The sequence below is a fragment of the Schistocerca cancellata genome, chromosome 7 (genome assembly GCF_023864275.1).
Source record: "Schistocerca cancellata isolate TAMUIC-IGC-003103 chromosome 7, iqSchCanc2.1, whole genome shotgun sequence".
Taxonomy (NCBI): domain Eukaryota; kingdom Metazoa; phylum Arthropoda; class Insecta; order Orthoptera; family Acrididae; genus Schistocerca; species Schistocerca cancellata.
In genome coordinates this window covers 252,673,584-252,961,941 of record NC_064632.1, presented here as the reverse complement: position 1 = coordinate 252,961,941, position 288,358 = coordinate 252,673,584, and the positions used below count along the sequence as shown (strand labels likewise).

The 288,358-nt window shown below is 41.5% G+C and overlaps 1 protein-coding gene across 1 annotated transcript; it reads right to left on the bottom strand.

Annotated features, from left to right (window-relative positions):
- Positions 1 to 83,380: 83,380 nt before the first annotated feature.
- LOC126092310 (uncharacterized) lies at positions 83,381 to 241,230 on the bottom strand. Its single transcript, XM_049907835.1, has 5 exons — positions 241,118 to 241,230; positions 176,953 to 177,093; positions 132,618 to 132,898; positions 125,758 to 125,943; positions 83,381 to 83,746 (listed from the first exon to the last, which is right to left on the bottom strand). The coding sequence occupies exons 1-5, from the start codon at positions 241,151 to 241,153 to the stop codon at positions 83,488 to 83,490; spliced, it is 903 nt and encodes a 300-aa protein (XP_049763792.1). The 5' UTR covers positions 241,154 to 241,230; the 3' UTR covers positions 83,381 to 83,487.
- Positions 241,231 to 288,358: the final 47,128 nt, after the last annotated feature.

Below are 288,358 nucleotides of genomic sequence, written 5' to 3'. Positions count from 1 at the left end.
CAATATTATTTGATGCTTATCGTTATATGTGTCCAAAACTGACTGCAGTTTGTCATAGATACCTATAGGCTCCTCTTGTTTCCATCCATCAGATGCATAAACTGCAATGGTAGTCAAGTTTTGTCTGTCTTCTTTGACAGTTAAACTATAATTCTTTCATTTATGTAACTGTACCCTATAATTCACTTTTTGTGTCTATTTGTATGTAAATTACAATCCCTCTGCTTACTCTCTCCTGTTTTTGTGTTCCACTATATTACCTCAATTATTAACAGTGTAGGAAAAGATAATAATTAAGACACTCACTGACAGCTTACACGAGAAAGCACATGTTTGAGTGACCCTTCTGGCAGCTAAGCTACTGGTGGCATAACCCTCTGGATCCAGAGCATGCAAATCTCCTCGCCCGCATGGACAGTGCTACATTAAGTGTGTAGGCAGAATGAAAAGGGGGAAAATCCAGTCCAGCCTCAGCGGCCAGAGAGATTGCTCATGTGCGTGTGAGTTGTGCGAGCATTCAAATGTGTAGCAGTCTTTCTGTTGTGCCTGTCTGAGACTGACCATCTACTTTATTTGGTGAGCAGCAATATACCATTTTATAATATTGTTTGATGATGTAACAGATAACAGTAAGAATTTGTAATAGACAAGGTGATACTTAAGAGATTTAAGTTACAGTCAGTAAGCATTCACGTGCATCATCCATTCTGAAATGAAGACCAGCTTATGATTCATGTTTCTCACTATTTCTAACGAAATCAGGTCAGTAGCTTACATAGACTAACCAATTTGTATGACTGACTGACAGGCTCACAGTGACTAATACTAATTCTTAACTATTATAATATGCAGCTGACTCCAGCATTGTCCACAATGACTATATAAAAAAAATGCTATAGAAAATTTTGTGCCAATTATTTTTAAAATATTGGAATACGGAGTAATTACATATTTAATAGTGACAAAAGACAGGAACTGTAGACAATACACATTTAGATTTCAGTTTGTGTTGTTTAACTATTGGCTAGGTATTCTTTAAATGATTCTGATTTTGGCTTGTGTGTTTATGGATGTACTTTTAGGAGTGCAAATTTTTACATATTCTAATAAAGCTCACTAAAGATTATTCCAGAAAGCAAATCTTATCTTTTGCCAAAGTAAATCTATTGTTTCTGTTATTATTTGTTGGTAGTTGCAGTTGTGCTTCCACAGTGAGGAATTAATCATAAATTTGTTTCCCAGTGATGTCAGTATGTTATTGTTTCTGCCACAGTTATTTACTGGCAACTAAATATCATTTATGTTACTGTTTTAGTTTGTTCCTTGTATACATTACTGCACATAATTTTTTTAGTTCGTATTATTTGTGAATTGTGCACATGTATGACCTTTCTTGTTACTTGAGCAATATTTATATCTTCCCACTCAGCTTTTAATTTATGTAAAAATATAGATGTTAATTGTGCAGTGAGGAAACTATATATATATCTCATCATCTTTCTAAAAAGAAAGATGATGAGACTTACCAAACAAAAGCGCTGGCAGGTCGATAGACACACAAACATACACACAAAATTCTAGCTTTCGCAACCAACGGTTGCCTCGTCAGGAAAGAGGGAAGGAGAGGGAAAGACAAAAGGATTTGGGTTTTAAGGGAGAGGGTAAGGAGTCAATCCCGGGAGCGGAAAGACTTACCTTAGGGGGAAAAAAGGACAGGTATACACTCGCACACACACACACACACACACATATCCATCCGCATATACACAGACACAAGCAGAAATGTCTGCTTGTGCGAGTGCGAGTGTATACCTGTCCTTTTTTCCCCCTAAGGTAAGTCTTTCCACTCCCGGGAATGGAATGACTCCTTACCCTCTCCCTTAAAACCCAAATCCTTTTGTCTTTACCTCTCCTTCCCTCTTTCCTGACAAGGCAACCGTTGGTTGCGAAAGCTAGAATTTTGTGTGTATGTTTGTGTTTGTTTGTGTGTCTATCGACCTGCCAGCGCTTTTGTTTGGTAAGTCTCATCATCTTTCTTTTTAGAAATATTTTTCCCACGTGGAATGTTTCCCTCTATTATATATATATATATATATATATATATATATATATATATATATATATATATATATATATACACACACACACACACACCTAAAAACAAAGGTGATGTGACTTACCAAATGAAAGTGCTGGCAGGTCGACAGACACACAAACTAACACAAACATACACACAAAATTCAAGCTTTCGCAACAAACTGTTGCCTCATCAGGAAAGAGGGAAGGAGAGGGAAAGACGAAAGGATGTGGGTTTTAAGGGAGAGGGTAAGGAGTCATTCCAGTCCCGGGAGCGGAAAGACTTACCTTAGGGGGAAAAATGGACGGGTATACACTCGCGCACACACACACATATCCATCCACACATATACAGACACAAGCAGACATATTTAAATATGTCTGCTTGTGTCTGTATATGTGTGGATGGATATGTGTGTGTGTGCGAGTGTATACCCGTCCTTTTTTCCCCATAAGGTAAGTCTTTCATATTTAAATATGTCTGCTTGTGTCTGTATGTGTGTGGATGGATATGTGTGTGTGTGCGAGTGTACACCCGTCCTTTTTTCCCCATAAGGTAAGTCTTTCCGCTCCCGGGACTGGAATGACTCCTTACCCTCTCCCTTAAAACCCACATCCTTTCGTCTTTCCCTCTCCTTCCCTCTTTCCTGATGAGGCAACAGTTTGTTGCGAAAGCTTGAATTTTGTGTGTATGTTTGTGTTAGTTTGTGTTTCTGTCGACCTGCCAGCACTTTCATTTGGTAAGTCACATCATCTTTGTTTTTAGGTATATTTTTCCTTCGTGGAATGTTTCCTTCTATTATAACCATATATATATATATATATATATATATATATATATATATATATATATATATATATATACTCCTGGAAATGGAAAAAAGAACACATTGACACCGGTGTGTCAGACCCACCATACTTGCTCCGGACACTGCGAGAGGGCTGTACAAGCAATGATCACACGCACGGCACAGCGGACACACCAGGAACCGCCGTATTGGCCATTGAATGGCGCTAGCTGCGCAGCATTTGTGCACCGCCGCCGTCAGTGTCAGCCAGTTTGCTGTGGCATACGGAGCTCCATCGCAGTCTTTAACACTAGTAGCATGCCGCGACAGCGTGGACGTGAACCGTATGTGCAGTTGACGGACTTTGAGCGAGGGCGTATAGTGGGCATGCGGGAGGCCGGGTGGACGTACCGCCGAATTGCTCAACACGTGGGGCGTGAGGTCTCCACAGTACATCGATGTTGTCACCAGTGGTCGGCGGAAGGTGCACGTGCCTGTCGACCTGGGACCGGACCGCAGCGACGCACGGATGCACGCCAAGACTGTAGGATCCTACGCAGTGCCGTAGGGGACCGCACCGCCACTTCCCAGCAAATTAGGGACACTGTTGCTCCTGGGGTATCGGTGAGGACCATTCGCAACCATCTCCATGAAGCTGGGCTACGGTCCCGCACACCGTTAGGCCGTCTTCCGCTCATGCCCCAACATCGTGCAGCCCGCCTCCAGTGGTGTCGCAACAGGCGTGAATGGAGGGACGAATGGAGACGTGTCGTCTTCAGCGATGAGAGTCGCTTCTGCCTTGGTGCCAATGATGGTCGTATGCGTGTTTGGCACCGTGCAGGTGAGCGCCACAATCAGGACTGCATACGACCGAGGCACACAGGGCCAACACCGGGCATCATGGTGTGGGGAGCGATCTCCTACACTGGCCGTACACCACTGGTGATCATCGAGGGGACACTGAATAGTGCACGGTACATCCAAACCGTCATCGAACCCATCGTTCTACCATTCCTAGACCGGCAAGGGAACTTGCTGTTCCAACAGGACAATGCACGTCCGCATGTATCCCGTGCCACCCAACGTGCTCTAGAAGGTGTAAGTCAACTACCCTGGCCAGCAAGATCTCCGGATCTGTCCCCCATTGAGCATGTTTGGGACTGGATGAAGCGTCGTCTCACGCGGTCTGCACGTCCAGCACGAACGCTGGTCCAACTGAGGTGCCAGGTGGAAATGGCATGGCAAGCCATTCCACAGGACTACATCCAGCATCTGTACGATCGTCTCCATGGGAGAATAGCAGCCTGCATTGCTGCGAAAGGTGGATATACACTGTACTAGTGCCGACATTGTGCATGCTCTGTTGCCTGTGTCTATGTGCCTGTGGTTCTGTCAGTGTGATCATGTGATGTATCTGACCCCAGGAATGTGTCAATAAAGTTTCCCCTTCCTGGGACAATGAATTCACGGTGTTCTTATTTCAATTATATATAAACAAAGATGATGTGACTTACCAAATGAAAGTGCTGGCAGGTCGACAGACACACAAACGAACACAAACATACACACAAAATTCAAGCTTTCGCAACAAACTGTTGCCTCATCAGGAAAGAGGGAAGGAGAGGGAAAGACGAAAGGATGTGGGTTTTAAGGGAGAGGGTAAGGAGTCATTCCAGTCCCGGGAGCGGAAAGACTTACCTTATGGGGAAAAAAGGACGGGTATACACTCGCACACACACACATATCCATCCACACATACAGACACAAGCAGACATATTTAAAGACAAAGAGTTTGGGCAGAGATGTCAGTCGAGGCAGAAGTGCAGAGGCAAAGATGTTGTTGAATGACAGGTGAGGTATGAGTGGCGGCAACTTGAAATTAGCGGAGATTGAGGCCTGGTGGATAACGGGAAGAGAGGATATATTGAAGAGCAAGTTCCCATCTACGGAGTTCGGATAGGTTGGTGTTAGTAGGAAGTATCCAGATAACCCGGACGGTGTAACACTGCGCCAAGATGTGCTGGTCGTGCACCAAGGCATGTTTAGCCACAGGGTGATCCTCATTACCAACAAACACTGTCTGCCTGTGTCCATTCATGCGAATGGACAGTTTGTTGCTGGTCATTCCCACATAGAATGCATCACAGTGTAGGCAGGTCAGTTGGTAGATCACGTGGGTGCTTTCACACGTGGCTCTGCCTTTGATTGTGTACACCTTCCGGGTTAGAGGACTGGAGTAGGTGGTGGTGGGAGGGTGCATGGGACAGGTTTTACACCGGGGGCGGTTACAAGGGTAGGAGCCAGAGGGTAGGGAAGGTGGTTTGGGGATTTCATAGGGATGTACTAAGAGGTTACGAAGGTTAGGTGGACGGCAGAAAGACACTCTTGGTGGAGTGGGGAGGATTTCATGAAGGATGGATCTCATTTCAGGGCAGGATTTGAGGAAGTCGTATCCCTGCTGGAGAGCCACATTCAGAATCTGATCCAGTCCCGGAAAGTATCCTGTTACAAGTGGGGCACTTTTGGGGTTCTTCTGTGGGAGGTTCTGGGTTTGAGAGGATGAGGAAGTGGCTCTGGTTATTTGCTTCTGTACCAGGTCGGGAGGGTAGTTGCGGGATGCAAAAGCTGTTGTCAGGTTGTTGGTGTAATGCTTCAGGGATTCCGGACTGGAGCAGATTCGTTTGCCACGAAGACCTAGGCTGTAGGGAAGGGACCGTTTGATGTGGAATGGGTGGCAGCTGTCGTAATGGAGGTACTGTTGCTTGTTGGTGGGTTTGATGTGGACGGACGTGTGAAGCTGGCCATTGGACAGGTGAAGGTCAACATCAAGGAAAGTGGCATGGGATTTGGAGTAGGACCAGGTGAATCTGATGGAACCAAAGGAGTTGAGGTTGGAGAGGAAATTCTGGAGTTCTTCTTCACTGTGAGTCCAGATCATGAAGATGTCATCAATAAATCTGTACCAAACTTTGGGTTGGCAGGCCTGGGTAACCAAGAAGGCTTCCTCTAAGCGACCCATGAATAGGTTGGCGTACGAGGGGACCATCCTGGTACCCATGGCTGTTCCCTTTAATTGTTGGTATGTCTGGTTTTCAAAAGTGAAGGAGTTGTGGGTCAGGATGAAGCTGGCTAAAATAATGAGGAAAGAGGTTTTAGGTAGGGTGGCAGGTGATCGGCGTGAAAGGAAGTGCTCCATCGCAGCGAGGCCCTGGACGTGCGGGATATTTGTGTATAAGGAAGTGGCATCAATGGTTACAAGGATGGTTTCTGGGGGTAACGGATTGGGTAAGGATTCCAGGAGTTCGAGAAAGTGGTTGGTGTCTTTGATGAAGGATGGGAGACTGCATATATATATATATGCATATATATATATAAAGTGCCTATTTTTGGCTTCAAATATCAGATAATGATATTTACCTGTTTAAGAAATGACAACATTTAACTTAGTTATACTTGCAATTTCTTTTGAATAAATAATTTGAAGAGTTAAAATATTTCAATACAGGGAGGTTTTTACGTGTCATGAATTTGCATCAATAGCTGAGAATAGGTTCATTTATGTTCCTTATGTAACCAACAAATAAAAAATATGTGTAGTGGCGACAGCCACCCTCTGACACTAACATCACCAGATCTGTAGTAACTAGGCTGGCCCCACATTGAAGTGGGACAAAGGCCCACAGAAAATGATGAAATAAAAAATATGTGTACATAGCTATGCGTTAGTTGTAATTTTGTTGTCACAAAACTGATACAGAATCTACAGTAACAGGAGAGGAATTAACTTACCAGTCTTGATATTCTTGTGTGAAGTTAGCCACAAAGTTATCATTTCTGTAAGATTATGGAGAAATGTCCAGTATCTGATATTCAAACAGGTGTTGTGATGTACTGTGTTCTGACTGTGACAACAAAGAGAAAGGTGTGTGAGATTGTGCACAATACCTTGACTGACTTCTTTTCTGGGTGGTAGTATCCTCACTGCAATGTGTGAAATGGCTTCCATACATTATTTTGTACCTCCTGTTTAAAAAAAATGAAGAAGTGAGTGGTGTAAGTGTGTTCTGTCTGAACGCCCTAGAGCTCAGAGATCACCTTGAGTATAACCAGATGTTATGGCATAGGAATCAATTATGTGACATTTATTATTAGATTAATGGGCTAGATGCAATTCCATGTAATCATTGAAATGTCACTGGTGAAACCTCAGTTATCACCTCACTCAAAACATGAAGCTTGTATTGTAAGTTGTATGGATTTCATGGGACTAGAAATGTTTAAAATATTAAATGACCTCAGCTTTGATTTTGTAAATTTCAGTGTACAGGTAATGATAGCTTAGAAGTGCCACAAATAAATAAAATGAATGTGCATTGCTGCAAGTGTCAACCCATGGTAAGGTATTGTGTACTGTTCAAGCAGTGGAAGATAGCGCATAACACTGAGTGTGATTCGCAAGTTCTGGAGATTATAATTTGAAAAAACAATTTATTAGTTGTGAACAATCTGCCATAATTATATAGTGCAAATATTCATGTACCATCAAGCATTATTTCAAAAATGACAGAAATATATCTGCGAAAAGAAAAGCAATATACTGAAGATTTATCATGTAGACTCGTGTATGAAGAGAAAACCTTTGCTCTTGTGAAAAGTGTACAAGAAAGGTTTTTATGTGATTTAAGTGATAAACTTTGTTTCACTTTACTGTGCGAATGTGAACCAAATAAGTTATGGCTAAGCCATAAATATGAAGAAGAAATAGGCATAATAATCAGCAATACAAACACTGAACATGAAATTATCAAAATGTTAACAGAAGGACACAGGAACATAAAATGTAAATATGAAATTCTGCTAAAATCATAAATGAAAAGACAAATCAGATAGAAACAGATTTGTGGGGAAAAATGGACAAAATAAGAAAGTGCATCAGACAAAATTACACTGACAGTAGTCAAATCTGGAAAAAAATGAATTAATTGAAAAAGCTCTAAAATCATAAAACAAGGAATTAAGTGTATAAGGAGTTATCCTATATTCATTATCGGTGTAGAAAGATGACTCCATGAATGAATTGTGACAAAATATATTCAATGGAATGAAAATATGATGAGTGTAGGCTCAGAATCATAATACAGTGACTGCCACAGGACCATCACAAACCCCACTGTGTTTAATGCAATATAGCTTACAGCCTTGGATAGCATGTTTGTAATACAACCACTGTTACATTTGTTTTTTTGATGAAACATATACTGTATGTGAATGTGGCCTGTAATGAAGTACTGAGTTGGAGACATTTTATCAGTTTAGCCTTAGTTGCAGTCATGGCTTCTTATAATTCTAGTTGCTGTAGAGTTCTTGCAGTACTGTGTATTACTTTGTATTTCTTGATTGAGCTGAGGCAGGTATTTCCTGTTCAATATTTACTAGTTGCCAACAAAGATTACCACAGTCACAGGGTCCAATAGAAGGAAACACAAAAGGTCACAAGAAAATGATAACAGAAATAGAAAAGTACAAAAGGGATGCAAAGAGTGTTACTTGTAGATTTATGAAACTCATGGAAGGTCTGCACCTTTGAAATGAATGAAGAAGGTAGCCAGACTCAGTGGCTCTGCCTTTCTCGGTGTGCACAGATACAATGACTGCCATAAAGGTGCGTCCTTAATTCTACACATCTACTCAATAAATTCTATACTAGATACATGATAATTTCCTTTCTTTCCATTTGTAGTATGCCCATTGTCTACAACTATTTTTTGTTTCCAGTTCTCATTGTGAGATAACTAAATTGCACATTTGGCATTCTCATGGTATGCTTAATTCACATGTTGCACTTAGACTTAAGTCCGGAGAGTGTGATGGATAGTACAGTACTTCCCAGTCCCATCAACCGAACAGAGCATCCACAGCTTGCGCTGTATGTGCCCGCGCATTGTCATGCAAAATGATGGGTGGGTTGCGCAGAAAGTGTCGCCACTTCTTTCACAAAGCTGGACGCAGGTGATGCTCCAAAAATGAACAGTAATATGACTTAAGTCCTTGTGACTTTGATTCCGAAGATGAAGGAATCACTTCGTGGCATTCGCTTCAGAACTGTTCCAGAGATTCGACAGGCAGTAGACTGCTCCATTCACACCATCAACAGAACAGGCTCTGCTAATGGTATACTACACCTTTCACATCACTGACAACAGGTTCTACATAACACTGGTGACTACTTTGAAGGACAGTAGCAGGTGCAAACATGTAACTCTTTTGTATCGGTTGTGAATAAATAATTGCCATTATTTAAGTTCCAACCCTTGTACGTTTTATATTAAACATTTGGGTCTTATAGAAAACCAAGGGCACAGGAAGACAGTATTACGATCAAATTGAATGAAAACTTTACGAACAAAAAGTCAGAAGTTGAAAATATTTTTAATAATCATTTTCTAAATGTTGTGGATATAGTAGGGTCCAGGTGTTCATTAGAAGATGCTAGGCTGTTAATGGAAGAGGCCATACCTATGCAATTTGATACAATTGAAATCTCACCCACTTCTCCCTCTGAAATTAGGAAAATAATAAACTTGCTTAAAAGCAAGAACTCACATGGAATTGATGGCATTTCCAGCAAAATACTAAAAGCTTGTTCTCAACAGATAAGTAAGATTCCCAGCCACCTGTGTAATAGCTCTCTGGAACAGGGCATTTTCCCTGATAGACTGAAATATGCTATTGTTATACCTTTGCATAAAAAGGGGGATAGATCTGATGTCAACAATTACTGTCCAATCTCCCTTCTAACAGCTTTATCCAAAATTTTTGAGAAAGTAATGTATTCAAGAGTAGCTTCACATATCTGTAACAATGACGTACTAACAAAATGTCAGTTTGGTTTCCAGAAAGGTTTTTCAACAGAAAATGCCATATATGCTTTCACCAATCAAATTTTGAATGATCTGAATAACCGAACACCACCCATTGGGATTTTTTGTGATCTCTCAAAGGCTTTTGATTGTGTAAATCATGAAATTCTGCTAGACAAGCTCAAGTATTGTGGCATGAGTGGGACAGTGCACAAATGGTTTAATTCGTACCTAACTGGAAGAGAGCAGAAAGTTGAAATATATGCAAAGATCAGCACATTCCTCAAACTGGGGAACTATCAAGAATGGGGTTCCACAAGGGTCAGTCTTGGGTCCTTTGTTGTTCTTAATATATATTAATGACTTGCCATTCTATATTCATGAAGAGGCAAAGTTAGTTCTCTTTGCTGATGATACAAGTATAGTAATCACATCTGACAAACAAGAATTAACTGATGAAATTGTCAATACTGTCTTTCAGAAAATTACTAAGTGGTTCCTTGTAAATGGACTCTCACTGAGTTTTGATAAGACACAGTACATACAGTTCCGTACAGTGAATGGTATGACGCCATTAATAAATATAGACCTTAATCAGAAGCATATAGCTAAGGTAGAATATTCCAAATTTTTAGGTGTGTCCATTGATGAGAGATTAAATTGGTAGAAACACATTGATGATCTGCTGAAACGTTTGAGTTCAGCTACTTATGCAATAAGGGTCATTGTAAATTTTGGTGATAAACATCTTAGTAAATTAGCTTACTACGCCTATTTTCACTCGTTGCTTTCATATGGCATCATATTTTGGGGTAATTCATCACTGAGGAATAAAGTATTTATTGCACAAAAGCGTGTAATCAGAATAATAGCTGGAGTCCACCCAAGATCATCCTGCAGACATTTATTTAAGGATCTAGGGATATTCACAGTAGCTTCTCAGTATATATACTCTGTTATGAAATTTGTTAGTAACAACCAAACCCAATTCAAAAGTAATAGCAGTGTGCATAACTACAATACTAGGAGAAAGGATGATCTTCACTATTCAAGATTAAATCTAACTTTGGCACAGAAAGGGGTGAATTATACTGGCACTAAAGTCTTTGGTCACTTACCAAATAGTATCAAAAGTCTGACAGATAACCAACAAGTATTTAAGAAGAAATTAAAAGAATTTCTGAATGAGAACTCCTTCTACTCCATAGAGGAATTTTTAGATATAAATTTAAAAAAATATTTAAAAAAAATAAAAATAAAAAACACAAAAAAATGAAAAAGTTGTTATATTAACTTAAGTATGTTGCTAAATTAACTTAATTATGTCATGTATTGGAAAATTTGACTCATTCCACATCATTACGAAATATTGTATTCATGATCCATGGAACTAGTATTAATCTAATCTAATCTAATCTAATCAAAATAGACAGACAATCAGGTCACTGAGGCATGCAAGTCTTATCAGTGAATACCCTAACAATGTCACAACAAATTTAGAAGAAGAAATAAAAAAATTTGAAAACAAATCGTACTTCAAACTTTGAATACATTACTACAGAACCATTAGACCACTTGAATAATACACACAAGCTTAAAAGTTCAAGCTTATTTCTGAATGCGTGTATAGCTATGCATATAATTTACAGTCTTTGAGTGACTGTAGCTGAAGCAGGAAGGTCATTTAGCTCTCTAGCTCATATTAGAAACTATGTCAGCTCAACTATGTACCAACAACAACTCACAGATTTGGAGATCTTCGAAACTTAGTGTAATATGGCAAGGCAACTAGACTAGGAAGCTCTGATTCAAACATTTGCTGAGTGAAAGCTTCAAAAAGTGGTATTGACAGTGTTTTGCTACCCATTGCAACACTCATTGCAGTTTACATGTGAGTCTGCTGATTTCTGTTTACTGTTATGTGGGATCATCAGGGTACGAGCTTGGACAGAACATTCCATACCACAGCAGTACTGGCACAAGGCATTAAGTCAGTATACAAATCAGTGTAATATTAGCCATTTGTATTAAAGTGAAGTAAATTAAATTAAACCAATTCAGAAAATTAAATGAAATGGCGTGTACATACATTTTCCAATAATTGATCTGATATCAAACTTGTAAATTCATCAGTGGTGTCAGTTTGCTCTCTTGTCTCGATCGAGCTATCGTCCAATTCCCTAGTGCTGTGGTGCTCTTGGGTTCCTGATAACTGCCTTCATAATTGCTTTTGAAATCATTATTTATTAATATCTTTCAGTCTCCTACTCCATGAAAGTGACATGGAACTGGTATTCTTTCTCAGTATATGACTGTCATCCAATAAGTAAGTTTCCCTCTTATTTCTCTGCAAAATAAACTGTGCCCATGACATGTGAGGGCTGGCAAGTTCGGCTGGTATGTGTTGACAATGCTCACACCGACTTACAATGCACACTGTAGTATCTTGCCAGAATGCTGCCAGTTAGTATGTAGTAACCCCAACAAACAGTGTCCGCTTGTGAGTTATGCTCCGTCATTATTTTTTCTATTTTTATTTTTATACAAAATCACACTGAATGCAGGCGGTATTGCAATATCCTGAGGAATATGCGAGCCACCATCAAAAGGAAAAAATCTTGAACTTTTGTCTCACAAAGTTCCCTTCCTTCTCGTCAATGCTCTGGGCCTCATAAGACTCGAATGACACTGGTGGAGCTCAGAAGACTTAACTGCATACTCCATATTCACCAGGTCTTCCCCCAAGCGATTTTCACATGTTTCCACCCAACTCAAAGGCCATCTTGAAGGTAAGCACTTCAGTAACAATGACGAAGTCGCATCAGCAGTGAATAGCTGGTTATGAGCTCAGGACCCAACCTGGTACAACGCTGTTTTGAGAAACTTTTTTTCACATTAGCAAAACTGACTGGAAAAACATCGCGACTCTACAGGAAGGTAGCATGAGCATTACACAGTGTCAGTAAAATTATTTCAACATGATAAACTGTGTGTAATTTTGTTTATATAATTGTGAAACTTGTTCATTGGACGTCCCTCGTATTTCACCTTCGTACATTCATTCATGATTCATTCAACTGATGTGTTAGTTCTGTCAAAACCATAGTGGGAAATTGGATAAATGGTTTATGACTTTTTTGTTTTACCACATTTTAAATGATATTGACTGTAATAGTACATTATACAATGTGTATCATAAGTATTTCTACTTTCTGAAATAATAAAGGGCATGAAGTTAAGCATCGTCCTTAATAAAGCAACGTCCAGTAGTGTGTAGTCTTAAACTTGTACTAGGATGAAGAAGAAGGAAACTGTGTATTTTAATTAGAGAGCTGAAAAGACTACAGTTTAAAGTGAATGTGAAATTTAGAACACGATCTTAACAACTGCACATTACGCAAGAGCATTACAAGCCATTTTCTTTCTATGGAGTAAAATGTAATGAAAATTGCAAATACATTTATAAACATTATTTGAGTGTGTAACTGCTGAAATCTATTCCAATGCTCATTGAAAATATATGTGGAAATGAGAAATGTGAATGCAGAAATTGTGCTCGGAAAAAAATTACGTACTGGAGACAGGAAATTTAATTGTCAGTTCTGTAATTAGAAAGCCTGTCTTTTCGTACATTCTTAGAAAAATAATGTTCCATATTTTAACATCGGAAACTAAATAACCAGATTTCAGGGTGATTGTTGTTCATAATAGCAAACTTACTTCAGTACTTCATTGTATCCATGATAAGAATAACAGCTGAAACAAAAACATCTAAACCTGGAAAGATCTCTTGCAACGTAAAGTTCAATATTATAAATTGTATTTGAGAGAATATATGTTCAACGCTAAGTGAGAAATTACAATTATTTTATATTTCATCCAAATGAAATTTTTTTTGTGTCTCCAGTGTTCCCCAAATTTTATTACGTTTAAATCACATTAAAGCTTTTTTAAAATAAAAACAAAACTGGACTGTTATATTAGGAGATGGTCCCCAGCCTGGGGTCTCAGCTATCCAGCAACATGCCCATTCCAGAATAGTGTAGAAGTACAGTAGTGAGCATGTGATTTTTCGACTGTGTGTACATCTATGATTCGCATGAACAATAGATGTATTCGTAGTATGTATTGACGTTATGGTATGAAATTATCCAAATGTACAAAAAGATTAGCAAGTGTAGCATAGAGCAGAACAGATGTGAGAATTCAAGGATTTGACTGTAAATTAAACGTGTTCGTACATAACGGACTCAAGTGAAGCATGGACACACTCGAAATACGAGCCTGTACTACTCAATTAAACTATCAGGGCATCATACAGAGTGAACTCATTACAGGACGTTAATGCTGAGTATGAGTTATTCACTGATTTACACGGACTGCTACTGGAAAGCAGCGTGCTGCATAATACTTCTGCTCTCTGCTCAAGAAGTTGGATTTTTATTCAGTGCATTGAACATAAAGGTTGTACTCAAGATAATATGGAAAATATATAAACTATAAGTAACATGTGAGTGGAATCTATCAAATCATTAAATATTAATTTGGTTATCAAATCTTACTTGTGCTGAAGATTAATTCACCTTCATCCTAACACAACTTCCAGTAATTTTCAGCTCTTAAAGGGGAGGTTCGTTTACGCAGCTGTCAGGCAGCTTGACGCACATGCACAGAGCTGAAATTCTGTATAAGCAACACTTCTTCTAGCTACTTGCAATGAGAGAAAGCATCCAGAATCTACCCGGAAATTTTTTTCTGGCGCTGTCAAGCGGACAGATTCACGCATGCGCATAGCCGAGTGAGTTGGGGAGAGGGGGGGGGGGTGTATGCTTCAAGTGCCTCATGTTCTGTTTGTGGGTAGTTTTTTAGTCGTTTCAAAGCTATTGCAGGTCCCGCATTCGACTATTTCACATTTGCATTTCATTGTTAATACACATATCAAAAAAAGTTTTGCATCACTGTGGTTTGCTGAACTCCTGAAGATAGACGTTGAGTGGGGATATTGTATCACAGACACATATTGTATCACAGACACAGTCCCTTTGACTGTTCAGAGATGTCACTAAATCTGCCCAAATATGTAAACAACCATCCATGGGCAGCGCCTATTACACAGAGCGGGTCCGACAGCCGATCAGTTCCAGTCATTCCACAAGGAAGGAGCAACAAAGTTCGTGTTGTCTGTAGTTCAACCATACCTAGTGGTAGATACCACGGTTCGATCGTGCCCGCATTGTTACTTTGTGCCAGGAAGGGCTCTCAACAAGGGAAGTGTCCAGGAGTCTCAGAGTGAACCAAAGAGATGTTGTTAGGAAATGGAGGAGATACAGAGAGACAGGAACTGTTGGTGACATGCCTCGCTCAGGCCTCCCAAGGGCTACTGCTGCAGTGGATGACCGCTACCTACAGGTAATGGCTTGGAGGTACCTTGACAGCAACGCCACCATGTTGAATAATGCTGTTTGTGCAGTCACAGGGTATTGTGTTACGACTCAGACTGTGTGCAATAGGCTGCATGATGCGCAAATTCATTCCCTATGTCCATACAAGGTCCATCTTTGCAACCACAACATCATGCAGTGCAGTACAGACGGGCCCAACAACATGCCGAATGGACCGCTGAGGATTGGCATCACATTCTCTTCACCGGTGAGTGTCACATATGCCTTCTACCAGGCAATCGTCAGAGACATGTTTGGAGGCAACCCAGTCAGGCTGAACGCCTTAGACACACTGTCCAGCGAGTGCAGCAAGGTGGAGGTTCCCTGATGTTATGGGGTGGCATTATGTAGGGTCGACGTATGCCGCTTGTGGTCATGGATGGCGCCAGAACAGCTGTACGATACGTGAGTGCCATAATCTGACCGATACTGCAACCATATCGACAGCATATTGGCGAGGCATTAGTCTTCATGGATGACAATTCGCGCCCCAATTGTGCACATGTTGTGAATGACTTCCTTTAGGATAACGACATCGCTCGACTAGAGTGGCCAGCATGTTGTCCAGACATGAAACCTATCGAACATGCCTGGAAAAGGGCTGTTTATGGACGACATAACCCACCAACCACTCTGTGGGATCTACGCTGAATCGCTGTTTAGGTGTGGGACAATCTGGACCAACAGTGCCTTGATGAACCTGTGGATAGTGTGCCACAATGAATACAGGCATGCATCAATGCAAGAGGACATGCTACTGGGTATTAGAGGTACTAGTGTGTACAGCAGTCTGGACCACCACGTTTGAAGGTCTTTCTGTATGGGGGTACAGCATGCAATGTGTGGTTTTCATGAACAATAAAAGATTTGGAAATGGTGTTTATGTTGATCTCTGTTCCAATTTTCTGTGCAGGTTCCAGAACTGAGGTGATGCAAAATTTCTTTTGATGTGTGTAGTAAGGTAAGGAAATCAGATGTTTATCCACTACTAAGCATGGCAATCTAACTAGAAATGGGATGAGAAGCATTTAAGGGTGCAAAGACCAAACACGGATTTCTACGTCGTCTTAGGACGCATGTACACTAAAGCCTGTTTTTTTTAGCACTTGAAAGTAGCAGTCTGGCAGCTGCTTAAACGAACCTGTTGCTTAAAAGAAAATAACATAAAATGTACATACTGTAATAATGTTGTGATGAGCGTCTCTGGAAGAAAGAAAGTACTGTCTTGTTACTGCTGTGATTCCCCTTAAGGAATATTCCTTTTTCTTAACTGTGAAATTACTAAACTGACGATTTTGTTTAGTTGTTTGTCAAAAGGTTATTACTGATATCATTGACGTAATCGTCTTTAAATTATAATATTGAAAAGTACTTCGAGAAAATCAGTAACAGTAAACTCAATATTTTCACAAGGCACTTTTTCCTCCTGTTCATATCTTTAATTATTCTGGTCCAATAATATTTAAAATAAACTGGAAAATTCGTTGTAAGATTCATAACTTTGTGAATAGGTACTCTCGATAATTCTTGAGCTGTTGTTAAAAGTGGTGAAAGTATTTGCATTATGGATGGTCGACATTCAATGAGTGCAGTCATACCTTTTCCCCTTTCTCCTCTCTAAGGATACAGGGTACTTATAAATTGCAGAAAAATCGAATTTTTTATGACTTTATTAAATTCTATAGCTATTTTGTCTAAAACTGACATGGCGAGACCGTGGCTGTGTACAGTTAATGTAGGTTGATTCTTACAAAGAAGGAGACAGTAACCAGCAACTATTAATAGTGGCTGGTTGCTGTCTTCCTCTTTTTAAAAATCAACCTACATAAATTCTATACTCTTTCCTGATTACATTGATGTATACATCATAAGGTTTCAAATTAAAAATGACCTATATATACCAAATTTTAAAGTATGGTCATGTATGCTGCCACGTCCTCTTAATTTCTGTTACAGAAACCAGTATTATTTCGAAAAGAACTGTGATTTTCCTGCTTAGAGTGATTATACGTATGATACATTGTATATATTTGTAATAGTGAGGGTTTATAGAGTCTGTAAATGATTATCTTTGCTAGTATTTACTTTTGTTTCTCTGAAGCAGTTTGTTCACATGTTACTGAATGTTTATTGCACGTGTGCTGCATATATTTGTGGAAATACATATCCTTTAGTGTGCAATAAATACTATGGCATGCAACAAGAAATTCAATAAAAACAAATTTCGTGGCAACCAGTTCACAAAGAAAGCAAGCCACACTGTTGAAAGTAACCTATGTATCAGTTCTTCAGGAAAGAAACTCCCACATGGCATACCTCCTGGTGATTCAAATTTTTGTGTTAACAATGACGCTCATTGTAGTGAATTTGTTGTTGATGATGTAAAATGTGATTTATTAGTCTCATTACATACATTTTACAGATCATATGATCTGTTATACAGGAGACATGTCAAGTTTAGCAAAAATATAATGTATAATGATTTACAGAAATTCTTTTTACACTATTTTAAGAATAATGCCAATAAATACAACACTAAAATATTTACTATAAATTAGCAGTTAACCAGTTTTCTTTGTTGCATGGACAACACTTCAATATTACCTATAGAATTTTATTGTTCAAAGCGTCCGACTCTTCAATGGTGTTGTAACATTTCTCTACCAAAATACTTTGGACTACACTTTTCAGGTCCAATGTTAATATGTTTCTTCCTTTTAATTTCTTATATATTTTTAGCTCTTTGTACAGTTGTGTCTGAGCATAAAGCTTTAAGTTATGTGAAGGAAATTTGAAGTTTTTCCTAGTGATGAGTACCATAGCTATGCTTAAAACGGAACTTTTCAAGATTATGTTGATTATTATATACAAAAATCCAAAATTCAAAAATGTACAATGAAGTAATTGTTAGTATTTTTAATTTTTTCAACAATGGGCGACATGACTCATTTTTGTGGGCAGCACACATTTCTAATGATTTTCTTCTGAAGAATTAGGAAAAGGAAAAAAGACTGCTCAAAAGTTTTGTGGTGTGATGGACTTTTCTCCTCCTCCCAGTAGGTTCACCAAGTACATAAAAATACTTTTAGGTGCCTTGACGGTTGTGTCTAAAGCATCTATGAAACATGCAGTAGAAGAAACTGTAAATATTAGTGGAACCAGGGACATTGCTGTTGCACTAGATGGGTCACGGCAATGATGCTTGAATGGTGCTGTAAGTGTTACTTCTCTGGAGAGTGGAAAAGTTGTTGATGTTGAGTGCTTATCTAAGTACTGCCACACCTGCCATGGGAATACTGAAGGGCATATTGAACATCAGCATTCTAAGAATTATGTGGTTACAGTGAAGGTATGGAGTGTACTGGAGCTCTAAAAATATTTCAGAGGTCGATGCCCATTTGTAACGTTAGATATATGAAGCACCTAGGTGATGCAGTCTCTAAATATTTCAATACAATTAATTAGTTCAATGTTTATGGCGATACATTGGTAACAAAACTGGAGTGCTGTGGACATGTGCAAAAGAGGATGGGTGCTAGATTGAAGAAGCTACAAAGAGAAATGAAAGGAAAGTTGCTATCTGATGGAAAGTTGCTACCTGTTTGCACGAGGCAGATCGATAGAAACTGAAATAGACCTCCTTCAGAGTTGTTATGGACTGGCCATTAGACGAACTGCACCTCTGAATGATGTGATAGCAATGAGAAAAGCTGTGTGGGCCACCTACTTCCTTAAATTGTGCACAGATGACCACCCTGTTCACAGACTTTGGCGTAAAGGAGCAGATTCTTGGTGTGGTTACCAAAAAGCAAAAGAAAGTGGTCAAATATACCTTCATAAGCATTCTCCCCCTGAGCTGTTGTGAATGAAATAAAACCTGGTGTGTTGGCAGAAGAGCCAACACCGTGTTGCTAAAGGGGGCCGAAATGCACGCGCTTAAGCTCACGCAGACTGGCGTGAGGTCTGGAACAGTTAAAGGAGTTGAGTCTAGTAAGAAAAGAACGTAGTTGCTGGAATACTTAACTTTAATCCATAATTGGTGTACATCGCTCTTGATGATACATAAGTGCAATCTCAATATACACTGGTAATGGCGCCTTGCTAGGTCGTAGCAAATGACGTAGCTGAAGGCTATGCTAACTATCGTCTCGGCAAATGAGAGCGTATTTGTCATTGTAGCTTCGCTAGCAAAGTCGGCTGTACAACTGGGGCGAGTGCTAGGATGTGTCTCTAGACCTGCCGTGTGGCGGCGCTCGGTCTGCAATCACTGACAGTGGTGACACTCGGGTCCGACGTATACTAGCGGACCGCGACCGATTTAAAGGCTACCACCTAGCAAGTGTGGTGTCTGGCGGTGACACCACAAAACCAATTTTTAGAAACCTGAGTGACCCTGTTTTGCTTAATAAATGTCTTGATGGGGGCACTCAGAATACAAATGAAAGTCTCAACCATTGCATATGGGAAAGATTACGCAAGAATGTTTTTGTGCGACTAAATACATTACAGGTTGGTGTACTAGACGCAGTGCTATGTTTCAGTGATTGAGTGATAGGAAGCTTGGAAGTCCTGAGAAATTTAGGCATAATATGTGGCTCTAATATGGAAGATCAATTGCTTGTATGTGACAGACAACGGGTGCATGAAGCTGAAAGATTCACTCCTCAAGTTACCAAAGAAGCAAGAAGTGCTAAACGGAATGCCAAGAGGATGCTTGAAAACGAAGAAATGCTGCAGGATGAAGATTACACTTCAGCTGAGGCACAGTTTAATGGGACTCATATCTTCATTCGCTATTTCCTGCAAGTTGTATTTTTCAGAATTCAGGTACATATATTTCCTAAGGTTTATAAAGCATTGCTCTAATTTTTTCTGTAACTTGCAATAGTCCAAACTTATGTAGTAGACCTAAGCTTTATTGAAGGTGGAATTAAACAGGTCTAGTACCTCAGCCATCATGTCATGTGTATCTGGCAAAAATTTGGTCTCCTTCAAATGTTTGACATTGGCTTAAATGGTACCTCAATTTGAGGAAGCATTTTGGGAAAAAACTGCATCAAATTTTTTGTAATTTTTTCAGTAACCCTAATCAGGTTCGACGATATTCAAAATACTCCTAATCTGTTAAGAAAGTTTGCTGGATTACCTGATATCAACAAAAAATTGGTAAAACATATACATTGTGAACAGTGCCTGAAAGAAATAGGTGTTGATTTTTACATAACACTGAGGCGGAAAAGTACCTTGTACCCTTAATAACGACAATTTTGGCGTGAAGAAACCACTGTTACTGTTGTTAGACGATGCTGATAATATCGTGTTTGCTTCATCCACTTCAAGTAATCCACTCAGGTAGTAATGTGAACAGCCACAGGGTAAAGGCAGCCAGCAAGAAGCGAGATCTCTATGCGACCATCGATTTGCCAGCAACAATGCTGCCAGCGTTAATACAACAACGCTGTCAGGGAGCAAAGAGACACGATGTGCCAGCAGTGTAAGCGCAACAAGGCTACCAGCAAGTGGTGACATGTGATGTGCCAGCAACGAGCAGCAAGATGCCAGCAGCACAGCTGCAGCATAAGCGTACCCCAGAATTTTGTGTGTGTATACATTAGTGGGAGTATGTTATTAGTTACTGCTAGGCAGTCCTATGTAAATGGGTTTTCACCACAGAGGAAATTATGTTTTGAGTTTTAAAAATTTGTTATATAGAATCAAATGGGGTGTATTCAGTTGAAACTCACGTCTCATTTAGCAAAATTAACTAGTTATCTGAGAATTTTGCATACAAGGACCATCCAGAGAGTAAAGAATGTTTCACCATACTAAGGCATTCTTTAGTAAAAACACAGAAACTCAATACATACGTTTTGTCACACATTTTGTCTGCTTTTTCATATAGACGCCATTGACATTAAGGGACCTGTCATAGCTTGGCACCAGTTTGTGTACACCCTCTGCATACCATGTGGCCACCTGTCTATTCTACCAGACCACAGCAGCAAACCTCAGGTCTTCATCATTTATGAAGCATTTAATAACAAGGTGTTCCTTTAGTGCTGGAAACGGAAGACAACGACAATGCCAGGTCCAGACTGTAGGAAGGATGCTCGAAGCTGTCCTACTGGAATTTCTCGTACAGCAAGACTTGTGTCTGCTGGGTAGTATGCAGAGATGTATTGTCATGCAACAGAACGATTCCATTTTTTTTCTTTTTGAAGGTTCTGTATAGTCCAAAGAAGACGTTCAAGAGTAGCACAGTATGCACCGCTATCCTTTGCTGTGTTCCAGTATGAAATCGACGAGTAGGATCCCTTCACTGTCCCAGAATACAAAAGTCATCAGCTTTTGATCATACAGTTTGCCTGAACTTGCGACTCTGCTGTGCCGACTGAGGACGATGCCGATCCATGGACTGTTGCTTCATTTTGAGGATGTTATGAGGAACCCATGTTTCATAGCCTGTAATAATCCGCTCAATGGACGTGCTCCCGTCCCTTTCGTAATGCTGGAAGACCAGCCACGCAGCCCCTATTCTCGCAGCTTTCTGGTCATCCGCGAGCATGCATGGCACTCACTGTGTGTAGATTTTGTGGTATTATAAGTGCTGAGTGACAGTTTCCAGCGCAACTGAACGAAACACTTCCTGACGTATGTTCAAGCACGTCGTTAATCGTCGATCCTCTGGGACAATACCATCCGGCATCCATCTTTTGTTACAGAGCACCTGCGACCACAGAGGCCACCCTGATGTCTCGTCGTCATGAACATCTCTACTCCCATTCTTAGACATTAAGCATCACTTTCAGACACTCGCTGTATTAATTACACTTTCGCCATAAATGGTAAAAAGTCAGTAGTGAATGTCACAGGGTATAACATTTTCTGCCTTCAGAAAAGGAATAACATCTCATTCCTCACAGTCGTTGGTATTCGCAACTGGCACGGTTACGGTGGCCGCTTAGTCTGCGCTTACCACGTGACGAGGTCCGACAACCTCATGTGCCAACTGTCAACATCACACTGGGCACCAGTAACCAATGAGTGGCTGCCACCACAGACTGTATGCACAAACGTTCTTTACTGTCCGGACGGCCCTCATACAAACTGCGACACAATTTTACGACAGCGCCACACCATCACATAAGTATTGTAATAGGATTCAGTAATATTTTTCCAAAATTAGTGCAACAGTGCGGGTTTTACAAAATACAGACTTTCGCATCTTGGAAGCCGTTTGGTTTCTACAAAAAAGGTGATTGAACTACAAAGAATACAGAAAACATAAAACATATTCGATAATTCTGTAAAATATTGGCAGTCGTGATGTCTTGTAGCATTTCTTAAAACTGGAACGATTTGAGCGCTTTTTACGTCACTTTGTACTCTGCATTGCTCTGCCTTCGACAAACAGTTACTAACAAGAGTGTTGAGTTAAACTGTTTTGCAGCAAATCATAATGTGACACCTTTGGATATGGTACATTTGCCATTACCGAGTGGTTTTAACTACGCTTCGGCCGTCCACTCACTTAGCTCCCTTTGTGTTCCAGTGTTACTATAAGCAGGAATAGTAATGATAAGGAATCCAGAATTTCAAGGTCTGTTGTGTCAGTTGGTTTTGGCGCCTTTACGTATGGTATTTGAAAATTCAGTGGCAAAATTCTGCTTTTGAATTCATTTTTCTATCATAGGAGTCATTTCATTCAATGTCATTTCGTTTGCAATTTTTATATTGTTAAGATTATTAATTCGGAAGTACTATGGATGTATTTCTCTTCTTTAAGTAATTTTCTAATATTATGATTAAATTATTCTGTTTTCAAGTTGTGTGTGGCACATTCTTTTCCAGCGAGCACTCTACTATAATGCACCCCTTATTCATAATGTTGTTATATGGTACGCCTTTATGATACACATGTTCTACATCGCATTTGAATTTGAAGCATAAGTGCTCCAGATTTCCTTTTCCTTTTATTATGTTTTGTTGTTAATTACCTCGCAAATTGTCATTGAGTTACTTGTTGCTTTTGCTGAAGATAAATATTCTTTTGTCTCAGTTAACATTTCTATCAAACAAACAACGTTGCAAAACATGAGAGTGCCATTGTTGTTCATTGCTCATATGAGTTTAATTCTGTATAAAATAGCCTAAGCACAAAAGAAAAACTGTTTAAAAAATAGGCACTGTGGAAAGTACAGTGTGTCACAACAACTGAACAAAACAGAGCGCTGGCTGGCTGTTCTTACGGTCAAAATAGTATTAGTGAACAGACAGGTTTTCTGCTGCACACATAGCCCACGCTTGCTTACCACAAAAGATTACGTTCGTATAAAATCAAGGTTTCTTTGCCACAACTTTGTGCAGTACGGAACGAAGGAAGTCGTGCTTTCCAAAGATAGACCCATACTTGTTATTTGCTCTTATGAAAATGTTGCGGAGCGTTAGCTTAGAGTTCATGTATCATCTCTGTACTACTTGGAGATCTGGTCACCCAGTGAGGTGGCGCAGTGGTTAGCACATTGGACTCGCATTCGGGAGGATGATGGTTCAAACCCGCGTCTGACCATTCTGTTTTAGATTTTCCGTGATTTCCCTAAATCGCTTCAGGAAATGCCAGGATAGTCCCTTCCTTTCCCATCCTTCTCCAACCTGATGGGACTGATGACGTCTCTGTTTGCTACCCTGCCCCAAATCAACCAACCAACAACAAGATCTGGTCATATGAGTGAGAGTTAATAATTTTTTCAGATACTAAATTTAATTCAGTATTGGTGGCAGTGTGGGACATAATACACAGGGTGAGTCACTAACTATTGCCACCAAGAATAACTCCAGAGGTATGATAAGGGCTGAAAACTTTGTGGAACAAAAGTTGCATGGCACAATGGGGGCCATAATATGACGTTGGTTTTTTGTTGCTAGATGGGGTCGCTTAAGAGACATTAAAGTGAACTTTGTTTTCTTAAATGGTATGCTATTGTTTGGTACTTATTTTCTGATAGCGGCTATAGAGATGAATCCAATGATGTGTAACAGTAAGGTCTTTGAAGGCCAGCGAAGGTCACAAAGGTGGCATCAACGTCCATTTACAGAAGATGTTCGAAGGGATGACCATTGGTATTAATGCAGTGCTGCAATCTTCTTATCATGGATTGAGTGGTATTCCTTATGTCATTGCCACTTATCGAAGCACATGCTCTGACAATTCTCTCTCGTATATCTTTAGGTGTCGTTCGAACATCTTTATAAACAATGTCTTCTATGAATCCCCACAAGAAAAAATCCAGAGGCGTCAAGTGTGGCAAACGTGCCTGCCACGACACATCTCCTCTGCGTCCAATCCAACGATCTGGGAATTACCTCTGCAACTCATTTCTAGTCGGCAGCGAAAAATGTGCTGGACACCCATTGTGTTGATACCACATTCTGTTCCTTGTTCCTAAAGATATTTCTTCCAATAACAGACCTAATGTTTCTTGCAGGAATGTGGTGTGCTTCCTACTGTTAAGATTTCTTTCAACGAAATAGAAGCCTATAATTCTGTCCTCCATAATCCCACACCATGCGTTCACCGATCATGGTATTTGGAATGCAACTTGCCGCAGCCAACATGGATTTTCAGTTGCCCAATAATGCATATTACGCAAATTAATATTTCATTGGTTTGCGAATATAGTCTCGTCAGTAAATAAAATGAAATTAATAAATGTGTCATCCCTCTGAATCTGAAGTTGAGCCCATTGGCAGAATTCAGTGCGATGCATACAATCCGTACCAGTTAATTCTTGGTGGAGACTGATGTGGTAAGGATGATATTTATGGCGATGCAGAACATGAACACTACTCTGACTCATGCCTGAATCCCTTGCGATTTGACACGAACTATCAAAAGGATTTCGAACCACAGTGGCAACAGTACCAATTTCCGTTTCCTCGTTAGTAACTTTCCTTTGCCCGATATGTTTCCGATGCGTTAATGTTCCAGTTGTTCTGAATTTATCATTTACATATTTAAATGTACGACGTGTAGGGTGAGTGTGTTGAGGATATCTTTCAGCGCATAAGACTCTAGATCTCACTGAATTTCGTTGGCATTTTCCGTAAATGAGAAGCATTTCGACTTGTCCTTCGAAGGAATACATCATTCACATTCGCTTGATTAGACGATACTAGTCTTAGCGTTCCTATTAGTGTTGTATTGCGAAACTGTCGAATGGTGTTTACATGTCAACAGCACGTATTCGGCGAATATTTACTATTTGCACGATATATGAGAGTGAATTGTAAGAGCATGTGCTTCGATAAGTGCCGATGTCATAAGGAATACCAATCAATCCATGATAAGAAGATTGCAGCACTGCATTAATACCAATGGTCATCCCTTCGAACACCTTCTGTAAATGGACGTTCATGCCACCTTTGTGACCTTCGTTGACTTTCAAAGACCTTACTGTTACACGTTATTGGAATCGTCTCGATAACCACTATCAGAAAATAAGTACCAAACTATAGCATCCCATTTAAAGACCTTCATGTCTCTGAAGCGACCTCACGTAGCAACAGAAAACCAATGTCATATTGCGGCCCCCATTGTCCCACAAACTTTTCAGCTCCTATCATACTTTCGAAATTATCCTTAGTGACAGTAGTTAGTGACTTGCCTTGTATATAGCGCTGCCAAAGTAACAAACTGAAGACTCTAAAATAACTTAAGAATCGTCATTTATTCTAATGCATGTTTGTGAAAGGGGGAGGGGAAAAAAAGTGAATTAGATTCTATTCCGGTAGGTGGAGAGACAGAAGTGATGAGAATCACCGCTAGATGCCTCCAGTTAATTCTGCGGGCCGCGCGATATAGGACACAATGCTTCTTTCATAAGCACTTTGCGACTTTGCCGTTATGCACATGACAGAAAAACTTCCTAAATAGTAAATCCTGTTTCCCAGTACGGAAGTCAGTACAGATACTGCCTGGATATGACTTGAAAATCAAACAGCGGTCTAGGCATTGATGACCACTGAAGTAAGTAAAACAGGCAAGAAGAAATATGAAAACAATGTATTTTTAAATGAGGTGAACAGTTTGATGTCAATTTTGTGGCCAAAGTACCTTTTTGTCAAATTTTCAGTCTCTATCAGGCTGTTCAGGTAATGGTCTATACTAGAGTGAGTAATTTGCTAGCTAGATACCATGTGGGGTGGTAATGGTGCAGAGGGAGCTCCTGTTGGGAATATATGGAAATGCATTCCCTGTTCAAGCATTTTCCTTACAACCAAGGGAAACCTCCCGAAAACCTTGGTCAGAACTGGAGGAAGTGAACGGTTTTAATTTAGTGTGGTTCCAGTATGTCCAAGATAAAAAAAATATTAAAGCCAAAAGCCAAGTGTATGTTAGAATATACATTAAATACACTCCTGGAAATGGAAAAAAGAACACATTGACACCGGTGTGTCAGACCCACCATACTTGCTCCGCACACTGCGAGAGGGCTGTACAAGCAATGATCACACGCACGGCACAGCGGACACCCCAGGAACCGCGGTGTTGGCCGTCGAATGGCGCTAGCTGCGCAGCATTTGTGCACCGCCGCCGTCAGTGTCAGCCAGTTTGCCGTGGCATACGGAGCTCCATCGCAGTCTTTAACACTGGTAGCATGCCGCGACAGCGTGGACGTGAACCGTATGTGCAGTTGACGGACTTTGAGCGAGGGCGTATAGTGGGCATGCGGGAGGCCGGGTGGACGTACCGCCGAATTGCTCAACACGTGGGGCGTGAGGTCTCCACAGTGCATCGATGTTGTCGCCAGTGGTCGGCGGAAGGTGCACGTGCCCGTCGACCTGGGACCGGACCGCAGCGACGCACGGATGCACGCCAAGACCGTAGGATCCTACGCAGTGCCGTAGGGGACCGCACCGCCACTTCCCAGCAAATTAGGGACACTGTTGCTCCTGGGGTATCGGCGAGGACCATTCGCAACCGTCTCCATGAAGCTGGGCTACGGTCCCGCACACCGTTAGGCCGTCTTTCGCTCACGCCCCAACATCGTGCAGCCCGCCTCCAGTGGTGTCGCGACAGGCGTGAATGGAGGGACGAATGGAGACGTGTCGTCTTCAGCGATGAGAGTCGCTTCTGCCTTGGTGCCAATGATGGTCGTATGCGTGTTTGGCGCCGTGCAGGTGAGCGCCACAATCAGGACTGCATACGACCGAGGCACACAGGGCCAACACCCGGCATCATGGTGTGGGGAGCGATCTCCTACACTGGCCGTACGCCACTGGTGATCGTCGAGGGGACACTGAATAGTGCACGGTACATCCAAACCGTCATCGAACCCATCGTTCTACCATTCCTAGACCGGCAAGGGAACTTGCTGTTCCAACAGGACAATGCACGTCCGCATGTATCCCGTGCCACCCAACGTTCTCTAGAAGGTGTAAGTCAGCTACCCTGGCCAGCAAGATCTCCGGATCTGTCCCCCATTGAGCATGTTTGGGACTGGATGAAGCGTCGTCTCACGCGGTCTGCACGTCCAGCACGAACGCTGATCCAACTGAGGCGCCAGGTGGAAATGGCATGGCAAGCCGTTCCACAGGACTACATCCAGCATCTCTACGATCGTCTCCATGGGAGAATAGCAGCCTGCATTGCTGCGAAAGGTGGATATACACTGTACTAGTGCCGACATTGTGCATGCTCTGTTACCTGTGTCTATGTGCCTGTGGTTCTGTCAGTGTGATTATGTGATGTATCTGACCCCAGGAATGTGTCACTAAAGTTTCCCCTTCCTGGGACAATGAATTCACGGTGTTCTTATTTCAATTTCCAGGAGTGTATATACAGAGTAAAGCCAATAACATGCTCAACATGACCACTATGTCCGAGGTACCACAGTTAACTGATATATCTAATCTCAGTTGACAAAAAAAGACAATGTGAAACCCTGAGGAAATACCGTCACAGTAGGGACTCATCACAATGCAGGTTAATTATTTTAGACAGACAGCGTTGATGCCAGCCAGTGTTTGGCTAAAAAACTAAAAGCATTATTTTTGAACCTCCTACACCAGATCTCGAACACTGCGACAATTTGCTGTTCTCTCGAATGAAAAAGAGAGAGAAAAAGATGATTAGGATAAAACAGCACAATGACTATGAGATTTCCAGCACACTTATACCTTGAACAATCTGCTGAAGGTCATGCAGCAGCAGGGCAAACGTATGACATTACGCATGGGTTGCTTAGATGTAGGGTCAAGATTCTGTGTCAGCAGTAACCTGATACATTGTTATGTCAGCAAAAATTCAGCCTCGTCGTAAGGAATGTCATCTCTCCCTCACACACACACACACACACACACACACACACACACACACACACACACACACATTTTGCTCTCACAGTCACAGCCCGCTATTTTAACAGCGATTAAAATGGAACAGTTAATTACAGCGAGCTATTTTACCAGTCATTATAACTAAACTGCCAATCAGTGTGTACCATCCTTGTTCAAATGGTTCAAATGGCTCTTAGCACTATGGGACTTAACTTCTGAGGTCGTCAGTCCCCTAGAACTTAGAACTACTTAAACCTAACGAGCCTAAGGACATCACACACATCCATGCCCGAAGTAGGTTTCGAACCTGCGACCGTAGCGGTCGCGCGGTTCCAGACTGTAGCGCCTAGAACCGCTCGGTCACCCCGGCTGGCCATCCTTGTTCAAAAGCATTTGATCGATCTGGGCTTTATTCAAATGTATCGAACAATCTGAACTTTGCATTAATTCCGTCTATATTCGAAAGTATACAAACGAAATGTTGTTCAGTAGTATTTAAACGACGCGAATGTCGCACAAATCGGCACCGTGATCAGAAGTATCAAAACGATGCGAATTTCGCGTTAATTGGCGCCATGTTCAAAAGTATTCGAACCCCCTTAGCCATTCTACTTACACATACTATTGCTTGTGGATGACAACATTGGATACAGAAGAGGGAGGGAATCGGAAAGGTTCTTTTCAAAACGACCATCATGTATATACGTTAATTGCTTTAGGGGTATCACTGGAAACCAAAATCTGCATGGGATATGAACTTCGTTGTTTCCAAACGTGTGTCCAATGCCTTCAGCACTGACCACCACTTCGCTTCATTAGATCAGAAGGGAATGCAAAACGGAAGCATTTTCAGTACATCAAAAGACTTTAGACGCTGTTCATCAGAAGATGAAACCGAATAACTTCGCCAGGTCCAATGGATACAAATTCGAGGGCGATGCAGTTGAATGCATAAATAAACTGAATACAAAATATTTAATTTCGGAATTTTAATTATTGCTGAGTCTTGCAAAAGGGAAGGTGATGTGTGCTTCCAACAGGATAATGCTCGCCCACACACTGCCTGTGAAATTCAACGTGCTCTGAAGGACGTGCAACAACTTCCCTGGCCAGCGCGATCTCCAGACTTACATCCAGTCGAGCACTTATAGGATATGACGGGACGAGAAGTGACCCGTTTGACTAACGAAGCAACAGCTTTTACAGTACTACATGAAGCATTTTCAGTACATCAAAAGACTTTAGACGCTGTTCATCAGAAGATGAAACCGAATAACTTCGCCAGGTCCAATGGATACAAATTCGAGGGCGATGCAGTTGAATGCATAAATAAACTGAATACAAAATATTTAATTTCGGAATTTTAATTATTGCTGAGTCTTGCAAAAGGGAAGGTGATGTGTGCTTCCAACAGGATAATGCTCGCCCACACACTGCCTGTGAAATTCAACGTGCTCTGAAGGACGTGCAACAACTTCCCTGGCCAGCGCGATCTCCAGACTTACATCCAGTCGAGCACTTATAGGATATGACGGGACGAGAAGTGACCCGTTTGACTAACGAAGCAACAGCTTTTACAGTACTACATGAAGCATTTTCAGTACATCAAAAGACTTTAGACGCTGTTCATCAGAAGATGAAACCGAATAACTTCGCCAGGTCCAATGGATACAAATTCGAGGGCGATGCAGTTGAATGCATAAATAAACTGAATACAAAATATTTAATTTCGGAATTTTAATTATTGCTGAGTCTTGCAAAAGGGAAGGTGATGTGTGCTTCCAACAGGATAATGCTCGCCCACACACTGCCTGTGAAATTCAACGTGCTCTGAAGGACGTGCAACAACTTCCCTGGCCAGCGCGATCTCCAGACTTACATCCAGTCGAGCACTTATAGGATATGACGGGACGAGAAGTGACCCGTTTGACTAACGAAGCAACAGCTTTTACAGTACTACATGAAGCATTTTCAGTACATCAAAAGACTTTAGACGCTGTTCATCAGAAGATGAAACTGAATAACTTCGCCAGGTCCAATGGATACAAATTCGAGGGCGATGCAGTTGAATGCATAAATAAACGGAATACAAAATATTTAATTTCGGAATTTTAATTATTGCTGAGTCTTGCAAAAGGGAAGGTGGTGTGTGCTTCCAACAGGATAATGCTCGCCCACACACTGCCTGTGAAATTCAATGTGCTCTGAAGGACGTGCAACAACTTCCCTGGCCAGCGCGATCTCCAGACTTATATCCAGTCGAGCACGTATAGGATATGACGGGACGAGAAGTGACCCGTTTGACTAACGAAGCAACAGTTCTTACAGTACTACATGAACATTTCGAACAGGAATGACATAACGTATCCCAAGACAGTATTTGCCATCTGTATGATCGACTTGATGCCAGGGTTAGGACGTGCATTGCCACCTGTGGAGGCTACAGCACATTCTAATATTGGTGTTTCAGCATGAGTCGATAACTGTTACCTCAGAACTGTTTGTACTATTGATCTGTAAATGAAATCATTTTATGTGCTCCATAAGCACAATAAACTTGATTGAGTTTAAAACCTCTAAATGAGTGTACTGAGTTTTTACCGGCAGTGTAATATGAGACAGAAGACAACGCTTACTTCACATGCTGGATGGCACCTGAAGTTAAACACAGAGAAAGGCAAAATGATTTTTGTTGTTTGCGTTCCAGAGCTTTTATAAAGTGTAGAAATGACGCTATGTAACACCTAACGTGTTGTTCACTTTTTTTTGTGCTACTGGTTTCGGTCAGAGATCATTTTTCAGCAGGTGTTCTACACGTTATGGATACAGTAAAATTTCAGGTTAAACGGTATCTTTGAAATTCTCTGTCTTTTGTTTTATGTATATACACTTTGGTGATTAGCCAGAAGATTATGACCAGCTACCCAATAGGCAGTATATCCACCTTTGGCACAGCCATTCTCTGTGACATGGAAGCAATAAGGCCTTGGTGGGTCGCTGGAGACACCACATCTGCACACACAAGTCATCTAATTCCTGTAAATTCCGGGAGGGGCGATGAACTCTGATGCGACGTTCAATCTAATCCCAGATGTGTTAGATCAGGTTCTGACAGGCTGAGTTGGGGGTCTAGCACATCAATTGGAACTCGCCACTGTGTTCTTCTAACCACTCCATCACACTCCTGACCTTGTGACATGGTGCATTATCTTGGTTAAAAATGCCACTGTCGTCGGTAAACATAATCGTCTTGAAGGGTTGTACATGGTCTGAAACCAGTGTGTGATACTCCCTGGCCATCATGGTGCCTCGCACAAGCTTCACTGGGCCATGGATGTCCATATGATGATGTTTAGTTTGTGGGGCACTCAACTGCACAGTCATCAGCGCCCTTACAAATTCCCAATTTCTACACAGCCCATTTTCTTTTCTCAGTCCAATCTAGTCACTCTTACAAATGATGATGATGATGATGAAATTACAACACAAACACCCTGTCCCCGGCAGAGAAAAACCCAGATGCCCATGTGAACGGTCTCCAGAGCACAATGGAGCTGCCACCAGCTTGTCTCGGTAGCACGGTACAGGTGCCAAAGTGAAGTACCCCTGGAAGACGACGGATTCGCGCCCTCCCATCAGCATGATGAAGAAGGTATCGGGATTCACTAGACCGTGGAATGTTCTACCACTGAGCCAATATCCAGTACTGATGATCACGTACCCATTTCAGTCATAGTTGCCAGTTTTGTGGTATTAACATTGGCACAAACTTCGGTCTTCGGCTGCAGAGGCCCATCTTAGGGGTATTCAGTGCTCTGCGTGTTCAGACATACTTGTACTCTGCCCAGCATTAAAGCCTGATGTTTGTTCCAAAGTTCGCCGCCTGTCCTATTTTACTAGTCTGTCCAGCCTACAACGTTCGACATCTGTGATAGGGGGTGGCCGCCCAACCCCACGACGTCTGGATGTGGTTTCACCTTGGTTCCGCCACGTGTTGAAGACACTCACCACAACGCTCCTCGAACACTCAAGTCGTGCAGTTTCCGAAATGCTCGTGCCAAGCCTCTGGGCCATCACAATCTGGCCTCTGTCAGACTCAGACAGATCGCACTTTTTTCTCATTCTACACACGGACAGCACGCACATTAATAGTACATGTAATGTGAGTGTGTCTCACCTAGCAGTCATTCCTCGCCACGTAACGCTGCTATCACCTGGTTCGGTTTCTATCGATAGCAGGTCGGTGGTCATAATGTTCTTGCTCATCTGTATACACGAGGGTCTTCGTGTTAACAAATTCTGAAATATTCTCGTTTGTAGTTTACTAGAATTTCCAAACATATTCTCGCTTGGAATTTTTGTGTTTAAATGGTTCAAATGGCTCTGAGCACGATGGGACTTAACATCTATGGTCATCAGTCCCCTAGAACTTAGAACTACTTAAACCTAACTAACCTAAGGACATCACACACATCCATGCCCGAGGCAGGATTCGAACCTGCGACCATAGCAGTCGTGCGGTTCTGGACTGAGCGCCTAGAACCGCTAGACCACCGCGGCCGGCCGGAATTTTTGTATATCCATGGCGTGTGTATAACAGAAGATGGAAAATGGCGTCCGACAGAAATCGATCGCACATTGAAGAATGATCCGAACAGCAACTTAAGATGTTACAGGCCGTCTTTCCTACAGATAAAGCCAATACTGCGAGTGGTAACAACAGCCAGATGGTATGAGATCGTTGCTAAAGTGTTAGAGCGTTAGTTGTATTTCTGTCAATAGTTGCTCTGTTGTTGTCATTGGTGTATTACATGCTTCGCTCTTTCAGTTTCGTGATATTTTGGAAGAGTGTTAGCGAAGACATAACGCAGTACCCTGGCACCAAGAGAATACTTTTCGGCGCAGAACAGTTTTCGTCATTCGCCACAAGCGGAAACGATATCCACTTTGTCGAATATCGTACCGACTGATGAAATTAAAGCGCGCAGGTAAACACACGAACAGTGTCTGAGTCACGGGTTTGCTCATATTCATACGGCAGAGCTGACGTTTGTCGATCTGTTCTCGTAATGGCAAGACAGTACTTTGAGGCACTGATATCTTATTACTGTCGAGGTCCCCACATATTATGACGTAGATATGCTCTTCGAGGGATCTTTCCAATGCCACAGAAAAAATGTACAGTTCCATAAAAAATAAAGTCGATATGATAAATAAGCAGCTATAAAAGTTAAAAATCAGTTATGTACATAACAAAATTCACCACATAGTCTGTTACAGCTTTTTATATATTGGCTCACTCTGGATGTATATGGGATGCCCTGTCTTAACTGCTTCGCTCTGTATAACAGGTATGTACTAAAGTTAAAATCCAACAGTGTTGATATATACTGTTGGAATGCGGATTATATGAAAATGTCTTTACAAGAATCTTTACAAGAGGGTAGCGTAATACCCTCTTATCGAAGAAACTGCATAGAAGCTAAGATCGCTTTAGCAATCAAATCCCTGTCCAGCGACCCAGATTTTGTTTTTCTGTGATTTCTTAAGTAACCTCAGCTGAATGCTACGATGCTTGCTTCCAATTTCGTATACTATCCTGTTTTAGGCTCGACCTCCTGTCCAGTCTCTGATGGTCTCGAATTTGACAGTACCTCAATTTGAGCATCCCTTTCTCGCATTTCAGTTTTAACGGTCGTTCAATAACATGGAATTTGCAGCAAATAAGGAGCTGCCGATTCCAAAGCGCGTTGTTCGATTGCTAATCTATCTGCCTTGTCAGTCACAGAGTCATCTCAAGTAGGTAAGATTAGATAAGACAGATAGGCAGTTTCCAGAACAATTAATGCACTATAGCCCACCAAGTACTCGACTGTTTATCCCAGCTTACACTTAAGTCTCTTAATCATGAAATGTGAGAAGTTATATTGCCTATGTTGGCACCTTTATCTAAATAGATCTCAGATCTGGAGCTCCTCCTTGGCACTAGAGAAAGCACTGTTCATAACTGTCTTCAAGAAAGGTAGCAGAAGTGAGTCAAGTGATCCAAAAATCCACCATCCGGTCTCATTGAAATCTATCTGTTGTGGAATCGCAGAAAGTATTCTGTTTATTTTTTATGTTAATTACCTGAAAGATAGTACTGAAAGTATTTTAAGACCTTTTGCATATGATACAGTTATCAGCAATGAAGTACTACCAGAAAGAAAGCTGCATAGATGTTCGCTATTTGATCAGAAGTATTGGGTCACCTAGCCTTTATGATGGCTTCAATTCTGCTGGGGACATTTTCAGTGAGGTGTGTGAATGTCTGTAGACGAATGGCAGTCCATTCTTCCTCAAGAGCCGAAACTGGAGAAGATATTGATGTTGGACACTGGTATCTGGAACGAAGTTGACATTCTAACTCACCCCAAAGGTGCCCCACTGGGTGCAGATGGGGACTCAGGGCAGGCTAGTCCATCTCAGGAATGCTGCTGTTCACCATTACCCCACAGATGCACCCCTATGATAACATAAATTGTCATGCTCAAACAAACAGTCATCGTCTCCTAATTGTTCTTCTATTGAACACAGTACACAAAGATATAAAATGTGTTCATACCCTTCTGCATTTAGCGTTTTCTTAAGCACAGCAAGTGAACCACACCTTAACCACGAAAAACAGACCCATACCCTAACACCAACTCCTCTGTACTTCACTGTTGTCAGTATACATGATGGCTGGTAACACTCTCCAGGCTTTCGGCAAACCCAAACCCTTCCGTCTGATTGTCACAGCGTACAGCCTGACTCGTCACTCCAAATCTCTCGTTTCCAGTCATCCATTGTTCAGTAGCGTCGCCCTTTACACCACATCAATCTTCGGTTAACACTGACTATAGGCATGTGTGGCTTACGAGGAACTGCTCGATCAATCTACCCCATTCTTTTTAACTCCCTAAGCACATTCACTGTGTTAGCTGGACTGCTAGTAGCACTTTGGAACTCACGAGTTATTCCATCCACCGATTTTATGCGATTTTTAACAATCATCCTCCTCAATACTTGACAGTCCCTGTCTGTCAGTACGTGAGGCCTGCCTGGTCTTGGTTTAGCAATGGGTATTATTTCCACTTTACAGTATGAACAGTCGACTTGGGCAGCGGTAGTATAGCCAAGCCGAAACTGGCGTAGAGACCATTGTTCGAGTAAAATTTCCAGGATCCAAACCAAGAATCTAATTTTCAGTTTTGCCAAACAAACTGATCAGGTAGGTAAGAAAATCACTTCACTTTACTTTCAGATACCCAGTTTTGGCTAATGTTGAAAATAATTAAATTTTATGATGAAAAATGAGGACAACAAAGAAGCATCAAATGTGCACAAGAAAGTAAATGAGTGAAAAATGGAAGTAAATGGAGATTGATGAAAAATAAGGACAACAAAAAATGGACAACAAAAAATGCACCTCAAAAAATTGATAACAAAAAACTGACAACAAAAAATGGACACAAAACAATGGATAACCAACAAAACAGTAAACAAACATTAAACGAATATAAGATGTTAAACAAACGAACGTCATATGTTAAACAATCAAACATTAAATGAATGTTAAACATAGAAACGTTAACATTGAACGTCAAGTTCGATGTTAACGTTTTCATATTTAAATTTAACACCTAACTTTTGATTATGGAACTCTGATATTCGTTTGCTTAACGTCTTACATTCGTTTAACTTTCGTTTAATGTTTGGTCGGTTGCCAATTTGTTGGTGTTCATTTCTTGTTGTCCATTTTTTGTTGTCAATTTTGTTGTTCTCCATCTTCTTGTTGTCCATTTTTTGTTGACCACTTTTACTGTCCATTTTTTCTGTTCATTTCTTGTTGTCCTCACTTTTCATCAATCTCCATTTATTTCTATTTTTCATTCATTTACTTTCTTTCACGTATGTTGTCCATTTTTTTGTTGTCCTCTTTTGTCATCATAAAATTTAATTGTTTTCAAAAGTAGCCAAAACTGGGTATCCAAAAGTAAAGTGAAGAGATTTACTTACCTATATGATCATTTTGTTTTCGTTGTATTTATGTAGAATTTGGTTGGACAAAACTGGGAAATTAGATTCTTGGTTTGCATCCTGGAAATTTTACTTGAACAATGCTCTTTGAGCCAGAATTGGCATGACTATACTACTGGCAGCTTTCGCTAGGTGGGAATTTCCTTCGTGGATTTACTACACAGGTAACATTGAATTACTAATGCACATTGGGAGCCACTAAGCTCTCTTGACCAACCCATTGTATTGTTACTGCTTCTCTTCTGACAACAAAATACTCCTCACTCCTGGCGTCATCTAATGGCTAATTCCGCATTACGTAGGAGCATCAGGACACTTTTTATGAGATAATGTACAGTCTCATCTTGATGAGATACCAGCGTTGTGCAAAGATTGACAACTTGCTTTAAATGTTCACAAATTTAGAATTCTGACTTCATAACTTGCAGAGTAGTAGTGTCTAATGATTACTACATCACGGTTGGAATCAGTAAACTCGTACAAATACCTGGGAGTAACAATTTGTGAGGATATGAAACAGATGATCACACAGAGTTGGTCGTGGATAAAGCAAGTGACAGACCATGGTTCGTTGGCAGATGCTGGGACAATGCAGTCTGTCTACAAAGCAGACGGTTCGCATATAATTTGTACATTACGTCCTAGAATATCCCTCAAGTGTGTGAGACCCATGTCAAATAGAACAAACAGCGTATATTGAACGTATACAAATAAGAAAGGCAGGAATGGTCACATATTGGTTTGACCTGCAATGCAAGATATATTTTATCTACGTTACAAACGAAATTCTCAGCAGATTTGTATCTTTGCCGGCAAGTGCAAAACTAAATTAGAATGTGAACGAAGTAAGCAACTCGTCAGTTTTTCTACGAGTAACTATTATAGACCTGTTTTCCTAAAGGGATGTCGTTGTTATTGACACGTTTTTCGTGTTCTTAACTAGTTGGTCTAGTACAGTAATTATATTTAACAGCGCAACCATTTTCAACCGGAGAGCGATTGGTCCGATCGGTGAGAATCTGGGAGTCAGTATTGTCAAAAAATACGAGGTTTCTAACGTGACGAGGCAGACAGTGGAAATCAAGCAAATGAACACATTCTGACAAATTCTAGTATGTAGCGATTGAGCTGAGCATCTCTACATGACATGATTACTAACCCTGTCACGAGCAGGTGCGATGCCCATCAATTCACTGAAATACTATGACTGACTTCAACTAGTAGTTTCGTTTGAGATGCTCTCTATAATCATTCGGATTATTTTTGTTGAAAAATAATTATCTGTTACTGCTTTACAATCTAATGGAAACAAAGACGACTATTTAGTTATGAAGTGCCTTCTGAAGTAATGTCTGCATGTGAATTGTTCATGTCATTGAAAGGAATTGTTATTATTAGGAAAGGGGTAGATTAAAATTGAAATCAGTTGACACCCATTAAAGTGATGTACTTCTATTTCTTTATAGCGTCGCACATTAAATTTAAAAGATCACCGTGAAATGCATGGCAGGGTTTATGTCCTACTGCATCGTTATTAGGGTTTCTTCCTGGTCCATTCACATATCGAGCGCGGGAAGAATGATTGTCTGAATTCCTCCGTGCCTGCAGTAATTATTCTTATCCTCATAACCCCTATGTGAGCGATACGTAGGGGATTGTAATGCATTCTTAAGACTGTGGAAAAGTACGAGGGCGTGCTGAGACGCAACACCTCTTAATTTTTTGTGTGAAAACTCTTAAAGGTTTTTAAATAAAACAATCGGTATAAACATTCTACATCTTTATTTTTGATGTCTACATATTTGCAACCCTCTGCCGCTAGAGGGCTCCGAATTGCAGTGTGTACATTGGCGGTGTGTAACGTTAACTATGTCGTTGCGTGAGAAACAAAGTGCTGTAATAGAGTTTTCGAATTTTGAAAGTTTGTCCACACACATCCTTCAGCATGACAATGCCAGACCACACAGGAGCGCTGCAATATCTGCAACAATCCGACGCCTTGGCTTCACTGCCATCGATCATCCTCCATACAATCCTGACTTGGCCCCATCCGATTTACATCTGTTTCCAACCCTTAAAGAACACCTTCGAGGACTTCAGTTTGACAGTGATCAAGTGGTGCAAGTAAACGTGACATTGTGGCTCCATCAACAACGTTCCACAGCGACGGTATCAACGGGAGCGTTGGGAGAAACGAGTTCGTCTTCTTGGTGACTACGTTGGAAAAAAATTGTAGACACGAAGAATGAAAGTGTAGACTGTTAATAAACTTTGTCTTATTTAGAAGGTTGCTAGAGTTTTCATGTGAAAAATTCGGAGCCATTACTGTTCAGTACACCTTCGTACATCGTCACAGTGGACGGATGTAAAAGTAGGAAAGCAATCCGACTGATGAGATGGGGTTTGGCTATAAAATGGCCTACAGTGACAGTCACTTACCTTTCAGATGAATAGTGAGGACTACGTATGTAATCATACTCACGAGAATACCATGCTTCCGAGTGTTAGGAAGCTTCTTACAGGAACAAAATACAATTATTATGGATTCCGCTCATTACAGGTAAACTAACAGTTTATTTACGAAAAAGCTTCAATAGACAAGATTACATAAATTAGTCCTTATTGTTGACAACTGGTTTCGACAGTTGTAATCGTCATCTTCTGGTCCCTTACGTCATGCATATAAATGAAAAATATCTCATATCATGATTTCTGAAAAAAATGTTTGAGAAAAAAATTTTTGTTTGACATTACAAAGATGGAAAAGAAAACTATACATTTAGATACCTTCAAAACTTTTTTGTTGTACAACGTGTACCATTGTAAGTTAGTACCTCACACCATGTTGTCATAATGCTGAATGAAAGACAGCACATTATACACAGGTTTATCGACAATAAAACCAGTTCAAAAAACTCCTTGTGCACACTGGCATGTTTGCGTATGTAGCACTCAAAGAGGCTTCTTTCTTAAAACGTACAGTACACGGCCCCTCCCGTCTGAGATTCGAGTCCTCCCTCGGGCATGGGTGTTTGTATTGTTCTTAGCATAAGTTAGTTTAAGTTCGTTTGAGTAGTGTGTAAGTCTAGAGACCGACGACCACAGCAGTTTGGTCCCTTAGGAATTCACACACATTTGAACATTTTCGTACAGTACACAGTAAGATCCACATTTGTACATTCTTAACATGTTACATACATAGTAAATCCACCTTAGACGGAGCATACGATGCAGTTGGATGGCAGGGAGCCAAAGATAAAGGTATGTACATAGTTACGGCTGCTAGACAGCTTTGCATTGGTATCGTGAAGTAATAGAAACGTTATATGAACACACAAAATCTGGAAATTGCAGCTTCTAGATCTAACATGAAAGATAGGAGGCGGAGGAGGGATGAAGTGTGGAAAGGATGAGGTTGGAGGGGGGTGTGCAGGTACAGCAGATACAATCATTCCATATAATGTATACAAATAATACATTTTAGAAATAGGAAAACAATCAAGGATTGGGGGGGGGGGAGGAGTGAGCAGAGTTCCATCTAATTACCACAGACACTGAAAAATTTGACATTTCAGTGTATGGATTTAGCAGATAACATCGTACGCCATTATCAAAAATCACATTTATGAATATAAACTAAGAATAATGTACATAAAGAAACACCGAGGTTACAAATATAGTTAACTGAACTATCAGTCGTACTCAGGAAGTCTTCCAACTGTACCGCATAGGCACTTAGTGGACATGTCATCTACATACGCTGGAGTGTCTGCCTTTCTGCTCTACAGGCCCACTACAGAGATGTATTTAGTTTCCTTTAACGCAATGAGTCCAGACATTTCTCACGGTTGGTTCTAATTCTTTTTAGAATTACCTAGAATTTTCGTGGGAGGTCAAAGCCAGTCAGATTTTCAGAGATACATTGTAATTTCTTGAGATCTGCAGTTACAGTATCTTCCCAGGCTTTCTTCCAGTATTGCACAATATCCAAGCTGTTATTTTCTAACCATATAGCTACCACAAGTAGTGGTTTTCTAGAGTGGAGTCATTTAATGTTATTCAGAGAACGAATGAAAACGAAGTCGTTTGTTGTTTTGAATTTTTCTAAATTCTTTGATGAGTTCAATTATGTTTTATCGTAAAGATAAGCAAACTTATGTCTTTTACAACTGAAATTTATTCTTGAGTACTAGATGTATTTTCCCTATTCATGTTAGGAATGCCCAGTGGTCTGTAATACATATAACTTTATTTAATTATACTTATTTTGATGTGGGATTTGTAGTGATTCTTTGCAGTTTGTCTGGATGTAGCTATTTCTATTTACAATTATTTGTTTGTGTTTCTTACTTATATTCATTTCTACGTCCTGTTCATGTAGTCATTTGTTGCCCTATATGTGCTGAATGCACGTGGTATAAGTTTCTTCCAGTAAACCTTTCTTTGTACATACTTATACTGCTCTTGGCTTCATGCCTTAGCGCCTGCTTAGGGATCATTTAAGGATGGATGGATGGATTGATGAGGTGAAATGGACCAGACTATGAGGTCATCCGTCCCTCAGTTCTCTGTGTGTCAAGCCAGAAATAGTTCTGGAGAGGAAGGACACAAAAGACAAATTCCAATGAACCCAACTGAATCTGAGGCTCAAGAAAACCGAGAGACAGAAGCAAGAAGAGATGAGAGATGTGTAAAAGGGGTGGAGATGGGAGAGTTGCTGTGGAGTCTTTCCCACTCGTCTCGTATAGGGTGTCTAAGGGGTGCAAGTGAAGCAAAAAACATTATTTCAATAAAGCAGATTGACAATACTTAACTTTGGATTTAGAACAAGTGTTGTAATATAAATATGAGTCCTTGCTATACACAATGTTCCTGCAATCAATGAGTATGGATCACTACAATCTGATATCATAGCACTCTCTGCTAGGCCATGCTGATACTCTGCTAATCCTGTCCACCAAAGTCCAGCCGAGGCTGCCGGGAGTGTCGCTTACATTCACTTCTTGCAAAGGTTGCTCCTCTCATGGAGTGTTCCTAATCAGTGTACCATTGCCCAACGTCGTTTCACCGCCTTCTCTGGTATTGTGTTCTTCGTCTTCATTCCAAGGCCAACAGTTGCCACTTCCAGAAGGCAGCTGTAGGCTCCTGAAAAAACTTTATGCGATGAGAGATGCATCTTCAACATCCCACCATGGCTTCACATCCTCCATTACTACAAGAAAACTAACTACATGGACAATTTTATAAAATCTCAGGAAAGAGAACAAAGTTGACGAGACAGTGAACCGACGACAGATGTAACAGAATAGGAAGAAGGGGGCAGTAGAGAGGCTAAACCACCGAGAAAGGGCAGTGATGGGGCCCACGAGTCGGAGGAGGCGACAGGACGGCCCTCCATTTCCTCAATCGGCCGATGATGCTAATGTGCCCTATGTCCCAAAGAGGAGTAGAAACCATTTTCGTGTGTAAAACATAAAACCAAGTCAGCCGCTTTGGCGTGGTCTGCTAGCCCCAGAGGTAGTGTATCAGCAAGTTTAAAGTTTCGCAGTAAGGTAACCAAATTAGGGCAGTCCAGCAGATGTGGGCGAGTGTCAGATGGGCACAGCACTGACAGCGGGGTGGAGCCTCATGTCAGAGAATGCGGCTATGGATCAGCCAAAGCCAACAGATAACAGTAGATTCCCTGCAAGAAGTACAAAGCGAAGACTGTGACATGGTCCTCGCCTCCTTAATGGTTCGCAATTTATTCAGAGATACCGAGGTACAACAATCAGTATTCCAAGCTTTCAACAATTGATGGCATAACGTCGACTGAAGGTCTGTTTCTGGCACCCTCAACACCAAGGTCGGGATCCTGGCGACCATCTTGGCCAATTGCTCAGCATGTTCATACCATAGGATCCCAACATAATCACGAGTCGCTACAAAGACAACCAATCGTCAAACTTGGTAGAGGTCACACAGGAGATCCTGGATAGTGTAACCAATGGGTGTTAAGGGTAGCACTGGTCGATAGCATGAAACCTTCATCTTAGCTCACCTGGGCCAGAGACTCCATTAATGGAAATAGTTGCTCATTGCAACCAAATCATTTGTTACAACATCCTTTCTCTTAATTTCCTTGCGTTGTGTAGCTGGTTCCCAGTAATCAGCGTATTCAAATTTTAGAGATTTTGTTGCCAGCGTACAAAATATTTGTAGTAAAGAGCAGAGGAGCTGAGATGAAGCCTTGAGGAAGGCCATTTTTCGATTTCCATTTCTTGCTCCATGTATTCCCAATAATAATTTCGGTTTTTCTATTGCTAAGCATATTTTTAGCTATATTGCAATTACAAGACAGGAAGTAATGTAGTGGAACTTACTTATTAATACTTGTCTCCATACAGTGTCATATACTGCTATTAAATCTAAAAATATCTCAGTTGATAGCAAGCCGACTGGCAATAGGCTGTGTTGTCATATGGGTTCAGCTTGAAACTGGACCACAATGATGGTCGCTTACCTATTACATGGCTAAAGAGCTCAAATTACATAATGACCCAATGGAGAATATTGTGCTTTCATGTGTTTTGAAGCTTCTTACACAAAAAATGCAGATATTAAGAATTCCAGTTGATCTGAATAAACAACCACGTATAGATGTAATATACATAGTTACTTCAGCAGACACTGCATGCAATGCGAACAGACTTCAGCTTCTAAAATACAGTGACAAGTAAATTACACATCTGGCTACTAAAAAATGGTCATTCTGAAAGCTATGATGGTGTTTCTAGCTGTGCACTAGAGTGTTGGTACACTTAAGCTGTCTTTGTATTCAGTCAGTGACTTACTACAGCATATTTAAGTCCATCAGGAAAGACGCTCTGACAAACCTCACTAAAACAAGAGGTCAGAAATCTACTTCCAATTGTAGACTTAATTTACTCCTCCAAGTGTTTTCAAAACTTGTTGAGAAATTGACCTACGACAGAACACTGACTCTTTTTCTGACCAGAACATGTTAATTTTCTGTCAGTTTTTAGTTCATAAAGGATCTTCCAGAGAGAAAGACGTACAAGACTTTACAATGAAATCCTGAAAGAACTATACAAGAATATTTATCCTGTGACCTTGCCACAGTATTTGATTGTGCATAGCACATGATTAAAGTTGCCAAACTAATATGTTATAGTATTATTGCCATCCTTCTAACAAAAATTGGGTCTTACTTTCATAACAGACAGTACAGGGCCACAGTGACAGATGATAGCACAAGAAGAATCTAACGTTAGAATTGATGATCGTAACATGCGGGGTCCCACAAGGATTGGCACTTGGTTAAATCCTTGATCTTCCAGTGATTTTAGAGGATCGTTCAAATACTGTGATTTTTACGAATTACACAATTCAGATGATAACTGAAGAATTATACAACTGGTTCATAGGAAGCAGTTTGAGTCTTAATCTCAAAAATACTTATATGAGACAAATGCAAATAAGCGTAAATGACAATCTACTACCAAAAGCCAACAGTGTCAGTCATAGACTATGTAAAACACTGGGTGCAAAATTCCTTGGAGCCTAGGCGCCTACAAGTAGAAATGCAGGCAACACACAGATAAACTAATTAACAACCTCAGTTCAGTTTGATTTGACTTTAAACGTATCTGTAATTGTGTTGACATAAAGGCAAGTGCATTGTCTTATTTTGCATATTCTCACTCGCTGTTGAGTAATAGAATTATAATCTGTGGAATTGCACCTAAAGTAAATGAAGTATTATTTCAGGAGATGTGGACAGTATTTCGCACAATCCTCTTTAAGGATCTTTGACATTTTACACTCACTTCTCAGCACATTCTCATCTTAATAGTTTTTGTGGATGAAAAGAAAAATCGTTTTCAGCTGTATTGTGAACCACAATACAAAACACAAAATTAACTTTGATGTAGACTTTTCTTCCAAGTTCAGGGTTCAGAGTAGATTTATGCACTGTGGCGCAACAGCCTCTCACCTAACGCAAAGCAAGAAATTGGGAATCTCTACAAATACAAAATAAAATTTTGATCGTAACTCATCAGCTATTGCTTCGACAAATGCCCTAGTTATCTAAAGTCAAGGACTGAAAGTTCCTTTTAGCAATATGGCAAACAGAAGTGTTAAATGTAACGCTGTATGATAAGAATAGTGCATTTTAAACAGGCCTTTGTTGTAACAAATTACGTAACTATTTTCTTTTAAAAGTATGATTGTAATCAAGTAAGAATATATTATCAATAGAAGATAAACAGCATCTGTTTTTTAACTGAGTAAGCAATAGCGTTTTTCAAAGTAATGGGTCCAATTCAGTAACCTATATGTAGCTGACGTAATAACAAATGGTTGTATATAGTATAGTGACTGTTCGTTATTCATGCTGTGTAGAAATTAAGGTTTTGAAAGTTGCTGCTCTTTTTTTTAATACATACCTTTAGTCGTATCTCATCTGTGAAGATTCTCGTTTTTGAAGAGGTATATACTCGTAGTATATAATGAATATGTGCGCTCAACCGGTACCTCGAGTACAGAGTTGAAGATATCCCAGATTATTATAAACGAAGATTGGCAAGAATCGTGATTTTATAGCATCATGTCAAAAGCACTGCAGACTCCGTTGAAAGATTATACGACTTGGAGGATTTTTTTTTATACATCTGTAATTCCTTTGTGTCTTGGTGCTGTGATGTTTTGTTTGCGTTTTTCGCACCATGACTCGGACCTGCTCGTACTGGTTAGCATGAGCAGGAACCAGGATGTTTATTTCAACATTCCTCTACATCTGTATACACACTGAGCAAGCCACCATATGGTGCGAGACGGAGGGTACCTTGTATCATTGCTAGTCATTTCCTTTTCTGTTCCACTCGCAAAGAGAGTAAGGGAAAAACGATTATTGTATATGCCTCCGTACGAGACCTGATTTATTTTATCTTTGTGGTCCTTACGTGAAATGTAGGTTGGCACCAATAGAATCCTTCTGCAGTCATCTTCAAATGCCGGCTCACTAAATTATCTCATAGCATCTTGCGGAAAGACCGTCGCCTTCCCTCCAGGAATTCCAGTTTTAGTTCACGAAGCATCTCCATAATATTTGCAATATTTCCATGTTGGTGGAACCTGCTGATAACTACCTCGACTTTAATACACGCAAACAAAATCAAATAATATCTCTGACCAAAGTCGACATTTGTCAAATTTTTGTGTGAAGATGTTTGTTACAAGTAACAGTTGAAATGCACATTCTGGATGCTAACAAAGTTTCGTTATCGCAGTGTATATGCATACATATTCTGTAAAAGTGAGTGATGTGGTACCGACTGGCTATCACAATGGAAGTAAACAGATGGATATTAACAACAAAAGCCGCCCATACTGTCGCTATAAGTAAATTTTGGATCCAAATCGGCAGATAAACAACAGTCATGGAGAAGCATTAAAGCATGTTCCATCTTCTCGTCACGGAGCCAGCACCCAGCTTTATGCTTGATATAGCTATTTAACTTCCTGAACACCCTCTGGAGATGAGCATGTAAAGGTTTGAAGACAGGTTCTTGGAAAGAATGAACAACTATTTCAAACAAGTGAGTGGTTGCAATTTTTAGATATTTATGTTCCATAAGAAGTGTTTCCCGTCATATTACTGCTTACTGACCTTTCCTCTTGGGGCACCCTCCACAATGGGCAGGCGTAATCAGGACCATACCAACAGGTTTTTCATAGAGATACTGTTATCACTTATTTGCTTTACACCTTAAAGATAATGTCACACATCTCCTGTTATCTTTCCACAAGTGTCCGGCGATTAACTGCATAGTTAGGAAGAATTCAATAATGTATCGTTGTCCCCGAGCATACAAGAGACAGAGCTCAGATGTTACACGTCCTGTCAGTCAGAAAGTTTCTTGCCTGTGTTTGGCACGTTTGGACCCTGGTCGTTTGGAGACTCCTGGAATCAGGCAGCGCAGCAGTGCGAAAATTCGAGAAAGAATACATAATCAATAGTTTTTATCAGATTACTGAGGTGCAGCAGTCTTGGCTGCCAGAAAGACCTTCCTGCAACAGAGCCAGAAATATAACCACTTTGCCAGCAATCATTATATTTCTATTGTGCCATTCTTTTGCCGCTGTAGCCTTACTGTATATTAACTGGTTTCATAAATCAGGGAGAAATCACAAATGGACCAATAGTTTGTGAAAACATAATGATACCTCTAGGTCAAGTCCACAGCATGAAAACAGTTTCGATCCACGCATGATCTGGATATATAATAAGCATGACTTTTCGAGAATAGTGAAGATCATGAAACGCATTTTTCATGTTCTTATCGACCATAAGCCTGATCCACAAGCCTCTGATATTTCTTTATGTCTAAGGTCCGAGTTGTGGCCACACTATAACTTTTTTAGATGTTATAAAAGTACCCCAGTACATAATAATAGGGGCCTAATGCTCATTCGCACGTACTATACACGTATGGCCAGCCCAGTTCAACCTTCTCTTCTTAAGCTTTGTGGAGACCTTATGATGTCTGTAGAACTTCCACAGTTCTTTAGTTTTTTGCGATTCTCCATTCCCTTGATTACAGGTCCAAATTTTTTTCTTTATATTTTCTTTTCCACTGTAAGTAGTGTTTCCTTATATTTGTGTTGAACGTTTGTGTCGAGATAATTGCGGTGGAGTAGGGGCAGGAAGAGTTAGAACGAAAAAAAAATTCTTTCATTTTCGGATATTTACGCCATTATGGAATGTGCAGTTTTCTTAATAACATGGTATATAAATCATTTACAAACTCGCGGTGGAGTTTTTGATTCACTTTTTATTTGATATTGTCTGCAAATGTTTAATATACTTTAAATCTTCCATGCACTACGTTAAGATCAAATAAAGCTGGTAACTTTTTCTATAGAAGACTGTGGACTGCAGTATTGCAGAGATGAAATTACATCGTTTCTGTTGGTAGCATTGTCGGAAACAATCTCGTAGTTTTTCATTATGTAAACGTACTGCACGGCAATTAGTCCAAAACAGCATATCGCAGAATAGTACGGTAACAGTAGGGAACAGAGTGGATTGCGAGCACTTGTTCACAAAAGAATAACAGGTCAGCCGGGAATATGCGTGTGTGGTTGGCAGCAAGATTCCGCACGCCAAGCACAAAGCGTCAGATACGCAGATCAAGCTATACCGACGCATTATGCAACATCACATCATATAGGACGAATACCGACGGGTTACAATACGGTATCTAACGAGCCAGAGTAGCTTACACGACAAGATTCAGAGCCGGTAGCGCGTGTTATGCACGCTTATTGTGCAATGAAACTGCAAGTGATTCTGCAGCACAAATGTCACAGAATGAGCCAAATTATATACGTTTGCGTAGATTTGATGCAAACCTAGGACAGAATTCCAGTTTCCAAAACACAGAAGGAATATCACAGAGCGAAGCGAGAAATATTGATGGTAACCACTTTCAGACAGTGCGCAAATACCAACACTATAAGGAAGATGCAAATAGTCTTCATCCTCGCACATTTATTGATCAATTCAAAATAGGTATACCAGCATATTGGCGTTTGAAACATAAATTACATTTCATTTGTGCACACATGGAAGGAAGTATTGCTGAAACGATGCAGAAGTTAGCAGAAACTTGCGATTCGTATGATTCGTTTCGAGCATCCTTTATAGCCAGATATTGGTGGCCTGAGGCGCAAATAAGAATAAAATATGGCTTATTACAAAATAACTCATTTGAAAATTCGCGAGAGAAAACAGCAGTCAAATTCTTTGAGGACATGGCTAAAAGGAACCAATATTTAGACAGCCCATACAGTGACGGAGACTTGATACAGATATGCAAAACGAAACTACCGATGAAGTATCAACAAGCATTGATAGAACGTGGGGGCGATAATGTAGAAACCTTCAAAGGAGTTTTGCGAGAAGTCGAATTCATTTATGAAACGATGCTCACTGACGTTTTGATTCAGGAGACAATAACTTTGAAAGAAAAGTAATAATAATAAGAACAGTAATGGTAGCAATGGTAGGCCGGGATTGGGAATGAATTCGGGACGAAATGGAAATAGTTACGTAAATGGGAATAGTGGAAACACGAGACCACAACGTAATGGATATGGCTTTAATAATAATAATTTGAACGGACAAATAGGGACAAAAATAGAAATGAAAACTGGAGAACTCGGGAAAACCGACAAACTGATTTTAATCAGCGATCGCCAGGTCAATGGAGAGAAAACAGATGGGGAGGTGGTGCAAGAATGCAGCCACAGCCAAATACTTCAGGTAATTACCGGAGAAATGAACCACAGAGGGAGGCTGAATTACGACCACCAAGTCCTGGGAAGCGTGTGGAATGACAGACGTTAGGTATTGCAGGGGTTCAAGCAGATAATAAACTTTCTACAGGGACGGATAACAGAGTAACCGCAGCGGTAAATGGGTTAGGACAGGAATCGGAAGTGGAAATAGGAACGAGAGAAGGATCGTCAAAAGTATCCGGACAGATACCGCAGATAGGCAGGAAGTCACAACTGAAGCGTTGGGACGAGACAGATTGGACAGATACTGGCAATGAGGACGAACTCCTAGCTTTACCTAATCATGAACTAGGTAATAATGAGGAAGCAGTGATGCACATTGTACAGATGTTTGAGACTACACAGACGACAGATGATTTTCAGGAGGATAATACATATCCTAACGTAATCAGTCACAGTACGATTGATCCAGACGACAAGAATAACCCACAAAATACGACTAATATAGGTCAGAAAAAAGAGGAAAGTACGAATAAGTACACCTAATCAAAAGTTCGATACGCTACAGGATTTGCTAAAATCCTTCCATAAAACTTTGGAAGAAAAGCAAAAAGAGTCGGAAGCGTTATGGATACAGGGAATCGATCAGAATAGGGAAGAACAAGCAGATCATGCAGAGGCCAATGATAGGGCAAATATTTCGTCTGGATCGGGAAACGAACCAGATCATAAAGTATCTGAACAGGCGGATAAATAAGTGTCTGACGTATACAATTGTGGCACATGTGAGCATTACCGAGACTATGTAATCATCAAACCAGATACAGAAAACAGCGTCGTAATAAATGACGACATAGCTGAAAGTTTGCATCTACGACCCTCAATGGCAGACAACAAAGGTGAAAACGAATTGAATCTTGGTGCGAGTACAGATACATCTATTGTAGAATCTGACGAATCCCCAGAATCTAAACGTGAGGTACTATCACATTTAAAGAATACGTGCCATATTTTAAAATCCATATTAAATAGGATCACGCGGATGTGTGACGAAGTGACAAATCTAAAAGAGAGAGCAAGGTGTCAAAATGAGGCTTTAAAATATAGATTGGTTAAGGTAGAAGGTGATCTAAAAGTGGCAAGAACACAATTAGACAATTTGAGAGGAAATACTTCTTCCCAAACTATCGAACAAACACAAATAAACCGATTAAATTACGAAGTAATTGAGGATATATTAATGGGGGAAGTCAAAGACGAAAGTACTTCGGAGATAAGTCCGATACTGCGTGTAATAGTAAAGGGTGTTGTTGTTAACGCAATAATATATAGTGGGAGTGAGTTAACGGCGAAATCAGAGCCATTATTTAATCGTTGCAATAGTGACAATGATTTGTTAGTGTTGAAAACACGAAAGGTTAAAGTACACGGACCAATTATGGGACGTTCGTCGAACGTCACAAGGCAGACAAGACTTGCATTTGACTGCCAGGGTCATATAAAAGAAACGAATTTTGTCATAGTACCAAAGATGTCAGTCGATATGATTATCGGAGCTGATTTTCTTAGTCAACATATAAAGCTGTGTTAGACATGGGCAGAGGAAGTGTCACTTTAGGAGAAATCACTTTAAAATTCGAAGACAACCTGAGACATCAAGAAATATGCGGAAATTATAAACAGTTACAAATGCAAGTAGATGGAGATATTGCGTGTCAGGACAATCCGCGATATCTAACGATGAACGAATACGAGCCTATTAATGTAGAAATACTTGAAGACATTCACACATAGATCGAGAAAAACATACAAAGTCTAGAGGGGTTGACAGATCAGCAAAAGTTGGATTTAGATGGCATATTACGTAAGCATGCGATGGTATTTGAGCCGAAACCGGGTGCAATCAAAATTTTGCAATACAGATTCGAGGTTAAGGACCACAAACCTTTTAGAGTAGCTCCAGATAACGTTCCATTGAGTTACCGACGAGCTGTATACATGGAGCTAAATAAGATGGAGCAAGAGGGTGTTACTGATCAGGTACCGTCAACTTCTAACAGCGCATTCCGTGTTGTCGAAAAGAAGGATGTAACGATACGTCTAGTGTTAGATTCCAGACAAATTGACACAATCATAATTCCAGAAACAGATCATCCCGTGAGACTAGAAGATTTACTACAAATATTTCATAATGTAAAGATAGTCTCATCACTCGATTTACGAAGTAGTTTTTGGCAAATTGAACTAGCACCAGAGTGCAGGAAGGTGTTATAGATTTAAAAGACTCACTTTCGGATTGAACATTTCATCTGCAGCTTTTATTCGAGGTCTAGGAAGTATTTTACCTATGGAATTACAGGAACGATTGACATGTTATGTAGATGACATCCTCATAGCAGAGTCGTCATGGATACATTACTGAAAACACTTAAAGAACATGGGATAACGGTAAATTCAGAAAAATCCACATCTGAAACACAACAGATAAACTTTCTATGACATGTCATATCTGCACAGAGAATAAAGCCGAATCCAGAGAAACTAGAGGCCATAAGAAACTTTTTAGCACCATGTAATAGGAAGACACTCAGAGGGTCCCTGGGACTACTAACGTTCTTTAAAAGGTTCACACTCTAGCTACACCCCGATTATGCAGTTTAATTGGTAAAAATACTCCATGGATATGGGATGATACGGCAGAACAAGAATTTCAGAAGTTGAAAAAGGCATTAGCGGAAGCACCGATTCTGTCACACACAGTTCTTACACAAGACTTTTGTATGGGAACAGACAGCGCCAAGACTGGATTAGGCGCAGTATTATTTCTACACTACGAACAAGATGGACAGATAATACACAAAACCATTGCGTTTGCGAGTCGTGTCTTATCAAAGAGTGAGAGGAACTATTCCATTACAGAGCTGGAAGCTTTAGCAGTAGTCTGGGGTTTCAGATAGTTTAAACTACGGTCGCAGGTTCGAATCCTGCCTCGGGCATGGGTGTGTGTGGTGTTAGTTAGGTTTAAGTAGTTCTAAGTTCTAGGGGACTGATGACCTCAGATGTTAAGACCCATAATGCTCAGAGCCATTTGAACCACTTGAAGCGAAATTTTAGATATTTTCTATTCGAGAGGAAAACTATTGTATAGTTTTACTCACAGCAAAGTTGGCACATGGTAGGCTAGCGAGGTGAATTTTAATCTTGCAAGAGTATGATTTCTGTGTAGAACTTATTCCAGAACCAGCTAACACCTTAGCAGATTTTCTTTCCCGATGTCCACACGGTGCAACCCCAGGTAAGTTTGGTACAGATCAAGACCAAGTTGGCATATGTTATATAATAGGAGTTACTTTTGAGAATTACATCACAACTGCCTTTTCAAATATTGCGAACGAATAGAACGAAGATCCATGAGTGTTAAGGGTCAAACATAAATGGAAAGACAAGAACTCAGTTGACATTCGTCAGCATTATTTGCTGAAGAATGATGTGCTGTTCCACAGACGAGACCCAAGTACTAGTTTGTGGACAGTATGTGTTCATGATAAATTAACAAACAAGTATATATGGTACACTCATTTAAGTAATGGACACTTTGGGACCAAGAAATGTTTTATGAAACTTAAAGAGACTGCACATTTCCCCAACATGGAAAGACGAATTTGTCAAATACTTAAAAAATGGAAAGATTGCCAGCGAGCGAAACGTATTACATTTCAGACTAGACGATCATTATCACCTGCAATATCGAAAAAACTAAAACATCTAGCAGCAACAGATTTGATGGGACCATTACCAAGGACACGGAATGGGAACATATTTATTTTCGTGGATGTAGAACTAACATCAAAGTATGTCACATTGACCCCTTTGAAACGTGCAACAGGTGCTACAATTAGTAAAGCACTTCATCATTATTTCCTCAAACAAGTAGGTCATGTAGAAAGGTTGATTTCAGTAAATGGGCCCCAATGTAGATCTAAACCTTAGTTGGGAACTTTAAAAAGACACAAAATTAAACCCACCTTCATATCCACATACAAACCAAGCGCCAGTAGTGCAGAACGAACAATGAAGGATATTGGGACATGGTGTCAGTTGTACTGCAGTTCGTGACACACTACAGGGGATGCAAATTTACACCAGTTACAAACGATCATTAATTAAATGCCACACAGTACTACACACTTACCGCCAGTCACTGCACTCAAGAATAAAAGACCAGTGGATAGGGTAAGATAAGTGGTGCAGTTACCCCCATCCAGAAGATCATCACACCAGCAGATAATAAAAGTGTCACTTGAAAACATCGAACGAGCAACGGAAAAACGGAAGCTCAAAGCTGACAGAGGTGCGTCCACACGAGTATTCACGGTGGGACAGTTGGTTCTTTTTAGAACTCACTTGTTATCGAATAAAGGGAAACAAGTTTGTCATACATTTTATCCCATGTAAAAAGGGCCTATGGTAATTAGTAAGGTAGTTCATGCCAATGCAGTGGAATTGGTGAATCCAAGAACAGGAAAGAATATAGGTCAACACCACGTCAGCCACCTTAAAGCTTATAATGAAAAAAATTTATTTCAGTACTCATACGGCAATTAGCAAGGAAAATAAAAATAAATGGATCACAGATAATACAGAAAAACTGTAGTTTTTTTTTTCAGGAAGCAGCAGAAATCAACAGGCAGATAAGAAGATCTACAAAAAAGTAATTATTCAAAATTAAGTACAATAATACTAATCAATTAAATCGTTAAAGTAGATCAGAAAAAAATTGAAAGAGGAAACTAATAGTATGAAGAACTAACTAACAAATTCACATATCACCAATCCATACTGATACACGAAGTCAAGAAACCGTTCCAAAGTAATGTAAAGTACGTAAATGATAAATTCGTGTAAGGTACTGAGAAAAAATTTAATATCCATCATTTAATTCGTTGAATTATTCAGGTACAAGGTTGTCTATTTAATTATTCGAGCCCGCATCTCGTGGCCGTGCGGTAGCGTTCTCGTTTCCCACGCCCGGGTTCCCGGGTTCGATTCCCGGCAGGGTCAGGGATTTTCTCTGCTTCGTGATGGCTGGGTGTTGTGTGCTGTCCTTAGGTTAGTTAGGTTTAAGTAGTTCTAAGTTCTAGGGGACTGATGACCTTAGATGTTAAGTCCCATAGTGCTCAGAGCCTTTTGAACCATAATTATTCGATGTAAAAGTTCATATTTGTTCTGTTATCCAAGTAATTATATGATGGAAACTTTATTATAAATTTGCAAAAAAATCTTGTAAGTAGCGGTCACGAGGTGATACAGAAGACGCAGAGCCACATTATTACCATCGTCTGGGGAAGGAAGAAGCAGCCAAGTTGATGTAAAAAAAAAAAAAAAGAAGCGCAAAGTCGATGGGAAGCTACGGGTCTGAGCGAGAGAGTAAACAATTGCACAACATGGCATTAGTAATGAACCAGAGACCGAAGGAAAGATTTCACTGACTCACGCCTTACATTAGGGTGTATAGCGAGCCAGGTGGATGTTAAAGAATGTGTTTCACACCTCACCCCATTACCGAAAGGACAGGGGAAATCCAGCAAGAGCACGGGACAATTGACACACCTACGCGGAAGGCAAGTGAGCCCCATTAGCGACGGATAATAGCAGCCGCAGCAATCGCAGCGACCGGAAACAAGCTCCACATTACCATTACGATCACCTGGGAAAAATAAACGTGAGAATATTTCACTTAAATACCTAATGGAAAAATGTATAAGGCAGATTATCACTTCAGTGATCTATAGAAAAATTCATATCTCATAACAAACATAACTGGTAATCCTTTTAATAATTTTCACTGAGCAACAAATCCTATCCCTATGCCCAAGAAGTCACAAGCTCCAAGAAGGAAGACATGGAGATACAGCAACAAACAAAGAGAAGAGAGGGTCCCAAGATAAGGGTAGAATACAGAAGATTCTTTCCCCATCCCTTACCTTAAATCAGGATGAGATTTAGCAAAATCAACTAGAAGTAGTATTCAACAAACCATAACAATGAATTTATTCATTGAATAAAGGTGGTCAAACTTACAAACTGAGCATGCATATTGCGGACTTCACACATCAACCTGCAACAATTGTCGAGGAGTTACACTCAACCACCTCGAAGGCAACTACACTAAAAAAGGGACAAGGTCACCTCAGTCATTACATCATATCAGTGCCTTGGACGAATGGACCATGTAATAGCAGTCGTAATCAGCCATCCAGGACTGTAGATTTTCACTCTGCAGTGGAGTGTGCGCTGATATGAAATCTCCTGACAGGTTAAAACTGCTTGCCAGACCGAGACTCCCTGACAGGTTAAAACTGCTTGCCAGACCGAGACTCGAACTCGGGACCTTTGCCTTTCGTGGGAAAGTGCTCTACCAACTGAGCTACCCAAGCATGACTCACGACCTGTCCTCCCAGCCTCAATTCTGCCAGTACCTCGTCTCCTACCTTCCAAACTTCACAGAAGCTCTCCTGCGAACCTAGCAGAACTAGCACTCCTGGAAGAAAGGATATTGGGGAGACATGGCTTAGCCACAGCCTAGGGGATGTTTCCAGAATGAGATTTTCACTCTGCAGCGGAGTGTGCGCCGATATGAAACTTCCTGACAGATTAAAACTGTGTGCCAGACCGAAACTCGAACTCGGGACCTTTGCCATTTGCGGGAAAGTGCTCTACCAACTGAACAGCAGAGTCTGCAACTGACTATCCACATTATCCACCACTAATCAACAACAGAAGCAAAGAGAAGAAACCCTGCCCAAAGTTAAAGTGAAAGTGTAACGAAAAAAATTATGTGTGGGGCAAAGTCATTGTAATATTGTAAAAAGAGTGAGAAAAACACTCATTCCAACAAAGAATTGAAATACAAGTAAATAATAAATCACACCTGTACCACTGCATATTTGTATTTTTGTAATTCATTGTATTTTGTAATTCCACTTGTAAATTGTAGTGTAATTCAAAAACCTAACATGTTTTTATATTTTGTATTTCATGTGAAATGTTTGTTCAGTTAATCTAATATTTATGTATTGTAGATATTAAGAAAACATGTTTGTAAGGATAAATAATGTGAATCAATGTAAAATTTGTATTATGAAAAAATTATTAATTATTTATATATGATAACAGTTTAATTAATGTAACATATGTGTTCAGACTGTAGATAATAGAAATAAACGTTCCTTATCTTCAATTCATGTTCCATAATCATCGTGAGTGTTTGATAACTGTGGAATGCCTGGAATTATTTAAAAAAATAGGACAAGATAAAGAGTGGATGAACCATTTGACATAAGTTAACTATAAGACAAGGGAAACATTGTAGGATTAAATTACTCAGAACTGCTATAAAAGACTGTAAAAACAAAACAGTAATCATCTAGATAGACAATACCGTGTAAAGCCAGATTTCAAATTAAAAATTTAGAATATTAAGACAAAATGATCTAGAATAAGCTAGACCAGTAGCTGAACAATGATCAAAAATTAATTGAGCTTATAATTTTGCACTGCAATGACCAATGTCTCAACCATTGCTTGCAGCAGCACAAAACCAAGTCGGAAGGGATGGCATGTGTAAGGTATACGCATTTTTCAGACCTTACATGAGCTTCACAATTACGATACAGAATAAAACCCCCAGAAAATAACTCTACATTGTTACCAGGAAGCAACTGTAGTAATCTCATATACCGAATAACAAAACATCATCTACCCTTATAACGACAGGGGCATGCGTAAATGAGATAAAGTGAACGCAGTTTGGAGGTGGACTGTGCACATGGCTAATGGCACTGGGAACCTCCAATTAACATTAACAAAAGAAGGCTCAGCTGCAGCACAGAAAGAAATAAGGCAAGAACAATATAATAACTTTTAAATAAACACAACTGGGACCGTGAGTAAGTGGCTAGACAGCATTAACAAGGATAGCAGCGACCCGGCAAGAAAAATAAAAATTCACCTATAACAAGGAAGTGGTTGGCTGAAGCCATACTGTGTGACATAGAAGAGACATGGTGGGGAGAGTCATGTCATATAAAAGCGTTTTTGAGAACTAAATTAACAAAGCTCTCGTCTCGCATGGGTCAAACCTATGTGTGGAAAAATAGCGAAGACGTTGAGACCTTTACGTCTGCAAAGTGAGGGCGGTACACTTCACGTATCGTGGCGACAGATTAAAGCGGTAGTTCATATTCCTGTGGGAATTTTTGAGGGCAGGGCATTGTGCACGTCGTTCCATCTCTTAGTGGATGCAATAGCCATTATTTCGACTAGGGAAAATTTAACATTCTATAGAACGCAGGAGTGATTCAGTCAAGGCCAGAGTAGGGAATTAGCGTTTCATATCCAGCACGGAGACAACGCCACTGCAGTTCCCGATTGGTAATGTATGCGGATTAGGCGACATTAAATGTTGAGTCAAGAATTTGCTCACTCCAACCTGAGTACGCTTTGAATATAGAATTGCAAGAGTTGAATACTAACGATCCCTCCTCTGAGTACATGAGAGTTTGATTAGTTTAAAAGATAAAATTTCATTCTCCACCAACTTAGTCCGTTGAACATTTACGACAATGTAAATGTAAATTTCAATGATGAAGGTTTGTTTTGCTAGTAATAACATTCTCATATATAGGGATAAAAATTTAATAATCACACATTCAATGTCTAAATGTTAATTATTTTGTTGATAGTTGAACGCAATTGAACTTGCTCGTTATGTATCACTTGAACCCTGAAAGCAGTGATAAATTAAATGTAGAATGAAAAAGGGAGAGGTTGTGTTGCCATTTTAGAAAAAAAACCAAAACTCTCATTTATATCAGTTTCTGAATTCTTGTTATGTCACAGCAGAACTTCTAATTAATTTGAGACGATCCGCTCCTAACATTAGCGGTATTACAGGGCCATAAACTAATATTTTTCTGAATTTAAGCTAAATATTTTCATGATCCCTGTGTTACACACCCTGCTGCAGACAACAGGGGACTTGGCCATCAGATGTGGTAGTCGTAATAAATGTTTAGAAACTACCTTTATGAAAAACTATAAACATTAACCCGAAACACGAAGACAATTCATGCACAAATGATGTAAATGGTCAAGCGGATCTACAGCACTTTTCTGATAGAGATATTGGATATTTGTTTAGACGAGTTTATTCTGCACACAGTCACTAAATAATTTATTCTAACAGTCACAACACATATCTAAAGAACATTCCAATATGCGTTACCTTTGAGCTGTAAATGTATTTCAGTGCAAAGAATGAATAAATCTTAGGTGACTTTCAATGAAGTAAACAAATACCATTCAGTTTACCTATCGCTATAGGGTTACTAGGATCTCCTGCAGCCTGTATAAGTTTTCCATGCACCTTCGTTCTCTATAATTCGATAAAATCATAATTTAACGATAACTCAAATAGTTCTCTATAGAATGACGTGGAACATAAACTTCTGCCAGCAATCTAATATTTTTGAAAACGTAATTTATAAGCGACTTCTTAACCATATTACAACAAATGATATATTGTCAAAGTTACACCTTGGATTCGGATATTGATAAGATTGTTTACACATAAGCGAAAACGTACTTCATTCATTAGGAAATAAAATACAGGCTACTTGTACCAGTACATATTATAAAAGAAGATGGATGCAGGTGTGTATGTACACATCTTCTCCTGAACCACTGGACTGATTTGAACCAAACTTCGTACACATATCCCTTACTGTCAGTAAACAATCGCTCTGGTTGCACGAGCCACCTATGTATCATTGCTCAGGAGACATGACGTCATAAACAATGAGATGCGTGAAAAACTGCCACATCATAAATGAAGTTAAAATTTATTACTTCTGTGCTACTAACAATATTCGCAATAAATTTCGCAGACAATATCCACATATGCCAGTGAATGTACCTACACAAATACTTCATTGTACGTCACATAGTTCAAGAGATATGATGTCATAGCACAGAGATGCCGATGATGCAGATACCTATAATGAAGCACTGTCTGAAAGAAGCTAGATAAATATTGAGTCAGATCTTCATAAGATTTCAGAATGATGCAAAGATAAACAACTTGCTCAAATGTTCAAAAACGTAAAATTGTGCACTGCACTTATAACGCCTCTTCTTCTTGATGATTTTGTGTGATTTATACTTGGCCTCGGCTAAAACTCGGCGACAGTCGGTTCCAGATAGCACAGTAAGCCGGTTTCAAACTTGTTTCCAGCTGCAAAGTTCAAGTATATAAGCTTGATCAAAGCTGGAATATTCAAGCCTGTTAGCTGGATTCTAGCTTGAAATAAACATCAATGTTGGCAGAGGTCAAGCTATATTTCAAGCTTGACTTATCAAGCTTGGCTCCAGCTGTATCTACACACGTGGAATACAGCCTGGTATTTACAGCTTGTTTTAAGCTATATAAATATTAATCTGAATTTATTGAACCTAATTAATTACGTTACGTAATATTTAACATTTGTAACATTAACGTACCGAACTGTTTTCTAGTATAAAACAAACTTGTCAACGAACCACAACCATTAACGCGCATCACAAAGGTAAAATGGCCGTAAACGTAACTTTACGTTACGTAATATTTAACATTTGTAACATTAACGTACCGAACTGTTTTCTAGTATAAAACAAACTTGTCAACAAACCACAACCATTAACGCGCGTCACAAAGGTAAAATGGCCGTAAACATAGCAAGGCTCAGAAAAGTAAATAAAATAAGATAAAACAGAACTGGAGACAGCCACACTCAAACCAAACTCCGCGCCGTCATGACGTCACACACAACACCCTTACGTCACGGCTTATAAACGCTTGTGGCGCTTCCCGTGGACATCTATGGAAGCTATGCTGCGCGCGCATCTGCTGTACAGCCTTCCAGGGAAATTACAGTTTATTTCAAGCTTGGGAAAATTATTTTAATTCAAGCTAAATTTTTACAGCTTGATGTAAATTGTGTAACAGGTTGATTTTTCAATCTTGAATTTTCAACTGAACCTAAACTCAATACCCACCTTGAAACAAGCTGTGTAACAGGTTGATTTTTCAATCTTGAATTTTCAACTGAATGTAAACTCAATATCCACCTTGAAATAAGCTTGAGTGCTAGCTGGGGTAGAGTGTTGAGATCGTTATCAAATTACGAAGACGACGTTACACAAAATAAAAGTGCTGAACCGAAATGTCGACGTGCGTGAGATATTTACTTCACCAAGAAGCGTAATTAACCGTTCGTAATCGATGTTTAACTGATTAATGATGAAATATTAATCATAAAATCAATACAGTCACATCCACAGCAAATTCCCTACAAGCTGGTCGTAATTTCAAGTATCTAAGAAATCGTAACAGTGGGCTTGTTATTTGAGTCAAAGATTCTACACAAGTGCCGAGCGCTATAGTCAAATATTATCGCTGCGCGTAATTATTACTCGGGTGTTTCATATCAATAATTTTATAGAATTTTAAATCACAAATGCACGACTTGGCACGAGAGGGTGTTTTATTACACAATATCAATCACTTCCTAACCGAGCCTTGAGAAGAAAACTTTCCCAGGTGTTGGGGGGATTTAAATTATATTCTTCGGACGTATCACTGAAGTTCCATAAATCACTGGCTATTATGAATGAAAATTGTCTGTCAGTGTTCGTTGCCTAAATCACTGTCTAAGTAATGTTTAGTTCAATTATCTAGTTAAAAGTCCACTTTATTCTAGTAGGTAAAAGTCCCCCTTTCGAATTCTAATGCCGTGATATTTGAAGTCAGAAGATCGTATTACTGCGTCATAATAGATCGCAATTATTCAATCTCAGAAACAATCTAAGCCCGCCTACGTGTACAAGCATTCAAATATATGACCTGCTTCGGCTAACTCTCGTAACATAGTGACAATGACGTAACGTTAACGACAGCCCCGGACGGTGCACAAGTCCCGCCCAATCACTCACCCTCCACACGCAATCCATATCCTAAGCTCTGCGCATGGTCTACCGCATGTTCCAACATCAAAGTTTTTCGTATCACAGATATGCCAGTCATAACAAGGGAGAAAATCAGTAGTTAGTACGAAATATAGTTCTTCCGGTATCATTGTGAAAAGAATTAGAAATATGTTCATTGAATATGCGAGTTGAAAAATCATAAATAAGAATGAAAAATAAAAATGGTATCCACACTGTATTTTTTATTTCATGAGCTTTCATCTGCACTATATCAAAAAATCTGATATTTGTTAACTGCAGTGAGCGCAAATTTCCGTCACCTCGCGTAGTGTAAGAAATTCTGTTGGGAAATATTAATTGGTAGTATCGCCAAGGATGCTGTCCATTATCTAGATTGTCTAAAGTCAATGTTGTGCATAAACAAGGCAAAGTCGATGTCTTGGTTTGTTTCTGATTACCTCATTAAGACTAAAGAATATAAGAGTGGGGTAATGTAGAAATGCGTAATTCAAGCAGTCAGATATTTATACAGTGCCATTCTTCATTAATATTTGCCTGTGTAATGGGTGAATTTGTACTTGTGAACGCTTATGACTGCTTGCTTATAGCAGATACAAGATTACTTGAGTTCTTCTCCAGTGTTTGAGAGCTTTAGAGCTGCCTATTGTTAAACATATGTACATAATTTTGTCAGTGTCATTCCAACACATCTTAGCGTACTTTAATGTCTGTTAGATATCTGTCTGTTAGATATCAGTTTTGACAGCAGTTGGCCACAACAGTCAAGATTAGGTACCTTGTGTATGATAACTTTATTGGGAGTGCATATCTATGTTTCATTTTGACAGTGTTACAGAAACCGCTAAGAAGTACTAGCAGCACAACACTGCTAGTATGAATAACCGCGGCAAAACAAAATACGACGAACAAAAACACGACAGCGACGAGGACTGCCAAAGATCATATTGATGCGCTCTTGGTTGGTGTGGAGGGGGGAAAATGGGCGGGGCTTGTGCAAATGTCCGGGGCTGTCGCTAACGTTTCCTGTGACAATGCATTGAATTATACTTAGTCATTACTCACGATTCCCAAAGAGTACTCACATGGAGTATTCTTTGGGATCGTTGGTTCTACTTTGCGAATGTTAATTTATGCTAATTGTGCGATTTATTATGATTTGGTTTTTAATTTTATTGAAATTTAATCTTTCTTTCGTAGATTGCTAAATTGTCAAGTCTCAGATTCCAGATTTAATTACTTGTTATTGTCCTAATAATAGCGATAATAAATGGAACTTCGTTCGATTATTCACTTTTCTGGGAATTTGGGACTTGGGGGGAAATCTTTGTGGTATTGGGAGCTAATTTTTGATTTTTATTTCTCGTCTGAGGAAGTGGCATTACACGCTTCAACGAACTAAAAACTGTAGTGTCCCATGACTGTAATATCAAGGAGTCACAGTTGGGAGTCGGCCAACTCATACACGTATCTGGGTGCAACAGTTTGTATGTATATGAAATACAATGATCACATAGGCTCAGTAGTGGGTAAAGAAGATAGCAGTCTTGGTTTATTGGTAGAACACTAGGGAGACGCAGTCAGTATACAAAGGAGATTGCTTACAAGTAAGTTGTGTGACCGATCCTAGAATACTGCTCAAGTTTATGAGACTGCAGGAAATAGGACTAACAAGGCATACTGAACACATGCAGCGAACAGCAGCACGAATGGTCACAGCTTTGTTTGATCTGTGGGAGAGTGTCAGAGAGATACTGAAGAATCTGATCTGGCAGACTCTTGAAAACAGACGTAAACCAGCACGAGAGAGTCTACTAACAAAGTTTGAAGAACCAGCTTTAAATCATGACTGTAGGAGTACATTGCAACCCCCTACGTGTCCCTCACATAGGGATCGTGAGGATATGATTAGAATAATTACGTCATGTGCAGAGACATTCAGACAATCATTCTTCCCATGCTCCATATGTGAATGGAACAGGAAGAAAGCATACTTACTGGTACAATGGGATGTACGCTCCGTCATGAACTTCGCGGTGGTTAGCAGAGTGCAGAAGTTGACATAATGCATGAAAAAATGGCACATCATGCACAAACGTCTAATAGATATATTCTTTACTACTAAGACGCTACTGCAGTCGAGTCAGCCTATGGAAATCCCTTACAGTTGGCAGCGCTTTTAGCCCTCCGTCTGGAGTAATCAGCCTGACAGGTGCAGCTGGCATGTTTTTGTTCCCCTCTGTCCAATAATGCGACATGGGATTTCCCCATCATTAGACTCTTCCTATAAAATTACAACTCCCTCCATTACTCTTCGTGGGAGAGTGAGTGTGGCGTTAGTGGCCTCTCAAGCACATTGCGCCCCATTACTTCTCACTGACAAGAGGTGTGTATTTTTTGTTCGTTTTCACCACAGTTGTTATATTGCTCACTTCATGGATGAGTAATGTGAATTTTGTGTATATTTTGTGAAAACAAATATGTAGTATACTGAGTACAGCCTTTCAGTCACATAGCACCTGAACACGTAATTATCGTCATGTTCTCTCTTTTACACTCCAGATTCTCCACAGATGTGGCTCATAGTTTGTCTAATCCACAGCATCTTAAAGAAATACAACATTTGCTGATGTGCACTGTCGAGGAAGACCCCATGCTGTCTGAGGATCTTGTTGGTGAGAGTGACATTGATTCACGTAATGAGACGGAAAAAGGTGAGAGCGATTCTGAAATAGAGCAAGATGGTGAGGATACAGCTGAAGATGAAGAAGGAAGAGACAACAAAACTAGAAACTTTTGTTTGAGAAGAGATAAGAAGACAATGTGGGCTGAAAAGTCGCCTGGGAAAGGATATTGCATGGGATATCATAACATCATCACACATCTTCCTGGAGTCATAGGAAATGCTAAACTCTAAAAGTGCAATTTAATGTTGGGATAGTTGATTCACTGACGACATCCTTAACACAATCATCAAATACACAAATCACAAACCAGTACATTGACACTATCAAAGATCGGTTCTCCAGAGAGAGAGAGAGAGAGAGAGAGAGAGAGAGAGAGGGAGAGAGAGAGAGACAGAGAGAGACTCAGACAGAGACAGAGAGAGAGAGACATCAGTTCCGCATATGTAATTGAACTAAGACCTTTTACCACCTTGTTGTACCTAGCAAATGCATACAGAGGGAATCGTCAAAGTCTGGAGAAACTTTAGGGGACTGAAGGGGATGGTGTTGAAAAATTAAGTCTCGTGATGAATCTCAAATAGTTTATGAGTATAATACGTTGCCTTATTTTTTATGACTGTACTGCGAGAACTCAACGGAAAGAATTAGACTGACCAGCTTCTATTTGCGAAGTTTTCGAAAAGTTCGTAGAAAATTGTCAAAAGCGCTAATGTGCTTCGGATAGCGTCACAGTGGACGGTGCTAGATGTGTTTTCCGGTAGTACATAGCCTCAAAACCAAACAAATATGGAACAAAATATTTTGCTCTTGTTGATGATAAAATGATATACACAGTCAACATGGAGGTATATGTTGTACTGCAGCCTGCGGATCCTTTCTGTGTCAGTAACAAACCAAGTGAAGTAGTGAGCAGGATGTCTAAGCCTGTATTTGGACCAGGTTGCAATATTGCAGTATCACTGCTGATGACTGGTTGGTCATTCTGACTTCATCGACTATTTGAAGACAAGAAAGCTGTCATTTGCTGGAACTGTCAGAAAAATTGAAAGACAACTGCCATCAGATTTTGTTGATGTAAAAAGGAAGAAACATTCAGGAGGACGATGGTTCAAACTCACATCCAGCAATCCAGATTTAGGTTCCCTGTGATTTCTCTATATCACTCCAGGTAAATGATGGGATGCTTCCTTTGAAAGGGCACAACAGATTTCCTTTCCCATTCGTGACACAATCTGGTCTTGTGCTCCATCTTTAGCTATCTCGATGCTGATAGGATGTTAAACAGAATCTTTCTTTTAACGGAGAAACAATACAGCAGTGTGTTCAGCTTTAATGATGGGAAGGTTTTGGTTTACTTCATACTGCACCAGAGTGAAAACGTGATTCTTGTATCTTCCTTTCATAATGACAGTGCCATTGAAGCCGAATCTGGAGATAAAAATAAACCACAGATTGTCACTTTCTACAGTTCAACAAAAGCTGGCATTGGTAGAGCAGATCAAATGTGACCCAAAACACAAAGTGCTTTTCATCTTGGAAACCAACTGGAGAAACTGTGTAGAAGTGTGTACTTAAAATCGCTGGCACCTCAGCTTGTTCTTGGAGAGCTGTAGAGGAGACGGATGAAGAATATTGGAATCCGCTTCAGCTTGCAAAGCCGAAGCAAAAGATTTGCCCCACAGAAAACAGAGAGAAATTGCCGCAACTCCCAAATCTCAAAAGATTTAGATCCATCACCTCCACTACAGAAATTGGCAGCAGAAGGATGTCAGACTACAAATGTAAAAACTGCCATAACACGATCTGCTTATCCAAAGCTAGTATGGTCTGCCAGCTTTGCTTCTGTGTGCGCCAATGTGTTTCTTCTGATACTTCTGCGTGAGCGTGAAAGACACCAGTACCAAAATAGTGACTTAAAATTGGAGTTTTGTGCATAAACTTACTGCTTAATAAAATTTATGTACTGAAAACGGTATCTGTTCAGTGTTGGTTTCAAAGTTTCGGTCCTTCATATTTTGTTTCTTTTGTATTTAATAAATGTTTCTTTTTGGCATCCATTTTCATATGTTCTTTTTCTACACATTCTCATGAAAGCCGCTGATTACGTTCAGGGTATTAAAGTTGAAAATATGAGGTAACAGGTGATTTCAAAACTGTGCCTTTCGGGCTCATTGCGCCCGAATACAGGAGTCCCAGGATTGCACCTCATGGAGGGTTGACAACTATCAACTGTGAAGATCGAATGGCTGTAGGCGAAAACAATAGCCATCTGTAGAGCTATGAAGACGTGTTTCCATAGAAGCGTGTACAAAATGGCGCTGTAGCACATGAAACATCTGTGAACAATGTACTAGAACTGTCTGGGATCATCTCACACTAAGTCGACTGCAAGAGTACTTATAACGTTTAGTAACTAACAGAAAATTGGCAAAATGTCAGTTAGTCAGCTAGAATTTTATAATCTGTCATGCTTGTGTGCGTAGATCCCTACGTCCTTTTAAATAAATTACAATACTCTGGCGTCGCAGGAAATTCTGCCAAATGACTCGTACAATACATCTCTTACGGCAAACAAAGCGTGGCGATAGTAAAGTAGTCAGTCCATCACCCAACTGGGATGAGAAGAGTGTTCAGAGGAACTTGTCTGAAGCATGGAGAGCCAGACAGAAGTTCTGGCGGCAGTGAAGCTGTGAGTCACGTTAGAACAGCTCGGTCGGCAGAGGGCTGCCAACGAAAGTCAGTTTTCTAAGTACGAGCGTCGGTCCCACCCACTGTTTTAGTTTGCGTAACGATTTTCTTCCTGGATCACAGTAGCGATTATTCTCCCTTTTGTATTTGGAGAGCTCTGTTGATTCCTAAACATTTTCTTACTACCAGCGTAGCACAGACTGAGCTAACAAGTCATGGGGTAACTATATGCACATATACAGATGGCGGTAGTATCGAGCGCACAAGGCACAAAAGGGAAGTGCATTGACAGAGCTGTCATTTGAACTCAGGCGATTCATGTGAAAATATGTCCAACGTGACTACGGCCGCACAACGGGAATTACCAGACTTTGAATGTGGAATGGTAGTTGGGGCTAGACCCACGGGAGATTCCATTTCACAAATCGTTAGGGGATTCAGTATTCTGAAATCCACAGTGCTAAGCGTGTGCGGAGAATACCATATTTCAGGCATTACCCCTCACCACGGACAAAGCAGTGGTCGATGGCCTTCACTTAACGACCAAAAATACAGGCGTTTGCATAGAGATGTCAGTGCTAACAGACAATCAACACTGCATGAAACAAGCGCAGAAACCAGTGTGGGACGTACGACGAACGTATCCGTTATGACAACGAAGCGAAATCTGGCGGTAATGGGCTATGGAAGCAGACAACTGACGCGAGTGCCTTTGCTAGCAGCACAACATCATCTGCAGCATTTCTCCAGGGCTCGTGACTACATCGGTTGGACGCTTGACGACTAGAAAACTTTGGCCTGGTCAGATGAGTTCCGATTTCAATTGCTAAAAGCTGATGGTAGGGTTCGAGTGTGTCTCAGACTCTACGAAGTCATGGATTCAGGTTGTCAACAAGGCACTGTGCAAGCTGGTGGTGGCTCCATAATGGTATGGGCTGTGTTTACGTGGAATGGATTAGGTCTTCTGGTCCAGTTGAACTGACCATTGGCTGAAAATGGTTGTGTTCGGCCACTTGGAGATCACTTGCATCCATTCATGGATTTCCTGTACCTAAACACGTCACCGGCCACAACTGTTCGTGATTGGTTTAAGAACATTTTGATCAATACAGTCAAACGATTGAACCACCCAGATCGTCTTACATGAATCTCATCGAACATTTATGGGACATAATCGAGGGGTCAGTTCATGCTCAAAATACTAACCAGTCAACACTTTCGCAATTATGGACGGCTATAGGCAGGCAGCATGGCTCAATATTTCTACAGAGGCTTCCGACGACTTTGAGTCCGTGCCTCGTCGAGGTGCTGCACGACACCGTGCGAAAGGAGATACGACACGATATTCGGAGGTATCCCATTGCTTTTGTCACCTCAGTGCATATTTGTGACAGCTGTCGTTTCTTCCACTTGTTTGTTGCGAAAATTCTGCTGTAATACGGGGTGTTCAAAAAGTCTCTCCGTAGTGCCGTATGATTGTTAGCCGCGCGTACCATATGCCGCAGTGAATATACCGAAATGAAACTCAGTGAAATATAAATTATTAATTCATTGAATATTCATTTTTACTTACAAATTTTCACATTAAATGTTGAAAGTGTCTCCCCTGTTGTTGAATACACAATTCAATTTGTCTAATCATGTTTCCAAACACAAGCTGTAACATTTCTTCTGTAACAGAAGCAGTGAAAGTGGACATTGCAGTTTTCAGTTCATCGATAGTTTTTGGACGGTTTTTGTAGACAGTTGCTTTCGCTGCACCCCAGAAGAAAAAGTCAGATGGAGTTAGGTCAGGCGAACGTGGAGGCCGAAGTCCCTGTGAAATTATGCGATCACCAAAAACATCATCAATCGGTGACATTGAAACGCGAGCTGTATGTGCGGTTGCACCATCTTGTTGAAAATAACTGTTCACTATTTCACTTAACACAAGTTCTCCTATGAATGGGTACAGAATATCAATGCAGTATCGTTGTGCGTTTATTGTTTCGTTGAAAAATACAGGACCCACAATCCGACGTCTAGAAATTGCAATCCAAACTCCTATTTTCACAGAATGAAGTGGTTCCTCATGAATACACAGTGGATTTGCAGTACTCCACATACGAGAATTTTGCGAGTTCATGTACTCGGATAAATGACACCATGCCTCATCAGTGAAAAACGTTTCATTAAGAATATCCCTTCCATTTTGTTGAACGAAACTTTTGAACCATTGATAATAATGCAGTCTCTTGCCATGATCAATATTTTTCAGTTCTTGCACGACCGTCACTTTGTATGGGAAAAATTCTATTTTTTTTCCTTACAGCTGTGTGGGCCGTTCCGACTTAACATCGATTTCCTGGGCGAGTTTTCTTACTGACTTGTTCGGACTCATGGACATTTTATCGGAAATATCGAGTAGTTTATCCTCAGACAAAACGCTAGGACGACCACTGCTCGGTGCGTCTGTCACTGAACCCGTATATCGAAATTTGTTACTCAAATCTCGCACAGTATCGCGATGTGGGAGTGTCGTCTCCGGGAAAACTGAATTAAGTGTTTGACGAACTAAAACTGTGTATTTACCGGCAGCTTTGAACACTTGTTCGACTAAAAACATACGTTCTTCAATGGTTAATATTTTAACAGTGACAAAAAGAAACAAACGAACAAAGAAACTAAAACGTTCACTTCAACACGTAACGACACACACCAACGATACTATTGACGCTGGCTGAGATAAACGAAACAGTGGAATGTTGGGAGAGTCCACTTGAAGGGAAGTAACCCAGGCAGGCGAACAATCATACGGCACTGCGGAGAGACTTTTTGAACACCCCGTATATTATAGTTATTATTGAAAGTGTCTCGTAATTAATTTGCACAATATTAGGTCTCTAAACGTTCATCTCGTCAATGAAAACAGTCAGAACAGACTGGTTATTCTCAACGAGTTTTGACACTGAATGAACCAAAAATAGAAACGCCTTTGGAAGGAATGATCAATGAACTTTTTAACGACAGTGATATTGATGCAGATTACGAGACACAAAGCGATGATACGAATTCAAACAGGAAGTGGATGGTGGTATTGACGATTGAATGGAGGACATGAAAAGATAAAGATGATCTGAGTAAAAAATTGTAGTATCGTTGTGATTCCTAATTTTATGATAGGGGAAACTGGTTCAGATGGAGAAAAGCATAGCTACCAACAAATATCAGAACAAGACAACGTAACATAGTGTTGGAGATTCCTGATCCGCAACGTAGAGCTAATGCCTTGGTTAAGAATCCAGATACTGAACAACAGTGGCGTCTGCATTTTACTCATGGCATTTTAGATGAGATTCTACAGTAATCGAAGAATAACATAGGTAAAATAAAAGTAGTCTCATAATAACTTATCTTTGGCCCAATAATTTTGATGTTCTGGAACTGAAAGCTCTTATGTGATTACTTGTCGTATGCACCGCAAACCCTAAATCTGGCGATGAATCCATTTCTTTACGGTTGCAACCAGACGTATTATTTTTCGCAGTAGTACAAGAAGGAGTTTTTGTTCACATCGACAGTGAACTTGCTCTTCGTCTTCCGAGCCTACAGCCCAGCACTGCTGGCGACAGCCATGTTGTGACATTCAGAACATGCAAGGGCACTCTACCCTTATCCTACCAGAAAGATTCGAATTAGCGCACACTCCTCTGCAGAGTGAAAGTTTATTCTGGACAGAATTGCTTTCCCGTCGGTAGGAGTGTGGTATTGACGGGTCGAGCCACTGCAAATTCGCCGAACTTGTCAAAGGACATGCAATGTAGGCCTTCACGACTGGTATTTAATTCAGTTAAAACTTCCAGTCCGGGAGGCCATGGTTGGTGTATAGAACTGTTCCTCAAGGTTTCGTCTCTGATTGCGAGAGGCATCTTCGGAAGTAAAACGACAGCTGCATCAACGTCTCCAGAGGCCAGTGAGTTTATAGCGCTGCATTGGGGGCACCACAGTTCGTCGCGGTTTACAGCTTGCATGATTAAAGTCAATTAAAATTCATATAATTCCATTTTACGATGGAGAAACAACTGAATTTTCTGAATGCACCAGTAATCAAATGGGTGGACGGGACTTTGGGTGTACATGCGTCATTAAAACCTTCGTGGACACCGCTGTTTAAATTTTTACAAGACGAACTGGACCATTTATTCGTTTGTTTTTTAACTGCCAGCCAACAAAAAATTTAATATACTGTTCCGTTACGTGCATGATACTGCTGTGTGGTACAGACAGTAAGAAGTGAGCTCAATCTGAAGAGTCAGCTTAATATGGAGGAGGAGAAAGACAATAGATTACGCGTCCTTGATGTGGTTGTCTTAAAGAAAGGAGATGGTAGCTTCGCCCAACGGGGTACACCAGAAAAATCATGCAAACAGGCCGTTATCTACACTGGGATTCAAAACATAGCACACGCGATAAAAGCGAGATATTATAAAAACGTTGGATGGCAGAGGGAGGAACACCCGTAAACCGGTACTGCTCGACGAGAAATTGAAATATCCCACCTGTGTGTAGCTGAATGGACCTCATTTGTCCGCTGAGATAAAAAGATAGTTAAGACCTTAATGGTACATAGGCGTTCCCGAAACCCAAGATTTACCTGCCATTCATCAGAGACATTACTGACCGCAAAGGAAAAATCTTGGTGAAACTGAATGGTGCTGTAATCTGCAAACCCACAGAAACATACAGGAAACCTAAAGTCATTCAAGGATGCTCACAGAACTCTGAAAAAGCAAGACTTTATAGGATAGTGTATAGTTTGTAACTCCTATTTTCGACCCATTTTGTATCTGTATTACCTGTATCGACATTTCTGTGTCATTTTGTAGTGTTGTTTATATAAAATATTGTATATGCCATGGAAATTCTTTGACTGTGTATACATGTTTCAGTTATGTGAAACTTTTGAACGATGTTGTTTAAAATGTAGTTGTGAATTTAAATAACTACTGAAATGATTGTTAGATAATGTACTGTAAATGACTTGGTCCATAGTTAGGGAACGTAGGGTTGAATGTAAAAGATGTGGGGGAGCCTCATAGCTACGGAAGTAGCCTGGCGGGGAGGAAAATGTGTGGTCGCCGCGCAAGTGGCAATTCGTCCTTTGTGATGAGTAAGGAGTCTGGGCTCAGCAGTGTTGTGACTGTGGCTCACATTCCTGGAGTTTTGAGGTAAGAAGAGAGTAAGGGCAGTATTGATGAGCCTCGGATGCTGCATTTGGTGACACCATTATCATGGCATGGTTTTTGGCCCTACAGAAATATAATGTCGACTCCAAGAAGATATGTAACAGGGCGGGGCCAACAGTATTGCTATGACTGCATCGCCGCCAGGTTAACAGCCACTGAAAATTGCGCCACCAGTGCCATCAGCCTTCCACTAAATTGTTTATATTTGGTACTCTGTAAATGGACCAGGTATTTGTGAAATTTGCTTGATTTTATAACAATAATTGTGGTGTTGCTAAAAACTTTATCTTACACCTGCGATTATCCCAAATCAAAAACCTGGACAGGAATCCTACCCTAGTGATTAATTTCGAATGTCCCAATTTATTATGAGAAAGTGGTTGAACTTGAATTTAATGTTGTGTTGTCATTTGCACAGCCAATTGTACTTTTGAGTAGGTCAAAATAGTGCTTATGAATGCACATTTGTTATTTAAAGAGTTATAGTTTGTTGTGATTTACTTAATTAATGATGAATGATAAGAATACTTACCATTTTTCATACATACTGGTGTAGTTTTGTTGATGAGCATTGTTCTTCAAACCATGAAACTTTAAGCGTCCTCATGTATTAGGCTAATTAGTTAATGAAGCAATACGAAGGTTCCTTCCGAGCCAGTGTAGTTAAATTTGCATTCTGTTTAGTTGCTTCAAACCAAATTTAAGAAAGAACTATTTGCTGTATTATCTATTACAACGCAAGTTGGTTAATGCACAGGCATAGAGACCCTGTACTAATCAATGAAATTATAGATTATGGTCATTAGCAGATTCCCTGATTTAAATTCAGAATCATTTCAAGCTTTTCCCTGTTCAGTATTGCTACTAGTTTCATGTGTATCGGTAAATGGTTTTATGAACTGTTACACCTAGTTCATATAAGGTACGTGTTATTGATAAGCAAATGTTACTGTTTACCATCTCATTGGCCATTTGTTCGTTAGTAGCACATTTATCTGCTAGGTTAGGTTACTGTGTTGTAGTAGAAAAAGATGTAAGGAAAGAGTTTAGTGTGTGTGTCACGGAAGGTTTTTTTTGTTAGCCTGAGCACTGCCTTCTGGTTTATCAATTTGATTCACACAAGAATGCCTAATTAGGCTGGCGACCGGTTTTAGTATGTAATGTTGCAGCTTACTTTTGTGCTGGGAGAACGTCTGTTCCGCCCCAACGTTTACTGTTGCTTATACTCCGCTGGAGTGTTTCGGAAACATATCCCAGTTTGATTGTTCTGTTTCCATTAGGTTATCTGATGGTCACAGCTTTCAAAAATTCCTTGCAGAGGTATAACGTTAGAATCGATTGCCGTTTATAGACGATCTGTGTTACCGTTACAACTTGTAGGCCGTGTAGGTGGGTAGTACTAAACGAACGGTCGAAACACGACCATAAGAAAACAAGGACAACTGTAAAAAGGGAGAAAAAGAGAAATCACTTGTTACGAAACAAGCTTAGCAGCCAAACGAGTAGAGGCTTAGATTTGATAAGACTCAGATACCGGTTACCATATGCGGTTACTATGAAAGGGTATACAGAGAAGCCATGGAAACGACTAAATACCCCAATAATTTTAATCGGATGGAGGAGGGTGCGGAGCCGGCCGGGATGGCCGAGCGGTTCTAGGAGCTACAGTCCGGAACCGCGCGACCGCTACAATCGCAGGTTCGAATCCTGCCTCGGGCATGAGTGTGTGTGATGTCCTTAGGTTAGTTAGGTTTAAGTAGTTCTAAGTTCTAGTGGACTGATGACCTCAGAAGTTAAGTCCCATAGTGCTCAGAGCCATTTGAACCATTTTGAGGGTGCGGATGTAAGCAGTATCTGGATAGATGTTTACCAGTCTTCCACCATGGCATGATGGCAGTAGCGGAGGACAACAATCTACAGCAGCCAGTTGCGCTCGAGTTTTCAAAACGGGTGACTCCACGACCCTGCTTGGGAGCACGCGGGGACTGAATTTTTCTTCAGTCAGTAGCGAGCCAGGGTGTGCATCACAGCTTAAAATAAGTTACAACCTCTCTTGAAGATGTCCTCCGCAGATGGGTATAAGAAGGTGGGTTTCAACAAAAAAAACTCATCTGATCAGCGCTGGGTAGCACGGAATCCATGCAAATTATGATATATATATATATATATATACATATACATATATATATATATATATATATATATATATATATATACCCTAGCCGAGCCTCAGGTACAGGGCGGGTCGCAGGTGGCGGATAGCGAATGATCCATCAGATATGGTGGACAGCTGCGAATAAGGGGAAACCCAAATAAGCAGTCCCGGACCGAGGCGGCAGCATCACGAGGGTGTGGGAGGGTGACTTTTGGCAAGGGTCACACTCATTCAAAAACCACAGAACCCGAAGACGTTGCTGTGTCATGGCGAGTAAGTGTCGCCATTACAATAAGCACTGTCAACACCCAAATCCAGGACGCGTCTGAAGTGGGAACCATCGGCATCCTGGTCAGCGTCTGTTCACACAATGTGCGGCTGGTCATAATGCGCCAGGAACTAACAATCCCTGGTTCTAAACACCCAGTGGAAACACTGGACCAACTTGATTACAAGCAAGTATGACTCGTGCAAGTAATAACAACATTACCCCAGGTGGTAACCAATCCACCCATCAACAGATGGCAACCAGGAATTCGGATTCTGGGGAACCTGGACTTACACGATTACATCAGAGAAAGTCGGAGCTCTCTGGCAAACTTCCACTTAAAACACCTACATACATTGGAACCTTTAACATAAATACATTAATCCAACCAGGAAAACTTCTAAACCTTACAACAGAACTTGAAAAGCAAAAGATAGTAATACTAGCTTTACAGGAGACACGTTTTACAGATGAAGAAACATCAGATTATGGCAACTATCGCATCTTTAAGAGCAAGACGGATAAACGAATCGGAAGAGGAGCCCCCCATCTCGGGATGGCGTTTATCATACACAAGAGCGTGCTCAGCTCCATCAAGGAAGTTACTCCCGTAAATAATAGGATAATGACGATGTGCTTACAATGTGCCAACAAAACATACACAATGGTTAATGTTCATGCTCCCACAAACGGAGACAACAAGAAAAACCCCATAGAAACAGAAAAGTTCTGGGAAAATTTGGAGAATATAATGGCCAAGATTCCAAAAGATGATACAAAAGTTTTACTCGGCGATTTTAATGCCCAAGTTGGTAGAGAGAAAATCCACCAAAAAACCGTAGGCAAATATCCTGCACATAAATTTACCAATAAAAATGGTACAAGGCTCGTCGAATTATGTACGCAGAATAACCTGAAGATAATGTCAACATCTCTAAGAAAATGTCCAAGAAAACAAAAGACATGGAGATCTCCTATACAACAAATTGGCGAGTTTCAAATAGATCATGTGGCGATTTCATACCCAGTACAAAAATAAATTTACGACGTCCAAGTACGCAGAGGAGCAAACATTGATTCAGACCATTACCTAACTAGAATTAAAATCAAGTTTACAGCACAAAGAAGTCATCAGAAGAAAACAGAAATACAGAAATATGACACCAAGAAGATTAAAGAATCTAAAGTAAAAGAAGAATGGGAGAAGGAAAAGGCAAACACATGGGAAGAATTTCATTCTAAAATCACGCGAATAGCTAAGGAAACTATTCCCTTGAAAAAGATATTCAAACACCCTTGGTGGGATTCAGACTGTGAAAATGCATTGGAAAGGAGAAAAAAGGCATTTCAAGAATATAACAGTAAAAAATCACAAGAAAGTCTACATTTATTTAATGAGGTTAGAAAACAGGTTTCAAAATCTATTAGGCAAGCAAAAAGGAAGTACACAAAGGCACAACTGGATGCCATAGAAGAAAAATTCCAAAACTATAATACAAGAGACTTCTACAGAACTTTCGCAGATAAAATACGAGGATATATCCCTCAAAATTTATGTTTCAGAAAACCAGATGGTAAATTAGCCCTAACAAACCAGGAAAACTGTCAAGTATTGGCTCAATATTTTTCTAACCTACTAAATTGCCCAGAACCTAGTTTAAGGTTTCCCAAAGAAATCAGTGCCAACGCTCAACCGGATTCATTACCACCAACACAGGAAGAAATCAAATGTCGCATTAAAAACTTAAAAAATAATAGAACATCTGGCGAAGATGGCATTGTTGCAGAGCTATTAAAAAACCTAGGACCAAAGACGTTGCAAGAGCTCACAAAAATAATAACAAAAATATGGGAAACAGAAAAATTACCAGAGGATTGGAAATGTGCCCTTATTCACCCGTTACATAAAAAAGGAGACAGAACAAATGTCAGTAACTACAGGGGAATCTCACTTTTACAAGTCACCTACAAAATTCTCTCAACATGCCTGCTGAAAAGAACACAAGAGCAGCTGGAACGCCAAATTGGTGATTATCAAGCAGGCTTCCGCCCCGGTCGCTCATGCATAGAACAAATATTTAATTTAAAGACAATATTAAAACACAAAACAATTAGAAATGCCCCCATAATTTGTACATTTGTAGATTTTAAGAAAGCCTATGACTCAATTGACCGGCAATCTTTGTTTAACATTTTAGAGGAACTTGGACTTGACTCCAAAACACTAAGGCTTATCAAAGAATCACTGACAGACACTGTATCTAAAGTTAAATTCAGGGGAGAAATCTCTGAACCTTTTCTCATAAAAACTGGAGTACGTCAAGGTGACGGGCTATCTCCACTTCTGTTTAATATAGTCCTGGATAAAGTCATTAAGGAATGGGAAAAAGAATTAAAAAATCAATCCTACTGGAAACCAATCCATCTTGCTGGGAACCAAAGACAACGTGGAGGTATCTTGTTTAGCATTCGCGGACGACTTGGCCATACTTGCAGATGATGAAGAAATCGCCACCAAACAAATAGAGATCCTTAAGGAATGCGCGGATAAAGTAGGTTTACAAATTTCGTTTCAAAAGACAGAATTTTTCTGTACGAAATTCCATATACACAGTTTGAACACAAAATATGGAAAAATAAATAGAGTAAAACATTTAAAATACCTAGGTGAAATTTTGGAGCCAACCGGAGGAGAGAAAGTTGCACAGAAGATCTGACAACAGAAAATGAAAGAGTAAAACATTTTAAATACCTAGGTGAAATTTTGGAGCCAACCGGAGGAGAGAAAGTTGCACAGAAGATCTGACAACAGAAAATGAAGAGAGCATATGGTATGACACATGAAATATACAATAAAAAATGCATTCCTCGAACACAAAAATCAGACACTACTGCGCAGTAATTAAGCCAGCAGCACTATATGCTAGTGAAACGCTCACACTCCACACAAAATGTGACTTAGAAAAAATACTAAAAGAAGAACGCAAAATTATGAGAAAGATTTTAGGTCCAAAATTAACAGAAGAAGGATACCGGATACAATCAAGAAGAACCACAGAAACTATATCAAACCTGGCAGCAGACATAAGAAGGCGAAGATTAAAATTTTATGGACATGTCACTAGACTTCCCCCCACACGACTCACCAACAGAATTCTCACTTACATAGAAAAAGTCAAATCAACAACACCATGGATTAGCCAAGTAAAATTAGATTTACAAAAAGCAAATATTGAACTTAAAGATGTCAAAGATAGAAAAACTTTTAGAAATAAGGTGGAAAAGTGGATTGTATTGTCGGAGAAGGAAGCACTAAAGAGACCAGGAACAAAATGGACAGACGAAAGAAAAAGAAAACATGGAGAACGAATGAAAGAAGTATGGAAGAAACGACGTCAGAAAGCTTTGCGTGATCCTTCTGGGTCCATTCGCGATAAGTAAGTATATATATATATATATATATATATATATATATATATATATATATAGTGACGGAAAATAATCGCAACTCCAAAAGATAATTAATGTAGAGTAATGAAATTTAGGGAATACATTTCTCAAGATAACAAAGTTACGTGATTAATACTGCAAGATCCCAGTTTAAGGCAATTGCGAGATAAGCCATTGAAAATGTGAAAAGCTGGTACATTAACAAACAGTGTAACCGCCAGAATGTTGCAAGTAAGCATGCAAACGTGCATGCATTTTGTTGTATAGGTGCCGGATGTCAGTTTATGGGCTAGAGTTCCACGTCTGCTGCCCTTGGTCAGTCAGTACAGGGACGGTTAATGCTTATAAAACATTCTCGGGTTTCAAGCCGCGTCAAGTGGTTTACTGCCCACGAGCTGTCGGCAGAGATCTCCTCTGCCATTGTCAAGTGGATGACTGTCGTGTGATTGTCACTGCCGTGCTTATATAGCCGCGCCGTCGCTCGTGACGTCACTGGTGCTCGGTCCCGCACTATATATGGTAATGTTTTGGCCGCGCGACCGCCGGGCCCGCTTCAACTCCCTCAACACCGGATCCCACGCTGTACTCAGCTGCAATCCACCGTCTCTACTGAAAGTGTTGTCAGAAATTCTAATCCCTAAGGCCTCGTTTATCACGCTATCCCAGAAGCCATTAGCCGTCTCATCGAATGCAATTCGGTCTCCGTTTTCCAAGGCATGTTCTGCTACAGTTGACTATTCGGTATAGCGCAGACGGTAACACCTTTCGTGTTCTATGCGGCGCTGTTCAATAGTGCGAACAGTCTGGCTGACATAGAACTGCCCACATCCACACTGTATCTTGTACATTCCTGGTGTGGATGTAGGAAGTTGAAGCGGGCCCGGCGGTCGCGCGGCCAAAACATTACCATATATGGTGCGGGACCGAGCACCAGTGACGTCACGAACGACGTCACGAGCGACGGCGCGGCTACATAAGCACGGCAATGACAACCACACAACAGTTATCCACTTGACAATGGCAGAGGGGATCTCTGCCTAAAGCTCGTGGGTAGTAAACCACTTGACGCGACTTGAAACCCGAGAATGATTTATTAACGGATATCGCCGTGAAAGTACGCATTTTTACCGTTAATGCTGTTTGGGGATTACGCTGGAGTTGTTGTCCGATGATGTCCCATATGTGCTCGTCAGGAGGTAGATCTGGTGATCGAGTAGGCCAAGGTAAATGTCGACAGTCTGTAGAGCATTTCGGGTTACAACGGCGGTAAATGGGTGAGTGTTATCCTGTTGGAAAACACCCCTTTGAATGTTGTTCACGAATGGCAACGGGACACCTCGAATCACCAGACTGATGTATAAATTTGCAGGCAGGGTATGTGGGGTAACCACGAGTGTGTTCCTGCTGTCATATCAACTCGCACCCCAGACCATACTCTAGGTGTAGGTCCAGACAGGTTGGTAGCAGGTTCTTAACTTGCCTTCTTCTAACCAAGACACAGCCATCACTGGCACCGAGGCAGAACCAGGTAGAGTCACGTGGCCGCCTGGAGCCCGGTCTTCTTGCGACCTTATGTTATTGTGATCACCGCTGCCGGCAATCATGTACAGTGCTTACATTCCCGCCAAGTATTTCTGCAGTATCGCAGGAGGAACATCCATCTTATCCTAACTCTATTACATGACCTTGTTCAAACTCGATGAGGTGTTGATAATGGCGTCTTTGTCGCCTTAAAGGCATTCTTCACTAACATCAACTCACCACGTCTGATCTCAGAAGCAACTAACGCTCACAACAGTTACAGCGTCAGTTTAAAGCAAACCTGATTTGCATCCTCATAGTTGTGCTAGTAGCAGCGCTTTTATGCGACTGGTGCGAAAACTGAACAGACATCAATCATCTTTTAGGTGTAGAAAGAAACACATCTACCAACTTCCGTTTTCGTCATACAGCTCCTCCGTGGTGTTGTGATTTTCTTCCATCAGTGTATGTACACTATGTGATCAAAAGTATCCGGACAGCCCAAAGAATCTGATTTTCATATTAGGTGCATTGTGCTATCACCTGCTGCCAGGTACTCCATATCAGCGACCTCAGTAGTTATTAGGAATCGTGAGAGCTCAGAATGGGGCGCTCCGCGGAACTCACGGACTTCGAAAGTGGTCAGGTGATTGGGTATCATTTGAGTCATACGTCTGTACGCGAGATTTCAATACTCCCAAACATCCTGGGTCCACTGTTTCCGAAGTGATAGTGAAGTGGAAACGCGAAGGGACACGTACAGCACCAAAGTGTACAGGGTGACCTCATCTGTTGACTGACAGAGACCACCGACAGTTGAAGAGGGTCTTAATGTTTAATACGCAGACATCTATCCAGACCATCACACCGGAACCCCAAACTGTACCAGGATCCACTGCAAGTACTATGACAGTTAGGCGAGATGTGAGAAAACTTGAATTTCATTCTCGAGCGGTTCTCATAAGCCACACATCATGCCGGTAAATGCCAAACGACACCTCGCATGGTTTAAGGAGCGTAAACATTGGACGATTGAGCAATGGGAAAACGTTGTGTGGAGTGACGAATCACGGTACACAATGTGGCGATCCGATGGCAGGGTATGGGTATGGCGAATGCCCGGTGAACGTCATCTACCAGCGTGTGTAGTGTCAACAGTTCGAAGGCGGTGGTTTTATGGTGTGGTCGTGTTTTTCATGGAGGGGGCTAGCACCCCTTGTTGTTTTGCGTGAAACTACCACAGCACAGGCCTGCATTGATATTTTAAGCACCTTCTCGCTTCCCATTGTCGAAGAGCAATTCAGGGATGGCGATTGCATCTTTCAACACGATCGAGCACCTGTTCATAATTCACGGCCCTTGGCGGAGTGGTTACACGACAATAACATCCCTTTAATGGTCTGGCCTGAACAAAGTCCTGACCTGAATCCTATAGAACACCTCTGGGATGCTTAGGAACGCCGAATTCGTACCAGGCCTCATCGGCCGATATCGATACCTCTCCTCAGTGCAGCACTCCGTGATGAATGGGCTGCCATTCCCCAATAAACTTTCCAGCACCTCATTGAAGGTATGCCTGTGAGTGTGGAAGCTGTCATCTAGGGTAAGGGTGGGCCAACACCATATTGAATTCCAGCATTACCGATGGAGGGCGCCACGAACTTGTAAGTCATTTGCCGGCTGATGTGGCCGAGCGGTTCTAGGTGCTTCAGTCTGGAACCGCGCTATCACTACGGTCGCAGATTCGAATCCTGCCTCGGGCATGGATGTGTGTGATGTCCTTACGTTAGTTAGGTTTAAGTAGTTCTAAGTTCTAGCGGACTAATGACCTCAGATGTTAAGTCCCATAGTGCTCAGAGCCCACTTGTAAGTCATTTACAGCCTGGTGCCCGGATGCTTTTGATCACATAGTGTATGTACGTATGTTCGACATCTCTAAACCACTGGACCGATTCCAACCAGACTTTGTACACTTATCATTTACTGTCAGGGAATAATCCCTGTGGGGTAAGAACCACCTACCTATCAGAGGGGCGGGGGTTGGGAGGGGGGGTGAGAAAGCAGGGTAGTCTTATACTTTAGTTATCCAGTATTTAAGAATGAGAGTACTTAGAGACTTGTAACAAACTTTACACGTAATTTCAAACCTTTACGCAACTTCTTGTCGCTGACGACCCCCATAAAATGATGAAAGAGGAGACGTTTGTCGCTTACTACATTTTCTCCGTTCTTGCAGTAAAACTACCACAAGAAGCACGTCGTTTCAATTTATTACTTCTTCATTTATAACTGTATCCGTGATACCTTTTGCAGACAGAATTCGCGTAGACAACTGAATGTACCACAAAATTACGTCATTGTACGACTCTTAGTTGAGGAGTAACGGCGTCATAAAAACTGAATGCGTGGAAATCTACCCCATTACGTAAGACGTTTAAATTGATCACTTCGTTGCTACTAACTCTGTTTGCAACACAATCCGCAGACTGTATCCATATATGTGACTGAATGTACCTACAAAATGGTTCAAATGGCTCTGGGCACTATGGGACTTAACATCTGAGGTCATAAGTCCCCTAGAACTTGGAACTACTTAAACCTAACTACCCTAAGGACATCACACAGATCCATGTCCAAGGCAGGATTCGAACCTGCGACCGTAGCAGTCGCGCGGTTCCGGACTGAAGCGCCTAGAACCGCTCGGCCACCGCGGCCGGCGAATGTACCTACAAAAATGTATCGTTTTACGAACGTCGTTCAGGAAATAAGACATCATACACACTGAGCTGCGTGAGAAAGTGCTGCATTATGCACGAAGTTTTGATTTATTACTTCCTCACTACTAACTTTCCTCACAACACATTTCTCAGACAGTAAGGTCATAAACCACTGGATGTACCTGCAAAATTGTTTCATTGTTCCGTACATAGTTCAGGAGACACGACGTCGTAAACATTAAACTGCAAGAAAATGAAACTGCAGGGCGACATATAGAGAAAATATGTGAACCAATACTCGTGAAATATGTTAAATACGTGTGAAATATATTTGCATGTGCTTATGCGAGCGAAGGCACGGGAAAAATGCTCATCCTAAACCCCGGAATCGCTTCAATCAAAATTGGTACACATGTTGGTTACATTCTGGAAAGCAATACTGTGGGGGGAAACGCCATCAGCCTCCTGTTGGAGTGAGTGTGATAACATGGAGAGAGAAGGGGGGAAGAGGAGATGGACAGAGACAGGGGGAGGAAGAGACAGGCAGTGATATACGGGGGCAGGACGAACAGAGAGGAAGGACGAAATGGACAGAGAAAGGGAAGAACAGGCGATAGACAGAGAGAGAACAGCTGTAGATAGAAACAAAAAGGAAAGGGGAGGAGATGTACAGGGAGAGGGGAAGAAGGAGAGGAACAGAGAGAGGAGGAATAGGAGATTGACAAAGAGAGAGGGAGGAGATGACGAAATCAGAGGAGATGGACAGCAGGAGGAGGAGCAGACAGAGAGAGAGAGGAGGAGGAGAAGGAGGAGGAGGAGGAGCATGAGAAGGAGGTCAGAGGGAGGGGCAGGAGGAGATGGATAAAAAGTGGGGTGGAGGAGATGGACAGGAAGTGTGACGGGGGGTAGGAGATGGACAGAGAGAAGGAGGAGTGAAGGTGATGGACAGGAATTGGGGGGGAGAGGATAGAGAGAGGAGGAAGGACAGGTGGATAGAGGGGAAGGAGAAGGTGAATACAGAGAGGAGGCAGGAGGAGATGGACAGAGACAGGGGGAGGAAGAGGCAGGCAGTGATATAGGGGACAGGACGAACAGAGGGGAAGGACGAAATGGACAGAGAAAGGGAAGAGCAGACGATAGACAGAGAGAGAACAGCGGGAGATAGAAACAAAAAGGAAAGGGGGAGGAGATGTACAGGGAGAGGGGAAGAAGGAGAGGAACAGAGAGAGGAGGAAGAGGAGATTGACAAAGAGAGAGAGAGAGAGAGGAGATGACGAAATTAGAGAAGGTGGACAGCAGGAGGAGGAGAAGACTGACAGAGAGAGGAGGAGGAGGAGGAGAAGGAGGTCAGAGGGAGGGGGAGGAGGAGATGGAGTGGGGTAGAGGAGATGGACAGGAAGCATGGGGGTGGAGGGAGATGGACAGAGAGAAGGAGGAGTGTAGGTGATGGACAGGAACTGGGGGGGGGGGGGAGAGGATAGAGAGAGGAGGAAGGACAGGTGGATAGAGGGGATGAGTAGTGGGCGAGGGAGGAAGAAGGGGGCCGAAGGAGATGGACAGAGAAAAGCAGCAAGAAGAAATGGACAGAGAGAGCGGAGGAGGAGGAAGGAGATGGACTAACAGAAGACTGGAATAAGTAGATTCCCAGGCAATGTCAGGTTTCACAGTTAGTATTTAAATAAGAGTAAGAACATCATTATTACGAGAGTGGGTGACTTTTGGGAAAGGTGTGTCGTATATAATACAAAAAATGTAAACAAGTTTTGCAACATATTTATTCGTGACAAGATGCTGTTAATTGTGAAGAACTAGAGAGGGCCTGTAGCGATACAGCTGACTTCAGTGCAGCAGGCTGGCGACGCGTTCAGCAGAAGCCGATCTCGCACTTTTGGTGCACGGGGTTGTAGTAGGTGCCCCACGTGCAGGCGCCGTGTACCCACGTCCAGTGCTCGCTGCACTCGTAGTAGCGCGTGCAGTCGTCCGGGTCGGGGAGCCTGGCCAGCGGCGGCGAGCAGAAAGTTCCTGGGATGGGTGTGCTGGGGGTGGTGGTGGTGATGGTGCTCGTGCCGGTGGTTGTGGTCGCAGTAGTCTCCTGTCCAGGGCTAGATGTGGGGTCGACACAGCTGAAACGATACATTTATTTATTTAGCAGCTTTGATATCAGATCCAAGTACATATCTGCATTATCAGTTTTACAAAATAACACATACACTAACTACAGGGTGACAATCATTGAACTACACGGTGTAAAATACTCATAACTTCAGAACGGTTTGCCTTAGGACGTTCAAGCGGCACAGTTTGGCCGTGTGGCATGATGAGAATTAGTATGTGCAGTATGGTTTAGTTTAGTGACGAAGCCCACTTCCATTTGGATGGGTTCGTCAATAAGAAAAACTGGCATTTCGCGATCGAGAAGTGTTGTGCTGGAAGAAGAGCCAACACCGTGTTACTAGTGGAGGCCGAAATGCACGCGATTTAGCTCACGCAGGCTGGCGTAAGGAGGGAAGAACTGTACTGACGTGTGGTTTGGAACACGACAAGGAGTTAGAATTCAGAAAGAGGACGTAATTAGTTTGATACTTAACTTTAATCCATTAATGATGAACGTCGATCTTGACCGTACATGATCCACAATATTATCTGTACCGAATTATAGTAACCGAATATGGCGCCTTGCTAGGTCGTAGCAAATGACGTAGCTGAAGGCTATGCTAAACTGTCGCCTCTGCAAATGAGAGCGTATGTAGACAGTGAACCATCGCTAGCAAAGTCGGCTGTACAACTGGGGCGAGTGCTAGGGAGTCTACACTAGATCTGCCGTGTGGCGGCGCTCGATCTGCAATCACTGATAGTGGCGACACGCGGGTCCGACGTATACTAACGGACCGCGACCGATTTAAAGGCTACCACCTAGCAAGTGTGCTGTCTGGCGGTGACACCACGAGAAGTCTCTTCAGCCTCAACAGGTGACCGTGCGGTGTGCAATGTCCTGTCACGGAATGATCTGTGCGACGTTCCTTGATGGCAAAGTGACTACCGAAAGGAGCGTGAAGGTTTTGGAATATGATTTCATCCCCATTATCCAAAGTGACCATGATTTCGACAATATGTGGTTCATGCAAGACGGAGCTCAAGCCCATCGAAGCAGGAGAGTGTTTGATGTCCTGGAGGAGCACTTTGGGCACAGAAAATATCAATAAACCACGGAATGAATGCAGCGTCTGATGTCCTCTGGTAACGCATTCCCAACGAACACTCAAACTCTTTTAGCAACAGAAGACATAAAAGGGTAGAAACACCTACACGGTTGTGTAGCGGAAGAAAAAATAAGAATATAGGAAAGCAATTTTTTACGTTTTATTTCTTTTAATATTTTAATTTTTTACATTATAATATAGTAAATGAATAAGTACTATTTGTGTCACAAACCTCCTTTCATAATGAATGTATTTTAATTTTTTTACATCAGTGATTTAGTTACATGTTAAATGGATTTAACTGACAATTGTTGTTTTTAATGATTTCGGGTTGTTACACACTTGAATTAAAAAAAATCCTATTGTTGGCTCTATAGATGGTGTCCAAAGACCATTGATGAACTTAAAAAAAAAAAGGGACGCTGACTCCAAGGATGTCAATAACTACCACCCAGTGTCACAACATAATTTTCCAAAAATTTGTTGTCACCCACTTATGTAGTAATGGGATACTTAGCTAATCACGGTTTCAAAAGAGCTACTATAAATGAATCAGCTGTTTATACATTTTCCGCGTTGGTAATAAAATATTTAAATGATACATTTCATCGTTCGTGATCTTCTGTGACTTACCGAACGAATTTCACTACGTCAGTCATAATATTGTATTAGAGAAATTTAGTTTTTGTGAAAAATGTAGCTGGGTTTTATTCTTATTTAAGAAACACAATGCAGGAAGTTACTCCACACTGAGTAACACATAGGCGGACGCCACGTTATCTGCGTGCGAAAGAAATTACAGTGGGAGCCATACAAGGCTGGATCATTGGCCCATTCGTGTTCTTGTCTTATGTTAATGATCTGCTATTTTCTTGGAATCAGAAGGCAGAATTAGTCCTCTTTGCAAATGGTTCAAGTGTTGTGAAGCCGAGCAAACAAGTTATTGACTGGTTCTGCACAAACAGACGAACTTCAAACTATGAGTACAGCTTTTCCGGTTTTGTACAGTCTAAAACATCCCAGCTCCTAGTAAACTAGTAAACAAAAAAGATAAAATGAACAAGGTAAAAAATTCCACGTTCTCAGGTGTGCATATTGTTGAAAACATGAAGATTTAGTTTAATTTTGTCACAAAAATAATTAACAACAATGGGGATATATAAGTCGGTAATTTAACGCATTTTGCAGGTTTTCATTCACTTATGTGTTACGGGGTTAGCTCCTCACTTAGGAAGTATTCATATAGCGGCCGGCCGGTGTGGCCGAGCGGTTCTAGGCGCTTCAGTCTGGAACCGCGCGACCGCTACGGTCGCAGGTTCGAATCCTGCCCCGGGCATGGATGTGTGTGTTGTCCTTAGGTTAGTTAGGTTTAAGTAGTTCTAAGTTCTAGGGGACTGATGACCTCAGATGTTAAGTCCCATAGTGCTCAGAGCCACCTGAACCATTTTTTTATTCATATAGCAAAAGAAAGTGATTAGAAGCATGTGTGGGGTTTACAAACATATACCTCTCAAGCGTCTCGCTAAACAGCTGGCAATATTAACCACAACGTCATAGAACATTTATACACTTACGAAGTTTGTTATCAACAATCAGACTGAGTTCAAGAGTAGCAGAGATATGAAGGGCGTTGATGATGATGATGTTTGGTTTGTGGGGCGCTCAACTGCGTGGTTATCAGCGCCCGTACAATTACCCAATCTTTGCTCAGTCCAATTTCGCCACTTTCCTGGATGAGGATGAAATGATGAGGACAACACAAACACCCAGTCATCTCGAGGCAGGTGAAAATCCCTGACCCCGCCGGGAATCGAACCCGGGACCCCGTGCTCGGGAAGCGAGAACGCTACCGCGAGACCACGAGCGGCGGATATGAAGGGCGTTCAATATGTAATGTAACATATCTATTTCTGAAAGAAGGTTGATTTTATTCAGGATTCCAACACAACTCATCATTCCCCACATTTTGGCCACAGGACCACAGATCTCAACATATCTCCGTTCAATTGGACGGGCTTATGTCTCCTGACGCCACCTTATTGAAAGCGCTTGTATGCCTGCGTGGTGCCACTCTACTGGTCGACGTCAGAGCCAACGTTCTGCTGCACCAATAAGCTCCACGTCATCAACGTACTGCTTTCCAGAGAATACATCCTTCATTGGACCAAACACGTGGAACTCGGAAAGTGTGAGATCCGGGCTGTACAGTGGATGAGGAAGAACAGTCCCATGAAGTTTTGTGAGCTCCTCTCGGGTGTGCAGACTTGTGTGAGATGCTGCATTGTCATGGGAACAAGAATTTCCCTTGTATTTTTATTATGGCGAACGCGCTGAAGTCTTTTGTTTAGTTTCTTGAGGGTAGCACAGTACACTTCAAAGTTGATCGTTGGACCATGAGAGAGGACATCGAACAGAATAACCCCTTCAGAGTCTCAGAAAAGGGTTGTCATGAGTTTACCAGCTGGGGTGCGGCTCTGAACTTTTTCTCCAGACAAGAGGTGGTGCAGCGCCACTTGATGGATTACTGTTTTCTTCCCAGTTCAAGTGGTGAACCCATGTTTCATCGCCTGTGACGATGTTCGACAAAAATTGTTACAATAAACCTCGTAACGCGCAAACAAATGCAGACAGATGGTCCTTCGTTGCTCTTTACGGTCTTCTGTTTGGCAGCAAGGAACCTAGCGGGCACACACCTTGCAAGTAGGCTGTTTATGTGTTTGTATGTTGGCAGCACTGTGCAGCGCTCTGCATTAATATCACTGACAGCGCTGTGCGCCCTCTGTAAGAGACTCTGTGGCTAGTCGGACTCACAGTTGGAAGTGAATAGCCAGCAGTGATGGCAGTTTGAAGTGAATAGCCAGCAGTGATGGAGTTTGGAAGTTAATAGTTAGCAGTGAGGGAGGTTAGAGGTCTGAACTGTTTGCAGAAGCGGACGATCTGGATATGTGTCCGTCATGGATTTGTAATATTGTTGACGATTATCTAATTTTTGGAACTGGATGTCACGGACGATTATATATATACTGGGTAATCAATAAGTCAGTATAAATTTGAAAACTGAATAAATCACGGAATAATGTACATAGAGAGGTACAAATTGACACACATGCTTGGAATGACATGGAGTTTTATTAGAAACAAAAAAATACAAAAGTTCACAAAATGTCCGACAGATGGCGTTTCATCTGATCAGAATAACAACAATTAGCATAACAAAGTAAGACAAAGCAAAGATGATGTTCTTTACAGGAAATTCTCAATATGTTCACCACCATTCCTCAATAATAGCTGTAGTCGAGGAATAATGTTGTGAGCAGCACTGTACAGCATGTCCGGAGTTATGGTGAGGCATTGGGTAGGATGTTGTCTTTCAGCATCCCTAGAGATGTCGGTCGATCACGATACACTTGCGACTTCAGGTAACCCCAAAGCCAATAATCGCACGGACTGAGGTCTGGGGACCTGGGAGGCCAAGCATGACGAAAGTGGCGGTTGAGCACACGATCATCACCAAACGACGCGCGCAAGAGATCTTTCACGCGTCTAGCAATATGGGGTGGTTCTAATAAAACCCCCTGACATTCCAAGCATGTGTGTCAATTTTTACCTCTCTATCTACATTATTCCGTGGTTTATTAAGCTTTCAAATTTATACGACTTTTTGATCACCCAGTATATGGATTTCACATTATTAAGGTAAAATTTGCTAACTACATTGTTTGCTCTGCTACAAAATCTTTCTTTGCTAACAGCATGCCTATTAGTAGTTAGAGCCTACAGTTGTTACAGTCTTTTATTTAGCTGGCTGTATTGGTGTTTGCTGTACCGCTGTAGTTCGTGGAATGAATATTTTCTGTGAGGTAAGTGACTTATGAAACGTATGGATTATTGTTAGGACTTCTTCTAATTCAGGGCCATTCTTTTGTGTTAAGTAATAGTCAGATTGTGTTTTCCTTGTATATTGTGGGTCATAAATGAAATGAATAACTTTGAGTTGTATTTGTCAGGGAAAATTCTGTAGATCAGTGAAACGAAATGATAAAGACAAGCAAAGAGACAGTACGTTTGATTTCACTCAGCAGTTTTAGATGGTTCAGTTGCGTAATCAGTTTCACTCAGTAGCTTCAGAATTAAATTAAGAACTTTCACTTTCTCAGTTATTCCAGTCCAAGTGAAAATGTATTAAGAAGTTTCAACCTTTGAGTAACCCAACTGTTGGACTAGTGTGTCAGCACTACCAACGGAGATGTCCGGTTGTGCAGCAAGGTGCTTGATTGCGATCCGACGATCACCTCGAATGTGAGTGTCCGCACTTTCCAACATTGCAGGAGTCACAGTTGCTTGCGGCCGGCCTGCATGGGGAGATCAGACAGGTTTGTGCGATCTTGTTACGATGATGACAGACTCCTCGCCAATCAACTCACTGCTTTTGTTTACTGCCACTTCTCTGTAGACATTCTGTAAGCGCCTGTGAATAGCCTGCGATGCACTGGTTTTACGCCAAAAGAAACTCAGTGACTCAGTGACAGCTCTCTGCTAGGAACGCATCTCTGTCAAAAAGGCCATTTTGAAAGCTACACTACTGGCCATTAAAATTGCTACACCACGAAGATAACGTGCTACAGACGCGAAATTTAACCGACAGGAAGAAAATGCTGTGATATGCAAATGATGAGCTTTTCAGAGCATTCACACAAGGTTGGCGCCGCTGGCGACACCTACAACGTGCTGACATGAGTAAAGTTTCCAACCTGTTTCTCATACACAAACGGCAGTTGACCGGCGTTGCCTGGTGAAAAGTTGTAGTGATGCCTCGTGTAAGGAGGAGAAATGCGTACCATCACGTTTCCGACTTTGATAAAGATCGGATTGTAGCCTATCGCGATTGCGGTTTATCGTATCGCGACATTGCTGCTCGCGTTGGTCGATATCCAATGACTGTTAGCAGAATATGAAATCGGCGGGTGCACGAGAGTAAAACGTAACGCCGTGCTGGATTCCAACTGCCTCGTATCACTAGCAGTCGAGGTGACAGGCATCTTATCCAGATGGCTGTAACGGATCGTGCAGCCATGTCTCGATCCCTGAGTCAACAGATGGGGACGTTTGCAAGACAACAACCATCTGCACGAACGGTTCGACGACGTTTGCAGCAGCATCAACTATCAGCTCGGAGACCATGGCTGCGGTTACCCTTGACGCTGTATCACAAACAGGAGCGCCTGCGATGGTGTACTCAACGACGAACCTGGGTGCACGAATGGCAAAACATCATTTTTTCGGATGAATCCAGGTTCTGTTTACAGCATCATGATGGTCGCATCCGTGTTTGGCGACATCACGGTGAACGCACATTGGAAGTGTGTATTCGCCATCGCCATACTGGCGTTATCACCCAGCGTGATGGTATGGGGTGCCATTGGTTACACGTCTCGGTCACCTCTTGTTCGCATTGACGACACTTTGAACAGTGGACGTTACATTTCAGATGTGTTACGACCCGTGGCACTACCCTTCATTCGATCCCTGCGAAACCCTACATTTCAGCAGGATAATGCACGACCGCATGTTGCAGGTCCTATACGGACCTTTCTGGATACAGAAAATGTTCGACTGCTCCCCTGGCCAGCAGATTCTCCAGATCTCTCACCAATTGAAAACGTCTGGTCATTGGTGGGCGAGCAACTGACTCGTCACAATACGCCAGTCACTACTGTTGATTAACTGTGGTATCGTGTTGAAGCTGCATGGGCAGCTGTACCTGTACACGCCATCCAAGCTGTGTTTGACTCAATGCCCAGACGTATCAAGGCCGTTATTACGGTTAGAGGTTGTTGTTTTGGGTACTGATTTCTCAGGATCTATGCACCCAAATTGCGTGAAAATGTAATCACATGTCATTTCTAGTATATTTGTCCAATGAATATCCCTTTACCATCTGCATTTCTTTTTGGTGTAGCAATTTTAATGGCCAGTAGTGTACTTACAGAGCCGCCACCCTTCGGAACGTCATGAAACTATAGCGGCTGCAGTGGGATTATTCCACGTTGTCCCACAACAGATTCCGCATTTTTGTAGCAGAAATTGGCCGGAAATCATGTTGCTTTACTTATTGAACGCCCATCGTATTCACAAGTAGTAAACTAGAAGGAAAAATTGTTTAATGAGTGTAACTTTGGTGCAGAAAGGTGTGAAAGATGCAGCTATAAAACTATTCACAATGTACCCATGGAATTAAAATATCTGACTGCTAGCAGACGTTTTTTCAAATGCAAATTGAAGATGTTTCCTCTTAACAGCAACTCCTCTATACCACAGAGAAATAATTATCCATGTTGATGAAAACTAGACTGTATACATCCAAGATGTTTCTAAGTCTTTGCATCAAACGTGTAGAGGTTACAGACTACATCATGGGGAACAACTTTTGTTAAAGATGAAATCGACGCTGATGCTTCTTGGAAACACCATGCATTCTCTTGTAGTGGTTATCTTCCTGAGATACAAGTCATAAGCACTCCATGGTTGTGCGTACGTCTTGTGTGTTGCCTACAATCCAGGCATCTGCTCCATACGAAAGGTGATAGGCCCAGCAAAATTAAAGTTCCTGTTTTGCTCCTAGAATACAATTTCTTTTTCCACTTAGAGACCCCAATTCTTAATTGTTTTCTTGTTGAAAATCACTCTATCAGTTTACTGGAGACGGTATCAGGCAGCATACCTTGCCATCCGGCTCTGCCAGTTCAGTGAGAAAATGTTCACTGATGCTTCCTGGCGACACTTGCTGTTCTTTAATATTTGGCAACCTTCGGACGACGAGATTTCATTAAATTATCGGGGTTTAATAACAAAGTACGGCACATGTTCCTTTCCCAGTAAATCGATACAGTGATTTTCAACAAGAAACCATTAAGAATTAGGTGTCCAAGTGGAGAAAGAAACTGTATTTTAGAAGCAAATCTGGAATCCCCTCATATATATATATATATATATATATATATATATATATATATATATATATATATATAGGGCGTTACAAAAAGGTACGGCCAAACTTTCAGGAAACATTCCTCATACACAAAGAAAGAAAATATGTTATGTGGACATGTGTCCGGAAACGCTTCCTTTCCATGTTAGAGCTCATTTTATTACTTCAAATCACACTAATCATGGAATGGAAACACACAGCAACAGAACGTACCAGCGTGACTTCAAACACTTTGTTACAGGAAATGTTCAAAATGTCCTCCGTTAGCGAGGATACATGTACCCACCCTCCGTCGCAAGGAATCCCTGATGCGCTGATGCAGCCCTGGAGAATGGCGTATTGTATCACAGCCATCCACAATACGAGCACGAATAATCTCTACATTTGGTACCGGGGTTGCGTGGAGGCCATGGAATTGGTCCGCCTCTACCAATCCATCGGTCACCGAATCTGTTGTTGAGAAGCGTACGAACACTTCGACTGAAATGTGCAGGAGCTCCATCGTGCACGAACCACATGTTGTGTCGTACTTGTAAAGGCACATGTTCTAGCAGCACAGGTAGAGTATCCCGTATGAAATCATGATAATGTGCTCCATTGAGCGTAGGTGGAAGAACATGGGGCCCAATCAAGACATCACCAACAATGCCTGCCCAAACGTTCACAGAAAATCTGTGTTGATGGCGTGATTGCACAATTGCGTGCGGATTCTCGTCAGCCCACACATGTTGATTGTGAAAATTTACAATTTGATCACGTTGGAATGAAGCCTCATCCGTAAAGAGAACATTTGCACTGAAATGAGGATTGACACATTGTTCGATGAACCATTCGCAGAAGTGTACCCGTGGAGGCCAATCAGCTGCTGAAAGTGCCTGCACACGCTGTACATGGTACGGAAACGACTGGTTCTCCCGTAGCACTCTCCATACAGTGACGTGGTCAACGTTACCTTGTACAGCAGCAACTTCTCTGACGCTGACATTAGGGTCATCGTCAACTGCACGAAGAATTACCTCGTCCATTGCAGGTGTCCTCGTCGTTCTAGGTCTTCCCCAGTCGCGAGTCACAGGCTGGAATGTTCCGTGCTCTCTAAGACGCCGATCAATTGCTTCGAACGTCTTACTGTCGGGACACCTTCGTTCTGGAAATCTGTCTCGATATAAACGTACCGCGCCACGGCTATTGCTTCGTGCTAATCCATACATCAAATGGGCATCTGCCAACACCGCATTTGTAAACATTGCACTGACTGCAAAACCACGTTCGTGATGAACACTAACCTGTTGATGCTACGTACTGATGTGCTTGATGCTAGTACTGTAGAGCAATGAGTCGCATGTCAACACAAGCACCGAAGTCAACATTACCTTCCTTCAATTGGGCCAACTGGCGGTGAATCGAGGAAGTACAGTATCTACTGACGAAACTAAAATGAGCTCTAACACGGAAATTAAGCGTTTCCGGACACATGTCCACATAACATCTTTCCTTTAATTGTTGGTGAGGAATGTTTCCTGAAAGTTTGGCCGTACCTTTTTGTAACACCCTATACATGTATATATATAAACTGATCAGCAAGATATCGTGGCCACCAACCTACTATTGATATAAATCCATCAAGGCGATAGTAGTGTCACTTGGTGAGGAATGACTGCTAGTCAGACACACGCACAGTGTATGTAGTATCAGTGAGCATGCTGTCTGTATGTAGAATGGCGAAGGTGCACGATCTATCTGGGTTTGATTGAGGGTAGACTGTGATGGCCTGGAGGCTCGGCATGAGCATTTCGGAAATTACATGACTATTAGGGTGTTTGAGGAGCGCTGTGGTGAGTGTCTTCAACATGTGGTGAAACCGAGCTGAAACCACATCCAGACGTTGTGGGGTTGGGTGGTCACCTCATTACAGATGTCAGACGTTGTAGGCTGGGCAGACTGGTAAAACAGTTACGATGAACTGTGCTGGAACTAGCATCAGACTTTAATGCTGAGCAGATACAAGTGTGTCTGAACATGCAGCGCACCGAATAATCCTAACAATGGACCTCTGCAGCCCACGACCCATGTATGTGCCAATGTTAACACTATGACATTGACAACTGTGACTGAAATGGGCAGGTGACCATCGGCACTCGATAGTCACTCTGTGGCAGAGCGTTGCTTGGTGTGATGAATCCCAATACCTTCTTCTTCTGGCCAATGGGAGGGAGTGAACCTTCTTCTTCCAGGGAACAGCTCCTTGACACCTGTACTGCGGGATGGGCATCCACGGGTCCAGTGGAGCTCGTGCAAAGCACCATGATGGCCAAGGAGCACTTTACACAGGTTGCAGACCACGTATACTCCTTCATGACGATCAAGTTTCCTGATGGCACTGGAATTTTTCAGCAAGACAGTTTGCCATATCAAAAGGCCAGGAGTGTGATGAAGTGGTTTGAGGAACAGGGTGCTTCCCCCCCCCCTCTGCCCTCCCCCCCCCCCCCAACTTCCTAGATCTGAACCAGATCAACCGAGTCTGGGATGTGATTGAATGTGTTGCCAGAGTTCAATATCTAGGTGGATGTATGTGTATGCTCTATATCTCCTCCTAAACATAAAGCACTAGACCGATTTCAACTAGATGTGGTACACACATTCCTTACTGTCTGGCAACAATCGCTGTGTCGGTAAGAACTACCTACCTGCCACAACTGGTGAGATATGACGTCATGAACAATGAGATCGTGAAAAACTACCGCATCTTACATGACGCTTAAATTTGTTACGTTTGTGTAACTAACTCTGTTCGCAATAAATTTCACAGACAGTATCCACTTATATCACTATATGCACCCACGGAAATATATCAAGGTACCCCACATAGTTCAGAAGATATGAAGCCATAAACATTGAGATGCTTGAAAACCTGCCGCATAGTGCGTGACGTTTATTACTTCTGTGCTTCCAACTCTCTTCGCAACATATTTCACAGATATTATCCACATATGCCGCTGAATGTACTTACACAAATATATCACTGTATGACGTCATAAATACTGAGATACGTGAAAAAATGACGTATCATGCATGTAGGATTAATACCTCTTTTCTTCACTTACTAAGACACTCTTGCAGTCGAGTCAACTTTAAGGAGATCCCTGACACCTAGCAGCGCTTATAACAGCTATCGACTGTGAAACTCAGCCGGCAAGTGTGGCCGATTGGTTCTAGGCGCTACAGTCTGGAACCGCGCGACCGCTACGGTCGCAGGTTCGAATCCTGCCTCGGTCATGGATGTGTGTGATGTCCTTAGGTTAGTTAGGTTTAAGTAGTTATAAGTTCTAGGGGACTGATGACCTCAGATGTTAAGTCCCATAGTGCTCAGAGCCATTTTTTGAACTGTGAAACTCAGACGTCTGTAGACGAAAACAATAGCCCTCTATCAGACTATGACACATTTACGAACTACTTACTGCTGCTGCTACTGTCTCGTTTAAGTAAACATCACAGAGAATTTATATTTTGCCTCCTACGTTTCTTAATTTCGTTATTGTATTTATACTTTAGTACATGACGTATATTTCTCTACAACCGTTTCGTAATTTCAAAGGTGTTAGCTTAACACAGAGCACTATCGCTTGTGAGATAGGGAAGTGAGCGGTGGATTTACGACCTTTGGTCTGGTACCAACCAGCCAGTGTGTGGTCTTTGGGCAGTAAGCTACTGCTGGGCTTGTCTCAAATCTCTACCTCAGACAAAGAAAACGTGATACACGTACTGTTAAAATACGACAATACACACAACAAATTTCGTACGATTCGTACTTGGCTGGTGCTCGCGACTTCCCTGGGGCAACACGAAGGACATCTAGCGACAGAGTTCAATAAAACATACTTGCCAAATAACGGAAAACAGTGGACCCCGCACGACGTGATAAACACTAGGAAAGATCACTGATAACCAGAGGGCGGATTGACATGCACTAAAAAATGTATGTTTCTATGGATAAAGTGCCAGAAATAAACTAAAAATCCGGTAACGTGCAATATAACCTGAGAAATACACGTAAAAAATGCATCAACTACGTAATTAAAAGAAAGAAACCAATATATCGAAGCGACTTTTTTTTTTCTTGAGTGACAGTCTTCAGACTGCTTTGGCACGGCCACCACGAACTCGTCTCCTGTGCCAACCTTTTAAATCGGAGTAGTACTTACTCCCAGCGTCCTCGGCTATTTTTTGGGTATATTTCTGTCTCTTTCTTTTCCTGCAGTTTTTGACCTCTACCTCTATCACCATGGCAATCATTCCCTGATGTCTCAAGACATGTCCCATCATCCTGTCCCTTTTTCTACAGGGTGTTTCAAAAAGGACTTTAAAACTTTGAAAATTCATATAAATAGTACCTACAGAGGTGATTTTAGTGTCAATTTGTAGGGAAACACATCAAGTTTTGTCTTGCGTAGTTTGCTAGTGCCGCATGGCACCGTACGAAGCTCTAGCAGCAGTTGCGTTGAAGATGGCTGCCTATACTGGACCCGAGCGTGCTAGCTGCGTTTTTTGGTTTGAAGAATCGAAGTCGGTGACAACAATTCAGCGTAATTTCCGCACGTAGTAAGCTAAAGCTCCTCCTAGTAGGCCTGCAATTTATGAGTGGCATAAATGTTTTCTAGAAACAGGCTGGTCGGTAAGACATCGGAAATCATTAGGTCGCCCAAAGACATCTGACGACGTCGTTGCGCGAGTGAGACAACGTTTTGTTAACAGAAACCGTTTGCATTTGAAACCGTACAAATTGACGATCGTGCAAGCAATAAAAGACACTGATAAAATTGCTCGCAAGAACTTCTGTGCAGATATGTTAAATCGATTACATGAGGATGAACATTTCTTGGACAAAATCATCTTTTCTGAGGAGTCGACTTTTCACTTAAGTGGCAAGATTTACACGCATAACTGTAGGATTTGGGGCAATGAAAATACACATCAAACATTGCAACATGTTCGTGATAGCCTAAAACTGAAATTTTTTTTTTAACTGAGCAAGAACAAACTGTACGGCCCATATTTTTTCGTGAGAGTACCATCAACAGGATAATGTGTCTGGATACGTTACAACACTTTTTGATACCACAGATCGATGAGGATGACCAAGAAAGAAATGTTTACTTCATGCAAGATGGTGCACCATCCCACTGACTGGCTGAAGTCTGCGATTTTTTCAGTGACCACTTTCCAGGTCAATGGATTGGCCAATTGGATGGCTCCCACGTTCCACAGATCTGACATCACACGATTTTTTTTAATGGGGATTCATCAAAGATATCGTGTTTGTACCTCGTGTGCCGGCTTCTCTATCTACATCTCTACATCTACATCCATACTCCGCAAGCCACCTGACGTTGTGTGGCGGAGGGTACCTCCCTTCTATTCCAGTCTCGTATTGTTCGTGGAAACAAAGATTGTCGGTATGCCTCTGTGTGGGCTCTAATCTCTCTGATTTTATCCTCATGGTCTCTTCGCGAGACATAAGTAGGAGGGAGCAATATACTGCTTGACTCTTCGGTGAAGGTATGTTCTCGAAACTTCAACAAAAGCCTGTACCGAGCTACTGAGCGTCTCTCCTGCAGAGTCTTCCACTGGAGTTTATCTATCATCTCCGTAACGCTTTCGCGATTACTAAATGATCCTGTAAAGAAGCACGCTGCTCTCCGTTGGATCTTCTCTATATCTTCTATCAACCCTATCTGGTACGGATCCCACACTGCTGAGCAGTATTCAAGCAGTGGGCGAACATGCGTACTGTAACCTACTTCCTTTGCTTTCGGATTGCATTTCCTTAGGATACTTCCAATGAATCTCAGTCTGGCATCTGCTTTACCAACGATCAACTTTATATGATCATTCCATTTTAAATCACTCCTAATTCGTACTCCCAGATAATTTATGGAACGACCTGCTTCCAGTTGCTGACCTGCTATTTTGTAGCTACATGATAAGGGATCTATCTTTCTATGTATTCGCAGCACATTACGCTTGTCTACATTGAGATTCAGTTGCCATTCCCTGCACCATGCGTCAATTCGCTGCAGATCCTCCTGCATTTCAGTACAATTTTACATTGTTACAACCTCTCAATATACCACAGCATCATCCGCAAAAAGCCTCAGTGAACTTCCGATGTCATCCACAAGGTCATTTATGTATATTGTGAATAGCAACGGTCCTATGACACTCCCCTGCGGCACACCTGAAATCACTCTTACTTCGGAAGACTTCTCTCCATTGAGAATGACATGCTGCGTTCTGTTATCAACGATCTCTTAATCCAATCACACAATTGGTCTGATAGTCCATATGCCCTTACTTTGTTCATTAAACGACTGTGGGGAACTGTATCGAACGCCTTGCAGAAGTCAAGAAACACGGCATCTACCTGTGAACCCGTGAACTTAGAGCAAAAATTTACGCCGCCACTGAACAAGCTACATCTGCAATGCTACAGCGAGTTTGGGAAGAAATTGAGATCTGATGAGATGCGTGCAGGATAACCAATGGAAGTCACATACATCTTTAGTTTAACGTAAAAAAATCTTGATGCGTTTCCCTACAAAACAGCACTAAACCCAGCTCTAGATCTTCTTTCAGTAAGTTTATATGAATTTTTAAAGTTGTAAAGACCTTTTGGTAACATCCCATAGTCAATGTTTTCCACATACTCTCGCATTCGCCGAAACTGCTGAAGACCTCCTCGTTTTTAGGGTTCCGTACCTCATAACGTACAAATCGGAACAGTTACACGTAGGAACACTTTTGTGTCTGTCTGTACGACTGCTAAGAACACTTTTCTGAGGAGCAGGTATATGTATCAAGTTCAAAGTTATGTCACATACAGGGTAAAAATTGTTGAACTATATGAGAAAAAAACGCAAATTAGTTACAAACTACGGCGTTTACACACTTTATTCAACATGGAAACGTCACTACAGATATTGGGATTTAGGTTATGACGTGTTCGATATGCCTGCCATCATTAGCGATGATGTGGCTCACACCAATAGCGAAATTCTGCATGACGCGCTGAAGTGTCGGAACATCGATATTGCCGATGACCTGAATGGCGCTTTTCAGCTCAGCAGTGGTTTTGGGGTTATTGCGGTAGACCTTGTGTTTAATGTAGCCCCACAAAAAGGAGTCACATGTGTTCGGATCCGGAGAATACAGCGGCCAATCGAAGCCAACGCCAGTGGCGTCTGGGTACCCCAGAGGCAGAATGCGGTCCCCAAAGTGCTCCTCCAGGACATCAAACTGTTTCCTGCTTCGACGGGGTCGGGCTCCGTCTTGCATGAACCACATCTTGTCGAAATCAGGATCGCTTTGGATAAAGGAGATGAAATCATCTTCCAGAACGTTTATGTACCGTTCGGTAGTCACGATGCAATCGAAGAATATCGCATCAATTATTGGGTGACTGCACATTGCACACCGCACAGTAACCCGTTTATGGTGAAGAGACTACTCGATTGCTGATTCTCAGTCCCTCAAATGCGTCAATTTTGCTTATTGACAAACCCCTCGAAATGAAAGTTGGCTTCGTCGCTAAGCCAAGCCAAGACGCGTGCGCATACGCATACTAATTCCCATCATGCACCGCGGCCAACTGTGCAGTTTGAACGTCCTAAACCAAACCGTTCAGAAGTTTTTGATACTAGGAAACTCATTCATCAAATCCTGCAGTACGCTTCCCGTTGACCTAACATCATGAAGTTCTACAAGATGCAAGGTTTCACTGTATAAGTAAAGAAGAAAAACCGAAATTGTTAGTCTGTAATTATATCACATGGTAAAAAAAAATATTTCTCTTGTCGTTAGCTATCGACTTCGAACTTGAAATTCAAACATTCTCGAAAGACTTGTAATCCCTCGGAACGAAATCTTTCCAGTAGCAATATCGGTAACACGCAAAAATTGTCAATATCGTCGATTCTAAGTATGGATAAATTATCGCTAGATATAATTACCTCCATCCTCTCGATACAATTTGAAACGAGACTCGTCCGACCAGGCAACACGTTTCCATCCATCAAAAGTCCAATGTTAGTGTTGACGAACTCAAGCGAGGCGTAAAACTTTGTGTAGTGCAAACATCAAGGGTACACGAGTGGGCCTTCGGCTCCGAAAGCCCATATCGATGGTGTTTTGTTGAATGGTTCACATGCTGACACTTGTTGATAGCCCAGCATTGAAATCTGCAGCAATTTGCGGAATGGTTGCACTTCTGTCACACTGAATGATTCTCTTCAGTCCTCGTTGGTTCTTTTCTTGCAGGATATTTTTCCGGCCGCAGCGATGTCGGAGATTTGAAGTTTTACCTGATTTCTGATATTCACTGTACGGTCGTGTAATGGTCGTGAGGGAAAATCCCCTCTTCATCGCTACCTCAGAGAAGCTGTGTTTCATCGCCAGTGCGGCGACTGTAGCACCACGTTATAACTCACTTAAGTCTTGATAATATGCCATTGTGGCAGCAATAACCGATCTAATAACTGCGTCAGACACTCGTTGTATTATATAAGCGTTGCCGATCACAGCGCCGTATTCTGCCTGTTTACATCTCTGTATTTGAATACGCATGCCTATACCAGGTTTTTTCTTTTCAGTGTAGAACGGTTACTACGCGTTGGTTAGACGTGGCAGGTAAGAATGTTATTCAGTCAAAGGAAGTAAAGTACACGAGGTCACAAGCGTTATTATGTAACAGTCAAACAACACTGTTACGGAAACATTAGGTTCGATTACTCGCGATTTGTTGCACAAAGGAGTGGCAAACTCAGGGTACGTGAGATCGGAGGGCTCGATTATACAGTCAGTAGGGCAACACACAGTGCTAAGGTGAGTGAGTTTAATTGGTGATCCATTAGCGTGCTATCTGGGTATCACTAAAAAGTGTGGTTAGGAGTTCCACTCTCTCAGCTCACTTCACAGAACGAAACACGTTATGGTGCATGCATTTTGCAATGCATATGCAGTTCGTATTCAAACGTTTACTAACGTAACCCGAAAACTGTACAAATTCCACTACTAAACTGGGAAATTACTGTTAACCTTTAACGGTGCTGTTGCTGTATGAAGGACCTAATGCCCTTTGAATGTTGTAGTGTCTCGTCCGTTAAGTGGAAGATAGTATTGAAACTCTTCGTAATCTTAGTTTACATTTCTCCGTGAATGGCTAAGAAAACACTGTGCATTATTACTGTTGCGTGGTGAATACCACAAGATTTTTCCGTTTGGGGCTCACTGACACATAAGTGTCTCTTTTTTCCCTGCGTATCTTTCCTTTTAGATCAGCTATTGCTTCTAGTGTTACTACATAAACTGGTAAAAAGATATAATGTTTTACAGCAACATGGCTCCCCGAAAACGGACTAAATTAGGTCTCAATGATTCACACATTTGCCTTTCAGAAGATAGCACTGATGCTGGATTGATTTCATCACAGGTGATCATGAATCGAGTGTCATGCTCTTCATACGGACTCCCAGAACAAAAAAAAATGTTGATCTAAACCAACGTTTACTTTCAAAAACGCAGCTTGGAAGTTGTGTGAACTTTGTAAGTCACATATCTGAACTCGGCCTCAAAGTATTGTTGTTTAACTTCCAGGGTCGTTTTCTAGGAATATTGAGTCTCGACATATCTTGTAAGCCTGTTATTTATTTCTGATCCCCTGTTGCAATATATTTTAATACATTAATGACACAATGAGAACAATCAGAAGAAGTTCTGGAATCACAACGATCTTAAACAAAAGATTTCACTATAATTGAATTTAGCGTTTCTTGGACTCTTGTTGTTGTCAGAATGGATGAAATCAAGTCATGGAAATGATTTTTTCACCGTGAGGGACACATACGAAAACACAGCACCTCGTGCGATCATCAGGAAGTCACGGTTTTTCTTCGTTATTGTCTTCTCCTCTGAGGTTGATAACACGACGGTCTGTTCATATATTCTTCAAAGAAATCGGGCAGTTGTGTTGTTGTTGTCTACAATGCACTACATTCAAGTAACGAACCATTCATGATAAACGGTTAGGCGAAAGGTGGGGCAGCCCATTGACAGCCTAGATCAAATTTACAGTTATTATTCAGTATACTGACGAACCTCAAGATGGCCATTAGAAATATTTCTTGCCATATTCAAGACTAGTGGTGTAAACGGTGCCAGTATTCAGCCCAAACATATCATAAGAGAACAAATACAACTCGCAGACGATTTGGTTCACCGACATGTTGGACACGGAGAATTGATCCATCTTCCTCGACACGTAAAGAATAATGTGTAAGTAACATCCAGGCTCCCAAAAAACCTTCAGTCAAGAAGCAGAGAGAAAATTAAGAAAAACCGAAAAGCAGTACTAGATGCGCCAATTTTTATTTGTGCCCAGCATGATTATTTTGTCTGTAAAAACTGCAAGTTGTTTGGTCTGTTCAGAAAGTATATTGCATATTTTTACCATATTTTATGCAATGGATACCTCTCCTGGATTTATCGAAATTATTTTGATTTCTCTGTCTGATTGTCTGTGAGACTCCACCAGCATGTTGGTGAGGCCTCAGAGTTCTTCTTTAATCGTAGTCAAGGCCATAGGCCTGCTCCGTCTTTTAAGTATCCAGTCGTCTTTTTCTTGGTCTTCCTACGTACCTTGTACCTAAAGGTTTAAAATTTAAGACTTGTTTTGGTAGTCTTGAATCTGCCATTCTTTGTAGAGGCTCTAGCCAGCTTTCTTGATTAGAATTGATCACCTCATTTATAGCATAAACCTCGAGCTCTGCTCTTATGTCTTTGTTTCTTATTCTATTTAACCTTGTACAGTCCTTAACTCCTCTTAGACATTTCATTTCCGCCGCTTGGATTATATTTTCTTGCTTTTTAGTAGTTGTCCATGTTTCGCTTCCAAAAAGCAATGTGGAAGTGGCCAATATCCTTTAAAGCTTGCTTTTTGTGAATTTTATCACTTTTTTCTCAACTTCTATTGATTGTTCCACATATCATTTGATATTTCTGCAGTTTGCTGTTAATGTCGAGTTCACTCAGGTACCTTATAATATTTCCAAGCTAACTGATGTGGCTAAGTTGTTCATTGGTTTTGCTTCCTATGATCTTGGTTCTCAGCGGTTTTGTCCCTTTGAAAGCCATCACTTTTGTTTTTGGAATGGATATTTTCATATAATATTCTTTAGAAATCTTGTTTATTCTGTAGATGGATCTTTGTAGCGAAGTCGCTCTATCCAGTTCAATTGCAAGATCGTCTGCAAAAAGCATCACATTAAAAAATAAGGTCAATGTATATATTAAAAAGTGTGAGTGATAAGCTAAAGCTTTGTCGAACTCCTTGGTTTATTGGCATGTCTTTTGATATAGCATGATTAGTCTATATTTTTGTTTTTATATCTTTATATAGGCTTTTTATTACCTTCATTATTTGCTGAGAGTATCCATTTCTATGTAATATGTCCCGTAAGATTTTCCTATCAACATGAGCGAAAGTTCTCCCCAAGTCTACAAAAGCGATGTGTATTTCCCTATATACTTCTTTGTTATGTGTGAAAACATCATCAGTGCAGGATCTTGCTTTTCTGAAACCATTTTGTTCTTCAGTTAACAGATTCTCGGCGATAATTTGTAGATGTTGATTTATTAACTTGGCGTAAATCTTATATGCTGGTCCGCTAGTGTTATACCGCGATAATTATTGCATTCATTTCGTTTACCTTTTTTAAGGATTGAAATGACATCTGCAATTGTACATGGTTTTAGGATTTGGTGTCTTTGACAACACATGTTGTGTAAATGAAGAAGTCTAAGTTTTAATGATAATCCCCCGTATTTAAGTAACTCGGCGTTTATGCCGTCGAGGCTTATTGCTTCCCGTTTTTTTTTTTTTTTTTATTCAGGGCCTCGTTTAGTTCTTGGATGGTAATGAGATCGCCATCATGTGGTTTACCCATTTTAGGACGATCTTCCGCTAAAGCTTGGTTTTCATTACACCAGAAGTGTTTATAATGTGCGACACATTTATATTTTGGTATTATATTTAGACATTTTGTCACTTTTTCAGTTTTCTTTAAACGCTTTACCAACTTGTAAGCTTTGGACTGTCTTCCATGGATGTCACGTTCAATTCTGCTCACAAAGTTATTCCAAGATTCTTCATTTGTTTTCCTGGCTATAGTTTTTACTTTCTTTCTTTTATCTTTACGTTCCTGCTTCGCAGATTTTGATTTCACTTTTATGTATACAGGGCGATTCACGAAGATATGCAAATATTTTAATATGTTATTCTACAAGAAAAACTAAAGAAAAAAGTTCATATAAACGTAGGTCCACAAATGTTTAGTTACGGAGTTACGGCTAATAAAAGATTTCGCCTGAAATTTAGCAACTTCGCTAATATGAAGCTATCGCAAAACTGTATGAGGTTAAAGTAAAGCACGATTTTCATTTATTTTGTTGTTATTGATCAGCTGAATCTAATAAAACATATCCCAGATGTCTATCTGCAGTAGTTTTCCAAAACATCCAAAGAAGTAATTTCGTAAAATTTTTAATATATTAACTACTTGGCCCAAATTGTTTTATAAAGTCCAGATAAGTGCACAAAGTTTTCATCAGAAGTTGTAGAGAATTTAATTTTGGAAAAAATGATGGTAATAACGTTAACTGAAACTGTATGAATTGTCAGATAATCTGCTTTTATTAATACTAAAGCACACGTGAATTCATGTTAAACCGGAAAAAACAGAGCTCAGTGTTAAGGATTGTACAGTGTACTTACAGTTTCACAATACATTCACAATAACTGTTCAAAAATGTCTCCACCGTGTTCAGTGCATGTAGCTGCACGTGTATGAGCAGATTTTGTTGCTCTTTTCAGTTTCACAGGGTCGTTCTTAATTTCGTCTATTTCATTTTTAATGCGAGCAAGTAATGCCTCACGTGTTTTGACTTTGTCGTCATAAACTATGTCCTTCAACCATCCCCATACACAAAAATCCATTGGTGATAAATCGGGCAATCTGGGTGGCCACAGACGTGTAGCATCATGATCAACCCATTTCTGGGACAAATGTTCATTTAAATATGGAGTAACGGCGTTGGTGAAATCTGGAGGCGCGCCATCATGTTGAAAAGGGTACATTTGCAATCGCGTAGCAAGTTGAATATCTTCGAGCAAGTGGAGCATTTCTTCTTGCAGGAATTGTAAGTACGTCTCGCCAGTTAGACGTTCTGGGAAAATGAATGGTCCAATAAAGTGTGTGTTTATTATACCACACATTTATGTAAATCGCTGCTGGAAATTGCGTTGCACTGTTGCATGTGGGTTTGCTTCAGACCATACGTGCTCATTACGTAAATTGTTTATACCATCTCGAGTAAACTGTGCCTCATCAGTAAATAAAATGTATTTGTGTAACTCCCAATTAGTATTTAACCAGTTGCACAACTCCAAGCGAAGGGCAGGATCTCCCGGATGTAAATGCTGCACTTTTTGTTTATGGTAAGGATACAGATTATTGTATTTTAGTGTACTCCATACCTCAGACTGTGAAATGCCTAATTGAGAGATACGTTGTGTACTGGTATCCGGGCTACGATGAACAGCATCCAAAATATCCTCATCATCGTCTTCACGTATCGAGCGCTCGTACTGATTATGAACGCTAGGTAGAGAACGTGCCTCCCGTAACATTCGCAATACTCCACTAATGGTTCGTGCATTTGGAATCGTCCGAGTTGGATAGCGTACGTGATATTCGTCGACTGCAGCCGTAGCATTACCGACACATTTGCCACAAATAAACACCATATCGGCGTATTCCTCTGTCGTAAATTTGAAAGGCATCCACGAATTACAAAGATGCTATGTGGTCTCACTTAAATACACTGTTGTTATTATGTTCTTTCACTGAACAATACAGAAAACTAACTCGTTTCAAAGTTAGGCAACGACTGAAACAACTCACTAACGGTTACCGAGAATGTCATAAACATTTCTACATTCTTAATGGAAAGTAAACAGAATATACTTCTATAATTATCTTTGGTTCTTTAGATATTCTGGAAAACTACTGCAGATACATGTCTGGGAAATGCGTTATTAGATTCACCAGACCAATAACATCAAAATAAATGGAAAACGTGCTTTAAACTCGTACAGTTTTGCGATGGCTTTATGTTAGCGAATTTGCTAAATTTCAGGCAAAATCTTTGATTAGCCGTTACGAGGGTGAGTCAAACGAAAAGCTTAAATTTGTAATAACAAATCGCAATTTCACGCCTTTATCGTGTAAGTTGGTAAGCGTGCTACAAACAGGGTGCAGAATGGCCTGTAGGTGGCAGCATAGTGCTGATGCACATTTACCGTCGCAGTATCAGTATAAAGATGGCCGCCCCACTTGCGACTTGCACCAGGGAAGAACAGCGTTCTGTTATTCGGTTTTTGCGTAGTGAAGGTGAAATTCATCGACGAATGAAGGTTCAGTACAGTGATGCATGTTTGTCACAGCAGTAAGTCTACGAATGTAGTAGGAAGTTCGCACATGGTGTGACTTCAGTGGAAGATGCTCCACGTCCAGGTCGGGCGCAACGAGTTGTGACTCCACAGAACTTTGCAGCAGTTGAAGCCATAGTGAAGGAAAACCGCCGAGTGACACTGAATGACATTGCAGCATGTTTACAGATTAGTCACGGGCCAGCACACCACATTGTGCACGATGTGCTCCAGTTTCACAAAGTGGGTGCCACGGCAGCTGACTCCTGAAATGAGAGAACGACGTGTTGATGCTTGTGAAGAACTTCTTCGGCGCTTTGAACGAGAAGGTGATGGCTTCCTTGCAAGAATCATTACTGGGGACGAAACCTGGGTTCACTTCCATCAACCGGAAACAAAGAGAGCGAGCAAGGAATGGCGCCATTCCTCATCACCAAAACCAAAGAAATTTCGAACAGAACCATCAACAGGGAAGGTTATGCTGACTCCCTTTTGGGGAAAAAAAGGCGTCATTTTGAAGCATTACATACCTAGAGGAACCACTCCTGCAATCAACTCAAAGCGATGTGGATTGCTGTTAGCAGGTGTCCCTTTGCAACATGACAATGCAAGGCCCCACACTGCCCGTATAACAGTTGCAACAATAACAGATCTGTATTTTGAGGTCTTCCTCATCCACCATACTCACCAGACCTTGCCCCAAGTGATTTCCATATGTTTGGACTACTCAAAGACGCAATGGGAGGAAAGAAGTTCCGTTCTGATGAAGAGATACGCCACGCGGTGCATGAGTGGTTGCACGGACTACCAAAAGAATTTTTTTCTAAAGGAATTTATGCACTTTGTAAGCGCTGGAGGACTTGCATTGAGCGTGGGGGAGATTATGTTGAAAAGTGATACAGCTTTGTACCACTTCTGCTCAATAAATAATATTAAAAAAAATATTTAAGGTGTGCATTTGACTCACCCTCGTATGTTTATATGAACTTTTTTCTTTAGTTTAACTTGTAGAATAACAAATCAAAATATTTGCACATTTTCGTGAATAACCCTGTATATCCGATACGCTTGTTTCTTTTCCTTAACTGCTTTTGCGATATCTTCCTTCCATACTGTATGCAGTGTCGTCCGAACAAGACACAGCCAGGACAAAAGCACCACAGGTGCAAAGATGCGAGCTGGTGCCAGTGCCATAGAGACTCGCCACTTGTGCGAGTTCCACCAGCGCCACGGGCGGCGCTGAGGATGAAAATATCGACTTCGCCTCGGCTAATTACCGGCCGAGTACAATCCGGCAATGACTGGATGATAACGGAAAGAAGCCTACTCGGAAGATAGAATAGTAGCTCTTACCTATTGGTTACAGATCATCGTCCAGGGCTGACTTATAGAGGGGACGTCGTTTATCGAACTCAGAAGTGAACAGATAGTTGTTTATTGCATTTGCTATGTGATGTGAAGTTGACCTACGCTTATTTGCACTTAGCCATTGAGTGCATTTTTTGTGTTATATTACATGCAGTGTTGTAGACGTCGTTATTCGACAAGTCACAAAGATAAGTCAATCTTTCAACTCATTTGTGTGACTTTGTTACTAATTTGGTGGAGTGTTGTAGAACCTTCGTTCTCCTGTCCTGTTGCCTGACCCTGGGAGCATAACTGTGTAATTGTGGCAGGGACAAATTGTCTTAGCAGTGTACTGCACCAGAAGCCGTTTCACGAAATCACAAACTTGGCCTACCATAACAACAGTGGCAACTCGGCCTCTGCAGCAGTAGCGATGAGGCCTTTACTAAATTGGCGACGAACATTTACAAAACTCTAAGTCTCTTCTTAGGTCTTTTCTTATTCCTTTTTTGCCACTGACTCATTTGCGACCTGTTCTATACATTGCTTTATATTTCGTCGTTAGGTTTCTAAACTACCGTTTGTGTCTGTCTTTTTACCAAAGATTCGATCTGTTTTGGTATAGATTTTTTTATGCTCTCCTCCCGTAATAGGAAAAACTTTAATCCTTCTTCCCTTCTTGTCTCAACTCTTTTTGTCTTCTTCCATCTAGCGAGCATAGTGTTTTTTTTTTTTTTTTTTTTGTTATGGTGATCCGAGTTCACGTTACTGCCTTAGAAAACACGAAATCCTGAATGTGCTTGCATATTTTCCTGTCTGCGATCACATAATCTATTACTGATCTCTATCCCCTCGCGCTACAAGTGTATTTACGTATGTATCTCTTCCTAAAAAAGTAATTAGTTATTTTCGATCCATTACTTGTGGCAAAATGTATCCATTACCATTCCAAATCGTTTGTCCTTTTCTTGCTTGGGTCGCCTTTTATTTAATCCATCTGGATGATTACTTTGAAAAGTATGAGTAAATTTAAAGTCTGTAAGAGGTCCGAGCAGATGTAATTTCGATGTATTGCTCATGTGCTGCCTGCGATATGCAAGGTCTCTGACCAGAGAGCAGTGTTGATTGCAGTAGGAACTGTGTAGCTGTAGCAGTAAGTTGTTGCTAGTCTGGTGTCTGCTCTGGTCTGGTGTATCGTGTTGGTTGGCCCGGTCGCGGTGCAGCGATGCCGGAGCCTGAGTATTATTGTACAAGGTAAAAAGCAGCCTATAAACTTTTCCCACGATGATGATCAATGTAGTCAGAATACGTCAGATTTATTTGATTCCGGTGTTGTGACCAACAGTGCACATCCAATTGGCGAACCTTTTCAAGAATCAGACAATGACCAAATGGTTACCGGTACACAAAACGTGACATATGCAGATACACCAGCACACAGCACAGAGAATACAACAGCTAATTTTGGCATGGATCGATTTATGGCATTATTGCTACAACTTAATGAAAATCTCAAGCAACAACTTAATGAAAATCTCAAACAACAACTTAATGAAAAACTAGACAGCAATTCCAAGCAGTCGAATGATAGACAAGACAAAAATTTCAAACAACTTAGTGAACAGATTACAGCCGTTGCCGTACAATGTCATGATACTAAAGAACAATTACGTGAGGAAATTAAGGCTTGTGCTAGGAACAGTAGTGAAGAAATTAGATCTGTGGCACAAGAATTAAGTAATACACATGCAGCCACAACTAAGTTACTTAGAGACGAAATTAGTGCAGTCGCTAAACAATGCTCTGAAAACGCAACACAGTTACGCGACGAGTTTAAATTAATGTCAGCAGAACTTTCACGCACGCTGGATGCAAAAGTGCACGCACGCTGGATGCAAAAGTAGACGCGAAATTTGACCAACAGAATAGCCAAATTGCCGAACGCTTTAATCACCACCTACAAAACAGTGAAACGCTTTACAGTAAATTTATACAGGAACAGAATAAAGTAAAGCAACATGTCATGGAAACAATTTCTGCACAAAGACAGGAAGATAAGCGTAAATTATTTACGAAATCAAAAACATGCGTAGACAACAATATTGCTACAGTATCGGACGAAATTAAACAGTTGAACACCGAATTGCATGATGAAATCTACGATCTTAAAACAAAAACAGACACACACACATTAGAGTTTCAGACATGACCAACAGACTTGAAAAGTTGGAACTAATACAGGATCCGGATGCCATCAAAGCAGACGTTAAAAAATTGAACAAAAACCCACGTAAATTACAAAAACAAATTAATGCTTGTGATACTAAAAACGGTGATCAGGTAAAAGTACTGACTGAAAAATATGATGAATTGGCCAGTCGTATTGACGTTATCGAAAGTAATAATGACACCAAATCAGACGATACTTCACCAGTTTCGTTTAATCAAACACCCGAATTCCAAAATTTACAGCAGACAATCAGTGAGATAGGTTCGTCCAATAATATATTAGGTAGAAAATTGTCAACTTTACAGCAAGAAGTGATAGAGATGAAAAATGTTTCAGCCTTTAATACGTCACACCATACGCCACTCTCCGAACATTTGTCAGACTCACACAGCCAGTATAATTTAGGTAATTTACAGAGAGTACGTGAGTTAGATTCCGAACAGTCACAGACAAACAGATTAGCATACAATCCTGAACCTGTTCAGACATTCCGAGACGATAATTTTGATTATAAGCACTTTCTATCCGTGAAAAAATTTAAGGTACTTTATAATGACAGAACACAGAGTCACGCTTTGGACTGGATACTACAATTTGTTTTTGAATTTTCACCAGCATTGCCTGCAATGCAGAAACCAAAATTTATATGCAGCGCGTAATATACCACAGGGGATTCATTATACTTCGATGAATATGTGCCGTAGCGTGCAAAGGGCTCCGAGCCGTAGTAGTGCTGTTTCATCTTTAGTTTTCTGCACTGCTGCCTTCTCTTCTACTATCCTTTATATCTATCAAAACAGCTCTTCAACTATCGATCTATCTAGGATTAAGAATGAGTAAAGAAAACCTAATATGACAAGTTTTACCGAAAGTGACAGTTTTCAATAGACGCTCCAGGAATGACAGCCACCAGAACTTCAATAACAGACAAAATTTTAATCATCAGTATATACAAAATTTTCAGCTATCGCAGACGCATTTTTGGCAACAATAGAGGTTTTTCCCCACAACAGCAACAAAACCAGCCGGTTAGCATACCTAACCAACAATGTAATGTGCAAGGTCAACCAAGCTTTAATGTTTCGCCGCCTACACGTATAGCGTCGGCTCCACCAAATAATAACGCACAGCAACAAGGAAATCAGTACGTACAGAAAACACACCATTTCAACTCATATCGTAATGCACCGTATAGAAATGTCTATCATGACAGACGTAAAAGCAATGAGCACAATTTTCAGCGTACGTTTAATAACAATCGGTCTTACCAGCAGCAAAATCATCCGCAACAACAGATTATCATGAATGAACCAGACAGTCGGTATCATCCCGAACCTAATGCGTCAGGACGAAATAACAGAACAGTACAAATAGTCGAAATGTCACAGCATCCTCCCGCAAATAATAGCATGTCAGATAGAATTTGACTAGATACAGTACAGGTTACATCTTCCAGCAACGCAAGCAATACTTTTGACACACAGAATCTTGTTCACGAAAATGTTATTACTTTTGACGACATCCGAGACACTCTTTTGCAGGACCATTTCACACCCTGTCATTGAAGGAAAGATTGGATCATCCAAAGTTTCAGCAGTACTCGATTCTGGATCACCTATGTCAGTTATAAATGAGGAAACTTTCAACGAATGTAATAAAGAGAATGCCTATCCTACGTTACCATTAGGCAAAACTAAAGTAAAAGAGCAGTATCTGGTAAAAGAATCATTTTGTACTGCAGGTCATACGTTCCACTCAAATTTTTGGATTGTTCCCTTATTGACAACAGACGTTATTTTAGGTACGAATTTTCTGGTACAATACGACGCAATTATTGACTTTCAAAATTCCTATTTAATGTTAAAGGATGAAAATGTACAACTGGCATTAGAATTTCAGCACTCTTTATCTGTAGAGATAACAAACAATTAATCGTACGGAGGTCATTTGTGCTTCACGTAACATAGACTGTCATTGCACATTGTTCACAGATACGTACGAACACAACTATAATACTCCAGACGAAGCCGACTATGAAGACATTTTTGGTCCGATTCCCAGATGTAATAGAGGTTTTTGCTACATCTTTGTCGCTGTTGAACTCACTTCAAAATTTGTTACCTTCACTCCGTTACACAAAGCTACTGCTAAATCTGTTTCGAATGCATTTGTAAAACATTTTTTATTCCATGTAGGGCATGTATTGAAAGTAATTTCCGACAATGGATCACAGTTTCGATCTGCTATATGGACACGTATGTTACGAACAAGAAACATTTCTCCGATTTATATATCCAAGTATCACGCTTCTTCGAACCCTTGTGAAGATCTAATAAAAGAAATTGGTAAACTATGTAGAACATACTGCTATAAAAAACATATTGATTGGGACACACACATACTGTCATTCCAGGATGTAATTAACTCCATACCAAATGAATCTACTATGCTATCTCCGACTGTTATACTGAAAAATGTTGACCCACCTAACAAAATTAAAGAATTAGTATCCTTTCCTACATCTCGTCGACTACGACACCATGAAATAATTGACATTGCGCTGAACAACATCAAACGTGCCGCAGAGCGCCAGAGAAGACAGCAAAAACAGGTTTGTACACGTCGTGACTTTCACATTGGACAGAAGATATTAGTACGCACATATTATTTATCCAACAGAGGAAAGAGTAGATGTAGTAAATTTGAGCTTCTATACGCAGGTCCATATCGAATTCGCAGCATTCCTCACCCCAATGTAGTACACGTCGAAACTTTGAGAACCAGAAAAATTAAAGGCAATCACCATGTCTCTAACATTAAACCCTTTATTGAATGAACATACTTTATGATTTATCACACTGTAATGCCATTTTCTGATTTTTATATGACCAATGATGCAATTATATTTATGTGACTACTTACTGATGATTATCATATTTTTTCTTGGCAAGTGCCCGGCAAGGTGAGGTTAGCAGGTCGCTTTTCTTGTCGTTACACATCAGACCGTGCACATTTTTCCAGATAAACTTACATATTTTATGACCAATTATGTAATTCTATCTATGTGATTACTTACTAATGATTATCATATTTTTTCTTGGCAAGTGCCTGGCAAGGTAAGGTCAGCAGGTCGCTTTTCTTGTCGTTATATATCAGACCATGCACATTTTCCATTTTTAGTGTATGTATGATTGTTTTCCTGTTTTGTTTGTATGCACTACGAAATCTTTAAGATATAACAAACACCAGTTGACTTTGACATTTTGCCTTATGATATCTCAACATCGTGACCATTTTACATTTTTTTTTTTTTTTGCTACTACATTATGATACTCTGTGTACTTTTTTTTTGCACTTGAAAACTGTCTATGTTTTTGACAATACGTTTTCTGTCATGCTATACTGTATGCTCAATTATATCACTAGCAACAAGTTTTTATTTAATGGGTATATGATTTAAATGCAAGATATTAATCCTTTTTCATCATTTTCAGAAAGCAATAACGTGTAAAAGAAATAAATTAAACAAACTACAGTGGATTACTATGAAATGGGAATTTGACCTTCGGAATGAACGAAAGAAAATGGAATACCTTGTGATGAAGAGTGAATGGATCAGAATTAACAAGCATTAACAAGAATATACTATATACATCGTATGATAGCAGTCTTAACTAATTATTTTTCTTTCAGAATACGAGGCGATTGATGCAGGCTGTCAGACAGAACTACACATCTTAGTTTTAGTGATGAAATACGCTAGATATAAGAAACTCTATACTATGAATAGCTGTATGAAGTAAATGGTAATATGAATAATGAAGTGTCGTTTTTGCAGATGATAATAAATGATGATGAATAGTTATATGAAGAATATGCTGATATGAATAATGAAGTTTTTCTTTGCAGGTGATGATAGTGATGAATTTTATATGGCCACTTAACGCACCACTTTTAAGTTTTTCTTTGCAGATGAGAATAGTGATGAAGTTTATATATTTACTATTAGTTAAGAGATGCTATGTAGTTATTTAAGTATTTGTTGCGGTTCGTTTTGACAGTATGTCTTATATCGCATGGTATAATGACTGGATGTTTTGGAAAGGACAGCTAGAGTACATACATATTGAGTACACGTTTCATTACCTGTTAATTCGAAGTTCACTACTTTTCAGCATAATATGCGTTTCTTCTTTCAGCTGAATAATCCATTTTGTATTTTTTCCAGGAGAAGCTATTCATGAAATTAATGTGCTATAAGCAGTTAATTATTAAACGTGTTCTAGTACTTGCATTTTCTTTACCCATTTGTGTGAAGTTCTGTTCCCTGAAGTATTAATCAGTGTAGCCAAGACAATGAAATGTTGTATTAATATTCAATGTTATCATTTTGGTAGTATATTAGGTACACCAAACAGTGGGACCATAATAACATCTCCATCGTTCAAGGTGGTGAACAGCATGATTTGTCAAAACCACACTCTTGTAGAATCCATACTCTTTCACCAACGTAGACTTAGTGCAAAATCCAAACATAGTGCTCCATCATCATGAGGATAGACAGGACAAACGGATATTGCAGTAATTTCTGGTAATTAGGTCAGAAGGTGAAGGACATTAAGTCTTATGTTAGTCATTATTGAGAATTACACTAGTCTATTAACCAATTTGAGTAATTGCTGGCACTCATTGCCTAGTTACTAAACATTTCTGTACTATGTATAGAGTATTATAGAACATCATTCATAAGTCATCTGATTACACTAAATATTGGCACTCATTGGCCAGTTACAAACCATTTTTATGCATTATTCAGAAGTGATCATTCAAAACAAGAGTTAATTAATGGCAGAGTATTTACATAATTCATCTAATTATAGTAATATTGTGGGGAGGTTACACTAAATTAGAATCATACTCATATTATTATTTATATTTAAATTTTGTGGGGAGGTTACAAGTCCCCAGTACCGGTTGCTACTCTGTAGCCAGGCTAGACATGTGGTGGGGCTGCCATCTTTTGGTCTCATGCCTTGCCAGTAATTTTTGATCGAAGTTTACTTCCTCTCGTCTTTGGTAAGCCAATCACCTAAGCCTGCAGCTGTTTAATTTTTCTTCGGGGTTATTTCCTCTAGAAAGGTTGATGTCACCACGTCTAAGAGCCCTTCGTGTCCCTTGTCAGAGCCCTCCCGGAGGCCATCAAATCTCAAGCCTTCACTCATGTGGTAACATACAAATTAATACAAACTAAAAAATGTAGAAACTTCGTCCATTAATAGAAACGCTAAGGAAAATTTTCTGTCCAGTTTCAGCCTCAGAAAGATTTGCGTTATGATGAGAACATGACAAAGTGTTTTGGCTGGAACGATTTTCTGAAAGGTACACCCGTCAGATTTAGGTACAAAGTATGGTACCTAAACATAAACATGGGATATCTAGAGGGTTTTCAAATATACCAAGGATCTGATCCAGACAGGAACAAAGTGTACAAGAAAGCATTTGGAAAATATTCTGCACCTCTGGCTCAGATGATCCATTCACCTTCTGAAAGAAGTAAAAATCTGTCCTACAGGTTTTATTTTGGCAACCTGTGTACATCACATTGTTGATTCATTTAAACGAACTAGGTTATAGTGTAACTGGGATATTCGTGAGAATCTCCTGCCTAAAGGATGACCACTTATGTCGTCTAAGATAATGCCCAAATGGAATAGATGGTTTTGATTACGAGAGCAACAAGAAAACTCCAGACAAGAGAAGAAAAGTATCGTTGTACCTCAACCATATGTTACTGGAGAATACAACAAAAATATGTGGGGGAATGACCGAATGGACGAAAATATAGCGTTATACAGGTTGAATATTAGAGGAAAGAAATGGTGGTGGCCAGTTTTTACGTGGCTACTGAATGTGCCGATACATAATGAATGAAGGATATGAATACGTCGCAGCTGCAGTTTGGGCGTTACACTGTGAAACGATATCTGACTTCCAAAGCGAACAATCCGCAGAGATCGTGGTCATCCTGAATGACATCAAATGTTGTTGTGGTCTTCAGTCCAGAGGCTGGTTTGATGCAGCTCACTATGCTACTCTATCCTGTCCAAGCTTCTTCATCTCCAGTAACTACTGCAACCTACATCCTTCTGAATCTGTTTAGTGTATTCATCTCTTGGTCTACCTCTACAATTTTTACCCTCCACGCTACCCTCCACTACTAAACTGGTGACCACTTGATGCCTCAGAACATGTCCCACCAACCGATCCCTTCTTCTAGTGATGTTTTGCCACAAATTCCTCTTCTCCCCAATTCTATTTCTGCATTCTTCTGTAGCACCACATTTCGAAAGCTTCCATTCTCTTCTTGTCTAAACTACACTCCTGGAAATTGAAATAAGAACACCGTGAATTCATTGTCCCAGGAAGGGGAAACTTTATTGACACATTCCTGGGGTCAGATACATCACATGATCACACTGACAGAACCACAAGCACATAGACACAGGCAACAGAGCATGCACAATGTCGGCACTAGTGCAGTGTATATCCACCTTTCGCAGCAATGCAGGCTGCTATTCTCCCATGGAGACGATCGTAGAGATGCTGGATGTAGTCCTGTGGAACGGCTTGCCATGCCATTTCCACCTGGCGCCTCAGTTGGACCAGTGTTCGTGCTGGACGTGCAGACCGCGTGAGACGACGCTTCATCCAGTCCCAAACATGCTCAATGGGGGACAGATCCGGAGATCTTGCTGGCCAGGGTAGTTGACTTACACCTTCTAGAGTACGTTGGGTGGCACGGGATACATGCGGACGTGCATTGTCCTGTTGGAACAGCAAGTTCCCTTGCCGGTCTAGGAATGGTAGAACGATGGGTTCGATGACGGTTTGGATGTACCGGGCACTATTCAGTGTCCCCTCGACGATCACCAGTGGTGTACGGCCAGTGTAGGAGATCGCTCCCCACACCATGATGCCGGGTGTTGGCCCTGTGTGCCTCGGTCGTATGCAGTCCTGATTGTGGCGCTCACCTGCACGGCGCCAAACACGCATACGACCATCATTGGCACCAAGGCAGAAGCGACTCTCATCGCTGAAGACGACACGTCTCCATTCGTCCCTCCATTCACGCCTGTCGCGACAGCACTGGAGGCGGGCTGCACGATGTTGGTGCGTGAGCGGAAGACGGCCTAACGGTGTGCGGGACCGTAGCCCAGCTTCATGGAGACGGTTGCGAATGGTCCTCGCCGATACCCCAGGAGCAACAGTGTCCCTAATTTGCTGGGAAGTGGCGGTGCGGTCCCCTACGGCACTGCGTAGGATCCTACGGTCTTGGCGTGCATCCGTGCGTCGCTGCGGTCCGGTCCCAGGTCGACGGGCACGTGCACCTTCCGCCGACCACTGGCGACAACATCGATGTACTGTGGAGCCCTCAAGCCCCACGTGTTGAGCAATTCGGCGGTACGTCCACCCGGCCTCCCGCATGCCCACTATACGCCCTCGCTCAAAGTCCGTCAACTGCACATACGGTTCACGTCCACGCTGTCGCGGCGTGCTACCAGTGTTAAAGACTGCGATGGAGCTCCGTATGCCACGGCAAACTGGCTGACACTGACGGCGGCGGTGCACAAATGCTGCGCAGCTAGCGCCATTCGACGGCCAACACCGCGGTTCCTGGTGTGTCCGCTGTGCCGTGCGTGTGATCATTGCTTGTACAGCCCTCTCGCAGTGTCCGGAGCAAGTATGGTGGGTCTGACACACCGGTGTCAATGTGTTCTTTTTTCCATTTCCAGGAGTGTATTTATCGTTCACATTTCACTTCCATGCATGGCTACACTCAATACAAATACTTTCAGAAATGACTTCCTGACACTTACATCTATACTCGATGTTAACAAATTTCTCTTCTTCAGAAACGCTTTCATTGCCCTTGCCAGTCTACATTTTATATCCTCTCTACTTCGACCATCATCAGTTATTTTTCTCCCCAAACAGCAAAACTCCCTTACTACTTTAAGTGCCTCATTTCCTAATATAATTTCCTCAGCATCACCTGACTTAATTCGACTACATTCCATTATCCTCGTTTTGCTTTTGTTGATGTTCATCTTATATCCTCCTTTGAAGACACTGTCCATTCCGTTCAACTGCTCTTCCAACTCATTTGCTGTCTCTGACAGATTACAATGGCACCGGCGAACCTCAGAGGTTTCATTTCTTCTCCGTGGATTTTAATTCCTACTCCGAATTTTTCTTTTGTTTCCTTTACTGCTTGCTCGGTATACAGAGTAAATAACATTGAGGATATGCTACAAACCTGTTTCACTCCCTTCCAAACCACTGCTTCCCTTTCATGCCCCTCGACTTTTATAACTGCTATCTGGTTTCTGTACAAATTGTAAATAGCCTTTCGCTCACTGTATTTTACCCCCGCCACCTTCTGAATTTGAAAGAGAGTTTCAAGTCAACCTTGTCAAAAGCTTTCTCTATGCCTATATATGCTAGAAACGTAGGATAGTGTTTTCTTAATCTATCTTCTAAGATAATTCGTAGGGTCAGAATTGCCTCACGTGTTCCGACATTTCTACGAACTCCAAACTGATCTTTCCCGAGGTCGGCTTCTACCAGTTTTTCCATTCGTCTGTAAAGAATTAGTTTAGTATTTTGCAGCCGTGACTTATTAAACTGATAGTTGGGTAATTTTCACATCTGTCGACACCTGCTTTCTTTGGGATTGGAATTATTATATTCTTCTTGAAGTCTGAGGGTATTTCGCCCATCTCATACATCTTCTTCACCAGATGGTAGAGTTTTGTCAGATCTGGCTCTCCCAAGGCTATCAGTAGGTCTAATAGAATGTTGTCTACTCCTGGGGCCTTGTTTTGGCTTAGGTCTTTCAGTGCACTGTCAAATTCTTCACGCAGTATCATATCTCCCATTTCATCTTCATCTACGTCCTCTTCCATTTCCATAACATTGCCCTCAAGTACATCGCCCTTGTATAGACGTCCTTCCACCTTTCTGCTTTCCCTTCTTTGCTTAGAACTGGTTTTCCATCTGAGCTCTTGATATTCATACAAGTGGCTCTCTTTTCTCCAAAGGTCTTTTTAATTTTTCTGTAGGCAATATCTATCTTATCGCTAGTGATATATGCCTCTACATCCTTTCATTTGTCCTCTAGCCATCCCTGCTTAGCCATTTTGCACTTCCTGTCGATCTCATTTTTGAGACGTTTGTATTCATTTTTGCCTGCTTCATTTACTGCATTTTTATATTTTCTCCTTTCATAAATTAAATCCAATATTTCTTCTGTTACCCAAGGATTTCAACTATTCCTCATCTTTTTACCTACTTGATCCTCTGCTACCTTCACTATTTCATCTCTCAACGCTACCCATTCTTCTTCTACTGTATTTCTTTCCCCCGTTCTTGTCAGTCCTTCCCTAATGCTCTCTCTGAAACTCGCTACAACCTCGGTTTCTTTCAGTTTATCCAGGTCATCTCCTTAAATTCCCGTCTGTTTGCAGTTTCTTCAGTTTTAATCTACAGTGTGGTCATAGTCCGCATCTGCCCTTGGAAATGTCTTACAATTTAAAACCTGGTTCCTAAATCTCTGTCTTACCATTATATAATCAATCTGAAACCTTCCAATGTCTCCAGACCTCTTACACGTATACAACCTTCTTTCATGATTCTTAAACCAAGTGTTAGCTATGATTCTGTGCAAAATTCTACGAGGCGGCCTCTTCTTTCATTCCTTACCCCCATTCCATATTCACGTACTTCTTTTCCCTCTCTTCTGTTTCCTACTATCGAATTATCGAATTCCAGTTCCCCATTACTATTAAATTTTCGTCTCCCTTCACTATCTGAATAATTTCTTTCATCTCATCATACATTACTTCAATTTCTTCGTCATCTGCGGAGGTAGTGGACGATAAACTTGTACTACTGTAGTAGGTGTGGGCTTCGTGTCTATCTTGGCTACAATAATGCGTTCACTATGCTGTTCGTCGTAGCTTACCCGCGCTCCTATTTTTTTAGTCATTATTAAACCTACTTCTACATTACGCCTATTTGATTTTGTATGTATAACCGTGTATTCACCTGACCAGATGTCTTGTTCCTCCTGCCACCACCGAGCGAGTTGGCGCACTGGTTAGCACACTGGATTCGCATTCGGGAGGACGACGGTTCAATCCCGTGTCTGGCTAGCCTGATTTAGTTTGTCCATGATTTCCCTAAATCGCTTCAGGCAAAGGCCAGGATGGTTCCTTTGAGAGGGTACGGCCGACTTCCTTCCCCATCCTTTCCTAATCCGATGAGACTGATGACCTCGCAGTTTGGTCTCCTCCCGAAATCAACCCAACCCCCAACCCAACCTTCCTGCCACCGAACGTCACTAATTCCCACTATATCTAGCTTTAACCTGTCCATTTCTCTTTTTAAATTTTCCAACCTACTTACCTAATTAAGGGATTTGACATTCCATGCTCCGATCCGTAGGATGCGACTTTTCTTTCCCTTGGTAATAACGTCCTACTGAGTAGTGTGTGTGTGTGTGTGTGTGTGTGTGTCCCCACTCGCCCCCCCTCCCCACCCCAGCCCCGGAGATCCGATTGTGGGACTATTTTACCTCCGGAATATTTTGCCCAAGTGGACGGCATCATCATTCATTTAACCATACACTAAAGCTGCATGCCCTCGAGAAAAATTACAGCTGTAGTTTCCCCTTGTTTTCAGCCGTTTGCAGTACCATCACAGCATGGCCGTTTTGGATATCCGCTTTGGTTGCTGTATCACTGAGGCACGTAAGCCTCCCCACCAACAGCAAGGTTCATGGTTCAGGAGGGGGGGAGGGTGATGATGAGGAAAACCATCTGATCGCTTTGGCGCGACAGAAAAATGGAAGACGATGTGCTGCATAAAAGTGCAGAGGAACTCTAAAAACAATGTGAAATGTGGTATTGGTTTGTGCACACCATATTATAGAAAGCGAATACTGTTGCCAAACATAATCTAAATGATAAATTCTTCTCGGGTTATCAGCCGAGTGGTGGCGTCGACTTGTCGTAATGTTGCGGTGAGTTTCGTTCCCAATCGTCTTCTGGCGAAGTGTGCCAGAAGATGATGGGTACGAAACTCATCGAAACGTTGCGACAAGACGACCCCACCACTCGGCTGATAATCCAAGAAGAATTCATCATTGGAATACGCCGAGAAAGACTGCAGTCGCATATATAATCTAAATGACATAAACCGCATTATTTCAGGTGCTGTAATGTACTTCACTTAAACTTTATATAGTACCTAGCATGACTTGTGTTACTCCTTTTGCTTTAATAATTATTTTTTTTTTTTGTTTTCCTTGTTCTAGTATGTTTCTTTGATGACAATAAAATTATAGATGTTTGATTCCTTTGTAAAATTCAGAAGTAAAAATTAATTCTGGCAGAGATACGTTAATAACCACTAATGTAGATTTATGCTGACTTTTTTTAGCTGTGTCATGTAATGATTTTGTGTAAGAAGGTAAGAAATTTCAATAAAAATTATTGCATTCCCTCCTGCTTTGGTGATAAAACAACCTTATTATGGCTAATATTGATCTCAAAATATTACAGATTTCCATGTTATAAATTACTCCTGAAAATTTTAATTCACACAAATGCAGAAGTATAATAAGTGTGTTAGACACTACTTTGAAGTCTAACTTTTCCTCTGCCTGACTAGACCATGTAATATATGACAGAAATGTGCTAAAACCCAGCCTGTGTTGACAACACTAACCACAACGCATGTTGAACAAAACCAGTTGTTACCTTCTAAGTCGACCATACCGGTTGCGAAATTAGCTTTATTTCCCAGAGTACTGTGTGTGTGGTTTTTTATTGGAAAGATGAGGATGTAGAGGTTTATCGCTATATACAAGGAGGGAGTCTAATCGAAAACATAAGGCACAATAGCGTGAGGGGAGTGACCAGTGAAAAGATCTAGAATTGCCTGAAGTCAAGGCAGAGGTACAGGCATCTGCTTTGCAGCAGCGAAATTGTCCTGGTCATACTGTACATACGAATATGTTATGCAGTCACCATCATCTGTCCCTACCATTTTTTACAAGCGAAAAAACTTGGGTCTTTGAACTGAGAACTTGATTGATAACTAGAGACTGTTAACAGTTTCCTTAAAGTTAAGTACTGTGACCAGAAAAAACTGTTTTCATCCAGCCATAACTGTGAGTTATTTGAGAAGGCTGTGAGAAGCGTCATCAAACTAGAACATTTGAAATATTATTTCACTTTACTACATTAACGAGTAAAAGATTTGCTTAACTTTGTCTCACTCCTTTGCCATAGGAGTAGTGGATAATTTACAGCTGTCGTGGACTAGCAATGAATCACTTGATGAATTAATTAACATACTGTTCTCTTGAGGTACAATGTTCAACGTTTACAACAGTACAGGTTCATCTGAAACACTACCAACTCGTTGGTCCTACATTATGGGGCTAACTGCTGTAGCTGAGGTCTTACACTGGGGGTCAAGCTCTTGTGTGCTTGACACTATATTGACCTCAGTGTGAGGGCGCTGCATTGCTGGGGAAGAGGTGTGGTCTTCAGCAGCGCCTCCTATTACGTCACTGCAGATAGCAGCGAGCCCTCGCTAATGATTGCGGAATCGATTCGCGTTGCCGACTTTGGTGAAGCAAGACAGTCCCTGGGCGACACCATATTAAGTCTAATGGCTGTCTGCCTAAATGATGCAAGCTTGCTTCCCTCATTTCCAATTGCTCATGCAGCCTTAATGAATGAAACGTATCATAACATTAACCATTTATTACCGAAACTAAAGTAGTAAACGTTTATGTGCCGGATTTCCGGTGATCTCAAAATCGTTACCACATTCATTATCTCTGAAAATGGATACATTAAATTCTGTTGCATTTTGAGTCTGAGGAAGTTAGTCTCGTAAAGATGAACCACCTGACAACAAGATATTTCCAACGTGAACAGAAAAAGGGGAATCCTAACAATATAGAACAGAAGCAACCGTGGAAACTGAATGAACAAATATAACCCTCAGAATACATAAATCTAACGTTACATCCACATGGTACACGTTTCTTAACAATATCATTGCAACAATACTTGGTGACACTGATAAATGTGGATTTGTTGTGGCCCTTCTTCACAGTTTCACTTGCTGTGTTCATTTGCACAGCTGGAAAGGGTTCAGGAAAAGACTTGCCCTGCTGACAACAAACTCCAAAACCAACTATATGACAGACATCCTGCGTCAGCCTGCAGCCAAACTGCATACTACCATAAAAAATAACATTGTAATATGGCTGCTGGGACATTGTGTCAAATACGTAAGTAGCCTCAGAGGGGAAGATGTCTTTACGAACTTCATTACTTACATCAAAGTGTTCTTCTGGGAAACCAAAAGGGCCAGTAACACAAAAAAATTATTTGGCAACATGCTGGAAGCAACACCAGGGGAATTTAGGCAAGACAAGGAAGAGAACATTATGTCTCACAAGAAGACATTTAAGTTTATAAACAAATTATTTCTACTGCTCAATAACACTTTTACTGTAATATTTTTCATATTCAAATTAATTAAGTTATGCATTTTATTTTCATTTATCGCATATATATTCCTTATTTGTTAACAAGATTGTCGAAAAAAGAGAAACGTCCTGCTTAAATCATATTACTAGAAACAGAAGGATTAGACTATTCATCAATCTCTGCAACTTGGGGCAGAAAAATTATATAACTTGTTAAAGAAACCTATAACTCTCTACTCCCTGGTGCTCGATATGTGAAACTGGAGCTTGTGAAGAACTTTCAAGGCCTTGGAAGGCGTGGGAAGGTATTCCTGCATCTATAATTAGTTATCACTTCTCAATAAAGACAAAACTAGAAAATGGGAGTGAGCAGTTCAATAACTTTTCGACAATTGAGGGGAGTTAGCCTGTACTTATTTTAAAAGTTTGATGATAACTGGGTCTACAGCCTTCGTGAAATTTTGAAACGAAATTATTCCACTTTTGGCTATTAAAACATTATTTATTGCGATTGCATTTTCGACACGTGGTCATTTTCAAGCATTGTGGGATGTAAACTACTCAATAATATAAACCTATGCCATGTTGTGTAAGAGCAGCTACAAGTGGTGTTGTGAATTTATCTGCTGCTCTACATACCTTACACGTTAGAAAGCTGCAGATATAATGATACATACACTTGCTTTTAAATTTCGTGTAGCTTAAACTTAAATGTTTATATCCTTATTTCTCCAACTTTATAACATGTATGGTGTGTGGGACAGCAGATAAACTCACATCACATGCAGCTTCTAATACACAACACGGCACAGGTTTATGTTATTGTGTTACAACATTCCACAACGCTTGAAAATGACCACATGTCGAAACTGAAATCGCAATAAATAATGTTTTAATACCTAAAAGTGGAATAATTTCATTTAAAAATCTATTTATTTTGTTAAAGTGTCCATCAGTTCCCTTGAAAGTCCATAGGCAGAAACTACAATGCTTAAGTGGGAAACATGTGCTACACTATAAAGGACTGGAAAATAAGCTGTCCTTACAGTTGCTCATCTCTATATCTTTGGGTTTTTTCCTAAAAACTGCTCTGGTCTAAGCGACAATCCACCGAAAACTTTCCAAGACAGAGGAAAGTAAAGTGATTCGGCATTGACTTATTATTGAGGGATTTTCATCAAAGAAGCTCCACAAGCGACACGTAAAGTGATTACGCCTTGACTAATAATTCTTCCTAAAGAAACAATTAGGGCATATAGGTACATGCCTTAAAGGGAAATTCTGAAAAGAAAGATCAAGTAAAACGCCACAGGGAAACTGACATTTTAACCACCGTTTTTGTTTCAGGATCTTCAAAAACAGGTTGATTAATTTTTTCCATTATATTACAGAAAAAAGTTGGTTCTTTTAGTCTACTGTTATTGACGCAAAGATCTTTTCCGTGTTGAATTACATTGAACATGTCAGCCGCTACAGATTCCTTACTAGAGCCATGTCAGTTACATCTGGGCGACCTAGAATGCTACCATCAGCTATCCTTCTTTCTGGTAAGGTCTTGAAACAGATTTTTTTCTTTCTCTGTTCTTTACAACATCTGTTAACTTCGTATGTAACTTTTTTCGTTTTGTTCTGTGCAACGAAATTAAAAATTTTGTCTTTGCTCAGTTCAAGTTTCATTTCCATACAACACTGCGTTCCAGCTGTAACATTTTTGCAGTTTTCCCTGCAGTCCATGTCCATGTTGGTTACCAGTAGAACTTCTTTGTTGAATAAAGCGTTGTTTGGCTTCACTGATTTTCTTCTGACGTCACGTTTACTTAGGACTTTCTTCTTCCTATGTAAGGACAGCTTTACTTTTTCTGCTGCAGTGTCTGTACAAGTTCTGGTAATCAACAAATCGATAGGCTCTTTCTGCTACCCTTTTCCATTCTCATCTTAGCTCTGTTTATCTTATATCTAGATGTTGCGATAATTAGGCTGCTCAATGGACTGAAATGACGTAACAATATAGTAATAATAATAATAATAGTCGTTAGTGATGTTACCGATGGGACAACTCAGGAGATGAAAATGGTGCTAATATCTGAAAGCTGGAGTTTCTGCTCAAATGTGTTGCGGACTGAAATTTTCACACGGTTGCTGCCACGGAAAATTCGTTGCCAGGTTGATTCTTGACATGCGTTAATGTGTAACGATAAAACTAAAACTTTTCATCTTGCCTTTGCATTGACTATTGTTAGTCGTTCTGCTACTGACTTACCTATAAGTTGCAGGGTCATAAACTTTTCCGTTGTGGCACTTGTAGAGCAGGGGGGTGAGTACTCCGTTAGCATCTGCCGTGCAGACGTAGTACATGCTAGGATCGGTGTCCAGTGCTCCAGTCTGACCCGCAGTTATACAGGCAGGGACGGGGCCATTCGTGCAGACGGTGTCCGTCGTCCGGAAGCTGAAACAGAATGCGTACCAGCCTGTGGAAAATGCTGCCTAGAACCACTCTGTGGCATGGCGGTATTTAGTCGTTCAGAAAGAGGCTGTACTGATCGTTCGTGAATATGCTGCAAGGAGATATAGAGCGGGAGTTCAGTTCCCACATAGCATTACATGTGTGTCATATGTGTGATCACGTATATAATCCCTAAACTACACAGCAACCTGTGGATTAATTTTTATTAGTTTCAGTAGATTTTAATAAAAGTTCACAGAACACTTTCAGATGGTAAAAGTAGTTCACTATTCGAGTGACGAGGTGATAATTTTAATGCACTGGAAGTAAAAGGGCTGATCAAAGACTGGGACCGACTTTTTTCTTGCACTGGGTTTTTACGTTGCTGTGTATGACTCCGTACACAGTGGTGAGAAGAGGTGGGCTACAGAGTTGTCATTGAAGGAAAGCTGGACAGGAGCAGAAATGATTAGCATACAAGTTAACACAGGAAACAGAAGATTTACTTAACTTGTGTTTCTCCAAGTGTACAAAGACTCATTACAAATAATGCAGAAAGAGTAGAGTGCGGCTTATAATGTCGACAAGGATTAGGTACTCTGTACTGAAGTGCGACTGATGGAGTTGGAGCCGCATCTAGGCAGCTTCTACGTAGTGTAGGGGCTCTGTGTACCAGTGGGTTGGGTGTGTGCCGCCGGCCGCCTTATACTGCGGCGGCAGAAGGTGCTCGAGATACCGAGCCACTGGAGGTGTGGCTTTGCAGGCGTGCTCCATTGGCTCCGCCAGATCCAGGGCGACCGCCATCGACGTCTGACTAAAACTTGCAAATCTATTGCCAGCTGCTTCAATTAAATGTTGTGGTCGCTTTGAAAACTTGTTGACGATTCACTTTATTTTAAAATAACTTCACAGTTTTGAAGTAATTAATTTCAGTAATAGTGTATTTCAAAACTTTTCATGATGGTCATCATTGTGCTACTTATTACCATCGCACTTTGCATCCATTTTCTCTCTAAGTAAGTTTGTCAAGAGATAATTAACTTCATTTCAGTAAAAGTAACGTTGTTCTTGAAACGATAAAGTTAAAACGCTCCTTGAGATCTGGCAGCCGATATCTTTGGTGAATAATATTTTTTGCAGAGGGACTGTGGTACGGTACCAGTTTTCTTCGAGTCTTCACACTACATACTGCTGTGTCTAGGATAAAACCATATTGTAAGAAATTGGCAGTGAAGTGAAGTGTCATTTATGTGTGTACCAGAACTGTAAATTAGAGCCGGCCGATGTGGCCGAGAGGTTCTAGGCGCTTCAGTCTGGAACCGCGATACCGCTACGGTCGCAGGTTCGAATCCTGCCTCGGGCATGGATACGTGTGATGTCCTTAGGTTAGTTAGGTTTAAGTAGTTCTAAGTTCTAGGGGACTGATGACCTCAGAAGTTAAGTCCCATAGTGCTCAGAGCCATTTGAACCATTTTGTAAATTAGACACCTATTCCTCATCCTGCTTTGGAAAGCAGTCAGTAATACTTTTTGATTGACTTAACAATAAAAGTAAATTCCAGTTATCTCTACATGGTAAAAAGTACTAATAACATTTGAACTGCCTTAAATACAGCGTTCGTAAAGTGCAGAATAAACGCCAGTTTTCAACTGAGTGAGCAAAAGCGATAGTGTTCGTCGAAATAATGTGTGTCGCGAACGGTAGTTTCCTGTGGCAACACGCCCACAGGCGAGCCATGGGCACAGAAACAGTCTGTACGCAGCAGCCAGGAACATGGACTGTGGGTTCCAGATGTCAATAGTTCGATTCTCTATAGTACCGAAACACTGCTGCAACAAAAAGTAGTTAGTACAAATTAGTTCACACTTGTCATTTTCGTAATTAAAAAATAAAGTCCCAATTACGAAAAATGTAAAGTTCAGCTCCACACGATCTGTTCCGTAAAAATTTAACTGACTGGCGACAAGGGAAATGGCGAGTTTTGTTTTCGTATCTAGCTCAAAAACTCAAGGTGTAAGTAGGCTGTTTAGGTTTTTATGTTGGTTACGCCACGTAGCGCTCTGTATGAAAATCACTGACTGTGCTGTGTGCAGTCTGTGGCCGATTTGCATTGTTGGAATGTTTGCTATTGTAGTGTTGAGCAGTTGGATGTGAACAGCGCGTAGCGTTGCGCAGTTAGAGGTCAGCCGCCAGCAGTGGTGGATGTGGGGAGAGAGATGGCAGAATTTTGAGAGCGGACGATCTGGACGTGTGTCTGTCAGAAAAACGAAATTTGTAAGACTGGATGTCATGAACTGATATATATATATATATATATATATATATATATATATATATATATATATATATATGACTTTTGAACACTATTAAGGTAAATACATTGTTAGTTCTCTATCAAAATCTTACATTTGCTAACTATGCCTATCAGTAGTTAGTGCCTTCAGTAGTTAGAATCTTTTATTTAGCTGGCAGTATTGGCGCTTGCTCAATTGCAGTAGTTCGAGTAACGAAGATTTTTGTGAGGTAAGTGATTCATGAAAGGTATAGGTTATTGTTAGTCACGGCCATTCTTTTGTAGGGATTATTGAAAGTCAGATTGCGTTGCGCTAAAAATATTGTGTGACAGTTTAGTGATGATCAGAATAAGTAAAGAGAGATATGTCTGAGTACGTTCAGTTTTGCTCAGCTGTTTGAAAATCAAATAACGTAAGAGGTTTACCAGCACAGTAATTCATAAATTTTTCTAAGGGGATGTTTCAAAGGGAGCTTGATAATATGTAGGATAGTTGTATTGTATGGAAGTGGGGACCTACAAACGACGGAGAGGCGTCGCTCCCGCCGTAGCCCTTAGTGGTTCATAACCCCGCAACAGGCTACAGCAGTCCACTTACCCCACCGGCGCCCCATACCAAACCCAGGGTAATTGTGCCCCCAGTGGACCCCCCTCCCCCAGGAACGTCTCACACCAGACGAGTGTAACCCCAGTGTTCTGCGTGGGAGAGTAATTATGATGTAGGCGTACATGGAGACAGCGTTTGCGCAGCAATCGCCGACATAATGTAACTGAGGTGGAATAAGGGGAACCATCTCACATTCGCCGAGGCAGATGGAAAAAGGCCTTAAAAACCATCCACAGGCTGGCCGGCACACCGGACCTCGACGCTAATCGGCCGCGCGGTTTCGTGCCGGGGAGTGGCACGCAGGAAGCAGTGCGTTAAGCCGTCGGCACACGGACCGTGCTGTCGAACGTTAACGTGGAGCGTGCCAAGTTCAACGTGCTGCTGAACGCTCAGGAACGATGCGAATTGTGCATACGGTAAGAGGGTCCTAACGTGGTATACGCGATCGCAACGCACTTCAGCGGCAGTTGAAGGATGATTCTAGTTCGTAAATCACACTGTTTACTCAACGGGCGCGCCTAAAATTCCCTTGCTAGCTCTATTAAAACCCACATTTACTCCATCTTCCACGAAAAGGAAATGGTACCACGTCCAGTCAATAAGGACACAGGCTTATAAAAGATCCATTACAAACAGTGCATTCCTGCCGACAAAGGAAATGCCACAGTCACCCTTGAGAGATGCGACTACGAACAGAAGATGCTGCAATTGCTAGACGATCCAGCATATCGGAAAATCAACACAGACCCGACCAGGAAGATACAACAAAGCACCGCCACCTTGCTGAAAAATGGCGCGCTCGAGGACAAGGACATCAAAAGACTTCGGCAACGTTCGGCGGTAGCTCCGAGGATATATGGTCTCCCTAAAACGCACAAAGAAGGGATGCGACCCATAGTCAGCAACATAGGGGCACCGACGTATCTTTTGGCGCAACACTTAGCGGGCATGCTAAGACCTTATGTGGGGAAATGTGCGCACCATATCCGGAACTCGATGGACTTCATTGGCCGCCTGAAGGAGATGACAGTACAAGAATCCCACATCATGGTCAGCTTCGATGTCGTCTCATTATTCACACGTGTGCCGCTGGAAGACTCTCTCCACTTAATCAGCGAGAAATTCGGGCCTGTACTGACACAACTGTTCAGGCACGTGTTAACATCGACGTACTTTGTCTTCAACGGTCAATACTACGAGCAGACCGACGGAGTAGCCATGGGGAGCCCGCTCTCCCCAGTGGTGGCCAACCTGTTCATGGAGAGTTTCGAAGAGGAAGCACTGGAAGCCGCCGAACTGAAACCTGTTTGCTTCTTTCGCTACGTGGACGACACGTTCGTCATCTGGTCACATGGACAGGAACAGCTACAGATTTTCCTGCAACATCTAAATTCGGTCCATAGTAACATTCAATTCACCATGGAGACTGAGAAAGATGGAAAACTACCCTTTCTTGATGTCCTAGTGGAACGTAGGTCTGATGGCTCACTGAGTCACAGTGTGTACCGAAAGCCCACACACACTGACCTGTACCTACATGCGTCCAGCTGCCACCATCCGGCGCAGCTTAATGGAATGCTCAACACCTTGGTACATGGAGCACACTCGATCTCTGATGAACAGAACTTGACAACGGAGCTCAAACACCTGGAGACCGTGTTCCGCAAGAATGGGTATGGCAACCGCCAAATCCAAAGGGGCTTCCGACAACAGAATTGCAGCAAGACCCGAGATGAAGAACAACCCGAAGAAGAGAAGCAAGCTCTGGCCTTTCTGCCGTTTGCTGGCAACGTGTCGTCAAAAATAGGGAGACAAGGCGACACAAGATTGACACAGTCTTCCGGCCACCAGCAAAGATTCGTGACCTACTAGGAACGGCAAAAGATGACGTAGGCCTTAAGAAAGCGGGCGTATACAAAATCCCGTGCGGCTGTGGCAAATCCTATATCGGCCAAACAGTTCGCACGGTCGAGGACCGATGCAAAGAACACGAACGTCACACCCGCTTACGCCAACCCAGCCATTCGGCCCTAGCAGAACACTGCATTGAAACCGGACACACAGCGAAATTTGAAGAGACAAAAATCCTGACTGCCACAAGTGCCTACTGGGACAGTATCTACAAGGAGGCCATAGAAATTCGAGTAACAGATAACCTCATCAACAGGGACACCGGGTTTCAGCTTAGCAAGGCCTGGAAACCATTATTAAACACCATCAAAGAGCAAAGGCGCGAGCGGACGCGAGATCCTTCCGCCACGGAGGACGGAGATGGACTGCGCCTACCACCGGGCGTGGCTGCAGCTACCCCCACCCCTCCCGCCACGTGGCGCCCCGCTGGCCGCCCGCGCCGGCGTACGACTCGGGACCCCGCGGACATAAATACGACGGACACAGCTCAGACGGCACCACCTGATGATGGCGGAACGGTTATCCGCCGAAATATCGTGGAACTTCGACGATCGGATCCGGCTGGACACCCGAGGACCTTGGATACAGCACATACGCCGGGAAAGCCTCAGATCACATATCAGTGCATTACAAATTTCGAATACTTCTCCGCATCAGATAAACATTATTTCATCATTCCCACATTTTAGAAAAACCTCAAGGTCAGTCTTAATCGATCACTGTTCGTACCCAGTAGCAGAATCTTTGCAAGATGTGAATTACGAAGCGTAAAGAAAAAGGAGCAAAATATCTTTATAGAAGTAGCGCAAGCTATCCTGTAGATTAAGCCAGTCAAACAAAGTCACCCCTCAAAGAAAGGTGAACATCAAATATTATAGTATATATTTATATTAATCTAATAATAAAGTATCAGAGCCTAATAAAAACGGGAATGTTAGGAAAAAAGTTTGGTTGTGTCAAGGAGCGAACCACCGAACCAATTCACAACTCTGTACAGGACAGTGACGCTACTCATTACGCTAAACCAACAGCAGACCCTTTTTGTCTAATCATATTGTGTTACCCCGTGCTGAAAACCTTAATCGTAGATATGTTACTAATTGAAATTTAATTATAACAAATTGTACCAAGAACAATGCGTTTTGTGTGCATCTTCAGTGTGTCGCTGCCTTCAAATAGCCTACTCTCATAATACGCAAGTTACAACAATTCTTTTGCCACGAATATGATGTTTCTCATTATTTTATTGGAACGAATCACACAGTTAACAACGGGTTTTCCAGTGATTCTCAATTTTCTGGTGCTCAGAAACGGCATATATACGTATAGGCTTGAAATGAATGCCAATATGGCGCCCCACAACTCTGTACTGAAGGGAGACGGCGTGCTTATGACGTAGGTGGCGTTGTGCCCTCTCATTGGTCAACGGTCAGACGCACGCTCAGAATATCTGACATGCCAGATATTGCATTGCACGTTCGGAAAGACTCCCGAGCGTGCTATTCCACGCTATGACGTCAGAAGCTCGGCACGCTCACCGTTCGGATGCACGGTCCGTGTGCCGACGGCGTTAGATCGCACGGCTAACCGGGTGGGCTGTAGGGTAGTTACTTCGATACACAGTTTGAAATGCTGTGTTACTCACGTGTAGCCTAGCTTTATTCGTAACAGTACAGTTGATGGATAAGACTCCTCTGTGAGAACACTTTGTCTTTATGTGCGTGTGTCGAAATATTAGGTATCGTTATACGGATGTGTACGGAACTTCTCGCACCACGCGTGTGCCGTTATTTGACAAAATTACAGGGTTAGCTGTGATCCTATAAATGGTAGGTTGTCACCGGTCCTTCAGCAACGAAAACTTACCTGCACTCACTCGTGAGAGGATTGTAGGCGTAGCCGTCCGCGCAGTGGTACGGCGTGGAAAGGACGTTGGCGGCGAGGCAGATGTGGTAGACGGTGCAGTCGTAAGGGTCTGGGAAGTAGCCGAACTCGGTGCAGAAGATGCTGCCGCCCGGGGTGCTGCCACAGGACGTGGCGCCCTCCACGCACGCCCCCTGCTCGGCGCTGCACCTCGTGTCCGAGGAGCAAGTCTCCTGTGGCACCTCCTGGAAGCCTCCCTGGCCGTCTGACACGCAGAGGATCACCTGTACGGTGCAAAAAGTCCTTTCACTTGAAGGAAGCCTCCTTTGCCAAATAGAATCTATTGATGCCAAACATTGTCTAGATGTGTAGTAAGGAACAGAGTATGCACCCAGTCCGTTGGCCCGAGAGCAATTGAATAAACAAGTTGCACACAGGAGTTTGAGTCCAGAGCTTTCGTCTGCATGTTTGCTTGTCAACTTTCTCATACTTATATTACACTGAAGAGCCAAAGAAAATGGTACACCTGCCTAATAACGTGTAGCGGCCCCGTGAGCACGCAGAAGTGACGCAACACGATGTGGCATGGACTCGACTGTCTGAAGTAGTGCTGGAGGGAACCGACACCATGAATCCTGCAGGGCTGCCCATAAAACCGTAAGAGTACGAAGGGGACAGCACATTGCAACGCATCCCAGATATGTTCAATAATGTTCATGTCTGGGTTCAAATGGCTCTGAGCACTATGGGACTTAACATCTGAGGTCATCAGTCCCCTAGAACTTAGAACTACTTAAACCTAACTAACCTAAGGACATCACACACATCCATGCCCAAGGCAGGATTCGAACCTGCGACCGTAGCAGTCGCGCTGTTGAAGACTGAAGCGCCTAGAACCGCTTGCCCACCGCGGCCGGCACTCATGTCTGGGGAGTCTAGTGGCCAGTGGAAGTGTTTAAACTCAGAGGAATGTTCCTGGAGCCACTCTGTAGCAATTCTGGATGTGTGGGGTGTCTCATTGTCCTGCTGGAATTGCCCAAATCCTTTGGAACGCACAATGGGCACGAAAGGATGCAGGTGATCAGACAGGATGCTTATGTACGTGTCACCTATCAGAGTCGTATCAAGGCGTATCAAGGGTCCCATATCACTGCAACTGCACATGCTCCACACCATTACAGACCCTCCGCAGCTTAAACAGTCCGCTGCTGACATGCAGGGTCCACGGATTCATGAGGTTGTCTCCATACCCGAGCACGTCCATCCGCTCCATACGATTTTAAACGAGACTCGTCCGACGAGACAAAATGTTTCCAGTTCCATGTTCCAATGTTGGTGTTGACGGGCCCAGGTGAGACGTAAAGCTTTGTGTCGTGCAGTCATCATGGCGACACGAGTGGGCTTCGGTTCCGAAAGCCCATATCGATAATGTTTAGTTTAATGGTTCTCACGCTGACACTTGTTGATGGCCCAGCATTGAAATCTGCAGCAATTTGCGGAGGGGTTGCAATACTGTCACGTAGAATGATTTTCTTCAGTCGTCGTTGGTCCCGTTCTTGCACGATCTTTTTCAAGCTGCAGAGATGTCAGACATTTGATGGATTACCGCATTCCTGATATTCACGGTATACTTTGAAATAGTCGTACGGAAAAATCCCCACTTCATCGCTACCTCAGAGATGCTGTGTCCCATCGCTCGTGCGATGACTCCTCTCCCTCTCTCGGTTTGTTTTCTCTCCCCTTTCTCTGCTTGTGCCGCTCGCTCTCCCCCTCTCTCTGCCCATCACCTCGTCCTTCCTTTCTCTGTCCATCTTATCCTCTCTCTCTCTCTCTCTCTCTCTCTCTCTCTCTCTCTCTCTCGCCACCTCCTCCTGCCCCTCTCTCACTCCTCTGTCCGATGCCTTCTCCCCCTCTCTCGGTTCGTTTTCTCCCCCCTTTCTCTGCTTGTGCCCCTCTCTCCCCCCTCTCTCTGCCCATCACCTCATCCTTCCTTTCTCTGTCCACCTTATCCTCTCTGTCTCCCTCCCTCTCTCACTCTCTCTCTCCATCTCCTCCTGCCCCTCTCTCACTCCTCTGTCCGATGCCTCCTCCCCCTCTCTCGGTTCGTTTTCTTCCCCCTTTCTCTGCTTGTGCCATTCTCTCTCTCCCCCTCTCTCTGCCCATCACCTCCTCCCTCCTTTCTCTGTCCATCTTCTCCTCGACCTCTCTCTGTCTTTCTCTCTCACTCTCTCTCTCACTCTCCACATTCTCCTGCCCCTCTCTCACTCTTCTGTCCATCATATCCTCCCCCTCTCTCGGTTCGTTTTCTCCCGCCTTTCTCTGTTTGTGCCCCTCTCTCCCCCCCTCTCTGCCCATCACCTCATCCCTCCTTTCTCTGTCCATCTTATCCTCCCTCTCTCTCTCTCTGTCTCTCTCTCTCTCTCTCTCTCTCTCTCTCTCTCTCTCTCTCTCTCTCTCTCTCTCCACCTCCTCGTGCCCCTCTTTCACTCCTCTGTCCATCACCTTCTCCCCCTCTCTCGGTTCGTTTTCTCCCCCCTTTCTCTGCTTGTGCCCCTCTCTCTCCCCTCTCTCTGCCCATCACCTCCTCCCTCCTTTCTCTGTCCATATTCTCCTCCCTCTCTCTCTTTCTATCACCTCCTGCCCCACTCTCTCTGTCCATCTGTTCCTTACCACTTTCTATATCCATTTCTTCCCAGCCCCTGTCCATCTCCTCTTCGCCCCTCTCTCTGACCTTGAGTCTTATTTATCGTCGTTGCAAATTGAGGTTCTGTAATAGTATTCTAACTGTAGGCCAATAATTAGTTAATAAAATTTTCCTGTTTGCTAACAACGTTTCCCTTTTATATATGTGTCCAAATGTTTATGAAAGTAACATATAATAATTTGAAGTAAATCAGTCAAGTAATTTTTGAGATGTTTGGTAACAGTGTTTCACCAATTATATATAGGGTGATTCTTATTAACGTTTAAAAACACCAGAAGCTACATCGAAGCCACTGCAACAAGTAATTTTGATACAAGAGACATGGCGCCGCCAAGGTTGGGAAATACCCCAGAAGTGGATGACAAACGTTGAACATGCGACGTCGACAGATGACATATGTCATTCCCCATCCAGTGGTTGGAGTTGTCAGTCCTACATGTGGTTGTAGTGAGGCAGGGCTGCACACCGCTGCACAATGGTGCAAATTTCGAACATCTTTTGTAGATGTGATCTGTTGAAAATGTAGATGTTACAAAATTACTGTCCTCGCTGTAACCAGCCAAAGCTGTTCTTACTTTATGTTGTTTCGTTTTGTCCCCTTTTTTTGTTTACAGATACTATTTAGTAAGGAAAACATAGGTCATTCACTGGTGAAGACGAAATTCAGAAGCTTATAATAATTTACTTGTGAACCAATATGGTAGGCTTTTGTTGTACTGTACTTCGCAATAAACCAGTGGAGACAGCGAGATAGGTAAATAAAATAATAAATCGTACCTCAATGTAAACACATAACTGTCTAAAACAATGAAAGACAAATACTTCCTGCCAGACGCAAGACTCGAAACCTGACTCCACGCGCTGGAGTCACACACATAAGCCTAGAGCCAAACCAACGTAAATACTTGACTTGGGTTGGGTTGATTAGGCGGGACAGACCAACAGGCTCAACTGCTCCATATCATCTGGTAACGTCACATGTTCAACATTTGTCACCCGCTTTTGACTATTTCCCGACATTAGCAGCCCCATGCATCTTATATTAAACTACTCATCTCAGCTGTTTTTTAAGCGTTAATAAGAATCACATGTATATTAAAATATAGTAAATGTACAGTTAATAATAAATACTTAGTAAATTGGTCGTGTACATTTTGAGATTTTTGGAACAATGTTTCTTCTTTATATATTACTTTATATATTTATATTTGATATGTATTAAAAGTACATAGCCTATGTCCATCTGTATGGTCATTAGAATATTGTGTAAAAATTTGAAGTAAATTGATCGAGAACATTTCGAGATTTTTGGTAATAAAATTTCCCCTTTATACATTACATGTTTATTTATATATATATATTATATATATTGAAAATAGGTATATAAAACACATGTTTATTCAAATGCAATGATGTGCGAGAGTTTGAAAGCAATCAGTGAAGAACTTTCAGAGATGTCAGATTTTGAACAAATGAACATTTACATTTTGATATACATTTCCTCCATATATATTACATATATATTTATAAAGTGTATGTGGCGCCCCAGTAGCTATATAAAACCACATGCATATTAGTCTGCAATGTTGTATAAACATTTCAAAACAATTGGTGAATAACTTTCATAAATTTAAAATTTTGAGCAAACGAACATTTACATTTTTATTTATATAGACTAATGTTATTTTCGAGACGTGGTATACATAAATTTTTATGTTTGAACATTTTGTATGCATTTATTTTATGTAATATGAGTGGTATGTCCAGTGTACAGTTGAAGGACGCTGTAGTCGAGAGAAGGAAGGGTACGACTGATTTTTGTTGGACTGATCTATAGCACGATTCCTGAGAGGCATGAAGACTTAGAGTAAAAAAAAATAGGAATTATTTTTCGTTTTGGAAAACGGTGTAAAATGAGAGCAGATGGTGATGTTTAAAAGGAAATGTTATGTAGTGTGTGTATGGCACGCTGCACTTATTCTAAGTTACAATTTGATTGGTCCTCTATGTGGGTGATTTTGCTAAATGGGGTGACAAACCACAGGAAACGATCACAGATTGCATAAGGAGCAAAAAAGATCATATGGTCATATGCCCAGAATTGCGTAAACGTAAGTGAAAGGGGAAATAAAAGGTATTTGACAGTGCAGGTTTTCGTGATTGAAAGCACACATGAGAACACAATAGACAGATATGAATGTCCTGTCTATACTAGTGTTATAGCTGAACACTCAAGAGTTCTGTGAACTATAATACCATCATGCAGTAACCACATTACCTTACATATAAGCAAAAGCACTCTTCCAGCAGGGGAGGAAGGCCACAGCCAAGTGCAGATATGACTCGCTTATGAGGCATTGTGAAAGATTGACTGGTCCCATGAGGCGGTCGCCAATAATCCCCTCCCACATACTGAGGTTGAAGTGGTGCTAATAATTCATTGCCACCATACCGTGAGGATTCTACATAGCCCAAAGTACTCTGTCATGAAAATTGACGATACCACCCCTCATCTGTGGAGATGATAGATTATAGGAATCCCAGTTGCATGGTGGCCTGTGCAATGAATCAGTGACAAAAATGTTGTATCAAATATCGATACAACCACATGTGTGTTACAAAGTTGGCAACGGAATTGCAAGTTTCATCAGACGCCAATAGCGGTCATATGGGACATGTAGGATACAATGCTTCATGCCAGCTGAGCCACACCTCCAGTTGTTCTGTCTAGGAGTGCCCTCTGCCTCTGCGGTATAGGATGACCAGCAGCTGCCAGACAGCCACAATCACACTTGGAGCCTCTTCACTGTACGATGCTATGTGGCGTCACCTAGTCATGGCTCTGAATCCATCATTCGTGCTTTAGTACATAGAGTCTCATGATTGTTGACATTGATAGCTGGACTCGGTCTCTTGCTGCATTCTTTGTAATGAGTCTTCATATGGCTCGAGAAATCTTCTGTTTGTTGTGTTAACTTGTTTGCTGTTCAGTTCTGCTCCTGTTCAGCTTTCCTAAGACAACATTTGCTGCACCACTCTGTAGTGTACCACTCCTTACCATTTTGTATGAAGTCATACACAACAAAACAGCCTCTGTGAAGGCAAGTGCATAAGATAACAAGCTCTGTATGTGTTTTAGGTGATACAGGCTGTGGCAGTTGTTGTGGAGAATGTTCCACACAGTTGGCTGGCTTACCCCACGTTGGCAGGCCACCTGCTTGAGGCTGATACTAGGGACACTGTCAAACAGCTTTCATTTCCACCACCATGTGGGTTTACCTCCCTTGGAATGCATTTCTGGTGAAATGACAGTGAGTCCTATGTTGCTCATTATCCTTTTTTTTTTGCGGTTTGCCCCTTTTATCAAGATCATCCCATACAGTTCATGTTATCAAAAAAGAATATAATGCACTGATGATCGAAGACATCAGGACCTCCATCTTAATAGCATGCTGGTCCACCTTTGGAATGCAATACAGCAACTGTTCTTCGCTGCACACACTGAAGAAGGCCTTGGTAGTTCTCTGAAGGTATGTGGTGCCAGATGTCTGTGCATAAGTCACGCAATTCCTGAAAATTAAGGACCAGTGGATTGTGGATGCAGAACAGATGCGCAATAGCGCTCCATTTCTGTTCCTAGTGTTCAGATCAGGCAAATCTGATGACCAACGTATCAACTTGTGCTCACTATCACGCTCCTCAAACCACTGTAGTTTGGTTCTTGTCCTGTAATATGGACAATTATTTTGCTAAGATTCCATTGCTGTCGGTGAAGATATCAAACATTGACGTTAGTTGGGACATTCAAGAAGGAGTTGAGATATTCGATTCAACAGAGACAGCAAGACCAGCGACCATAAAATCCCTAATTATCTACATACATCATCAGGTAGGAGCAGCTTATATATATATTATTATTTTATGTTGAGTCACAGTTGCCTTCTGTGAAACTCAAAATAGGGCCTGCAATATTTCAGCAATGTGCTGCAAAGCATTGAACCAATAAGAAGCAAGAACGCTATAAGTCACAAGCAGAATTTGTCAGGCGCCAAATTGTATTTGTCACTTCACTTTTAGTTGAAGCGCATATTGTGTGATATTTATATTATTATTTACACGTTATGGCTGTATTCTGTTTCTAAGCATTGGCACACTTAGCATCTCCCAAAACCCAGTTGTTACTGGTACGATTTGTTGAAACTAACTGATGATAAATATTATCAGTGGTTACAGAATTTTCATATTTACTTACTATCGTGTTAAAGCTCGTGTGTTGTGAAAGTTTGTCATTTTTAAGGCAACGGCACATTGAAGATTTACCAAAAACATGTGATTCTTGATAGAATTTGTTATATCAGTAATAAAATGTCAATTAACAACATATCAACGATTAAAGCCTTGTAATTGTAAAACTAGGGCGTTTGATGTAGGAGTTCAGTGTAATGCAGTTGGCAGAGGTACCTAGTTATGAAAAAATGTGTAGCAAATTCGCATCTTGCAGTATCATTTTTTTTTCTTTTTTTGCCTTTGAATTTTCTTGTTAAATTTATAGAAATGTTGTCTGTAATATTTGATGTTATGGAAATAGAAGTATGCTCTCTCAAGAGTGAGTTTGTCCAGTTTCGTGAATTTCTATAAACTGATGTTCTTACTGACTGGACATATAATAGTCCCTTTTGCCTTGTAACATGTTCATGTATATTGAAGTCTTTATTTAGGTAAATTACAGATAGAAAATGACTTGCATATGGACAAGGGAGGGAAAGTGTGTTTTAATAGAATTAACACAGGAATTTTACGCAAATCTATTTCAGTAAACTATGTGCGTAGTTTGAGAGCCAGATACAACTGACAGCTGCCACTAGAGAATGCTACAGTCGCAAATCACATTAACTATCACCTCATGTGACAGAGGTACTGTGTCCTTTGAGGTTGGACTTCCCATCTGCATCCACATCAACTTTAGCTACCTTGCCTCATGTGAGAATAGATTTATAGTTGGGAGTGTGGTACTTGGAGACTGAGGATGCATATCCTATTATCCCATTTGTATTTTCCCTTCCTGAGATGTATCCATGCGTTATATGTGAAATGTGTAGCAGAAACTAATTTTGCATTTGTTCCTAACTTTATTCTTATTTTAGTTGAATATGTTTTCGAATAAGTGGCAGTCAAACAGTTTCCATTTGAGGGCATTGCTGCAGTGTTTATCCATTATAGTGTGAGTCCAATGCAGGTATATCAGCACCGACATGTTCGCAAGGGATTAGTGTGGCATTCATGTCTTTCCAAGGTGCATGTGGTAAATGTGGAAACATGAACTATGGCGACATTATTACCAATGCAACCAAACAGGACCAACGTTTTGTTATTCTCTTCTTGGCTGTCAAAGGACAAACACTGATAGACATTCATCAAAGAATGACCAATGTGTATCGGCAGCATGTCAGACGAAAACTATTGTTGTGGAATGGTGCGCCATGTTCCGTGCTGGTCGCAGTTCGACACAAGGCGCATGTTCCCACACCGCAAATGTTGTAACACAGAAGTTTTGCCATCTCAGATGGGACACTCTCGAACACCTGCCCTATAGGCCTGCATCTCTCTCCCCTTTGACTATCATGCCGAGGATGTGCAGCAGGCAGCTATGACTCCTTGTGGTGTTTTACCAAACGGGTATCTACAAGCTGGAGCGTCTGTGGGATGATTACCACAATGCTCATGGCGATTTTGCCTTATTGGCATATCGACTGTGAACAGAAACTTTTTATCGCTCCTTATATTATATTTTATACCTATTCTTACTGTATATGCAGTATGGACTTAGAAATTCCCTGAATGGTTTTGCACAATATGGTCATGTGTATCAGTGTATCCATTCAATATTTGTCCATCAGCATTTTTCTCTGGGATGACTATCCTCTTTCAGATCAAAACGAGGGTAACCTCTCACTTGCAGACTATATTTTGTTAGGATAATTCGTGAATTTTTTTTCAGGATGATTGGTGATATAGTTCTGTTCAGTATAGTCGACTACCACTTGTATTCCCCGTTTGTTTCATGTTGTATTCCGTCCCATGTGTTCATCTAGAAGTATTAACAGAGGTATATCGTGGAGGTAGATTTCCTTATTGTTTCTCTTTAATAATTTCTGTGAGAGACCGAATTATTATGGTACGTATTTCCTCAATCAGTGGACCTATGTGGAATTAATGGGTTCCTTCGATGGGTTCTATCATCAATAAATACATCTGTAATCACTGATTTAATAAACAGTGGCATAAAGTTTATTTTGGCCATGCGAGTGAATTTTCAGGAATCATGGAAACATTTCCTCACTATTTATTTCTAGAGACCATTGTAAACCTATGCACTGATTATTCTTTGAATGAGTTCTTTCTTGTGTAATCCTTCTCATGTTACAGCCTTCCACACAAGCAAAGTGATGCCTAGGTTTCTTGTGCTTATCAGCTTTGACAAGTTCAGTGATTTCTGATCATGCTAAGTACAAGCTCTTTGTGTAAATCAGATGCAGAATTTCGTTGTGAACTGTGGAGACAGAATTACACCTATGCTTCGTTGTCTATGACCATCCAGACAAAACAATAGAGACATTATTATAGTCAGATGTACAACATACGTTTCCTCATTTATGACTGTTATACTCATTCCTGTGGGTCTCTAGATTGGTCAGAGGGGATATTATTCTTGTAGTGACATACATGAATAAAACAGATGGTACAAATATACGACTTGCACACGCTGTCCCTACAAGGAGTAATTTATCTACACTAAAGCATAACGTAGCAGTGCTTATTTCGAGAGCTTAAACTTTCCTAAATAATAATTTAGCTATCAGAACTTTACACGTTACTTCCACTTGGCAACAAGTACTAGACATGTTCATTCAGTAACACAATTTGGAAGTTTGTACAGTTAAATTTCATTTGGCAACTTCTGCTGGGATTAATTCAGCTGCTAAGTTCAGTCATGTTAATTTATATAGATAAGTTTCAAGTGGTTCACATTGGGAAAGAAACTGCTCGAAACACACATTTGCAACACCATCATGACTTGTATAGTTTGTGTTTTACATTATTATGTCTTTTGACAGCATAAATTCACTACATATGGCCACCTGATATAGAAATTAGTTTTGGCTTACCTATTGTGAATGTTCTAGAAACTGTGAATGTGTGACGAATACAGACACAAAAGACTGAAGCGATATTTGTTCATTTCATAAACTAGTTCTCGAATCGTTACTAGCTCATCTTCAGACAGGGCACATGGAAATTACATATTTATTTCCATAGCATGGTGTTGGGAGCTGGCCGTGACAAGAAAATACATAAAAATACTTTAATGTGTGACAATGAGTAATGGTTATACGGCCAATTGTAATCATTACTCACTGTGATGCATTGAAGTCTTTTTATGTATGGTTATATAGCCAGTTGTGGGGTACAAGAAAGGAGCCTCCTAGAAGATTGGGATGGCATATAATTAGGCGAAGGAAGGCACAAGGAAAAGCAATCAGGTGTTCCCTGGGCAACGCCAGAAACTGGAAAATCTGATGGCTGATTCTTTTCACACCAGAAACATCCAAATCTGAGCCCTCTTCAGGGCCACAGTTAACCGTTATATCTGGTAACATAGAAGACATAATAGCAGTCAAAGAAGAGGTGCTACAAAATCTATGCTATCAACACTGGTGGCAGGTACTATACGTACAGGAGACACACGGAAATTTGCGACATGCGGAGACCAAAAATAAACTGCGCCTCGCCATAGATAGACTGCATAACAAATACGGAAGTGCTATTTTTGTTCACCTGGACATTCAGATTCTATCCACGGCAGTTACTGAGGAAAATGATATCGAAATTCTCATTCTACAAACAGCTAATTTTACCATTTCATCCCTTTAAAAACCACCCAGTGCTGAATTTATGGTTAATAAACAAATCAATTTTCATAATAAAAGAATACCGATTGTGGTTGGTGATTTCAACAGCCATAGTAATGTTTGGGGCTATGATCTTGAAAATGAGAATGGAGCAGGAGTAAAAGAATGGGCAGAATTAAGTCAGTTGCAATTAATCCATAATGCAAAATTACCAGCATAATTCAGCAGCAGCAGGTGGGAGCGAGGCTGTACTCCTGACCTCATACTTGGTAGCAAGAGTATCAGCCAACAACGTGTAAAACCTGTCGGTCCCCCAATATCCAACTCACAGCATTGACCAATAATGTGCGAAATATTTCTGCTGTTAGATCTCGCAAAGCAGAAGATTAAATTTAGAAAAGCAGACTGGTCGAGAATTGTAGAATTGCCCGACGTCGAAGAACCAGCACCAGGACATTATAACACCTTCAACACTGCTGTAAAGAGATGTTCCAGAACGTCAAATACTCGTTGTTATTGAATATCTTACGTTCCTGGACTTATATCAGACCAAGCCACCATACTTACAAAATATACGAACGTATTTGAAGAAGATCCTTTCAGTGAACGAACTGTGGAAGCAGGGAACAAACTCATTACTTCTATAAGAAAGATAAAAAGGGATCAATGTATTCAAACCATAGAAAATCATAAGGCTTGAAGACTCCCGAAACACTTAAGTAAAGATCCATCTACAACCGCTGTACACCATAACATTACAGCCAATAAAGTAGCACATCAGCTACTGCTGAATGGGAAGGCAACCTACAAAACCAAAACTGAAAAGAGAAGAGCAAGAGGAGAACAATCTGCGTACAACATCATTCAGCATGGGAGAATTAGATAAGGCTATTAAACAAAGTAAGAATGGGAAATCAGCTGGCTTAGATAATATACGAACAGAGCAAATTAAGCACTTTGGCATAACAACAAAGAAATGGATTCTGCAGTTTAATAATTGGGTGAACAGGTGTCAAATCCCAAAGCCAGTATTTGTATTATTTACAGTATTATTTGTTTTTCTTCTCTTTTTGCCCGTGTATTATTATATTCATTGACTTGTCTTACATTTTAGTACCATCATTATACAGACTATAATTTAACAGGACCAAATAAAAATTCGAATCAAACCACTGGATAGCATATGACAGGATTATCAGTTAGTGAGTGAACCAAAACCTCAGTATAGGAAACTGAGATTTATGAATTAGAGTAAATAGCGTTAGGCAAGCCCAGCTGCTCATCTTAACGGAACACTGGGAACAGGAGAACTGCAGTTAATGTGGGCCTGCGTGTAGTGTGGGCCGGCCGGCCGCTGTGGCCGAGCGGTTCTAGGCGCTATAGTCGGGAACCACGCGGCTGCTACGGTCGCAGGTTCGCATCCTGCCTAGGGCATGGATGTGTGTGATGTCCTTAGGTTACTTAGGTTTAAGTAGTTCCAAGTTTAGGGGACTGGTGACCTCAGCTGTTAAGTCCCATAGTCCTTAGAGCCATTTGAAATCCCAAAGATATGGTGGAAGAAACGAGTGATTTCTTTGCCAAAACCTGGTAAAGAATGGAACAATTCAAAGAGATTTAGACCAGTGTCATTACTCTGTCATCTATACAAACTGCTGGATAGAATGATCTTAAATCGCCTCCTACGTGCAGTTGACCTCCTGGTAATACCTCAACAAGCTGGATTTAGTGCTGGTAAAAGCTGCACTGGACAACTGCTGAATCATACACAATTCATACAAGATGGGTTTGAAGCTCGTAAGGTGACAGGCGTTGTATTTGTCGATTTCTCAGCGGACTATGACGCTGTCAACCGTCGGCTACTAGTACTCAAGGTATACAATATGACCAAGGAATTTAGCCTAACTAGGTTCATCGTAGCAATTCTGCAAAACTGCAGGTTCTTCATTGACTTTCAAGGGTAGCGCAGTCGGTAGAGACTACAGAAAAACGGTATTCCCCAAGCAAGCGTGTTGGCTCCAATCCTGTTTAAAGTGTATACAAACGACAAACCTACAGCATCCAACACCAGGAGTTTCTTGTATGCTAATGAACTTGCTCTTACCACTCAGCTCAGACTCTGAATCAGTGGAGAACACCCTAACAATGCACTTGAAGATCCATCAAGATACTATAGCACAAATCAGCTTAAACCAAACAACTCAAAGACACAAGTGTGTGCTTTTCATTTGAGAAATAGGAAAACTGCTCGTAAGTTGATGTAAGTATGGCGAGAAGTTGAGTTACACCTTTGCTACGCTCCAAAATACCTAGGAGTCACGCTGGAGAGCTCTCTTACTTTCAAGAGACACTGCACGAACTGCAAGTTGGAAGTTTCCATCAGAAACAATCTGTTAAGAAAATTGGCCGGATCACAGTCAACCTGAAACCATCTGAACATTTGCATTTGCATTAGCCTATTCTGCGGCAGAGTACGCTTGTCCTGTTCGGTATAATTCATCACATGACAAACAGGTAGATGCAGCTCTCTACGCCACATGCAGCATTCGAAGAGAAATTGTGGCAAATAAAGAATGCAAGCAAATGGAACAAGAACAAACCCATCCCCTGTATGAGCATGTACCGCTTTCGCGGCAATTTAAGTCAAGGAAGAGTTTCCTTAAACATCAAAGGTACCTACTGCCACTGCTAAAAATGACAGGGTGCAAATTTGGAGAGACACAATTTCACTTTCCTCTGGTTGGAAAAGAGATTCTGAAACTCTGCCTCGAGGACATGATAAGGAATGGATGACCTGGAAATCTCTGAATAGACTGAGATCAGGAATGGGTAGACAAAGATTTAATCTGGCAAGATGAGGGTACAGTAATAAAACAACATTGTGATTGTGGATAAGTACAGACTGTCCAGCACATGCTTCAATGTCGATTGTCTCCAGCCTCCTGTATTGCAGAAGACCTTTGTCAAGCGACAAAGTGGACTGGACTGGAAGTGGACTGGAAGTGGCCAAATTTTGGTCAAAGACTATATGACATATTAACTGTGCTCCCGTGTATGTTCCTGACATGAGAATTTAAAAAAATGGCTAGTTGCATCGAAACTCGAAGGCTATTAGTTACATCAGTAGTGTGTGGGGCTTTGTAGTTGGAATCCACCTGTCAGCTTCTACTGTAACCGCCAGCTGGACACAGATTACTCACTTCTGACTGTGAACATAAAGGTATACCGATTGTCGTGATACATCTCTCTGCATTCAGTATGTGTTGCACAACTAGTGCCTGTTACAATGATCTCCACTCAAAGATGTGACATACTTTACACAGAAACAATTATTTGGGTTTTTGTGGATATAATACATCCGATATGTGGACAAGTAATTTGATCTAAACTGGTGTTGACATGAATGCCAAAATATTGTGTTGCAGTAGTCATAGACGTACAGTTATTCAAAAGTCATGTCATGTAGGACAAACTGAGTCAATCAGAACTCCGGAACTCCACTGATAAGCTTTCAGAATTGATAGTATGGACCAAAATAAAACATAAAGGTGTCAAGTAAACTAGGGTTCTAAAGTGCATACCTTAAAAGCATTGAGTACTTCTTCAGAGATGAGAAGTGTTTCACAGTAGCAAAGACGAAAAGGTCATTGTAGCTTGTAAGATATTTAGCAGTATGACAGTGGTCCTTCACTGGCCTGATTCGGTTGGAAAGGGTGTCACAAAGCCACTGTGTCCTCTCATGAAGCAAGCTGGCCCACAAATGTCGCACATCTTCCTTGATATTGTGGACAGAGTTGAAGTCCAACCTGCTTCCACGTATGCTCTACTTGGGACAGATCTGGGGATGTCTGGTGCTGAGAGTGTCTCAACATCATGCCGACAGTACATAGAAGCACGTCTCATGTCTCAATGAGCATGGTCCTGTTGAAAAATCGCACCACAGCACTACCACATGAGCATACAGATAGTATATAGGCAGCTACATATATTATAAGTTGTGTTTCATGGGATTTCTCAAATCACAATACTAATTTAGTTTACTCTGCAATTTTATACACGTATCTAATATCTGGATGTGCACTGAGTGGGTACCAGTGTTTCTCTTATCGAAAATGCTCACAAGAAATTTACTATATTGCGAAATACGTACCTGATAACTTACAGTTCGGTAAATCTACGTGTTTCCTTAGTCAAAGAGGCTCAAGAATATTATAATACTGATAAGTTCTTGTCTGAAGCAGCCGGCCGCTATGGCCGAGCGGTTCTAGGCGCTTCAGTCCGAAACCGTGCTGCTGCTACGGTCGCAGGTTCGAATCCTGCCTCGGGCATGGTTGTGTGTGATGTGCTTAGGTTAGTTAGGTTTAAGTAGTTCTAAGTCTATGGGACTGATGACCTCAGATGTTAAGTGGTGGTGGTGGTGGGTAGTGTTTAACGTCCCGTCGACAACGAGGTCATTAGAGACGGAGCGCAAGCTCGGGTTAGGGAAGGATTGGGAAGGAAATCGGCCGTGCCCTTTCAAAGGAACCATCCCGACATTTGCCTGAAACGATTTAGGGAAATCACGGAAAACCTAAATCAGGATGGCTGGAGACGGGATTGAACCGTCGTCCTCCCGAATGCGAGTCCAGTGTGCTAACCACTGCGCCACCTCGCTCGGCAGATGTTAAGTCCCATAGTGCTTGGAGCCATTTGAATTTGTCTGAAGCAACACTGTGGCATGATTTTCGTTCTGTGAGAATACAAATGTCTATAAATCTATCAGACACTGTTATTATTGACAGATAAACATACAGAGTTTTTTCATGCTATGAAAAATACTGTATTAATTGATCTTGATTTGCCTACATCTACATGCGTAATTCAATGATGCTTCAGTACTCTAGGAAGGGTAAAACTGTGGTCCTGTTCTACAATAAGTGGAAACAGGTTATGTTAGTTATACCGGCAAGTGTTCACAGAAGAAAAATGATTGAAAAATCTGATTTTCGTACCTTATTTATCGACAAATTTGAGCTACAGCCTCGGCGATTGTTATTCGCCTTCAAACAAGATCAGGTGTGATTACATTTTCTGTAGTTTCATATAAATGTGGTTCGTCACGGTTACTCAATAAACAGAAGACAAATGACATCTGAAGCACTTATAAACATCTAACTCTGTGTGTGTTATCACATCGTATTTCGTCTTTTCTAACTCTTCGGGAAGTCGGAACTGTACGTCACCCCGACGGGCCAGAAATAACTTCATTGTCATTCATTGTTAAGTGATTTATTCATTAATACTGGACACACGTTCACCGAGCAACTACAGTGCAACTTTTTGAACGTTGCGGCTTTCAGCAGTTGACAATATGACATCATAGCCACGAAGACTATCGACTTCCGGCCGATATGTATCGAGCAGAACCAAGCAGCAAAGTAACAGTGCTACGGGGACAGACACGATAGAAGTAGGTTTACTGATAGTAAATCTTGTTTTTATTGTTTTGATCATATGAAATAATGTTTTAAAAACCTGATTTTCAAAACAGTATTTTGTAAAAAATGAATTATCATTGTACGTATTATCACAAGTTCTGAAAAATGGAAATTTCTGATTTCTATTTCTTGGTGGGATGGAGGGATGTTGGAATGGCATGTTTGGCTAATCAGGTGCGTTCCGGCACCTAAAACTTTAGAAATTAAGCACTGGAGTATATATAGAGGTTTTTCAAGGGAAATGAACTTGAAGAATTGAGAATAGGATGTAGATGGAGATGACAGAGCACTGAAAAACTTAAATCGAAACAAGTCCCCAGGAGTAGATGACAATCCGTCCGAATTAGTGATATCCTGGTGAGAGCTATCCGTGACAGAATTATTCCATCTGGTATGCCAGATGTATGAGACAGGCGAAATACACTCAGACTTCAAGACGAACATAATTATTCCAATACCAAAAAAGCAGATGGTGACAGTTGTGAATATTACCGGGTTATCAGTTTAAAAAGTCGTGGTTGCAAATACTTACACAGATCCTTTACAAAACAACGGAAAAATTAATACAAGCCGACCTCCGAGAAGATCAGTTTGATTCAGGAGAAATGTAGGAAACGCAAGGCAATATTGACCCTGTAACTTAGCTTAGAAAATTTTAGTAAAGGCAAGCATACATTTTTAGCATTTGTACACTTAGAGAAAGCTTTTGACAAAATTGAGTGCTAACACTCTTTGAAATTCTGAAGGTAGTAGGGTAAAACACAGAAAGCGAAAGGCTATTTACAACTTGTACAGAACCAGACGGGAGTTATGGGAGTCGAAGGGCATGAAAGAGAAGCAGTGGCTGAGAAGGGAGTGAGACAGAATTGTAGCTTATCCTTAATTAACACTATTCAATATGTACATTGAGCAAACCAAAAAAATTTAGAGAAGGAAATGAAGTTCCGGGGGAACAAATAAAAGCTATGAGGTTTGTCGATGACTGTAATTCTGTCAGAGACAGCAGAGGACTTCGAAGAGTAGTTGAATGGAATGGACGGTGTTTTGAAAGGAGGATATAAGTCGAACATATCAAAAGGAAAACAATAATAATGAAATTTTGTTGAACTAAATGAAGCGATGCTGAAAAAATTAGATTAGGAAACGAGACACTTAAAGCAGTAGATGAGTTTTGCTATTTGTGCAGCAAAGATTCTGATGATGGCTGAAGTAGAGAGGATATAAATTGTAGACTGGAAATGGCAAGAAAACCGCTTCTGAAGTAGTGAAATTTGTTAGCATCTGTTAGGAGGTTTTTTGAAGGGATTTGTATGGAGTGTAACCACATATGGAAGTGAAACATGGACGATTAACATTTCAGACAAGAAGAGAATACAGGCTTTTGAAATCTGGTGCTGCACCAGAATGCTGAAGATTAGATGAGTCGATCACATAACTAATGAGGAGGTAGTGAATAGAATTGGAGATCAAAGAAATCTGGGGCACAACCTGACTGGAAGAAGAGATCGGTTGATAGGACACATCCTGAGACATCAGGAGATCGCCAAGTTAGTGTTGGAGGGAAATTTGAGGGTACAACACGTAGAGGATCCCGAAGAGATGAATGCAGTAAGCAAATTCAAAAGGATGTTGGTTGCAGTAGTTATTCAGATATGAACAGGCTTGCACAGGACAGAGCAGCATGGAGACCTGCACCATGGCAATCTTCGGGCTGAAGACCACAATAACAATAACATGAAGTGGAATGACCATATAGGTTCGGCCACAGGTTAAGTAGCTGGTAGATTTCAGTTGATTGGTAGGATGCTGGGGAACTGTAGTCAGCCCACATACAATTGCAGTCATTTATCATACGGTCCATATGTGAATCAGAGTCATTTGCTTGGTGTAGATGCAGATGTGTAATAAAGGTAAAAGTAAATCTGCATTTCAGTAAAGAGCACTGTTTCTTCCAAACGTGGACGGGTTGCTTGTGTACACGGATCAGTTTCTCATCATGGCTCGAGAGGTCATTTCAAGCCTATACAGTGCGTTAGCTAACACATTGGAGAAAAAAGGCTTGTCAACGCTATAAGTTTCCTCTCAAATAGCCATATGCCACTGCGATATCATTTGAACATTCAGCTGCCGTCATGAGGCAGAAAACATTAAGTTCAGGTCGTCTTGGTCTCCTGAGGTGAACGATATCAGGTGATGTCTGCTGTCTACAAATTATGGCTAGTAGGTACGTACCTAGTGGATGATTCCACTGGACTGCATGCTGCTGTTTTGGAGGGAAATGGAAGGCTCGTCAAACCAACCAGCACACAGCCATATTCACAGGATCAGGTCGACGTCTGTGTGTCCATTACGTTGCAGCGAAAACCACAAACCAGATTTCACAATCTGTTGAGAGGCGCAGATGTGATGCCTACAAAATCCTTGCTATGATAGCACCCTCTCATACAGCAAGTCTGCCATGGGGATGGGTCCCATTTCCACATGCGTGGCACAACACTCCACTTAATACACCTAAATGAGTAGAGGCACACTCCAGTTACAACAGAGCTGTGCGGAGCGACTAGAAATACTCCTCACTCAGCCCTGATCACCACTGGTACTCGCACTACCACTGGTTGCGGAAGTTCCGACTATGGCTGACGACGTAATAAAGTGTCCACGGAAGCCGATGGTCCCACACGGCTCTAGCAGCTTCAGTTTCACCTAGCAGCATCATCATCTGGCCACTGATTATAGCCTCCCGAAACGAAAGTGCAAGATATGTGACTATGAATCCCTGTGGGATCATTTATTTACAGGGTTGTAGAAAAATATCCGTTACCAGTCACAATAAAAGGTCGTTTACTCGTCACACGACCGGTTTCGGGCTTGCGCCCATCTTCAGGTGTTTATTCATTCATTTACATGTTTGTACTGTTGGAGATTACTGTATAAATACAAAAAATTTATTTGCTGGTGTCTACACAAATACAAGTGGGACAATTGCAAGTGGTGAGGCAGCATTTGACGAAAATATATCTGTACTTACAAAAAGATGAAGCACCATTATTACAGTTATGCTGTGATGATAGTTTTGCCACTTAGTTACACACTTACGGTCATTTTCACGTCCATATATCAGGTATAGCTCCATATTACACTATTATGATGTGCACTCATGAAACACACTACGTTTACATACAAAAATGTGGTCTGTGGTCAAAGAACTTAGATGTAGCACATGTAAAGATGTTGCTCACACACAAACTCGTAAGTTCTGGTCAAAGAACTTAGCCACAGGAAATGCAAAGGTGTTGCATATATAGAAATTTAAAAAGCTATTATAGATTGTGGCGTTTCTTGACACACATTATGACATTTTTTGGTTCACATTTTTGATGGAAAACTTAGATCTAGGAAGTACAATGTTGTTATATATATATATATATATATATATATATATATATATATATATATATATATATATATATATATATATGAAATTACTCAAAGCTATTATATTTGGCACCCTCTGGCATTGGTAAGTCTTTGATGTGCTCAATAAGTTCATAGCTATTCTTAACTGAAAAATTGTTTTCATAGGTATAAATGTTACTACGAATGTCTTTAAGTTTCTTGCTGATAAAATATGCTGGACTGTTTCTTGAGTTGACTATGGGGCGTATAGGGCAACTTTCCTTATGAATCTTTGGTTGTGAACATAGTTTTGGTGCAGATGGGTTCATGACAAGGCATTTTAGAACATCAGAGTCTGGTAAAAGGAAGTCAGAAGATTTCAGTAGTTTCTTAAGCTGGGCCTGAAATTTGGGTGTGGGGTCATTTTGTATTTCATGTATGTTATTATTCTGCAAAAATTCTAGACTTCTGTTGATATATTCAGATTCATACATAACAACAGCTGGGTTCCCTTTATCAGATTTGACTACCAGAACTTTGTTTTCAGATAGTTTTCTATTAATATTTCTCAGCAGTTTGGAGTCACAGTTACTTGATTTTTGATTTTGTAAGTTTTTGTGTATGATATTGTTAACTTGCAGCCCAATACTAATCTTTTCATTATTATTTATTTTATCTGAGTCACATGCCATTTTAGAGCAGACAATTAATTCTTTGATATTGTTGTCAGTGAGTAAAGGTGGCATATTATATTTGAGACCCTTCTCAAGTAATTCAGTTTCATTTTTGTCAAATGAGATTATGGTTGAATTAATCACTCTATCATAAAAACTTTGTTCTGATGTGGAACAAGACCATAGTTGTTGCAGTTTGTTAGGGTTGAGAGCAAGTAATTTATGATTATGTCTAGTTGACACCAGCAAATAATTTTTTTTTGTATTTATACAGTGATCTCCAACAGTACAAACATGTAAAAGAATGTATAAACACCTGAAGATGGGCGCAAGCCCGAAACCGGTCGTGTAACGAATAAACAACCTTTTATTGTGACTGGTAGCGGATATTTTTCTACAACCCCATAAAGGAACAGTCACAGAGTTCGACAGCATCCACTATGGATAAAATTCATTTAATGTTACCTAGCCAGGTATTAAGAACTGTCAATGCATTCAAAACATGTAAAATCAAGATGATGAAGACCATTCAAGCAATCAAATTCAACAAAAAGTGCCTTTTGTCTAAAGTAATACCGAACTACTTTCAAATTAATGTCAGGAGCCACACTAAGTCAGCCAAAATAGCAAAGTCAAAATGTGAAACTGTTTGGTTAAAAACTGAAATCCAATCATTATACAAGGGTAAAGATGCCCTTAACAAACAAATGCTCAAACTCCACTTGGCACTAAGCAACTCCTTGAGTCAAATGCAATTTATGTGTATTTTAGATAAAATTAATGACCAAGTGTGCAAAGAACAACTAGTAGTGTCAACTAGACATAATCAGAAATTACTTGCCCTTAACCCTAAAAAAGTGCAACAACTACAATCTCATTCCACATCAGAACATGATAGGGCGATTAATTCAACCATAATCTCATTTGACAAAAATGAAGCTGAATTACTTGAGAAGGGTCTCAAATATAATATGCCACCTTTCCTCATTGACAACAATATCAAAGAATTAATTGTCTGCTCTAAAATGGCATGTGACTCAGATAAAATAAATAATAATGAAAAGATTAGTATTGGGCTGCAAGTTAACAATATCATACACAAAAACTTACAAAATCAAAAATCAAGTAACTGTGACTCCAAACTGCTGAGAAATAGTAACAGAAAACTATCTGAAAACAAAGCTCTGGTAGTCAAATCTGATAAAGGGAACTCAGCTGTTGTTATGTATGAATCTGAATATATCAACAAAACTCTAGAATTTTTGCAGAATAATAACATACATGAAATACACAATGACCCCACACCCAAATTTCAGGCCCAGCTTAAGAAACTACTGAAATCTTCTGATTTCCTTTTATCTGACTCTGATGTTCTAAAATGCCTTGTATGAACCCATCTGTACCAAAACTATATTCACAACCAAAGATTCATAAGGCAAGTTGCCCTATATGCCCTAAAGTCAACTCAAGAAACAGTCCAGCATATTTTATCAGCAAGAAACTTAAAGACATTCGTAGTAACATTTATACCTATGGAAACAATTTTTCAGTTAAGAATAGCTATGAACTTATTGAGCACATCGAAGACTTACCAATACTAGAGGGTGCCAAATTTGTTTCAATGGACACAGTAAACCTTTCACCAACATTCTTGTACATGACACTATTCAGATAATTAGAAACAACCTATTAAAACACAAAAAGCTATCCAAGGCTGAGATATGTGAACTCATTGACTTGCTAGAACTAGTCCTATCACACAATTATTTTACTTTTAATGACAAAATTTATAAACACGAAGATGGTCTTGCAATGGGCAGCAGTTTAGCAGGAATGCTTGCAGATATTTACATTAACCACATAGAAAATAAATCTTTCAGATCAGATAGTTCACTTAAAAATAAAATAATATACTACAAAAGGTATGATACTATTATCTTGTACAATGGTACAACTGAGGAGATTGAGAAACTTGCTAAAGGCCTCAGCAGCATGCGCAACAACATCAAATTCACTGTAGAACATCAAGTAGATAAAGGCATCAATTTTCTTGACCTTACAATATCTAATGTAAACAACAAACATGCCTTCCAGATTTACAGAAAACCTACCACTAGGTACGTTGTCATTAACAACTCCTCATGTCATCCAGCACAAGACAAAATGGCATTCTTCAGATCCACACTTAATCGTAGACATAAAATTCCACTCAGCCTCCATGATGAACAAAAAGAAATTAATATTATAAAAGAAATTGCATGGAGAAATGGATACAACCCAGATGTAATTAATAAACTTAACAACAAAATCGATAAGAAACAATCCACACCTACTAAATCAGACTCACAAGAAGGAAAAAACACATTCGCCTGCATACCATTTATAGGTAAAATTTCATACCAAATTGCCAACCTCTTCCGGAAAACTGGTATTCAAATTTCTTTCAGCACTAACAACAAGCTACAACAGCACATCATCCACAACAGTAACACAAACAATCAATGCCACCACAAATCAGGTATTTACAAATTTTTATGTGACAATTGCCCAGAGTTCTACATAGGCCAAACTGGAAGGAGTTTCACTATAAGGTACTGTGAGCATATGGATGCCTTCCGGCTAAATAATTTTGATAAATCCGCCTTTGCAATGCACCTAAAAGACAATGGTCACTCAGCCACAGCCATTGCAGAAAATTTACAAATACTACACACTGTGAACGAAGGAAAGAAAATGAATCTGCTTGAAGAACTAGAAATTTATATCCACAGCTCTAACTCACCAGACCTTGTTCTGAACGAACAAGTGGAACTTGCAAACAAATCCTATCTTCACATATTTCATGGAATATTCAAAAACAGAAAATAATTGTCCTCTGATATAATAACAAAGTAATATTCTATGAAATTCGATGTAGCAGTCATACAACTGTCCAAGAGTCATTATCATAATTTGTAATAATCATATTGTAAACACAAGCTGTAACTGGGATTCTATAATGTGTAATAGCTTTCAAAAATTTCATATATGTAATATTATTGTACCTCCTAGATCTAAGTTCTCTGACAACAGTGTGGCTCAAAACAGTTCTAGCTGTCATTTTTTATTTTTTTTTTATTTGTAATAGCTTTGAGTAATTTCATATATATAACAACATTGTATTTCCTAGATCTAAGTTTTCCATCAAAAATGTGAACCAAAAAATGTCATAATGTGTGTCAAGAAACGCCACAATCTATAATAGCTTTTTAAATTTCTATATATGCAACACCTTTGCATTTCCTGTGGCTAAGTTCTTTGACCAGAACTTACGAGTTTCTGTGTGAGCAACATCTTTACATCTGCTACATCTAAGTTCTTTGACCACAGACCACATTTTTGTATGTAAACGTAGTGTATTTCACGAGTGCACATCATAATAGTGTAATATGGAGCTATAACTGATATATGGACGTGAAAATGACCATAATTGTGTAACTAAGTGGCATAACTATCATCACAGCATAACTGTAATAATGGTGCTTCATGTTTTTGTAAGTACAGATATATTTTCGTCAAATGCTGCCTCACTACTTACAATTGTTCCACTTGTATTTGTGTAGACACCAGAAAATAATTTTTTTGTATTTTTACAGTGATCTCCAACAGTACAAATATGTATACGAATGTATAAACACCTGAAGATGGGCGCAAGCCCGAAACCGGTCGTGTGACGAGTAAACAATCTTTTATTGTGACTTTTAGCAGATATTTTTCTACAACCCCATAAAGAAACAGTCATGGAGTTCGACAGCATCCATTATGGATAAAATTCATTTATTTACAATTGTTCATTTTTTTTTCTTGGGAGAAATGTTTCATGGCAAAGTGAAATTTGAATAAAAAACCGAATAACAGCGAAATGCAAGTACTAGATCTGTGCACTGAACATTATAACCATGTGTATGAAGTATTATCCCCGAAAAGGGTATTATGTAATGTTATCTTTCTCTTTTTGCTATGAAATGAAATGATCATATGGTATTTATTGGCCGCCATATTGCAAGTCCTTTTAGTTGACGCCACTTCGGCGACTTGCGTGTCAATGAGGATGAAATTGATGGTGAAGGACACACAACTCCCAGTTCCCTGCCGGGAATCGTACCCGGGCCCCCTTGCATGGTGGGCAGTAACGCTACCACTGCACTACGGAGGCGGACCTTTTTGCTATAAAGAAGCGGGATCAGCAGCCGCTATCTCTCTTAGTTTTGTTTCTTGTCGAATGCAGTCGCTGTATATGACTAAGTGAAATTAAGGTGTGAAACTGTATAATTGAAGGTTAATATACAGGGTGTATCATAATTAATGGCGTATACGCATAAGTTGAAAATACACGATACTAGAAGTAAAAAAATCTCAGTAAAAACAGGGTCGAAAATGCAAACCTTAAGAGCTACGAGCGATTTTTCTTCTTCGATACTGTGAAGCAAATCTCTTCAACTGCAAGCTCTTTGCTTTCCGTATTTTTCGAAGTGGTAGTATGGACCAAAACAAGAAAAAAATGTCCAGTAAACATGTGATCTAAAATGCATTCCTTAAGAGCTATGAGCACTTGCTCATCTTAGCTACTTGGAAACACAACTCTTCTAATGAACAATTTCTCATAACTTTTAAAGTATGCATTTTAGAGCAAATGTTTACTGTACATTTTTTAATTGTTTTGGTCCATACTACCACTTCGCAAAATACGGAGCATTAATTTCGATACACCCTGTATGTATCAGATATTAATTCAGTTATTGTTTATAGAAACTTTGCATCCCCTATGTTGTGATTTTAATTATTTCAGAATCTCTAGCATTTTCTAACTGCTGCGCCGGCAGCTAACAGAGCATCGCTAGGTGAATATCGACTTCTGACTGTATCTGTTACATATAGGTTTATTAGAAACGACAACAAGAATGAATATGATACATGCAATGAAAGGTATTTATCAGGTTTCTCAGTTTTTACAGTTGCGAAGAGCAGCTTTGGCCTGTACTACAGATAGGAATTTAAATAATATAAATTACATTTGGCCCCGTCAATGGTAAAAGTGATCTTAAGTAACTTCTCAAAGACAGTATCCAGAGTAATATTCGCTTTTAAAATTATTATTTCGCTCTTGCTCTACAGAAGCCAGACCACAACAGAAAGATTTTTCGCAAATACTGAACAGGCTTGTAGTCACATTAATACTAGACAGATCGGTACGGCGGAAGACGAAGTATGGTCTACAAGCCACGACTAGATGTGATGATTCTGGGTCTCGAGCTGGCGTCACCAAGGAAAGACGTCCATTAGGGTGTCTTCGTCCGACAAGCTAGGAGACTCTAAGGGTCCTCGGTTCGGCGTAGGACATATGAACGTCTAAACTGCAGTTCACCGTCACTGTGTCGTAAGCACGCTACCGGAAGTTGGGCTGCAGTAGCAACCGCTGCCTGGATGACCACACACGCCGCCGAGACACGTTGTCAACGTCTGTACGGAAGTCTTGCAGAACAGAGGTTGTTCTCGACTCCGTTCTCGCTGTTGTATTGGTAGGATGCAACCCAATGTCCTGCACGTGCCATTCTTGGCTTATAGACGTATCCGCATTTCCGACATCACTACAGTTACGAGAGACAGTGCTAACTCCACCCAGCATCGCGGTGCGCCAACAAGGTGAAATGAATCCTTGATCATTAGTGTCGGGCTCTCTTCACTGAGGCGTGTAGGGTTTGTATGATACCTGATGGTTATTGTAGGAGATTGTGGGGGCAGTGTACTTCTGAGATATGCAGTGCCACATGTTCAACAAGCAGGCGGAACAGCATCCTATACAAATGTCAGACGCCTCTCACTGATCCTATTACATATTTTCCAGTCCCACAGTCAACTTTTCAGCAATGGTATCGTCTTTTAGGACGACATTGCAAGGGCACACAGCGACACTCTACCCACCTCGTAAACATCTTCTTCTGGAAGGCAGAACTCAGTCGACTGGAATGGCCTATGGTATCTGCTGATATCAGCATACCTCAAGCATGCCTGGGACCAGTTGAGACTTGTAGTTGATTGCCGATGGAAGCCACCTCACGTGCTGCATAGCCTTAAGAGAGCCACCGTTGAAGAGTGGAATGACAGTCACCGAGCCAAGGAGGAGCAAAGATTGTTATAATGCATGGACTGTGTAAGGCGGTCATGTCATTTTGGTTCTTCTGTGTTATCGATGTGCACATCAGAGAGAGAGAGAAGTTGCGTTACTGTTAAGCAATCTTTGGTCTTGTCGTGGCACAGTCTTTGTCTCTGCGCAGTCTGATACATTCTTAATTGAAGGTGATAGGTGGTGGACGTATTCATTAGTGCCATATCGACTTCTGACTGTATCTGTTAAATAAAGATTTATTAGAAACGACAACAAGAATGAATATGATATATGCAATGAAAGGTGAAAGGAATATAAATTTTGAATAACGTGATTGTTTTTGAAGAGAAGATGTTTGAGGTAAGACTGCAGCACCGCCCACCTATTTGTCGGAATGATTATTGTCAACTAGTTAACTTGCTGAAATCTGAGAGAAAGACCACTGCACTTCCCTGGGTCATGCAGTAACATATTAACTGATTAAGCTGTTTGGTTTTTAATAGAAATTCTCTGCTAACACTGTACCATTTTTGAATCATTGTTCACTTTATTAAGCACAGTATTGTTCAGACCAATGTTCTGTGTGAAGATCATGCGAACTTTTATTCTGTCTTTTCGAATATGTATTTCATTCTAAAATCGTTGTCTTTGAATATCATTTCATAAGAATAGTTACTATCCCCACCCCACCGTTTATCATTACGCATTGCCGCATGCAGCGGTTTGAATATGTATTTGAAAACAGAAGTCTAGCTTAGCCGCTGCCTCCTTACTCTTTGCCGCTGTGCTTTCGAGAAATCCGCAACAATGTTGTCAAGACGCAAAGTCAGTGGAAATTTTGATTAGGGCCAGGATTATTGTTTTACTTCCTTGCACATTTTATACAAAGACAAGCTGCATTCAGATCAGTTAAACTTCAGTTCAAATTATGTTCTGTTTCGTCAAAGGTTAGCATATGAGTGTAAATTGGATAACAGTTTATGGGTAGATAGTTTTTAGGTAATATGTAAACTTTTATAGAGTGGGGGGTAAAATTGGGCTAAATTTCATACAGAAAAAAATATAGTGGGGAGGTTACAAATGTCGTCCTTCTGCCACGATATTTCGTTGCTTCTTTTGGTAATAAATAGTGTTGAATTTCCCGAAAGCAAAAATACCGCTGCGCTAATTTTACTAATGTCATACGTCTTTTCTCAGAAAATTCGTTTAAAATTCTGTGTTCAATTCGTGAAATTTTGTGTCGTCTGACGATTATCGATTACTTTGTTGCGTAAGCAGTTGACATAATAGTAAAAGTTATGTGTGGATTTCTTTCATTGTTGAGTATCTTTGTGCTCAATGGTAAAGTTTTGTTTTTGTTTGTTTACTCATTGTAGCAATTTTGTTTTTCCAATAAATAGTGTTTCATCATGCTTGGTACAACAGAAAACAATAAGAAAGTTTTTCATAGCACAAGACTAAATAACGAGTCGGTACAGGACGAGATAAACCACCTTGAGAAATTAGCAGATGCCAATAGTTTACACGAGACTGCAGAAAATTGCGCGGATCGACAACTATTAACCCATTTAGCGAACAATTATGAAACACAACAAACAATGGGCAATGAAAACGTAAATTCCGAAGTTGAGTCGGTCGGCGATAAATCGCCACAGTCTAGCGAAAGCTTACAAAAGTCGCCACAATCGTGCGAAAGTTTAGAACTGGTAACAGACACACCAGAATCACGTTTTGGGTCAATGTTTTTTGAACGAACGCAAAAATCTTGTAAGTAGGCAGTTTAAGTTTCTTATTGGCAACGTTACGTAGCGCTTTGTACGAAAATCACTGGCTGTGCTGTGTGCAGTCTGTGGCTAGTTTGCATTGTTGTCTGCCATTGTAGAGCGGCAGCTGGATGTTAACAGCGCGTAGCGTTGCACAGTTGGAGGTGAGCCGCCAGCAGTGGTGGATGTGGGGAGAGAGATGGCGGAGTTTTGATAATTTGTAATACTGGATGTCAATTATGAATATTAAGGTAAATACAGTGTTTGTTCTCTATTAAAATCTTTCATTTGCTAACTATCCCTATTAGTAGTTAGTGCCTTCAGTAGTTTGAATCTTTTATTTAGCTGGCAGTAGTGGCGCTCGCGGTATTGCAGTAGTTCGAGTAACGAAGATTTTTGTGAGGTAAGTGATTTCTGAAAGGTATAAGTCAATGTTACTCAGGGCCATTCTTTTGCAGGGATTTTTCATAGTCAGATTGCGTTGCGCTAAAATTATTGTGTGTCAGATTAAGCACAGTCTTGTATAAATTGTTCTAAGGGGACGTTTCATATGGCGACCCTTAGCCTAGGATACCTCACTGGAATCTTCTGATTTTTTCTTGTAGTTTGTGTATTTAGTGTAGCTTTTGTTTATTGCTAGCGCGTAATTGTAGAGAGAATCTCCTTTGTAGTTGCAGTCTTTCATTGTTGTACTATAAAACAGTTGTGGCATGCATGTAGATTTGCACCAAGTATTTCGCAGCTGCGCTTGTAATTAACTACATATTATTTTCAGTGCTATGTTAATGTGTTCTCTTATTTTTGCTATTCAAATTGTGCTTTTCTGTGTTATCGTGTGAAATATTGTGACAATAATGGCGTGTGAAAAACGTAACACTCGGCTCCAAAGTAAACTGAGAAATGACAGTGAAGACGAAAGCAGTGTGTTGGCCCCACCATGTAATGAATTAACTAATATTCAAAGTAGTAATTTGGTACCTGTGCATAGGGAAATGGAGCGGGCGTCAAACAATGGCGTAGACAGTGAAACAGGTAGTGAACAGGGAAGCATTATCGATCGATCGGTCGGCAACAGCTCGCCTCAGGAATCCGAAATGACAGAACACAATACTGCAAATATTGTAGACTTCGGTTTTGGGTCCTCACCGTTTTCTCAAATGAGTCAAGACACATTTTCTGCTTGTCAAAATGTGAATGTTGCCGGTGAAAATGCACTGCCAAAAAGCATAGAGAAACAGATTCCAGACACTAATACATTACTATTGCAATTAATGCAACAAATGGAACAAAATCAGAGACAGATGAGACAAAATCTTCAAAAGTTAGACACAATGGAACAAAATCTTAAAAAGTTAGACACAGTGGAACAAAATCTTCAAAAGTTAGACACAATGGAACAACACCAGAGACAAACACAGCAACAGTTGGACGCAATGGAACAAAATCTTCACATCACGCTTGAACAAACACATGAAGATTTAACTACTGAATTACATAACATTGAATCGAAATGTCAAAAGGTCTGTAATGACGTAAAAACACAAATTTGTGAGCATTTTCAACCTATTTTTTCGCGGCATGAAAATGCATTACAGAATCACGAAGCAGCCATAAAAGAACTGCAAACCATTGTCATGAAAATCATGAGACCTTGTGGGCTAAAATTGACTCAGTTGCATCTACCGATTCGGTTACGCAACTGGCAAAAACTCAGGAAAACTTAAAGAACACAGTAGATTCAATTTCAACACAAATGGACACTCTGAAACTTGGTTCAGAAAAACACACTGAGGAAATGTGTTCACTATCGGAGAAAGTAGCCGAACTTTCGGATCAGGTCACTAACTTATCTACAAAGGTAGATGATGATCTGAATGACACAAGACCCGTAGCCTTCACTGACACAGAAGAGTATGAACAAATAAGAAAATTCAAACAAAATCAAAATCAAATCAATACACAGCACAAAAGAGAAATCCGGGAGGTACAAGATCAGTTGATGCAGGTGATACAAGAATTACATATTTCAGAGGACACTCGCGCTCCAACACGGGAAGAGGAACTTAGAAATACGGAAAAGCCACAAAATAATAACACAGGGCATTTCGGTAATTATGAAAGAAATTGGCAAGGTACACCGAATTTTGAGATGGAACCGCCGACACGACGTAACAATGACCGATATGCTACTCGCCGACACGATGATTTTGACTATAAGCTGTTCATTACTACACGTAAATTCAAAACGTTTAAGAATTCTGCCAACGACATTCATCCACAAGCGTGGCTCCATCAATTCTCTCATTGTTTCCCTCCCAACTGGTCATTGGAGCACAGGTTAGAATTTATGTGTGGCTACTTAGAGAATGAACCAGGTGTAAGAATGCGATCGGTCATTCACGATTGTCACAGTGAAGGAGATTTTTATCATGCCTTCCTCTCAGCATATTGGTCTCAAACTACACAAGACCGAGTAAAACATAGCATCATAATGATGAAACACTTCGAACAATCTGAATTTTCCAGTCTTGTGAAATATTTTGAAGACATGTTGCACAAGAATCAATACCTGTCAAACCCATACAGCCACTCAGAACTCATCCGCATTTGCTTAATCAAACTGCCTGAACATTTACGACATATTATTTTAGCAGGACGTTGCAAAGACGACATTGAAGCTTTTCAGGGACTGTTACAAGAATTAGAAATTGACACAGACAGTCGCGGGATGCGAAAACAGGAAAACAATCACTACAGGTCACATCCGTCACAATTCCGTGACGACAGAAACGATAACTGGACGCGACAAGGCTATTCTCACCACACAAATTGTGACCAAAATAGACACCACCCGTATGACAACCGTTGGCAGAGTAGTAATAATTACAGGGAAAGATCACCTCTCCGCAGTAATGACTATCACAGAGACAATCAGAGAAACAGACAATATGGGAACCAAATTAATTATTATCAAGGGAGACAGAATAACTTTAGACGCAATGGTCCAGCGCGCAGTTACGATTCAGGGAGAAAATCTCCACCACGTGACCGACAAGAAAGATACTATCGAATCTACCGACATGACGACAGACGATATCGTAACGACAGACCTGAATTGCATCAGAACTGGTGAGATTTAAACAGAGCAGAGCACTCTCGTCACGATGAATTTGTAGAAGTTAGGTCTCCAAATCCCAATAACGACGCGCGCCAACAAAGAGACAATAGGCAATGACTCACTCCACTGGCAGCGACAATACGTACTTATGAAACTGACGACGCAGCTGCCGTAGCTAGTAATTACGTAAAAATGGAAGACATTAGGGACATCTTACTCCAGGAACACGACGTAACACGTAACAACATTGCATATCCTGTGATTCACATTACTGTAAATGACGTAAAATTTACGGCAGTACTTGACTCTGGTAGTCCCATTTCAGTAATTAGTGAAACAGCTTTTAGCAAATGCAACAAATCGAACGATTGCCCCACACTTCCGTTACGTAAGATTAAATTACAAGGTGCAATCTTTGGAAAAAGTGTAGATGTACGCCAACAAACCAATTTAGAATTCTTTTGCCAAAGCCACAGCTTCTCTATGAACTTTCTTATTGTTCCATTATTGTCGACGGAAATTATACTGGGAGTAGACTTTTTGAATGAATATAAAGCAATCTTAAGCTTTCACGATGCTGAAATAAGATTAGAGAAAGAAGGTAAGTCAATAGCTTTGAAATTTGAAGACTGGCTCCCAAACCATGATGAGGAAATTAATCGGCTTTACGTTCTGTTAGACAACAGTTCGGAATTTTCTACGGAACTAGACACCAACAATCACTCTGCAAGTACTGACAGGGATGATATCGACGGCATATTTGAAATTAATGAGTTAATTCAGAATAAAATTCAAACAATTGAGAATTGTAATGACACTGATAGGCAGGACCTTTTTGAGATTTTAAAAGCACATTCCACAGTTTTTACTCATAAAACAGGAACAATCAAGGGATTTCAATACCAATTTCGTGTTCGTGAGCATACTAAATTTTGTGTTAGACCATACGTAATTCCAGCACATTATAGGGACCGTGTTAGAACAGAAATACAATCTATGCTTGACGAGGGCATTATTGAGCCTGCAGTAAGCTCATACAACAATCCGTTACATGTTGTTGAGAAGAAAAATGGATCGATCAGTCTTGTCTTAGATTCGAGACAAATCAATACTATCATTATTCCTGAAACAGACAGGCCGCAGACGATGGAAGAACTTCTTCAAAATTTTAATGGTGTAAAAGTGTTGTCTTCCATTGATCTCAGATCCAGCTTTTATCAGATCGAACTTCATCCAGAATGCAGAAAATACACAGCTTTCCTTTGTTTCGGCGTTTGTTATCAGTTTCGGAAACTTCCTTTTGGTTTGAACATTTCTTCGGCAGCATTCATTCGCGGGTTAAATTCCATATTACCTGAGTTCTTAAAACGTCACATCACCTTATATGTGGACGATATTCTAATAGCAGAAGCTTCATGGGAACAACATAACCGCATCCTCAACAGTTTGTTACGTATTTTTGCAGAATCTGGAATTACAGTTAACTTGGAAAAGTCTGAATTCGGTAGGTCAAAGATGAAGTTTTTGGGACATATTATTTCTTCTGAAGGCATTCAGCCGGATCCTGAAAAGTTAGAAGCAATCAGAGCCATTCCAGTTCCATCCACAAAAAGACAAGTCCGCAGTTTTCTAGGTCTCGTAAATTTTTACCGTCGTTTTCTGAATATGCAAATTCTTGTTACACCAAAACTTTGTTCTCTCACTGGAAAAAATACTATTTGGAACTGGGACGAACAAGCACAGTTGGAATTCAATTCTTTGAAAGAAGCGTTACTTCACGCGCCAATACTAGCTCATCCAGATCTGTCACAAGATTTCTGCCTTAGCACGGATTCTTCTAAAGTCGGTCTTGGTGCCCACTTATTTCAAGAAGCCATAGAAAATGACACTACTGTTCAGAAAACCATTACTTTTGCTAGCCGAGTACTAACAAAATCTGAAAAAAATTATTCCGTTACTGAATTAGAAGCTTTAGCTATCGTTTGGGCATTTAACAAATTCCGTTTCTTTCTTTCTGGTAAGCACGTAAAAGTATACAGTGATCATCGTGCATTACAATTTCTTATGTCTTCAAAATTAAATCATGATAGGGTAAAACGTTGGGCATTGTTTCTGCAAGAATTCCGCTTCACAATAGTCTACATTCCCGGCAAGGAGAACATTGTTGCGGACGCGCTGTCACGCGCACCGGCTGGGCTTCAGAAAAGTAACACAGAAGGCAACATTGAGAAAAATTTCAGTATTCTTTACATTCAGAAAGTCGCCTTTGAAAACTTCATCACCACATCTTTAAAGGACATTGCTCATGAACAAGATAAAGATCCGATTTGGAAAGACATCAAAAGTAAATGGCATGAAAAGACACACTCAGATTCGGCATTATTACCTGGTTAGAAACAACATACTCTTCAAACGCTGCACTGTTGATGACAAGCTATGGGTACTTTGCATTCCAGACGATTTTGTTAATAAGCTCATTTGGTACATTCATTTCAGCTACGCACATTTTGGCCCACGAAAATGTTATCATATTCTTCGAACGACTTGTTATTTTAACAATATGGAAAAGCGAATTCGAAGAGTCTTGTCTATTTGTAAACTTTGTCAAAAGGCGAAACCATCTACTATCTCACATCGTGCTCCGTTGTTTCCTATTATTCCTTCTAAATTAAAAGAATTTGCTGCTGTTGATCTCTTGGGACCCCTTGTCAGAACATCGAATGGATTTTCGTACGTTCTAGTCGCTGTTGAACTTACTTCAAAATTTGTTTCTTTCACTCCGTTACGTAAAGCCACTGGACGGTCTGTATCCAACGCCTTTGTTAAAAATTTCTTACGTGAAGTTGGACACGTTAGTAAAGTCATTTCAGATAACGGACCGCAATTCAGATCTGCTGTTTGGTCACGCATGCTTCGGAATCATAAAATCAAACCTGTTTTTATTTCATTGTATTCACCACATTGTAACCCGTCTGAACGGATTATGAAAGAAATCAATAAGCTTTGCAGTCTTTATTGTCACAGAAATCATCAGCATTGGGACAGATATTTACACTTATTTCAAAATGTGCTGAATGAAATGCCTCATGATTCCACTGCTTTACCACCTACTCTTGTACTGAAGAATGAAGAACCACCGAACAGAATCAGAGAGCTTGTACCTTTCCCGAATACACGTAAACTTCGACACAAAGACATAATTGATTTGGCTCTTAAAAATATAAAATCTGCAGCAGACAAAAGGAGAAAACTACACGGTAAAGCAAATGCAAAGAAATTATATATTGGTCAGAAAGTCCTCATTAAAGCTCATTCATTGTCACATAAGAAGAAACACTTGAGTCACAAATTCTTTCTAGTTTACAATGTACCTTACAGAATACGACGTATACCACATGATAATTGCGTTGAAGTTGAAACTCTGCGTACTAGGAAGAGTAAAGGTTTACACCACATTTCACATGTAAAACCATTTATTGACAGATAATCTGCTTTTTAACTTAGTCTTTGCAATTTTCACTTCACGCTACTTGTACAATTTGTCACACTGAGAAACTGTTAACATGCAACAATGTTTGAAGTTAAATATCCAGTCAAGAACCAAGAGAACTTATTTAAACAGAAATTACGAATGCATTGTTGTTGCGAACAGACGACACAGTGTTATTGTGTGTGTACATTCTTGCTTGTTAGTTGCACGATTACGTAACAACTATAAGGCTCACATACTTAGAACATTTACCAGTACTGCTAATGAGATTCTAATGCACCATTTTGGTTTACTGGAAAATACATTTGGGATTTAAAGTACTTTCTGTGAGATTAAAAATGACTTAGTATTTGGTTTCTTTGACAGCTACACGATTATATCACGACGTTACTAATGACTGACAATTTACAATGTTGCTTTTGCGGTGTATCTGTTTTATATCGGCACAGTTTTTTCTGAATTCTTCTGGAAAGTAAAACATGTTTTAGTAGTAACTTTTGTGGTATAGCTACAAGGAGACAGCCTTTTCCGTAGCACAACAATACGTTACAGCACAGTACTTTCATCATCACAACAATAAGCGTAATAACTAAGATATCTCTACGCAAAGCATTTCACTTTTATTTATCATGAGGTAAGTACATTGGCTTCTGCTGAACTTAGCTTTTGGAGGACGATAACTACGACACTCCCACAGAGATTATCTTACAGCAAGATGCACATTTAGCGCTACAGGACACGTATTTCAGTGATTAATTTTGTACTTAAACCATTTATTTTTCAAGATTTTTGAAATACAAAGAAAGTTTTCTGTGATTCATTTCATTCCATTGCTGTAATCTGTAACACCTGAGGGTATAATTACATTAATCCTCAGGGGGGTACACGCCTACTTTGTGTATCATGTGTTTGGCAAGCACAAGGAGCCCTAGCGAATATGGTATTTGCTTATACAATTTAACACATCGGTACCATATTTCTCTAACACATAAATTACACAGCTATCTGATCATTTAACTGAGAGATAAACATGTTATTTACTACGTCAGTGACACATGTTTACGTAATTACACCGTTGGGTAACTTCACACTTATGAAATTGTATTCTGTCTGTACTGTGTGAACTTTCATATTTTTTTGGAACCATTGTGATACTATGAGAGCTTTGAATGATGTATTTGGTATGGGATCATGATTTTTAAAGAACGTTTGAGGTAGATGACACTTTTGACATGAGCAGAGAATTTTTTTAGATTTTGAAATTATTGGAGGAAGCTACGACGTTTTTGAGATTTGACTGAGGTGTTATGGTGTTATTTTTACGACGACGATGTGTATTATGCTGTTGAGGTATGTTTATGTCAATAAGATGATGCTACCATATATAAGGAATGTGATTACGTGTTTATATGTATATGAATAATGAAAGAAGGTAAGGACTCTTGACTTGTGAAAAAGGATGTTGAAAACCGAGAATCGTACTTTAAGAGTTATGAAATGTGTGTGTAAATGCGTGAATGTATCACAATGCCGGCGAAAATTTTTTTGGACACTGTTATATTCATAGGATTTTGTTTCTACACACTTGTGACGAAAATTTTCGACCTGTGAAATTTTCATGTGAGACTGTCACTGTAGCGGAAACTGGTGTCGTAAATATTTCCGTAAGAAAGTTAAGTGACCACCTGCACGTAATGCGTCGTGGGCACACAGCTGTGTCAAACACCTGGAGAACAAGCCATTAGGGTGTGCCTTTCCGGAAGCACAGGTAGAAAAAAAAGAAAAAAGGCAGGCCTTTATCCTCGCCATTAACATTCCTTTAGAGAAAATATTGCAAATGCGACACCCTCATTACTTCCATTAACCTTGCTATTGACATTCCTTTGTAGAAAACATCGCAAATATTACATGCTCATTACCTGAAAACATATGATTACTCGTACTTTGTGCTAATTACTGAAATGCTTATGAATTGATGGGAAATATTCGTACATCTGCACACCTGATTATGACAAGTGTCTTTCTACGAGAGTTGAGAGCTACTGACTTACGAAATGCCACATGACTATTGAATGATATTTTTATGCTTTGGTTTGCGTAATTGCTTATTTCATTTGATATCTGGTTTCCAGCTGTGTTGCAGCATTGCTTTTATAAAATAAAATGCATTTGCTAATGTGAACACTTTCTGTCAACAGATCTATTAAATAATTATTTTATGATCCACATTCTTTAAAAAAGGAGCACTTGGAAAGGAAAGAACAATAAGAAGGAACTAGTAACAGTAACACATAATTTTCTTTTCAAGTACATGGTAATATTTTTTTTACAATAAGTTGTTGTGGTGCACCACTTTAATTACATAGACATTAAGATGTGAATAGACATTTCCCTTGTCTGCATTGTTGTTTTTACTGTAATATTTTTCCTGCTTGAGCTATGTCATGTTTAGGTATAAGTTGCTGCTGTTTGCCAGGCATAGTGTTATTGAATTTAACTTTGTATTACTCTGTTAAGCTTTTCTTGTTGCTGCACATTGGCTCATATTAGTTGTAATTTTGCATTTTATCTGTTAATTTAGATTTACTGCTGCTTGCTTTGCAAATTGGCATTTTTTGTCCTTGTGGTTTGTGTTAATTTGTTATGTGCTGCTGCATTGCCTCGTCCCTTAGTTTAGCATCTGAGCTCAGTAGATTTAAGTTAGCTTAAGAGGGGGTAGTCTATAAGACAATGAGTTATGATGAATTGGAAGAAATGCATTGAGAAGCTATACGAAAAAGGTTTGGCAAAAAAAAAAAAAAGGTAGTGTACAGTGGACAAAAACTATTTTTGACAGAGGATGTGAACAGAATACAGAAAGCAGGCTTAGATAGGACTTTTGGGAATAATGATGAACGAAGGGAGATCTCCATGCAAAATACTGCAGTAAAACAAACCCTGTCCTTTCCTTTTGTGTTATTCCACTATGTTTTTGTGTACCCTTGTGTATTTGTTTTCTTCCTGTCTCTGTGTAGTTTCATAGAATTTTTTTTCTTTTAATATTAAACTACATTCACTATGATAAGGAATACTGTTATCCTCGAATATAATTGGCATTAATAATATGTTATTTACCTTGTAAAGATGTTTAGACATTATTTATTCTGTTTTGTTTTAATGCTCATGTGTGAAGTGGATGTTTCAATCATTATTCTGATCTTTTATGTATTTACTTATGTCATAATTCCTGTAACACTGATGTATATGTTTATTTCTATTCTGTTGTACAGCCTGTACTACAAATGTTCTCTGTATTGTTATGTTCTTTAATGATGTATTTTGTACCTTTGTAATTGTATTCTCATGTTATAATATTGTAATTGACACCAGTTCATCTAATTAAGTAACTTGTATGTTACATTTCACTGCACACATTCTGTTGGTCATAGTATATGGGCAATATGTGAGAAGTAGGGACTGTTAGTGTTTGCACGTGTGTTAATAATTCAGCAAGGGACTGGATAACAGCATTGCTGGTTCTAAGGACAATTCCAAAAACTTTGCGAGTGCACAAGTGGTGGTTGTGGACTTGCTCTATTATCCGCAAGACTCGCTGGCTGCTGGCCATCTCTACAAGGACTACAGTGGGTCTGCATCTCTGGTGGCCCACCAATACCACAATCTCTACCAGGACTACAGTGGGTCTGCTCTGTGATGACCTACCTACCAATATTCGTCAGAACTTCGAATGACTCTGCTGTGGGTTTGCTCTGTTGTGGCCCATTACCTGTCTGCATGTCAAGAGTCAGCACTGTCTTTCCGTTGCAAGGACAACACTACTTCTTCAAGACTGCATGGAAATTCACTACTTCTGTGTGCAATTTCTTTTACTGATGAGACTTTGTGAAAAAAACTGTAATTACTATTATGATGAATGATCAGGACTATCTTTATGGACTGTGAGAAAATTTTAGCTTTTGACCAACATTGTATCAATACGTGTGTGCATTTGATTTCTTTGTTATTGTAATTACGATTATGAAAAATTTTAACAAATATGTATTGGCCAGTGCCCAACACCATTTGTAAAATTTTTTGTGGGGAGCATGGGGGCTATGTAAGTAGGCAGTTTATGTTTCTTATTGGCAACGTTACGTAGCGCTTTGTACGAAAATCACTGGCTGTGCTGTGTGCAGTCTGTGGCTAGTTTGCATTGTTGTCTGCCATTGTAGAGCGGCAGCTGGATGTTAACAGCGCGTAGCGTTGCACAGTTGGAGGTGAGCCGCCAGCAGTGGTGGATGTGGGGAGAGAGATGGCGGAGTTTTGATAATTTGTAATACTGGATGTCAATTATGAATATTAAGGTAAATACAGTGTTTGTTCTCTATTAAAATCTTTCATTTGCTAACTATCCCTATTAGTAGTTAGTGCCTTCAGTAGTTTGAATCTTTTATTTAGCTGGCAGTAGTGGCGCTCGCGGTATTGCAGTAGTTCGAGTAACGAAGATTTTTGTGAGGTAAGTGATTTCTGAAAGGTATAAGTCAATGTTACTCAGGGCCATTCTTTTGCAGGGATTTTTCATAGTCAGATTGCGTTGCGCTAAAATTATTGTGTGTCAGGTTAAGCACAGTCTTGTATAAATTGTTCTAAGGGGACGTTTCAATCTTCTTCAGTGAACAATCATAGGGAACCACACTGCGCGAATCCGACAAATTTTCTAGAATAAATACGCCACATGCTTAAAGAAACACAAGGTGAGATGCTAACAAAATCACAAGAAAAAGATAGTAAATTAGTTATGGAAGAAATATGAAAATCACAGGAAGAGAATAGAAAATCATTTAGGGAAGAAACTAAAAATGACCTTCAATCAATAATTAGCACTTTTTCAATAGGTTACGTGACCTTGAAACAGAACAGCGCCATGACAAGAACGAATTGTTAGCTAAAATCAACACTGTAGTTCCGAGTGGGATAGTTACACAGATAAAAGAACAGAACGAACGTCTTAACACAACGGTAAAAGAAATTAGCGAACAAGTGGAAACTTTGACACTAAATTCTGAAGAACAAAAAGAATAACTTTGTGCGTTAACAAACAACACATTAGCCAACACAAGGTTTAGCAGTGAAACCAATCTGCGCAATCACAAAATAGAAAAACTAGCCAAAGTAAGCAATGTAATACCCTGCGTCATTGCAACTCATAGAGAACAAAAAATCGAAAACCTGGCTATACCAACGTGTGAAGAACACGAACAATAAGCTATTATCATTTCGAACAACATATGCCGAAACTCAGATAATATTTCTCTAGTTTGTTCTTCACGTATAAAGCAAAGTGAAGCTTTGAAATAGCGTACAGACGGTCATGTAAGACTTAGGGACCAACAGCTTACACATTGTGAAAGAAAATGCAAGTGTGATGATCTTGGTCATTCTTAATCATATTTTGGCAGTTTCGTCATCTGTATGTATTCATGGTATTCAGGTGAATTTTCTCGAGAACACAGTTCCTCTCGCAGTCGAGAGGAACTGGGCGACGTACCAGTAAGTTTAATGGATATACAAAGCTTACAGTTACGTTTACAAACATTTTCACTCAGACAACTTAGGCGATTATTTTCGTAAACAAATATGCAGTTACACACAAGACAGTGAACAGTCTGCATGCAATATATACACAGAGCACTGGAGCAAAATAACCACGGAAAGAAGTAACATCAATTCCAAGCATTTTATTACGTTCAAATATAGGTGGGGGATCTATTACACTTTTCTGGATACATCGATTGGTGAACGATGCCTCCCCGAGCTGCGTGTTAACTATTTTTCAGTTTCTTGGTACACTAACCTTTTCTTATTATCCTTATAGTCGATACGTGCGAGGAACTTTCTGTTACTATCGTAATGTAAATATGTTGAAAGTAATTTTGGTGACTTGAGAGCTATGATTAAGAATGTGTCATATTGGCGACTAAGTACAATCCGATACTGACAAACTGAAAACTTTGATTGCAAGGATTTCATGACAGTAACAAAAATTTGACCCAGTTAAAAAATGTTAAAATGAAAAATCATTCGCGTTTAATAAATATTTGATCCCGTTAGCAAAAGCTGTAGAGTTAAAACAAACGGCATTTCCATTTGAAGTTCTACCGTGACACATACATAACAATAAGCGACAGAAATGTACTACAGAGCAGCAACTTACAGTTCCGGCAGTAAATAATAAGTCACGTCACACAAAATATACCGCTGCTACAGCATTGAACTTTGATTACTTGTAGAAATATCTGAGACATCTTATTGATCGTCCCAGGAATTGTGATCTCGGTAAATATTTTCTAAGACGTAGTTTTTGGAAGTGAAATACAGATTGGCGAAACAAATACACAGCCTTGAACATCATCACTTTTACAGACAGCAGTAGTAGACATAAGTTATAAAATTAAAGATTTAGTAAAAGTTCTTATGAAATATACAGATGAATGAGATAGTAGTTGTGTTGTCCAAATGGAAAGTCTGTTTTGCAAATAATAATGGTACTGATGAAATGCAAGTATACGAAGGATTTCTTACCAGTTCAAGGAATAATTACAGGTTGTTAAAGGTAAGATTGTGTTGTCTGAAGGAAAACAGCGTCCTAGTAGTATGCGTTTTTGTGGAGATTTCCTTTTCATTATCGGGTGTGTAGTAATGAAGGCTTGTTTGCTCAGTAGTGTTATTTATGAAGTGTGACTGTGGACTGTTTCACGTGTGAGGATTAATTAATGAAACAGAGGAGGGAGTATTTACTATTATGTACGAGATATAAGGATATTGTGAAATGCAAGGTTATTACGGTGATGATATAGTAGAGATAAATCTGTTGAAAGTTTTAGTGATTATTGATGATGATCATGAGGATAACGACGATAATATAGTAGAAAGACGGTATGATTAGGAATTATGATATGTTATAAGGAATGAGTAGGTAATGGTTAGGGCATATGTTAGGAACCCTGTTTTTTTTTTTTTTTAAGTTGATTTTTCTTTGCATGGATATATTTCATTACCTTGTATGTAATAAAGGGAAGGTGATGAACAGTAATGTGGTTAGTAGCGCAACAGAGATCTGAAATGGTAAGTAACACCAGTGTGGTAAAAGGCAGCACGATATTTACTAAAATGGTACCCAGATGAGACAACTATATTCACCTGTTTCTAAAATATTTCTTGCATTAGAGCGCACAGTAACAGCGATAAACAATGCTATTGCACCGCATGCCAGAGGGACTCCCGTCGTGCGCCAGGCAACTTTTGACAGGAATCGAGCGATTTGTTGCCACGATACGTACGCTTAGTTTACAAACTGTTCCGAACTTCGAAATTTCATCTAGAAAACGAATAAGAATAAATAATTTCTAATAAAATGAACATTGACAGTATTTTTTAAGCCAGTTCTGAGACGTTACACAGATTATCAACAATGTGTTGTTCGCCTGAGAAATATTTTTGGTTTGCTGTGTTGTACGCTTGAGAAGTATTTTTGGTTGTACACAAGCTGCCTGTCTGCTTTTTGCCCTTGTGCTTTCGAGAAATCTGCAACAATGTAGCCAAGACGCAAGGTCAGTGGAAATTTTGGCCGCCCCCGGTAGCTGAGTGGTCAGCGCGACATAATGTCAATCCTAAGGTCCCGGGTTCAATTCCCGGCTGGGTCGGCAAACCGCCGCTCAGAGACTAGGTGTTGTGTTGTCATAATCATCATCATTTCATCCCCATCGACGCGCAAATCACCGAAGTGGCGTCAAATCGAATGACTTGCACCCGGCTAACGGTCTACCCGACGGGAGGCCTAGTCACACGACATTTATTTATTTTGTGGAAATTGATTAGGGCGAGAAAATTGTTTTACTTCCGTTGTGCATTTAATACCAAGATAAGCTACACTTAGATCAGCTACAGTTCACTTCAAATTAGGCTCTGTTTAGTCAAAGGTTAGCATACGAGTGTATATTGGATAACAATTTATGGGTACATAGGTTTTGGTAATACGCAGACTTTATATTATAGAGTGGGAGGTAAAGTTGGGCTAAATTTCGTAACAGAAACAAAATTTAGTAGGGAGGATACAAATGGATCAACTCTGTATCGAATGTTACAGAGCAGCAGACTTCGTATTCACAGATGTATGCACTTTTCAAACAAACTGTCATTATTTCCGTTGCTTGTTTGTTTGTATTTAGAAGTAAAGTATTTTTTTAAGATCTGTTCCTTCATTCCCTGCCCCATGTGAAAGTGTGAGTATACACATCCGCAGGTATGTAGGTGGTGCAGTGATGCACAATTCGGGTCAATTCTAGAGTCCGATTCCACCGTCGGCTTTGAACAAAGACGTCATACCTATGGCAGAGACGCTACATAAAGGCAATTTTTTAAAGCAGTTGATCATATTCGTTAACGACAAATTATACCGACAACAATTAAAGGTAGTGAAAATAAATAAGAACATAAAAAGAGAAATATAAATATCCTAAATAAAGTATCATCGTAATTTACGCAAGCAAGAAAAGCACAGAGAACCTTTAAATCCAGTACAGTATAGCGAATGGTGAAGTCATAACTTTATGAATCAGCGTTAACTTTTATTACTAACTGTTGAATCTAACGGGACGAAAATTTACAAAAAGTAGGATCTAACAAATAGTGGAATCGGTAACTGGAACTGACCTATATAGGTTAATTCTAGTTACCTATACCAACCATTCCATGGTTCGTTATTGACATCGTTCTAACAACAAGTGTGTACACTGAAGTGCTACAGGATTTCTACATATGCTATTACTATCTTCATTACTATGAAAAAGAGAAAAATTTGGAATCTGTACCTACAATATTTACTAGCTTTTCAACGTAATTCTGAGATCTATAAGAAATCTAGAAATCCTACAAAAACGTAGTCCACAGATTTACTGCAAAAATGTCCAAAATTATGAACCATCGAAAAGTTGGAATGGGTAGCTATAATTGACCTCCTATTTAGGTCAATTCTGGTTACTGATTCCAGCCATTCGATCACTCATTAATTAGGTCGTTTTTTCAGTACTTGTGTGCACTGAAATGTAGGCTAATGTGAGTTCTGCGTTTGTAATTGCTCCTTGAACTACTCCAAAAAGCTATTAATATTGGAATCGCTATGTAAATTATTTTTGTAGTTTTAAGCACTGAAACGTAATACCATTTCTAGTTGTAATTGCTCTCAAAAACTACTGCAGTGTATAGCAAAAATTGGAATGGGGTAACTAGAATTGACCTATGTAGGTCAATTCTAGTTACTGATTCCAGTTTTTGCTATATACTGCAGAGAGCAATTAGAACTGTAGAAATCGCATTACGTTTCAGTGCTTACAACTACAGAAGTGAGAGATTTTTTTGAATGGTCACCATGCATGTGTGGGTGTTAAGGGACTCCACTTAGTATTTACAAAACAATCTGAGCTTCTGTTTAGAAGGGCACTTCACCTCTAGCGCCCTGCATTTACCCTACAGCGCCTGCGTGTCCCCCTACCTCTACTACTCCCCCTACGGATGCTCTGCTGACTGCGCATCTACCGACCACAGTATTTTGTGCGGACTTTACGGAGGCGGGCTGAGAGACTCGTTCTGTAAGCAGCGGGACGAGTCGAGCTCGGTGGCGTCTTACCTGTGTGCAGGCCGCATTGCAGATGGTCTGCCCGGCTTGGCTGCACGTGGAGGCTGCCAGCTGCGCCTGGTAGTTCAGCTGCGCCAGGAAGCTGAGCGCCGCCCTCTGGGGTGGCGAGGCGGTGCTCTGGGACGCCGTCGCCTGCAACACAGGCCACAGCCAGGCGAGTTAAACAACAGCGACGCCGTCCACCACACCGCAGTGCCTCGTCTGCCGGACGTATTGAAAACCTACCTCCATCTTTGGCTGCGCCTGCAAATGCAAACGAACAAGTGGCTCTAACTCTTTATAGGATAGTGGTCGATATATTGCCCACCTACCGTAAGTGCGAAACCGTGTACGTTTTCTAAAGAAAAATGACCCTCAAAGATGCATCATTTGTTGCTAAATGGATGGTGTACTCTCAAGCGACCACTTTTTGTTTGCTGAGGTTGGTAGAACATTCTTACTGAAATGGTGGTTGGCTAGGCGACCACTGTCCACGTGAGGAGTATCGTTGGTGGCGTTTTGTGTGTACGAGAGAAAATCGTCCCACTGTAGGCGCAATAATGTGAGAATTTGTTAAAATATAATGTATGTATGACATTTATTGAATTAATAGTTACGTGTTTTACATTGTATATACGTTTTATGTACCTAAATAGAGAATACACGTAATAATACAGAGATAACTGAGAGCGTGGTAGCAAAACTTGAGTGTCGTTTTTGCATTTTCGTAAAAGTGCTCTTTCATCAAATACGTACAAGGGACTATGCAATATTTACGATATACCCCGATAATATGCAAGTAATTTACAATATATATATATATATATATATATATATATATATATATATATATATATATATATATATATATATATATATAAAAGCCAGTTTTAGTGTCTGGCTAACAAATTATTAGCAAATGAACAATGACAAAACGTAAACTGACATAACCTCGAATTTCATATTTCATTATTACAGATGCACAGAACTAAGAATACCTTTATATTTCGATAATTGGAATAGATGTCATCACAAGACTTCCAGAGTTTGATAGGCGATGATCAGGCTGTTGATTCCAAGTGTGGAGGTGATTCGGATGCCGAAGACATATTGCCAAATACTCATCCCACTAATACAAGCAGGGGAGATAATTCATCCCACGACTCTTGTAGTGATTTGATTCCTCTATCACCTCAACAAACATGTGTAATCCCTGAAAGTGATGAGGATGAAGATGAAAGTGAAGAAGAGGATGAACGTGACGATGCTCATGTTAGGGCTACCATTCAGTACAATTTTTCAAAAAACATTACTGATCTTGCCATATACAACTCAGTAAATTATTCACAGGGTTTTGGAACAAACATTGAATTTAGTATCTCCTATAGCTATATTCTCGCATTTTTTCCTATCTTTATCTTAGAACACAGTGTCAGAGAATCTAATCTTTATGCTAAACAGAAAGGTACTGGTCTAAATGTGACCACAGCTGAATTGAAAGCATTCCTCAGTGTACTTCTTATAATGGGTTTCCACAGACTTCCCACCATAAGGCATTACTGGTCATCTGACCCCAATTTATTTGTAAACAGAGTAGCTTCAGTTATGTCTGTCAGAAGATTTTTGAAAATATTAAGGTTCTTACATGTAAACGATTTACAAAAAATGCCGAAAAGGGAGAATGTGGATATGACAAATTGTATAAGCTTCGTCCACATCTTACCCATCTAAACCAAATTTTTGTGAAAACTTTTAGACCGAGCCGATTTATCAGTATTGATGAAAGCATGGTGGCTTTCAAAGGTAGGACTTCTCTAAAGGAGTATATGCCAAAGAAGCCTACAAAACGAGGATTTAAAATTTGGGTTGCAGCCTGCAGTGTTACAGGGTACATGTTATCTTTTCAAGTGTATGAAGGAAAATCTGAATTCAAAGAAGAAGGTTCTCTAGGTGAGAAGGTTGTTTTGTCACTTTCAAAACCACTGCAGTTTTTAGGGTACTGCCTCTTTTTTGACAGATTTTTTTACTAATTTACCATTGCTTTCTAAATTATTGACTAGAGGAACATTTGGTTGCGGAACAATGCTTCAAAATAGAAAATATTTTCCTAAAATGTTATTGAAAGATGACAAGCAGATGAAATTAGGACAGCATGACTCTGTTCTGGAAGATGATATTTCTATAACAAAATGGAAAGACAGAGGTACAAAATCAGTAGTAATTGGGAGCAACATGCATAACCCTAGTGAGATGTGTCAAGTGACTAGGAGAAACAATAAGGGTGAAAAGGAAAGTATTGAGTGTCCCAAGGGTATTGCTGACTATAATAGCTAGAAGGGGGGGGTTGATAAATTTGATCAACTGATGTCTGCCTACAGTGTTTCATGAAAATCAAGAAAGTGGTGGATAAAATTATTCTGTTACTTTCTGGATGCTGCAGTTGTCAATTCCTTCATTCTTTATTATGAGACTGCAAAAATGGCACAGTCTTATAATGGAAAGCCACTGCCACATCTAAATTTTCACAGTATCTTGGCCAATGAGTTAATTGGAACTTTTTCTAGCAGGAAGACATGTGGGCCACAAACTTTCCCAAAAGTTTTTATCACAAAAACAAAATTTAGGGGCAAAAATGTTTCAAACGTGGATCCACAGATAGTAATGAATGTAGGGGGCACATTTACCACAGAAGGGTACAAGCAGAAGGTATGCTCATTGTAGCACAAAAAAGCAACCCAAAAAATGTAGTATTGTATGCAAGGAATGCAAAGTTGCCCTTTGCCTTCCTTGTTCTCACCCGTTTCATTCTAAATAACGTGTTTACCACTGGAATTTGTAGTATTTCATAGTGTTTGCTAATGTTTTATTGTTTGAATAGTGAAATGTGTTCAGTTTTTGTACTTCAGTACATTAGTTAATAAACTGTATCTTACTTGCATTCAGAATGCCATGTTTTTATTTATCTATACCAGATATAAGAAGGTGGTCTTTTAAATGACCACCATCCACAGTAGTCTAAGCCCCACCCAAAATGGATAGTGGTCTGTACATCAACCAACTATTTCTTCCTTTCAATTCCAAGGCAAATGGACGTAAAATAATTCTAAGTATATTACATGCCTATATAAGTCAAATTTGATGCAATAAAAGTATTACCTTTCAAATATTCAGAAAAAACGTTTTGTCCTATAATGGATTAAAGGACACTTTGTAAGAGACGCCATCACTTTGGATACCTGTTAGGCTCAACTGAAACTATATTGTTTATCAAATATGTTTTTTTTTATTTTTACTGTTTCGATATGTAAATCACTCTTTAACTATTGTTGTTGCTGGTGTTGTCAGTCTCAAGGTTGCGTAGTGATTACTGTGACAATACAGGGCAATCCTTCCCCTTTATGACGATTTGAACTCTGCTGGGGACCCATTCAATGACGCATCTGAATGTCTGTGTAGGAATGGCAGCTCATTCATCCTCAGCAGCCGAAACCAGAGAAGATAGTGATGTTTGACACTGCAGTCTCGAGTGAAGCTGAGGTTCTAACTTATTCCCAAACGTGTTCCAGTTGGTTCATGTCAGGACTTTGTGTAGGCCAGTCCATTTCAGGAATGTTATTGTCCACAAACCATTGCCTCAGACAAGCTACTTGTGAAACTGATAAAAACCATCATCGCCTCCGAACTATTCCTCTACCGTACATTCTACTACAATGCTGTAAAATAGGTTCATATCCTTCCTCACTTAGCGTTTTTTAAAGGTAATAAGGCTGCGTCACCCTAACCACCACGAAAAGCACCCCCATACCGTAACACCACCTCCTCCATACTTCACTGTTGGCACTACGAATGACGGCAAGCTACGTTCTACACATATTCACCAAACCCACACCCTTTCATCAGACTGTCAAAGGGTGTAGCGTGCTTCATCGCCCCAGATCATTCGCTTCGAGTCATCCACTGCTCAGCAGTGTACCTCTTTACTCTACCTCAAGTTTTGCTTAGCAACTTGTGGCTTATGAGGAGCTGCTCGCCCATTATACTCCATTCTTTTTACCTCCCTGCGGAGCCATTGTGCTTCCTGGACTCCTGGTAGCACATTGGGACTCACGAGTCATTCCGTCCACTGATTTCATCCTATTTCTTACAACCACCCTTCGCAGTGCTCGATGACCCCTGTCCGTCAGCACGTGCAGTATGCCTCGTCTTGGTTTGGCTGTTGTCGTTCCTTCGTATTTCCACTTCACAGTCACATCCACAACAGTGGACTTGGGCAGCTTTAGGACGGTTAAAACGTCCCCTATTTGTTACTCGGGCGGCGTCCAATCACTAGTCCACATTCGATGTCATTGAGCTCTCTTGACCGACCCATTCTGCAGTAACTGCTAACAACACAATAGCCCACGTCTCCTTTTTATACTGGTCTGATTCACATGCTTACCGTGAACCACGTCGTCATGACCTGACAACAACATCCCTACCGCATCAACTCAAAACTATCGCATCTATGACTTTAATGATTTTGCGGGAACGCACTGATACGAATGGCAGCCTTGTACTGTACTGATACGCCACTCCAACAAATTATGCCTCAACACTCGTGTTTTTGAGAAAAGTTAATTTTAGATTCACCTGCAATTTCTTCCGTGGGCCAGACAAACCAATCGCTGGCCAGATGCGGCCCGAGGTTCATTTTTAGATTCACCTGCAATTTCTTCCGTGGGCCAGATTAAAACCAATCCCTGGCCAGATGCGGCCCGAGGTTTGCAGGTTGCCCAACCCATAGAGTGTGGCGATTACAATCAGCCGGCCGCTGTTGCCGACCGGTTCTAGGCGCTTCAGTCCGGAACCGCGCTGCTGCTACTGTCGCAGGTTCGAATCCTGCCTCATCGATGTCTGTGGTGTCCTTAGGTTAGTTAGGTTTAAGTAGTTCTAAGTCTAGGGGACTGATGGCCTCAGATGTGCTCAGAGCCATTTGAACCATTTGATTACAATCAGTTATAACTTCAATAAGCACCAACCACTTTTTATATACTTTTATTTGTATTTCTGTTGTGCTTGTTTTGCATATATTTTATGCACTTGGCACATAAACTTTTTTCTACGAGGTGTATGAGAAAAGTAATGGAACTGACTTTTCATCAAAGTTTTTATTTTTTTCAAACAACAGTATTCTCCGCTTCAAATCAATTCCCTTCAGCACATATACACCGGTGGAGTCGTTGTTCCCATTCTTGGGAGCAGCGTTGAAAGGCTTCAACGGGTAGAGTTTCTAGCACATCAGTCATATTGTTCTGAGTGTTCTCCAGCACCAAAATGACGTCCTTCTAAGACTTTTTCAATTTCGGGAGAAGAAAGTCACAGGGATTCAGATCAGATGGATAAGGGGCCTATGGAACAACATGAATGCATTTTAAGGTGGGAAATTCCGTGGCTGTGTGACACGGAGCAATGTCACGATGCAGCAGCCACTTGTCTGCAATGACTGGTGTCACTCGATTCGCCCTTCTCCTGAGCCTTCAAGACATCTTTGTAAAACGCTTGGTTGACAGTTTGTCCTGGAGAAACAATCTCACAGGAGCATGTTTTCGTCAGTTTTTAAAGGCCTCCCTGAGCTAGGTTCATCTTCAACATGTTCTCGGCCTTCCAAAAAATGATTTGTGCAGCGAAAAACTTGTACTCTTGATAAGCAATGTTCCCTATAGACCTGTTTCAACTTTTCAAAGGTCAGACAGGCGGACTCCCCATGTTTAACCCAAAACTTTATGGCATAACCTTGCTTTAAATTCCGCTGTGACATTTTCGTAACACACAACTTCACTGATGGCGACCTCAAGAATTACATGAAGGCAGTAAGGAGCTGAAGTTCTGACTGAGTAGAACAACACAGTGTTTTCAGATAACTCACATTGTTATCGGTATCATCACTTTTCTCAGAAACTTTGTATGTCGGACGAACAAAACTAGCGCAGAGTCGCCATATTATCACCTGGCCGTTGCATTATCCATAATGCAGTCAACGTGATAATGATGTGCTAAATATTAGTATTACGCCAACTGGAGATAGTTGAGTGCCCGAAACACGTATTGGGATAAATAAAAATGTTTAAAAACAGGCCGGCTGCTATATTTCTTGCAGTGATAGTTACAGGAAAGCTGTCGGGGACTGAGACGATATTTTTCTGATCTACTCAGCTGCCATGAACCCACTTCAGGACTCCGTATGGAAAGCTCCATACACAAATGTTCAAATGTGTGTGAAATCTTATGGGACTTAACAGCTAAGGTCATTAGCCCCTAAGCTTACACACTACTTAAGCTAAATTATCCTGAGGACAAACACACACACCCATGCCCGAAGGAGGACTCGAGCCTCCGCCGGGACCAGCCGCACAGTCCATGACTGCAGCGCCTTAGACCGCTCGGCGCTCCATACACACCCACACGAAATCCCCACCATCGCCACGAGAACTGATTCGTAGGCACTGCCTCAAACTCAACAGTAACAGAACTTCGGGAGAAAATGGCATAATTGAACCAAATTCCCTCAAAGATTCAAGCAAATCATTAAAGAGATTTGAAAACCAAAGAATCTCCGAGTGTAGTGGAATTGCACCCTCTTTCTCCCTTTGCACAGGAAAGGCGACAAAACAAATTTAAATAATTATCGAGACTCCTCCTCCTGCGAGTTACATACAAAATTCTGTCAACATGTGCCGTCCAAAAAGTTCAGAAGAAACTGGATCACAAAATTTACGAATACCGCCGCCCGGAGTGGCCGAGAGGTTCTAGGCGCTACAGTCTGAAACCGCGCGACCGCTACGGTCGCAATTTCGAATCGTGCCTCGGGCATGGATGTGTGCGATGTCCTTAGATTAGTTAGGTTTAAGTAGTTCTAAGTTCTATGGGACTGGTGACCTCAGAAGTTAAGTCCCATAGTGCTCAGAGCCATTTGAACCATTTTTACGAATACCAGGCCGTCTTTCACACTAGTCGAAATTGTATAGAAGAAATATTCATTTTGAAAACAATGCGAAAATACAAAGCGCCCATGAACAAAAAAAATGGCTCTGAGCACTATGGGACTTAACTGCTGTGGTCATCAGTCCCCTAGAACTTAGAACTACTTAAACCCAACTAACCTAAGGACATCACACACATCCATGCCCGAGGCAGGATTCGAATGTGCGACCGTAGCAGCCCAGGAACAGCTCAATCATATCCTACTTGGTGGGCTTCAAGAAGGCATACAATTTAATCTATCTCCAGACCCTCTTTATCATTCTCGAAAAACAATAACTTTATTTAAAATCAAACAAATTCTCATCAACACAATTCCTAGAGTAAAAATTCAAAGAAGAGGTGTCGGAATAATTTCTAATAAAAACCGGTGTTCGGCAGGTAGACGACTGAAGCATATCAACTTTAATCTCGTTTTGGATAAAGTCATCCGAGATTTGGGAAACAGAACTTAAAAATAAAAACAATTGGGAGCCATGCAATTTGGAAGACCTAAAAATAACATCCAAATTTCTTGTCTAGCTCTCGCAGACGATCTGACAATCCTAGCAGACGACGAGAAGGCAGCAACCAAACAGATAGAAATTCTCTACGAATGGGCTAAAATATTTGGCTTCCAAATATCCTTCCAAACACCAAGTAAAAAATGGTTCTAATGGCTCTAAGCACTATGGGACTTAACATTTGAGGTCATCAGTCCTCTAGACTTAGAACTACTTATACCTAACTAACCTAAGGACGTCACACACATCCATGCCCGAGGCAGCGGTCGCGCGGTTCCAGACTGTAGCTCCTAGAACCGCTCGGCCACTCCGGGCGGCGGTATTCGTAAATTTTGTGATCCAGTTTCTTCTGAACTTTTTGGACGGCACATGTTGACAGAATTTTGTATGTAACTCGCAGGAGGAGGAGTCTCGATAATTATTTAAATTTGTTTTGTCGCCTTTCCTGTGCAAAGGGAGAAAAAGGGTGCAATTCCACTACACTCGGAGATTCTTTGGCCAAACGCTGAACTTGGAGAGGCACTAATGTCAAAACGATCTTCCTTGAAACGAGTAAAATGTTTTCTTGGCGTGCTCTGTCCAATGGCATTGTTCACATACACGGCGCAAATGTTTCTGGCTGCTTCCGTTGTCGTCACCCCTCTATTGAACTCAAACAGAAGAATATGCCAGAAATGTTCCGATTTCTCCACTTGACATTCCGTTTTCTAGCGTCTACAGCTCCACTCACTATCTCAAAATGTCAGTGTGTAAATCAAATACCAACAGTGAACTACAAATGAAAAATGACAATCGATAAATAACCCTGTAGCAACCGGAATACCGACATACAAAACAAAAACGCTACGAACTTGTGCACCACTGTAAAACGTTATTCTTACTTTGTTATAAACGAAGGAGAGATCACAACGCTTTTTATACTGTTGATACGACCTTAGGGGTCGGTCAGTTTAGGTCGTGATGTTTAGCCGGTGACTGCTTCAAATACGAAAAATTGGCACTACACATACCGACCACGTTGTAATTATCTGTAAGCATCTTTACAGCAGTGTTATATAAAGCCACTCGTTTTTGCTACATTATGTGGGCATTCTTCTTTTCCAATCAAAATTATTAATTTTATGACCACAATAACTGGTTTCGGCTAACTTCTCTCTTCGCCAAAAATACCACAGCATTATTAATACTTGTTACTTTTACGCAGTATTTTTTCTGGAACTTTCTTTTAGATTGTTCTTTTGCCCGATAAACCAAAGATCATATTATATCGTTGGTGATGCCGACAAGTCATTTTGTGCATCACACTCCTTTCCTTGACAATTTATGTAAATCCGAAAATGCGCTTATCTTCTCTCTCCCAATAAGAAAAATGTTTACCAAATATTGTTACAAGGCTAGTATTTGTACAACAATGTTTATGATCTGTTTTCGCAGAATATAAAACAACTGCTTTTGCAGAAAGTTTTCTAACCGTTTAAGTTAATCTCGTGGCGGTAAATATCGGTGCTTCCACGTAACAGAGATTATCGTTGCTTACTTACATAGTTGACCTAGATCAGTGGCAGTCAACTAGCTCCAGCTTTCATGTTGGGCCGTAAACGTTAGTGGTTTTAAAAGTATTTTTATTAGGTTTTCATAAAATTTCTACGTAAAGTATTTGGTAAGTAAGTATTACATGCTTTAACTTGCTGCAACTGTGCTTTACAGATTTTATAACGTAAAGTTACTTCCCCACTTTGTACATCACCAGTAGTATGGAAACGGTGGCCAATTACAAACTGTTACTACTAACAGAGACACAAAAGTGGGCGGTAAATTAAAAATATTGACTACCCACGGTCTAGATGGCACTGAGGCAATCATTTGGACGTCCAACGCAAATTACAAACATTAACTCAGTTACGTTATCACAGATGGAGGGGATGTGCTGGAATCTCTCCCTTCAGTTATACGTTAGCACTTGAGATATTACATGCTCAAAATATCCTATTCAGAAACTGATCACGATGTAGGGATAAATCTAGAACATTCCATACTTACAGTATTTAGACGAAATCTTTGAACCTACAGCAGGAGAGAAAATATGCACGCAAAAACTTAGCTGAGCTTAAGGTATAATCTACAACATCCACTACAAAAAAACACCATCAAGATTCACTCACAAAATGGCGACGTATATGGAACGATAGAGAACCATACTACGCTCCAGCGGATCAAAAAGGATTTAGAAAATTGGAGATAAACATTTTCAACAGAAACAAATAGAAAAAATAGCAAATGGGAAGTATTGGCAGAGAATGAAGTTACTACAAGACCAGTGACAAAGCGGACTGAAGAAGAAAAGAGATTCAACGGAGAAAAAGTGAGATCTGTTTGCAAACTCCAAGATTGAAACGCAATAGCTTTGGGTGATCCGATGGGGTCCAATAGCACCTAATAAAAATAACTACATGTAGTAAGAAGTGGCTGGTTGCTTTGTTTCTGAAAAGTGACAGAATCCACAACTATAGACCTAAAAAACCAGTAAAATGGATAAATTTAAGCTATTACTATTTAGTTCATAGTTACACATCGATATTATAGTCACTACAAAGACTCTAAATAAATTCCAAAATTAGAAAGACGCATTTTGAGTTCTGGAATTGTTTTTAACAAAGGAAGTACAACCAAAGGACTTTCAGATAACCCTATAAAAATAAATCCGTGAGTGTTCACTCCGGACATCTGGCCGACATAGGGCAGAACGCAGGGCCTTCATGTCCATTATGCCCGATGAAACGGTTTGCAAGATGTTGATTTAAAAATGTGCGAATCTCCATACCGCAATTTGGAGGTGGTCCATCCTTTTGAAAGATGTAATCCGTGGGATCCATGTTAAGCTGTGGCATCAGCTATTGCTAGAGAATGTTCATGTAAATGTATGTTGAAACATTTAGCTCAATGAAGAAAAATGGATCGTACAATTTTTGAGTTGATATCACACTACTCACTCTGATGTTCAGTTGCACACGAAGGCTTTTCTACAACCCTTAGTCGCATGTATTGCCGCTTAATACTGCTACTTTTGCAGAAGGTAGGGTCATCGCTAAAAATGAGACATGCAGTGGCAGTCAGCATTCTCATGAAACATATTTGCATATTGTGTGTGGTTGATTGTTGGAGCTTTTTATTTTCATTGTGTTACGATTATAAAATCTGTATCATTGTCAAATGATCTCTAGGTGAATAAATATCGTCGTATAATTCGTGCGTTTGACGTAGTCTTCCTGTTTCAGTTCCTCTAAAATTTTAACTGTGTGGTCTCATTTTCAACTTCGTTTTGAGGACACGCCAAACCGTTGCTTGAGGCATTTGTAGCTCTCTCGTGGATTCATACATCGATTTCCACGAACTACGTTCAAATGAAAGATGAATTATTTCAAAATTTTGTGCCGATGCCATCTGCGAAAGTTTTTGGTATTTGTAAACGTTTGACTGTGTAGCTGCGAATTCTTCTTTGCACTGTGATGACACAACGACAACTGTTGAATTGTAACACGAATATGTCTTAAAAAAATAGGGATGGGGCAACACCCCTCCACGATCGCACTGTGCACTGGCACGGTGACCATCACGAAAGTTATAGTGATATCTCTGCGTTTGTTAGTGCTAATCAAGGAGTTCACAGAATGCTGGTCTGTGGGGTTGTCCGTGCGTCTGGGTAGGATTACCCACTAATACGGGCTTTCCGAAGTGATAGGAAGTGGACTAAAAGCGGTTGAAGAGTAGCGGGCCTCAGGACAGAGGGAGAAAAGTGCCAAGGCAAGCATCGAGGGGAAAGAAACCTCTGCGACAGTGAATGCGATGCGCCATTTTCGCTTACAGGCCACAGCACGTGGTCGGTTTCCCGCACACTGCGCTTGAACAACCATCGAAATTTTGAACTCTTTACGTTCTCTGTAATTCGTATCGATGTATACCTATCCATAAAATAGTTATAGCTGTTTGTAATCACTATATTTATTTGGATTTGCCCTGTATTTGTATGACGCCAAAGGGCTGCATTATACGAGCTTGTGTAAGTTGCACCAGGGGCACAGTTGATGTAATACATGAACAAATTGGCGCAGATAACGCTAGACCGAGGGAGTAGTAGCTGTGGAGTTGTACGGAAAGCTCCACGAGATCCAGACGTACTGAAGGCCAAGCAGCCGGGATGTCGTTACCAGAAAATGTCACGTATTAACTCTCACAATACCAAGAGGGTGGGAGGCAGTTCACACCCATATTTTGAAAATGTATGAAATACTTTTGCAGTTGCGAATATGGACAACCGTCAGCTGTATAATGGAATAACGACAACGAAAATTTGTGTGGGCCCGAGGCTCGAATCCGGATTACATGCTCACCGTGATCCGTCTCCTTACAACTAGGCTACTCGAGCACAGCAGAGCTACCGCCAACCTTCATATATCTACAACCCGTACTCGAACATCCATTATGTATACTCCGTACAGGGGAGACATTTTACTTGAAAGTCGCTTGCCCGATGTCGGCACATAAATACGATATTGCAGTGCCTGTGTTCTCCCGAATCTCAATGCACTATCATGTCATGTATTTCACATTTTAAAATTCTGAAATAAACTGTATTGTTTTTAATAATTTCTTGTGCCAGATTTCGTAAGTAGTTTGAATTTTTCAATAAAACGCAACCCAAAAATTTAAGTTTAGGTGTAAGAGTGAATTCTTGCAACGGATGTCATATTCATATTTTCTAGTTCAGAACCTTCCTTTTACACCAGCATCACTTTAAAAAGTATGTTGCGAATAAAATGTAACGTTAATTAACTAAATCTGTATTTTTTAAAATATTTGTGGTGGTCATAAAACATGACTCCTCTCTGTGTATACATTACGGAAGATGCGCTGGTGCTGCTAAGATAATTCTGTAAGATATTTTCATATTGTAGACGCTACTTATACATAAGTACCTGTTTAAAAAGAATGTAGTCAGTAGAAGTTAAGAATCATTAACGAAATTTGTTTTTATTTATTTATTTATTTTGTGGGCACAAATTACCACCCCCCTCCCCTGGTAGTACACGTTATGGAAAATTCCTTGGTATTGCTAGAGTTAATTGAGGTTGGAATAACAGGAAAGGAGAACTGGACTGATAGACGAATCTCAATAGGGCCGACCTGTGGCCAGAGCAGAACGAAGATGCCGTGAAGTCTATCTGCAATGTCTGCACAGCAGTCTAAATATTCCCTTTACAAAACGTTTGCTGTAGCTGCCTCCTCATTTCGAATGACTTTCATTTGAGACACTATTGGTAAAAATTAATCAATTTTTGAACTGCATACTGTATTGGAATTGTTTAATACAGGTCCCTAATTTCGATCGATAACAGCTAACTGTTTGTCACTTACTGTTTGAAGAACTACCTTCTATCAGCGTGTAGGTGGTTTAATTCCATTACACTGCTTTAATTAATTTATTAAATCTGTGAACATTTAAATTTCTGAATTTTGTTTTATGGAATGATGAATTGTAAGGCACGTTCAGAGAGATACACTATACACGTTTAGCACTACTTGCGGTGCCTCGGTGTAGTATTATGCGCCACATTTTCGGAAGTCATTCTCTGCCTGTTTTGATAGTGATTCTAAATCATGCCTATCGTTTCCGCAGGGTATAACTGCATGCACAAAAGTAATAAAACTACGAATATATCTCATTTCAAGTGAGTATTGTTTAAAAAACTTACGTGTTAAAGATTTTGTACAGTTGTGTTATAAACCAGCACAGAAAGAACCTCCAAAAGTTAAGCTTTACGGGAATATGTGAATTTGTTAATTAGGTTTCGTAATTTCTTCAAGCACTATAGTGTACCATGCTCGTTTGTTTTGTCTTCCAAAAACTTGTCGGCCGGGTGTTTAATTTGCTTCTCTGATTGTGGTGTTAACCATCTTTGGGAGTCTACCTCTTTGACCACATGATGTGGGTATTCCATTTAAATTTCCAATTAGTTGCCAGCTAAGCAATGCCGCGACTCATTATTGTAACCAGACAAGGCACTCTTCCTATACTTGAAACAACGATGTTATTAAGCGGAGTTTTGACGTTTCTTCTAAGCCCCTGTTAATAGTTGCAGATGGGCCAAAAATGGGATACAGTGGTTCGGTGGGCTACTATTTTTTATGCCCACAGCTAGGACAGTGCAAACAAGTTATCCTCTCATCACACTCTTCCATCTACACAGCTGAACAATAGCCACAAACAAGGCACTATTTTATTAGTAGACAACAGGACATCGCAACACTGAAGTTATTTCAGATTCGGAAAACGTTACACAATCTGTGGAAATAGAAATAGAACTATGATGCAAATATATACACAGTTGAAATTATTCACATGGTGATGCAAAGGAACGACAAAGGAATCGTCTCTTCTTTCATTTGGATTCACACTCACTCACACATATGCAATGAACAGACACATAGGCTTGCGAAGTCAGCAGTTACAGCATGAATTTTATATAACTCAAAAATTCCTAAATCAGACCTCAATCCCTGAATGAAGAAATAAATTAATATTTATAGGAAACAATACTGAAAGTTATTCGTAGCTAATCAGGGGAGATGGTATGCATCGATGCAAGAATGTATCCCACTAAACCTTGGTTCCAAGACATAAACTTTTCCAGGAAATTAATAAATAGTGTAATTCAGGCGTGTTTCAATCATGGATATTTTCCAGCCCATCTTCACAGAATGGTCGCTTTGAATTCTCCTTACTGCGACTGTGACAGTACCTCCTACGCAAGTGCTTGTGCAAAACATAGTATGCGTAGACAGGTGTTCCTGAAGAGTTAAAGAAAGCTGACGTCCTGCTACCTTATGGTTTTTCAAGTATTCTTCATCAGCTCAAATTATAGTTTAGATTATATCTGTCATACTTAGAAATTCCGGAAAGGAATATTAAAAAACGTATTACATTGTTATTAATATCTGCGATGTATTACATACATAATATGAGTGGCTGTATGGTGCTATTTACCAAATCACAAAAAATATAAAGATAAAATTAAATAAATAAACACTGTACGCCAGTGACGTTAACAAGAGGCTTATATTACGGTACTGTTATTAATGAAGTAAAAGTTTGTCTTAAAGCGTGTGAATGAATCTTCTTCCTATTTTGATATCTTGTAAGTTGTTATAATCGTGTTGTCGGTTGTAGAGTGCTGAGTTTATGTACTGTAATAATCTGTGTGTGCTGTGTCAAAACGCACGGGTTTCTTTCGCCATTACAATTGATGAGCATCCGAGCCGATACATGGCTAACACCTGGTGGTTACTATAAATGTACGTGTACGATGTATTAAGGGCGACAAAACATGTTATAGATGATCCGAGAGTGTCGACGAAAAAAGCAGGTGGTGAGCGCGCGCGACTTCGTCAAAAGTTGGCGTGGCGCTGCGTGTTTGTTCGTGTAAATGGTTCCTGTTGCATGACGTAAGAAGGTAGTTAGTTCCCGAGTAGACGTCTTACCGACTAAATTGATATATCGGGGTACGCCTAGGTCGTATAGGATACCGACCCATTACGTGGTGTATTGAGGCACCGCAGTTGGTGTTTAAGGCTTGGGAGAGGGAAATACCGGTTCTACCAGCATCTTATTTGGTGCAGTTCACAGAGGCAGCGTGGATACCTTGTCTTTTAGGCCCCTGTTCATATGCGTGGCTGTGACGGTAGTTTCCTCCCAAAGTTGAGCTACGTTATGTACGTAGGCTCTGTGTGATCTTATAAATAGCCGCGAATGAGACACTGGTTTTGGCGAATTTATGTGCTAGGGCGATCGATTTATTGTCGTCCTGTGGACAGTTCGGTAGTAAGGAATAGTTTGCTGTGATAAATACAGCGTGAGCCGTATTAGAGAGAAGGAGATTTGCAGTGGATGAGTTTTTGGGAATCGTTGGAACCGATATCCTGTCCGTGGTGTACGATTAGTGGTCGCGGCTCGCCCAAAGGTAATTGCGTTGTTAGCTGCTTTGTTGGAGTGGTTTGGAGGGGATTGGTGTGTGTCGAGAAGGGAAAGCCACGGAACACATTTTGTTGTTGTTTAAATTCCACGATCATACAGCGGACCTAGAATTGGCTCGTATAGATTCGAGCTGTTTCACTGTAATATGATAGATTGCACCAATAGTTGAGTTGATAAGCGAAGACAATGAAAGGAACCATTTACGAGCAACACGCAACTAAACGAAAACTTTGTTAGTCGAAGTGACGAGTGACCTATTTCAATTTAGGGAACTTAGGGGGTCGCGTTTTGCTAACGCCTGAAGAGGCTCAGAATTGTGTTAAATTGTTACTTAAGGTTAGGGTTAAAGAGGCGGTGGCGCCTAGGATATTTGTTTATTTTTTTATTATTATTATTGAATTTCCGTTTTTGTGGGGTGTGTTAATCTTTGCTGGCACTCGCTCACTTACGTGAATTAAATTGTATTCAGATACCTAGACCCAATAAACACCATTTTTCTTGGGTTAAAAGAAACCTTTACGTGTGGTCAATTTGTAGCTGTTGTGTGTAGCTATATTTTGTGAGAAAAACAAAGGTTTAGTTTCAGAGATAATAACGCTTTGCATGAGACAATTCTACGATGTTATTTGTAAGTTTTGCCTGATCAAAAAGTTCATTAATTGAGTTGATCCACGCTAAACATACAGAGGGTAGATATTCTAAACAATTAAAACGATTTCAGTTATGGAAAGAGTGTTCTAAGTAACTTCAGTCAGGATTGAAGTTGTCGAAAGTAATCACGGAAAAGTCAGCGATAATACTAATAACAAAGATTGGTAAATCTGTGGAATACGTTACGTCGTATTATTTACATAGCAACGCTGGACTAAACAGAAAGAGATTTAATGGTAGCATAAATTATCTTAATCCTTATAGATATTGGTGAAAGGAATTTAAAGTGAATTGGTCGTAACACGACGATATATTGGATACAAAAATTGTAAGTAATTAAAAGATTACGAGGCTTTTCCAGAGATAGTGTGCTGCGTTGTGAGAATTTTGTTATGTGTGAGAACAATTGCAAGCTAGAGGTAACATTTAGCTTTATATAATACAAACAGGTATTGTATTTGAAGTCGTTTGGTGTTGTGTTTGTCCGATAGTACGATAACGAGAGTTGTTATCGAAATCTGCCTGTCTCGTAATTGCTGCTCGATATTGTTTGTCAGTGTCATTGGAATGTTGTAGCGTGTCTATTCGTGGTGTAATAGTGTCATTGTACGATTACGAAGTTGTGTATAGTAAAGGCGCTGTTTATTATTATTCGACATTTGAGTCTGTCGTCTCGTCAATGGTTATGATTGCTGTATTAATTATCCGAGGGTTGATCTGTCTTCAATTTGTCTTTTAACAGTACGGTACGAGCTAGACTTTGAATATTTACCAGGCGTTCCGCTACGACTGGAATCTTCTGAAAACTAATAGCGATGCACAGTCATAACATCGACTGTAAAATTAAAACTGTACCAAATTCATGCTGTTGTGGTCGATTGGTTCGCCAAAGCAATTTTGCGCGGCAGGAAGCTATACATCAGCGGCATAGCAACGTTGGTACAGTGCGATCCGTTGTCGTTCTGAGTTCGATCTTGAGTACCGCCAGTCGGCGCGTTACAAGTTCCATCCGTAATTTATTCGTCTGCATAGTCAAAATTCAGTTTAAAATTGTTCGTAATTTATATTTTTTTAACTTCTTGTAATTGGGGTTCACAATCTTGCTATATTTTTTAAAAGACGTCATAGTCATCATGGATTGTAGAAATTACTTATTTTCCCTATCGCAGTTTCAGCCTTAAAGGGCATTATCAAGTGGTATACTGCTAAAGAATGTGCTTTACTACATGTCAAACTTCATCTTCTGACATGTACGCATGTTGCCAGATTGCATTCTTGATCTTCATACTTGTTCATCATCTGGCGTGATGGTGTACGCTGTCGTTGGTTACACAACAGCATCACTTCTGGTTCACATAGCGAGTAATTTATCAGCTGACGTACATTTCTGATGTGTTAAGGCTGATGTATCTGGCCATTCTTAGAGGTCTCTGTGATTTAATCTTTCAACAGTCTAATGCAAAATTGCGTGCTTTCCATACTGTCCTGACCGAACTTCGATGCAGATGGTGATGGACTGTTTGTCTCACCAACACGTTTTCCAGGTGCATGACGCACTGAGAACACCTGGTCACGAGATGCTGACGTACTGTTACGTCGCAAGTTGCCATGTACCGCTACCTATTAACCAATTTGTGGCATATATATATATGTATATATATATATATATATATATATATATATATATATATATATATATATATATATATATATAAATAAGGAGAGCGACAAAAAAAGTAGTGAGACTAATTTTCTTTGCAAGATGTGGCAACCCTTCAGGCTTGCGTAGGCACAATATCTTTGACCTTGGTCAATGAGCTGCTGCTAGTCCAACCGGCACATCGATGTAACTGCTCAGTCGTCAGTTGTGCTGTAATAAGTTAACACGTGTTTGTGTCTCTCGTCACGGAAATGGAATCGCATAACATTGCCCAACAATGTGCCACTTCTTTTTGCATTAAATTGGGTGAAAACGCGACGACAACTTACGGTAAGCTTCAGAAGGCTTTTGGAGAGGAGGTTATGTCAAGAGCTCAAGTTTTTCGTTGGCATAAAATGTTTAGTGAAGGTAGAACGAATGTTGAAGGTAAAGACCGCAGTGGACGACCATCAACCTCACGGATGGATGTCAACTTGGCCAGGGTGGGTAAACTCATATGATCTGATCGAAGATTGTCCGTGAAAATGACTGCAGAAGAACTGAACATGAATCGAGAAATGGTTCGTCTAATAATAACTGAAGATATTGGTATGAGAAAGATTTGTGCAAAAATGGTCCCCAAAAATCTCACACCACAACAGCGAGAAACACGGAAAAATGTGGCAGCCAATCTGTTAGAGCAAACCAAAATCAATCCATAATTGTGGAGCCGTGTTATCACTGATGATGAAAGTTGGTTTTTTCAGTACGATCTTGAGACAAAACGTTAAAGTTCGCAATGGTGATCAAAGGGATCACCCAAACAAAAAAAAAAAAAAAAAAACTCGCATGTCAAAGGCAAAAGTGAAATGCATGCTTATGTGCTTCTTTGATTCCAAGAGAATTGTTCATAAAGAGTGGGTGCCTCCTGCACAAACAGTTAACCAATATTACTACAAAGAAATTTTAGAAAGACTTCATAAAAGAGTTCTTCGTGTCCCTGCCAACGTTGCTGATAATTGGATTCTGCATCACGATAATGCGCCATCCCATACTGCTCGGTCAGTACAATTTTTAACCTCAAACAAATTTCAGTACTACCACAGCCACCTTATTCACCATATATCGCTCTGTGCGACTTTTTTTCTATTTCCAAGAGTCGAAACGGCGGTCAAGGGACACCATTTTCAAACAACGGAAGATGTCCAAAAAGCTGTGACGAGGGTCTTGGAGGATATTACAGAAGATGGGTTCCAGAAATGTTACCATCAATGCCAGAAGCACTGGAAAAAGTGTCTGCAATCAGAAGGGAACTGGGGACCATGGGGTCAACATACAGGAGGCTGTGAGCGATCAAATCGAGCGGCATGTGTTTATATGCGGCACAGTACGATTGTTTCACGAAAATCAGATTGAATCACCATCTTCTCCATTCCAAGAATGTCTGAGTAACTAATTGTGTTTTATTATACATCATAGGCATTCTTTCGAAAGAGTAGTGCACCAAAACGGCCTTGCTGTGCTGGTACTGCGAACGGCTGAAAGCAAGGGGAAACTACGGCCGTAATTTTTCCTGAGGACATGCAGCTCTACTGTATGGATAAATGATGATGGCGTCTTCTTGGGTAAAATATTCCGGAGGTAAAATAGTCCCCCATTCGGATTTCCGGGTGGGGGCTACTCAGGAGGACGTCGTTATCAGGAGAAAGAAAAATGGCGTTCTACGGATCGGAGCGTGGAATGTCACAGCCCTTAATCGGGCAGGTAGGTTAGAAAATTTAAAAAGGGAAATGGATAGGTTAAAGTTGGATATAGTGGGAATTAGTGAAGTTCGGTGGCAGGAGGAACAAGACTTTTGGTCAGGTGAATACAGGGTTACAAATACAAAATCAAATAGGGGTAATGCAGGAGTAGGTTTAATAATGAATAAAAAAATAGGAGTACGGGTAAGCTACTACAAAAAGCATAGTGAATGCATTATTGTAGCCAAGATAGACACGAAACCCACGCCTACTACAGTAGTACAAGTTTATATGCCAACTAGCTCTGCAGATGACGAAGAAATTGATGAAATGTATTATGAGATAAAAGAAATTATTCAGGTCGTGAAGGGAGACGAAAATTTAATAGTCATGGGTGACTGGAATTCAAGAGTAGGAAAAGGGAGAGTAGGAAACATAGTAGGTGAATATGGATTGGGGCTAAGAAATGAAAGAGGAAGCCGCCTGGTAGAATATTGCGCAGAGCATAACTTAATCATAACTAACACTTGGTTTAAGAATCATGAAAGAAGGTTGTATACATGGAAGAACTCTGGAAATACACAAAGGTTTCAGATAGATTATATAATGGTAAGACAGAGATTTAGGAACCAGGTTTTAAATTGTAAGACATTTCCAGGGGCATATGTGGACTCTGACTACAATCTACTGGTTATGAACTGTAGATTAAAACTGAAGAAATTGCAAAAAGGTGGGAATTTAAGGAGATGGGACCTGGATGAACTGAAAGAACCAGAGGTAGTACAGAGTTTCAGCGAGAGCATAAGGGAACAATTGACAGGAATGAGGGAAAGAAATACAGTAGAAGAAGAATGGGTAGCTTTGAGGAATGAAATAGTGAAGGCAGCAGAGGATCAAGTAGGTAAAAAGACGAGGGCTAGTAGAAATCCTTGGGTGGCAGAAGAAATATTGAATTTAATTGATGAAATGAGAAAATATAAAAATGCAATAAATGAAGCAGGCAAAAAGGAATACAAACGTGTCAAAAACGAGATCGACAGGAAGTGCAAAATGGCTAAGCAGGGATGGCTAGAGGACAAATTTAAGGATTTAGAGGCTTATCTCACTAGGGTTAAAATAGATACTGCCTATAGGAAAGTTAAAGATACCTTTGGAGAAAAGAGAACCAATTGTATGAATATCAAGAGCTCAGATGGAAACCCAGTTCTAAGCAAAGAAGGGAAAGCAGAAAGGTGGAAGGAGTATATGGAGGGTCTATACAAGGGCGATTTACTTGAGGGCAATGTTATAGAAATGGAAGAGGATGTAGATGAAGATGAAATGGGAGATAAGATACTGCATGAAGAGTTTGATAGAACACTGAAAGACCTAAGTCGAAACAAGGCCCCAGGAGTAGACAACATTCCATTAGAACTACTGACAGCCTTGGGAGAGCCAGTTCTGTCAAAATTCGACCATCTGGTGAGCAAGATGTATGAGACAGGCGAAATGCCGTCAGACTCCAAAAACATATAATAATTCCAATCCCAAAGAAAGCAGGCGTTGACAGATGTGAAAATTACCGAACTATCAGTTTAATAAGTCACGGCTGCAAAATACTAACGTGAATTCTTTACAGACGAATGGAAAAACTGGTAGAAGCTGACCTCGGAGAAGATCAGTTTGGATTCCGTAGAAATATGGGAACACGTAAGGCAAAACTGACTCTACGACTTATTTTAGAAGCTAGATTAAGAAAAGGCAAACCTACGTTTCTAGCATTTGTAGACTTAAAGAAAGCTTTTGACAACGTTGACTGGAATAGTCTCTTTCAAATTCTGAAGTTAGCAGGGATAAAATACAGAGAGCGAAAGGCTATTTACAATTTGTACAGTAAGCAGATGGCAGTTATAAGGGTCAAGGGACATGAAAGGGAAGCAGTGGTTGGGAAGCGAGTGAGACAGGGTTGTAGCCTTCCCCCGATGTTGTTCAATCTGTATATTGAGCAAGCAGTAAAGGAAACAAAAGAAAAATTTGGAGCAGGTATTAAAATCCATGGAGAAAAAATAAAAACTTTAAGGTTTGCCGATGACAGTGTCGGAGACACCAAAGGACTTGGAAGAGCAGTTGAACGGAATGGACAGTGTCTTGAAAGGAGGATATAACATGAACATCAGCAAAAGCAAAACGAGAATAATGGAATGTAGTCGAATTAAATCGGGTGATACTGAGGGAATTAGATCAGGAAATGAGACACTTAAAATAGTAAATGAGTTTTGCTATTTGGGGAACAAAATAACTGATGATGGTCGAAGTAGAGAGGATATAAAATGTAGATTGGCAATGGCAAAGAAAGCGTTTCTGAAGAAGAGAAATTTGTTAACATCGAGCATAGATAAGTGTCAGGAAGTCGTTTCTGAAAGTTTTTGTATGGAGTGTGGCCTTGTATGGAAGTGAAACATGGACGATAAATAGTTTGAACAAGAAGAGAATAGAAGCATTCGAAATGTGGTGCTACAGAAGAATGCTGAAGATTAGATGGGTAGAACACATAACTAATGAGGAGGTACTGAATAGGATTGGGGAGAACAGGATTTTGTGGCACAACTTGACAAGAAGAGGGGATCGGTTGGTAGGACATGTTCTGAGGCATCAAGGGATCACCAATTTAGTACTTGATGACAGCGAGGAGGGTAAAAATGGTAGAGGGAGACCAAGAGATGAATACACTAAACAGATTCAGAAGGATGTAGGCTGTAGTAGGTATTGGGAGATGAAGAAACTAGCACAGGATAGAGTAGCATGGAGAGCTGCATCAAACCAGTCTCAGGACTGAAGACCACAACAACAACAACAGCGCACACCTTAAGTAATTCTGCTGGTTTGTACACAGTTTGTATGTAGTAGCACGTGTACGCCTCAGAAAACTCCATATGTTGTAGAAAACATTGGTGTGCGGTATGTCAAAGCCATCTTCAAATGTTATATTGAAAACTTGTGTTCGATATTTCATGTTTTTCTTTCTCAGATGAATAAATGTGTTCTGGTACTGATTTGTTATACTTTTTTCCATAATTTCAGTCCTAATCAACTCACTCTAAAATTAAAAATCTAACTCTGAAAATGCTAGGTTTAAATGAAAACATGGATCTAGTTTGGCTCGTGGGATATGTGTTTTCCACTTCACCGATTTTACCTGTCTATTCTTGAAGTGAGAGGTGAACCAATTGTGAGCTACTGCCCGTATTCCCTATAGGTCCAATTTCTGGATAAATATTTTGTGAAACACAATAAAACACCATTTTTTAAATCAAAACAGATGCCTAGCCTTCGATACTTTTTGTTTATTCCATCCGGCATCTCACAGAGAAAAGAGAACACCAAATTTTCAGTTGTTAAACCACTTCTAAAACCGAACTATACATTTTACAGCAAATTGTGTGAATTGAAATGATTATCCTTATATACACAGCCTTTTCAAAAACTTTGGAAAACGCTGATGGCATAGAAATAGGTCTAAAATTGTCTACATTATCCATTTCTTGCTTTTTGTAAAACAGTTTTTCTGCTGAGTACTTAAATCTTTCAGGAAACTGATCATTCCTACAATTAAAATTACAAATATGGTTCATTGTAAGTAGAGGGCTAGCATGAGCAGTACAGTACTTTAGTGCTGTTGGCACGTAACGTTCTCCACATATTCGCCAAATCCTTACATCGGTCACTACAGGGTACAGCGCGATTCATCACTGGAATTCATCCTCTGACCATTGCCATGGCTCTTTACACCACCTCAAGCGCCGCTCACCACTGACTACAAGAAAGCGTGTCTTATGTGGAGCTGTTCGGCCATTATACCCTGTTCTTTTTAACTCCCTATGCACATGGGACTCACGAGTGATTCAGTCATATTTCATGCGATTTTTTTTATGAACGTGCACAGGCAGCCATCACACTAGTTAACAAATTTAAACTCTTTTTCTGCATCTGGTTTGCAAATGAGTGGATTTGCCTAATTTTGGGGTGCTGAATACACTGGTGAAATCAGTTTTTCTCTATGACCTCACATTTCCTAGATAAACAGCAGAATAAAAATGGTAATAGCGAAAATTGACACAATTAAGTCAAACAAAAATACACATTCAGAACGTTTGAAATCAATACTATTTTGTATGTGTATATGGGCGTGATGCCAGTAAAAGGTTCACATTAGCTCAGAATATATTTTCACCTTTAATCGTCTTTGGTTTTTGAAAAATGCGACAACGGAACTCTTCTTTTGTTTGCCGTTTCATCACTCTCCCTAACAAGACTCTAGCAGTAGTCATCCATCATCGAAAGGTTCCAATGGCCGTGGTAGCGGTGTTACATGGTAAGAATGTCTTGGTGAAACCTTTCACCATGCTCATCGCCTACGGCTCCCAAATTTTTCTGAAAGAAAACAAGATGAGAATGTAAAAAGTGAATTTTAAGCGACATTCTACACCCCATGTTCTTATAGTTGTCCAACAGATTATTCACAGTGGTAACATAGTTTTTGTCTTTTCTGTTACCCAAAAGACCCTTCACAAAAGCTTTAAAAGAAGACCAAGCAGCTAATTTATCTGTGAGTTTGGTATCAAAAGTTGAATCTTTCAGCAGTTTTCTTATTTGTGGTCCAACAAATATACCCTCTTTCAGCTTTGCCTCACCTTATTTGGAAAACTTTTCTTTTAAGTGATTGAAGGCCTCACCTTCTTTATCCAGAGATTTTACAAAGTTCTTGATAAGGACCAACTTGATATCAAGGGGAGGCAAAATGATTTTATCGGGCTCAACCAATGGGGTATTGTTCCAATTTACGTTTCCAGGGAAATGTGACTTCCTTATAGCCCATTCCTTGACTGTGGTTCTTGGTCTCACGGCTATCCCAAAGGCACAAAAAGCAGCAGTATTTCGTGAATCCAGCCCGTAAACCTGAAAGGAGTGCAACAACTTTTAAATCAAAGCTAAGCTGCCATTCATGATCCTAATATTTGATTGCCTCCACCAGCAAAGCCATGGTTTCATAAGTTTCTTTCATGCCTACTGCGTAAGTCAAAGGTACCGCTGAAAATGCATTGTCATTATATGCAGTAGTACTGCTTTCAAGCTGGTTTTAGTGGAGTCAGTAAATAGTCGCCACTCCTATGGATTATGTTGGACACGTAGCTGCATCATCAGACCATTGACAGCTCTACGTACACACATTGAATTCTGCGTATCGAAATACTGAGCGAAGGAAGCACCTCTTGATCTGACACAGGAAATTTTCCGTCCCTGGAGCTAGGAGGTTCCGTTGTTGCAGTCTCGACCCCAAGAGTTCAGCTTGCTGTTTCGAAAGTTTTCGATCGCGAACCACATCGTTAATTCCTTTTGATTAAAGAGCTGAGGCGAAGTGTCATGATATTGAGGGCGGTACTCATATGTCCAATACCTTCTGAGTCACTTGATATGGTGTCTGGTTCCGTGACTTTCAAGTTACAGACAGGAACAGGCTACCCTCGTCATAGGGCACAGGCAAATGCACTGAAGATACATTTGGATACTTTATTTTATGTCTAGTTTTGCTTGAATGTCCCGAAATATTTGTAAGACAGAAGTAACAATCTGAATAATGGTCATTAGGCTCACACCACACCATCGGAACAGGGAATGGCATGGCTCGGCGTTTTCCTTTCAACCACTCGGCTAAGGTTGTAGTACAGGTTATGCAGGCAATATGAGGTGCAAACTTTTTATCTTGATCACCAACAGGACAATCAAAATACAATTTATGTGCTTTCTTAACCAAACCAGTGATTGGAGTGAATTTGCTACACACATAACAAAAGTTGTTGGGGTGGTTTGGACAGCAGCGAGATTTACTAGTTGCCATTTCTCTTAGTGCAAGTTTTAAACACAAAAAGTTTGCACTATCGTTCGCAGGAAACACTCACTGAGGATCTCTTTTACACCATTGGATTACCACACCAACCATTTATTGACGATTTGTATATCTATTAGCTCTCCTCTGCAAATCAAAAATAAACAATTAAACATCAAATCAGAACAGCAAAAAGCGAAATACTGAATACGAAAGATAGAAAACCTTTAAAAACTCAAAAGTGGTACGTGCTAGAACATTTTGAAAGGTACGTGTGGATTCTACACACCAAAATACATACTAGCTGTTGTATCACATCCCAGATACAAAATGGCTGTTGACTAGTGTTTTTATCCAGAGTATGAAGTTTTCTTGTCCCACGAGTGTTCACTCCTATGCATGAGTGAAAGAAAAATCTCTTCCCGGATGTTTTTTATTGTAATTTTCTTCATCTGTCAAACGTATACATGAGACACTTCAACAGAGCATACCACCAGAGGCTGCTTATTCGCTTCCATCGTCAGCAAAACAGCCCACAGTTTCCTCTTGCGGCAGCCTATCAGCCATGTGGAAATCGTTGCTGTTCAAGGAGCCTCACTTTCAAAACAATATGAGCCGCGCGGGATTAGCCAAGCGGTCTAGGGCGCTGCAGTCATGTACTGTGCGGCTGGTCCCGGTGGAGGTTCGAGTCCTCCCTCTGGCATGGGTGTGTGTGTTTGTCCTTAGGATAATTTAGGTTAATTAGTGTGTAAGCTTAGGGACTGATGATCTTAGCAGTTAAGTCCCATAAGATTTCACACACATTTGAACATTTTTGAACAAAACAATATGACTTGGTGATGTTTTGCGACAGGCGCATAGATATTGCTACTTCACTGTTCTTAACGGAGGCTGACAACTGTTTGATGGCGTGAAAAATTTCCAGGCAACAAACTGGAGTAAAGCATGCTGACCTTGTCAACCTAGTAATCCAAGACCCCATGCGATGTGTTAGGTGACATTCGCAATATTCGATGCCTGCTAAACATTTTTGCATCTGGCGCATTGCTTTTGAGTTGTAGGGTAGACAGTGTTAGTAAGTACACTCCCACGTTTTTCAAGCCTCTTTTTAATTTATGATAGCAACATAACATTCTCAGTCGCACACATATTCTGCGATTAGGATATGTCACTTACATTGAGGAATTGCGCTTAGGATGTCCTGGGTTCAATTACCAGTGGTTGCAATTGTTTGCAGATTTTGGTATTTGCCACTATTTTGGCACTTAATCAAGTGCCTCACAGCTTTTTCCTATGGTGATTTGTGTCTGGAATGTCCTAGATTCAAAAATTGCTGGAAGTATCGGCAGTTATTGTTATTTGGTCTCTTGGTTAGGCCCTTCATTACTTTTACCTGTCGAGTTCTCGACCTAGGTCGCGGGTTTGAGCGCCACTGCCCACTCAATAATCCACGGCATCATCCCAACGGTATCGTGACTCTCGACGTCCTTGAAGCAATTGTTTTTCACCTGACAATTTGTCAGTCACGCATTCTAAAGGCTTCAGATATTTTGCCTTCGTTTATTACAATCTCGCGTTCCGCAAGCAAGCTTTTGTTTATGATAAATACGTTCTCGATCATACACGTATTCAGTGATTAGGAAATATCAGTTATCGCATTTGCTTAAGAGAGCACTCTAGGGAAAGCAAATCGAGAGGTTTCATCAAGATTAGTGCAATCTACGTTTTGCTCTTGAGAGATAACGGGGGAGTTCAAAACAAACTCCTCAGGACAGAATAAAAGTTCTTGATAGTTATGCAACAAATGCATCAGAGTTGGAGGCTGTAATTTCTTGGAACCGACAAGAAAGTGGGAATTACGCGTACAGAGTGATTTATCACCCCATCATAAACCCTTGAGGATGTATACGTCACACACAGAGGGTATTTTTTTGTCATAATACATATCCGTTTGTCCCATCGCTTATACTTTATGTGATGTGACAAAGAATGACTCGCACTGCTCATGATAGGCATTGCGTCGAATCCAAGTGGTAATTATTTGTTGTACTGCATAAAAACAAAGTTGTTTGCATTTGAGGTTTTGGATATATAAGCGATTTCGCAGTGTAATATTTGCAAGTTACTCTTTAGCAGTGTAGACAGGGGTTAGTTGGCATTACTTAGCACACAGCTTCTATTTCCTGCCACTGCGGAGTTAGAGCGCTGTCATCGCGCTAGTGCAGAGTGTATATAAAGGTATAGCATCCGCCGTAACTTCCGTTTGTTGGGAAGTGTCAGGAAGGAAGCAGCCCTGTTTAATCGTTCTTCTGACTGGTCAGTAAATTTTTAGTCGTTATTTGTTTTTGTCCTGGTGAACCCGTAGATCGAACTAAGGCGCTACTGCTGCCGGTTTTCGAACGAGCGCTAAACTGTCGTTGCATTCATGTATGATAATGTTTTGTTTCTGAGATTAGGGATTACGTGGTATCCAATTTGGTTTTGATATCGTCGTGTGGCTAGTGCGCAGAGTTAAGTATGGGATAAGCTGGCATACCTATGACAGCTTGTTTCACATAAGTATACATCACCCCGGAAGAAATTCGCCCTTTCCCACAGGCCGGCCACGGCATCAGTCCAATCACGGCCGAAAAATAAGGTTTACTGCTGTTTTAACACACAGTTGCATCGAAGATTGAATCGTGCTGAAAGGGCCAACGAGAGGAAAAGGGCAAGTACAATCATGGAGGGCGACATGGCTAAGGCTGGCAAGTCGAAAAAGAAAAAAATATGTCGATCTGAACTTTCTTGTATAGATTCTGATGAGGGCGTGTCACACAATAGATATGCCAGACGTATTGACTGTTTAGCCCCTCCTTAATGATAGTCCAGAGGCTGAAGAACCTCTCCGTGGCGAAGAGCTTTCACCTTCAGCCTCCTGCTTAGACGACAGTGAAGCGTCTCAATCATGAGTATTCACGAATTCTAGAGAACATCAAAAAGATGCCAATAAGTCACTTTGAACAAGGCCTAAACCGAATCCCTGACAATCTCAGGGGCCTCCTGACTGTCTTGAATACCATGTATATTACTTTGTTTTGGTGAAGTACCATCCCCGCCAACACTCTCGAAAAATTATCGTTATCGAAAGTGATGGCAATGAGACAGTGTGTCCACCATGATCAGAAAGGGGGAAAAACTGGAGATGGCCAGACGGGGATGGTTCAGTTTGATAAGAGCAAAGTAAAATCGTTCGGAAATTGATTCCACCCGTTCAAATACATTTACGTGATTACTCTGCTATTCACAATAAAGTGCCTGGCAGAGGGTTCAATGAACCACATTCAAGCGTAATGGGGGCCCTTAGGGATATGGCTGCTAAGGAGGGGAAGAAATCCAGTGTGCACTCCGTGTGCATTCCGGGTGGAGTCATTCCTGATGTGGAAAGGGTCCTTCCGGATGCCATGAAGAGCACAGGGTGCTGCCAGCTGCAGGTGGTGGCACATGTCGGCACTAATGACGTGTGTCGCTTTGGATCTGATGAAATTCTCTCTGGATTCCAGCGGCTATCTGGTTTGGTGAAGGCTGCCGGTCTTGCTTACGAGATGAAGGCAGAGCTCACCATCTGCAGCATCGTTGACAGAACCGACTGCGGACCTTCGGTGCAGAGCCGGGTGGAGGGTCTGAATCAGAGGCTCAGACGGTTTTGCGACCGTGTTGGCTGCAGATTCCTTGACTTGCGCTATAGGGTGGTGGGGTTTCGGGTTCCACTGAATAGGTCAGGAGTTCACGACACTCAGCTGGCGGCTACACGGAGAGCGGAGGCTGTGTGGCGTGGACTGGACGGTTTTTTAGGTTAGAAGGCCTCGGGAAAGTACGGGGTGGGCTGCAATCTCAAAGGGTGCATAGCAAATACAGGATGTGCTTGGATCAGGGAACAGTCAGAATTGTAGTTGTAAATTGTTGTAGTTGTGCTGGGAAAGTCCCTGAGCTTCAAGTGCTAATAGAAAGCACAGAAAGCTGGCTAAAGCCTGAAATAAGTTCTGCAGAAATATTTACGAAGTCTCAGACGGTGTTCAGGAAAGATAGATTGGCAGAATTGGTGGTGGAGTGTTTGTGTCTGTCAGTAGTGGTTTATCTTGTAGTGAAGTCGAAGTAGATACTCCGTGCGAATTGGTATGGGTGGAGGTTATACGTAACAGCCGAACGAAGTTAATAATTGGTTCCTTCTACCGACCCCCAGACTCCGATGATATAGTTGCTGAACAGTTCAGAGAAAATTTGAATCTCGTAACAAATAAATACCCCACTCATACGGTTATAGTTGGTGGTGACTTAAACCTTTCCTCGATATGTTGGCAAAAATACTTGTTCAGAACTGGTGATAGGCAGAAAACATCTTCCGAGATTGTCCTAAATGCTTTCTCCGAAAATTATTTTGAGCAGTTAGTCCACGAACCCACGCGAATTGTAAATGGTTGCGAATACACACTTGACCTCTTAGCCACAAACAATCCAGAGCTAATAGAGAACATCATGACTGATACAGGGATTAGTGATCACAAGGTCGTTGTAGCTAGGCTCAATACCGTTTGTTCCAAATCCACCAGAAACAAACACAAAATAATTTTATTTAAAAAAGCGGATAAAGTGTCACTAGAAGCCTTCCTAAGAGACAATCTCCATTCCTTCCGAACTGACTATGCAAATGTAGACGAGATGGAACTGATGCCCCATGTTACACAAAACAGGTCCGAACGCTGTTGCAAAGGCAACGGAAAAAGCGTGCGAAGTTCAGAAGAACGCGAAATCCCAAAGATTGGCTAAAATTTACAGACGCGCGAAATTTGGCACGAACTTCAATGCGAGATGCTTTTAATACGTCCCACAACGAAACATTGTCTCGAAATTTGGTAGAAAATCCGAAGAAATTCTGGTCGTATGTAAAGTACACAAGCGGCAAGACGCAGTCAATACCTTCTCTGCGCAGTGCCGATGGTACTGTTACAGACGACTGTGCCGCTAAAGCGGAGTTATTGAACGCAGTTTTCCGAAATTCCTTCACCAGGGAAGACGAATGGAATATTCCAGAATTTGAAATACGAACACCTGCTAGCATGAGTTTCTTAGATGTAGATGCCTTAGGGGTTGCGAAGCAACTCAAATCGCTTGATACGCGCAAGTCTTCAGGTCCAGATTGTATACCGATTAGGTTCCTTTCAGATGACGCTGATACAATAGCTCCCTACTTAGCAGTCATATACAACCGCTCGCTCACCGATAGATCTGTACCTACAGATTGGAAAATTGCGCAGGTCGCACCAGTGTTTAAGAAGGGTAGTAGCAGTAATCCATCGAACTACAGACATATATCATTGACGTCGGTTTGCAGTAGGGTTTTGGAGCATATACTGTATTCAAACATTATGAATCACCTCGAAGGGAACGATCTATTGATACGTAATCAGCATGATTTCAGAAAACATCGTTCTTGTGCAACGCAGCTAGCTCTTTATTCGCACGAAGTAATGGCCGCTATCGACAGGGGATGTCACGTTGATTCCGTATTTCTAGATATCCGGAAAGCTTTTGACACCGTTCCTCACAAGCGACTTCTAATCAAGCTGCGGGCCTATGGGGTATCGTCTCAGTTGTGAGACTGGATTCGTGATTTCCTGTCAGGAAGGTCGCAGTTCATAGTAATAGACGGCAAATCATCGAGTAAAACTGAAGTGATATCATGTGTTCCCCAGGGAAGCGTCCTGGGACCTCTGCTGTTCCTGATCTATATAAATGACCTGGGTGACAACCTGAGCAGTTCTCTTAGGTTGTTCGGAGATGATGCTGTAATTTACCGTATAGTAAGGTCATCCGAAGTCCAGTATCAGTTGCAAAGCGATTTAGAAAAGATTGCTGTATGGTGTGGCAGGTGGCAGTTGACGCTAAATAACGAAAAGTGTGAGGTGATCCACATGAGTTTCAAAAGAAATCCGTTGGAATTCGATTACTCGATAAATAGTACAATTCTCAAGGCTGTCAATTCAACTAAATACCTGGGTGTTAAAATTACGAACAACTTCAGTTGGAAAGACCACATAGATAATATTGTGGGGAAGGCGAGCCAAAGGTTGCGTTTCATTGGCAGGACACTTAGAAGATGCAACAAGTCCACTAAAGAGACAGCTTACACTACACTCGTTCGTCCTCTGTTAGAATATTGCTGCGCGGTGTGGGATCCTTACTAGGTGGGATTGACGGAGGACATCGAAAGGGTGCAAAAAAGGGCAGCTCTTTTTGTATTATCACGTAATAGGGGAGAGAGTGTGGCAGATATGATACGCGAGTTGGGATGGAAATCATTAAAGCAAAGACGTTTTTCGTCGCGGCGAGATCTATTTACGAAATTTCAGTCACCAACTTTCTCTTCCGAATGTGAAAATATTTTGTTGAGCCCAACCTACATAGGTAGGAATGATCATCAAAATAAAATAAGAGAAATCAGAGCTCGAACAGAAAGGTTTAGGCGTTCGTTTTTCCCGCGCGATGTTCGGGAGTGGAATGGTAGAGAGATAGCATGATTGTGGTCCGATGAACCCTCTGCCTAGCACTTAAATGAGAATTGCAGGGTAATCATGTAGATGTAGATGTAGAAGCTGTCTCCCTGCCGTTCCACTCTCGAACGACGCGCGGGAAAAACGAGCACTTAAATTTTTCTGTGTGAGACCTGATTTCTCTTATTTTATCGTGATGATAATTTCTCCGTATGTAGGTGGGTGCCAACAGAATGTTTTCGCAATCTGAGGAGAAAACTGGTCACTGAAATTTCATGAGAAGATCCCGCGCAACGAAAAACACCTTTGTTTTAATGATAGCCACTCCAGTTCTCGTATCATGTCTGTGGCACTATCTCTCACACTTCGCGATAATACAAAACGAGCTTCCCTTCTTTGTACTTTTTCGATGTCATCCGTCAGTCCCATCTGATACGTATCCCACACTGAACTGCAATACTCCAGAATAGGGCGGACAAGTGTGGTGTAAGCAGTCTTTTTAGTTGACCTGTTGCAGCTTCTAAGTGTTCTGCCAGTGAATCGCAGTCTTGGGTTTGCTGTACCCACAACATCATCTATGTGATCGTTGCAATTTAGGGTATTTGTAGTTGTAATCTCTAAGTATTTAGTTGAATCTGCAGTCTTCAGCTTTATGTGACTTATCGCGTAATCTAAATTTAGCGGATTTCTTTTAGTACTCATGTGAATAACTTCACACTTTTCTTTATTCACAGTCAACTGCTACTTTTCGCACCATACAGATATCTAAATCATTTTGCAATTCGTTTTGGTCATCTGATGACTTTACAAGACGATAAGTCACAGCATCATCTGCAAACAATCTACTACGGCTACTGAGATTGTCTCCTATGTCGTTAATATAGATCAGGAATATACAGGGTGTTACAAAAAGGTACGGCCAAACTTTCAGGAAACATTCCTCACACACAAATAAAGAAAAGGTGTTATGTGGACATGTGTCCGGAAACGCGTAATTTCCATGTTAGAGCTCATTTTAGTTTCGTCAGTATGTACTGTACTTCCTCGATTCACCGCCAGTTGGCCCAATTGAAGGAAGGTAATGTTGACTTCGGTGCTTGTGTTGACATGTGACTCATTGCTCTACAGTACTAGCGTCAAGCACATCAGTACGTAGCATCAACAGGATAGTGTTTATCACGAACGTGGTTTTAGAGTCAGTGCAATGTTTACAAATGCGGAGTAGGCAGATGCCCATTTGATGTATGGATTAGTACGGGGCAATAGCCATGGCGCGGTACGTTTGTATCGAGACAGATTTCCAGAACGAAGGTGTCCCGACAGGAAGACGTTCGAAGCAATTGATCGGCGTCTTAGGGAGCACGGAACATTCCAGCCTATGACTCGCGACTGGGGAAGACCTAGAACGACGAGGACCTGCAATGGACGAGGCAATTCTTCGTGCAGTTGACGATAACCCTAATGTCAGCGTCAGAGAAGTTGCTGCTGTACAAGGTAACGTTGACCACGACACTGTATGGAGAGTGCTACGGGAGAACCAGTTGTTTCCGTACCATGTACAGCGTGTGCAGGCACTATCAACAGCTGATTGGCCTCCACAGGTACACTTCTGCGAATGGTTCATCCAACAATGTGTCAATCCTCAATTCAGTGCAAATGTTCTCTTTACGGATGAGGCTTCATTCCATGTGATCAAATTGTAAATTTTCACAATCAACATGTGTGGGCTGACGAGAATCCGCACGCAATTGTGCAATCACGTCATCAACACAGATTTTCTTTGAACGTTTTGGCAGGCATTGTTGGTGATGTCTTGATTGGGCCCCATGTTCTTCCACCTACGTTCAATGGAGCACGTTATCATGATTTCATACGGGATACTCTACCTGTGCTGCTAGAACATGTGCCTTTACAAGTACGACACAACATGTGGTTCATGCACGATGGAGCGCTCCTGCAGATTTCAGTCGAAGTGTTCGTACGCTTCTCAACAACAGATTCGGTGACCGATGGATTGGTAGAGGCGGACCAATTCCATGGCCTCCACGCTCTCCTGACCTCAACTCTCTTTACTTTCATTTATGGGGGCATTTGAAAGCTCTTGTCTATGCAACCCCGGTACCAAATGTAGAGATTCTTCGTGCTCGTATTGTGGACGGCTGTGATACAATACGCCATTCTCCAGGGCTGCATCAGCGCGTCAGGGATTCCATGCGACGGAGGGTGGATGCATGTATCCTCGCTAACGGAGGACATTTTGAACATTTCCTGTAACAAAGTGTTTGAAGTCACGCTGGTACGTTTTGTTGCTGTGTGTTTCCATTCCATGATTAATGTGATTTGAAGAGAAGTAATAAAATGAGCTCTAACATTGAAAGTAAGCGTTTCTGGACACATGTCCACATAACATATTTTCTTTCTTTGTGTGTGAGGAATGTTTCCTGAAAGTTTTGCCGTACCTTTTTGTAACACCCTGTAGAGGGCCTATAACACTTCCTTGGGGAACGCTGGATATTATTTCTGTTTTACTCGATGGCTTTCCGTCTATTACTACTAACTGTGACCTTTCTGACAGGAAATCAACGAATGCAGTCGCACAACTGAGGCGATATTCCATAGGAATGCAGTCTGGTTAGAAGACGCTTGTGAGGAACGGTGTCGAAAGCCTTTTGGAAATCCAAAACTATGGGATCAATTTTACATCCCCTGCTGATAGCACTCATTACTTTATGAGTATAAAGGGCTAGTTGTGTTTCACAAGAACGATATTTTCTGAATCCGTGCTGATTACGTATCAATGAATCGTCTTTTTGGAGGTACTTCATAATGTCCAAATACAGTACATGTTCTAAAACCCTACTGCAAATCGACGTTAGTGACATGGGCCTGTAATTCAGCGGATTACTCCTACTTCCCTTTTTGGGTATTGGTGTGACTTGAGCAATTTTCCAGCCTTTAGGTACGGATCTTTATGTGAGCGAGGGGTTGTATATAATTGCTAAATATGGAGCTATTGTTTCAGCATACTCTGAGAGGAGCCTGACTAGTATACAATCTGGACCGGAAGCCTTGCTTTTATTGATTTGAGCTGCTTTGCGACGCCGAGAATATCTATTTCTCTGTTTCTTATCTTGGCAGTTGTTCTTGACTGGAATTCAGGAATATTTACTTCGTCTTCTTTGGTGAAGGAGTCTCGGAAAATCGTGTTTAATAGTTCTGCTGTAGTGGCACTGTCATCAGTGAATTCACTGTTGTTACCGCGCAGTGAACGTATTGATTGCGTCTTGCCACTGGTGTGATTTACGTTTGACCAGAATCTCTTTGGGTTCTCTGCCAGATTTCGAGACAGAGCTTCGTTGTGGAAATTATTGAAAGCATCTCGCATTGAAGTATGCGCTATATTTCGAACTTCTGCATAACTTTGCCAGTCTTGGGGATTTTACGTTCTTTTAAATTGGCATGCTTTTTTCGCTGCTTCTGCAACAGCCATCTGACCCGTTTTGTGTACCATTGGGGGTGGGGGGTGGGGGGGGGGGGGAGCAGTATCATCACTTATTAATTTATGTGGTATATATCTCTCAATTGCTGTCGATACTATCTCTCTGAAATCATCAATTCATCAGATTGGAAGGAGTGCAGACGGTATTAAGAGCATTGTTATCAGCTTTTTTAAATAGATATACTTTTCGTTTCTTTTTGATGGTTGTAGGAGTTCGGTATTCAGCCTAGCAGTTACTGCCTTGTGGTCACTAATCCTTGTATTCGTCACGATACTCACTAAATAAACAAGTACCCAGGCCCCACATCTGTGGTTGATTTAAAACATCGAGCTAATTCTGTTTGAGTAACTGTGGATAGCCGTAATAATAAGAAAAAATTTATTTTTCTTGAAGAATTCATTATTTCTTGATGCATTTAAGTTCGTACTGTTGTTCCTGTTGTTCCTACATTAAAGCAGAATTCATTCTTATCTGGGTACTATTTCTTGAGGAGGAATTTATTTTAACAGTTTATAATCTAGAAGAGAAGTTACCGCAAGTTTTGATAAAATAGAATTTTCCCCCGAAAATTGCCGTGTTCTGTTTCAGTATCCCTATGCACATCGGCTTATGCCATCTCCCTCCTAGGGGTATGCCAGCACATGGGGTTAATTAGTTAATTACATGTTCCATAGATGATTTGAATGATGCTTTTATCGAAATGATGTGGTACGGGTCAGTGTACAACATATGTATACAGGATTAATATTAATATTAATGAACACATTATTTTTAGTCCTCTCCAGGCAACTACCATTTTTTTTACTGGCTACCAGTTTTTAAGTAGAAAAATGTCAATGGAACAGAAGGAGTTGTCCAGGAGAAATGTTTCAAATTAGATTTAAAACTTACTTCGCTACCTGTCAGACATTTTATGTTGGGAAAATGATCAAAACTTTTTGTTGCTGCATATTGAACTCCTCCTTGAGCTATTGACAGCTTTAACAATGAGTAATAAAAGTAATTTTTCCCTCTAGTGTTGTAGCTACGTATATCACTGTTTTTCTCAAATTGTGATGAATTATTATTGCCGAATTTCATTAGCGAATGTATGTATTGCGTCGGCGCAGTTAAAATACCTAGCTCATTGAGCACGTACCTACATGATGTCCATCGGTGAATACCACATAGTGTACTTGGCTGTTGTGTTATCAATACTTTGTTTCTAAGCGATGAGTTACCACAGAAAATTATTCTGTACGACATTATTGAGTGGAAATATGCAAAATATGTCAGGAGGTTGATACGTTTGTTTCAAAGATTAGTAATTATACGAAGAGCAAAAGTAGCTGAACTTAAATGTTGGAAAAGCTCACTAATATGCTTCTTCCAGTTCAAGTTTTCATCAATACGTATATCCAAAAATTTGGAGCATTCTACCCTACTTACTGTGTCCTGTTCATGTGCTACATCAATTGCTGTCATTACACCATTTGTTGTACAGAACTGAATGTGCTATGCTTTCTCAAAATTAAAGAAGAGCCCGTTTTCAGAGGATCACTTAATAATTCTTTGAAAAACACCTCTTTTCCTGCTTTCTCTCCAATGGGACTTATAACACCAGTATCACGAACCGAAAGAACCAATTCTGCTTGTTGAACGTTAAGAGTAAGTTCATTCAGCCCCTTTTTCTCTGGTGTTTGGACAGATATTTGCAAATTCGTATTTACTATGTATAGCTGGAGTAATCCCAAAGAAATATTGTTCATCACGTCTTTAAAGCGACTCCGAATGTTTGCCATTACAAACAAAATGATTTTTAAAGCGAAATTTCTCTTCTCCATTCGATAGCGTGGTCCAGCAGTAGCCCACTACGGTATTCATGTTGTCTGTATGCATTGGCAGTGACAGTAAAACACGAACTGCCCTCGCCGAAAGCTATCGTCATGCAGTAGCAGCGCTGCTCAGTCGCTGCTAGAGTCTTGGTGATTCTTCGTATTTACTGCCACTGTTGATAAATACCGCCAACACTACTATCATACTAGGCTAATTCTTGACCGTTCTATCGAATGGGCACGCACATTTCCGCTTGTAGATCATTTTGTTTGTAATGGGAAACACTGGGAGTCATCTGAAAGATGTGATGAGCAGTATTTGTTTGGGATGACTCCAGCTACACACAGCAAAGACGAAATTGCAAATATCTGTCGAAATACCAAGGAAAATGTGCCTCACGACCCTGTGTAAGGAATAAGAGTGGACCCAACGTTGAATCCAGTGGAGCTTCCTTTGTGATTTCTCCCCAGTCACTAACGTAACCCATCTTTCCAATATTGTTCGAATTATTCAGCGCCATTTGTTTTCATTGTTTACTAAGTACAGGGTGACAATTGAACTATATGAAATAAAATCATCACAACTTATGAAGGTTTGTGTTAGGGTGTTCAGAAGTGCACAGTTGGCTGCTGAACATGATTGGAATTAGTATGCGCATGTGCCTTTTTTTCGTCACTCAGTTGCACATGGAAACGTCACTGTACAGCATGCCTGAGCGTATAACGCTCGTGCAAGCCTGCTACGCGAGCAATAACAGCCCAACTGCGGCTCCAAGAACGTTTGCGGCCGACTCCAAGCTGAAGACAACCGGTTCAAGTGTGCCAATAATCAAGAATGGGTTCGCAAGTTTGAGAGAATGGGTAGTGTTCGTGATGTCAGTGTTGGCAATGTCGGTCGCCCAAAAACGGTGAAAACGCCGGAAAACGCCGAGAAGACACACCCTGTGTTTCAAACCAGTCACAGGAAATCGATCAGACGAGCTACGCAACAGGTGAGAATCAACCGTAAGACGCTGTCACAAATTGTTATTGAAGACTTCCATCTCTACCCATAGAATATTCAAATCCCTTTCTATTACAAGGCATGCTCTCACGATTTGTTTTTCACATTTCATAAGCGCCAGTGCAATACAGCATCTCATTGGTAAAACGAGACCTGTAATAGTGTACAAAACAACAACGTCCTCTTGAATCATAGCTTCTTGTTGCTGAATGTAAAATGATTGTGTTTTTTCCGACATGAGAACAAATAGCGTGAAAGGCTGTATTCTGTGATGTTATTTCATGTGTCTGAAACGTTTGTAATACACATGTGCATGAAAGTTTATTTATGGATACTGATTTGAATGCCAGTGATGCTCTCAATCTGTGTATTTTTGTCTATCAACCTGAAAGAAATCATTTAACATAGGTTTTTTCTTTCTTAGGAACTTAAATTCTCGCCTTTTCTTTACTCTGATGACTGTTTCGAAATAACAGGACATTCTGCAGCGATCGGTAGCTTTTGCAGCAAAATAGTGGACATGCAAAGAAGCTGTGAAGTAAGTTAATACATCTGTCAGCTCAGACCTCTGCAGTTTTCTCAGTTTTCTCATCTGTAATCGGCAGCAGTGCTGTAGATTTTCATTCTTTTTCTTTGTTTCACGTCGTTGGATGTCGCAGAATAATGGGATGCGGGGGGGGGGGGGGGAGAGAGAGAGAGAGAGAGAGAGAGAGAGAGAGAGAGAGAGAGAGAGAGAGAGAGATGCTACCTGTATCCTGCAGACTGTATAAATGCCATTCTGTATTGATAATTCAGTCATCTAAAAGAATGCAATACCCTCATGCATGACAATTTATAATTTGATAAAAAGTAACGCTCTCAAACTGTACCAATTTTGCTCGTAAAACTAAAAGAAAATAGACTGTGCCTATTTTCGTGAAAACAGGACATTTATTATCGTTGCGATTGTGTGTTCTTTTTTAACAGAAGCTCCCTTGTAAGGGATGCATTGACGTTAAATACAATTGTTTCACTGAAGTGTTTTCCCTTTCAGAATGCGGTTGCGGGTGCTGGCGGTGTGGGGTGGGGGGGGGGGGGGTTGTCTTATAGACAGTCACAACTGGACTTTTAGCCAAAAATCTCGCAATTGGGGTAGTGTCATTAATCTCGCTTTGTTCTATGGCCTGGTGATGTCGCGGCCTATTGCGTATGTGTGACTTTTGTTGGCATCGATAACACGGACCGTCCCCAGCCACGTGTTCCGCTGTGGAGGCTGGTCCAAGGCACTGCCCACTTGCAGAACGGGTTGCACGGTGGCACGCAGAACTGGTAGCATCTGTCCATTTCCTAACCACCGGACGTTTGAAAAAGCGATTTGGAGAGTTCTCCAGAATTTTGTTGTTGTTCCAGCGGGGCCCGTCTTTCCAAGAAAGACGTTTAACAGATTGCAGGAAGCGTCCTGTCCATTTTGTCCATCTGTGACTGATTGCTACAATCTGGAGACAGTGTATCAATGCCACCCGATGGATCTCTTTGTGGACCGTCAACGACAGGATAGAACAGGCCTGTATCCCCACATACAGTGAGGAGACGGGGGATGAGAGGTGGTAAAAGCGGGGAAGTAGGACTGGCTCTAAGGTGGTTAGTTTGTGACCGCACAGCGAGAAGAACACACGTTGAAAGGTGGCTAAACTGAGTCACAGCGCCAGAGATTACGCCAAAGATTATTATTCCCCCGCCTCCACTGGGTAGTAGTAGTTCAAAGGATGTCGAGGGCAGTTGTTGTTCTGTTGGGCGAGAGAGTAGACGCTGTTGGGTTGGTGTAATGTATAGATGGAAGAAGTTGCAATTGTCAGAATATATTTGAGAAAGGAGATGGGCTTTTGATTTATAATGCTGGTGTAATGGAATATTTTCGTCAATATATAATGAGGTAAAAAGGTATTACAGTTTTCTGTAATGACAATCCCTCTTGTCCACAGGTACAGTCAACAAAGCATCTGGCTCGTGTTCATTTATTAGACTTGTAATTCTGGTTTCTATGTGCAATTATAGTATTTCTGGTTTTTCAATTAGTTCATTGTAAATGGTGTTTAAAATATTTTGTGGTATTGAGAAAGAACCGAGCCAGATACATGTACGTTGAGTCACACTACCACACACAGAACAGTTACACTTGTGCTTTTTTGTTTCGTAGCTTTTATAGTTGCAGGGGATGTAATTAATCAATTGTGTTAAGGGAAATTCCTTGTCATTCTTTATTTTTATTTTACGCAGTCAGATTGCGTGCTAATACTCGTCAGGGCCAACCGGTTACGAGACTTCGTAAGCGGTCACACAGCTACTAAAATTATTGCATTTATTCATTAATCCTAGTCTTTTCTTTTTAATTAAGCCCCCATGCAACGTGCAACTGCCACTCGTCTCTCCCGTTGCAATCTTTTGGGGTCGGTTTTTGTAGTAGTCGTATTATTACAATGATTTTCTAAATCCCCGCACATGTGTTGCATTATAACCCATTGTTTAGCGTGCTAATTTTTTCACGAAAATTATGATGCGTAATTAGAACAGTGAAGCATTTTCATCCGTTGTAGTAGTATGTATTAGCCTTCCTGAATTTCGAGCACCAGGGCTGCAGAGTGATGGTCGATTCGTGCAGCGGGAGTCGTCTGTAGCGAATGCTGATGTCAAACAGTGACAGACATAGACCTCAGCTGTATACTTATGGGTAATACACTGATTAAACTTCTCTCTGTCCAACACCAACACGTCATCGGTTGAAGACATTTCCCACCAGAAATAAAGATAGTAGCTTCCACTCCAGCCTTTTCCCACTAACTTGTAGGTGAAGGGGTTTTCCTAAATAGTATTTGAGGACGTCTGCCACTCGTTTTGAGTGGTATTGTGAATTCCGCCCCCCCCCTCCCCCCCCCCAGCAGGATAACACCAATTGTATGACATCGTCAATTTCTGATCCGTATTGCGACTTTAGGTGCTCTTTGCGCAGCGCTATCAATATAGATGTGTAATTAGGCCCAATCTTTATGGTTAAATACATAATTAGGACCAATATTTACTTCAGTTTCCCACCCAACCTAAAGTACGCTAACCTAACCTTCCTCTTCCGCATCTGGACACTTTCCCTGTGTAAGGAGGTGCACTTGGGCTTTCTGCCCAGAAGGACCGGGTTTGAGTCCCAGAACTAGAAGTGCCATTTTGATTTTCCCGTCAGTTCCCGGGTGGGGGGCCCTGTGAAACGTCAGCACTACCTAGGCGCAACGAAATTCCCGCCATATCTGAAATTCCTGACAAAATTCTAAATTACTGCCAACAGCGCAGGTGGGGAGTGAGGATGAGGGTAATTAATTGATCATTTTAATTAATTTGGTATCAAAATTGGGGTGGTGCCGCCATTACCCCAAAACTACCACCGAGCTCAAGGATGATGTAGAAAGAGAGGGAGCACTTCCTGGAAAAACACATACACTCCTGGAAATTGAAATAAGAACACCGTGAATTCATTGTCCCAGGAAGGGGAAACTTTATTGACACATTCCTGGGGTCAGATACATCACATGATCACACTGACAGAACCACAGGCACATAGACACAGGCAACAGAGCATGCACAATGTCGGCACTAGTACAGTGTATATCCACCTTTCGCAGCAATGCAGGCTGCTATTCTCCCATGGAGACGATCATAGAGATGCTGGCGCCTCAGTTGGACCAGCGTTCGTGCTGGACGTGCAGACCGCGTGAGACGACGCTTCATCCAGTCCCAAACATGCTCAATGGGGGACAGATCCGGAGATCTTGCTGGCCAGGGTAGTTGACTTACACCTTCTAGAGCACTTTGGGTGGCACGGGATACATGCGGACGTGCATTGTCCTGTTGGAACAGCAAGTTCCCTTGCCGGTCTAGGAATGGTAGAACGATGGGTTCGATGACGGTTTGGATGTACCGTGCACTATTCAGTGTCCCCTCGACGATCACCAGTGGTGTACGGCCAGTGTAGGAGATCGCTCCCCACACCATGATGCCCGGTGTTGGCCCTGTGTGCCTCGGTCGTATGCAGTCCTGATTGTGGCGCTCACCTGCACGGCGCCAAACACGCATACGACCATCATTGGCACCAAGGCAGAAGCGACTCTCATCGCTGAAGACGACACGTCTCCATTCGTCCCTCCATTCACGCCTGTCGCGACACCACTGGAGGCGGGCTGCACGATGTTGGGGCGTGAGCGGAAGACGGCCTAACGGTGTGCGGGACCGTAGCCCAGCTTCATGGAGACGGTTGCGAATGGTCCTCGCCGATACCCCAGGAGCAACAGTGTCCCTAATTTGCTGGGAAGTGGCGGTGCGGTCCCCTACGGCACTGCGTAGGATCCTACGGTCTTGGCGTGCATCCGTGCGTCGCTGCGGTCCGGTCCCAGGTCGACGGGCACGTGCACCTTCCGCCGACCACTGGCGACAACATCGATGTACTGTGGAGACCTCACGCCCCACGTGTTGAGCAATTCGGCGGTACGTCCACCCGGCCTCCCGCATGCCCACTATACGCCCTCGCTCAAAGTCCGTCAACTGCACATACGGTTCACGTCCACGCTGTCGCGGCATGCTACCAGTGTTAAAGACTGCGATGGGGCTCCGTATGCCACGGCAAACTGGCTGACACTGACGGCGGCGGTGCACAAATGCTGCGCAGCTAGCGCCATTCGACGGCCAACACCGCGGTTCCTGGTGTGTCCGCTGTGCCGTGCGTGTGATCATTGCTTGTACAGCCCTCTCGCAGTGTCCGGAGCCAGTATGGTGGGTCTGACACACCGGTGTCAATGTGTTCTTTTTTCCATTTCCAGGAGTGTACTACATCAGGTGTGCTGCCGACGCCTGTTCTCCGCATTGGTTTTGTGAAACAGGGAGAGCACACTCCAGAAAGGTATTCACCACATCAGAGATGCTGCCGTCGCTTCTTCCACTAGAGTGCGCGATCGAGCCGCACCTGCAGTCAGAGTGCGTAAGTCGCGCGTAATCTCGGTCTCCATGCTCTTCATTTGTGGGGCGTACTTCGTCCATTGCTCGCATAAAGGTAGAACCTACTCTCATCACTGAAGACAACAAAGCTCCTTCCATTCTCCAGTCGATTCTTACCAGACTACCCATGCTTGGTCATGTCGTGGTGTAGGTGGTAACCCGGCCAGGGGCACACGTGATCTTAGACAAGTTGCAAGCAGACGGTTCCCAGTGGTCCCTGGTAACATAGAAGGCGCTGTATGTGCCCAGATTTTGTCCCAGAATAATGTTCGGTCAGGCACCGCTGCTCGCATAAAGCGTCGATCGTGACGTGCGCCTGTAGAATGCGAACGTCCACAACCTGGTGCATGGGTGTGGGAGTGTTCCACAGACCACTGCTTAAAGCAGCACCAGTCCGTCGATACATCCCTCCAGCTTCTGGCAGGTCCATAATGCGACACCATTCAAATGGCTGCAACTATTCAGCAGCAGTACGAAATCGTTGGTGGGACGTGGTTGACCCCTAGAATGAGTGTTGCAAACACTTTTCTCCTCTAAACTCCGCACAACTACTGCCTGGAGAGTCAAAATAGAGATTTACTGACGGGCCTCCTGAGCGTCAGATCGCCGATGATCGCGACACATGATTCACTGACGCTGCAGCGCCTCGGTATGCACATATTAGACCCAGGTGCTACAGAACACTGTCCTCGAGGGTGCTGGATTTTATTTTTATGGCAGTGTATAACCAGAACGAGTAAATATATCGAGGTGCTGTTTTCAATAAGCAGTAACGCACGATATGGTGAATTTTCTGACACAAGTAATGTTCGTCATTTATAGCTATAGGAAAAGTGTACAGCGAACCAGAACTGTCTGAAAACATCATGGAAGAAGAAATAGAAGTAGAGGCACACAACATAGGTGAACCTATATTAAAGGAAGAGTTTGAACTAGCTCTGAAAAAATTGAAAAACAACAAATCGCCTGGTATAGACAATATCCCAGCTGAACTTCTGAAATCTGGAGGAACAAAACTGAATCAGGAGTTGTATAATCTTGTTTTCAACATGTACGAGCAGGGTAAAATTCCTACAGACTTTGAGAAAAACATTATGATCCCGATTCCAAAGAAGGCAAATGCTACAAGATGTGAAAATTATAGGACGCTCAGGGTAGTTACTCACGCCTCTAAAATAGTAACCTCAGTTTTCCTAAAACGCATAGAACAAAAAGTCGAAGCTACACTCTCCGAAGACCAGCTTGGATTCCGGAAAGATAGAGGAACCAGAAAAGCATTATTTGCTCTAAAACTAGTAACAGAGAAACGAGTAGATAAGAACCTGACAACATACATAGCTTTCGTAGATGTAGAGAAAGCCTTTGATAATGATAAATGGGATAAGATGTTTGAGGTACGCAAAAAAGTAGGAATAGACTATAAAGATAGAAAAATGATATGGAACCTGTACAAAAACGAGACAGCAGTTATCCGTAGACGGACAAAACAAGAAGAGGTGCAGATACAGAAAGGTGTCCGACAAGGTTACGCACTATCCCCTGTTATCTTTAACCTATGCATTGAAGAGGTGCTGAAAAAAGTACGGGAAAATTCACAGACAGGTGTAATAATTCATGGCCAACGAATAGATATGATAATATATGCCGATGATATAGCTGTCCTAGCTGAAAGTTAAGAAGATCTTGTAGTCCTACTGAATAGAATGGATAAAGTTATGGGGGAAGAATATAATATGAGAATTAATAAAGCAAAAACAAAAGTAATGGCATGCGACAAAAAAGATCAAGTGAAAGTCCAAGTTCACGTAGGCAATGAACTGCTTGAACAAGTTGATAAATTTACTTATCTGGGCAGTAATAGTACCAGGGATGGAAGGAGCAAGGCAGAAGTGAGAAGTAGAATTGCTCAAGCAAAGGCTGCTTTTAACAAGAAGAAAAACATCTTAACATCTAAGAGCATCAGCCTTGAAATCAGGAAAAGATTTTCGAAATTATATGTGTGGAGTGTGGCATGCTATGGATGTGAAACATGGACTCTCGGGACAGAGGAAGACCAGAAGCTAAATTCTTTTGAAATGTGGTGCTATAGACGCATGCTCAAAATAAAATTTATCGACAAGGTCACAAACGAAGTGGTTCTGGAAAGAGTAGATGAGAAGAGAAGCTTTTGGAGTTTCATTGTTAAAAGAAGAGTGCAATTTACAGGCCATCTATTAAGATATAAAGGACTTCTGAACACAATCATAGAGGGATATGTCGTGGGAAAAAGACCAAGAGGAAGACCACGGCTAAGGTACCTGGATAAAATCGTGAAAGATGTGAGATGTAAAACCTATAAAGAAATGAAGAGAAAAGCTGAAAGACGCACAGAATGGAGACAAGCTGCCATTGTAGCTGTTGCAAACCAATCCTTGGATTGACCACTACAGAAGAAGAAGGGATAGCTCGTGAATTATGATATCGACTTTTTTGTGGTGCTACATACTTCTCTGGCGTAGAGTTCGAAGAGGATATCAATGACGTAAGGTCTTTGTAGCTCCATCTGACAGAAGATATACAGCGCCGCAAACCAACGTCCCGCCGTCGGAGATGAGGTTACACGAACGTCCTTCCCAATGTAACGAGATGTAATCAAAGACGTAACTCAGGTACAACAGGTTATGTACTTACTGTACTGGCAGTATCTGTTTACATTCACTAAGACGATGCGGTACTTGGTTGTAAACATCAAAACTCTCATTGACCTCACGTTAGCAAGGGGCGTAAACTCTTATGACCAAATGAAGAGCAACGCGGTGACGTAAAGCCTTGATCACTAGTCTTTGCGCAAAAACCCTGGTTTAAATACCAAATGTCTCCGCACTGTCTCATGAATTGAGAGCATATGACGCTGTTGATGGTGATCCGCTTGTCAGATGGGGACGTTAAGCTTTGCGGCCCCCTTGCTGCTATTCGAGAAGAGCACACGATGTGCCGGGGCCGGGTTTCACTCTTCCCCCTCCTCTCATCATCATCCAACACAGTCAGGACACCAGAGAACACACACCTACGCCTATCAGATATATTTAAAAAAAAAAAGCAACTGTCGCACTTTGCGAAGTCGGTCAGGATCTCACAACCAACACTGCCACAAGACTGTACTCTTTTTTTTTTACAGAGTTCAGTCTTTCTAATCTTCAGAGACAACAAACTGCAGTAGCGGTGTATCAGATCTGACAAGAGTCATAATCCTCGTCGAGGGCCCGAACATGACATATAGCGATATAGAATTCCAAGATCAAGAAACTGGACTACGTGGAAAAAGATGAACATAGTCTGAAACGTAGCTGACGCCTTACAAACCAACACCCTTTCATTTTCTGTAAACAGTGGAACCCAGGCCCACTCTATTCCAACAACGCCACATTGGACACTACCAAAATGTGTTATAATGTGTATTTACTCACTGGAGAAGCTTTTGGCTGTTCCTGTTTGGATCCTGTTGTATCTGCAATCAGGAACCAGCGAGGTAGTGCAGCAGTTAAAGCACGGCACTTGTGTTCGAGTGGACGACAGTTTGAACCCCCGCTCGAAAATCGACTTTTTTCGTGACTTCTCTAAATCGTTTTAGGTGAAACAAATTCGTATTTTCCATCTTAGTATGTCAGTCGTCTTTTAGTCAAACTAATAAAATGGAGACAGCAATGTTGTGAGGGAACATACATGTATAGTAGCAAGAAGGGGACATTTTGAATGTCACATGATATAAATACCGATATGGTTACCATAGTAACTAGTCTCGCGTAAATTTCTTGTTCAAAAAAATGTTCAAATGTGTGTGAAATCTTGTGGGAATTAACTGCTAAGGTCATCAGTCCCTAAGCTTACACACTACTTAACTTAAATTATCCTAAGGACGAGCACACACACCCAAGCCCGAGAGAGGACTCGAACCTCCGCCGGAACCAGCCGCACAGTCCATGACTGCAGCACCCTAGACCGCTCGGCTAACCCCGCGCAGCTAAATTTCTTGTTTCATGTATTAACTATACAGGGAGAGCACCAAGTTCCACGGACGAAATTTTATTCTGTGGTGTCACCGCCAGACACCACACTTGCTAGGTGGTAGCCTTTAAATCGGCCGCGGTCCGTTAGTATACGTTGGACCCGCGTGTCGCCACTATCAGTGATTGCAGACCGAGCGCCGCCACACGGCAGGTCTAGAGAGACTTCCTAGCACTCGCCCCAGTTGCACAACTGACTTTGCTAGCGATGGTTCACTGACAAATTACGCTCTCATTTGCCGAGACGATAGTTAACATAGCCTTCAGCTACGTCATTTGCTACGACCTAGCAAAGCGCCATTACCAGTTACTATTGATACTGTAAAACATGTACTGTCAAAAGCGACGCTCATCATTTATTGATTAAAGTTAAGTATTCCACCAGCTACATCCGTTTTTTCTAAAGTCTAATTTCCTTGTCATGTTCCAGACCTCACGCCATCCTGCGTGAGCTAAAACGCGTGCCTTTCAGCTTCCTCTAGTAAACCGATGTTGGCTCTCCTGCCAACCCACAACATTGGCGACGAGGCAACACCGCGTTCGTAACTATACTGCCCTGATTTACTTGTGCAATGGCTTCGCCACCATCTCCAGATGTACTGTCCGAATTTTATCGCTTACAGAATCAGCAGACGCAGGCCTTACTGGATGCCCTTGGACAGCTCGTCCAGGGTCAACGTGCAATGCAAAACGATGCGGCAGTCGCCGCTCCACCGCTAACGCAGCCACAAAACGCAGTTGCACCACCTTTTCGTCCTTTTGATGCGGCACTGGAAAGCTGGACGCAGTGGTCACGCCAATTTGGATTCCATCTCGCCACCTACAGAATTCAAGGTAACGAGCGGCAGCCTTTTTTATTGTCCTCCGTCGGGGTGCACACGTACCATGTGATAGTCAAATTATTTCCCCGACGCGACGTAGCAACTCTGTCCTACGACGAAATTTTGTCTGCATTAGATGCATATTTCAAAGAATCAGTCAATGTAGCTACCAAACAGTATATCTTCTTTCGTACCAAATGTACGGCAGATCAGACAAATCGGGAGTGGGTTGCAACCTTGCAAGGCCTTACTAGGGATTGTGCTTTTGAGTGTCAGTGTGGACTCCCTTATTCAGATACTATGGTGCGTGATGCAATTGCACAGAACGTTTCTGATGTTCGCATACGGGAACAGATTTTGAAACTAGTCAATCCCTCCCTTCAACAAGTGATGGACATGTTGGATCAGCAGGACACACTTGACTTTGCTCAGGAATCATTTGAAACTTCGCCACCCGTGTGTCAGGTTAACTGGCCCGCCGGGCGAGCTGCACGGAACAGTAAACAGTCCTCGCGCCGGACTCCGCCGCTGCTGACAGGCTCTCAGCCACGTGTACCGCGCTGGCAAGCAAATGCAGTGCTAAAATCATGCCCGCGGTGTGCTACTAGACATTCGCGTGATAATTGCCCGTCACGCCAAGCTACACTCCTGGAAACTGAAATAAGAACACCGTGAATTCATTGTCCCAGGAAGGGGAAACTTTATTGACACATTCCTGGGGTCAGATACATCACATGATCACACTGACAGAACCACAGGCACATAGACACAGGCAACAGAGCATGCACAATGTCGGCACTAGTAGAGTGTGTATTCACCTTTCGCAGCAATGCAGGCTGCTATTCTCCCATGGAGACAATCGTAGAGATGCTGGATGTAGTCCTGTGGAACGGCTTGCCATGCCATTTCCACCTGGCGCCTCAGTTGGACCAGCATTCGTGCTAGACGTGCAGACCGCGTGAGACGACGCTTCATCCAGTCCCAAACATGCTCAATGGGGGACAGATCCGGAGATCTTGCTGGCCAGGGTAGTTGACTTACACCTTCTAGCACGTTGGGTGGCACGGGATACATGCGGACGTGCATTGTCCTGTTGGAACAGCAAGTTCCCTTGCCGGTCTAGGAATGGTAGAACGATGGGTTCGATGACGGTTTGGATGTACCGTGCACTATTCAGTGTCCCCTCGACGATCACCAGTGGTGTACGGCCAGTGTAGGAGATCGCTCCCCACACCATGATGCCCGGTGTTGGCCCTGTGTGCCTCGGTCGTATGCAGTCCTGATTGTGGCGCTCACCTGCACGGCGCCAAACACGCATACGACCATCATTGGCACCAAGGCAGAAGCGACTCTCATCGCTGAAGACGACACGTCTCCATTCGTCCCTCCATTCACGCCTGTCGCGACACCACTGGAGGCGGGCTGCACGATGTTGGGGCGTGAGCGGAAGACGGCCTAACGGTGTGCGGGACCGTAGCCCAGCTTCATGGAGACGGTTGCGAATGGTCCTCGCCGATCCCCCAGGAGCAACAGTGTCCCTAATTTGCTGGGAAGTGGCGGTGCGGTCCCCTACGGCACTACGTAGGATCCTACGGTCTTGGCGTGCATCCGTGCGTCGCTGCGGTCCGGTCCCAGGTCGACGGGCACGTGCACCTTCCGCCGACCACTGGCGACAACATCGATGTACTGTGGAGATTCACGCCCCACGTGTTGAGCAATTCGGCGGTACGTCCACCCGGCCTCCCGCATGCCCACTATACGCCCTCGCTCAAAGTCCGTCAACTGCACGTACGGTTCACGTCCACGCTGTCGCGGCATGCTACCAGTGTTAAAGACTGCGATGGAGGTCCGTATGCCACGGCAAACTGGCTGACACTGACGGCGGCGGTGCACAAATGCTGCGCAGCTAGCGCCAGTCGACGGCCAACACCGCGGTTCCTGGTGTGTCCGCTGTGCCGTGCGTGTGATCATTGCTTGTACAGCCCTCTCGCAGTGTCCGGAGCAAGTATGGTGGGTCTGACACACCGGTGTCAATGTGTTCTTTTTTCCATTTCCAGGAGTGTATTTGCTTTTACTGCAATAAAAAAGGACATGTTCAAAGTGTTTGCCAGAAAAAGCTCATATCGGAAGCTCAAAACCATTCCAGGCCCTTTGCTTCACGCTGGAATCGGAATCGAACCAAGGATACTCAGGCTCGCGAAACTTTGCCCATGGAAATTCATATAGTTCATTCCACTCCACCCAGTGCCACTCTCTCTTACAGTGACTGTGTTCATCCCACAAATAGTGTGCGTCGACATCGCAAGAACTCCCGTCAAGTTGCAAGTGATTTTGTACCAGTGTCAGTTCACGTTGCACGAGACAGTCGCTCTTGTCGTCAGCAGGACAATAAACTTTTTGTGGACTTGGACATTAACGGCAAAATGATACCATTCCAGCTCGATACTGGGGCTGCAGTTTCACTGATCAGTTAAGACACTTACAAACTGCTAGGTTCACCTCCGTTGCATGCCGCAAATGTTAAGTTAACTACCTATTCAGGTCACGAGGTCCCTGTGTTAGGACAGTGCAGCCTTCTTGCAACATACAAGGGACAAACAAAACTTGTGTCATTTTACGTCCTTCATTCTTCTTCTGCAGTGAACTTATTTGGTTTCGATTTATTTCAGTTGTTTACCTTGTCTATAGTCAATCAGGTCCTATCAGTGAACCAGACTGTGCCTTCCGACAGTGTTTCTCGTCTATGTGAAGACTTTGCAGACATTTTTGGACCGGGCCTCGGTTGCGCTAAGAACTATAAAACACATTTGGAACTGAAAGTCAACGCGCAACCGAAATTTTTCAGAGCGCGCAATGTTCCCCACGCATTGCGTGATGAGGTCGCAAAAACATTACATGATTTGGAATCACAAGGTGTAATTGAACATGTGCAGGCTTCTCTCTGGGCATCACCCTTAGTAATTTTGCCAAAACCTTCCGGAAAATTGAGACTTTGTGTGGACTTCAAGGCAACAGTGAATCCACAACTAGTGATTGCAACTTTTCCTTTACCCCACCCGGAAGATCTTTTTGACAAACTGTCCCTGGGTAAATATTTTTCGAAGTTGGACCTAGCAGATGCGTACTTGCAAATACCGGTGGACGAAGAATCCCAGCGCGTTTTGGTGGTTAACACGCACCTTGGTTTGTATCGATTCAAACGACTGTCATTCGGGTGTGCATCCACCCCTGCATTGTTTCAGCAATATCTACAAACTGTTTGTGCGTCGGTCCCTACTGCAACAAACTATCTGGACGATATTGTGATCTCCGGACAGACGGAAGAAGAACATATAGCCAATCTCAGAACATTATTTCAGGTCTTGCGGCAAAATGGTCTTCGCTTTCGGAAGGACAAATGTGTGTTTTTTGCTCGTGACTTACCCTATCTGGGACATGTACTCAATGCCCAAGGCATCCATCCCAGTCCAGAGCACCTCCGTGCCATACAAGACTTGCTTTCGCCGCAGAATTTGAAGCAGCTACAGAGTGTGCTGGGAAAAACAAATTACTATAACAAATATGTTCCACAGGCCTCTTCCATTTCAGCTCCGCTTCATCGCTTACGCCGTAAAGGTGTTCCGTTCGTCTGGACGACGGAGTGCGAACGCGCCTTTCGCCAGTTGAAATCGGCGTTGCTTTCCAATACTTGCCTAACGCCATTCGATCCCCGGAAGCCCCTTTTGTTGATGATGGATGCATCGGATTTCGGGATCGGTGCTGTGCTGGCGCACAAAGATGGTTCGCACGATCGCCCTACTGCCTTTGCGTCCAAATTGCTCTCGTCTGCGCAACGAAATTATTCACAGATCGAGAAAGAAGCATTGGCTCTCGTATTTGGTGTTACAAAGTTTCATGATTTCTTGTATGGTCGTCACTTTACCATCAGCACCGACCACAAACCTTTGACATCGCTTTTTCATCCCACTAAGCCTGTACCTCCACGTACAGCGCAGAAATTCATTCGCTGGTCTATTTTCCTCTCGCAGTACCACTACGATATCTTGTATCGGTCCACTGCTAAGCACGGAAACGCCGATGCGTTGTCCCGTTTGCCTGCTGCTGAGGATAGAGCATTTGATTCCTCCGAACTTGCTTGCATGTTCATTGATTCGGAAACCGATGACGTGGTCGAATCGTTTCCGATTGATTTTCGTCGTGTAGCTACAGCCACAGCTGCCGACCCTGTCCTTGCTACCATTCTGCGTTTTGTTGCTACGCAATGGCCCTTGTCAAAGTCACGGATCGGGGATCCGTTGGTTCGCCGATTTTTTGCTCACCAGGAGAGACTTTTTGTACGACGTGGTGTTTTGCTGTTGCGTTCTGATAATGATCAGTCCAGGGTCGTGGTCCCACGTTCGTTACAGTCCTCTGTCTTACAGCTTCTCCACCAAGGACATTGGAGTATAGTGAGAACGAAACAACTTGCTCGTCAGCACTGTACTTGGTTCGGAATCGATGCCGCGATTACGAATATATGCTCTTCTTGCATGGTGTGTGCCAAACAACAATCAGCACCACTGCGGAAATTCTTTGCATGGCCAAAAGCCACTTCTCCTTGGCAACGCTTACACATCGATTTTGTAATGCTCGATGGTTGGTTGTGGTAGATTCATTCAGTAATTTTCCTTTTGTTGTCCGGATGTCTTCCACGACGTCAGCTGCCACCATCCAAGGGTTATCCGCTATCTTTTGCATTGAAGGTCTTCCACAGACTATTGTTTCCGTCAATGGCCCACAATTCATGTCCGCAGAATTTCAGTCATTCTGCAAGGCCAATCGTATTCAACATCTGACGTCCGCGCCGTTTTCGCCACAGTCAAACGGTGCCGCTGAACGATTGGTCAGGACTTTCAAGTCACAGATGTTGAAGTTGAAAGAGTCGCATTCTCGGGAGGACGCGTTATTGCTCTTTTTATCCTCGCACCGCTCTCAGCTCCGAGATGGTCGCTCGCCGGCTGAGTTGCTTCACGGTCGCCCTCATCGCACCTTGATGTCTTTGCTACATCCGCCGCATCAGGTTCCTGTGCAGCGGCAGACACCTGCTTTTGCCTCGGGCGACGTTGTCTACTACCGCCACTATCGAGGTTCACGGCGTTGGCTCGAAGGGCGCATTCTACGCTGCCTCGGCCGGGCTATGTATCTGGTTTTGGGGGCCTCTGGTGAGGTGCGTCGGCATCTCCATCAGCTGCGCCTCTGTCGTCGCACGGGATCTGCCGCTCTCCGTCTGCTTTCAGCGACGGTGCCGTCCGGTCAGCGCCCTGGGAACCCATCTACTGTCTCGCCTCAGCCCCAGGTGTTACCGACGCTGTCTTCCAGTTTGCCCCATGGCGACGCGCGGCCGCCGCCGCCGCCTGTTCTCCCGCCGGCGACGCCCGTAGTGGACGCGTCGCTGCAACCGCCGGGCGCCTCCCAGGGTCTCGCGCCGCAGATCGCTTCCCGTGACCAGTTGTCCTCCGCCATGGAACTCTTGCCCGCTCCGGACCATATGTCGTCTTCGCCCGTCGGGTGCCCCGGCCCGATGGAGGTCGACCCTTCGGCCCCTCCTGTCTCTCTGCGGGCGCATACACCGCATGTTGGCGTGCACCCTGGAGCAGGTTTTCAGGCGTTTCCTAGCTCCCCGCGGTCCCAATGGCAGGGTGCGGGTGGCACAGCCTCGCCTGTTGTTAGGCTCCCCACCTCGTCGCATACGTCAACATGGGGTCCTCCCCACGGCGGGCGGAAGCCTTATGCCACAACCGTGCGCCGATTTGCGGGGGAGGAATGTAGTTTCACCGCCAGACACCACACTTGCTAGCCTTTAAATCGGCCGCGGTCCGTTAGTATACGTCGGACCCGCGTGTCGCCACTATCAGTGATTGCAGACCGAGCGCCGCCACACGGCAGGTCTAGAGAGACTTCCTAGCACTTGCCCCAGTTGTACAACCGACTTTGCTAGCGATGGTTCACTGACAAAATACATTCTCATTTGCCGAGACGATAGTTATCATAGCCTTCAACTACGTCATTTGCTACGACCTAGCAAGGCGCCATTACCAGTTACTATTGATACTGTAAAACATGTACCGTCAAGAGCGACGCTCATCATTTATGGATTAAAGTTAAGTATTCCACCAGCTACGTCCTTTTTTTCTAAAGTCTAATTTCCTTGTCCTGTTCCAGACCTCACGCCACCCTGCGTGACCTAAAACGCGTGCCTTTCGGCTTCCTCTAGTAAACCGGTGTTGGCTCTCCTGCCAACCCACAACATATTCATTAGCATTTTCTGAGTGTTTTAATACAGGAGACACGTTTTTGCCTGTGGCTCGTTACAGAGTACTTGCATTCCGTTTGATTTCATACCATCATTTACCTTTGTATCTGTGTTGCACTGAAAATAGTTGCCCAGAAGTAGAAATGTCGATGGCACGCGCTGCGCCTCTCGTCTGAGACACCCTTGCTCCATTCACTCCCGCCACTTGCTGTCGACAACAGTAACGCCCACTTCACCCCGCACCCTCGAGATTGCGTTCAGTAGTGCTCTTTTCCGTCACGTGTTTGCTTTCCCTGCAGCGTGGGTCGTATGTTTACAGTGATAATACAATGTTATGGATAGGGTTACTGCTGAAGTGCTGGCTGATATGCACTTCACCTGTTGATTCATCGAATGCAATGGAAGAGTGTCACAAGAGACGGCAACTACGTCACGCTACTTTTTCGTCTGCGTACTACACTGTGTTTTGTGTTGCACATTTTGGAGATTGCGTATTACAAGCTTTTCCTGTGTTGCGAAGATGTTTTTACGGAAACAAAGGTAACTGTGGTAATAAATCGAATAAACCATGATTATTTCTCTGTAACAAGGCGTTTATATCAAAATTATCCCACAGCAGCCTCCGGAATTTTGTCTGGGCAGTTCTGGTTCTCCATTTATACAGAGTAGATCAAGAATACACTACTGGCCATTAAAATTGCTACACCAAGAAGAAATGCAGATGATAAACGGGTATTCATTGGACAACTATATTATACTAGGACTGACATGTGACTACATTTTCTCGCAATTTGGGTGCATAGAGCCTGAGAAATCAGTACCCAGAACAACCACCTCTGGCCGTAATAACGGCCTTGATACGCATGGGCATTGATCAAACAGAGCTTGGGTGGCGTGTACAGGTACAGCTGCCCATGCAGCTTCAACACCATACCACAGGTCATCAAGAGTAGTGTCTGGCGTATTGTGGCGAGCCAGTTGCTCGACCACCATTGACCAGACGTTTTCAGTTAGTGAGAGATCTGGAGAATGTGCTGGCCAGGGCAACAGTCGAACATTTTCTGTATCCAGAAAGGCCCGTACAGGAGCTGCAACATGCGGTCGTGCATTATCCTGCTGAAATGTAGGGTTTCGCATGGATCGAGTGAAGGGTAGAACCACGGTTCGTAACACATCTGAAATGTAACGTCCACTGTTCAAAGTGCCGTCAATGCGAACAAGAGGTGACCGAGACGTGTAACCAATGGCACCCCATACCGTCACGCCGGGTGATACTCCAGTATGGCGATGACGAATACACGCTTCCAATGTGCGTTCACCGCGATGTCGCCAAACACGGATGTGACTATCATGATGCTGTAAACAGAACCTGGATTCATCCGAATAAATGACGTTTTGCCATTCTTGCACCCAGGTTCGTCGTTGAGTACCCCATCGCAGGCGCTCCTGTCTGTGATGCAGCGTCAAGGGTAATCGCAGCCATGGTCTCCGAGCTGATAGTCCATGCTGCTGCAAACGTCGTCGAACTGTTGTTGCAGATGATTGTTGTCTTGCAAACGTCCCCATCTGTTGGCTCAGGGATCGAGACGTGGCTGCACGATCCGATACAGCCATGCGGTTAGATGCCTGTCATCTCGACTGCTGGTGATACGAGGCCATTGGGATCCAGCACGGCGTTCCGTATTCCCCTCCTCAACCCACCGATTCCATATTCTGCTAACAGTCATTGGATCTCGACCAACGCGAGCTGCAATGTCGCGATACGATAAACCGCAATCGTGATAGGCTACAATCCGACCTTTATCAAAGTCGGAAACGTGATGGTACGCATTTCTCCTCCTTACACGAGGCAACACAACGTTTCACCAGGCAACGCCGGTCAACTGCTGTTTGTGTATGAGAAATTGGTTGGAACTTTCCTGATGTCAGCACGTTGTAGCTGTCGCCAGCGGCGCCAACCTTGTGTGAATGCTCTGTAAAGCTAATCATTTGCATATCGCAGCATCTTCTTCCTGTCGGTTAAATTTCTCGTCTGTAGCACGTCATCTTCGTGGTGTAGCAATTTTAATGGCCAGTAGTGTACTTTTACAAACCCTCGGACACGATGTGTTACTGGCTGAATTCACAGTCTCCCGAAGTAACGCACTATGTGGTACGCCAGACGGACGTTGTTCAAACATTATTCAGGACACAGAATACACTAATTACGTCAATCAAATATTCGTTTACTCGTAGTAAAAGTTGTAATAAGAAGTTAACATCGAAGACCAGCAGTTGCTGTAGATCGGTAATGGAAGATTTGCCATACGATGTTGCAGTTTTTACCCCTCACTGGTCGGTACCGTGGCATAGTCCATGGCGTTATAGATAGCGTTTCGAACCAAAAACACTTAACCTGTAATCAAACGTGACAAGAAAACTAGCCTTCATCGAAAAATCATGGGATAGGAATTCAGATTTACAAAAGTTTCCCTCATTTGTAACGTGCGCGCGTGGCACACGATACTCATTAAAGCCTGTACTATGGTAAGTTGACAGGCTTCACCTTGTGAGAAAGGATTTTCGTATATATATTGACCGTGTGTACCTGAATGGTGGCAAAATCAGACTTACACCCACTCTGTAATAACAATGATACGTCAAGTAAGTCCGAAATACAACTACACGTCAGGACGGACAAAAAGCAACACAGAAGATGCTACCAATTTGTTAATAATACGGTCGCCAGCCTAATTAGGCAATAACTGAGTTTCTTCCCTGTACAAGTTGGCAGATATTCGTGCAACGCAACAAGTAATAATACTACATAATATAGTAGAATTTTAGAACTAGAAAATCTATTGAACTGATAGTTTCACTTTCTGTACTGATATGGAAAAACCATGAATACATAACACCACACAATAATGTATACTACCAAACTTCGAACTGTCTATTGATCTGATTAAAATCGGGCATAGGTTACCCTAGAAATAGTAATTTCGAGCCACAAACAAATTGTCAATTTTCATAAAGATAAAACAATGATTAATTTCGAATTTTGTATTGACTTCAACTTTTGCTGGTCAAATCAATTTAGAACACTTCAGAATTCAAATGAATAAAGAAAAGGGGGGGGGGACCTTGAAACTCTTATGATCACTGTATAAAAAAAATTATTACTGACACCATTATGCGCTCAGGATTTCCAATATATGAGTTACTACTCTCTTTATCTTATTTCCTACTCATTTAAATACCTTTATATCTGTCTCGAAATAATTAAACTTCAGTACTAAATCAATATTAAAGTTATCTTCCAACTTTGTCAGACCTTCGTTATTCATTTACTGGTTCATTAACAAAACAGTTCTTTAAACACCATTCTAACATAGTTAGGTCTGCAGGTAATTATTATTAACACAAACTTTAATTTTTCATCTCGGGACACTCGGATTGCACAACATTTGGAAAGGACCCTGTCTAGGTTAGTTGTGAGGATAATTAAATGATAGGAAAGTTCTGGTAAAATTTAAGTTGTTATTCAACAGTATGGAACAAAAGTAACACTGGTCCATACGAATACAGTACTAAAAGTTTTGACCTGTTCGTATCGATGCGGCGATTGGCAGGCGGCGAGATGGCGAGGCACAGAGCACACATACAACCACAGCTATGGCTCTTGATGTATCGGCACTTTATTTCTCCATAGCGTCGCAATACTTTTCCATTTAGTGCCTATGGAATTTTGCCATGCTGTATAGGCGTTGGAACGGCATACCCGAGGCTCAATGAAACTACGTCTTCCAGGAGAACCTCCTCGCTCCAGAACGTGTTGCTCAGACCAATGCCAAACTCCAACTACTACTGCTGAGCCCGTTGTGCCGTACAGTGCCCACGTGCATTTTCCCGCGCTCGCCTGCCGTCCACCTTTTACCGCTCCCTTATAGACAGGGTATTCACCCGAGGTTTTACATTCTACATATTCTAACACATTGCCTACGTATGGACCAGACGCACAGCTACAATTTTAAACATCTTACAACAGTTTCAACGTTTCCTACATTTCAATTCTGTTACAATATTGTTTGACATTTGACATAAACATTAATATTCACATTGAAATTTGTTTACAGTTTTCTTAACACAATGACATGAAACAAAAAAGAAATGAAATCAGTACATCGATTACACTAATTTGTCGAAAAATCAGACGAAAAAAAATTACTTATATGTACAATAGTACAGCGTTGTTGTTGTTACACATTCAGTAGATGTGAGAGCTGAATTCACACCCCTCGTACTTATTCATTTTAAAACGCTAACATGAGTACTTAGCCGACAGCATGAGAACTTACTTGCGTATGAATTTAAGGAATATCAAGAGCAGTGTTGAGATGAAGAAGATTGCACAGTATAGGGTAGTATGCAGAACTGCATCAAACCAGTCTCTGGACTAAAGACCAGAACTACAAGAGCAGTGATAGCCTCCGAAAATTATAGGTGAAACAATAAAATTCGTGCGGAATTATTAAAAACGGTGTTCCTCATGGCTAATTCCTTGAACCACTGATCTCCTTAGTGTGCATTGTGACCTACCAGCGTCAGTAAGTAAATATGTAAAGATATTAATGTTTGCTGATGATACAGGTATCTCGACCGAGGGCTTGAAATCCTCAGCACAGATTACAACTGAAACAATAACGCAACAAGTCAAGAAATGGTTTGCAGCAAATTGTCTATCATTAAACCTCTCAAAAATAAATTTAATGCAACTTCAGGCAGCAAGTAACAACCTAAAAGCTCCTCAAATAGACATCAATTGTCAGAAACTAAATGAAACTTTTAAGATTTTTGGAAATACAAATGGACAATAAATTAAGAAGGAATGGTAGCTCAGCATGCTTTGCCCTTAGAGCTATTTCACCCTGTGTTTACAGGGAAATAATAATGTTGTCATATTTTGCATATTTCCACTCTCTAATGTCGTATGGTACAGTATTCTGGAGAAATGTTGCAAAACAGGAAAAAATTTCAAAACACAAAAAAGAGCTTTGAGGTTGATCTGTGATGTTTCAAATCGGACGTGCTGTAAGCACCAATTCAAGGCACTTGGGGATTGGCACTCATAAGTCAGTGCATCTGCTCGTTGGCGATATTTGTATCCAGGGAGAAACTTTTCCAAACTGTGATGTTCACAATTATTCCACGAGTCAGAAGCAAAGCCTTCAGTAACTCTCCATATAGAATAAAAAGGACTTACCCAGGCTGGGATAAGAATTTACAACAAGCTCCCACTGAATATAAGAAAAGACAACGAAAACCCTTATGTATTCAAGATGAAAGTGAAACAATTTCTCATAAATCATAATGCATACAAATGAAATTAATTTCTGGAGCTATAAGCTTTGTAAAAGATGTGTTACGTTACAAACGATCTAATTTGTATAGTAAAGTACGTAATATTTTATTTCTTTTATGTATATTGCCTGTAACACTGTGGTTTTCGTGAAACATCGAATGTAGAACTGTATTTGTATTATTTACAGTATTATTTGTTTTTCTTCTCTTTTTGCCCATGTATTATTATATTCATTGACGTGTCTTACATTTTAGTACAATCTTTATACAGAATATAATTTAACAGGACCTAATAAAAATTCGAATTAAATCACTGGATAGCATATGACATAGGATTATCAGTTAGTGTTGTCGTTGTGGTCTTCAGTCCTGAGACTGGTTTGATGCAGCTCTCCATGCTACTCTATCCTATGCAAGCCTCTTCATCTCCCAGTACCTACTGCAACCTACATCCTTCTGAATATGCTTAGTGTATTCATCTCTTGGTCTCCCTCTACGATTTTTACCCTCCACGCTGCCCTCCAATGCTAAATTAGTGATCCCTTGATGCCTCAGAACATGTCCTACCAACCCGTCCCTTCTTCTTGTCAAGTTGTGCCACAAACTCCTCTTCTCCCCAGTTCTGTTCAATACCTCCTCATTAGTTATGTGATCTACCTATCTAATCCTCAGCATTCTTCTGTAGCACCACATTTCGAAAGCTTCTATTCTCTTCTTGTCCAAACTAGTTATCGTCCATGTTTCACTTCCATACATGGCTACACTCCGTACAAATACTTTCAGAAACGACTTCCTGACACTTAAATCTATACTCGATGTTAACAAATTTCTCTTCTTTAGAAACGCTTTCCTTGCCATTGCCAGTCTACATTTTATATCTTCTCTACTTCGACCATCATCACTTATTTTGGTCCCCAAATAGCAAAACTCCTTTACTACTTTAAGTGTCTCATTTCCTAATCTAATTCCCTCAGTATCACCCGATTTAATTCGACTACATTCCATTATTCCCGTTTTGCTTTTGTTGATGTTCATCTTATATCCTCCTTTCAAGTCACTATCCATTCCGTTCAACTGCTCTTCCAGGTCCTTTGCTGTCTCTGCCAGAATTACAATTAGTGAGTGAATCAAAACCTCAGTATAGGAAACTGAGATTTATGAATTAGAGTAAATAGCGTTAGGCAAGCCCAGCTGCTCGTCTTAACGGAACACTGGGAACAGGAGAACTGCAGTTAATGTGGGCCTGCGTGTAGTATGGGCCTTCCGGCCTTTGTGACCGAGCGGTTCTAGGCGCTTCAGTCCGGAACCGCGCGACTGCTACCGTCGCAGGTTCGAATCCTGCCTCGGGCATGGATGTGTGTGATGTCCTTAGGTTAGTTAGATTTAAGTAGTTCTACGTTCTAGGGGACTGATGACCACAGATGTTAAGTCCCATAGTGCTTAGAGCCATTTGAACCATTTGAGTATGGGCCACTTGGTGTTTCTCGGTTTTGTCGCAAAACGGTGGAAGCATGCAGTGCTTTGAATGAAATGGAAACATCATTCTACCATTTGATACAGCTTGAGTGCTGCTGAGTTTGTGTCACAGCTAAATTTCACTTGTTTTTTAGTATCAAAGCTGCTAAACGGGTAATTTTCAGTATCGGTTTATACTTTCAGAGGAAAGCAGTAATATCATCATATTACTATGTATTATTTAAGTAGTGTAATGTAGATTCCATCGTAATAATGAAATTCTAATCGCTGCAGCCGGTTTCTCTTTCCGATAAGTTTTAATGCGCAGTGTGACTCGGATAGTATGGGCCATAACGAAGTCGGGTGGTATGGACCATGCATGGGGGCTTAATTTAAATAAAATGCAAATATTTTTTAGTAGCTGTAAGTCCGTTTACGCAAGTCTCGTAAACGGCTGGCCCTGACTAGTATTTGTACGCAATCTGACTGCATGAAACAACAACAAAGAATGAAATGAAAATTTCAGTTAATACAATTAATTAATTAAGTCCCCAGCAACTATAAAACCTACGAAGCCAACAAGGCACAAGTGTAGCTATTGTGTGGAAGTGTGACTCAACGTACACATCTGGCACGGTTCTTCTTCAACAAGACAAGAATTTTTAAATACCAATTATATTGACGTGATAAAAGAAAATTAGAAATACTATAATTGTGCAAGAAAACCAAAATTACACTCTAATACAAGAACACAAGCCAGATGCTTTGTTGACTGAACCTGTAATGATGCATTATTTGAGACACACAAATAATAAAAGAACATAGCGTTTTATTACCTTCATATATATTGACGAAATGCACTCTGATCATTACAATATCTCCATTAGAATAACATCTGCTATCTCTCCCATCAAATAACTGCATAAAACATGGAACAAATACTCCCTACTACCACATCTCCACTCCTACTTCACGACAAGCAGTGTCCACCACAACTTCTCGGCAAGAACTGCCTGCCGCTACTTCTCAATAATCACTGCCAGTGGAGGCGGCGGAACAATACTCTCTGGCGCGATCTCTGGCGCTGTGGCTCAGTGTAGCCACCTTTCAACCACATAACTAATGTTTTAGTTTTGCTTTTAATGCATAGTGCCAAGGTTGAAGCAGAATCCCACTGGTGCAGGTCGACGGAAGAGGTCGGGGAGTGCAATGAAGCAGGCGGTTTCAAGTGCTTTGGAAACCGAAATGACCGAAAGGACTGCTGCAGGTAGTTTTAATGTTCAGAACCACACTTCAAAGGAGATTATAATCGTTGTAGCGAAGCAGACATCTGCGACACCTCAGATGGGATTTTCCAAATGAACATTTGAAGAAATTTACGAAGAAATGGTTATAGCACACATCGGAGATTTATATTTCAGGCTAATGCTGCTAGTTGGCTTGAATTGGCAGCAAAATTTGAAATTGCCTCACAGATTTAACAAAGAAAAGAAATTGAGAGTATGGTTTTCCATAAAAATTTTTGAAGAAGCATTGAGAACTGTCGTACGGATTACCTCAGTCCAGAGGATCCTTTATTGTATGATTATATAATAGCGGAACAAACACTGGTAGCTGTTACTTCTGTAAAATATCTGGGAGTATGCGTGCGGAACGTTTTGAAGTGGAATGATCATATAAAATGAATTGTTGGTAATTCGGGTACCAGGTTGAGATTCATTGGGAGAGTCCTTAGAAAATGTAGTCCATCAACGAAGGAGGTGGCTTACAAAACACTCGTTCGATCTACACTTGAGTATTACTCATCAGTGTGGGATCCGTACCAGATCGGGTTGACGGAGGAGATAGAGAAGATCCAAAGAAGAGCGGCGCGTTTCGTCACAGGGTTATTTGGTAAGCGTGATAGCGTTACGGAGATGTTTAGCAAACTCAAGTGGCAGACTCTGCAAGACAGGCGCTCTGCATCGCGGTGTAGCTTGCTGTCCAGGTTTCGAGAGGGTGAGTTTCTGGATGACGTATCGAATATATTGCTTCTCCTACTTATACCTCCCGAGGAGATCACGAATGTAAAATTAGAGAGATTCGAGCGCGCACGGAGGCTTTCCGGCAGTCATTCTTCCCGCGAACCATACGCGACTGGAACACAAAAGGGAGGTAATGACAGTGGCACGTAAAGTGCCCTCCGTCACACACCGTTGGGTAGCTTGCGGAGTATAAATATAGATGTAGATGTGGAAGTGTAACGCGTTGTGTCAGGTACAGTCGAACACAGGATGAAAAATGCTTTTTATTATCTCGTACTTTTGATATACAAGCAGATTAATTTGTTTTTGAATCACAGAAACTTGTATTTATTTAAAAACTTACATTTTGTTATATGGCCCATAATACCCAATAATATTCATTTCGGGGAAAAATATGTTACAGCAAGAAAAGGCGGTTTTATTTACAAAACAAGCTTTTCTTAACAGTTCGAATTATAAGTCTTAGAAAATCTTTCTTCCTGAGTGTCATTTTGATTACAAATCACCATTTGCCTACTTGTACAATTACTATGAGAACATTTCTCAAGATATTCAGACCTCACAAAACTGTTTTTTAAAAAATGTACCAAAATGATCTATGTGTGCATGGCGCACCACTTTGGTGAAATTTGTTAACAAATTCTTTCTTTTAACTTTAATTTATTGACGGTCGTGTGTCGCAGTAGAAAAATGAATACATCAATTAGCAACTCAAAGAACTGTGAAGCTTATCGAATCGTTTTCACTTACGTTTAAATACGTAGAATTTACACTACACAATTTTAGGCAGAAAAGTAATCATTTTGGTGCGAATAGAAACAGAGAATTCACATTTAGCATTCAGAAGCCCAAGTGTTAAAAATATGGACACCCGACGAAAACAGCAAATATTACTTACCAAAAGCAGTGAGAAGGCAAGCAACGAACTACGCATTCTGCTGCAGCGTGTGCGACCCACGAGCGCGTGACAGTGTGTGTGCGATAATAAGTCAGTACTGAGACAGAATGACATCTAAATACTCGTTGGAAGAACAGTAATGGAAAAATATATCTGTTTCCTTTTAAGTAACTGACCAATCAGTTAACTTCACGGCTAATTACAAGAACGGTGGTCTTTTTTCTGACAAGACGATATCAGATTACAGGATTTTTATATCTGTACGAATCTGATGTACTCGTAATTAAAGATATAGTTCCATAGTTTCTTCGAAGTGTCAAGTACTCATTGCAACCGTCACTTACGAAACCAAGTTGCTTCCTTGTAGTATTACAGGATAAGGTGGTGCAGTCAAGAACGCATTTCCCCATTTATGCGAGATATCGTTTGGCAACGCCCGTTTCCTCTCAGACATCAATTACTTTTCCTTGTACTGTTAGTGGGATCAATAAAAATAAATGTAAATCTAGTGATAATGGTAAAACATGTTTTTTCTTTAAAAAAACTTCTACGAAGACATTCGTTTCTAACAGAAATGAATTTCTGAACCTTATGCCAATGGTAAATATTAAAAGAAGAAGCAATTAGTTTTCATTTAATGTAATTTGTGAATTTGTAAAGGCTTTCAGTGAAATCTGAAAGAGTTACACTTGTTGTTCTACCTTCGACAAAAACATACATCTATTGAATCGGGTGGAAGGAATGAAAATATATAATTTTTGTTACTTTTTAGTTTATAGTGGAACTTTTTAATTCTATAATTAACAAATTACTTCATTTTCCATCGGAAAAGTTTCGACATACACATAAAAAATATCATCTAATCTTATGCTGACGTATTAAACATATGACGTAGTTTAACTGCCTAAGTTGTATGTTAAGCGGGAAGAAAACTGTCCAGTAGCTAGTTGTATTATAGTAAACTTTACATGAAAGTTGCTGAAAATTGATATACATGTTCCAGATTTCTATGCACGCAAGTGAAAAGGATAACACAAATTTGTGTGTGATACGAAAAATAAACCACACTATGAGTTTGGATTCGACTGCTGTTGACAGTATTAGTTTAAACTGACTAGGCCGTCACTGGAATTGTGTCAGATGAAAATATTTGCATCAAACTCTGAGCCACGCCACATTTATTTACATACAAACATTATTCAACTTGACGTTGTAAAAAGCAAGCCGTGACACTAGTAAAATCAGAGAGGTGGAGATTGTGGCAGCGGATATAATCGTGGCGTTTGCTGACGATGCTGTGATTCTTGGTGACACCCTGAGGCCGGCCGCAGTGGCCGTGCGGTTCTAGACGCTACAGTCTGGAGCCGAGCGACGCTACGGTCGCAGGTTCGAATCCTGCCTCGAGCATGGATGTGTGTGATGTCCTTAGGTTAGTTAGGTTTAATTAATTCTAAGTTCTAGGAGACTGATGACCTCAGAAGTTAAGTCGCATAGTGCTCAGAGCCATTTAAACCATTTGACACCCTGAAGCAAGTAAGCACTGATACTTCCCGATTTCTCCACAATGCGAAGAAAAGTAGGCATGTCGTGAACGATAATAAAATATCTCGTTACATCATGCTGTCAAGCTCTCGTTCTTTCCATTGTTGTTGATGGGCATATCTTTGGACGAGTTCAAGAATTCAAGTACCTGGGGTCGTTACTGACTTATAAAAATTGAGTGAAGAAAGAGGTGCATCAACCAATAATAAACGCTAATCATGTTTTTTTTAGTACGGACGGTTTATTCAATTCATGCCTGGTATCGCAGAAGAAGCATCTGTGAGCGATGTATACCAGTGGACATGGCCATCTGCTCAAGATACTTCATGTTTTTTTTTAATATTTTAGTTATGACAAACCTTTAATAACATGCTGATTTTCATCCACATGAGAACTTTCCTCCATTCTCCCTCCGCCTGCTGGGAAACGAACAGGGGGAAGTCCAATTACGTGAGGGAAGGATCGAGTAGTAACAAGCCTTAAACAAGTGGAGCTGATAACGTGGGAGATAGACCCGCAGTGGTGGACTATTATCTGCAGTTGACATCTCTTCTGTTGTCACTGATTGCCCTTCTTTTTTATTGTGATTCTTGTGTATGTGTTATAATCTTTCATAGTGATCTCGTTTCTTTTCCTTTTGTAGTGAGATTTGTTCTTTTGTTCTTCTGCTCTGAGCCTTAAAGGCCCTTTAATGCCATAAATGATCATGATGATGACAAACATTACGATAAACCATGTGCTGTTATACAGAGCGTTTAAGACTTTCTGCTACGGACTTCTACGGGTTGTAGAGCGGATTTAGTAGGCAAAGTTTTGATAAGAAACCCATTGGTAGTAATGTACCGTGAAACGTCTCTTTAGATTCTTTCCATGCTATTTAACGTGTATTTCGTGCCGTGACGCTCAATAATTTGTAATTTAGTTTTGTACCTCATGTTTGTCCCCATACAGTGGTGTTCAGTTACATTTAAGTATCAATTTTTCCAGTAAGGACCTAATCCTACGTACATTACCTACATTTTGTGCTCCCAAATTTCCTTTCTCTCTTTATCATCTGTATGAATGAGTGATGGAGTGTTTATACTGAATTTGTCTTTTATATGGTACCAAAAGGTGGCAATTTAGGAGATGGGACCTGGACAAACTGACAGAACCAGAGGACGTAGAGAGTCTCAGGGAGAGCATTAGGGAACGATTGACAAGATTGGGGGAAACAAATACAGTAGAAGAAGACTGGGTAGCTTTGAGAGATGAAATAGTGAAGGCAGTAGAGGATCAAGCAGGTAAAAAGACGAAGGCTAGTAGAAATCCATGGGTAACAGAAGATATAATGAATTTAATTGATGAAAGGATAAAATATAAAAATGTAGTAAATGAAAGAGGGAAAAAGGAATACAAACGTGTCAAAAATGAGATCGACAGTGAAGTGCAAAATAGCTAAGCAGGGATGGCTAGAGAACAAATGTAAGGATGTAGAGGCATATATCATTAGGGGTAAGATAGATACTGCCTACAGGAAAATTAAAGAGACCTTTGGAGAAAAGAGAACCACTTGTATGAATATCTAGAGCTCAGATGGAAACCCAGTTGTAAGCAAAGAAGGGAAGGCAGAAAGGTGGATGGAGTATATTGAGGGTCTATACAAGAGCGATGTACTTGAGGACAATATTATGGAAATGGAAGAGGATGTAGATGAAGATGAAATGGGAGATATGATACTGCGTGAAGAGTTTGACAGAGCACTAAAGGCCAAAGTCAAAAGAAAGCCCCGGAAGTAGACAACATTCCATTAGAACTACTGATAGCCTTGGGAGAGCCAGCCCTGACAAAACTCTACCATCTGGTGAGCAAGACGTATGAGACAGGCGAAATACCCCCAGACTTCAAGAAGAATATAATAATTCCAATCCCAAAGAAAGCAGGTGTTGACAGATGTGAAAATTACCGAACTATCGGGGAAGCAGTGGTTGGGAAGGGAGTGAGACAGGGTTGTAGCCTATCCACGATGTTTTTCAATCTGTATATCGAGCAAGCAGTAAAGGCAGCAAAAGAAAAATTCGGAGTAGGAATTAAAATCCATGGAGAAGAAATAAAAACTTTGAGGTTTGCCAATTACACTGAAATTCTGCCAGAGACAGCAAAAGGACCTGGAAGAGCAGTTGAACGGAATGGACTGTGTCTTGAAAGGAGGATATAAGATTAACATCAACAAAAGCAAAACGAGGATAATGGAATGTAGTCGAATTAAATCGGGTGATGCTGAGAGAATTAGATTAGGAAATGAGACACTTAAAGTAGTAAATGAGTTTTGCTATTTGGGGAGCAAAATAACTGATGATGGTCGAAGTAAAGAGGATATAAAATGCAGACTGGCAATGGAGAGGAAAGCGTTTCTGAAGAAGAGACATTTGTTAACATCGAGTATAGATTTAAGTATCAGGAAGTCGTTTCTGAATGTATTTGTATGGAGTGTAGCCATGTATGGAAGTGAAACATGGACGATAAATAGTTTAGAAAAGGAGAGAATAGAAGTTTTCGAAATGTGGTGCTACAGAAGAATGCTGAAGATCACATAACTAATGAGGAGGTATTGAATAGAATTGGGAGGAAGAGAAATTTGTGGCACAACTTTCCTAGAAGAAGGGATCGGTTGGTAGGACATGTTCTGAGGAATCAAGGGATCACCAATTTAGTATTGGAGGGCAACTTGGAGGATAAAAGTCGTAGAGGGAGACCAAGAGATGAATACAGTAAGCAGATTCAAAAGGACGTAGGTTGCAGTAGGTACTTGGAGATGAAGAAGCTTGCATAGGATAGAGTTGCATGGAGAGCTGCATCAAACCAGTCTCTGGACTGAAGACAACAACAACAACAACATGGCAGCACTACAGCATCTTGCTGTCAGCTGTAGTAGCAACAATGTAGCCAACGTAGCTTTCTCAGCCAGCTGGCGGCGGAAAGAACCCCTCTGGTCTCATCCGGTTACCTGGGGAAGTTCGTTGCAGTGACGGTGCCCTCGGGACTGTACCTTGGATGAGTGAAGGTGGTTCTCTCAAGAGCGACTTGGCGTTGCTGAGTGTGTTAATGTGTGATGGTGTGTAGCTATTCTGATGCACACGTTTGATTTGCTACTCAATCTTAAAGATCGGTAGTCGAATCCTTATAGTCTTCAAAGTGTAGTCACGAGTATATTTTCTGTATTTGGTTAGTTCTTCTGGTTCTTGCCTTGTGCTACCAGAACATGTCATGTAGGAAGTTCGTTACTCCACACAGTTTTAAAATTCACTTTCCTGACTTATCTTTAACTGGAATGTATGTGTGAACTTTCCTCGAGTGTGTGTGTTTTATCTCTTCTACTTTTCATTTCGTTTCAGTTTTAAGACTCTGCAGCTTTTTTCATACCACAAGATGGGGATTACATCGCGTGTAATTTCTGTACCACCTTGAATAAGTTTTATTCTTAATTCTGCGTGATACTTTATTGCTATTTGTGTCTATACGGTTTACATTTGTGTTCTTGAAGTTTCCACGAGTCTTTGTTCATGAATATCCACGGTATTTGCGGGTGTTTCACGCCAGGATACCCTAGTTTCGTGTGTTAGGTGATGCAGATAAATTTATTTGTCGCAAAGTATTCCACAATATCAGTATTCACAGCAGTTCAATCATACCGACTGTGATGAATCTCTGAGCCTTTGACTTATCGTGATGGGCAAAATTCTTTTCATCTCTGTTCCTGCATGTGTGAATCGTGTATGTTTGTGTGAACTTTCGCCTTCTGCCTCTAAGATTTCCTTTTCATTTGTCAGCACAATGTACCTCAGCACTCAGTATAATAATACACTGAACATAAAAAAATGGTACACCTGCCTAACATCGTGTAGGGCCCCCATGAGAACGCAGAAGTGCCGCAGCAGGATGTGGCATGGACTCGACTTATCTCTGAAGTAGTGCTGGAAGTAATTGAAACCGTGAATCCTGCAGTGCTGTCCATAAATCCATAAGAGAACAAGGGGGTGGAGATGTCTTCTGAACAGCACGTTGCAAGGCATCCCAGATATGGCCAATAATGTTCATGGCTAGGAAGTTTAGTGGCCAGCAGAAGTGTTTAAACTCAGAAGAGTGTTCCTGGAACAACTCTGTAGCAATTCTGGACGTGTGGGGTGTCGCATTGTTCTGAATGTTTCGCACGATGACACTTATTGATGGCCCAGCATTGAAATCTGCAGCAATCTGCGGAAGGGTTGCACTTCTATCAGTCTTCGTGGTTCCATTCTTGCGGGATCTTTTTCCGGCCGCAGCCATGTCGGAGTTTTGATGTTTTACCGGATTCCCCATATTCACGGTACCCTAGTGAAATTGTCGTACAGGAAAGTCGAAAGTCACCACTTCGTCGCTACCTCGGAGATGCTGCGCAGCATCGCTCGTGCGCCGACTACTCAACTAAATCTTGATAACTTGCCATTGTCGCAGCAGGAAGCGATCTAACAAGTGCGCCACACACTTGTCTTGTATACGCGATGCCGACCGCAGCGCCGTATTCTGCCTGTTCACATATTTCTGTATTTGAATAGGCATGGCTGTAACAGTTTGTTTGGCGCTTCAGTGTAATAGAAGTGAGTTAATTAATTAAATAACAGGCAATGCGTTACTTTTAGTATGACTAAGGACGCTGATAACCTCGTCGTTGAGCGTCTGTAAGCACCAGATACACACAGGCACACACTCACATACAACAGGCAACGACAGATCATAGTTCAGAATTACTTTATAATTTTCTAATATGCTGTTTTATTTTAATAGACTATGTTAAACTGTGATGGCAGTTTCTCAGACAAACCCCTCCCTTTTTGTAAGTTTATCCTTAATACATCTCATCTGGCCTTTCTGCAGAGCAAAAGACAGGCCTTACATTTGTAGGCTTTTGTCCGATTACCTTTTATTTGTTGAGGCTTAAGCTTCTGCCAGCTCAGAATTATTTGACTTATCGTTTGTGCTTAAATTGTTCCCATATGTTCATTCGATATATTCACTTGGATTTTGTAAAATATTAACAAGTTATTTATGCTTCAGTTCTTAATTTAAATTTTCCCAAATTTGATTAAATTGGGTGGCGACCCGGCAAAATTTTACGGCATGCGAAACTTACAGTAGACTGCAGTGGCCCACAGTGACTTACTTCCCACAGTTTCTGTTTACGAATCACTTTCCAGATATCCATTCACCCAGTGAATCATTTACACGGCGACTGTGCCAGACCATTCGCCCACTAATAACCACTTAACCCGTTCCTGTGTAAAAAGTATTTGAAGATGGAGTACCTCTCAAGAAAATGGCACTGACCACTATGGGACTTAACTTCTGAGGTCATCAGTCCCCTAGAACTTAGAACTAAAATCTACCTAACCTAAGGACATCACACACATCCATTCCTCAGGCAGGATTCGAACCTGCGACCGTAGCGGTCGCGCGGTTCCAGACTGTAGCGCCTAGAACCGCCCGGCCACCCCGGCCGGCGAGTACCTCTCAACTCGCTTGCCTCCGGCATGCACACAAAGTGAGAAGAGAGGGCCGTCACCAGTCCCTGGTATGATTATGATGTCACATACCATTTTCGTTAGTACACAATAGTGACTGAGCAACTCGTATGTTTTGAAGATGATGTTCATCATAACGTAGATGAGAACCTGACCATGAGTACTCGAGACATTTCCCATGTTATGAGGTGCTGCAGAACACGGAGGTCAGAGCTTGTTGTCTCTGCTGTGTGTGTACCATGAAGCAGGGGATTTGAAAGTGATGAGATCTTCAAACTTATTTTGCATCCTAATAGGACCCTCTGGACTTAGGCTCCTTATCAGAACCTTATCGGTGTTTCCCTCTACAAACCCTAAAAGCCTGTAATACGCCATTTTTCCACTACAGATTTTTTTAATTTCTGTATTTGCAATACCAGAAAGGAACAAATGTTGTTTTTATGTTACCTGCTATGTGTGCTTCCTTGAAATGGCCTTGACATGTTTGCATGTAAACACACTAGGTGGCAGGACTGTGCTTAACAACACGCTGTTTGGGGTCTTGGTGCATTAGTTACGATAACACAATGGATTCTGACTGTGAACAAAGAGTGAACATTAAGTTCTGCGTTAAACTCGGGAAAACTGATAGTGAAACGTGAACAGTGATTAAGCAAGCATATGCACGCGACGCACTTTCAAGAGGTGTTTTCGAGTGGCACAAAAGTTTTTTTTAGAGGCAGAGGTTCAGTGTAAGACGATCCCAGAATTGTATGATATCAGAAGAACTTAATTTGAATCGTGATGTGTGTCATAAGATTTTACACCAAGATTTAGGGAAATGTAAACTTAATGCAAAACTCGTCCCTCAAACACTAACAGATGAAGAGAAAGAGGAAAGATGAAGAATTTATGCTGAACTACTATATAGAGCCAGACTGTCGAATTGCTGGGGATGAAAGTTGATGCTACCAGTATGAGCCTCACATGAAGCGTCAAAGTCCTGAATGGCGCAGTCCTGGATCACCGGCCTCGAAGAAAGTCGCCCTGATTTTTGGCATTATCAGGTCTGGTTCTTACTGCATAATAGTGCAGGACTTCATAGTGCTTTACCTGTTATCGACTACCTGGCCAGACATTCTGCGATTGCCACTCCGTATAAGCTGTATTCGTCCGACCTTTCGCCTTGCGATACTTTCTTTTCTCCATGAGTGAAAAGGTCATTGAAAGGAAAGCTTCATCAACATGTCACAGACATCCCACGAGCTGTGACAAATGAGTTTACAAGCATCGCAATTGAAAAATTCCCTGCTTCCTTCCAAGACTTCCAGAAAGGAAGGAAAGGGAAGGTGGTAGACTTTATTCTTGTAGTGTATTTCGCCTGATGCAAGAAAGGCAGCTCTTATACTACCAGACTTTCCACTACTAAATACATTAGTTGGATTCCTTTTTGTATTCATTGGATATTAGACATACCCATTGTGGAGGCATTTTATCAAATATCACAGTCAATGTGTTTTAGATCGGTGGTATGCATATTTCAACAAACACTTTTCCAGACAACAACGATTAACAGAATGTGATTTTGGAATAATAATCGGCAATTGCAGCCTTATTTGGAATCCAATTGAAACTTTACCAGAATTTGCTGAAAATATTGAGAAATGTAAATGTCCTCCACATCAATGTCATTGACCTACTGTGATCCCTGAGTGTCGATGAGCAACACACGGAAGTGAGTCTTCTATGCCAGACGTTTATAAGACAGGCTGAAAGTTTAACAGACCTCCATATGAAGCTGTCCAAATGAGACAGTTTTGAAAACTTATTCTCACTTAGTAAATCACGATTCTCATATATTTCTCAGGTAATATTTCTCAGGTACGCTACATCAACTTCAGCATTGCCTCTCGTTTTAAGACAATGACAGAAATAAGAGGTTAATGAAACACATTCAGTACTTATAATCTGTAATTCTGCTACCACTTCATCACATAACTTGTTCAAAATGAATCAGTTGTGATAATAATGGTTTCGGTAGTTCCATTAAGGACGCCATGTAAACACAGCTGCTATCAAAGCTTCTGCTTGTAATGGTTCTTTATTTACGTGACCATTACGGCACTCCAACCCCAGTTCTCGATACCAGTAATATCGTACTAATTTTCTGCGAAGTAACAGACATATTTTTGTGACAATATTCACATTTGGTTTTATTAATGTATAGGTACTCCGATGTATCGATATATTAGAGTGATATGGTTCTTGTGTGTATTCATTTCTGTGAGACTGTCATAATCTTTGACTTACTTGTAACCGTTTTGGCGCGAATGCGCACAGAGCAGTCTTTGTTTCACTTTGCAGAAGGTAAGTTGTTATTTCGCTTTGTAAAAGAACACTCAAGTCTTGTGTTTGGTTAAAGTGGAAATTAAATATATGAAGATTGATCCAAAATGTTTTCTTGATGATGTGACAATTAAGAAGAAGAATTCAAGATAAGTGCCAAAATTAACGACTTTTTTACAGTGACTTCATCCATCCACAGTCAATAACTTCGTTGTTTCCTGATAAAGCGAACATATGCTGCGTGAGCAACATTATAAATCTGATTTCTAACCTACTTTGCAAGTGGTGGTATTGTTAGATGCTAATACAATTTTTTCAACAGTACAACAACAGAAACACGAGCGTCAGCAACAGTACTGGCGCTGCTAAGCACAGCAACAGCCGAAAGCTGCTGGCTGCGCCCAATCGCCGCCGGAGTCACCCGAACGCTCTGGTCGCTGGGCTCAGAAACAGCGATTCCTCCAGCGCCGCTCTCTGCCCCCCTGCTCCGCCCCCCCCCCCCTTATTGCAACGCTACAGTAATCACGCGCAGTCTCAAAACTCTGGTTTGTTCCGCCATCGCTGCTCTACTGCCCTCGACCATTTGTTGTGATTGTGCCGCGTCGCTCCACTGTGACCGCATCCTAACCCACAACAGAGTCACAGCTTGGTCATGAGCGGTCAGGCCATCAATAACACAAGGCTTCTGTCCTTACACTGTGCCAATGATATTACAGCTCCAGATTTATCCATCAGGGCCTCTACATTTGGCTACCAACCACAGGCCTGGACGGCAGTACTTAACAGCATCAGCACAGTCTGCTTGACCGCTTCACTGGCCCCTGTATGACCTGCTTCCACGATACTTCTTGCATTAGCCCATGGGTGATATCTTTACTGTAATTTAGCCATGCCAGATAAAGCAGTTGTGGCGCAACATAACTGAAAGTGCACGATAACAGAACAAAAACGTTCCATTAAACATTTCAACACACAAAGACAAAGAAAACGACGCACCACGAAGCAATTATCCGAATGGGATGGAAGTTGGTAGATGTCATGTACATTGAGTGATTTATTCTAGAGTAAGAGCTTTACAAATTGAGCAAGTTATAACATTATGGTGTACCTGTGACGCTTACGCAAGCAGTTATTCTGATTGTCGTTGACTGACAGAGTTATCGGATCTCCTTCTGAGGGATGTCCTGCCAAGTTCCGTCCAGCTGGTGCATTAGATCACCAAAATTCCGAGAATGTTTGGAGAGCCTTGCCCCTAACGTCCAAACATCCTCAGCTGGGCAGAGGTCCGATGACCTTGCTGACCAAGGCACATTTTGGCAAGAATGAAGATCATGTGTGCGTGGACATTTTCCTGCTGAAGTGTAAGCCCAGGACGGCTTGCCATGAAGGGCTACAAAAAGGGACGTAGAATATTACCGAGCGAGGTGGCACAGTGGTTAGCACACTGGACTCGCATTCGGGAGGACGACGGTTCAATTCCGCGCCCGGACATCCTGATTTAGGTTTTCCGTGATTTCCCTAAATGGCTCCAGGCAAATCCCGGGATGGTTCCTTTGAAAGAGCATGGCCGGCTTCCTTCCCCGTCCTTCCCTAATCCGATGAGACCGATGACCTCGCAGTTTGGTCTCTTCCCCCAAACAACCCCCAACCCAACCCAACGTAGAATATTGTCGATGTACCAAAGTGCTGCAACAGTGTTGTGGATGAGGAGCAAAGCGGTTGTGATATGAAAAGAAATAGCATCCCAGACAATCGCTCCTTGTTGTTTTGCTGTATGGTGGGTAACAATCAGTTTGGTATTCCACTACTGTCAAGGGTATCTCCAGACACGTTTGTGCTGGTCATTGGGCTCACTTCGAAGCAGACTCTACACGGAAGACAGTTATACTCCAGCCAATGAGATTTTAGGCCAAAGACGTGTCTGGGACATCCTGGACAGCAATGGGATACCAACTGCCTATCGCCTGCCACATGGTCTTACTATGTGTGGTGGTCTGGTGTGACTTTCTTTTCATAGCAGGACCCCTTCGGTTGTCATCCGCTGCACCCTTACGGCACATCAGTACGTCGACGATAATCTGTACCCCTTTTTGTTGCTCTTCATGGCAAACCATCCTGATCTTCCATTTCAGCAAGACAACGGCGAGAGTTTCTACTGCGTTTCTCACTTATTGCCAAACACTACCCCAGCTAGCAAGGTTTCCGAATCTCTCCCCAATTCAGAATGTTTTGAGCATTATGGACATGGCTTTCCAATCATCTCAGGAACTTGTTGATCTAAAACGTCAATTGGACAGAATTTGGCACAATATCCAGAAGGTCATCTGACAACTCTGTCAATCGATGCCAAGCCGGAATAACTGCTTGAATAAGGGCCTAAAGTGAACTGTGAACTCAGACCAAAGCCGTCAGAGAAGTCGGCCTGTGGCTGAAACGAATCGGAGGAATTGTAGTTTCAAATGTAAGCGAGGAGCGAAGCTCCACTCAGCAAACTGTACGCTTTTCTCATGTCTCCGTTGAACTGAGTAGACGTATTTTATGTAAGTCTCTTTGTAGTAGAACTAGTTCTGATTTATAATTAAACATGTTAAAAACAGGTTATATTTACGTTTAGTTTAAAAGGAAATGTACTACCTACAGTTATTGAGTTGTACATGATTTATGAGTTTTGTAATATGCGTTTCACAAAACCTTGCTGGATCTGCGAGCTCAGCCGATCATGTTAAAGACACACAATGTATCGAAAGCATTTCACGTTCAGCCATTGATTTCATTCTGCTATTAGCAAAGCGCTTCCCTGATATTATTTGCGGATCATTTAACTGTGCCTGGCGATCATTTTGAGCAAGCACAAATTACAAATGACCTGACTATTGTCTCTGAACTGCCAATCTGCTGCTTTCACTTTTGCCAGCCAGAGGTCTCACGGAACTGATGGTGGTATTACATTACTACGACACGTAAATGCTAAAAACTTCAGGGTCCTATTTTATTGTCATATCATTGCATTCGTTTTAGCTGCGCATGAAATGCAGTAGGAAGACGGCATGCCACCACCGACAACGACAGTTGCTCTGTTGCTCAACGAGAAAGAAATACTCTAGTTGTATAAGTTAATTCCTATCTTATAGCAACTGTAATAAAAGTCTTATAAAGATCAGATGCGTTTCGGTTTATTTTAAATCATCTTCAAGTGGTCATTGTAACAATATGATCCTTTTCTTTTACAATTATGTTTGTTATGATCATTAGTAGTCCGCATGCTCTACTTATTACTACAAACAGTTTTTATACTTTTCTTTGTGCGCTGTTTCTTTTTTTATTGCGTTCTTCTTTGTATTCCACGAGCATGTATTGAGCTTTTGCACACAACACTTTCACTGCACTTGTCACATTTGCACTTCTGTGTTGGGAAGTGTCATTGTCAGTGTCGTTTCCGTAAAGGACCTATGGTACTAGTACCAGCGTGACTCAGAGTCTGGTGACCTTACGCCTTGTAATGTCACTTAGACAGACTATTTATGCCACTTTATTTTAGGAGGAAAACTTTTTATGAAGTTTTGCATCATCCTGGTTCCCAGAACTCCAGAACATAGATGCTGACTGTGGATATTGTATCACAGACACAGTCCCTTTGACTGTTCAGAGATGTCACTAAACCCGCCCAAAGATGTAAACAACCATACATGAGCAGCGCCTAATAGATGGAGGGGGTCAGACAGCTGATCATTTCCAGTCATTCCACCAGGAAGGAGATACATAGCTCGTGTTGTCTGTAGTTCAACCATGCATAGACGGTCAATACCGCGGTTACATCGCGTCCGCGTTGTTACTTTGTGCCAGGAAGGGCTCTCAGAAAGGGAAGTGTCCAGGCGTAATGGAGTGAACCAAAGCGATGTTGTTTGGACATCGAGGAGATACAGAGAGACCGGAACTGTCGACGACTTGCCTCGCTCAGGCCACCCAAGGGCTACTACTGCAGTGGATGACCGCTACGTACACATTATGGCTCAGAGGAACCCGGACAGCAAGGCAACCATGTTGAATAATGCTTTTGGTACAGTCACAGGACGTCGTGTTACGACTCAAGCTGTACGCAATAGGCTGCATTACGCACAACTTCACTCCCGACGCCCGTGGGGAGGTCCATCTTTGCAACCACGACACCATGCAGCGCGGTACAGATGGGCCCAACAACTTGCCGAATGGACCGCTCGGGATTGGCATCACGTTCTCTGCACTGATGAGTGTAGCATATGCCTTCAACCAGACAATCGTCGGAGACGTGTTTGGAGGCAACCCGGTCAGGCTGTAGACATACTGCCCAGCGAGTGCAGCAAGGTGGAGGTTCCCTGCTGTTTTGGGGTGGCATTATGTGGGGCCGACGTACGCCACTGGTGGTCATGGAAGGCCGTAACAGCTGTACGATACGTGAATATCATCCTCCGACCGATAAAGCAACCAGATCGGCAGCATATTGGCGAGGCATTCGTCTTCTTGGACGACAATTCACGCCCACATCATGCACATCTTTTGAATGACTTCCTTCTGGATAATGACATCATTCGATTAGTGTGGCCAGTATCTTCTCCAGACATGAACCCTATCGAACATGCCTGGGATAGATTGAAAAGGGCTGTTTATGGGCGACGAGACCCACCAACCAGTCTGAGGGATCTGCGCCGAATCGCGGTTGAGGAGTGGGACAATCTGGACCGACAGTGCCTTGATGAACTTGGTGGATAGGAGGATAGTATGTCACGGCGAATACAGGCATGCATCAATGCTAGAGGACATGCTACTGGGTATTAGAGGTAGAGAGTGTGTACAGAAATCTGGACCATCTCCTCTGAACGTCTCGGTGCATGTTGGTACAACCATGTTGTGGTTTTCATGAGCAATAAAATGTGCGGAAATGCTGTTTATGTTAATTTCTGTTCCAATTTTCAGTACACGTTCTGGAACCGAGGTGATGCAAAACTTTTCTTTATATATTCCATTTGCTGCCCAGAATTCCGCTGCACGGACTGCCTTATCATTGGCGACAACCAGATCATCCGTGGAAACAGGTTCGGATAGTTTCCTGCTGTTGAGTAGGTGCTGGTGGTCTTGAGGTTCACTGCACTCACACAGTTCGTTCCCTGAGATGTATCCCCATCTTCACATTCACTTTACACCGAGATTCTCCAGTTCTCAGTCTACTGAGGATCTTCCATGTCCTGTATCGGAGGTGATGACTTGCAGCAAGTTCTTCATTGGGGTTGTCCCAATATTTCTCTGATGATGAGCTATACCAGAGTTGTATCCTACGGTTTGCAGGTGTTGTCTGAATTGGTTGCATTGTCTGGAGGAAATTTTTTCTCAATTTGAGTCTTGGTGTTTGAAGTTCTCTTCCAAACACGGGGTGTCTTTGGTCCGTCTGCTGCTTCTTTCTTTCTATTTCAGCTGCCTTTCTCCTTCGGATGTCTATAGGTGCCACACCGATGAGGCAGTAGATTTTGTTAACAGGGGCTGCCCGCAAGCAACCAGTTACAGTTCGTCCTGTTTCATTTAGGACAATATTTACCTCTTTGGCATTGCTGGAGTTCTGCCATACAGATGCTGCATATTCAGCAACGGAGAAGCACAAACAAAGGATAGATGTGGGGAGGACATGTGGATGTGCTCCCCAGTTGTTGCCAGTCAGTTTCCTAATAATGTTATTCCTAGCACAGACTTTCATTTTTGTATCTGTGCAGTGGTCTTTGAAGGTGACGGAACAGCCCAACTTTACTCTGAGGTACTTTGGGGTGTCACAATGGGTCAGCTGTTGACCTCTCCAGGTTATTCTCTGTTTCCTCCAAGCCTCTCTGTTCCATAACTGGAATGCATACACTTGTGTTTTTGAAGGGTTTGGCTTCAGGTAGTTGCTATCAAAATAGTCAGATAGTGCTTTAAGACCTGTTGTGAGTTTTCCTTCAACCTCCTCAAAAGTTCTGCCTTGTGCGGCGATTCCTGTATCATTTGCGTAAATGAACGATCACGTGACAGGACTAACTGGCTGGTAATTACTGAAGATAGTGGCAACTATTAATTTACAGCTCGTACAAAATAGATACGTGTTTCAAAGTTTTACTAACCTTCAAAGTAGTCACCAGCATTGTGTATAACCCGTTGCCAGCGATGTGGAAGTCGTAGGATACTCTTAGCGTGCCAGTTGTGTTGACAGTTCGAGCGGCGCGGTCTATTGCGCGACGAATTTGTAGCAGTTCTGAAGCGAATCCCGTGAAGTGCTTGTTTCACTTCATAAATGGAGTTGAACTCACGAGGGCTTAAGTCAGTGGAGTGCAGTAGGTGGTGTAGCACTTAGCAGCCGCATCAGTCAAACAGATCAGTTACAGCTTACACTGTACGTGCTTGAGCATTGTCCTGCAAAATGATGGTCAGGTCCTGCACAAAGTGTCATCACTTCTGTCTCTAAGCTGGTCGTAGGTTGTGTCCCAAAAATGAACAGCACAGAGACAGAAGTCATGACACTTCTTTCCTTGTAGCTGATATGGGTAGTATCAGGTCTTCTCCAGCCTGTATTGTTTCGTCAGAAAGTGGGTCATCTTCGAAGAGCTGTTCATATTTATTCATAAGTGTTTTCGTATCTTTACCTAGTCCCTGTATATAAGTTGTTCTACATCCACATCCCTCCCCCCATGAACCATGGACCTCGCTGTTGGTGGGGAGGCTTGCGTGCCTCAGCGATACACATAGCCGTACCGTAGGTGCAACCACAACGGAGGGGTATCTGTTGAGAGGCCAGACAAACATGTGGTTCCTGAAGAGGGGCAGCAGCCTTTTCAGTAGTTGCAAGGGCAACAGTCTGGATGATTGACTGATCTGGCCTTGTAACACTAACCAAAACGGCCTTGCTGTGCTGGTACTGCGAACGGCTGAAAGCAAGGGGAAACTACGGCCGTAATTTTTCCCGAGGGCATGCAGCTTTACTGTATGATTAAATGATGATGGCGTCCTCTTGGGTAAAATATTCCGGAGGTAAAACAGTCCCCCATTCGGATCTCCAGACGGGGACTACTCAAGAGGATGTCGTTATCAGGAGAAAGAAAACTGGCGTTCTACGGATCGGAGCGTGTAATGTCAGATCCCTTAATCGGGCAGGTAGGTTAGAAAATTTAAAAAGGGAAATGGATAGGTTAAAGTTAGATATAGTGGGAATTAGTGAAGTTCGGTGGCAGGAGGAACAAGGTTTCTGGTCAGGTGACTACAGGGTTATAAACACAAAATCAAATAGGGGTAATGCAGGAGTAGGTTTAATAATGAATAAAAAAAATACGAGTGCGGGTAAGCTACTACAAACAGCATAGTGAACGCAGTATTGTGGCCAAGATAGACACGAAGCCCACGCCTACTACAGTAGTACAAGTTTATATGCCAACTAGCTCTGCAGATGAAGAAGAAATTGATGAAATGTATGATGAGATAAAAGAAATTATTCAGATAGTGAAGGGAGACGAAAATTTAATAGTCATGGGTGACTGGAATTCGAGTGTAGGAAAAGGGAGAGAAGGAAACATAGTGGGTGAATATGGATTGGGGGTAAGATATGAAAGAGGAAGCCGTCTGGTAGAATTTTTCACAGAGCATAACTTAATCATAGCTAACACTTGGTTCAAGAATCATAAAAGGAGGTTGTATACATGGAAGAATCCCGGAGATACTAAAAGGTGTCAGATAGATTATATAATGGTAAGACAGAGATTTAGGAACCAGGTTTTAAATTGTAAGACATTTCCAGGGGCAGATGTGGACTCTGACCACAATCTATTGGTTATGAACAGCAGATTAAAATTGAAGAAACTGCAAAAAGGTGGGAATTTAAGAAGATGGGACCTAGATAAACTGACTAAACCAGAGGTTATACAGAGTTTCAGGGAGAGCATAAGGGAAGGAATGGGGGACAGAAGTACAGTAGAAGAAGAATGGGTAGCTCTGAGGGATGAAGTAGTGAAGGCAGCAGAGGATGAAGTCGGTAAAAAGACGAGGGCTAGTATAAATCCTTGGGTAACAGAAAAAATATTGAATTTAATTGATGAAAGGAGAAAATATAAAAATGTAGTAAATACAAACGTCTCAAAAATGAGATCGACAGGAAGTGCAAAACAGCTAAGCAGGGATGGTTAGAGGTCAAATGTAAGGATGTAGAGGCTTATCTCACTAGGAGTAAGATAGATACTGCCTACAGGAAAATTAAAGAGACCTTTGAAGAAAAGAGAACCACTTGTATGAATATCAAGAGCTCAGATGGAAACCCAGTTCTAACCAAAGAAGGGAAAGCAGAAAGATGGAAAGAGTATATAGAGGGTCTATACAAGGGCGATGTACTTGAGGACAATATTATGGAAATGGAAGAGGATGTAGATGAAGATGAAATGGGAGATACGATACTGCGTGAAGAGTTTGACAGAGCACTGAAAGACCTGAGTCGAAACAAGGCCCCGGGAGTAGACAACATTCCATTAGAACTACTGACGGCCTTGGGAGAGCCAGTCCTGACAAAACTCTACCATCTGGTGAGCAAGATGTATGACACAGGCGAATACCCTCAGACTTCAAGAAGAATATAATAATGCCAATCCCAAAGAAAGCAGGTGTTGACAGATGTGAAAGTTACCGAACTATCAGTTTAATAAGTCACAGCTGCAAAATACTAACACGAATTATTTACAGACGAATGGAAAAACTGATAGAAGCCGACCTCGGCGAAGATCAGTTTGGTTTCCGTAGAAATATTGGAACACGTGAGGCAATACTGACCTTACGACTTATCTTAGAAGAAAGATTAAGGAAACGCAAACCTACGTTTCTAGCATTTGTAGACTTAGAGAAATCATTTGACAATGTTGACTGGAATACTCTCTTTCAAATTCTAAAGGTGGCAGGGGTAAAATACAGGGAGCGAAAGGCTATTTACAATTTGTACAGAAACCAGATGGCAGTGGTTGGGAAGGGAGTGAGACAGGGTTGTAACCTCCCCCCGATGTTATTCAATTTGTATATTGAGCAAGCAGTAAAGGAAACAAAAGAAAAATTCGGAGTAGGTATTAAAATCCATGGAAGAGAAATAAAAACTTTAAGGTTCGCTGATGACATTGTAATTCTGTCAGAGACAGCAAAGGACTTGGAAGAGCAGTTGAACGGAATGGACAGTGTCTTGAAAGGAGGATATGAGATGAATATCAACAAAAGCAAAACGAGGATAATGGAATGTAGTCGAATTAAGTTGGGTGATGCTGAGGGAATTAGATTAGGAAATGAGACACTTAAAGTAGTAAAGGAGTTTTGCTATTTGGGGAGCAAAATAACTGATGATGGTCGAAGTAGAGAAGATATAAAATGTAGACTGGCAATGGCAAGGAAAGCGTTTCCGAAGAAGAAAATTTTGTTAACATCGAGCATAGATTTATGTGTCAGGAAGTCGTTTTTGAAAGTATTCGTATGGAGTGTAGCCATGTATGGAAGTGAAACATGGACGATAAATAGTTTGGACAAGAAGAGAATAGAAGCTTTCAAAATGTGGTGCTACAGAAGAATGCTGAAGATTAGATGGGTAGATCACATAACTAATGAAGAGGTATTGAATAGAATTGGGGAGAAGAGGAGTTTGTGGCACAACTTGACAAAAAGAAGGGACCGGTTGGTAGGACATGTTCTGAGGCATCAAGGGATCACAAATTGAGCATTGGAGGACAGCGTGGAGGGTAAAAATCGTAGAGGGAGACCAAGAGATGAATACACTAAGTAGATTCAGAAGTATGTAGGTTGCAGTAGGTACTGGGAGATGAAGAAACTTGCACAGGATAGGGCAGCATGGAGAGCTGCATCAAACCAGTCTCAGGACTGAAGACCACCACAACAACAACATCCACATGGTATGTACCTACATGAGACAGCTTTGACCAGCTTTATAAAGCTATCATATTTCTCTGGAGAAGGATCTAGTTCAAGGATTTTGGAGTCACGTTCCTCAGCAAGCTTATCGCATTGTGCTCGTTTAAAGTTAAACCTTCTCTTCATAGTGGTATAGTTAGGTTTGATGACTGCTTCTATAGTACAAATAATTGCTAGATATTGTGTCCACGGACTTGGGTTTCCCATTTCTTTCTTCACTTGGTGGGCAACATTTTCGCTTGCAAAGATATTATCTGGGTTATATCCACGGCCCCAACTTCCACTCCTGAAGGAGTATGGCAGCTTGGGATCATGTATTAGTTTCAGACCCGTGCGTTCTACCCAGCTTTCAAGGTCTTCTCCACTTTTGTCTGTTCTCTGTAACCCCATGATACACTGAGGCAAAGAAAATCTCCCATGAGCAACTTCACAGGTTGTGAATATAAATTATCTTGTTCTTTGGCCGGCCTTTGTGGCCGAGCGGTTCTAGGCGCTACAGTCTGGAACCGCGCGACCGCTACGGTCGCAGGTTCGAATCCTGCCTCGGGCATGGATGTGTGTGATGTCCTTAGGTTAGTTAGGTTTAAGTAGTTCTAAGTTCAAGGGGACTGATGACCTCAGCAGGTAAGTCCCAGAGTGCTCAGAGCCATTTTGAATCTTGTTCTTTGAAACTAAATACATTATTTGGAGGTTTGTACACAGATGTTACTGTATAGGACTCTGTTGCTACAGTCAGTATTTACACTCGTTACGCTCATTCTCACTGTTCATATACCATTACAAAAAAATTTCTCCTGTATGTACCTGTTAATTCTACTTTGTTCTGCTTACAGTCTCTCAAACTGCAAGAATTTCAATGGATCCTGGGGATATGGAGAAGAGTGGGGGTCGAATGGTCATTTAGGACGAAGAAAACTACTCGACACCTGGAGACACACGGCAACACACATCGTGTATCAGTCATAGAATGACGGATCTCCTAGTCCGCCCCCCGTAGCTGAGTGGTTAGCACAACAGACTGTCAACCCTAAGGGCCCGGGTTCGATTCCCGGCTGGGGCGGGGGTTTTCTCCGCTCAGGGACTGAGTGTTGTGTTGTCCTAATTATCATCATTTCATCCCCATCGTCACGCAAGTTGCCGAAGTGGCGTCAAGTCGTAAGACTTGCACCTGGCGAACAGTCTACCCAATGGGAGGCCCTAGTCACACGACATTTATATTTACCGATGTCCTACGTATTTTTCTAGCTACTAGACAAAACTTCAGCATTAGCTATCTTATCCTTTATTATTTCCCAAGTATCCCTTTGTTCAAGTTCCTTCTGTACATCATAAATTCTTATTTCTTTTGGTCCATTATCATTCTGGAAGCGATCAATAAAGAAAATACCTGAGCTGTCCCTTTCAAATTTGAATTGGGTTTTAAAAGGCACTACAAAATCTCGTCCTTGCACACTTAGCTACATTCTCTTGCCTTCAAATTCCACTGAGCATTTAAATCCATTTAAAAATCTACCCCTACCAAAATTTTTACGCTAGATCATTCAATAATTAGAAAATTATGTTCTAATATTTTTCCATTCATCACCACGGGTAACCACACTTCATGTTTAATGACTCTAGAAAATTTCCTTGTTGCACTACAGTTTTTACACTCTTAACTTGCATAACTGAAAAAGTTTCTTTCTTTGAGATTACTTCATAGAATTCTCTGGACACAGCCGCACTTCTGAACCACTATCTATAAAGAATATCTTCCGTTTACACCTACTAATTGGGCAATAATAAATGGATTCACACAATTCGTCACATTATCACTTCCATCATCTTCCTCCAAAAGATCATTTTATTATTCCCCTTCTACTAAAATCAGAACAATTCCTTGACTCCTTATTATTGGTAACATTAAGTAAACAACGACGAAGATCGCCCATCGTATCGTGAAGCGATAAGTTGCACAGGTTTTGTGCCTGATGCCATCCCTCTTGTGCGTCCAGATTACGAAGTTCCTCATCACTAATAATCCTCACGGAGACAAACTCTGGGTCCTCCCTGGCGCCTCTTTCAAAAATAAATTCCCTAATCGCGTAATAATTATTAATAAGCACTCCATTAGCTTGAATATCCTGCTCACCGATCACACTATTATTAACACCACTTACCTCCTTTAATTCGTCTTGTAATTTCTCTTCGCTGTCAGGAGACCACAAACTCCATACTTCATGGCTGAAATTACGTATACCCAACGTGTCATCCCTTGATTCTTCGTTAAACATGTCTTCAGTCAGTGGTTCTTTAAACGACTCGGAAAGGTCAAAAACGCTGTCCGATTTCTGTTTCCCCGTCAAATTAATGCCTTTACATAGATGCAAACTTTCACTATCTTTTAAATGCTGAACGGAGGTGAGATCCTCTGAAGGCGCGGCGAGTGGATTAGCTCGAGCAACAGAAGCGCCGCCCCCGCCTCCAGCGGGGGAGTGTTATGGGACCATTGCTTTTCACAATATATATAAATGGCCTAGTAGATAGTGTCGGAAGTTCCATGCGACTTTTCGCGGATGATGCTGTAGTATACAGAGAAGTTGCAGCATTAGAAAATTGTAGCGAAATGCAGGAAGATCTGCAGCGGATAGGCACTTGGTGCAGCGAGTGGCAACTGACCCTTAACATAGACAAATGTAATGTATTGCGAATACGTAGAAAGAAGGATCCTTTATTGTATGATTATATGATAGCGGAACATACACTGGTAGCAGTTACTTCTGTAAAATATCTGGGAGTATGCGTGCGGAATGATTTGAAGTGGAATGATCATATAAAATTAATTGTTGGTAAGGCGGGTACCAGGTTGAGATTCATTGGGAGAGTACTTAGAAAATGTAGTCCATCAACAATGGAGGTGGCTTAAAAAACACTCGTTCGACCTATACTTGAGTATTGTTCATCAGTGTGGGATCCGTACCAGATCAGGTTGACGGAGGGGATAGAGAAGATCCAAAGAAGAGCGGCGCGTTTCGTCACAGGGTTATTTGGTAACCGTGATAGCGTTACGGAGATGTTTAGCAAACTCAAGTGGCAGATTCTGCAAGACAGGCGCTCTGCATCGCGGAGTAGCTTGCTCGCCAGGTTTCGAGAGGGTGCGTTTCTGGATGAGGAATCGAATATATTGCTTCCCCCTACTTATATCTCCCGAGGAGGTCTCGAATGTAAAATTAGAGAGATTCGAGCATGCACGGAGGGTTTCCGGCAGTCGTTCTTCCCGCGAACCATACGCGACTGGAACAGAAAAGAGAGGTAATGACAGTGGCACGTAAAGTGCCCTCCGCCACACACCGTTGGGTGGCTTGCGGAGTATAAATGTAGATGTAGATGTAGATGTAGAAGTTGGGAAAGCTACGTGATAAACCAATGAACTATGGGGAGTACCCTACAAACTGGAAAGAGAGAAGACCCATTCTCCAAGGGTGATGACTACAGTCAGGCATGAGGACAGGCTGACGGAATCCTGGCAGGAAACTGCCGAGGTACTCCTCCGGTCCCTGCTGCCTGACAACAGTGCAGATAGGGAAACCGAAGGTCAGCGCCAAATGAGAAATGAGGATCTGATAGATACACTAATGACAGGGCAGTATACCCCTCCTCTGAAGAGGAGGTGGCTGCCCATATTAAATCGTTAGAGAGAGGGAAATCCGCTGGGCCAGACGGCATTGTCGCGGATTTAGTGCAATTCTTAGCTTCTCAGCTGGTCACACCACTTACCCAACTATACAATGAGAGCCTCAGGCAGCAAACATTTCCGAAAACCTGGAAAGTTGCAAACGTGGTAATCATAAAGAAAGAACCTGAAAAAGACCCGATCGAAACCAAATCATACAGACTGATTTGTTTATTTGACCTTTTTGGAAAACTACTCGAGAAATTGTTGGCTGACAGACTTGCTGCACGTCGATTGCTGTGCGGGATGAGTGACAGGTAGTTCGGCTTTACAACTGGGCGGTCGGCGGCTGACGCAGTCGCCCTGGCGGCCGAGGTTTGTGTCTCAGCCCTCCACAAGAACATAGTTGGCATCATGGTGGACATCAGTGGCGCCCTCGACCACCTGTGGTGGACTTCGTTCTTCTCCTGTTTAAGAGAGAAAGAATGTCCAGGGCCACTATACGGTTGTCTGAGGAGTTATAGCGAGGATCGGGAGGTCTGACTTCATCCCCTAGCGGGAAAGCTGGAAAAACGATAGCAGAGGGACGCCCCCAGGGTTCTGTGTTAGGCCTCTTGTTCTGGGACTTCCACATGGAACCATTATTTTGACAGCCTACAACAGAGCAAAGAGGTGATAGCCTACACGGATGACCTCCTCCTGTTGGTTGGTGGCTGTAGCCGCGAAGATATTGAGCCAAAGATAGAAAGGGCTATGCAAAAACTACAACTATGGTGCCGAAATACAAAAATGGCAATTTCACCAAATAAGTCAACATATCTCTTACTAAATGGACAACGTGTAAGGAACCCAACAGTGAGAATCGAGGGCTCATCAGTTCTTGGGCGACGAGAGGCGCGTTATTTGGGGGTCATCACTGAAGAAAGGTGGAACTTTGCAAAGAACATCGAAACGGTGACCCAAAGAGCCCTAGAAGTACTCAGTAACCTCATTTACATTGGTCATATAAGATTCTATCTTACCCCTCATTTAATAAAATTATACCATAACAGCATACTAACATCAGTAGTGGGTTATGGCTTGGGAGTCTGGGTGCCCAGGCTCACGAGGGAGGTGCCCGCCATGACAGTGAGAAGGGTGCAAAGGAACATGATATTAAGGTCAGTCGGGACCTACAGGGCATCTCCAGATGGGGCCCTGTTGGTAATAATGGGCCTCTGTCCTCTTGACATTAAAATCAGCTAGCAGGCAGCATGGTTCTCGGCCAAGAAGGGGGAAATTGGGAAAATAGGGGACATTCTGGGCATTCGGGCTGGAGATAAAATTGCGATCAGGAGAAGAGGTGAAGAGCTGTGGCAAAAGGCATGAGAAGCCGATGGCACTGGCCGAAGAACGTTCCAATTTCTACCAGACGTGAAAGAACGGTTAGGTTTGAGATACTATAAGTCAAGACGGGGACTGTTCCATTTTCTCACTGGTCATGGGCCCTATTCGACATCTGTGTCGGTTTGGGAGGAGGGCTACGCCTTCGTGTGACTGTGGTGCACCGGAGGGTGGTTTACGATTGCCCACTTTACAATGATATAGCAGCCTCGCTACGACTTAAACTACCGAACAACGACACGTACACACTACTGAGACGAGATGATACATTTCGAACACTAAACAACCTAGCTAACGAGGTATCACGAAAAGTTCTATCGGAATATCTGTGGGACAATCGTGAGCAGTAATAAGTAAGAAAATGTGTCCCAGTACCCCAATCCTGTACCGTCTGTGCGTGGATAGGCCGACTACCATTACAGTTGGAATCCGCCACGTGCAAGACTAAGGAGAGTGGAGTACAACAATACAGAACCAAGCCAAGCACCGGAATTGACGTAGGTTGGATTCCTTAGTAAGTAGGACTTAGAATTAGGAAACATATAACAGGTACCTGCAGCGAAATATTCAAGTTATCCTTGGCTTGCCTAGTGTAAGGGTCACGTTAATCGGCATTAGCTCGATGGGCAAAGCTGAGCCGCGGGTTTATATACTTGACTGACGCATCTGTGATGCTGCAGGCAGTGTAGAGGTTTAGTCAGTAAGTACATCATTAGAATAATTAGAGTAATATTATAGTATACATCTTGGCCATTGTAACACTACTGTAGCCAACTTGTAAACCTTGTAAAATAGCTGCTAACAATATTGTAACAATTGAAGGACCCACTAATTATATAAGGTGATGGGTTGCATGTATAATATAAAGATCAAGAATAAACAATTATTTTATAAAAAAAAAACCTTGTCAAAACTCTGAATACATACTTTTGGGTGCACTTTCCCGTTTGGAACAAAATAATCAAACTTCTTGCACGAAAACTGCATCTGCAGATCCAGAGGTTGGATAATGCACAATTTTACGTAATAATTTACTGGTTTCCTCTGCAAAGATTAAATATTTGTTTATAAACTACTTTGTTATGAGCAATTTGGGTGTACTGAAACGATTGCCTATTATCGCGTTCCACACTAATTACGCTATTCATCTCTGATACAGCACCTTTAACTATCTCTACCTTTCCTTTTCTGACTTCATTATTCCAAGTTACTGACTTTTCTGCGGATGTGGAATTCGTAATTAATTGCATACAATCGCTCTGAACAAACCTAAATTGTTCTGTTACTTTAGTGTCCATTCCCGAAAATTTTGTTTCCCATTCCTCTCTCAATAAAACGAATATCCAATTCCTTTTTCAGTTTAGTCATTTCCCCAGTAAGTTTAGTTTCTACCTTTTTCAGCTCTCTTTTGACCTCAGACTTTACAGGTTCGACTTCCGATTTTACAGATTGCACATTTGCATTTACTGATTCTACATTTGCATCTACTATATTTATCTGAGCGCTTAAGGCACTTAGTATTGACAGAAGTTGGTTATTTTCCTCTCCAGCAAGTATCTGTTCTGAAACCTTTTGAGGATTTGAATTTTCCAGAATTCGAGTACTCTCAGCAGTAAAATTACCTGAATCGTCCAGAGTCTATTCCTCCACTTCCTTCTTAATTTTAAAGCTAGACTCCACTTCCTCTACACTTGGCATCTTATCATTTGCCGAGTCATCAATACTGTCATTAGTGGCTCTTGTTTAATTTTAACACCTTTCAAACTATTGGAGGGTTCACGCAGCTCATCAACAGGTGAGAACCTATGCTTGTCTGCTTGCTCCGCCATTTTGTCACTCATTGTATTGGGTAAACAGAATACTTTTCTTACACGTAACTTGCGCGTTGACCGGCGTGCTGCTCGAGATGTTTGCTCTGGGGCCCTAGCCTCCTCTTGCCGGTGACGATAACGGTAGACTTGTGGGACTCCCGATGTCGCCTCGCCTTTCGTGAAGTCGTGTTCCGCCACCTGCTGTTGCCTACAGCAGCCCTTCCAATACTTCTTCTGCTCGAGTCCCGTTATACGGTGCGCACTTTACTTCCAATAGGAAATGATTTCATGCAAAGGCATGCACTGCGGAACTCCAATAATGTCTTCAAATTCGTAGTATTTACTAATTACCTTGTGGCTAACGTACCATTTTAAAACTGCCTGATTCATTTCACTAACCGGTTTTTATTTAATTTCTTTCGTTGCCGGGTGCGTTCAGCGTTACATTTAGCATGTCACCACAGAAAATTTTTCTCGCGCTTCAGTGCCATATTGGAAATTTTTCCAATTTACGGCCGATCACACCACAATGGAAGTTAGTAGGGTCGGAGGAGCAGTTTATTACTCTGAAATGTATTCCACCTGACTACCATTATGACTACACCGAATACTGAAATGTGGTATAACATGGGTTGCACACTATTATTAACGTATGGATGCCAGCGGTTCGTCACTTGAGAGCCTTGGCGCCACACTACAGACCACGACCTTTATATTTCTCGAAGATGTTTGGCTCTCAAAGATAGCCCTGCTCTCCCGCTTGAAAGGTGGCTACACTGAGCCACAGCGCCAAAGATCGCGCCAGAGTATTGTTCCGCCGCCTCCACTGGCAGTGATTATTGAAAAGTAGCGGCAGGCAGTGCTTACCGAGAAGTTGTGGTGGACACTGCTTGTCGTGAAGTCAGAGTGAGATGTGGTAGTGGAGAGTGTTGTTCCATGTTTTATGCAGTGGTTTGATGGGAGAGATAGCAGATGTTGTTCTAATGGAGATATTGTAATGGTCAGAGTGCATTTCGTCAATATATATGGAGGTATTTTCTTTTATTCTTTTATTCTTTCAGTGACCTGAATAATGTGTCATTACAGGTTCAGTCAACAAAGCATCTGGCGTGTGTTCTTGTATTAGAGTGTAATTCTGGTTTTCTTGCGCAATTATAGTATTTCTAATTTTCTTTTATCACGTCAGTATAATTGGTATTTAAAATTCTTGTCTTGTTGAAGAAGAACCGTGCCAGATGTGCGTTGAGTCACACTCCCACACACAGAACAATTACACTTGTGCTTTGGTTTCGTAGGTTTTATAGTTGCTGGGTACTTAATTAATTCATTGTATTAACTGAAATTTTCATTTCATTCTTTGTTGTTGTTCTATGCAGTCAGATTGCATACTAATACTAGTCAGGGCCAGCTGTTTACGAAACAGCGTAATCGGACATACAGCGACAGAAAATTAAAATATTTGCATTCCTTATATATATAAATAAAAAGCCCCCATGCACGTGGCGACCGCTGCTTCAGATCGTCCCTTGGAATTCTTCTGATTGTAAAAATAGTAGACAGTAGTATTGTTGTAGTAATTTGTAGTTTAGTAATTGTAGTCTATATTGCATGTGTAGATTTGGTAATTGCATTCTTCTAATGGTATTTTTCAAAATTTTTTGTTTTTTTGTTGTCTTGTCTACGGGTTTGACAATTTAGTGCAATTATTTCAATTGTTCGATTAATCGTGTTTGAGGGAAACTTTTCATGTAAATGGTATTGTTGGAGATAAAGAGTCATTGTGTGTAAGTTTCGTACAGTGACGAGTTTTGTATGTTTTGTAAATGATTACGCGATCGATGAAGAAGGCAAAAATGATGGATAGTGAGAATGACGAAATTGTTAACATGGCGAACTCGCCAACAGAGGAGAACAGTATGATGAGTAATGGAGTTGAAAACAATTTAATAAGTCGGGAAGACAGTCCGGAACCATTTCAAAATTTTCTCAATCAGAAAATTCACAGAATCCGAGATTAACGACAGAAGATTCTGGAATAGTATCGAACACAGATAGCCTTATGGCTATGCAGAAGGAAGTTAGTTTTGCGGGAAATGTTAGGGGCGAAAGGAATTCGGAACCATTTAATATGGAGCAGTTGATGAGTGCTATATTAAATTTGGGAGCACGTATGGAAACACGGTTAGACTCACAGAGATCACAAATAGGAACAATTAAAACTGAGATGGGAACTTTACGATCTGAATTAAAAACTGATATGGGAACAATGGAAACACGGTTAGGATCTGAATTAAAAACAGTGGCAACACGTTTAGAAACAGAGATGGAAACAATGGAAACACGGTTAGACTCACGAATAGGGACATGTTTCAAAAACATGAAAGATGAATTAAAGAAAGAAATCAGAGAAGAAGTACAACCGATTTTGAATTCTCACAATAATAGATTAATTGCAGTAGAGATTAGGCAAAGGGAACAGGATAGAGAACAGGAAGAAAGAGATCGCGTGATAGTACAGAAATTTTCAGAGTTAAATTTACAAAAGATAAGGAAGAAATATTTGAGAGAATCGAGGAATCCGTACCAAATGACAGATTAAATAACCTAACACAACAGTATGAACAGTTAACTACTAAATGTGTTAATACTGAAACCCGAGTCGCGACACTTACGGAAGACGTAAATAAACAGAAAGAACAAATAGGTGATTTATCAGAAAGAGTTGAGGAGATTTCAGACAAATTGACAAATCTTAGTTTAAATGGGGACAGATATTCGGATGATACAGCTCCGTTACCATTTGCAGAAACCGAAGAGTACCAGAATATAAATAAGCATGTTGAAAATCAGGGAAACTTTAATGAACGCGTGAAAAGGGAATTTGAGGCTTTAAAAAAGCAAGTCAAACAGATCGAAGGCGAAATTGTAGGAAAAGACGGCAAAAGAAATTTGGAATCACAGATAGCAGAGGGGTTTGAAGAAAATAATTTGTTTCATTTACGGAATGCGACAAGAGAGCGCCAGGCGCGCGAACTTGACAATAATCGTCATTGGGACTGGGACAGACGCGGTAGGTCTTTGTCGCCACGAGGCGAAAACTTTGACTATAAACACTTTTTGACTGTTCAGAAATTTAAGATCTTCCGCAATTCTAAGAATGACATACATCCATGTGCATGGTTAGATCAATTTATGTACGCACTTCCGCCAAATTTGCCACTAAGTCACAAACTGAAATTTATGTGCAGCTATTAAGGTCCTCAGGGGATTCACTACTCTAAGTGAATATGTGCCGCAGCGAGCATAGGGCCCCGAGCTGTAGTGGTGCTATTTCTCTTTTAGTTTTCTGTACCGCTGCCTACTCTTTTACTATTCTTTGCATCTATCAAAACAACTCTTCGACTATCAATCTATCTAGACAGTAGTAAACAATAACCTGATATGACTATTTTACCTAAAAATGATTTCGTAAATTACCGTTTGGACTTTACCTTCAGCAGCATTCATTCATAGTTTAAATGAAATTTTACCTGTTTATCTTCGTGACAATATTACTTCATATGTTGACGACATTCTTATTGCTAAACATTCTTGGAGTTAGCACAACAAAATTTTGGATTCATTATTACGTATCTTTGCAAGAGTTGGCATTACAGTGAACTTGGAAAAAAAAAATCTGAATTTGGTCGTTCTCAGGTGAAATTTCTCGGTCACATTATTTCTACAGAAGGTATTCTTCCTGATCCAGAGAAATTAGACGCTATTCCTAATTATGCTATTCCTACCACAAAACGTGATGTTCGTAGTTTCCTTGGTGTCTGTAATTTTCTTAGACGCTTTGTTAGATTGGACAATTTGGTCACACCTCGTTTTTGCGATCTATCTGGAAAGTTCTTTTTAAACGAAAATCGCTCGACAGCTCTGTTTGGTTAGTTTGTATTCCTGATGAGTGGGTTAATAAGCTGATTTGGTATACGCATTTCAGTTATGCACACTTTGGTTCCAGAAATTGCTTTTGTAAATTACGGGAAAATTGCTACTTCAGTAATATGGAAAAACGTATTCGATCTGTTCTGGCCAAATGCAAATTATGTCAAAAGGCTAAGCCGCCAACAGTTTCTCACAGAGCACCGTTGTTTCCTATCATTCCAGCGAAATTAAAGGACATGGCTGCAGTCGATTTGTTCGGTCTAGTGGTTCGATCTACTAATGGTTTTGCGTACATTTTCGTAGCAGTGGAATTGACATCAAAATATGTGTGTTTTACACCTTTACGCAAAGCAACAGCTCGTTCAGTATCTAATGCTTTCATCAAACATTTTCTTAAAGAAGTGGGTCATGTTGATAAGGTTATATCAGATAATGGATCACAGTTTCGTTCTAAAATTTGGCTTCGTACTCTACGGCGTCGTAAAATTAAACCAATTTTCATTTCACTTTTTCACCCTCAATCTAACGCTTCAGAGAGATGGATGAAGGAAATCAATAAATTGTGTCGTCTTTATTGTCATCAGAATCACAGAACGTGGGATCAGTATCTTCATATTTTTCAAAACATTCTGAATGGACTTCCTAATGACTCAACTTCTTTACCACCTATACTGATATTAAAAAACAAAGCACCGACAAATCGCATATCTGAAATCGTTCCTTTTCCGCCTTCATGGAAACTGCGCCATTCTGAAGTTGTCAACCTGGCTCTACAAAATATTGCATCTGCGGCTGCTAGAAGAGAGAAATCAGCTAAGCATCCTGGTCGTTTAAAAATCTTGTCAGTTGGTCAAAAGGTGTTAATTAAGTCTCATCGTTTGTCTCACAAAGGAAAAGGCTTGTGTCGCAAATTTTTTCTGCTTTATAACGGTCCATATAGAATTCGCAAAATTATTCATGATAACACTGTTGAAGTAGAAACTCTTAAATCTCGACGCTCTAAGGGAATACATCATATATCTAACGTAAAAATTTTTGTGGAATGACATACTTGGGAGAAACTAACAGCTACATGTAAACATGCGGAGAGTACAAGGATACCGCGCTGTGTTTTGGCGGCGGCATATACTCAAAGCAACAGTCAAGTCTGCGCGCCGCACAGGGCAGTCGTTGACCGCAAACAATCACTTCCTACGTCACGCGCCTACAGCTGATCGAGCGCTCAGTGCGAATGCACTGACAGCCGTAAATAAATACACAGTCTAATTTCTCCGACTAAATTCAGTATAAAGCTATAGTGACTTGTTGAATTCTGTTATTAACATTCAGTATTTTTCAGGATACGGTTCTATAAAATATTTAAGAACTTCGGGTAAATTCTGTGCGTGTCCGACGTTAAGACGACTTGCTATCGAGAAAATTTCAGGAAAAATGTCATTTCGAAGAAGAAAGTAATAAACTAAAAAGGTAATTATTAATTGAGTTTATTTTTCAGGTAACATATTTCCACTTAGGTACGTACTTTAGATGTAATTTACTGCTCGCGATTACGTGATTCATACTTTGTGCTAATTACATGTTCTATGAAATTACTTGTGAAGCGATGTGCTTGCGTACGTTAACTGATTTTGACAATGATTATTAATGAACTGAGTTGTAACTTGTGTATATTATGCATCGCTTGGCTGCTATGCTTTTTCACTGATGTCATATTTTTTTTATTATGTGCCTGCTGTGCTTATTTATTTAAATTATAATTGTCACCTGATTAATTGTGCTGATGTGGTTAGGTATGTAAGTTATACTTTGTGATTTATCTGCTTGCGCCTTCATGTTTAGTTATTAAGATTACATATGAACATTATTTGCTTATGATGATATGATGCTACTGACCTGTTTATTACGTAAGATATATGTTTACTGCTATGCGTATGGATTGCACATTTACACATTTCTCCTTGTTGTCATAACTATACTTTAATTTGGTATATAGAAATGCTGATATACTGTGTATGAACATAGTGTTTAGGTCACACTATTGTATTAATTACAGATTGTTCGCTTGGCAGAGCCTCGTTGTAAGATTTGTGCTGCATCCACTTGTTGACATTCTGTTCTCTACTGGTATATTTACTTGCTATTGCTTGTTTTGCTTACGCTCAGTGCTTTATATTTTAACATAAGAAAATGAACTGCAGTAATTCGACGAGCGACTTTAGTACAAGAAACTTCATAGAAGTCACATGAGCTGGAGGTTTTATGGAAGCTGTATAAATTTATGCTAATAGGAAGGAAGCTAACGATATGACATACCAAAACTAGGTTTAGACCATTGACAGTTATTACACTGCATTTTTCGTGAGCAACTGAAATAGGAAGTGACACTTGACACAAGAAATACTCCACATGTTTGCTTCTATTTGCCATAATTCTTGAAGTGGTGTACACACTGTGAAATATTAGGATCATTCAGACTCCGTAATCGTACTTAATTACTGAGAGTTATTCGAACTAAGTCTGTTAGAGGTCATGTATGCATTCTTTGTTTATAATTCATAATGAGTAGAAGATTTTGGTCAGATGGATTACACAGAGGTTGTGTGTTGACAGTGTGTCTTCGGATTGTATGGGATGATGAGGTTTGCATTAGGATTTTATCTGTACTTATTCGAGGAGACTGACTAGAGGAAAGAGTTGTTATGGAAGTGAAATGATACTGGCAATAAGGTTTATATATATCGACGTATTGAAGAGGTATTATTGAGGTATTGAGATTATATGAAGTTGATTGGAGTTTTGGTGTATAAGAGGTAAAATAAGTGAGGTGCATATTTTTTTTTGTTGTTGGTCTATATGGAACAAGGAGGATGAAGGTAGCAGACTAGAACACTAAAATGGAAGGAAGATTGTCTACACACACTTTGTTAAATCACTAAGCAGTATGTACTTTTTTTTTTGGAGAGAGGAAGTTGCATATCTTGGCACACTGACAGTTGTTCAGCAACCGTACATTTTGATCTGGCTTGGCAAACATTGGTCTTGACATGATGACTATGATGTTGACTTAACTATTATTGACTGTTATACATTGCTGTCACTACTACTTGATACACATGATGAACATGAAATTTTGACAGAAGTGGATTTACACAGTTAACACTATTCAATTACACAGTAGTACTTAATGTGGATGAAAGATGAGTGAGTGTGTTTGGTGTGTTTTCCTTTCCTAATCCTACCCACCTATCTCCTAAATATTATTTTTTTTTTGTAGTGGCTTGCACTGACACCCATAAATATTATAGGTTTACTGATGTTTGTGTATTTGTAATAGTTAATATGACAATTATCTGACATCATTTGTGTGTTTGTTATGATTTGTATGTTTAGTGTAAAAGCATTTGTATGTGCATTCAAACTATTATTCATGCTTGAACTGTCTGAGTAGTGATGGTGAATATTATGAACTGTTACCTGAACTTTTCAACATGATGTGTGACACTTAGAAATGTTTAATTTCTGCTGATGAACTGTGTGATCAGTGATAGTAAATATTATGGACTGTTACTTGTACTTTTTCTACATGATTGGTGCCACTAGGACATGTTTAATTTCTGCTGATGAACAGCGTGATCAGTGATAGTGAATATTGTGGACTGTTACTTGTACTTTTTCTACATGATTGGTGCCAATAGGACATGTTTAATTTCTGCTTATAAACTGTGATGAACAGTGTGATCAGTGATAGTGAATATGATGGACTGCTCTCTGCACCTGCTCATCATTGCTGGGTGCAACTGATGGAACTGCTTTTATTGAAATGATGTCACTTGTTGCTCTCTGCACCTACTCAACAATACCAGGTGCACAGATGGAGCTACTTCTATGGGAATGATGTCATTTGTCGGTGTCTGCACCTACTCAACATTGCTGGGTGCCACTGACGGACTGCTTCTACTGAAATGATGTCACCTGTTGGAGTCTGCACCTACTCAACATTGCTGGGTGCCACTGATGGACTGCTTCTACTGAAATGATGTCACCTGATGGTGTCTGCACCTACTCAACATTGCTGGGTGCCACTGATGGACTGCTTCTACTGAAATGATGTCACCTGATGGAGTCTGCACCTGTTCCACAATGCTGGGTGCCACTGATGGACTGCTTCTACTGAAATGATGTCACCTGATGGAGTCTGCACCTGTTCCACAATGCTGGGTGCCACTGATGGACTGCTTCTACTGAAATGGTGTCACCTGATGGTGTCTGCACCTATTCCACAATGCTGGGTGCCACTGATGGACTGCTTCTACTGAGATGATGTCCCTTGTTGCTGTCAGCACCTATTCAACAGTGCTGGGTGCTACTGCTGGAACTGTGAACTACTTGTTGTGAAAATTTGTATAAACAGATTTTTTGTGTATTACTGTTTGTAGAAAGTTATAAGACTCTTACCTGCTCATATTCGTCATTGCTGACGCTATCGATTGAATTGTTTAACCACATGATATTTGTGTAAACTATTATGTAAAGTCACATGTATGAAAGAATTTGTATTGCTTAGTGTATTTTATATATTAGGCTATTGAAAGGTCAGTGCAAAGCCAAAATTTTATCTAGTTTTACGTATTAATATTATCTTTTATTTTTGTCTGTATTTTTTTGACGAATTTGGTGGTATTTTCACCACCAATGCTGGTAAAAATACCATCAAATTCTAGCCCGTGGAGGAAGGGCATATGAAAGGTGGCTACACTGAGCCACAGCGCCAAAGATCGCGCCAGAGTATTGTTCCGCCGCCTCCACTGGCAGTGATTATTGAAAAGTAGCGGCAGGCAGTGCTTACCGAGAAGTTGTGGTGGACACTGCTTGTCGTGAAGTCAGAGTGAGATGTGGTAGTGGAGAGTGTTGTTCCATGTTTTATGCAGTGGTTTGATGGGAGAGATAGCAGATGTTGTTCTAATGGAGATATTGTAATGGTCAGAGTGCATTTCGTCAATATATATGGAGGTATTTTCTTTTATTCTTTTATTCTTTCAGTGACCTGAATAATGTGTCATTACAGGTTCAGTCAACAAAGCATCTGGCGTGTGTTCTTGTATTAGAGTGTAATTCTGGTTTTCTTGCGCAATTATAGTATTTCTAATTTTCTTTTATCACGTCAGTATAATTGGTATTTAAAATTCTTGTCTTGTTGAAGAAGAACCGTGCCAGATGTGCGTTGAGTCACACTCCCACACACAGAACAATTACACTTGTGCTTTGGTTTCGTAGGTTTTATAGTTGCTGGGTACTTAATTAATTCATTGTATTAACTGAAATTTTCATTTCATTCTTTGTTGTTGTTCTATGCAGTCAGATTGCGTACTAATACCAGTCAGGGCCAGCCGTTTACGAAACAGCGTAATCGGACATACAGCGACAGAAAATTAAAATATTTGCATTCCTTATATATATAAATAAAAAGCCCCCATGCACGCTCTCGATGCTACTCACTGTAAGTAATCTTGGGGAGCAACAAATCAACCAAGAAATATTGTAAGGAAAAAAGGGCATTGCACCAAATAAGAACACGGACCTACCGTGATAAATAAAATGCAATTCAGAGGAGCAATGTCCTCCAATAAAGCACATGTTGCAACTGCAAGGACTTGCTATTACAGTAATTAATGTAGGTTAATTCTTACAAAGAAGAAAACAGCAACCAACCACTATTAATACTGCTATTTATTTAGGTAAATAGCGCCGTTACCGGTTTCGAACTGGCAAGTTCATCATCAGACGGCTGTTCGCATGATTTTCAAGATACACTTTACATAATCGTCCGTTTTCGATTTTTATTATTGCACTGTGGCGAAGTATTTTTGGTGTGTTTTTGCCCTACGGTAGAAAACAGTGTTAGAAGCGCCCTATGTGAAAATAACTAACCTCCAAACGATGGAATGCAGCGTAAAGAAATATGTGAGGTTAAGTGGTTATGGTACTTACGTCAAAAAGTCCACGCGATTTTGTTGCGAAGTTGCAGGATTGTATTTTTCGAATATTCCTAAATATATCCAGCACTTATGTAATTTGTACATCACCATATTGTGCAAAGCACCACACACACACACACACACACACACACACACACACACACACACACACACCAAAAAGAATTTGACAAATGTGAAGTTATCACAAAGATTGCAGATCTACAAACACAACAGTGTCAGAGACTTTCTCTCTTAGAGACATCACAATATACAGGTTGCTTTGATTTCACAGAATGACTGTTTTTAAAAGAATAACACAACTTAATGAAAATTAAAACACAAAGATTAACATCTATAGATGTTAATACAATTGTTACTATCATATTATACATTTTATCTCACCTCTATGTTGCTCCCTGTATATAGCACTGTGTTAACATAATACCATATAAGTAGTAATCACACAAGCTGGCTACTACACCTGTCGACTTCATTTGTAATATTATATGCTCATAATGTAATATAAAACTTCGAAGACTTATCATAAATTCACACCAGCACCGAGCCATGCATGAAATCACTTAACCCATGACAATGAGATTGCATCCTGATTGTGATACACGGTTCTACCTTGTTCTAAAGTTCATCACAGTTCCAATGAGACTTCGTATCAAACTATCAAATTCACTGCCTCTCGTACGCTTTTTCTGGCGCATAAAACTGCTACTCAGCTACTGTTCCAGACACTCGGAGTAGTGCCTGGAAAGCCGTACTTATTGACGGAATAAAATTAGCATTTCATTGGAGCAGTGAGATACGGGGCTGTCTATTTTGAAGGACCCGGTCCGTCCATTCTGAAGACCCAGAGCGACTCTCGAGAACGAAAGCGCCAACACCAAAACTAGCACTCCCCTCCAGTTTATTCGTACTTCCGCGCCGATGAGTAATCACGTAGTTAAGAATTTTATAAACTAATGAAGGAAAATAGCATATAAGAGAGGAGATCGTTTCCTTAAGCCCTTTCTTCAATTACGTGCTTTAGATTACATTTAAAATATACCAGGTGATCAAAAAGTCAGTATAAATTTGAAAACTGAATAAATCACGGAATAATGTAGATAGAGAGGTACAAATTGACACACATGCTTGGAATGAGATGGGGTTTTATTAGAACAAAAAAAAATACAAAAGTTCAAAAAAAATGCCCGACAGATGGCGCTCAGAATAGCAATAATTAGCATAACAAAGTAAGACAAAGCAAAGATTATGTTTTTCACAGGAAATGCTCAATATGTCAACCAACATTCCTCAACAATAGCTGTAGTCGACGAATAATGTTGTGAACAGCACTGTAAAGCATGTCTGGAGTTATGGTGAGGCATTGGCGTCGGATGTTGTCTTTCAGCATCCCTAGAGATGTCGGTCGATCACGATACACTTGCGACTTCAGGTAACCCCAAAGCCAATAATTGCACGGACTGAGGTCTGGGGACCTGGGAGGCCAAGCATGACGAAAGTGGCGGTTGAGCACACGATCATCACCAAACGACGCGCGCAAGAGATCTTTCACGCGTCTAGCAATAGGGGGTGGAGAGCCATCCTGCATAAACATCGTACGTTCCAGCAGGTGTTTATCAGCCAGGCTGGGGATGATGCGATTCTGTAACATATTGCCGTACCTCTCACCTGTCACGGTAGCAGTTACAAAACCAGAATCATGCATTTCCTCGAAGAAAAAAGGCCCGATAACGGTAGATGTGGTAAATCCAGCCCATACAGTGACTTTCTCGTCGTGCAATGGAGTTTCCACGACAGTTCTAGGATTTTCGGTAGCCCAAATTCTGCAGTTGTGGGCGTTGACAGACCCTCGGAGCGTGAAATGAGCTTCGTCGGTCCACAACACGTTACTCAACGCCCACACCGCAAATGCCCTCCGCTTCACTAAATCGCCAGGTAACAGTTCATGACGCCGATGAATTTTGCAGGGATAGCATCGGAGAGTACGCCTAAGTGTCAACCAAACAGTAGTGTATGGAATGCCGGTGCGACATGCGTCTGCACGAGCGCTGACTTCCCCGTGCACAGACGAACCCGCTACAGTCTCCATTTCTTCCTGAACTGTCTCAGCAGCATTACGCCTTGTGCTCGGTCGGCCACTACGGGGTCTATCGTCTAAACAACCCGTGGATTCGAACTTCGAAATCATTCTCGTCACAGCTGCAGTTGTCAATGGACCTTTACCCGCTCGAATCCCCTTTCTATGGCGATAGGATCGTAACGCTGAACTAGCACATTCCCCATTCTGATAATACAGCTTCACTAAAAGCGCCTTTTTAGGTAACGTCAACATGCTGCGACTGCTGGCGCATCTGATTTTCTCTCTTTTTTTTTTACTTTATTGTTATTTTAATACCTGTACAAATCAGGTAGGCTGGCAGCGGCACACTACGCCGCTCTTCAGCCATAGTGTTTACAATAGTATAAGAACGGAGAATGATAATGAACATAGTGAGGGGCAAAAGAGAGAGGTCACAGAGACACAAAAAACACGGAGTCGTTCACACGTGACGATAACAACACTGGAAACACGTTGGCATGGCGCACGGAACACTGATGAATCCGACGGCACAAGTGAACGTAGTAGTGGGACGGCGGACACCAAAAACAATAAACGACGTCACACACACGAGACACAGAAGGCGATGAACTCCGGTGCGCGAATGTTCACTATGCGTGTGCGAGTCCAGGGACCTGCCAAGAGAGGAGGAGGAGGAAAGGGAGTGGGAGAGCGAGAGGGGAGAGCAGGGATGCCACGGACAGGGGAGATAGGGGGGAGGGAGGAAGGGGGAGGGGAAGCCCAGGGAAAGAGGGGTGGAGGGAGGGGATGGGGGAAAAGTAAAGAGAAGAGAAGAGAAGGGAGGGAGGGTGCCGAAAGGAAAGGACACCGGAAGTGGGGGGAGGGGCAGGATCAAAGTTGATAGGAGGGGTAGATGGAGGGGACGAGGACATCATCAGGGAGGGGGAGCTGGCGGAAGCCACCCTGGGAGAGGGTAAGGAGGGTGGAGAGATGGAGACCAGGTGGAATGTGGGAATACAGGCACGGCAGCGGGCAGGGTGGGAGAGGATCGGGGACACGAGCGGGTGAGGAGGATCAAGTTTACGGGATGCGTACAGGATCCATATCCTGTCAAGGAAAAGGAGGAGGTGGGGGAAGAGGATGAGATCATACAGGATCCGCGTGGGGGAGGGGAGACGGATGCGATAGGCAAGGCGGAGAGCATGGCGTTCAAGGATTTGGAGGGATTTATAAAAGGGAGGGGGGGCGGAGATCCAGGCTGGATGGGCGTAACAAAGGATAGGGCGGATGAGGGATTTATAGGTGTGGAGAATTGTGGAGGGGTCCAGACCCCACGTGCGACCGGAAAGGAGCTTGAGGAGATGGAGTCGGGAACGTGCCTTGGCTTGGATTGTCTGGAGATGGGGAGTCCAGGAGAGGCGACGGTCGAGGGTGACGCCAAGGTACTTAAGGGTGGGAGTGAGGACGATAGGACGGCCATAGACGGTGAGATAGAAATCAAGGAGGCGGAAGGAAGGGGTGGTTTTGCCTACAATGATCGCCTGGGTTTTGGAGGGATTGACCTTAAGCAACCACTGGTTGCACCAAGCGGTGAACCGGTCAAGATGGGATTGGAGAAGGTGTTGGGAGTGTTGCAGGGTAGGGGCAAGGGCAAGGAAGGCGGTGTCATCGGCAAACTGGAGAAGGTGGACCGGGGGTGACGGCGGCGGCATGTCCGCCGTGTACAAAAGGTACAGAAGGGGGGAGAGGACGGAGCCTTGGGGCACACTGGCGGAGGAGAAAAAGGTGTAGGAATCTGTGTTATGGATGGTAACATAGGAAGGACGGCGGGAGAGAAAGGAACCGATCAGACAGACGTAGTTAATGGGAAGGGCGAAGGTTTGGAGCTTGAAGAGGAGACCGGAATGCCATACGCGGTCATAAGCACGTTCGAGGTCAAGGGAGAGGAAGATTGCGGAGCGACGGGAATTTAGCTGGTCGGAAAGGAGATGAGTGAGGTGAAGGAGAAGATCGTTGGAAGAGAAGGATGGCCGAAAGCCACACTGGGTAACGGGAAGGAGGCGGTGCTGGCGGAGATGCTGGTGGATGCGTCGGGTGAGGATAGATTCCAGGACCTTGCTGAAGACTGAGGTAAGGCTGATGGGACAGTAGGAGGAGACGGCAGACGGCGGTTTGCCAGGTTTAAGGAACGTGAGGATACGGGAGGTTTTCCATAGGTCGGGGTAGTAACCGGTGGACAGGACTACATTGTAGAGCCTGGCCAGGGTGGAGAGGAAAGAGACAGGAGCTTCACGAAGGTGACGGTAGGTGACACGATCGTGACCAGGAGCGGTGTTGCGTTTTGTGCGGAGTGTAGCAATGAGATCCTGTGTAGTGATAGGGGCATTGAGTTCCATGGGTGCAATGTTGTCCAAGTACTGGAAACCAGGAGCGAGGGGAGGGACAGAGGTGTCAGTTCGATCGCGGATATCCAGGAAGAGGGAGTAATCGAACTGGGGATCATCGGGGATGGAAAAGACATCAGAGAGGCAGGAGGCAAAGTGATTGGCCTTACTAAGGGCGTCAGGGAAGGGGTGATCATCATGGAGGAGAGGATAGTAGGGGGAGGGTTTAGTTCCGGTAAAGTGACGGAAGGCTGACCAGAACTTGGACGAGTTGATAGGTAGGGTAGCATTTAAACGGGTGCATGTCTGTCGCCAGTCCCGGCGTTTCTTAGCCGCAAGCAAATTACGAATGTGTCGCTGGAGTTACCAGTGGCGTCGTAGTGTATCCGGGTCACGTGTGCGGAGGAAGGCACGGTAGAGATGGCGGGATTCACGGAGGAGGAGGACGGCCTGTGGGGGTAAGGTAGGACGGTGGGGGTGGATGGCGACAGTAGGGACATGGGCCTCCACGGCCTCAGACAAGGTCTGCTGGAGAAAGGAGGCGGCATGGGTGACATCATCGGGATGGTGGTAGGTGAAAGGGTGGCTATCGACCTGGGTGGAGAGGGTATCCCAGTAGGCATTCCAGTTGGCACAGGAATAGTCATGGACGTATTTAGGGGGAGGGTCATTACAAGGGTCGGGGCGGGGGCGACGACCGTCTGAAACGGTGAGGAGGACAGGGAGATGGTCGCTACCAATAGGCTCCAGGACATCCACCGTAATGCGACCAAGGAGGTTGGGGGAGGAGAGAATAACATCGGGAGTGGAGTTGGATTCGGGACGGGTGTGCTGGGGGATGGGGAGGAGGTCGCCTTGAAGGGAGGAGAAGAACCGATTCCACCGCCGTAACTGGGCAGAGGAACGACAGTGGATGTTGAGGTCGGCGGCGATCACGTAGGAGGAGAAGGTACGGTCGATGTGGGAGAGGAAGTCGAAAGGAATAGGGGCGTTGGGGCGGACATAGATGGTGGCGCAGGTAATGGTAAGGCCGGGGAAGAAGAGACTAAGGATCAGGTGTTCGGTGGGGTCGGGAAGGAGAGGTTGGAGCCGAACGGGGATCTGGCGGTGGTGACCAATGGCAACTCCGCCATGCGCAACTGGGAGGGGATTATCGGAGCGGTGGAGGAGATAGGGGGAGGTGTGGATGGAGTGGTGGGGTTGGAGGAAGGTTTCATTGAGGAGGAAGGCATCCACACGGTGGGTAGCAAGGGTGTGTAGGAAGAGGTTCTTGTTGGTGGGAAGGGAGCGGATATTGTTGAAAAGGATATGGTGCTGTCACGCCATGACAGGGATTTAGACGAGGGTGTCAAGACAGGAGAAGGTGAAATGGGCCTGGTTGTTGGAATAGGTGGCGTACATTTTAAGGTGGAAAATGGAACGGGCGGCGAGGGAGATCAGTTGGAGGGTGTGGGGGCGCTGAAAGGGATGAACATTCTGGAGGACGATGGTGAGGAACCTGATGATGTCCTCAGCGGTATGGGGGGGGGGACGAAGGGAATTGCCAGGAGGGGTGGGGGCGTCCAGAGGACGGATTCTCTCTCTCATTACAGCTCCTTTTATACACGATTGTCATGTGCAGTCACTGACGTTTTGCTTTCCAGCGCCATCTGTCGGACATTTTGTGAACTTCGTTTTTTTTTTTGTTCTAATAAAACCCCATGTCATTCCAAGCATGTGTGTCAATTTTTACCTCTCTATCTACATTATTCCGTGGTTTATTAAGTTTTCAAATTTATACTGACTTTTTGATCACCCGGCATTTTTCTTAACCTGAAGAGTTAAGAACAAGTGGGACTATTTTCTCTCAACGCCGATATCTCAAAATATCGCCATCGAAGTTCTGCATTGGGGGGGGGGGGGGGGGGGAGTCTCCTCAGCATTCACAGTCCCGTGACCTTTCCAATACTGGAACGGTATTACTACGCTGATATCGTTCTAGAAGGTACTAGAAACCTATCACTTTCCCGCACAGCTAACACTCCCATCTACATCCAGCCATGTCAACCAGTGCGCCTTCCCGCTCAACCTGACTCTGAGCCTTCTATACCGATCGTTCGACGTATGCCTGCCCACTGAATTCTGCCTACTCTCATTTCCATTTACTTTGATTAATAATGAAAATATAGTTATTCGCGTCACCTTATGGGTGGCGTGAATTACTTCGGTTTAAATTCGGATGAAGGCCTTACGTTATTATTGTTATTATTATTATAACTATCGAAGCGTTTAAATAATGCTGCAAAATAAGAGTGTGTATGTTTATACAGTACTACGTAATGTAGTTTCTATGTTACAAACCTTGCTTCTTCCCAAATTTCATGATTCTAGCCAACGAGAAGTAGCACATAGGTTTTGACGAGTAAGTTTGTCTCAAAAAATGGCCGTGTCTTTTGAGTGCACTGACTTAGAGTCTAAATTTTTTTACTCTGCCAATGGACCCTAGACCTTAGATGTGAAATATATTTCAATTGGTTACGTTTACCCTTTACTGAGAAGAAAAGGGTCTTATCAGTGGGACAGACAGACGACAAAGTGATCCTATAAGAGTTCCGTTGTGACCAGTTGAGTTGTGGGACCCTGAAAAGCACTCTCTTTTTCGAAATATTATAGCTGAATTGCGAACTCTTTCAGCTTGTCGGCCGGAGTGGCCGTGCGGTTCTAGGCGCTACAGTCTGGAACCGAGCGACACCTACGGTCGCAGGTTCGAATCGTGCCTCGGGCATGGATGTGTGTGATGTCCTTAGGTTAGTTCGGTTTAATTAGTTCTAAATTCTAGGCGACTGATGACCTCAGAAGTTAAGGGCATAGAGCTCAGAGCCATTTTCTTTCAGCTTGAGCTGTATTTATTATGACTACGCTACACATTTGTGACATTTAAAAGTGTTAACCGGACAGGGACTTCACGGATTTCCCGTTTATCGCGAGCATTCGGCTTAGCCATTTAGGCAATCCAAGCATGCTCCCCAGTCCGAACTAAACTTCCACATATCACGCTGTCTATATCCTTATGTTGCAGTCCAATCTGTTCATTTCTGAGTGTTCACAACTATACTTGTAGACTTTAGACTAGGATATAATGATGTGGACAGCGTAATATGTGGAAGACTGGTCTGGTAATTGTGCTCAGGAAGCCTAAGTGGTAAGGCGACCACTCACAACAACCGGGAAAGGCGAGTTTGTGTCCGAGTCCGTTGATTACAGACTTTACCAGCGGTATAGCAATGATCACGAAACAGACTATTGCTGTGATGTACAACACCCGAAATATGCAGGAACTTCTAAAGTCGATCAAAACTGCTCAAAAACCGCTGAAGAAGCGCGAATTTACAGGATACTATGAAGCTGTAAAGACGTGTACTAGGGTACTACTGCAGGAATGGTCCGGAAACGTCTACGAGAACACAAGGGCAACTGCAGAATAGCAGAAACAGAAAGATTGGACCATTTTGGAACTTCCTTTGCACCAAGAGGCCAGCTTATTGGATTTGGTAAGACTAGGGTACTGGCAGCCACGAGCAGATACTACACTACTGGCCATTAAAATTGCTACACCAAGAAGAAATCCAGATGATAAACGGGTATTCTTTAGACAAATATACACTCCTGGAAATGGAAAAAAGAACACATTGACACCGGTGTGTCAGACCCACCATACTTGATCCGGACACTGCGAGAGGGCTGTACAAGCAATGATCACACGCACGGCACAGCGGACACACCAGGAACCGCGGTGTTGGCCGTCGAATGGCGCTAGCTGCGCAGCATTTGTGCACCGCCGCCGTCAGTCAGCCAGTTTGCCGTGGCATACGGAGCTCCATCGCAGTCTTTAACACTGGTAGCATGCCGCGACAGCGTGGACGTGAACCGTATGTGCAGTTGACGGACTTTGAGCGAGGGCGTATAGTGGGCATGCGGGAGGCCGGGTGGACGTACCGCCGAATTGCTCAACACGTGGGGCGTGAGGTCTCCACAGTACATCGATGTTGTCGCCAGTGGTCGGCGGAAGGTGCACGTGCCCGTCGACCTGGGACCGGACCGCAGCGACGCACGGATGCACGCCAAGACCGTAGGATCCTACGCAGTGCCGTAGGGGACCGCACCACCACTTCCCAGCAAATTAGGGACACTGTTGCTCCTGGGGTATCGGCGAGGACCATTCGCAACCGTCTCCATGAAGCTGGGCTACGGTCCCGCACACCGTTAGGCCGTCTTCCGCTCACGCCCCAACATCGTGCAGCCCGCCTCCAGTGGTGTCGCGACAGGCGTGAATGGAGGGACGAATGGAGACGTGTCGTCTTCAGCGATGAGAGTCGCTTCTGCCTTGGTGCCAATGATGGTCGTATGCGTGTATGGCGCCGTGCAGGTGAGTGCCACAATCAGGACTGCATACGACCGAGGCACACAGGGCCAACACCCGGCATCATGGTGTGGGGAGCGATCTCCTACACTGGCCGTACACCATTGGTGATCGTCGAGGGGACACTGAATAGTGCACGGTACATCCAAACCGTCATCGAACCCATCGTTCTACCATTCCTAGACCGGCAAGGGAACTTGCTGTTCCAACAGGACAATGCACGTCCGCATGTATCCCGTGCCACCCAACGTGCTCTAGAAGGTGTAAGTCAACTACCCTGGCCAGCAAGATCTCCGGATCTGTCCCCCATTGAGCATGTTTGGGACTGGATGAAGCGTCGTCTCACGCGGTCTGCACGTCCAGCACGAACGCTGGTCCAACTGAGGCGCCAGGTGGAAATGGCATGGCAAGCCGTTCCACAGGACTACATCCAGCATCTCTACGATCGTCTCCATGGGAGAATAGCAGCCTGCATTGCTGCGAAAGGTGGATATACACTGTACTAGTGCCGACATTGTGCATGCTCTGTTGCCTGTGTCTATGTGCCTGTGGTTCTGTCAGTGTGATCATGTGATGTATCTGACCCCAGGAATGTGTCAATAAAGTTTCCCTTTCCTGGGACAATGAATTCACGGTGTTCTTATTTCAATTTCCAGGAGTGTATTATACTAGAACTGACATGTGATTACATTTTCACGCAGTTTGGGTGCACAGATCCTGAGAAATCAGTACCCACAACAACCACCTCTGGCCGTAATTACGGCCTTGATACGCCTGGGCATTGAGTCAACCAGAGCTTGGATGGCGTGTACAGGTACAGCTGCCCATGCAGCTTCAACACCATACCACAGTTCATCAAGAGTAGTGACTGGCGTATTGTGACGAGCCAGTTGCTCGGCCATCATTGCCCAGACGTTTTCAATTGGTGAGAGATCTGGAGAATGTACTGACCAGGGCAGCAGTCGAACATTTTCTGTATCCAGAAAGGCCCGTACAGGACCTGCAACATGCGGTCGTGCATTATCCCGCTGAAATGTAGGGTTTCTCAGGGATCGAGTGAAGGGTAGAGCTACGGGTCGTAACACATGTGAAATGTAACGTCCACTGTTCAAAGTGCCACAATGCGAACAAGAGGTGACCGAGACGTGTAACCAATGGCACCCCATACCATCACGCCGGGTGATACGCCAGTATGGCGATGACGAATACACGCTTCCAATGTGCATTCACCGCGATGTCGCCAAACACGGATGCGACCATCATGATGCTTTAAACATAATCTGGATTCATCCGAAAAAATGACGTTTTGCCGTTCGTGCACCCAGGTTCGACGTTGAGTACACCATCACAGGCGCTCCTGTCTGTGATGCAGCGTCAAGGGTAACCGCAGCCACGGTCTCCGAGCTGATAGTCCATGCTGCTGCAAACTTCATCTAACTGTTGGTGCATATGGTTGTTGTCTTGCAAACGTCCCCATCTGTTGACTCAGGGATCGAGACGTGGCTGCACGATTCATTACAGCCATGCGGATAAGATGCCTGTCATCTCGACTGCTAGCGATACGAGGCCGTTGGGATCCAGCACGGCGCTCGGTATTACGCTCCTGCACCCACCGATTCCATATTCTGCTAGCAGTCATTGGATCTCGACCAACGTGAACAGCAATGTCGTGATACGATAAACCGCAATCGCGATAGGCTACAATCCGACCTTTATCAAAGTCGGAAACGTGATGGTTCGCATTTCTCGTCCTTACACGAGGCATCACAACATCGTTCCACCAGGCAACGACGGTCAACTGCTGTTTGTGTATGAAAAATCTATTGGAAACTTTCCTCATGTCAGCACGTTGTAGGTGTCGCCACCGGCGCCAACCTTGTGTGAATGCTCTGAAAAGCTAATCATTTGTATATCACAGCATCTTCTTCCTGTCGGTTAAATTACGCGTCTGTAGCACGTCACCTTCATGGTGTAGCAATTTTAATGGCCAGTAGTGTATCAACGGCTATGCAGGGCGCCTGTAGAGGCCACTAAACACAGTAATGTTTTTAATCGTAAGGGGGAAGGTGTGAAAGTAGAATGTATCTGGATTCAAGTGCTAAATGCATGCACCAACCTTCTACCACGGGGTGATGCCAACAGCGGACGACAGCAACCGATAAAGGCCAATGGCACTCGTGTTTTCAAAACTCGAAACTTCTTGCATATGCGCAAGGCACACGGAAAGAGAATTTTATTTCAGTCAGTAGCGGGTCAGGATGTGGATAAGACCTCTGAATAAGCTACAGCC

Bases quoted from the DNA above. Each gene is read 5' to 3' on its own strand.
- LOC126092310 (XM_049907835.1), bottom strand. From the start codon at position 241,153: ATGCGTAGTTCGTTGCTTGCCTTCTCACTGCTTTTG. The intron at 177,094-241,117 runs GTAAGTAATATT...CCTGTGTTGCAG, and splicing joins TTGCCTTCTCACTGCTTTTG to GCGACGGCGTCCCAGAGCAC. The intron at 132,899-176,952 runs GTAAGACGCCAC...TGCACCGTACAG, and splicing joins GCAATGCGGCCTGCACACAG to GTGATCCTCTGCGTGTCAGA.